This window comes from Giraffa tippelskirchi, chromosome 8, assembly GCF_054371585.1.
Source record: "Giraffa tippelskirchi isolate mGirTip1 chromosome 8, T2T-mGirTip1v1.2.pri, whole genome shotgun sequence".
In the NCBI taxonomy this organism is placed as follows: domain Eukaryota; kingdom Metazoa; phylum Chordata; class Mammalia; order Artiodactyla; family Giraffidae; genus Giraffa; species Giraffa tippelskirchi.
Genome location: NC_137282.1, coordinates 161210240 through 161498597, shown reverse-complemented (window position 1 = coordinate 161498597; position 288358 = coordinate 161210240). Strand labels below are relative to the sequence as shown.

The 288358-nt window shown below is 46.4% G+C and overlaps 2 protein-coding genes and 1 pseudogene across 4 annotated transcripts; all 3 read right to left on the bottom strand.

Moving 5' to 3' along the window:
* Positions 1-49531: 49531 nt before the first annotated feature.
* On the bottom strand, positions 49532-57966 carry NRN1 (neuritin 1). The gene is made up of 3 exons (XM_081519333.1): positions 57712-57966; positions 53474-53618; positions 49532-49906 (listed from the first exon to the last, which is right to left on the bottom strand). Exons 1-3 carry the CDS (start codon positions 57764-57766, stop codon positions 49678-49680), a joined length of 429 nt encoding a protein of 142 aa, XP_081375459.1. The 5' UTR covers positions 57767-57966; the 3' UTR covers positions 49532-49677.
* A 20267-nt stretch (positions 57967-78233) lies between these two features.
* On the bottom strand, positions 78234-78692 carry LOC145519052 (small ribosomal subunit protein eS17 pseudogene; annotated as a pseudogene).
* A 38724-nt stretch (positions 78693-117416) lies between these two features.
* Positions 117417-264924, bottom strand: F13A1 (coagulation factor XIII A chain). Of its 3 annotated transcripts, XM_081523707.1 has the most exons (15): positions 264852-264901; positions 262734-262881; positions 249568-249756; positions 219894-220145; positions 204104-204222; positions 201524-201631; positions 185638-185812; positions 182779-182917; positions 164731-164834; positions 163078-163166; positions 154097-154250; positions 146549-146836; positions 141691-141851; positions 130429-130565; positions 123718-125478 (listed from the first exon to the last, which is right to left on the bottom strand). In XM_081523707.1, exons 2-15 carry the CDS (start codon positions 262861-262863, stop codon positions 125325-125327), a joined length of 2199 nt encoding a protein of 732 aa, XP_081379833.1. In that variant the 5' UTR covers positions 262864-262881; positions 264852-264901; the 3' UTR covers positions 123718-125324. The 3 variants fall into 3 exon arrangements, with proteins under 3 accessions (XP_081379834.1, XP_081379833.1, XP_081379835.1); XM_081523708.1 differs by lacking the exons at positions 123718-125478; positions 249568-249756 and adding an exon at positions 117417-117760 and having other exon boundaries at positions 264852-264924; XM_081523709.1 differs by lacking the exon at positions 249568-249756 and having other exon boundaries at positions 264852-264924.
* Positions 264925-288358: the final 23434 nt, after the last annotated feature.

Genomic DNA, 288358 nt, shown 5'->3' with positions numbered 1-288358 from the left:
GTTTCTCTCTACTGCCCCACCGGGACACGGAGGCTTCTGCCTCCTTCTTCCACTTTTAAAGGACCCACGTGATCAGGTTGGGCCACCTGTGTAATCTGTGATTACTTCCTGTACTTTAAAGTCGGTTGATTAGCAACTTACTCCCATCTGCAACCTTCATTCTCCCATCCCCAAGTAACAGAAAAGGTTCTGGGGATGAGGACGTCTTTGGAGGGGGCATTATTCTATCACACCCAGCATGCACGTTCTTACAGGATGATGCCATGGAGCCCAAATGTCGTGTAGACCAACAGATAATATATATACATTTTTAAAAATGATGGAGTCTTATAAGTTTTTGATAGTTTGTGTATCACTTGTGGTTGCGCGGGGTCTCCGTGGCTGTTGCGAGGGCTTGCTCTAGTTGCGGTGAGTGAGAGCTGCCCTTCACCGTGGTGTGCAAGCTCCCCACTTCAGCGGCCCCTCCTGTGGCAGAGCACCGGCTCCGGGGCCCACGGGCCTCGGTAGCTGCGGCTCCCGGGCTCCAGTGCTTGGCTCAGTAGTCTTTGCGCGTGGGCTCCGTGGCTCCCCAGTGTGTGGGATCTTCCCAGACCAGGAATCCAACTGCTGTCCTCCCTTTGGCAGGTGGATTCTTATCCACGTGCCACCAGGGACGTGCTGATAACACTACTAAAACCATAAAACAAGAGAAGAAAAATGGAAAGCTTACCTGACATCAATGCTCGCTAATTTCGGAACACAAAGATCCACCTTACACTTTGGGTGAGGCCGTTGCCGACACCGTCGTTTGCGATTACTCTTCCCTCTGGATAAGTCAGATGAGTTAGAATCGCCATCCAAGTGACATGAAAACAAACATGCTGATTCTGCACACAGTCAAACGAGCACTCGGCGCACTTTAATTACTGAGTTATGTGGTATAGATGGGGCTTCCCTGGTGGCTCAGATGGTAAAGAATCTGCCTGCAATGTGGGAGACCTGGGTTCGATCCCTGGGTTGGGAAGATCCACGGGACGGGGGCATGGCAGCCCACTGCAGTCTTCTGGCCTGGAGAATATCCATGGACAGAGGAGCCTGGTGGGCTGGAGTCCATGGGGTCACAAAGAGTTGGACATGACTGAGTGACTAAGCACATGGTATAAACAGTGTGTGTTTTGAGAAGAATGACTCTTTCCCTTTCTGCTCTTCTTAACGATTCACAGTTGCTTGAGATGGGCAAAGCACCTCCAATCCATCCATTCATCCAAAGCCATCGACTCACTCAGCATGTATTTCTTCATGTCTGACAATTTCCAGGTATAGTGCTAGATGCTGGAGAAGTGATGACAAGACCAAATGTGTACTCTTTGCTCTTAGAAATTTTAACTTAGCAGGGTCCATGTGGGACCTCCTGTAAGCTCTATAAGAGAGTGAGGGAACCCGGCCTTGAAGCACTAGGAGGTTTGAGAGGCAGAGAGGAATGAGGAAGTTTCAGGAATAGGAGGGAAAGCTGAATACAGCCACCTGCCCAGAGCTGCCCTGGAGACGGTCTCTGTGTTTTCACCTCTTCTGATCCCTGGTTCCTTTGCTGGTTGCCCTGACATCACTCTCAAGTCCACAAACTCAAAATCAGGGTGGAAGGGGTGAGAGAAATACATTTTCGGGGCTCAGAGGAAGACAACCAGACATCCCACTTCAGGAAAGAGACAACTGTGTTACAGTGAACAAAGGAAAAGCTTTTTGGTGCCGAGATTGGGAAATGCTGAAGGTCAAAGGGCAGCTCATGACATTTCATCAGAAAGGACACAGGGACACACATTCCAGACAGCCGATGCAGAACGTTGCGGAGTTCAGTTCAAGAGCTGAAAACAGGCTCAGAAGAGAAAATGGGAGGATGTTCTCCCCGCAAAAGGTAGGCAGTCTACTGACCCAGATCTCTAATTTCACGTGAATGGCACATCAGGCCCTAAGTCCGGATTCTCATTTTGAGTGATTAACTGTCAAGTTGGTATCTTGGTTTAGACTTTTAAAACAGATTTCCCGTTAATAATTAGTGGACAAATGCTTTCATTGTTCTTGTTTAGTTGCTCAGTTGTGTCTCTTTTGCCACCCCATGGACTGTAGCCCACTGGGCTCCTCTGTCCATGGGATTTCCCAGGCAAGAATACTGGAGTGGGTTGCCATTCCCTCCTCCAGGGGATCTGCCCGACCCAGGGACTGAAACTGCATCTCCTGCATTGCAGCAGGGAAGCCAGGACAAAGTCTTTGTCCCTGACAAATTCATCAAAAGCAACGGCATCCATCACATCACTTGAGTTACCAGGTACATCCTGGTGACTTTTCCTGTGTGTGTCTCCCACCTCGACATCCAGCCTCTGAGCTCTAGACCTGCTTATCCTCCTACCTACATGACGTCTCCACCTGGAGGTCTCAGAGCTGCCTCGGATACACTATAGACAAAATCAACCAGTGTTATTTCCACCCCGAACCTGGCCTGGTTGCAGTGTTTGCTGACTCTGTGAGTGGCCCTGCCTCCAGGAAGTTCCCTGGGAGGCGACCTGGACCCCTCCCTCCTGCTCACCACCTCCTATCCAGTCAATCCTGAATCCAGCCACAGATTCCCATCACAAAGCCACCGTGCTCCCCCTCAGGGCCACTGACCTGGCCCAGCCCATCCTCTAGATTCTGGATGGAAAGGTCTTACATTTCCTCTCCTGCATCAACCTCTCTTCTTCCAGCATCCACTTCCTGCCCAAAATGTTGTGCAGGCTTCCCCTTGCTCTTAGGATGCTCAGATGGTAAAAGACCCGCCTGCACATGCAGGAGACGCAGGTTTCATCCCTGGGTCGGGAAGATCCCTTGGAGAAGGGAATGGCTACCCGCTCCAGCGTTCTTGCCTGGAGAATCCCACGGACAGAGGAGTCCGGTGGGCTGGAGTCCGTGGGGTCGCAAAGAGTCGGACACGACTTAGTGACTGAACAACAACCACCAAGACGACTCGCGAGTCCTCGTGCAGGTGGGGACACGCCCGCCCTCTCCGTGGACCTCCCGCCTCTCTCTCCTCTTGCTTGGGCCCCAGGCTCATGGGGAGTTTTCATTCTCGGAGGCACCACACCCCTCCCCCTCCAGTCCTTTATTTGTGCTGCCCTTTCCCCGCTCTCTGCTTAACTAACCCTTGCTCACCCACCAGACCTCACCTGAGAAACTACCGCGTCCCATTGGTTTTAAAACACACGTTCCACATGCTAACATCTCTGAAACTGGGGGGCTTTGCACTGGGGCGCCTTGGCTCCTGTTCTCAGCTGTGTGTTACCTGTGTGTGCACGTCAACAGCGTGAGCAGCCAAGCCTGGATATGGCCCTGGAGGCTTGTCAGCAGGCCCCTGACACGATGTGAGCGCTCTTTTGACCCTTGTGAGCTAGTGGCTGTGGTGTGGGGGTGGGAAGTTGTGTGTCAGATCTGTTCGGCACATTCCCCAAGCAAGATCCGAAAATACCTTGGCTCTGCGTGACTGCAAACCTGGCGCAGGAGGATGTAACAATAGCTTTTCGTTCTTTCAGAGTTTTCTTTTAAGCAGTATCGTTTTACCAACGTGCTTGATGGCACAGAGAGGGATCGTGCGTGGAGAAGCAGAGACATCAGCTCTGAGTTGAAGGTGATGCAGAAGAGCTGGACTCTCAACAGGAAGAAATTTTAGTGATTCCTTAAGCATCTGTCTGACTCATATTTTCTCTCTTAGCTGTGCACAAAGTGACATGTAATTAAAACCTATGCCAAGTTGAAAATAAAAGAAATATTCTAAGTCATAAGAGAGTCTCATGTCGTATTTAATTGGAGGTGTTATTTTCCTTTCTTAGTGTACATATCAATAGAATAATGGTGCGGCTTGCAGTGGGTGACATCTTAGATGTAATGAGACACAGTAGTTCTTGAGAGCAGGCTTCACCGGCGCCCCACATTAAGCCAGCCTTTCATATGCTGCCTCATATTCCCGCACTTCCGAGCATCCTTACTAATAGCTGCAAAAGATAGTCAAGTGTCTAATTAGCCCTTTAAAGTCCGCAAGCGTAGGCCCTCCAGGTGAGAAAGACTGTACCACTTAGAGGTACCGCTTTCCCTGGAGGCTAGGATGTGTTTGCATGGATGAGTGAGCCTGGCTGGGACTGCGTTCCCGTCTTCAGGGGGCCCAGAAAGAGCCAGCTGTCCCCAGATGCCGTTGGTTGCTGGCAAGGCCAGCGCTCGGGCACAGTCCCAGTGGCAGAGCGGCGAGGCTGAGTCCCTGAGAGGCGGCTGGACCTCCTGCAGCCCTGGTGCCCCTCACCCAGGGATGCTGGCATCACCCCTCCCTCCTGGCACATCTCAGGGCACAGTCACAGTTTATCTGGAGATGGCACAGTGCCTGTTCCTGGAAGTGAGGGCCTGAGAGTGGCAGGGGGCATCGTGAAAACAGGACAAACACAGATGGAGCAAAGGTGCACACACCCCCACAAGGAATCTCTTCCCTGTGGAAAAATCTTCCTACAAAGATGCTGAAAAGACCCGTCAGCCGGCATTTCTGCGGGAGAGGGAGCTGGGGCTGTGGAAGGGCAGGGAGCACGTGGGGACAGGACCCCCATAGGATGGCCCCCAGACTGACTCCCCTGCAGGCTCCCCAGGCAGGACTGGGTGGGGGGTGCTCTCAGCCTCCTCAGCAACAGAACCTGCCTGAGAAGGGCTACCTCCAGAGGCCCTGCACCCCCTTCACGGTGCCCCTGTGCCCTGGGCAGGTCGCCCTGCCTTCCGTTTTTGCATCTGAAAAGCAGAGAGGTCACTTCGAAGTGCTTCCTGCCAGCTCCCAATCAGAAACGTCCCGCGGACAAGGTAGACCAGCAGGCACGTGAGGGGGTCCCAGCTCCAGGTGGGGGGCCCCGAGTCTCCCCAGAGGGGTTCGTGGAGGTGGGCTCATGTTTTACTCCCACTTGGCCCTTGCTCCTCTGAGTTAGTCCTGCTTGTGAATCGCCCTCTGACCCGTGAGAGCAGCTGTGTGCTGATGACGAGGACCCGCTAGCCAGGCCTCAGCGTTGAGATTCCCCCACACCGCGTAAGGGCTTCCCTGGGGGCTCAGATGGTAAAGAATCCACCTGCCAGTGCAGGAGACACAGATTTGACCCCTGGGTCGGGAAGAGCCCCTGGAGGAGGAAATGGCAGCCCTCTCCAATGTTCCTGCCTGGAGGATCCCAGGGACAGAGGAGCCGGCGGGCTACAGTCCATGGGGTCACAAAGAGTCGGACACGACTGAGTGACTTTCACAGGTTTTGTGTGGACTACTACGCCACATAAGGCCATTCCTGAAGTGTGGGTCGAGTGCTCGTCCTGTTGAAAAACTCAGGCATTTCTGCAAACTCACTTCCTCCCAGATTCTGATTTGGAAAAGCTCAGCTCTCCCCCAACCTCACACCCAGACTGGGCTCCGAGGCTTCCTTCAGGCATCTGACTGGCGAAGGCTTAGTGCCCCCCGCCCCCGCCCCCAGGCCTGGCCCAGCCTCTGCAGGGGGAGTGAATGAGTACTGAGACCCATTACCCTCTGACGCAGCCTCCCGTCCAAACGCTTCCCCAAATTCCTCTCTGCAGTGTCCAGACCCGCCCCACCGAGCCCACGGGAAAGGGGCCCCGGAAACGCTGGCCTGCAAGTCCCGGGGGTCCTGCCTGTCTTCGTCTCCCCACCAGCTCTCGTTCTCATTGCTGATGAGGCGGAAAACTAGTCCTTAAGTCATGTTCCTAAATTCACCGGGACCACACCAGAGCCAACCGCCAGTGAGCCAACGCCTTGGGACACAGGTCCCACGGGATCAAACACGGATGATGTTTGCCTTATGCAGACGTTACCTCCATGGTGATGCAAAGTAAGTGAAACAACACTTATAGCTAAAGAACCAGCTTCCTTTGCATTAAGAAAGCCGGGAGTCTGCCTGGCATGTTTTACTAAGTATTAGAACAATTCCCAGGAACAGCCCGCCCCACACAGAATCCCCAGTGACTGCTGACGGCACTCGTGGGCTCACTGGTGCGATCCTGCCCTCCAGCAGGCCCTGGGGTAAACCTGGGGTCACATATTTAGGCTGATAGTAAGCCTACAAGCCTGACAGGTAAGCTGCACGTGACAGGTAAGCTTACCTGGCAGGTAAGCTGCACGTGATTTTCTCAAACTCATTGTAAGTTCCTTGATGGGAGCCATCACATCCTCTCATCCCAGCCATTCCCCTTTCAGCCTATGACCAGGTGCTAGTGATGGGTGGATTCTGACAAGTACAGGTTCCGCAGAAGTTTGCTGAATGAAATTATGACGAAGACTTTTGGCTTCTTTGGTGTCCGTGTTCTTTGACATCAAGTCCTGAATAAAGCAAATGTGTAGGCAGACCCAGGGGCTCTTTTTCCTGGGGTCTGACTTAAGCAGGATTTATTCCCCATGAGCCTTGTAGGACTGGTCACGGTCCATGGCCATTCCAGCAAGGGGACTAGAGAGCTACTTAGGAACTGAGAGAGACCCTTGTAAAGCAGTCCAAACACCTCCCACAAAGCAAGAGACAGAAAGGCCATGGATAGGTCCCCTCCCCTGACTCCCCAGCTCCTGGGCTCATAGGCGTGGTGGACATGGGGCTTCTCATCTGCCTTCTGGACAGTGTTTACTCAGTCACTTGGCGAGACTAAGACCTTGGTCCTGAAATAAGCTTCCCCCTGTGGCCTGAACCCTGGATGACAGTGAAGAGGAAAAGTTAAAATTTTACATAACCTCCTGCGGCTTCTGCCTCTGTAACTCAGCTTGCTCCTTGCAAAGTCTGGATCACGTAGGTCTCAGAAAGTGAGGACTCACAATACTAGGAACTGGTGCTTATCTCACCCACCCTTGTCCTGCTCTCTGCAATCACCCAGCCTCTACAAACCCACAAACCCGCCTAATCAAGCCTGTCCGCGCCTAAAACTCTGTAACCCCTTTGTGCGAGGCTCAGAGCTTGCAGTGTAACCTCCTCTGGGCCCGCCGGTGTAGCAAACCTGAGTTCTCTAACTCTCCGCGTGTGCTGAGAGTTAGTTCCTCTAGTACTGGTTTCTGCAACAACAGCTGGAAAAACCTAGGAGCGTACTTGCCTATGAATAGGGCCCCGCAACGCCAGCATCCTCCTAGGGGCATGCCTTAGTCTGAACAGGCTGCTTAACAAAATGCCACAGGCTGGGTGGAGTGTCTAGGTCGCATCTCTGGAGACTGGAAGGCCAAAGTCAGGGTGCCACCCGGTCAGGTTCTGGTGAGGACCGTCTTCTGGGTGGAGTCTTTTCGTCATGTGCTCACACGGAGGAAAGGGTGAGGTCTATTTGTGGGGTCTCCTTTATAAGGCCTCATTTATTAGGGGGGGCACTCTCATGACTTAAATCCATCCAGAAGGCCCTGCCTCTTAATACCACTATTTTTGGGGACTGGGATTTCAACATATGAATTTTGTGGGGACAGAAACATTCATACCGCAGCAGGACTGGCTGTCATTGCTATAGTATCTTCAGTAACTTGATGCTGAAAGTAATAAACGTCTTCCTTGGAAAAAAGAATCACAGATTAATTTCTGCCCTGAATTGTTCTAGATGGGCTTTTAAAAATATATGTATTTATTTATTTGGCTGTGCCAGGTCTTAGTTGCAGCATGTGGGATATAGTTCCCTCAACAGGGATCAAACCCAGGCCCCCTGCATTGGGAGCATGGAGTCTTAGCCACTGGACCACCAGGGAAGTCCTCTAGGTAGGCTTTTAAACTCAGCAGAAGCTAAAGAAGACAGGGAAGCCTGGCGTGCCGCAGCCCATGGGGTTGCAAAGAGTCAGACATGACTGAGCGACTGAACTGAACTGAAGCTAAATGCTTCCACCAACCTCACGAGAATCTGGCTCCAGTGATCCCTGTTTTCAAGAGGATTTCTGCTGTAATTATGGGAGCACATGCCTACCAGCCCCATTTCCTTGCTCTGTTAGCAAGATGCTCAGTTATCATATGAGTTCAGTTCAGCTGTGGAATCTTCTAGCTATAGCTTGGACCCTGGAGGGGCAGAGACTTAATAGGGGCTGCCTTTTCCACATCCTGTAAGAACTGCAAAGATTCAGTAAGTCAACTTTTATACAATGCTTGGGGATGGGAAGGGTCTATTTGGGCTAAAAATGTACCAGGAAAAATCATGGGTTGTTTGTTCCTAGCATGGTGGCTCAAAGTACACCCCATTTTCCACCTTGATACCTTGTTAAAAAGTTGGAAAGTCTCTATCAGGGTGAGAAAGACAACTTTTACTTGTTCAGTGGGTGTTTTTTTTAAAGCCCTAGAGATTCATTCCTAACACAGGTCTATTCAAAAATGTCAAAGACACTTACCGCTCACCCACACATGCAGGGAAGCCAGGAGACAGAATATAGAAGAAATTAGAGCCTCTGGGGTGGAAGGAGGAATTTTCTCTGTCAGCAGTAGGAGCCCTTCGCTCTCTGCTGGGGTGATGTGAAGACAGAGCCCCTGTAACCCATCTTGGTGCACCCACTTGGCGAGGGAGTCAGGCATGGCCCTGAGTTTTTCCTAACATTCAAGTTCTCAACAAAAACCTTCCTTAATTCAAAGCACTGACTGTGGCTGACATGAGACCATTATGGTTGCTAATTGTTTGCCATCCCAAACCAAGAAGTATTAAGTAGTTGAATAAGTAGGCCACCTTCCTCCAAGCCTGCACTCTGGGTTTTGACATGTAGGACAGACGAGATATTCAGTCTCGTGGATGACACTGAGGTCCAGGTGTTTGCATTTCCAGCCGACACGGTGGGGTCCTGGAAACCAGCCCCTGCAATCTCTGGTCTCACTCTCCACATTGCTGGTGACCCATTTGGAAAGTATCATTACACTCGGCATCTCCTGGCAAGCTGAGGTGACTGCCACCTCATTGACCCCTTCCCAATCAGGATGAGTCCAGTTTCATCTCTAGTAACCTCAGCCCTTGACTCCAGGCTCCTGATCTTGTCTTCCTGCAGACTTTTGCTTGGCTGGCCCTTCAGCTCCCAGCATCCCTTGCTACCTGCAAAGGCAGAGATCCCCTGCCTTAAGGCTGATCCCACAGAAAACAGCCTTTGACCTTCGAGTCCCAGCCAATGGCCCTGTGTGTACCAGAGTGGGTACCAGTACAGGTTCGTTGTTGGGCTGGTCCTGACAGCAGACCCTCTCCTTCTCGCTCCCTTCTCTCTTCGTCCCCCCAAGCCCTGTTTTTAATTTACCCCTTAGGCTAATAATGCTTCTGAGGTGGCACTGGTAAGCCTTATTATTAGTAAAGAATCCTCCTGCCAAGGCAGGAGATGCAAGAAATGTGGGTTCCAACCCTGAATCGGGAAGTTCCCCTGGAGGAGGAAATCGTGCCTGGAGAATCCCATGGATAGAGGAGCCCGGTGGGCTACAGTCCATGGGGCTGCACAGAGTTGGGACGACTGAGCACACACATAGACTAAAATTCAGGAGTCTGCGAATACTGAGACCAGCCAAGCAGGTGGTCTTACTAGGGCTCTGGAATGAGTGCCCCCAAGGTTCTAAGGAATCTTTTGATTCCCTTTCGCTGGTATTACATCCTGGCAAAAGGACAAAAACCTGGGTTTCGTTAAGCTTTCCATACCAATTTACCTTTATGCTGAGGAGAAAATTCATCCCAAAGGGTAATTTATTCAAAAACCTGCAAGTGCCTGGGAAGAGGGACTTCTAATGAAAGTGCCTTTTTAACCATAACTATATCGTGTCCTGACATTTATAATGAAGCCTAGAGCCAGAAATAGATTTTCCAGGAGCACGGGACGTGTCCCAACAGCTAGATAAAGTCCCTTCTGCTTCAGTGGTGCCTGTGCCAAGGAGGAGTCTGGGGGCTTCCCTGTCGGTGTGGCTCGGGGGTGTGGGTGTTTCTGGAACTGCCCACGGGGCCCCCTCGAGGGGTACGGCGATGGGCACCCGAGACCACATCCACACATGCGTTCTTGCACAGACAACACAGAAGGAAAATAATTGCCTCCGTTTCTAAGCAAGGCCGAACGCTAACCTTTCACAGTCTGTTTTATTCTCCCTAGAAATTATATCAATTTGGTCTTTCGCTTTGTGATTAAGAGAGAATTTAGTTAGCAGCTAAGGCTCACATATTTATCAGTGTTCTTGAAAGCACCTTGACATCACCCAACTTGGGACGGTTTGGAAATTTAGTTACAAGAAGCCTTGAAAGTTTCTGGGACTTGGAGAAACCAGTCCAGGTCACAAAGAGGGCTCACAGGCCCTCCTTACTCGGTGGGAGCCCCTTAGACGTTTTCAGAGGGGAGCCTAAAACCCGTAAAGTAGCAGTGAGAAAAATCAGTATGCAATTCTGCTTTCAGATGGTGGTTTTCCAAATGTCGCCTGAAGAAAACACGAGAGGAAGAAATCGTCTGCTGTGAACTGGAGGCTCTAGGGCGGAGAACATCGTTAGACACGTGGGTGCTCCGTGCCTGACAGTGGCCACGGTGGGGCGGGCGGCGGTCAGATGAGGACCAAGGAGGCAGTTTTCCGGTCGACAAGCGGCCATCCCAGGCTTTTGTGCTGATGCAGGAGAGCAACCGTCTCCCCTCGGAGGATATACTGGGCGAGCTGCCGAAGAGACGGAGGGAAAAGTCAGATCAGTCCCACTTGGCAAAGAGGATGCTGTGCGCAGAAATACCACATGGATTAGAGCAGGGCCATCATTCATGCAAAGACGGTCCAAGAGTGGAAAGCAGGGTGACACCTACGGTGCCCCAGGGCCAAGCCGGCTGTGCAGACAGAGGCGAGGGTGGGGGGTTGGCAGGTAGGGGTGGGGATGGGGGGTGGGGGCGGGGCAACGGGAGGGTGAGGCCAAGCCTGTAGGGGGCAGCACTGTTCAGCCCCAGTCAACCTGCAAAGGCCCTGCAGCCACCAAATGAAAAGCCAGTAACCTGGGTTTTTATCTGAAATCTCACCTGCTTTAAAAGGTCGGCAACACCCTTAAAATCTCTTTAGAACATTGTTCCGAGAGCCTCTCTGGCAAAAACCTTTCATCAGGGCCGCGGAAGAGGGAACTGGGATATCCGCACAGAAGGAAGTGGCAAGTCGCGAGAGTTTTTATAAGAAAATTTTCTAGAGCCTCCACCTTGGAGCAAAGCTCTGAAGCTAATGTGTGTGTGCCAGAAGGTTATTCACTTCAAATCTGGAAGTTAAAATCAGAGTTCTGATCATGAAATAATGATAGATAACAGTTGAAGCTGAATATGAAATCACTTCCACGCAGCAAGAGGTTAAATATTTATGCTGTTATTTGAATCAGAAGTTATACTCTGGTAGAAATTCATGAATGGCTGAGTGATGTGTTTTCTGTCGGATCTGTCTGTAATCTGCAGGCTGAAGTAGTTGGCCCACGTCGTCACGAATCAGGTGCCACTGCTTACGGATAGAGGCTCTTGAAATTTTGGACCCAACATCTAGAAAGGAAGAGCAAGCCCTTTTAGGGCAAACCTTGCGACCTCTCACTTGTGGAACATGATGGGAATATTCAGCGGGGCTGGAATTTCTTCCCAGACTCTGTTAACAGAGTTTGGATTTTGCTTCATCTCATTGCAATCTTGCCTGAGGTAGTATGTTTATTCCCCTTAAGAAGCTTCACCAGCTGTAATGCTATGCCCTGAAGAGTTAAATCGAGGAGAAAACGCTCCTATCATCTCCTGGTAGTGGATCAGATTGTCCTCCAGAACTATCTATCCCGCCCACCTTCACCCCGTGGGTGGGGTACACGCTCCTGACCTTTGGTTTCAGGTGTGGCCTTTGTTGTCATTGCTCAGTCGCTCAGTCGTGTCCGACTCTTTGTGACCCGATGGACTGCAGCACGACAGGCTTCCCTGTCCTTCACTGTCTCCCAGAGTTTGCTCAGACTCATGTCCATTGAGTCGGTGATGCCATCCAACCATCTCATCCTTTGTTTCTCCCTTCTCCTGCCCTCAATCTTTTCCCATCATCACGGTCTTTTCCAGTGAGTCAGCTCTTCACATCATGTGGCCAAAGTATTGGAGCTTCAGCTTCAGCATCAGTCCTTCCAATGAATGTTCAGGGTTGATTTCCTTTAGGGTTGACTGGTTTGATCTCCTTAGTGTTTGCTTTAGGGGCTTCTATGCTAAGAGACAGGATGTGATCAAATGCTGGAAAGCGCTTGTGTGACCGGGCGTGTTCTCGGTTCTGCCATCTCCGTGAGATGCGATTTCTCCGGGTAACTACGGCCTCTGCAGCCTGGGATGAACACGTACAGAGCAGAGCACCACCGCCCCACCTCACCCCAGCCAGACCCACCTGGGTCCATGGCTGATGCAATAGGTGTTCCCCTGCCCCGCCCCCACCCAGAGCCCAGCCTGGTGAGCTGCCCTACCAATACACAGATCCAGGAGAACAAATAGATGTTCTTTTAAGAAATCAAGTTCCGGGAGGATTTTATTATTTAGCATTATTCTAGCACTGACTCATTGATTCCATCCTTTCAGAGTGAATGAGGCTTTTTGCCTTTTAATTGGTCCTTATAATTCATTTGTTTCTCCAGGGTGTAAGCATTTCACTGAGCCTGAGAAGAGTAGGCATTTTAAAGGGCTGGGAGAACTGGACAATGCTCAGAGGGTCTCAGCTTAGCAGTGGGTCTTCTTGTGCAAGGGGATCCAACCAGTCCATCCTAAAGGAAATCAGTCCTGAATATTCATTGGTAGGACTGATGCTGAAGCTGAAACTCCAATATTTTGGCCACCTGATGCGAAGAGCTGACTCATGTGAAAAGACCCTGATGCTGGGAAAGATTGAGGGCAGGAGGAGAAGGGGCAACAGAGGATGAGATGGTTGGATGGCATCACCAACTCAATGGACATGGATTTGGGTGGACTCCGGGAGTTGGTGATGGACAAGGAGGCCTGGTGTGCTGCGGTTCATGGGGTCGCAAAGAGTTGGACACGACTGAGCGACTGAACTGAACTGAACTTCTTGGGCACAGGTTGCTGAAGTCCCACTTGCCATCATCAGTCATCAGTTGAAGATCAGGTACAGTTGGAGAAGGAAATGGCAACCCACTCCAGTCTCTTGCCTGGAGAATCCCATGGACAGAGGAGCCTGGCGGGCCACGGTCCATAGGGTCACAGAGAGTTGGACACGACTGAAGCGACTAAGCACGCACACACAATGGGACCTGGGCATCATCATGTTCTTAACCCTCTCTCCCGTCTCTCCTACCCACCATTCGGCGTCACTCAGCATCCCAGGAGAGGTGGTTCTCGCCTGCATCTAGGGTCTTTCCAGGGCTCTTGCCCACAGCAATCCCTGGCCGGTTCACTGTCCTCTTTCTTGGATTAGTACAGTTGCCTCCACGTTGCCTCCTTCCAGCCCATGTCTCGTCTTGCAACCCCCTTCCCACCAGCTTTGAAACACTCGCACTCCTTCCAGGTCTCTTTCGGATCATGATGGATTCCTAATTATGGCTTCCAACACCCTCTAGGATCCACTTCCTGCCTACCGTGTTACCGCCTTTCACCGCTGGTTTAAGTACAGAAAAATGAAGTTCAGAAACAGACATGCATGTATTAATATATAACCAATTAATGGGCTTCCCAGGTGGCTAAGTGGGTTAAGAATCTGCCTGCAAGGCAGGAGATTGCAGGTTCAGTCCCCAGGTTGGGAAGATCCCCTGGAGGAGGGTGTGGCAACCCACTCCAGTATTCTTGCCTGGAGAATCGCATGGACAGAGGAGCCTGGCAGGCCCCAGTCCACAGCATCAAAAAGAGTTGGACACAACTGAAGTGACTTCAGTTCAGTTCAGTTCAGTCGCTCAGTCATGTCCAACTCTTTTCGACACCATGAATTGCAGCACGCCAGGCCTCCCTGTCCATCACCAACTTCCAGAGTTTACCCAAACCCATGTCCATCGAGTCAGTGATGCCATCCAACCATCTCATCCTCTGTCGTCCCCTTCTCCTCCTGCCCCCAATCCTTCCCAGCATTAGGGTCTTTTCCAATGAGTCAACTCTTCGCATGAGGTGGCCAAAGTATTGGACTTGCAGCTTCAACATCAGTCCTTCCAATGAACACCCAGGATTGATCTCCTTTAGGATGGACTGGTTGGATCTCCTTGCAGGCCAAGGGACTCTCAAGAGTCTTCTCCAACACCACAGTTCAAAAGCATCAATTCTGCGGTGCTCAGCTTTCTTCACCGTCCAACTCTCACATCTATACATGACCACTGGAAAAACCGTAGCCTTGACTAGACGGACATTTGTTGGCAAAGTAATGTCTCTGCTTTTAAATATGCTATCTAGGTTGGCCATAACCTTCCATCGAAGGAATAAGCGTCTTTTAATTTCATGGCTGCAATTAACATCAGCAGTGATTTTGGAGCCCAAAAAAATAAAGTCTGACACTGTTTCCACTGTCTCCCCATCTATTTCCCATGAAGTGATGGGACCAGATGCCATGATCTTAGTTTTCTGAATGTTGAGCTTTAAGCCAACTTTTTCACTCTCTTCTTTCACTTTCATCAAGAGGCTCTTTAGTTCTTCTTCACTTTCTGCCATAAGGGTGGTGTCATCTGCATATCTGAGGTTATTGATATTTCTCCCGGCAATCTTGATTCCAGCTTGTGTTTCTTCCAGCCCAGCGTTTCTCATGATGTACTCTGCATAGAAGTTAAATAAGCAGGGTGACAATATACAGCCTTGACATACTCCTTTTCCTATTTGGAGCCAGTCTGTTGTTCCATGTCCAGTTCTAACTGTTGCTTCCTGACCTGCATACAGGTTTCTCAAGAGACAGGTCAGATAGTCTGGTATTCCCATCTCTTTCAGAATTTTCCACAGTTTATTGTGATCCACACAGTCAAAGGCTTTGGCATAGTCAATAAAGCAGAAATAGATGTTTTTCTGGAACTCTCTTGCTTTTTCGATGATCCAGCGGATATTGGCAATTTGATCTCTGGTTCCTCTGCCTTTTCTAAAACCAGCTTGAACATCTGGAAGTTCACGGTTCACGTATTGCTGAAGCCTGGCTTGGAGAATTTTGAGCATTACTTTACTAGCGTGTGAGATGAATGCATTTGTGCGGTAGTTTGAGCATTCTTTGGCATTGCCTTTCTTTGGGATTGGAATGAAAACTGACCTTTTCCAGTCCTGTGGCCACTGCTGTGTTTTCCAAATTTGCTGGCATATTGAGTGCAGTACTTTCACAGCATCATCTTTCAGGATTTGAAATAGCTCAATTGGAATTCCATCACCTCCACTAGCTTTGTTGGTAATGATGCTTTCTAAGGCCCACTTGACTTCACATTCCAGGATGTCTGGCTCTAGGTGAGTGATCACACCGTCGTGATTATATGGATCGTGAAGATCTTTTTTGTACAGTTCTTCTGTGTATTCTTGCCACTTCTTCTTAATATCTTCTGCTTCTGTTAGGTCCATACCATTTCTGTCCTTTATGGAGCCTATCTTTGTATGAAATATTCCTTTGGTATCTCTAATTTTCTTGAAGAGATCTCTAGTCTTTCCCAATCTGTTGTTTTCCTCTATTTCCTTGCACTGATCGCTGAGGAAGGCTTTCTTATCTCTCCTTGCTATTCTTTGGAACTCTGCATTCAGATGGGAATATCTTTCCTTTTCTCCTTTGCTTTTTGTTCCTCTTCTCTTCCCAGCTATTTGTAAGGCCTCCTCAGACAGCCATTTTGGTTTTTCGCATTTCTTTTCCATGGGGATGGTCTTGATCCCTGTCTCCTGTACAATGTCACGAACCTCTGTCCATAGTTCATCAGGCACTCTGTCTATCAGATCTAGTCCCTTAAAATCTATTTGTCACTTCTACTGTATACTCATAAGGGGGCTGGGGGTGGCTTAGCACACATGAAATTATAAATCAGTTATACATGTATACATATATATATATATATATATATATATATATATATGTTCTTTTTCACATTCTTTCCCATTATGGTTTATATCAGGACATTGAATATAGTTCCTGTGCTGTGCAGTAAGTCCTTGTTTATCCATATATACATATCAGTTTGCATCTGCCAATGCCAAACTCCTACTCCTTACCTCTCCTCTCCCCTCCCACTTTGGCAATCACAAGTCTGTTCTCTGTGAGTCTGTTTCTGTTTTGTCAGTTCCGTTCAGTCGCTCAGTTGTGTCCGACTCTTGGCGACCCCATGGACTGCAGCACGCCACTCCCTGTCCATCACCCACTCCTGGAGCTTGCTCAAACTCAAGTCCATCGAGTTGGTGAGTCTGTTTTGTAGGTAAGTTCATTTGTGTCCTATTTGAGATTCCACATATAAGTGATGCCATGTGGCGTTTGTCTTTCTCTGACGTACTTCACTTAGTATGATCGTCTCTAGGTCCTTCCACGTTGCCTGTAGCAGTCTTTTTCATCTCCAAGGCCCCGTGAGGGCAGGACAGGATGTTCAGGCAGTCCTGTGGCAAGCAGTCGCCTGAGTAATAAGACCCACAGCTGGGAACATGGCGTCTGCCTCTTTTGGCTCCTCACATCTCAGATGCTAGTAGAGGAAAGAAGGTCCACCGAGTGTTTCTGGTGCTTGAGCCCTTGCTCCTGTCCCCAAGCATCCTTTTTGATATCCAGCCAAGTCACTTTGAATTAAGGGGCAAGTGGGCATCACTTAAGAGTTCAGTTTGAAAAGCTGAAGATAAGGGTCAGGGAAGGCAGAAGCCCGTCTCCTCAGGTTGAGCAGGGCTGGTGTGATGGGAGACCCCAAATCCAGCTGGACGAGGGCTGAGCGCTCATCACAGGACCTCATGTTCTTTCAGTGCTTTTTGGAGCAGATGCCTCCTTCCAAGCTGGAGATGAGGGGCAGGGGCCGGCAGGCAGGCGCTGAACACGGCAGAGCAGCCAGAGGCGGGTCGTGCACATGTCACCACATGCCTCACCAGGGACCCGGCCTGCCTGTCACAGGGCAGCCCCGCACAGCATGTACCCAGCGACAGACGCATGTCTGACCACAGCCGACAGCAGCCTCAACAGACCTGAAATAAGACATCAGACTCAGCTCCCAGCAGCTGGGGACGCTGGCCCACCTCACGCTCTGCTCCTCCAGGAATCAGCTCTGGCCAGTGCGATGTGAACTGGGCTGGCACCCGCCCCGCCCGCTGCAGAGGTGCTGAGAGAGCCTGGGCCTCTGGGACCGTGCCCCGCTGGTCCTAATGAGGGCGGAAGGGCCCGCTGGAGCGTAGCGAGAGGTCAGGATGCTGGACTCCACGTCCTCAAATACCCGGCTGTCTTCTCTGGAGCCTCTGGGGGCTGATGCAAGGGTCAGGTGGTAGAGCAGGGACCGTATTCCTTGCCGTCACTGTGCTGAAGCCCCCACCTACGAGGGGTCCAAATTCATGGCATCTTCCCTTCTTAAGGATGTTCTTTCTTTTTTAAAATGAAGTAGAGTTGGTTTACAATATTGTGTTATTTTCAGATGTAGTATATACATTATTATATAATCATCCAGCAAATGATTCAGTTATATGTATATTATTTTTTCAGGTTAGTTTACGTTATAGATTATTACAGGATTTTGAATATAGCTCCCTGTGTTATGCAGTAAATCCTTGTTGCTTATCTATTTTAGATATGGTAGCATATATCTGTTAATCCCCGACTCTTAATTTATCTCTCTCTCCCCCCACCTTTCCCCTTTGATAACCGTAAATTTGTTTTGTAGGTCTGTGAGTCTGTTTCTATTCTGTAATCAGATACATTGTTTTTAGATTCATTATTTTTTTAGATTCCACATGTAAGCGATATGCAATATTTGTCTTTCTCTGTCTCACTTCACTTAGTATGATAATCTCTAGGTCCATCCACGTTGCTGCAAACGGTAATAGTTCATTCTCTTTTATGACTGAGAAATGTTCATTGTATATATATATATATGTGTACACACACACACATACATATAGATATACATATACACGCGTTGTTGTTGTGTTGTTTAGTTGCTAAGTCGTGTCTGAGTCTTTGCGACCATGTGGAGTGTAACCCACCAGGCTCCTCTGTCCATGGGATTCTCCAGACAAGAATACTGGAGTGGGTTGCCATTTCTTTCTCCAGGGGACATATGTATACCATATCTTTTATGTGCATGAATGTATACCGCATCTTCTTTAATCATTCACCTGTTGATGGGCGCCTAGGTTGCTTTCTCGTCTTGGCTCTTGTAAACGGTGCTGCTTTTGGTCTGCCATCTCTACTAGAGCGGTTGACGTTAACAAAGAACACACTGAACGCCAAGGACTATCGAAGCCCTTCATGGGATTCCCGATTTAATTCTCACAACAGCCTCACAGGGTGGATGCTCTTATTGTCTCCATGTCACAGAGAAAATGATCAAGGTTTAAACTAGTTGAGTAACCTGCCCAGGCTCCCTCAACCAAGACCACAGGACCGAGGCAGGGACTCAGACCCAACTGTACTTTAGCCTCACCGTACTTTGTCCACCCAAGATCCGGAGGGAAAGCGGGGAGCAGGACCCCAAGGCCGTGGTCGGGGGGACCAGGTAACGCAGGAGTGCCTGAGGAAGTCACTGCTGAGGTAACTCTTGTTTATTCCCAGCCCAGATGGTAAGAAACCAGCTGGGCAAACTTCTCAACCTGCACCCCCAGGTTGAGAGTTCAGAGTATGGGGCTCACACAGGTAGGGTCCTTCTTGGACCCACACGGCATGACCCAAACCTCAAGAAAGGGGTTGTAACTATGGCAACCACATGTGTGCTAAGTTGCTTTAGTTGCATCCGACTCTTTGGGACCCTATAGACTGTAGCCCGCCAGCCCCTCTGTCCATAGCATTTGCCAGGCAAGAACACTGGAGTGGATTGCCATGCCCTCCTCCAGGGGGTCTTCCCAACCCAGGGATCGAACCCGTGTCTTTCACATCTCCTGCTCTGACAGGCAGGTTCTGTACCACTAGCACCACCTGGGAAGCCCATAGCAACCATGATTTACTCTAATCTCTACCCACAGAAAGAAGAGGGTTTTATCTTAAAAAGAAAAAAATCAATTGCCAGGATAACTTACAACTGACATGCAAGCTGGGTAGTGAAAAGCCAGTGGAGAAATTTGGTGATGGAAATACAGCCCTTCAACCACGCCAGTCTGAAATTGTAGGCAAAGGAGACTCAGGGGTCAGACAGCTCAGGTCCCCTCCCAGGAGGCATCGGTGCTGGGGTCAGTAGGTTTGGCGTCTGTCAGCATCGCTCCATTCGCTAAAACCCTCAAAGCCTTGCCTTGTCACGCCCCATTGAGAGCTACAGTTTCCTTCCTTTTGCACTGGCTCACTTACAATGTTAGTAAGCAATTTAAGAAGTGAATTATACTAATTTTGCTTATCCCTGAAGTGTGAAATTTTAGAAGATGGTGCCAAGTGAATGATCATGTATATTTCTCAGTTCGTTCAAGCCTTTTTTTTTTTAGTTTGTTCATTCTTAATGACACTTTTCTGCTGTGTAAATTTCACTGAGCAAAATGGAAGATGAAAACAATTATGAAATTATCTAGAAGTACAGGTTTTGGATGCTGATAAGCAGAAGAAAGAGACTTCTATGGATCTGTATATGCACATTTTTTGTTCACTTAAATTCTACGTCAGTTGTTCATTGGGCAAAGATACCAGCTAGATTAACAGCTACCATAAACTTCTGCTGATGAGATGAGACTGAAATAAAGCTGTGACTGAAGGTAAGATGGATTCTCATCTTGCACATGCATTTGAGTCTAAAAGTACATTGATGGTGAAAATCAGATGAGGTCAAAGCTAGCCTTGAAAATTCTTTAATTATTCCATAGCATCTATGGTAGGATATGGGTGGGGCTCCTCTGGTGACTCAATGGTAAAGAATCTGCCTGCAATGCAGGAGACCCAGGTTCAATCCCTGGGTCGGGAAGATCCCCTGGAGAAGAGAATGACAACCCACTCCAGTATTCTGGCCTGGAGAATCCCATGGACAGAAGAGCCTGGCGTGTTACAGTCCATGGGGTCATATAGAGTCAGACACGATTGAGCGACCAAAGCTTTCACTTTTTCTTTCTTCATGATATGTGCAGCTGTATCATGTAGCCACTGACAGGAGTTCAGTGTGTAACAAACAGCCCCACAATCTCCAGTGAGCATTTAATGATCCCTCCTGTGCCTGCGGGTTTGTGGCATCTCTGCTCTGGGGCTGGGGATGGAGAGTTCTTAGCCGTCTGTCCAGGGGGCGTTCTTCCCGTGCTGATGGCGGATGAGCGGGAGAAGATGCCTGAGCATGCAAGCGCATTTGAAGCATCCCCTTAGCTCAGTGGTTCCTAACATCCCATTGGCCAAAGCCAGTCACGTGGCCAAGCCCCGACCCAAGGGGCAAGGAAGCGGCTCTCCGCAGTGCAAGGCCAACTGTGGGTCTCTGATGCTAGGGAGTCAGGAAACAGGGCAAATCATTCGTTACCACACGGCCTTAAGGTGTAGTGTGTACTTATATAAAGGACAGGATCTGGTTCAGTCATCTGAGCAAGTGAAATCTGGGTGTGACGCAGTTGCCCCATGAGGACAAGGTCTTTGCCCAGCTTCCAGGCCTGTGTCCTTGTGCTCCCTGCCCCCTAACGGCCAGGGAAGCCTGTCTGTGAGAACCAGCCCAGCGGCCAGCGGCCAGCGGCCTCCCAGAGACCCTGCAGAGGTCCTCCCTCCCGGCCGTCATTTCTGCTGAACTTCTGGGCTCCTCGTCTGCACCCGACCCCTGCTCCCTGCTGCCAACCCAGCCCTCTGGTCCCCTCCTGCCCTCCCCCAACTCCTGTGGACCCCATGCTTTGGGCCTGCCCAGGTGGGACTTCAGTTTACCCCAGGAGCTGGACAGCTCCCCTCCAGGACTCCCAGAACCCTGGGACTCAGGATCATCTAGAAGTGAGGTCACCTGAGGCTCGGGGTTACCCAGAAGTAAGGTCACTCAGGAGTCAGGGTCACCCAGAAGTGAGGTCACCTGGGGCTCAGGATGACCTAGAAGTAAGATTGGACAGCACAGACCTGAAAAATCTCACTTTTCCCTAAAATGTCCAATAAGGTGAAAATGTTCTAATAGTTAGGATTCATTCAGAGAAAAAAACAAGCAGCCTTGAAGTATTTTGAGTCGAACAGATTTAGCTGGAAGAAGCGCATGGCAGTTGAGTGGGGCTGGAGAAGTCTGCTCCCAGAAGATCTGGTTGAGCAGGAATCCCAGAGAAGCCGGACTCGGGCTGCCGGAAGACCAAAGCCGGCGGTTCTCCTGAGGGCATCTCAGAGTCCAGCAGCTGCTACCAGCCACTTCTGCTGCCTGCCTGCAGTGATGGCTCTTGAGGGGACCTCCCTTCTCCCTGAAACTGCAGCAGATCATCTCAGCCACTTGACAGAGGGATTTTTTTCCCACCTGTCACTGGAAAACCCTAACGCTGACCCATCCTGGGAAGAGAAACAGCAGGCTTTTCTCTGCCGGCGCAGAAGGAGCAGGGGTGATGCTGGTTTGACACAGACTGTGCGGAAAATCCATTTTACCATCTTCCCATATTTAAGCTTCTGAACGGCAGCCACCACCCCGCCATGCCCCTGTCCCACGTGATGCAAGTGAACATGTGCTCAGCCTGGTCACGGGGCGGGGAGACACACAGACCCGTGTGCTGCTCTGCCCTGACCAAGACAGGGGTGACACGTAAAAAAAATTATCCAGGTATTACATTAATTCTAGGAGATTCATTTTCATATTTATTTATCTAAACTGAAGAAGAATATTTCTAGTAAAGGGATTGTTTTACTTGGATGCTAAATTTTTTTTTAACTTGCTGGGGTGTTATATTACTTCAGCTGAGCATGATAGAATAGCATGTTGGAGTTTTTACAAGACTCTCCTGTATGGTAAAACCTGAAAAAAGCCTCGTTAAGTCCTACCTAAGCAGAGGAGGAAAATTCTTCTGGCATTTGTTTCTCTCCTGTCTGGTTTCTTGCCTTGGTTCATGTATTATTTTATATTAAAAAAAGCCTTCTGCTCTAGGCATAAATCCTACTGGCAGATCTTAGTAACCATCAGCAATAACCACTCCATCCTCTCCAGTCTTGGAAGAATCTATAAAATACATAGAATATGGAGATAATTATAAAGCAAAAGTTAAGAAATCTGAATTCAAAGCCCTCTTTGGGTCCTGGATCTTAAGCAGTTATTAATTTGCTCATTCATTCAACAAGCACACATGAGTACATACCCCGTGCCTGGTGAAACTGTTTGGGGTCCTACCCTCAGGGTCTCTGTCTGGCAGAGGAGCTCACAGTTGGGCACCAAAATCTCAGAACCGCCACAATTTAAATAACACCTAGCACACAAGCATTCCCCCTCTCCAAACTGAGTTAGAGGAAACTATCCATGTCACCAGACAGGCTTAGCTTCCCCCAAGGAATCACCGAGGAGCTCTTTCAAACTGGCGATGGGCTTGTACTTTCCAAAACTGCAGTTACACTCAAGGCTGCAGAGGAAGCGATACTGCCAGCAGGTGGCTCCAGCAAAGCCGTCTGATGAACGGGAGTGCTCTTGGGTGCCCCTCCAAGTCGCCTGGCTTCTCAGGGGCCTGACCAGGGGACCCTATTATTCAGAAGACGTGAATGCCTGCATTCTGATGATTCTGCTTTCTCAGAAACATCTTATTGCATCCACTGGTTAACAAGAAGTTGATGTTAATAAATGCCTCAGATTGGGTTTCCCAAAATAGAGAAGGGTTTTTGTTTTTACAATAACATTACAGCCAACAGTGAAGCTGTGAGATCATAGAGCCAGAGGACTCTTCAGAGAGTCACTCGTGTACCGCCAGCAGCTGCCCGGAGAGAAACACAGAAGGCTGATGCTGCAAGACCCTTGCATTTTAGAGCAGGAACCCGGGGCTCTGTGCCCCACGCGGAGCTGAAGGCTGAGTGGACTCTGGTTCTGGAATGCTCCGATGACTGACACTGTTTAGAACCCCACAGCATGGACAGAGGTGGTCGGGGCTCAAAGATCTTGAGAAGAAATGATTTCCCCATCCTTCCTCCTTCACTTATTAACTGTTACTGACTGCAAATCTATTTGAAACATACCAGTGATGGCATTTTACAAATTACAGAGTGAGATGAAAACGCCACAATACTATCTATAGGAAAAGACACTCCAATACTTACTTTTTAAAGCAAAGCTCAGAGAGAATGTTGCCAATAACTGCAATATGAAAAGTGGCCGCTTTAATACACAAATCAGCCTACAATTGCTTGTAATCAAAGATCTTAACAATGTAGTTAATAGTTAGGAGCATAGGCTCAAGTTAGGTCTAGTTCCAAATGCAGTTTCTATCACACACCAGCTTGAAAATGTGTGCAAGTTACTTAATCTCTCCAGGCCTCAGGTTTTCATCTATAAGATGTGGGTGTCAGAATGAGATAATCTATGTGAAGTCCTTAGCCTGGTGTGGCCATGTGCTATGTACTCACTAAATGTTAATCACAAAATACGGAATGTAAATTAAGGGTCACTATGGGTAAACCTGTATGCAGGTCAGGAAGCAACAGTTAGAACTGGACATGGAACAACAGACTGGTTCCAAACAGGAAAAGGAGTATGTCAAGGCTGTATATTGTCACCCTGCTTATTTAACTTCTATGCAGAGTACATCATGTGAAATGCTGGGCTGAATGAAGCACAAGCTGGAATCAAGATTGCCGGGAGAAATATCAATAACCTCAGACATGCAGATGACACCACCCTTATGGCAGAAAGTGAAGAAGAACTAAAGAGCCTCTTGATGAAAATAAAAGAGGAGAGTGAAAAAGTTGGCTTAAAGCTCAACATTCAGAAAACTAAGATCATCGCATCTGGTGCCATCACTTCATGGCAAATAGATGGGGAAACAGTGGAAACAACGGCTGACTTTATTTTTCTGGGCTCCAAAATCACTGCAGATGGTGATTGCAGCCATGAAATTAAAAGACGCTTACTCCTTGGAAGGAAGGTTATGACCAACCTATACAGCATATTAAAAAGCAGAGACATTACTCTAGTCAAGGCTATGGTTTTTCCAGTAGTCACGCATGGATGTGAGAGTTGGACTATAAGGAAAGCTGAGCACAGAAGAATTGATGCTTTTGAACTGTGGTGTTGGAGAAGACTCTTGAGAGTCCCTTGGACTGCAAGGAGATCCAACCAATCCATCCTAAAAGAGATCAGTCCTGGGTGTTCACTGGAAGGACTGATGGTGAAGCTGAAACTCCAATATTTTGGTCACCTGCTGCAAAGAGCTGACTCATTTGAAAAGATCCTGATGTTGGGAAAGATTGAAGGCAGGAGGAGAAGGGGACGACAGAGGATGAGATGGTTAGATGGCATCACTGACTCAATGGACATGAGTTTGGGTGGACCCTGGGAGTTGGTAATGGACAGGGAGGCCTGGTGTGCTGTGGTTCATGGGGTCGCAAACAATCAGACACGACTGAGCAACTGAACTGAACTGAAGTGATGGGTAACCAACAAAACCTTAAGAAGTTAATTATTGTGGCCATTATTGTGACCATGACTCCAGTTGGCATTTCCGCAGTTTTGGCATAGTTCTTGCAATGCAAGCCCCCTGCCTTCTGGATTTTTCTAAGGGTGCCAGAATTCCCTCTCAAAGTCTTACATAGGAACTTCTGATGGTTTATAAAGTTTAAGTTCATTACCAACACAATTTTTTAAGTTTTTTTCTGACGAAAAGGAGAAATTACGGAGCTTCAATTCTTTGGGCACGTGGAAAATTCAAAGGAATGGAAGGTATTTTCAGTTATGAGGACGTATGAACTGAAATGTATGAGCTGAAATAATGTCAAGTAGATCGACGTTAGGAGTTTGGCTAACAAGCCAGCGTAACAAGTTGGATCTTCCTGTTGGTCTCGGCACCAAGACTGCAAAGCTGGGCTGGCCAGGAACGACAGGGAGGAAGTTAGATGAAGTCCACGGACATGGCTGGTTCTGAAACTCTTTTCCGAAAGAGATGCTTCAGCCAGGAGAGGGGCACCTGCATATCACAGGTGGGTAGCGGGAGAAGGCAGTTCAAGGGTTAGGTCCGAACCCCGCACTGGTCCAGCGCCACCTCTTACTGGCTTTGTGACCTTGGACAGGTCACTTAACCCTGCTAAGCTTCAATTTTTCTAGTGGTAAAGCCAGATGTCCTTAATGTACCTGGCCCAGAGCAAAAATGACCCATAACAAATGTGGTCATTACTGTGATCAAGAGAGAATTCAGTGAAGACACAGGACCGCCAACAAAAGCCCCAGCAAACCAGGAGGCAGTGGGTAGGATGAGTCCTGGGCCAGCTCCCACGGGAGAAGGTGAAGACTCACCTCCCTGCTCGCCACGTCCCTGACGTTTGCCACAGCCCCTGCCCATTTCCAGGCCCTGTTGTCTCTCGCTGGGATCTCAGTGGCCTTCTGGCCTCCTCCCGCTTCAGGCCAATTTATCCTCCCTGGTGTTGCTGTTTAGCTGCCAAGTCGTTCCTGACTCTTTGTGATCTCATGAGCTGAAGCGCGCTAGGCTCCTCTGTCCTTCGTGATCTCCCAGAGTTTGCTCAGATTCATGTCCACTGAGTCAGTGATGCCATCCAACCGTCTCATCTTCTGTCATCGCCTTCTCCTGCCTTCAATCTTTCTCAGCATCAGGGTCTTTTCCAATGAGTCGGCTCTTTGCATCAGGTGGCCAATGTACTGGAGCTTCAGCTTTAGCATCAGTCCTTCCAGTGAACATTCAGGGTTGATTTCCTTTAGGATTGATTGGTTTGATCTCCTTGCTATCCAAGGGACTCAAGAGTCTTCTCCAACACCACAGTTCAAAAGCATCATTTCTTTGGTGCTCAGCCTTCTTTATGGTCCAGCTGTCACATCTGTATATGACAACTGGGAAAACCATAGCTTTGACTAGATGGACCTTTGTTGGCAAAGGAATGTCTCTGCTTTTTAATATGCTGTCCCTGGTGTTACTAGACATCATTTCCAATGACCAAATTGCAAACCCTCAGAAAACCCTTCAACGAAGGTTAAGTAAGATCCAGCCCAGACTTTTGGCACGACCATGGCCTTCCATGACCTGGCAAGCGCCTCCATCTCCTGTCTCACGTGCACCGACAGCACACATCTAGAAGCCAGAGAAAGGCAAGCTGTGCTCTGCGGCTCCCCAGATGCTAAGGCACCTGCTGGGGGCAGAGGAAGGACATCTACCCAAGCGTTTACCTGTGTCAGCTCTCACCTGGGCTGCACAGTAAAATCACCCTGGGGACTTTCTAAAATGTGCCAAAGCCCAGACCACACCCCAGACCACACCCCAGACCAACTGTAGCAGAGTCTCTGGGGCGGGACCCAGACATCGGTATCTTTAAGCTCCTCTGGTCATCCTCATCTGCAGCCAAGATTGTGGACCACAGGTATACACTCACTCTCATCATTTTTTAATTTTTTTAATTAACTTTTATTGAGTTGATTTTATAATTGATTTAAAATGTTGTGTTAGTTTCTGCTGTGTAGCAAAGTGAATCAGTTATACGTATACATATACCCACTCTTCTTTAAGATTCTCCCCCCATGTGGGTCATTACAGAGTTTGAGTAGAGTTCCCCGTGCTCTATAGTAGGTCTTTACTAGTTATCTGTTTTATATATAGTGGTGTGTATAGAATGTGTGAGATGTCATCATTCTTATCTTTTAAAGGAAGGAGTCTTATCTCTTATTTGAAGTCCAAATACATCAACCTCAAATTTTAAGATCAGCCACCTGCTAATTGCTGCTTACTTTTGGGAGGAGCAGTGACCAGTTTTGGGAAGTGGGTGTCAGGGTGGTGAAGATGTGTGATCAAGTCAGGAACTGGGAGATCAGCCAGGTTCCCAGCAGGCTTGTGGTTTTATGAAAACCCTCCTGAATGTCAAGAAGCAGGGGCCCTTGTGGCCTGGGCAGCTCTGTGGCCAGCCTGGTCCCGTCCAGCTTGGCTCAGCAGGACCTGCGAGGTGAGGGAGGAAGTGACTCAGGGCTGCCCTCTTCCCAACAGCAGGACTGGGCTGCAACCTTTTGTGAGAGGACAGGTAAAAATAGCAGCAGCACTTGAGGAACAACTCAGAAATCTCCGCTTCTGAACTGTCCGATTATGTAATTGAGGGCGAGAGATCCGAAGAAGGGCAGGTGCTAATCGTTGGTCGTCTGGTACGTGTCCTGGGCTGGGTGCTCTGGGGGGTCTCACTCAGTCCTCACCAGGACCCGGAGAAGCCGCTGTGTCATCTTCTTTGTGTGCGCCAGGGATGGCGAGAGAACAGGCAGACAGCGGAGATGTGAAGAACCCTGGCGCCCGTGTGTAGGAGGCCCGCTGGGCACGTTTGCTGGTGGCTCCCCACCTTGCCTGCCCCTGGCTCGGCCCCAACTCGGACAGTGAGGTGTGGACTTCTCCAAGAGCCAGCACACGCCCGGCTGCCTCCCGGGGCTCGTGTGAGGATGTGGACACAGTGAGAGCCGAGCCTGACGCAGACCTTCTTCCTCCTCAGCCCTTTCACTGGCTCCTTCTCTCTCCTCAAGTTCTTAATGTCGGGGTGCACTGGGGCTCAGTCCCACATCATCTTCTCAGTCTAGACGTCTTTTGACTTCAAATCCACACGTATACTGATCCTTCCACTTTACGTCTCCAGTCCAGATCTCCTGAACCCCAGACTGTGCTCTGCCTACTCCCGACACAGTCTCCCTTGGGCATCTAATAAACCTCTCAGATCCACATGCAGGAAAACTGACCTCCCTTCTAACGCTATCCCCACCTGCAACCTTCCCCATCTCAGCTGATGGCAACCCCATCCTTACAGGTGTTCAGTCTCAGGAGTCTGGACTCCGCTTTCTTTCACCTGCTTTGACCTACCTGAGTCCAGACCCCAAACCTATGAATTTCCTTTCCTCATCTCCCCCTACTCAGATGGGCAAGGTCGTGTTCTCCATGACTGCAGCAAGGCTAACAACGGTAGCTTTGCTTGACAGCAGCTTTCCTGGTCATCTTTTGAGATGCGGATGATCTACAAGATAAGTATTGTTTTGTGGAAGGAGTTTCCGTTTCACATATGCCCATGTGTAGTCTGCGTTTACTGGTAAGGAGCATAAAACGTACCGCAACTGAGCGGCAGTAAAAATTTTCGAAAGCGGTTGGTTTGCTGCTATCTTCCTCTGCTAGAACACATTTTCGCTTCTCTACCTTAAAAAAATAAGACAAAGTAAATGAGATTAAGCTATGAAGTTCAGTAGGCTGGGGTATTAAATGCTCTTTGACTTACGAAATTTTCAATTTATGATGAGGCTATAATCCCCTCAGACGTTGAGGAAAAGCTGTGTTTGATTTTGTCCGGGCTGACTCGGCAGAGAACATCTGATAAAAGTTGTGGTCATTTTCCATTGCTCCCGCAACAAATGACCACACACCTAGTAACGGCAACAGCATACATTTCTTGTCTCCAGTTCTGTAGGTCAGAAGACCAGCATGGGTCTCACAGGGCGAAAACCAACGTGTGGGCAGGTTGCATTCCTTCCTGGAAGGTCTGGGGGAAGTCTGTTTCCTGCTCAGTCAGGTTGCTGGTAAATTCATTTCCTTGTGGTTGTAAAACCGGGGTCCCTGTTTCCTAGCCGACTGTGAGCTGAGGGCCGCCCCAGCTTTCTGGGGCCACTGCGGCTCCTGGCTCGCGGCCCCCCTTCACCCTCAGCTCCTGCAGCCCTCACGCTTCGAGTGTCTCCGCCTTCCCTCCTGTCTCTTTGACAGCAGCTGGGAAATGTTCTCCACTTGGAGGGACATTTTTGGACCCACGTGCATCACCCAAGGTTTTCAGTCTCTCTCTCAGTCTTTGACCTTGTCTGCCTAGTGAGGTCCACCTTCCAGGGACTAGGAGGCAGTCATCACTGAGGAGCCATGGTTTTGCCTCCTCAGAAGTGTTCATTTGATTTAGGTGTGCTGGGCGTTGAAGAGATTTTCTTTAGCCACTTGAGCTTTTCCGTGAACAAAAAATATCCTCGTAAAGCCTCTAGCCTTACACTTCTGATATTTCAGAGCTGCAGCTGTTGTCGTTTCTTGGAGGACTCCTTTACGTTTTAGTAAACTGTCAGAGAACATTATTACCCTCCCCCGAGCTTACACAAGCTCCAGTACCATTACTTTATTCCTCACACTGCTTTTTGGCCTCAGCGTCACCAACTGTAATGCAACTTGCTTTTCCTTGTTGTATACGTTTATTTTCTTTCTGTTAGGTCCTTGGGAGAGGGCCCAGATAATAAAATTTTCCCTATTTTTCCAGAAGGAAAAGAAGTCTCCAGGAATGAGAAAGCACTGTCTCAATTGTCTTCTATTTTGTTTCCCTGGATTTTCAAATTTTTATACAGTCCTTGCATCTTGATTTTTTCTTAAGGACATATTTTTACAGAACTGTTGGTGCAATTTCCTTGCATCTTCACTTCATGTCATGAATATAACCACAGTTTTTTTTCTTAAAAATTCAACAAGAAGCATATCTAACATGTTTCTCTTTATAATTACTGGATTTTTGCACAGTTGATATAATACAGCCATTAAGAAACCAAAACGATTGGGCTTCAAAACAGCTGAGTTGATAAATGCATCGATAACCTGACCAACTTGGGGTTAGGTAATGTCCAGATGTTTTAAGAGCTGACATTAAAGAAAGGAAAAAAATATCCCACCTTTATCAATTTTAGTTTTCATTTCTGGCCATGTAATAAATTTACCCATGGTGTTGTTTCATTTTTACATTTGAGAACAGTTCAATGAAGTTTTTAAAATAGGCAAATGTTTAAACTATAATATTAGGTGAATAAAAGACTACAAAACAACTCATACAGTCCCAGCCTTTGTGTCAATTCTGGTGTGATCAATAAGCACTAGAGTGTTATGCCATGCAGTCAGCATAACAACACAAGAAAGATGAATTAGACACCATTCGGTTATATTGTCAGTATCTGAATAGTCAATCAGAAGTAAGCTCTCAACATATAACTTTGGGTGAAAGCTTTCTTATGGTGCCTTACATGTTGAAATTCCATTGTCAGCTGATGAGAAAATAAATATTTATTATTTCAAGAGTAAACCCCTGCATTTCTAATGATTCCTTTGGAAACTCTTAATTTCACGGATGAAAATGATTATGAAAAGCTTTCCAATTAGTCAGTCAGTACTGACTGCTGAGTGCACAAATCAATGATCATGAATCAAAGAATGAATGAGTGAACAAACAGCCCAGTATCTCTGTGCCCAATTAACCAAGCTGGTGCGCCATGAGCCTACGAGTATCTGAGATTTGAGGAGGCTAAAGGGTTTGATCCCTGGGTTGGGAAGATCCCCTGGAGGAGGGCATGGCAGCCCACTCCAGTATTCTTGCCTGGAGAATCCCATGGACAGAGGAGCCTGGCGGGCTGCAGTGCACGGGGTCGCACAGAGTCGGACATGCCTGAGCGGCTGAGCACAGCACAGACAGCCATGACATGTGGTTGCAGACACGACCCCAGATGGACCTGGCTTGGAGAGAAGATGAGTATGAGGGGACCGTTTAGTCTTCTCCTCTGAGGTTGTTGATGTTTTTCTTTGCTGGGACCTCCAAGGCGATGATAATCCCTAATTAGAGACTCACTAATCATGCAAAGGTTTATCACAGAGAAAAAAAATAAGGGTAAATTACTGCCCACAAGAGAGGAATTTGGGAACCACAGGATGGTAACAATGCTTGACACTGATAGATCACTCCGGAAAGGAAGTTTATAAAGTCCTAACAGCTCATAAAAATCAATGTGTTCTCCACAGACAAGAACAGGAAAGAGAAGACTGTCACATGGCTGTTTTCCCCTTTCTTGCCTCCTTTAAGACATTTGAATCATCAGATTTCTCGTGTTACTAACTCACACCATGTGAGGCGTTCATCCTTTGATGGCAGAGCACCAAAACATTCTTAGAAAGTGGTTTGGAAGGGAGGGGAGTAAGTGCTTTCTCGATTTGGGCTTGGAGTTCTGCTAAGAGCCACTGTGTCTAGGACTCTACCGACACACTCCCCTCGGACTCCCTCCCAGATGGTTCTAACGAGGGGGACCAGGAACATGAGGCAGCAAAGCCCTCAATGCGCCGTGAGTTTACAAGTCCCTTTAAGTAGCATGCATGCTCACAGAGGGACATGGGCACGGAGATACTGGGCTGTTTGTTCACTCATTCATTCTTTGATTCATGATCATTGATTTGTGCACTCAGCAGTCAGTACTGAGTTTCTTCTCTATGCAAAGATCCTAGCCAAGACTGTAGGTATAGAAACATATATGAGAGACATGCTCTGCTTATAAGAACAACCAGGCAGGCCCCAGCTGCCTGAATTCATTAATTCAGTGCATATTGATTGTTTACTCTAGATCAGGCAATGCAATGTTCTAAGAAGCTTCTATTCTAGTTGGGGTGATTGTTCAGTCGCTAAGTCATGTCGGATTCTTTGTGACCCCATGGACTGCAGCCTGCCAGGTTCCTCTGTCCACGGAGTTCTCTAGGCAAGGACAATGGAATGGTTGTTATTTACTTCTCCAGGAGCTGGGATGGATAGTCAGCAATTAAACAAGTTAAAAAGGGTGTTCCACTTCGCAAGGAAAATGAACCTAGTGTGAGACATGTAGTCATATTATTTGACCAAATGGAGCTAAAAATGCATTATCTCTGGAGACATTTTAAGCAAGATGTTAATGTCAACCTATAAAACCTTTTCAGCTCGGGGCATCTGGGGCAGAGAAATTGTGGTGAGGTCAGAGAATAAGGCCGATGCTGGGCCAAGTAGGGACAGGCCTATTATAGAAACAGCAAGTGAAAATTCAAACCCTGCAGGGTCCCCCCATCTCTTTGCTTCCCTTCCCTGTAGCAGACATACATCTGTGACTTGGTATTTTTCACCCCGTTTCGTAATGTCGCACCTGCTCAGAAATCTCTCTCAGCAGTGCTGAGCCAACTCCTTTTCAGATTGACAGCAGTATTATAAAAAGACCCTAAGGAGAGGACTACTGTCTGCAATGCAGGAGACACAGGAGTTTCGGGTTCATTCCCTGAGTTGAGAAGATCCCCTGGAGGAGGAAATGGCAGCCTACTCTAGTATTCTTGCCTGGAAAATCCCATGGACAGAGGTGTCTGGCAGGCTACAGTCCATGGACTCACAGAGTTGGACACGACTGAGCAACTCAGCACACAACGAGAGGATTACCAAGAGAGGGACAAAATCCAAAAAGGCTACTTTGGCATATGCGAGTGTGAGCTTTGGAGTTACCACCTCTCTGAGTTGGGTGTTCAGAGAGAAGACGTGTCCTTTGCAGGAGCAGACATGGCTCCTGCCTGCTGGGGTGGAAGTCTGCAACAGAGATGTTTGCTTTGTTGTGTAGCTCCACACTTGCAAAGGAAGAATCACATATTCTTTAAAACATGCCATTCATTCTGAGAAGATCTTTTGTGTATTAATTCTTCTTTCCATGTACCTCCATTCATAACCACACAGCCACATGGCTATCAAAAAAATAGGTCTATAAAATGATTCATTTTCTATAAGCTACATGAAAATCAATCCCTTTTGTTACAGTCAAAGCTAATGGAAAAGAATATGAAAAAGAATGTGTTTGTGTACAATGGAGTCACTTTGCTGTGTAGCAGAAATTAACACAGCAGTGTGAATCAACTATACTTCAATTTTTAAAACAAGCTATGTAATTTTTTATGTTACCATGTTGCTGTTTTCTGTTTGAATGCCCCTCTTGGCAGTCAGGAATTGGATCCATTTTGGTTCACCTTGAACAGTGCAATCCAACACACAAGGATGCTCTAAAGTACTTGGTGGTGGCTCCTGGGCACAGCGAGACCTGCCCTTCCACCCTCCATGAGCCACTGATGCTAGTTCAGAAGAAGCATCTGTGCTTCTGGTGTTGGACTCAGAGGGACTCAGGTACTGCGGGTCTGCCATCTAAAATCATTTGGGAATCAAACCTTCCACTACCACCTGCCTCCTTTTAAGGTGTACCAAGTAGAGCCAGTGTGCAGTCTCCACGAAGGTAAGGGTGGGCGGGTCTGGTGTCATCACGTGATGCTCTCTGTTCTCCTCTCCCTTCTGCCTGGACTCGCTCAGGGTATGACGACCCTGTCACGTGTTATTTCAAAATGGTTCGAGTCACCGGCTGTTTAAAAACAAGAAAAATTCATGTTGTACACCTGGATGTAACATATGCTGTATATCAATTATAGAGTCCCTTGGACTGCAAGGAGATCCAACCAGTCCATCCTAAAGGAGATCAGTCCTGGATGTTCATTGGAAGGACTGATATTGAAGCTGAAACTCCAATCCTTTGGCCACCTGATGTGAAGAGCTGACTCATTGGAAAAGACCCTGATGTTGGGAAAGATTGAGGGCAGGAGGAGAAAGAGATGAGAGAGGATGAGATGGCTGGATGGCATCACCGACTCGATGGACATGGGTTTGGGTAAACTCCGGGAGCTGGTGATGGACAGGGAGGCCTGGTGTGCTGCGATTCATGGGGTCGCAAAGAGTCGGACACGACTGAGCGACTGAACTGACTGAACTGAACTGATATCAATTATATCTGAATTTTTAAAGTGAGATTAAACCCTCAAAGTATTAAAAAAATAAAGTTGCCCCAGATGCTGGAATAAAGTTTCTGAGGATCCAGTCTCTTCCTCCTCTCTGGCCCCCCAGCAGAGGAACTGAGGTGAGCCTGTTGAAACGATCCGGTTTTTGCAGGGGTGCAGGCTGGCTGGAAACAGCCCCCCGAGTGTAGTGTTCTTCTGACTGGAGTCTCGTCACTGCCCAAGCACACGGCTCTCTGTTTTGCAAGCCCTCCCCGGGTACCAGTTACTAACTGCCTCCAGATTTGGACTGGATATTTCCAGACTCAGAAAGCTCTGAGCGACCCGGATCCTTCAATAACCATGGTCTTTCTGATTCTAAGGAGTCCACGGGCTGCGCTGTAGTAGAGGAGACATTTGCACCAACTGGGTCGAAGGTTGGCCCTCAAACTCCGGGGTTGAGCTTTGACAGGCCTTGACTTTTGTTCCTTTTAACATTATTATTTAATATTTATTATTTTATAATATTTATATTTTAAGATTATTATAATCTAATATTATTATTTTGAATACTCTGGGCATAGGCACAAGCAATGATGAGTAGCCCCCACATTTTAGGCAAGCTGATGGAAGCACAAGGGACAGTGCCATGGAATCTCTGAGCCAGGCAACCACGCTGGGACCCTGACTCTGCGAGTCACCATCTATGGGACTTAATTCTCCTGGGATTGAGCTTGCTCCCTGCAGAATGGATCGCACTAGGCCCGACCTCATGCAGGTACGTAGCAAGTAAATGAGTAACAACTGTACAGCAGTTAGAACGGTGCCTGGCCTGTATTGTGTGCGCCATGGGTTATGTGCTCTTCTCGTTAGATATGCTCCTTCTACAATTAATAAGAAGGGCTTTGATATGGCAGCACTTTCGAAGAATTTAGAATTTTGACCCTATTGCTACTGAACAATGTCTCTTTTTTTTTTAAAGATTTTTTTAAGTGGACCATATTAAAAATCTTTATTGAATTTGTTAAAATATTGTTTCAGTCTTACGTTTTGGTTTTTTGACCATGCGGTATGTAGTATCTTAGCTCCCCAACCAGGGATCGAACCTGTACCCCTGGAATTAGAAGGCCAACTCTTAACCGCTGGACCACCAGAGAAGTCCTTGGACTATGTCTTGGAAGATGAATGTGGGAAGATCTGAATTTATCTTCCTCTGATCACAAATAATGAACACACATTGGACATTTTATTTTTGAGTAAACCTTGTCAAATACATACGCCTTTATTTCCATTTTTCTGCTATTGTTTCCAGTGACAAATAATGCCTATGGGTTCTCAAATCCTCAGCTGCCCTGTCTTTATCTTTTCTTTACTGACTGGGCCAAAGGCTCACAAACTACAATTCCCAGACTCCTTTGCCTACTACTTCCTATTTGTTTCTGCCAATGGGAGCTTCTGGCAGGAGACTGGAAGGTAGGAAGAAAAGCTTCACAATCTTGGTTGTCACAGTGGCCACTGGCTCTGCATGATGCTGTTTCTCTTTGGCTCCTTCAGACCTAAGCATTGCAGTGGTTTCCTTGGGTAACATCACTTCTTTTCCTCTTCCAGCCTTTCTAACACATTTTAACTATTCCCTTGTATTAAGTTACCTCTGTCTGAAACACAAGCCGACCCTAAAGGAAATCAACCCTGAATATTCATTGGAAGGACTATGGCTGAAGCTGAAGCTCCAATCCACTGGCCACCTGATTCGAGGAGCCGACTCATTGGAAACGACCCTGATGCTGGGAAACATGGAGGGCAGGAGGATGACAGAGGACGAGATGCTTAGATAACATCACTGATTCAGTGGATATGAACTTGAGCAAACTGCAGGAGACACTGACGCTGTCGACAGAGGAACCTGGTGCTGCAGTCCATGGGGTCACAGAGAGTTGGACATGACTTAGCGACTGAACAACAGCAGCAATGTCTGAAATACCTGGACTCCTCTTTTTTCTTCTTGGACACATTGATATGCCTAAGCTGCCTTGTGGTACCTGCTTCCTAGTTGACAGCAATCGTTGTTTAAAGTACTTAGATACTTGACGGCCCAGTCGAAGTACTTTGCTATTCACTACACAATAACTTGATGAAGTCCTTTCTTTTTGAGTCTCACAAATAAAACCAATCAAAATTCACTTGAACATATGGACAAACAGTCACTGAAGAATAAAATGAAAGAAAATACTAAATGCATTTTATCAGCTCTCATTGCATAACAAATCATCCTCAAACAGCATCTTAGCACCAGGAATCTTTTATCATCCTTCATGGTTTCTGTGGGTATGGAGTTTGAGAGCAGCTTGGCTGGATGGTCCTGGCTTGAGGTCTCCATGGAGGTGCAGTCAGAGATCAGCTGGGGCTGCAGCCATCTGAAGTTCTGACTGTGGCTGGTGGACCTGCTTCCCGGGGGTTCCCTCATGGGGTTGGCGAGTCAGTGCTGGGGGTTGGGGGGAGGATGTGGTTCCTTTCAATGTGGACTTCTCCACAAGGATGCTTGAGTGGCCTCATAACATGACAACTGGCTTCCCCCAAAGAAAATGATCTGAGAGATGGAGGAGGAAGCTGCAATGCCTTTTCTGACCTAGCTTTGGAAGCCATGCATCATTACTTCATTGATATTCTATTGGTCACACGAGGTCAGCCTTGGTTCATTATGCAAAGTGACTATACACGGCATGTAGACTGGCAGTCAGAGATCCTTGGACATCATCCTAGAGGCTGGCCACTGCACGCACAGTCATTGTACACTTGTGATGATAAGCTCATAATTTGGGTGAAGGGGAAGCATGGAGAATTCTCTCTTCAAACAAGGAAGCAGGAACATTACTGATTTCAAGAGTTCCTTGGATGAGAGGGAGGGAATGAAGGGAAGAACATGAGTCTTTCATGTCCCCTTGTAGCACATGAAAGAACATAAAAGCTAATGAAATGTGTAGGAAGTTGTTCTGAGAAGCACAAAAAGGATATACCCAGGAGGAATTGCTTCTTTTCTCTTTATTATTGTTGTTAGTCACTAAGTGTCTGACTCTTTTGAGACCCTATGGACTGTAGCCTGCCAGGCTCCTCTGTCTATGTTTCCCAGGTAAGAATACTGGAGTGGGTTGTCATTTCCTTCTCCAGGGATCTTCCCAACCCAGGAACTGAACCTGCATCTCCTGCATTGCAGGCAGATTTTTTTTTTTTTTTTACACCAGTGAGCAACCAGGGAAGCCCTTTCTCTTTCTACTCTGTTTTAGCTATTTTTCATTCATTTCATTTTATCCACATTGCTATGGGAATGTCTGTTCCTTTCATTCTAATCACTGGATGGACTTTATTGCATGTGTCTAACAGTTTTATGTATCTCTTCTCATAAGGATAAACACCCAGGTTGCCAGAGAAGTTTCTGAGGGAGAAAAGGCATTAGCAAGAAGCTTCTCAGAGATGGACTGACAGCAACAATACCTTTCTTTATCCTTCCAAGATTATGGTGTACAACTACATGTGTGCAAGGCACCAGGGGTTGGAAATTTTCTTTACTCCATAAACATTTGTGCCAGGTGCAGTGCTAGGCATCGTGGGAGATGCAAAGATGATTGAGACACAGTCCCTGACCTCAGGAAACTTCTGATTTAAAGACAAAGCTGATCAGCAGACAGTCAATTCTAGTACAAACTTAAGAACAAGCAGAAGTCAACAGAGGGGATACCCAGTAATTCTGACTAGGGGGTCAGACAGGGATCCATGAAAGATGGAGCCTGAAGGAGTCTTGAAGAGTAGGCTATCCATAGGTGGAAGGAGGTGATGGGAGAACTAAGTGAACAAAGAGGGCACCTGGGGAGGACATGTCAGTTCAAGGAGGGGCACGGAGTCCCAGGTGGCTGCAGGGCATGGGTGGGGGTGTGGAGGACTGTGGATGGGGAGGAGTCTGGCAAGATGCAATGGACCAGATCCTGGTGAGTCCTGGGTGCCATTCAGGGAGCCTGAATCATTTGGCAATGATTCAGCAAAAGGGAAGGAAGTGAAGCTTCCTGAGAAGGGAAATGACGTGATCACAATCATGTAGAAAGAAGAGAATTCAAGATACACCGAGACCAAAATGCATACTACTGGCTGGAGAAACGACGGTTATTTTAATTTTCCCCTTTTGGATCACCTGCGGTTGCTAATTTCCCTACAGTGAGTGTGGATTCTTGGTAAATTTTAAAATAGAATACATAAAATAATTGGTATATGGTTAAATGCAAATGGGGATAAGGAAGGAGGCCAATGAAAGGGATGTGCTGTAGTTGAAAGGTATGTGAGAAGCTGGAGGTGGGCTGGGTGGAGAGGGGCGGGGCCGCGAGGGGGCGGGGCCGCAGGGGCGGGGCCGCGAGGGGCGGGCCTTTCGGGGAGGGGCTGACAGAAGGAGAAGGAGCCCTGTGTCTTTCCCACGTGTTTTCCCAACACATCCGTTGCGGGCTGGGCTTTGCTCCAGAAGGTAGATGGAGAAATGGGTCGGTAGTGGGGGGACAGAAGGATGGAAAGGGGGGATATCTTTTAGGCTATCAGAGATTTGTGTAAGTTGTAAGCTAAGAAAAAGAAGCATCTGGAGAATGAAATACAAAATGGCAGAGACAATTTAGTGCCTAAGAGGCAGGATCCTAGAGCAAATTAGAGTGAATAAGGTCAATTTCCCAAGTGCAGTGTGAATATGTGTGTGTGTTTGAGTCTGTATCTCTCTCTTAGAAAGGATGCATATGAATTAGAGAATATAGGAATAAGAGACTGTGTCATTATGAATTTTGGATTTGAATACACATGTATAGTAATCCCTGGAAATAAAGATTTGAGCCATTTATTCCCTGCCATTTATAAAAGCGGCAAGGGCTATTCAGAAAGGGGAAAAAATTATACAACACATCTAATAAACAAAGCAGTTGAGGACATGTAGGTGGCTCTCTCATTCTGTTCATAAGAGCAGGAAATAGTGCAGAAAGCCAGGCAGGAGAACAGGTACACAGGAAAACGCACTGGGCCGAGGCTGCTCTGCGAAAGGCGGCCGATATGCACGGTGCAGGCGTGGAGACCCCACGCGCTAGGCAGAGAGAACGCCTCAGAGGCTGGTTGGCACACGGGCAGGGATGCTCCCAGCTCCTGGTGGAGTTGGTGTTGACGAATGTGCGGCCCACACTCCCGAGATGCTCTTTTTCCCTTTCAAGGTTGCCTGTTTTGAAGAATTTGGGTTTGGCCAGAGTTAAATGAACCGGTTTGCTTGGGATTTCAGTCCTGCCTGAGGGAGGTGCAGTTCCCCAGCCCGGGGAGGAACCAGGGGAAGAGGAGGGTCCCAGAGCCATTTCTCACCGTCACTCCCGAAGCGCCACAGACACTCTGTCCATCAGGCTGAGCTAACTACCCGCCCAGCCTGGCCCTCTTATTTGCTTGCCTCCTCTCGCTTCTTTCTTAATCAAGAGGAGACTCCCGCAGTGGTGTCTTGATGTCAACAAACCAATTTGTGACTTGATTAACCCAGATGGACAAGTGTGTCCTTTTCTCTCCTCTCCTCTTTAGCAGGTTTGGACTCGTCTAAGGCGTTTCTCTCCATGTGGGAGGCGGTGCCTGCCTGTGGCTGCACTGCTTTGCTTTTCCCTGTGTTTCTGTTACTCATCTCCCATTCTAGACTCCCAGGGCAAGGGACTCATTCCAGGAATTCCATGGAGACTGGACCCACTTCGGCCTTCCCTGTGGCTCAGCTGGCAAAACAATCTACCTGCAATGCGGGAGACCTGGGTTCAATCCCTGGCTTGGGAAGACCCCCTGGAGAAGGGAAAGGCTACCCACGCCAGCATTCTGGCCTGGAGAATCCCATGGACTGTATAGTCCATGGGGTCGCAAAGAGTCAGGCAGGACTGAGCGACTTTCAGTTTCACTTTTACCCACTTCCTTCTGTCCTCTAGGTTACATACAAAGTTGGAAACCCCACCATTAAAAAAAAAAATCATCCCAACACCTGATTTTTCCAGGTGATAAGGTAGGTGTGTGGCTAAAATTAGATGCTGTGATTTATCAAAAGAATAACCACCTGGTGATATGTTCATTTCACTGAAGTCCCGTCAAACCATCTGTCTCTGTACATGAACTTTTCATACCCGAGCAGGCCTGTGAGCCACTGGTACAGAAACTAGTAACTCACCTGCCTGTCTCTGAAATTCCCGGTGGAAAAGAAGGCTTTTGCAGCTAAAAGGGACACAAAATGGAGGAGAAGATAAAGCTTCTACGCCAACACGTGGTAAAATGTCAGCGCAAGTTTTTCTTTGCTCGTCCTTTGAAACTTGGTCCCTAAAGTCTTCTTTCCTTCACACATGCCGCTGCCCCCAGGCTGAAATAAAGCTGCCACCATCCCATCCCCACGTACCCCCCAAAACTCAAAGAAGGGCCCTGAGCAGATCCCAGCAAGGGTTCTCTGGATATCTGTAACATAAAAAATCAGATTTGTATTGGATGGGAGGGGAGTTTGGGGGAGAATAGATACATGTGTACATATGGCTGAGTCCCCTTGCTGTTCAACTGAAACTATCATTGTGAATCGACAACGCAAATAAAAAATTCAAATAAAATCCCCCCAAATTGGAATTTGTATGACTTCTGTTTGCAGCTGTGACATATTACCATAAACTTGATGGCTTAAACAATGCAAATCTCTAATCTCCGAGTTAGTGCTGAGGGTCAGAAATCTGGCGTGGATTTCACTGGACTAACCTCACTGGGCTGCGTGACTTTCTGAAGACTCTGGGAGAAAGTCTGTTTCTTTGCCTTCTCCACTTTTCGGAGGCTGCTCAGATTCCTTGGGTTGTGGGCACTTTCCTCCAACCTCAAAGTCAGCAAAGGTAAGTGAAGGCCTTCCTACATCCCCTGACCCTGACCTCTTCTACTTAAAAGAACCCTCATGATAATATTGGGTCCTCAGGGGCAACCCAGGCTAAGCTCCCTATTTTGAGGTCAACCCATTAGCAACCTACCTCAGTCTGCAGCGTTTACTTTCCTCTGCCATGTAACTAACATTCATAGGATCCAAGGATTAGAACTCTTTTCAAGGTCATTATTCTCCCTATCATAGAACTCGTGTTTCTTTCCTTTCTTTTTTTTAAACTTGTGCTATCTCTCTCTCTTTTGGCTCAAAATAGTAATAGAAACACCAAAGTGAAGTCTTAAAACAGGCTCCCGAAACAGATGAATGCTCACATTTCAGCTCTGCCTGCTGATTTGGGGCCAATTTCTAACCTCTCTCTAAACCTGTTCCTCATCTGTAAAGTGAGGAGAATGCAATCTCCTACAGAAATTAGTGCAAAAATGGGATGATGTTGGCAAAGCTTTAGCATAATGGTTAGTGTGTAGTATGTGCTCCATGAAAGTAAGTTAGATTTTTTTTAAGGCGTGAAACAGAGTAAGTGGGAAAGAGACAAGAGACAGTGTGATCCGGGGCTCTGTAGCCCCATCCTCCTGGTTTGCTCCCAGTTGGCCTCACTGGATGGAAAAGAGTTCAGCTGTTGTCTTTGGGGATGCCTCCCTTCCTCACACCCCACCCCATACAGGCCAGGGGCTCCAGCCGTGGCACTGGCCCACGGAGCCACAGGGGGCATGCTTAGCGGAAGCGGCCGAGTTCCCACTCCACCCGCCCTTGGTCCCTGGCCAGGCGCTGCAGGATCCACACCCTCGGCTCCAGGAGTGTGCCTATTAGATTAGCGAGAACGTTGGAGGTTTCCAGGAACAGTTAGGCCTGACTGCCCTTACTAGAGGGACGAGTACAGAAAGTTTAGCTGGACCTTCCCCACCAGTTGGGTGATGGTGGTGGGGGTGGCAATCAAGGCAGAGGGGGCCCAGAGCACCCAACGCAGAGCTGTGAAGTGTGGCCTCTGCAAAGCCACCAGTTACCTACTGCACAGACAGAACCAAAATACTGTTAACGTATAGTGTTGATGAGGATGTGGGCAAACGAGCAATATACACTTTGGGAATGTAATCCAACACTAAAAACATTAAAATGACATACATATTTAAAAATAAAAATAAACACACACACATACCTTCTTGTTCAGCAATCCAAATTTGGGGGAATCTACTCTATTAAACTACTAGACCATTCAGGTATGACCTAAATCAAATCCCTTATGATTATACAGTGGAAGTGACAAATAGATTTAAGGGACTAGATCTGATAGACAGAGTGCCTGATGAACTATGGGCAGAGGTTCGTGACGTTGTACAGGAGACAGGGAACAAGACCATCCCCATGGAAAAAAATGCAAAAAAGCAAAATGGCTGTCTGAGGAGGCCTTACAAATAGCTGGGAAGAGAAGAGAAACAAAAAGCAAAGGAGAAAAGGAAAGATATTCCCATCTGAATGCAGAGTTCCAAAGAATAGCAAGGAGAGATAAGAAAGCCTTCCTCAGCGATCAATGCAAAGAAATAGAGGAAAACAACAGAATGGGAAAGACTAGAGATCTCTTCAAGAAAATTAGAGATACCAAGGGAACATTTCATGCAAAGATGGGCTTGATAAAGGACAGAAATGGTATGGACCTAACAGAAGCAGAAGATATTAAGAAGAGGTGGCAAGAATACACAGAAGAACTGTACAAAAAAAATCTTCACGATCCAGATAATCATGATGGTGTGATCACTCACCTAGAGCCAGACATCCTGGAATGTGAAGTCAACTGAGCCTTAGAAAGCATCACTACCGACAAAGCTAGTGGAGGTGATGGAATTCCAGTTGAGCTATTTCAAATCCTGAAAGATGATGTTGTGAAAGTGCTGCACTCGATATGCCAGCAAATCTGGAAAACTCAACAGTGGCTACAGGACTGGAAAAGGTCAGTTTTCATTCCAATCCCAAAGAAAGGCAATGCCAAAGAATGCTCAAACTACCGCACAATTGCACTCATCTCACACGCTAGTAAAGTAATGCTCAAAATTCTCCAAGCCAGGCTTCAGCAATACGTGAACCATGAATTTCCAGATGTTCAAGCTGGTTTTAGAAAAGGCAGAGGAACCAGAGATCAAATTGCCAACATCCGCTGGATCATTGAAAAAGCAAGAGAGTTCCAGGAAAACATGTATTTCTGCTTTATTGACTATGCCAAAGCCTTTGACTGTGTGGATCACAAGAAACTGTGGAAAATTCTGAAAGAGATGGGAATACCAGACTATCTGACCTGTCTCTTGAGAAACCTGTATGCAGGTCAGGAAGCAACAGTTAGAACTGGACATGGAACAACAGACTGATTCCAAGTTGGGAAAGGAGTACATCAGGGCTGTATATTGTCACCCTGCTTATTTAACTTCTATGCAGAGTACATCATGAGAAACGCTGGGCTGGAAGAAACACAAGCTGGAATCAAGATTGCCGGGAGAAATATCAATAACCTCAGATATGCAGATGACACCACCCTTATGGCAGAAAGTGAAGAAGAACTAAAGAGCCTCTTGACGAAAGTGAAAGAGGAGAGTGAAAAAGTTGGCTTAAAGCTCAACATTCAGAAAACTAAGATCATGGCATTTGGTCCCATCACTTCATGGGAAATAGATGGGGAAACAGTGGAAACAGTGTCAGACTTTATTTTTTTGGGCTCCGAAAGCACTGCTGATGGTGATTGCAGCCATGAAATTAAAAGACGCTTACTCCTTGGAAGGAAGGTTATGACCAACCTAGATAGCATATTTAAAAGCAGAGACATTACTTTGCCAACAAAAGTCCGTCTAGTCAAGGCTATGGTTTTTCCAGTGGTCATGTATGGATGTGAGAGTTGGACGGTGAAGAAAGCTGAGCGCTGCAGAATTGATGCTTTTGAATGGTGGTGTTGGAGAAGACTCTTAAGAGTCCCTTGGACTGCAAGAAGATCCAACCAGTCCATCCTAAGGGAGATCAGTCCTGGGTGTTCATTGGAAGGACTGATGTTGAAGCTGAAACTCCAATACTTTGGCCATCTCATGCGAAGAGTTGACTCATTGGAAAAGACCCTAATGCTGGGAAGGATTGGGGGCAGGAGGAGAAGGGGACGACAGAGGATGAGATGGTTGGATGGCATCACCGACTCGATGGACATGGGTTTGGGTAAACTCTGGGAGTTGGTGATGGACAGGGAGACCTGGCGTGCTGCGATTCATGGGGTTGCGAAGAGTCAGACACAACTGAGCGACTGAACTGAACTGAACTGAACTCTACTGAGGAAATAAAAATACTAGTAAACAATGTTGTTTCAACAGGAATCTTTATTATGACAATATTTGTAGGACACACAAATAAAACTGGAAAATCCTGAATGTCCATTGATGGGTGGAAATAAAATAAATTGTAGTATGGTTGTCTAAGAACCATTGTATAACTATTTAAAAGAAGGAGCTATATGTTTAGCTGTTGATCTTGAAAGATAAGTAGAAGAGAAATATATCATAATTCTGTAAAAGTGAAAAAGAAGCCCACCCTCCATATAAGTATATGTCAGGATATGTTTTCACGAGCTGGGGAGAGTTGTATGAGAATACACATGTTTGTTAACATTAGTGCAGGGTGGGTTAATATTCTTGGCTCTGTGTAGCACTGTATTACATGGCTGATTACAAGGAATGAATTACTTTTTCTGGTTTAATTTTGAGAGAGTGGTTGAATATAAATGGCGGGGGGCAGGGGTAAAGATGAGGAGGGAAGCTGTCGGGGAGGCTTCGGGAGCAGACCCTTTAGTGTTGCAAGAACTAGGGACCCCAGATTGAGAGTTGGAAAGCAGTGAGGGACAGGGGGCTTGCCTGGGGCCCCGTGCCAGGTGGGGCGGGGTTGGTCTAGGGACACAGACTCTGTCCAGAGGCTGACAACTCCGGAAGCTTATCTAGAGCTTCCTGAGAAGACCAGAGCGGGCTGGAGCACTGGGTAGCCTGTAGCAAGAGGAAATTAAGTTGCTGGCTTATAAAGGAAAGCGCTTCCCAGGTGGCTCAGTAGTAAAGAACATGCTTGCCAATGCAGGAGATGTGAGTTGGATCCCTGGGTTGAGAAGATCCCCTGGAGAAGGAAATGGCAAATCACTCCAGTATTCTTGTCTGGAGAATCCCATGGACAGAGCAGCCTGGTGGGCAACAGTCCATGAAGTCACAAAGCATCAGACATGACTGAGCTCCTACACACACACACACACACACACACACACACACACACACACACACACACACACACACCACTATAAAGGAAATCTGTCTCAGTATTAAAGGTCATAATGAAGTTCTCCACTCCAGATTATTTTAAAGAATTCATTAAGACCATGGAGTTCAGCCTGTGTGGAGGCAGGAGTAAACAAGAATAATAACATCTAACAGTAGGTAAGAGGCATGTAGTAGGAAAGTGCTTCATCTACGTCATCACATTTGAGACAAAGTACAACCCCATGAGGTAGGTATGACCCTCCCTAAGGAAACCGAGGTCTGGAGGGGTTAAGGAATCCAGCCTTGGTTATGTGGCTGGAAACAGAGGTCTTCTGGCTCCCTGAAGGCATGTCCTTCCAGGGTGAGAATCTGGATGCAGGGGCTACACTCCTCCTTGTCCCTGTCCTTCCTTCTCTGAACCAGGGCTGAGTGGGGGACGTGGCCTTAGTCGGGCAGCGCTGCTCCCAGTTTCTTTCTTTCTTTCTTCCTGGTTCATTCTATTTATTTTTTCAAATTTCATTTTGTTGACGTATAGTTGATTTATAATGTTGTGTTACTGCTGTACAGTGAAGTGATTCAGATATGTATGTGTGTATGTATATATTCATGATCACATTCTTTCCACGGTGGTTTATCACAGGATAGTGAATATAGCTCCCTGTGCCGTACAGTAGGACCTCGTATGTAATAGTTTGCATCTGCTCATCTAAACCTCCAGTCCACCTCCCACCCCACCCCCCACCCTCCCCATCCTTGGCAATTACAAATCTGCTCTCTATAGCCTAGCTTTTTTCATTCCGGCATTTGGGTTTGGTACCCAGACTGCCATGGTCCCAGGAGATGCTGTTCTTCTCCTTCTGGGAAAACTCCAAACTAGTTCCCTGCCACACAGGAGTGGACAGCGGCCACCAGGGACTCCTGGGAGAGGCCCACAGCAAGTGTGAGCATGACTCCCTGCCTCCCACTTTGTTTTCACAGCAGGGGCGAGGGGTGAGGGCCACAGTCCTTTGATCTCCTTTGGTGGGTGTTGGGAAGGAGGGAAGGAGTGGCTGGGAGCCCTCCCTCAGGTCCCGGGGGACAGGGTGGTGGACTGTTCCAGAGTGTGGACCCCTCTGGGACCCCAGGTGCCCAGCTGGTCCTGCCAGGATGGATTCCCTTGTGGGGGGCTGGGAGTGGGAGAGATAGAGGAGGGCTGAAGACCTTCTGAAAGCAACTCTGTCAGGCTTGGAGGGAGTTTGGGCACGGAGAAAAGGCCTCTCTGTCTCTGCCATCCATCGGACTCTCTCGACTCCGGTGTTTGGCTCAGCCTGCCCCGCCCCATGGCGTGGCCACTCGCCTCTCCCGCTCAGAGTTCGTCAGCGTGGAAATCCTCCAGATACACAGAAAGAAAGTCTCCGTGGGGAGCCTCCTGCAGATTCGATTTTCTCGGAGGGTCCTGAATGAGAACAGCCCGCAGGCTCATCTGTACCCCACCTCTGGCCCACAGCTCTGGGGTCTCCAGCCCAAGGCGACTGCCTCCCTGCAGCCCCTCAGCTCGCCCTGCTCCTGGGTCAGGCTTCCCTGTCTCTCTCCTGGGCCTGAGCCCTCATTTTGCATGCCCGTGGCCTTCTCCCTTGCACTTCTCCCCTGCACCCCCCATACGTCCACCTCTCAAGGGCCCGGGGTTGAGCCGGGACTCCGCAGCAGGCCTCTCTGAGGTTTTCCTGAAGATAATCAAGTATCACACTCAGGTGGGTGGGCTCCTGTGTCTTGAGTCTACTTGGGCAGGGCGTGAAGTGCAGGAGGTCCCTTCCTGTCCCAGGTCCTCCATGGCTGGCAGCTAGCGTGCGTGCAGTGAGGTACCAGGCCCAGGTGGTCGGCAGGATAGACTCCATCTCCTTCCTGCTTGATCTTCACTCCTCAATACCCTCCATACCCTCCCTGCCTTGGGACTGACTTGCTGCTTACCTTGGTTAATGCCTCCCTGAGCTGGGATCAGGGATTACGGCGATGCTGCTTAAAAACAAAATAAAACAAAAAAAAAGGGTAACACCAACTAACATATGGAGATGTCATCATGGTTAAACAAATTACAGTCGAAGACGGCGTGATAATAACTGAACAATCACTGCAACTAGAAGGAGCGTCCTCTAACCCGCCAGGTGCGCCCTGCGAACCTGGGCTCCATCCAGGAGCACGTGAGGGTGGGCCCGGGGCCTGGGGCAGGGCGAGGGAGTCCCGGGACGATCCGAGACAGGCCTCCCTCGAGGGCAGCCCCGCCTGGGAGGCTGCAGGAGCACCAGGTCCGGGAGACGAGGGGGACAGAGCCCCCTCCCTCCGCCTCGCCTCCTTCCAGACCTCGGAGGAGGTCGATTCCCAGGGCGGGAAGCCCGCGCTGCGGCGGGTAGGGGCGTCTTCCGTGTGTCGCGGGGGTCTCCCCCTTCCCCCTCAAGCCTGGGGAGAACGCCGCGTGCGTTTTCCTTTGGCGAGCAAGGGGCCCGGGGGCGCGCGCTGGTTCGCCCCGGATTTGGGCAGGAAGAGGGAAGATGTCACAGCAGGAATGGCCGGTGTAAACCCTTTTTCGTTCCCTCCCTCCCTCCCACCCTCCTTCCCTCCCTCCCACCCTCCTTCCCTCCCTCCCTCCCTCATTAAGTAGATTCGTATTTAAAACAGGCTCAGACATTTTAATTTGAATTCCAGGCACTGAGCTCAGGTTAGAATCTTGGCATTTATACTGAGACCGAAAATTACCATTGAAACGACTAGAACCAAAGTCTATTTTGCCAAACAACCAGAGTTCCTCGGTGGGTGACCACTGCGCGCAGGCAGCTAGATCTCCTTAGGTTTGGCCTGAGACTAGGGATGGGCAGGGGAGCGGGCGGGTTGGGCAGGCGGCGGGGGACTATCCCCCGGAGGGGCGGGCGCGGCGCGTGCGTGGACCTGCCGCAGTTCAGAATCCTCGCCGCTTCCCAGCGCTCGGGGCGCAGGGGCGCATGTGTTGCTGGAATTCAATCCGTGGGGGGAATGCAGATTGCGCTGCGACCCACTGGGTTTGATTTATGAACGGTTACTCCAGCGATTGTTTACACATTGCATTTCAGGGTCTCCGCACCCCCCTTAGGAGCCGGCGCGGGCACCCGCGGCCGCCTCCGCAGCCTCCCTCGCGGTCCTCCAGCCTCCGCCCCCACCCCCACCCCCACCTCCACCCCCACCTCCACCTCCACCCCCACCTCCACCCTCACTTTGTCCAGGAAATCCGACTTCGCCGTCCGGGAACCCGGGGGCCCACATTCGGCTCTGCCTCCTGCAGCCTGCTCTCCTCCGGCCGTCCGGGACCCGGGGCTTCTCCGCCGCGTTTACTTGCGGGCCGTTACTTCTCCGTGAGGGCACGCGGGCCAAAAATAGGAGAGGTGGAAGCAGCTCGCCGGCCGGATCGATGGGGCCCTCGCCGTTTCAGCTGAGCTGTCTTATTAATTATGAAAGGACTCGCCCGATCCCTGCCGGGGACCACGCCTCTGGCACCTCCGCTGAAGCCCTTAACGGTGGTTCCCCGGCGAGCTGCCTCCGGCCACCGCAGAGGAAGCGGCGAGTCGCGAGCAGGACTCGGTCCGCAGGGCCGGTGGTTGGGCTTCCGACCCGCGTGAGTCAGCGTGTGCGTTCTCAGAGGCGCGCAAGGCCAGCGCCCCCAAACCTCCCCGAGGAAGGACCCCTGCCTTTTGGCTTACAGAAATAAAATACAGCTTCCCCTTTCTCTTAGGTAAACACGACTTCAGGGAAGTGGCAAGAGGTCCTGGTAACCTACTGCTTGAAGACTGTAGGTTATCAGGTGGCTGGTGAGCTGGTGAATTTACCACCTGGCATCCTGTGTCCCTTAGGGAACCCCGAGAGAACTCGGCCAAGAAAGCAGGCTTGGGGCAGGAAACAGAGGACACCCCTATTTCAAACAATAACTTTTATTTTATACTTCTCTATACTTTGTAGCAAATCTTTTTTTTTTTGCTGAATTTAATTTATAATAAACTTTTTAAATTACATCTCTCTTTTTTTTAAAATCAAGGCTCTTTTATGTCAAAATCTTTTTTTAACTATATTTTAGATTAACATTTAACATCCCCCCCCCTTGTTATCTATACCGTTGGATATTCAGGTATTACTGTATGTGGAACAGCTAAAACAAGAGGGAAAACCAAGGCAGTGGACTTCGAAAGATGCATCAACACGAGCAGGTAAAGCTTAACCTCTCAGTGATTTCAGCAGCGTTGCTTCTGGCAGCCTGTACCTCTGACCCGAGGTTTCCTCAACTCCCTCCCTCTCCCCATCCTAGCCTTGAAACACAAGGCCAACCATCTGTCCTTTCACTTTTCTCAACGAGAAATGTGCAGTGGAAATGATCAAAACAAGATACTGTGTTAGAAAGACAGCGTGAATTATTCACGAGATGCTGCTCTCTTAATGCATTCCCCTGGCCTTCTCCTCTCCTCTTTCCTGTTAGGAGGAGCCCATCATTGGTCATGTATTCACATGATTAATATAGTAGGCGGCCCAGGGCCGTTCCTGAGATTCTTGTGCCAAAAAAATAAAAATTAAAAAAAAAATGGGGGTGGGTTTACGATTTTCGTATTTCTGTGTGAAGACGGACTGAAGCTGAGGTCCGATTTTTGGCCGTGCTCGCTTGCTCACTGATTGGTAACATTTGGCAAATTAAACACAAGGAACCAAACGAAATCAGAAAGAGAATCAGGATTTCCCACAATTCCCATATGAGTGTTTTCAGCATCACAGAGAATCACAACGTCCCCAAAGAACGCATGGATCTTCCTCTCGGTTTCCGGGAGCATGGCGTGAGTGCGGGGGAGCCGGCCCGGCGCTCAGAAGGAAAGCCAGGTCGCTAAAGCTGCCGAGAGAGACGCCAGGAGCACGGGCAGCGCCGGGAGCAGGGGCCCCGCCGCCCCGTTGCCGCCGCCGCAGAGTTCGAATAAGCTGCCTTGGATGTTCAGATTTTTGGATTCTTTTCTCAGTTTATCCCACATATCTTTCGCCCCTTCTTGGCAATCCGTAAGGGCTGTGACCGTGCAGCTGTGGAAATCCTCCCAGTATCTGGCGAGGAACAGAACAGAGCAGAAGGAGGTTCACTGTGGGCGCGGGCAGGACCTCGGGCCTGCGCCCCCCCCCACCCCGAGCGTCCCCCCCCCCACCCCGAGCGTCCCCCTGGCGGCCCGGCCAAGCTCCCTGCGACCCTCCTCTCTGCAGCCCGGGGGGCCTCTCTCCCCCTGGACCTCGGCCTGTCCGGGGAGCCGCTGTCCAAGCTGGGGCCGCCCCTTCCCGGTCGGGTTCCGCGCCCGCGGCGCCGCGCTGGCACCTGGGCCCGCGCTGACAGATTGCGGGCCTCGGCGGGCACAGCTAGGAAAACAGTGCTAAGCCGCGCAAGCTGCCGCCCATTAATGCCTCTCAGCTTGCAGGACGGCCGGCCCGCGCGGCGCGCGGCCCTCCCCGCGGCTCCGCGCCGCCCCTCCGCCCTTCCTCCTCCCCCCTCCGTCTCCAAGCCGCCGCGCCCGCTCGCCTCGGCCTCGCGTCTCCTCCGCTCCGCCTTTTGTCTCCCGCTCTCCTCGACTCCCTTCTCTCCCCTTCTTTGTCTTCCTCCTTTTTCCTCCCCTCGGGTTTCCCCCCGGTCCCTTCCCTTCCTCGCTTCCTCCTCCACCTCGCTCGCTTCGGTCCTCCGCCGCCCCTCGCCTCGCCCTCCCGGCTCTGATCCCGTGCGGAGACGGCCGCCTGCCTCTGCCTCCCCGGGGTCGGTGAGTGCCAGCGCCCGAGCCCCCGGGCCTGCTCCCTCGCCTCCTCCAGCTTCCTTAACCCCTAGAGCTCTGGCCCTGCGCGCCGGGTTCCTGCTCTCCCCCACCCCTCACCCCCAGGCCTTTCCGCGGGCCTGGACCCCCGCGGCCTTCGGGAGGTGGTGCCAGCCCTCCGCCCCCAGGCGCGGGGCCCGGGGCCGGCGTAGTGCCCGCCGCGCCGGCCTTCGAGGGCCCGGCTCCCTGTCCTCCCTGCTCGCCTCTTGCGGAGCCCGCGCCTTCCTCGGCCGCTCGATCCTCCCGGGCTCGGCTCCTAGCCCCGCCCCCACAACCTTCATCTAACTTGTCCTTTTTTTTTTAATTGTCCCCCTTTTCCTCTGAAAACCCAAAATAGATCTCCAGACTAAATATAATTCCAACCCGTGATCGATTCCTGGGCCGCTGTCTCCTTTCGGGGCTGGGTCGATCCGTGCCCTCTTGCTAACTCCAGTCTGGCTCCCCCTTCGCCAGGGCCCTTAGTGTCAGGTCACCAGCGAGGGCCCTCCACGAAATGTGTGCGTTCTCTCCTGCCCTCTCTCCCTTCTGCTCACCGGCCTGGACTGTAAGCACGCTGAAGGCAGGCTTGGTCCAGGTTTCAGTCCCACCCGGACTTCTGGCTGACAGTCAAGTTACAAACCTCTGTTGGACTGCCTTGAGCTCCTGCTGCTTCCTAATGACCTCCGTGAGTCTCTGATTTATGAGGACTGCAGGGCCTGACGGAGAAGGCAATGGCACCCCACTCCAGTACTCTTGCCTGGAAAATCCCATGGATGGAAGAGCCTGGTAGGCTACAGTCCATGGGGTCGCGAAGAGTCAGAGACGACTGAGCGACTTCACTTTCACTTTTCACTTTCATGGATTGGAGAAGGAAATGGCAACCCACTCCAGTGTTCTTGCCTGGAGAATCTCAGGGATGGGGGAGCCTAGTGGGCTGCCATCTATGGGGTCGCACAGAGTCGGACACGACTGAAGCGACTTAGCGGCAGCAGCAGCAGCAGCAGGGCCTGGGGTACAGGCCTTCCAGTTTCCTCAATTTGTAATAAATACTGAGATTTAGAGAAATGGAGAGGCTGCAGGACAGCTCTCTGCATAATTACACCTCCCAAAGGAGGTTTCAATCTCTCCTTTCTTTATGCAAGCCCAGATGGGGACCAGGTCTTCCTGGAAGAGAGACTGGGCAGAGGAGGACAGAATCCAGGTGGGTCTGAGAGGAGGTGGGCTTCCCTGGTGACTCAAATGGTAAAGAATCAGCCTGCAATGCGGAAGACCTGGGATCGATCTCCAGGTTGGGAAGATCCCCTGAAGGAGGGCTTGTCAACCCACTCCAGTATTTTTGTCTGGAGAATCCCCATGGACAGAGGAGCCTGGTGGGCTCCAAGGAGTTGCAGAGTCAGACAGGGCTGAACGACTGACTAAGCACCAGAACTGAGAGCAGGTGGCCTTCAGTGCCACCAACAGAGTGGAAGTCTCGACCTGACCCAGCTGCGGTCTGCCACTTATGGGAGGGCCCCACTCCATTTCCATCTTCCTGCTAAACAACCCAACAGCTTGGAATAATTAAACTCTGGCAAACGATGGAGGAATTGAGAGCTGACTTCTATTTATGCTTTTGACTATCTTTATAGATACTTTCTTCCCTGTCATCAGACATTTAGGATTAAAGCAGGTGGGTGTGCATCCCAGACCCAGCATGTTGTCCCTTTCCTGATAGGAAAGTAGCAGCCACTTAGCTGCTGTGGCTTCTGGTGGACACCAGGGTATTGAAGAAAGCGTGTAGCAAAATTCATCCCCATCGAACGACTCAGTGGCTAACAAATAACATGCCGCCCCCAAGGAATTAGGGAGAGAGGAAGGACTTCAGAGTATACCAAGGAGGGTGCAGAAAGTGGTCACTGCAGCCTATGGGAAACAGGGAACACCTTTTGCCTCAGCTTTATTGGAAGGGCCGTGATGGGGGTGGGAAGGGTTACAACTGTTTTTGAAAAATAAAATGTAAGTGTGTGTGCATCTGTCCTGCAGAAGATGGGGGGATTTCTAAGGTCTGCCTTAGCTCAGATGTGGCTGATCCTCCACAGTACTCGGCTACCCTCATTTGCCAGTGGGAGCTGTGCTTTCTAGCCAGGCTCTGGGAAAATACCCCTGGGCCTGGCATGAACTCCTTTTTGTCCTTGTTGGGCCCTTAGCTGCCCTGGGCTGGGGACACCTTGCAGATGCAGGAAATGGAGGGATAAACGAGGAGGATAGCTACCCTAAAGCTCCAAACTGGCTATAAACTCGGCAGAGATGGTTACTGGACATTTGGGCAAAGCCATCGCCCCAAAATAAAATATTCTTTCAGTTTCTCTCCTCGAAAGAGAAAGAGGGATCTGCACTCACTTGCTGCCGGTGAAGTTTCTTGGCCTGTGCCAGAGGGGAGTTTTATTAGAGGAAGGGGACAAAATAGCGGAGATCCTTTCTTTTTAGGCAAACCTGATAGAACTACCTAAAACGCCCCTCAAGCCAAACCAGCTGTCTTGGTTGAAGTGCTCATTGGCGCAGCAGAAGAGGACGAGGAAGAGGGCCTCAAAGGGTGGAGAGGAGCTGCCAGCAGCTCTCAGTGCCCCCTCGCCCCGGGTCCGGCGGTTCCAGTGTGTGGATTGTGCGCGTCTCTGTGCACGCCGGGTCGGCTGCAGAGTGTGGGACTGGGCCCCAGGAAAGGATCCTCCTCTGCCCAGTCCACAGGGTCCCCTTGGGCAGGGCACGCCCCAGCCAAGGCCTGAGGGCAGGAGGCGAGGCGCCCTCCCACCTCCACAATGCACCCCCCAGCACGGAAACCTCGCCCAACAGAGAGGACACTTACGTGCACACGGTCTTGATGTTCGTCTTGTCGTCCAGGCCCTGCGGGTAGTTGGCCATGCTGTCGCCCAGCTTGAGCAAACAGTCCGAAAAGCCCTTAAACACCGCATCGCACTTGCCCGCTGCTCTCACGGCCTGCACCAGGTACGCTGCGGGGAGGAGGGGACAGTGGTCAGCGGTGCCGCCACCTGGCCCCGGAGCCCCGCGGCCTGCCCGCCGGGGCCCAGTGCGCATCGCCCCATCCAGCCGTGTCCAATGGCACCCAGGCTCGGGGCACACCAGGGCCAAAGGTGAATGAACGGTGGGGCCCGAGAATGGCCGAGCTGCACGCGTCTTCTGCAGGCAGCCCGTGTGCGCGGGTGTGGGGTCGGGGAGTCCAGGCCTTTCCTACCGTGCGACCCCCGCCCGCATCGCTCTCGGCATCTTTTTCGGTTTCCTTCACCCCCTCTTCTCACCTCCCCCGCCTCTTTTCTTTCTTTCTCCTCGCTCCCGCTTGCGCTTCCCCAGCACACCCCTAGCCGGCCCGTCAAGGCACTCACAGTGCGGTTTCCCTTTTGTGAGGTGACAGAGGGGTCTGACAGCACAGTGCAGGGGTGAGGAAGGGGCTGGGAGGCAGCAGGGCCTGGGGCCCCACGGCCCAGCCTAGCGCCACGTCTGTGAAAAATCCCTGGGCTCGGAGCCTGCTGCTTAGTGGGCGCTGGGCAAGCACTGCTGAATGAATAAATTAATAAATTCTCTAGAAGCCCCCAGCAGCCACCGACTTGGATTGTTTCATTATAAGAGGGATTGTCTACCACAGAGTTCCTAGTGAGGTCCTCGTCTGCACCCCCTATCCACCTAGACTGGGAGGGGGAAGGGTGGTCCCGGGCAGTTAGGGCCGGCAGGGTCTGGATGTATCCGAGCTAGTGACCCTGGGTCACCTCTCAGGAGGCCAGATCCCTGAGGCCGGCCCCTTGCTTCCCTCCGCCTTGCTCAGCTCCTTGGGAAAAACCAGCCCGGCTCTGCCAGCCAGCGAGGAGGCGCGACCCTTCCTCTCCAAGCCCCAGCTCTGCAGCTGGGGGCCGGGGTGGCTGCCTCCAGGGGCTCTGGGCCTCTGGCTCGGGGCTCTCTCCAGAGGGGCCGGGGTCGCGGCCGGGGTCGCAGCCGGGGCGGTGGCAGCAGGTGGAGATGGAGGTGGAGGTTGACGACGTGGAGGAGGAGGAGGAAGAAACCCAGGGGACGCCGAGTGCTCGCTTCTGGCCTCAGGTCGGCCAAGCCCCGAGGCACGGGACTGAGAGACAAGCTCCAGGCGGCGGGCGCGCTGCCGTGGCCCTTTCTCTCCATCCCAAAGCACGAACCGGGCTGAAGATGACAAAGCCAGCGGCCAAAAGCACCCTGGGTGCCAGGAGTGCGCAGGAGAAGTGCAGACCTGCGCTGCTGGGCGAGGGAAGGGGAGAGAAGGGGCCTCCAGGGCCCAGGCCCTGAGTGCCCGCCGCTTCCCGGTGGCGTTCAGGGCGCCACGGCTCGCGTGTGTCTCCGGGGAGGACCGGACACCTCACCGCCCCCAGCCGCTGGTCCCTGGACCAGGAGCAGGCAAGGGGGAAGGTGACCGAACCCGCAGAGGCCTCCGAGAGCGCACCGTTCCAAATTGCTGCAGGGAGAGCGGGGCGGGCCTTAAGCTTTCTAATCCGGAACGGGAAGCTTGGGCCGATACGTCAACCTTCGTCAATCTCCCGGTCCCCCCACGAAATAGCAAGAGCCCCTGGACTGCAATATCAGCTAGAACACTGAGCTAGAATGAAGGAATAAACGAATCTTTGTTCTAACAGAACAAGCGCCGATGAAATGAACCCTGTGCGGCGTCCCCTGTAAACCACACCGCAATCGCTGCTTTGCAGCGAGTAAACGAAATAAAATACAGTCCATCCTCTGTCCCCGGCCCCCAGTCTCTTCTCACCATCACCCCCAAAACTCGGTGGTGAAAAAGCAGCCCCTAAGATGCACTGACAATATTTTAAAGGGGAATTGGGTTCTCCGGGGTCTGGGAGCGGGCTGGGGGGGATGCGGGAAGCGCCCCTGCCATGGTATGTTTTCAGGGGCTGCTGGAAAACCTTCCACAGCGCGCATGTGTGTGTGCGCGCGTGTAAAATAAGTCGTGAAAATTTCTATCTTTTGCAACTCTGACTCCTCGGTCTCTGGCTGGGGAGGCCGGGGGCTTGCCGGCCGGGCTCGTTTGGAAGGCTCCTGCATCTCTGCATCGGAGCAGGTCTCAGCCCGGGCGACCCTGGCTGTCCTTCTTGAGCCCTGGTTCATCGAGGTTCGGGCGGGTGACCTGGGCTACCTCCCTGTCCTCTACCGTGTCCGAGTCTTGGGCCATCTCCTTCCGTTCATTCATTTGTTCGACCTCTCATTCATTCCAAACTTCCTCCCGCCTCGTCTTCATTCGCCTTCCCCACCCCTCCACCTCCCCGTCTTTGCCCAAGCCCCATTTTTCTTGCCAAATGTCAGTGATTTGGGACAGCTCCCAGCCATGAATTAATAAAGATCGAGCCTCCGGTTCGGGAAAGGGCAAGCATTCGGGAACAAACATGCTCAATTTCAATTCCACAGCCAACAAATGGTCATTTCCCGGCTGAGGTTAATGTGTTTCAAGCATATTTCGCATGCACAGTCTCTTTTTAACTCCATTCAAAGTAAGGTTATTTCCCACAGGGAAAGCAGAGTCCCAAACCTTCGCTGATTACAAACCCTATATGAAAAACAACTGCTGTCTCCTGCTCTCTAAAAATCTGCAGTCACTGCAAAAACCACATCCACTTATCTCCAAGATCTAAGGGATTTGTTGCAATAAGAAATGTCTTTATTGCAGCTCTTTGCATGAATGTCAAAGATTCAAAACAGCCAGACTCAAAACATCAAATCGTTTCTTGGAATTAAAGGAAATGCTGCTGACATCCTGCACCTGTACACTCTAAAATCCCTACAATGTTCATGCAAAAAAGAAAATGAGATTCTGAAAATCCTGTCAAATGCATAAAAACCTACTGCAAAGAATCCATGTTAATGTATAGATAACTCCAAAGCCTGTTTCTTCCACATTTCTCATGAAGAAAAATGTTATGCATTTCATTTCTTGCCCCAACCAAACCAATTCCCTAAAGCACTCCCCCCCTCCCTGCAATACTGCAAGGATTTGTCTGCAAAGAATGCTACAGCCTCAAATGATAGGAGCCAACAATTCCCTCCTCTACAGAAAACCCATTTGAAGACTTTCTATTTTTTCTCTTGTCCATTCTATTAATAATCTGCTTCACTTTCACTTTGAGGCTACATTAATTAATGCTCTGACCCAGCAACAGAGAAGGGGGTTTTCTCGTGTTCCCTTCCATTACGCCGTCTTCATTTTGGATGGAAAAAAAATATGAACTTTCAAAAGCCCCAACGACAGTGAAACTAGGACTCAAGATTCCTTAACATAAAATGGGAACTATATAAATCCATCCATAATCAATCCCAAACAAACAAAAATTACAAACACCCAACACCACACATTGCAAACACTTCTTAACCCCTTACTGTATATAACATACAGATGTCTGTGTGGAAAGGAAGAGGCAAATGTGCATAGAAATTATATCCATATATATTTAGCTGAACTGAAGCTCCTTAATGATAAGCATATTAAAAGATATACCCTGGGGTTCCCTATTATTCTCAATTTGCCCCCCAGCCCGGTCTGCGGTGCCCGGTGTGAACGCTGCAGCTAGGATATGGGGGGGGGCGGCGGGAGAATGACAAAGTTGTAAATGCAGCAGTCTGAGCCCTAGAATATCTTTGCATTCTGCACATAAACTTTCCAGTTCTGGCTGCCTAGCCATCTGGTTCCTGCATTCACCTTTCGACCCTTCAAAATAATATCTTGCAGCATGGCAGGGAGCAATGCATTTCCCCAAAGCGCAGCAAACCTGGTGCACCCAAGAGAAAGAAGCAAATACGGATGTGCGCTTTGTAAAAAGAGGGGGAAACCCCTCCAGAAAACAGCCGGCCGCACACACTTCCTGGCGAACATTTGGAGTCTCTCTCTCTCCCTTTTTTAGCAAAACCAACCCGGGACGCGCCAGTCCCTAGGAGCCGATGGCCCCATCCCTGGGGATTTGCCGGCTTCTCCGCACCCCCGGACGACCGCGGGCCAGTCGGTACCCCCGGGTGCCTCGGGCCCGGCCGCCCGCCGCCCTCCGCGAGCCCGGCCCGCCGTCCACTTACCTATTTGCACCGCGAGGATCAGTGAAATATATCTGCCGTTCAACTTAAGTCCCATCCTACGTTTAGTCAAACCATTTGCGACCGCAGACCTTTAAATAGTTAGTTTAGAGAACGCGGGGGAAAGCTGAAAAATAGGCATTGCCAACAAGTTCCTGGAGCGACGGAGACTTTATGCACGGGGAAGGCAGAGGGAGGAGAGAAAGAGAGGGAGCGAGGAAGGGAGAGAAAGAGAGAGAGAGGCCGAGGGAGGGGAGAGCTGGGAATGGTTCACTCCATTAGGAGGGGGCGGAGGAAGTACAGCCTCACGCCCACGAGCCGGCCTGACGTGTGGGATGACACGGAACGATTTTTTTTTTTAAATAAAGACACCTTGGTAGAGAATCGCCATTTATAGTCATCAGAAGCTCGAATTAATCAGTTATCTCCAATTAATGTGCTGTCCGAACGAGTTCTCGACTCCCGGGGGTGGGGGTGGGGGGACCACTTCCCCAGCTCGGCGGCCACCCCCGCCTCCTCGTTGTTCCCGGGGCCCCCCAACCCCGCCCCCTCTCTGCGCAGAACCGGGGCTCCCTCTCCCCTCCCCGCCTGCAGCCGGGGAGTCCTGGCGCGCCCACTCGATTGTTTCAGCCCGCTCCTGCACCAGCTCCTGGGCGAATCCAGCCCCCTCCCTACGTTGCAGCGGGGTTTAGAGGAGCGGGAGCTGGAGAGGAAAACAGCTCAGCTCTAAGAATCTGACATTTCCGCCTGCCCTCTGCGCTGGCCTGCTCGCGTTCTCCAACCCTGCGGCTGGGCTCGGGGGCACGGCCTGGAGCGCGTGAGCGCACACTCACGCACACACACGCGCGTGCCCGCGAGCCCAGCCGAGCGCCCAGACCCTCTCGCACGCAAGGCCCGGAGCGCGCGCACACGCCGGGGCCCCGGGGTTTACTCTGTACCCGCGGGGCCCCTGAAATGTGCACCGCGTGCCCTCCGTGATGCCCGCGCGGGCAAGAGGCCGCTTCTAGAGACGCGGCGTCACCAATCTTAGGAAGCGGAGAGACCCGGCAGGAAGGAGCTCGGCAAAGGCGATTTTCGTATCAAGGGATTTACTAACTCTCAGACCTTTGGGAAATTTCCGAGGCGATCACTAGTGTGAGGGGTTCCTTCTGATCCTGATGCGCCTCTTGAGGTTTTTTTGTTGTTGTTGTTGGGCCGCACAAACACGCGCACACGTACCTCACGTACGCACACGCACACCCGGATCCACACACACCTGCACTGTTTTGGCGCTCGGGCGCAAACCCTTGTAGACGCAGCCTTCTCTGCAACCAAGCGCTTCTGCAGCTGCGCCTGTGCTCCTGAGAGGTGCTGCTACCCAGCAGCGCGAGTTAAGGATGAGAAGGGAACAGAGCTATTTTCTTCCCAAACGCCGTCAAGCTTTGGTTTCCTTCCCTTTCTCTGCACCAAGAGAAGCCTAAATTCTAGCTTCTTTCATCACATGCTAAGGAAGGAGTCGGCCAACTTTAAGCGCATGAAGAGAAAAAAGAAATGAAAAATCAAAACGACCCCTTAAATCTCCGCAAATTACTGGAGAAAACGAGATGTTAACTGAGCAGTAGATATGCAAGTGGTTAAGGTGACATCGAGTCGAATTCACTCCCCTCGGCGCCGCGCCATCGGCGCTCGCATCTCTTCGGGGATGCAGAGATGGGGAAAGGGGAAGAAGGGGCGAAAGAAGGGCGGTGGAGGGTGACGCGCTACAGGGGAGCGCGGGGCTGACTGCGGCACTGTGTGACTGCACAAGGGGGGCCCTCACCCGCACCCGCCGGATCCCGCACCCAGAGGCGGGGGCCTGGGGGCCGGGCCCCGTATCCCACCGCCCTCCCCCGACATCTCCAGGACTAAGGTCTGGGCGGCGGGGCGGGGGGCGCGCCTTTCCAGAGTCCCGGGGGGTGGCCGCCCCGGGTGTTTCCTTTCTTTGCGCTCGGAGGGCTCCTGGAGGAGCCGAAAACGCGGGCGGCCGGGGGGCGGGGCGGGGGCCGGTGGCGAGGGGGGGGTCCCTCGGACCCGCCCCCCACGTCCTCCAATGGCGAGGCGAGAGGTTGGCCAGAGGGGCGGGGCCTCGGGGAGCCGCCGCAGGCCCCGCCCACGGCCCCGCCCCACCCCCGGGGCCCCACGCGCGCGCCACGGCCCCTCTCGGCCCAGACTTGGGGTGCCCGCGCCCAGCCCAGATTGCTGCGGGGCCCGCGGTGGGGGGCGGCGGGAAAAGGATTTATTTGTCCTCAATGTCCTTGCCTTTTTCCTGCCCACCCACTCAGGAGCTTCCAAGAGTGCCCTGGGCTTTCCCCCACCCCGCCCCCTGCCATCCGAACTTGGGGCGCTGGGGGCGTGCAAGCAGGCAGAGCTGAAGGCCTAAATAAAGCAGAGTGAAGTGGGGGGGGTGCGGGCGGCGCGGACGGCCTGCGCATGCGCACAGCCTCCAGCGTCTGGTGGGCGGGTGCTGAGGGGGGAGGGGCGCCGCTCCTGGGACCCCCGCGGGCCTTCTCTCCACTTTTGTCCGCTTGCAGCCCCGCCTCCCCTCGCTGCTGTGCGACGGATGCAAAGTGAGAGTAGACTCAGTACCATGCATAAAGGATGTGGGGTGAATGGCTGAAAGCAGATTTTTTTTAAAATTATTTTTATTTTTAAAAGTACAAGTCGTTCTGCAATTGGTGCTGCATGCGAGGTTGTTTCCCCCTAATTCCTTAATTAAAGGATAATGAACTCTCTAGTTGCTGAGAACACTGGGGGCAATACCCATGGTTGAAGGTGGAGTTGGAGAAAGTTTCCTCCTTTCTTTTTTTAATTTGAAATGTCCACTCCACATCATACCTGAGGCGAAAGAGTAGTGGACTAGAGTGGGCAGACGCAGGTAACCAGGACTTGTGTTGTCAGTACTGTGATGACCAACACTTGTCAGTCCCCTCCCACCCCCACCCCCACCCCCCACCGGGCTTCTCTGAGTTGCGGTTTGGTGATCTGAAGAATGGAGGAGATCGGAGATCGGATTAGGACATGATGTCCAAGGTGGTTTTCACCTTCCGGGTTTTGTGAACAGGAAGTTTTCTAGAATACTGTGGAGGTGCCACCCAAGGAATAGAGTCCATGCAAGGATGCTGGTTATAGGCACCTTCTTGCAGAGGACACGTTTCCTTTTGATAAATAATTTCATTTAAATGTAAAGAAACAAATACTATTCAGGATAAAAGAAAAAAAAGTCAGTGGTGCTGTTTGGATCTACATATCAAATTGAACCAGAGGTACCCCCGGAAGTCAATCTGCGTAATTAATATGTGAATATGCAAAACTTCTTGTCCCCAAGTCTACCAGGAAGAGACCATGGTCTGTAAGCCTGGTTAGCACCGCCTTTGCTTCTCAGTTTGTGGTCCTGAAGCCCCCGTCTCAGTGCTCAGGCAGGCAGTGTTCCACACATGCGCAGGCATCTGGTGAGGGCGCGTGTGTTCTTGCATTGGCAACAGGGCAAAACACTGAGCAGTCCATTTCCCGACTCTCTCTACCCATCATAAGTGGACCTTCCAGATGCTGCCACTAAAACAAAAAAAAAGCCTTTGAAATCACTTGCAAGAGCAATTGCCAGGCTAACTAGGAAATTCTGCCTTTTCTTGGGTCAGAAAAAAATCCATTGCTATATTAGAATGGATTGGTCTAACAACACATGTCTCTCATAAATTTAGTCTGTCATTGTTATGTTGTTTGTTGTTGCTCAGTCGCTAAGTCATGTCCGACTCTTTTGCGACCCCATGGACTGCAGCCCGTCTCTGTCCATGGGATTCTCCAGGCAAGAATACTGGAGTGGGTTGCCATTCCCTTCTCCAGAGGATCTTCCTGATGCAGGGACTGAACCCCTGGTCTCCTGTATTAGCAGGTGGATTCTTTACCACTGAGCCACCAGGGAAGCTCTGTCATTTTTAAACCTTCAACTAAAATCCTTAATCAAAATGCAAATATGAATGTACAGATCTCTTTTATTTAAAATGTCGACAACTATGCCATATTGAAATATGTATATGAATTAAGAGGGGGAGGGAATTTTTGCAGATGTGTGTTGCTGCTGCTGCTGCTGCTAAGTCGCTTCAGTTGTGTCCGACTCTGTGCGACCCCATAGACGGCAGCCCACCAGGCTCCCTCGTCCCTGAGATTCTCCAGGCAAGAGCACTGGAGTAGGTTGCCATTTCCTTCTCCAATGCATGAAAGTGAAAAGTGAAAATGAAGTCTCTCAGTCGTATCCGACTGACTCTTAGCGACTCCATGGACTGTAGTCTACCAGGCTCCTCCATCCATGGGATTTTCCAGGGAAGAGTACTGGAGTGGGGTGCCATTGCCTCCTCCGAATGTGTTGCTAGGGGTCCTAATAAAAATCAGCTTTGAGAGGCTTGAGTCTCCTTTTGCATATACTACTTGGTAAGGTGACTTTTCATCTTTGATCACCACTTTAAAGTTAGTTGAAACTTCTAGGGCTTAAATATATGACTGGCTGAAGAAATTTTATTTTAGTGCAGAAATCAGAATCCTGGGAGCAAATGTTATGTTTGAAATGTATGAGTGTGATTAGCTTCCTACTTAATAACACATATTTTATTTTTAAAAATCCACATTTTTATTATGAAATATACACACAGAACCACGCACAAAACAAAGATGCAGAGGTCACAAAACAAAGGTGTGCTTGATCACAAATCAAATTATCTATGTGGTCTCCATTCACACTGAAACAGTATAGACAACTAAAATGCAAGCTGTCTTCCTAGGTACGATCCTAAGTCAGAAAAGTCAGAATTGTCGGGACAGTCAGCAACATTTGATTGCGTTTTGTGAGTTGGACATCAGTTGGTACTGAGGTTGATTTCCCAGTTGGAGAGTTGTGTGATGATCACAGACAAGATTGTCCTCGCTTTGGGGGGGTTCACACACTGGAGTACTTAGGGGAGATGAGACATCATATCTGTAGCTTGTTGTCTTAAGGTTCAGAAAAGGAATAGCGATAATGGGGATGAATAGACAGTCATGGAAGAACACAGTCAAACGTTAAAACTGGGGAATCTTTGGATGAAGGCATGTGGGAATTTTTCATAATGCTCTGGCAATTTTTCTTTATGTCTAAAGTTACTTCAAATTAATTACTTAAAAAAAATCTATTCTAGGTGGTTTAAGGACTCGAATAGCCTCCCCCTACCAAATCTTTTAAAACTAAATGAACTATATAGATGAATATTCTTAAATTTTTGTTTATTTATTTAGCTGCACCAGGATCGTAAGTTGCAGCATGTGAACTCTTAGTTGCAGCAGGTGGGATCTAGTTCCCTGACCAGGGGTCAAACCTGTGCACCCTGCACTGGAAGCGTGGGGTCTTAACAACTGGACCACCGGAGAGTCCCTCTTAAGCCCTTAAATACAAAGCACGAACGGGAAAAGATTAATACATTTGACCATAGTAAATGAAAAACTTTTGTTTGAAAAGTAACAACTTAAAGAAAATAAAAGGGTACATTACCAAAATCATCAAGACTGGTATCAAGAACTAAAGAATTCCTTAAACCAATTTTAAAGCCGATGTGTGCGCGCACACACACACACCTTGAAATAAAACCGAGCAAAAGACATGAAAAGGTATTTCCCAGAAGAGAAAGCATGTATGGTTTATTCCAGGAATGTAAGCCAAACTGGCTTAATGTTCAAAACGCTCAGTGTCTCTGGTCCTTGGCCTCCTGAGATGACCTTCTGGGATGACCTCACCCTGGTCCATGTGATGCTTTCTTACCACCGCGCTCACACCAAACAGTCATGGTGGGGACACCTCAGAAACAAGGGGTGTTCCTCCACTGAGTCTTCTCGGGGAGTTGCAGCGCGTGACCTGTTCCAGCCCCGGGGGTGTCGGCCTGGTTTGCCTGGCTTGCCAGGTGTCTCTTCCTTAAATTCATCGCTCCCTCTTTGTAACTGGTGAGTGTTTTGGGGGAAGCGTTCTCAGACTTGGATGTCCTAGTCCTTCTCATAACTCCACAGGAAGGCCCTAGCATCCACCGACCACTCCTGTCTAAGTCAGCCACCACTATGGTGGTCGGCAAATGGTGGTTCTCTATTTTCCTCATTTCTTCCAAATTTGCTACTTGACATTCTACAGTAAGGAGGAGCTCCTTCCTTCCCTTCCTTCCATCCACACGTCCTTTCCTCCTTCTTTTCTTCCTTCCCTCCCTCCTCCCTTCCTTCCTTATTTCCTTCAGTGGAATATGCTATGGTTCCATTATTTTCTTTTACACTCGGAGGAAGGGTTAAAAGTGACAATTATAAGGTAGCTATTTGTCATCAGAGGGTGAATGCTCCACCTGCCCATCGGGACCTTGTGCCCAACACAAGAAAGACCAGCTCTTCTCCCCAAGGCCTCCGCTGTCATCTCTCCTCTTCTTAAAGTATTATCTGATTTTTAAAAACTGTGTTCATTCTGGAAGGGGAAAACATGTACACCCGCGGTGGATTCATGTCAATGTATGGCAAAACAAATACAATATTGTAAAGTTAAAAAAAAGAGAATAAACTGATTAAAAAAAATAAATAAAAACTGTGTTCAGTTAATTCATCTGTTTGAAGTGTCATTTTACCAGATGCATATTTTTGCCAGCTGTGCTTTTGAACAATGTGATTTCGTCAAGGGTTCAAACATGGAGACAGCCCTGACCTGGAGGCGAGGCTGGCTGCAAATGTCACCCGTTATTTTGTGAGCTCACTGGAGGGGTGCTTGGCTGGCAGCCCGCACGAGCGTCCTCTCCTGTCTCCATCCTGGTGCGAGGCTCCAGGACGCTCTTTATGAGCACACTTTTGGATAGACTTCCTTTCCGCTTGTGGGTATAAAGAGGCTCCTGATGATAAGCTTTTCGACGTCAATCCGTCTCGCCCTGACAAAACAGCAAATCCAACCTCATGGGTTTCAACCAATAAGTTCCTGATGATCGTGAATCATTTATTAACACAGAGTGGAAATGATCACACTGCAGGTCACCCTTGGAGTCAGACTGATCGACATGGGATTTGAGTTCTGGCTTCCTCCCTAAACTTATTTGCTGTAAAAATATGGTCCAGTAATTTACTTCCTTAGGCTTCAGTTTCCTTATCTTTAAAATGGGTGTAAAAATATTGACCAGATGGGAGTTGTTGAGAAGAAAGCGCCATGTTGTACTTAACAAGCTCACTGGGGGTCGTGGAACCTTTTCTGCCTCCTGGGCTCCTGTTTTCAGACCGTGGCGAGATCTTACCCTCCTCACTTGGCAGGGGTGTGGTTTGGGGGGGCGGATGCCCTGGACTGACACTGCGTCTCAGTCTCAGTTTCCTCCGAGTTCTTCAGTGCCTGTTTTCCTGGAGTCGCTTCTCCCATGTGGGTCCAGTCCCTGTGCTGTCGGCTGCTTCTTATGCTGGACAATGGTCTTTGTTTCCAGGAGCCTCTGAAGTTGGTCTGCCTCTGGGAGGCTTGCTGCGTTCGTGAACTTGGAGTCTCCTCTGCACTCTTCTTACCCCTCTCTCCTTCCAGAGGCCCATTGGCTCCAAGACCTAATTTGGAGAGGGAAGTGGGAGACCCACTTTAGCCTCAAGGTTGAGCCATCTTCACAGCTACAGGGATGTATTGTACAACACAGGAAATATACCGAATATTTTGTAATAACTGTAAATAGAGCATAAACTTTAAAAATCGTGTAAAAGTTAAATAAATTTTTTAAAAAGCACTACATGCAGAAAAAAGAGATTAAGCCATCTTCTCTACTCAAGTTTTTATTAGAGATTTGCTCTGAGATGTCAAGCATTTGCTCAGATGGATGAAGCTCTCCTCTGTTTCTCATCAGATTTGTGTTTCTGTGTGTGCTCTGCTCAGAACCTTGGGCCAAGGGAGGGATGATCAGTGCCCCAAACCCCTGGTATGTTACAGATAATCACGATCAAAGCATCATGTGTGTGTGTATTAAACACATAACCCTGGGTTAAGCTGGACCCCAAGCTTTCTTGAAGGAGACTAAAGAGTTTGAATGAGCTTGAAGCAGACAAAGCTGGATTGTAGTTGATAAAGCATTATTCAAAATGAATAACTCATAGTTTGAGATTGACGTTAAGCTCCTTTGTGATTGTCTCATTGGGATTATAGGTTATAAATTGAATTATGTTCTTCCAGAAAGATGTGTTAACCCCAGGATCTCAGAATGGGATCTTATTTATAGAGGTAATCAAGTTAAAATGAGGCGGTTAGTGTGGGCCTTAATCTAATACCATCCCTACCTTTATAGAAGGGCAAATTTAAACACAGTGACTGGCACGCACAGAAAGAAGATGGTTTGAAGACAGCCATGCAACGATGGAGTCAGGATTAGATGTTACATCTTTAAAACAAGGAATTCCAAAGATTTCTGGAAAAACCTCCTGAAGCTAGCACAGTCTCCCTCACAGACCCTTCCTCAGAAGGCACCAGCCTGATGGCACCGTGAACTTATACTTGCAGCCTCCAGAGTGCTGAGACAATCAATCTCTGTCTTTGAAGCTACCCAGTAGTGGCACTTGGCTATGGCAGCCTTAGCAAACTAACCCACAGAACCAGACCACAGTGCTGGCGGTGGGGTGCGTCACTAGAGGGAGTGGAATCTGGGGCAGAATCAGTCTTGGAGCAGCAGGTCAGGTGGGCCTTAGCCTGACCTGAGGGAAGGGCTTCCCACCTTCTCTGGGGCCAGAGGTCCACTGGGCGGAGACGCTGAGGCGTGGGGAGCCTGGACTGCCTCCTCTCGCGGTGGAGGTCCATCAGCGGCTCTGACCGCAGGAACAGCTGGAGCCAGACCGAGCCCAGGACAGTGGCTGGCCGGGGCCATGGCTGTAGGTTGTTTCCTGTGTTGCATTTCCCTTCCGTCGCTCCTGGCCCTGGGAAGGTGTCACTAAGAGTTTACAGCTGTGCTGTGAGATGCGATGCTCTGCATCCAGGATGAAGGAGACAAGAGATGAACGGCAGGTACCACGAGAGGCACAGATGCCATCCTGGGGCCCCAGCAGGCCCCTGGGCGGGGTTCGAACAGGGGAGTTTGAGGGCCCTGGCCCTGGCCCGTTGGAGGGTGGCCTTTTCGGAAATGCTCAGAACTATCTGGGGGAACTTTTTGAGGATGGGTAATTCACAGCAAGAAATCTTGCCACATTTGAAGTGAATATAAGTGGTAGTGGTGGTTTAGTCGCTCAGTCGCGTCCGACTCTTTGCAACCCTCTGGACTGTATAGCCCCCCAGGCTCCTCTGTCCATGGGATTCTCCAGGCAAGAAGACTGGAGTGGGCTGCTGTTTCCTTCTCCAGGGGAACTTCCCTACCCAGGAATTGAACCTGGGTCTCCTGTATTGCAGGGAGTCTCCTGCATTGCAGGCGGATTCTTTACTGACTTAGCCACCAGGGAAGCCCGTATATAACCAAGACATGTTCAGTGGAATGAGGGCATGCAGCATGCCTTTGCTCAAATGTGTCCGAGGAGAAGGCTTCCAGGCTTAAAATTCTATTATTCTAATTAAACAAAGTCGCCACCGAGCAGTGACTAGATTCTGCAGGTGACGGAGGGCTGCCTTCAGACCCTCAGGCAAGGCGGTTGGAGCCAGTCCAGGGCGGCTGCTCAGAAGCAGGAATTACTGGCCGCTGTGAGGAGCGACAGCTGGTCACACGTGCAGGAGGCCCAGTTTCCGCATCTAAAAAATCCTTGGGGGCTCGTGGTGGTGGGGAGCTGGGTGATTTCTAAGAATCTTTCCAGCGCTATAATTCCACGATTCTGGGAGGATAGAACTAGTAGATATCAGACCAACAGTCTGAGGCTGTTCAATCTGAGGACAAACTACCCGAAACAGTAAGAGCCCAGAAGAGTGTAAACACCCATGGGTAAAGTCAGAGAACCCTGGGGCCTCCCTGGTGGCGCAGTGGGTACGAATCTGCCTGCAAGAGCAGAGGACACGGGTTCAGTCCCTGGTCCGGGACCCCCACATGCCACAGAGTGACTAAGCCCGTACGCCACAACTCCTGGGCCCCAGGGCCGCAACCAGAGAAAGCCCGCTCGCGGCAGCAGAGACCCAGCGCGGCCAGAAATAGCTACCTAATAAAGTAAAAAGTTATTTAAAAATAGTTTCTATTAAAAAAAAATCACAGCGTCTTTACAGAGCATCTTCTATAAGACAGGTGCCCTCTAGGTGTGACAGGGGAGCAAAACGGACCTGGTTTCCAACCACAGGCCTCTGAGGGTTTAGAAAGACACAGGGAAACACGCTGAGGAATAATTCCAAACTGTGAGAGGAGCCCACGCTCCCTCCTGGTGTGGGAAAGGAGCGGTCACAGAAGGAACCTACTCTACGTTGGGGAATTGTATCGGTCCCCTAGGGGTGCCGTACCAGACTACCCCGAGCTTGGTGGCTTAAAAGGCCAGACGTCCATTGTCTCACAGCTCTGGAAGCTAGAGGCCGAGCGTCACGGGGTCGCAGGGCCGTGCTCCCTCTACGGTTTGAGAGAGGGTCCTTCCACGAGTTCTCCCGGCTTCCTGTGTGCTGCATTGTTGACAGCCCTTGGCCGGTAGTTCCCTCCGACCTCCACCTCTGTCTTCACGTGGTGGTCCTGCCTCCGTGTCATCAAATCTCTCTCTTTTTATAAGGACACTCGTCATTAGATTTAGCATCCACCCTAATCCAGCAGGAGGGCTTCCCTGGCGGCTCAGATGGCAAAGAATCCACCTGCAAGGCAGGAGACCTGGGTTCGATCTCTGGATCGGGAAGATCCCCTGTAGAAGGGAAAGGCTACCCACTCCAGTACTCTTGCCTGGAGAATCCCACAGACAGAGGAGCCTGGTGGGCTACCGTCCATGGGGTCGCTAAGAGTCAGACACAACTGAGCGACTAACACTGACCCAACACGACCTCATCTTATCTTGATTATGTCTGCAAAGGCCGAATTTCCACATCCCGGAGTATCTGGGTTAGGATTTGAACAAATCCTTTCTTGAGACACTTCAGCAATCAAGAATGTTTTCTCTGAGGAGTTGATACTTAGGTTGAGACCTGAAAGAGAGACAGCGACAGCTGGGCAAAGAACCAGGATAAAAAATACAACTTGAGACAGGAAAGAGCTTGCATGTGTGAGTCTCAGCGAATCCAGCCAGGGAAGGTGGAAGAGAGCGAGGAGACAGCAGTACAGGGTGAGTTTGGACAGAGGTTGTGGCCATGTAGGCCACCTTAAGGAATTTGGGTTTTATTCCAGACGTCCTGGGAAGTCATTGCAAGGTTTCAAAGGAGGGGAGTGTCCCAGGAGGGTGAGGTGGTGACCTGGTCTGGACAGGACCTGGTCTGTGCATCATGGAGTGAAAGGGGCCAGGAGGAGTGGGGAGTCTGTGCAGGCAGCTCTCAAGGTGACAGGTGAGACGAGAGGGAAAGAAATGGATGCATTCTTGAGACTTTAGGAGAGCGAATCAACAGGATGGATCTGGATCAATTGATTTCTGATATAGGTCCTTGTCCAGAGGCACAAAGTGAGATTTTAGTGACTTGCATATAGGTTAAGTTAGGTCATCAACTTAACTTATAAAAATTAAGTAGTAGTCACATTAGAGCTTGAGTCCAATGCCTTTTACTCGATGTTGACAAAAGATGGTCTTAGGCCATCTCAGATGGTTTGACCTGAGATAATCTTTGTGTATATTCTGCACAGTATTTGAATAGCGGAGATAGGTCACATAACAACCTAGAGCTCCAGTTGCTCTTGCAAAGTCAGGGAAGCTGGCAGCAAAGGGGCTTGCCGACTTGCCTAGTCCAATGAGCTGGAATTGAACACAGCATCCCCTCCAGACAGACTGTCTGCTCTCAGGTCCCCCAGTCTGCTACTGGGTTCTGATGTGCAGCTAATGTTGTTGTTCAGCCGCTGAGTTGCATCCAACACTTTTGTGATCCCATGCCCTATAGCCCGCCAGGCTCCTCCATCCATGGGATTCTCCAGGCAAGAATACTGGAGTGGGTTGTCATTTCCTTCTCCAGGGGGGTCTTCCCTACCCAGGGACTGAACCTGTATCTCCTGCAATAGAGGCAGATTCTTTACTTTACTCCTGAGCCACCAGGGAAGCCTGTACATCTTATGTCCTTCCCTTATTACCTCCCTGGCCCCTCTGGGGCTTGAGTTTGCTCCTCTGTTGATTATAATACACAGAGTGGTTTTGCTTTGTGTGGCCCCTTGTGAGCTTGCGTGGCAGTGGGCAGGTGGGTGCTAGAGTATTTGGGATTCAGGCTCCATGTCTTCCTCTCTAGAGATGTAAAATTGATGAGAAGTATGACAAATCCAGAAAGTGGTCTGACTGATTCTTACATGAAGATTCAAGGACTGAATCTGATGACTCTCTTGCTTCTCCGGATTTTAGTCCTTCCCCCAGTATTATATGGAATCGGTCATGACAGCCTTGCAAATCATCAAGGACAGTAGGCACATTGTCTTCTGTTTAAGAAAGCAGGCAAATGTATAATATATTTTGAGGGGATTTTCACAAACATAATGAAATCTTAAAAAAGAAAGCTTGTATTCAACTTCAGTTTTCAAGGAGATTAATCTTCATAGAACACTTTTTTCCCCGAGTATTATTGGAAAGAAGGCATTTCAGTAATTAAAAGTGCCTTAGAAAATTAACTTTGACATCTCCCCCATAAACTGATTACTAAATTATGAAACCAGAAGGGACTGCGCATTGCTTAAAACTTCAGCATGGGAACAAATGGCTTCTTAGCAAAGGCCGCCCAAGGTCTAACATTTATTTCTTTGGAAATATGTCTAAAGCTGACGTGAGATGATCTCTTACCAGGTCTTTTACAAGTGTGACGGCTGCATAGATAAGTGGGCTTTCATTCACAGGTGAGCAGCTAAAAGGGAATTCTTGTTTTTGCTCATGAAGAAGTAACGGCCAGCTCCAAGAGAGTCGCAGAAAGGAAATTGGTGCTTCCACTTACATGTTCTCCAAACAACAATAAAATATTTATCAGCTGCCAAATAAAAGGACAGATTATTCTTTAGATTCTGAGAATTTCACTGAGCTTTCCTCCCTGAACTCTTTGGCCTAATTGTTTAGTGTCTTGTCACAAAACAGGATAAAATGTACTGGATACATGTGACAGATTGTTCCTAGTTCAAATATGCCTTGAATCGAGCCTGAAGTTGAGGTGGCATTTATAGTCTCCATTAAATGATGGCACAAGTTGGAAGAAGTTGGAAGGTGGTTTTTATTAATGTATGTGTCTCAGTTTGGTTAGAAGCAGAACTCCTTCCTAATATTTATGTTGGGAGACAGGATCCGTCTGGTTGGAGTCCCTTATGTTTCTCAGGGAACAATGCAGACAGAAAGTGGAGATGGTATGACTTGCCCAGCGGTTTAGCTAAGTTTCTTTTCTTTCTTCAGAAGACAATGAGTCGTTGACGATTCTGTTTGCAGCCTGAGTTGGTTGTAAGGGAAGGTTTTTCCTCCCTCCCTCCTCCTCCCCTTGCCTCCTTCCTTCTTTTAATATAATGCTTGAGTTTTATTATATTAAATACACACATAAATGAATGAAGAAATACCAGCTACCGGGAAGACTCCCTGTAACCTAGAAAGTTGTCTTTAGTAATACGTCATGAAATTCGGCAGCCAAGAATAATTTATAGTGGAGTTGGCCAGTCAGTGAAGGTGCCACCTCGGGTTAGGCAGGGAAGAGAACATTCTTTGACTTGTCAGTGAAAAGTCAATGTTCGCTTCACTTTCAAATCAAAAGACCCACTTTGGGTGGCCAGAGATTCCCTCTCCTGCCTGTGGCATTCCTGTCTGAGTCCAGGCACTTACCCCGGCACATTTCACTGGTCTTTCCAACCATCATCACCCCATCTGCCCTCTGGAGGGCCAAAGAGATGATTTTGCATCAGTCTATGCACCCCACCCCGCCCCCCGCCCCCCGCCCCAGCCCATGCCAGAAAGTTGCTTGCACCCTAGGTGAGCTGCTGAGGCAATGTGCAGTGTGGGTTTCCCGGGTCTTGGGTCCTACATCACATCACATTGAATTTAACTGAATAAGAGAGATGGTCTGTTTTCTCTTGGATCCTGCCCATGGTCACAGAATGGCCTTTGAAATGCGGTATTCAAGCCATCTAGCCTACCCTCAGAGCAGATTGGGGGTGGAAGGAGGAAAGGGGTGGTGAGTGCCATGAGCCTTTCTTTTCCAGAGCTGAAGACGGATAGTGTTTACCTCCACTTGGCAGTATGGGTGTATGGGTGTGTTGGACTCTTAAGCGATGTTTGGGGATGTTGGGAAAGTCTGGTAAATGAGACTCGAGTTCACTCTTGTCTCTATTAATCAAAAGTAGACATGTATGCCTGCTAGCCTGAAAGCATGGACGTCAGACTCGGGCCCCACTACTGAGCATCTGCTCAGAGGCCATTATGAAATAATTGGAAAATGAGTGCACATCCCCTAGTCTAGGGGAATAAGTCCGCTCAGACAACTTGTATTTATTACACTCTTCTTTTTTTTTTTTGTACTTCCTGTATTGCCCAAAATTTTTGATGTGTAGAAAAATGATGCTCTTTCCTCCTTTTGGTGTAAAATTTTTTAAACTGTTTTCTGAACCTCGGCAAAAATTAGCCATTAACAGGAGAAAGGGTGTAATTTAGACAAATCAGTCTTTAATTCAGAAAAGAGAAAGCTCACAATAGGCCCTTGGAGTTGGAAAGACTTTTTCTGCTCCAGATATTTTCTTCTCTTTTGCCACTCACTGAATAAGATGCTTATCCTTTGGGCCCCAAAGTTGTCCTGGGCACATGACATCCCTCCACTTGCTGCATTTTATAATGAGTGTAAATAGGGTGACTGGACATCCTGATTTGTCCAGCACAGTCCTGATTTATGTCTGCTATTCCAGAATAATTATAAATGGTTCTCCCTTTTATGTCCCAAGGTGCGAGTTTAGATTATAAATATCACTGAAATATAAACTGAGGACCACATAATCCAGGGTTTTTATGCTGTTGCAGGCAAATAAACACAATCTAGTAACTAAAAGTAATTTAAAATGTTTCTTGTGTCTCAAGAGGAACATGGAAGACTATCTAAATAGTAATCTACCACTACACTCTTCGGATGTCACTCCCCTCTCTTCCCTAAGTGCCCCCAGGACAGTGCCTGCTCTAAAAATTTCCAAACAAAACAGCCCTGACTTTCCTAACACAAATGTGCATCTTTTATTTTATCTCTCTTCTCTCTCATGTTTGTCTGTGTGGTTTCTTTTCCTTTTTCCATTCCCTTAATTCTGCTTCATGAAGCTGCCGAAGGCAATCTGGCAAAGGGAGAACTCTCTTTCCGGGGTGAGGCAGGGTAAGATTCCAAACCGGCCAGAGCCGTCTTGAGCAGCTGGAAGTGAGAGGAGGGAAGGCTGAGAAGTCTTACGGGCGACTGAAGTTTGTCTCTGTTACAAGTTGTCTGAGAGCCAGGCTGAGTTCTGCATCAGTGCTTGGCACAAAGAGCTACTCAAGATGTATTTGATTTATTGAAGTAGGTCAAGGAGGACTTTTACCTGGCTTTGAAGGAAGAGTAATATTTGAGTGGGTGTAGAGGCAGTAGGAGGAATTCCAGGGGAATAAGAATTAGGGTGTGCATAGTTGTGGGTGCATGTGTCGTGCGGTGGGACGTGAAGAAACTGGGGAGATGGCATTGGATGCTCACCGGGCGGTAAAGTGGAGAAGCCTACGGGCTCAGACAGCTCCGGAAGTGCTCTGGAAGTCTGGGGGAGAGCTGTGCTGCAGAGAGCCAAAGTAGGCTCACGAGCTAGGGCATGACGTGGTGGAAATCATAGTTCAGATTAATCTGCCAGTTTCTTTTGGGAATAGTGTCTATGTTTGTCCCTTGGATGGCAAGGAGGTCAAACCAGTCGATCCTAAAGGAAACCAACCCTGAATATTCACTGGAAGGGCTGTTGCTGAAGCTGAAGCTCCAATACTTTGGCCACCTGATGTGAAGAGCCAACTCATTGGAAAAGACCCTGATGCTGGGAAAGATTGAGGGCAGGAGGAGAAGAGGGCATCAGAGGATGAGATGATTAGATAGTATCACCAACTCAATGGAGATGAATTTGAGCAAACTCCAGGGGAGTTTGTGGAGGACAGAGGACCCTGGCGTGCTGCAGTCCATGGGGTCGCAAAGAGTTGCACACAACCTAGTGACTGAAAAATAACAGCAACAGTTACTATGCTTGGTATATTGGATTGCATTGTAATGGAGAAAGAGCATATAGCACATAGAAGGAGCTCAACAAATGATGGTTAACTCCATCACCGTCATCCTCATTGCCATCATCATCATCATTATAATCATTTTGATTATTGAAAGAGTCTTAAGGTGGAGAGACGCGCTGGTGGATTAAGAGAAGTGTTGTGGAAGGAGACGGGGGAGCTTCTCTGGGAAGAAAGGAAGCTCCATGGATAGGGACAGAGTAGTAGCAGAAGGAGGAGATGCTTTGCTCAGAGCCCCTTGGGTAAAGTTAGGACAGAAGCTTATTTATGCTCAGCATTAACGATGTCCTCATATTCAAAGTGCCAACCATTGAAGAGATTGTGTCGCGAGGGAAGTGAGTTCCTGGTGTTGGAAGAGACGTGCGAAATCTGGATGATCACCTGCCTGGGATGTTATTGTTGTTGGTCAGTCGCTCGGTCGTGTCCGACTCTTTGCAACCCCATGGGCGGCAGCACACCAGGCTTCCCCGTCCTCTACCATCTCCCGGAGTTTGCTCAAACTCATGTCCACTGAGTCCATGATGCCATCCTACCATCTCATCCTCTGTCGCCCCTTCTCCTTCTGCTCTCAGTCTTTCCCAGCATCAGGCTCTTCGCATCAGGTGGCCAAAGTACTGGTGCTTCAGCTTCAGCCTCAGTCCTTCCAATGGTGGGAATGTTACAGGGGCTTTAATAAACATGTGGAAGAGAGGAGTCATTTCCTTTGAGATCCCTTCCTGCTGAAAGAGTGAGGATTTGTATACCTTTAGAGCATGGGCCAGGTCAGTAGAAAATAAAATGGCACAGAAAGGTTGCTGTCTACGCCAGCGGTTCTCAATTGTGGGCCCTTTTACCCCTGGGGAGCACTTAGCAATGGCTGGAGACATTTTGGATCATTAAAAGTCAGGGGAAGGTACTATTGGCATCTAGTGAGTTGAGGTCAAGGCTGCTGTTAAACACGTATACTGCACAGGTCAGCCTCCCTCCAACAAAGGATTGTCTGGCTCCAATTTCGATATCGGTGAGGCTGAGGATCCCTGGCCTGTAGTTTAACTTCTTCTGTTGAAGAGTGATGAGAGTTGTTGAATGGATAAACGCTGACTCACATTCACCAGGTAGTATTTTCCTAAGTGATGAGCCAGAAATGCTGCCAAATATGCCCTTTCTGTTGTGGTTTTCACACACATCTCAAAGGTTTTTCTTTTTTCTTCAAAGCTCCTTTGAAGTCAGTGAAACTGGTTAAGAAATGCAGTGGGTGATAAGGACAAATGCTGTGTAAGAACTTGTTTGAAACCTTATTTTGGCTCCCATCCAGGAGGCTCAGTGGAGTGCAGTCCTGTGCTCATCACACTTTCTGGAGGGTAAATGACTTCCTTGAAGGCTGAAGATGAATAAAGAAGGTTCAGGTTTCACAGACTTTTTTTCTTGGTAACCTGGTCATTTCTTCATTTTGTACATGGCTCACAAATGGCTGTGGTGACCATAGGTCCAGATTTGCCAGAAACAGTCATGGTTTGCCCATAATGTACTGGGGTGATTATTAATAGTACCTTTTTAAAAAATCAACAAAAGTGTCCTGGTTTAGATAATAAATTATAGGGCCAACTTAATATTAGTTGACCACTGGGTATTTTAACCATGCATCCACACCATTTTAAATAATAAGCATTACTCAACTTTAGTGCTACCAGTTTAAAAATAACTCCTCAATAATGGCTAATTTGATTCATCACCATCATCATAATAGCTACTTTGACTGCTGCTGCTGCTGAGTCGCGTCAGTTGTGTCCGACTATGTGCGACCCCATAGACGGCAGCCCACCAGGCTCCACTGTCCCTGGGGTTCTCGAGGCAAGAATACTGGAGTGGGTTGCCATTTCCTTCTCCAGTGCATGAAAGTGAAAAGTGAAAGTTAAGTCGTTCAGTCGTGTCTGACTCTTAGCGACCCCATGGACTGCAGCCCACCAGGCTCCTCCGTCCACGGGATTTTCCAGGCAAGAGGACTGGAGTGGGGTGCCATTGCCTTCTCCGGCTACTTTGACTAACTCGTGTCAAATAGTGATGACCTCTGTCCTTCAAGCCACATTCCAGCCCACTTCCTATTGTGATCCACAACCCCCATTTATGACTTGCTTGGGCAGACCGTGGATGCTGACTCAGTGGCCACTGGGAAAGGTAAGTCACTTGCAAAGGGCCAGCTGATCTTGCTCTGATCAACCCAGGAACACATTTCTATAGGACACACAGCCCTTCTCTAACCTGTTAAGCAAATCCTTTCAAAATCTTGACCCCTCTGTGTTAATTTTACATCCCCTTTTGTCTTTTATGTCTACTTCTCAGCTCCATTTCCTAAACCACTGCCTTTTCCTCAACTCTGATTTCCAAAGAGCTGAGTCTGAAATGTGGTTTTATCGGTTTCCTGAAGAATGTAAAAATGATAGATTTGATCAGGCAAATCTGTGTTTTACCAATACAGTGTACAGTCTCAGCACTGAATGCTTAAACAGAGAATGATCTCTGTTCCATGAAGTTTTCTGGCCATAAAGACCACAAACTCCCTTCTACTTGTCTAAGATTATATTTTTCCTGCATTGTTTTGTCCTATATTGTACTTCCCTCAGCTCTTTGAGGGAGAGAAATGTATGTTCAGCAGGTGCTATGTATGGTAAATTGCCAAATGCATTCACGTTGCTGTATAAATAATGAACATTTCTGCATTCACAGACACTTTGATAGCAACAGTGATAATATATCTCCCTTATTTTAGTGAAAAAACCCAAAAACCATGTAGGTAAGAGTTTTACCTTGCTTCAGCAGATAAGACATATCAGGTTGGCACATGGCCTTATTTTTCTTTGTCAAAACTGTAGTGGAGCAGTCCATGAAACTGTTAACAAAAGGTGTGGGGTCTGCCTGCTCACCGCTCAAAAACCAATAAGCAGACCAGGCTGGTGCAAAGGAAAGGTCGCTTTATTTCAGATGCCAGCAACTGGGGTGGGGGACGTCTGTCCAAAGGCCGACTCCCCCCACACTGGCCACCACTGGGGCAAGAGCCTTCATACACAGAGTCGGGGGCACACACAGAAACAACACAGACGTCTCAGTTGGTCATCTTGAAGTTGGTCATTGGTGGTCTGACCAGCGTCATCTTGGTTGTTTTAGGTTCAGTTAATCTTCAGTTCCAGGGTCCATTTGTTCCATTTCTTTGAGGCCCATTCTCGGAATTGTAGCAGCTCATGTCACAGCTACAGTCTGGTCATCGTGTAGTTAACTTCTCCATCTGATGTTTTAGTATCTGTATGACAGCTCATAGGATATGGCTCAGGCTATTATCTATAGCCCTTGAGAAGGGACTAAATGTCCTTGCCTATGCTTAACGACTACAACATTATTATTTGGTCTCCTTTGACTGTTTCCTCGTGTTTGCATTTCTTATTTCTCTGATTAAACTTATCCTTCGACTAAAGCTTTCCATAGACAAAAGAGAGGCAAAGGACATTGAGGGGGCAAGGACCACAGGGTCCTGCTCTTTTTCAACACTGCTCCTAAAATAAGCCAATGGATTAGAATGCAAAAACCATGAAGTTCACTGGGCTCCATCTGAGCACAACCCATTCCCCCTTCCCAGTTGACTCCCCACTTTGGGATTCACAGGTTAAGTTATCAGGGGGCTTCTTTTCCTGTGCCTTCTCCCTGCCCTCCCAGCATAACCCATGACAGCACCTGTGTGGTCAGAAGCAGGGACTTGGGGATCTGTTAGGAAACCAGAACTCTAGCTGTGTGACCGCCAGCAAGTCAGCTAATCTCTGTGGGTCTCATATGCTTTGCTGTTGTTGTCTAGTTGCTCAGTCATGTCCGACTCTTTTCGATTGCATGGACTGTAGCCTGCCAGGCTCCTCGTCCATGAGATTCTCCAGGCAAGAATACCGGAGCGGGTTGCCATTCCCTCCTTCAGGGGATCTTCCTGACCCAGGGATAGAACTCAGATATCCTGCATTGGCAGGCAGATTCTTTACCACTGACTCACCTGGGAAGCCCTCACATGCTTTAGGGGAATTTCAAAAAAGCTCATCTGATAGGGCCGTTGTGGCAGTTAAATGACAGTGCATGTATATGTCTCAAGCGCCTGGAACAGAGTAACACAGAATAAGGCAGCGATTCTTCTTCTCCTTTTCTGCCTCCTTCTTCTTTTTTGTTGTTGTTGTCTGAGGTTAATTGAAAATATTACAGCACAGCAGAAAGACTCAAATGGCTCCACGTGGCGTTTTGAGATTCATCCCACCTGTAGGCCGAGTGACCTGCAGGTTGGACAGACTGCCCAAGTCCAGGGGCTTCAGCGTTAGTGTCAGGACCTACGTCAGTGATTTCCTGATCCCGGGCTGGGACCTCAGGCGCGTAATCTTCTCTCCTCTGTCCCGCCCCTCTCGCGCTCGATGGAGACCTCTCCCACTGGGCTCCCTGAATCTGCGTCATCAGAGGTGGCTGTAGCCCGCGCTCTTGCTGCAGAGCTTCTTGATGGAAATAATGGTGATCTCCTTGCACACACACTTGTTGGTGTGGAAGTCGTCACTCCAGCGCATGCAGTACTTCTCAGTGATAACCCGGGCCGACTTCTTCACAGTTTTGGTGGGAACGCAGCCCGTGTTGGCAGGTCCCTGGTACAAGAGCAAGGCAGCCATTCTTCCCTGTAGGTACTTCCACATCCCTGCTGTCACACATCTCCAAGCCAACAGTCATCATCTGCTCCAATGTCCATCCTCCCAAGAGATGGTGAGCAACTTAAGGGCAGAGGCAAGGCTTCTTCGTCTCTACAGCTCCACAGTTGGCTTAGAAAATAATAGGCATTCAGTACATATTTTCTGAATCAGTCAACTAGGGGAAGAACTTAACAGCTTCCAAGGGTAGCAGTTTATTTTTACCCTCCCTTCCTACTTTAAAAAAAATTCCCTCACAAAATTCCCAACTGGGAAGCGCTGCGGCTCTCCCATGAGTTTGAGCTTGGGGAGGACGGTCCCTCTGTTCCCACAGCCCCAGAGGAGATCGGTGATGGCCGGTCTGGCGCGGAGACGTTGGGGCTCTGCCGAGGTCACTGTACCGGGCGGGGCCTCCAGCCCCTGTCCTCTGCTGACAGCGCTCGGCTACAGCCTCGTCTGGAGCCTCCCCTCCGTTGACAGGAGCCTCTTGTCCACAGATTAAGGGACATTATGTCCACCCTCCATGCGAGCTAACCTGATGCTGCCAGTGACTGACTGATGTTGTTATTGTTCAGTTGCGAATTCGTATCTGACTCTTAGCATGCCAGGCTTCCTTGTCCTTCACTATCTCTTGGAGTTTGCTCAAATTCATGTCCATTGAGTCAGTGATGCCATCCAACCATCTCATCCTCTGATGCCCTCTTCTCCTCCTGCCCTCAGTCTTTCCCAGCAGCAGGGTCTTTTCCAAGGAGTCAGCTCTTTGCAGCCAGTGGCCCAAGTGCTTCAGCAACAGTACTTCAAGTGAATATTCAGGGCTGGTTTTCTTTAGGATTGACTGGTTTGATCTCCTTGCTGTCCAAGGGACTCTCGAGATACAGGGATGCAAAAGCATGGCACCTTTGGGATCATAATTATGTGAAAACCAAGTTGATTGTTGACATTGTAGATCTGGTCAGTTATGAGAGTTTCAATGACGGGGTTGTATGGCTCAGTCTTCAATCAATGCACACATCACAACAGGACAAAACCAAAGCCTTTCTGCAGAGTTTTTCTCTTTTTTTTTTTTTAGTTTAATTTTTTTCTCATGAAGCATGTGAGAGCTTAGTTTCCCAGTCAGGGATCAAAACCAAACTGCCTGCTTTGGAAGCACGGAGTCTTAACCTCTGAACCACCAGGGAAGACCCCAGAGTTTTTCTTATAAGGGGCCTGTCCAGTGAGGGTCTTCAGACCCACTGCAACTTTTGGCAGGTTCCCACTGCTTTTTTATACTTTGTTCACATTTGTAAAAATAGGTCATATTTTAGTATTTCAGATTTGAAGCTTTTTAGGTGGGCTGCCGTCTACGGGGTCGCACAGAGTCGGACATGACTGAAGTGACTTAGCAGCAGCAGCAGACTTATCAAAATTTACCAGTTTATGGTAAAGGGTCAAAATGAGTTTCCTGTGAATGTTTAATAATTTTTGGCATTTGATAAGGAAAAGATTATTATCAAAAAAGTAGTCTTAAAAACATAATTCCAGAATGCCAAAATGTTCTAATTGCATCACTGATAGAAGTACAGGTTAACTTATTTGTGATAACTAGCTCTTTTCCAGAATGCTTAGAATAAAACATTCTGATAAGATAGAGAAGACAGAACTGATCTTTCAAAGACTATATTCAAGTCTAACAAAACTAAACTGAATGTATTTTCCCTCTGACAATATCAAGATTTTGCCGTGCTTCAAGTTGGAAAATATCAACATTTGTTAACTTAGCAATCGAGATATGTAGGAAAAAACCCCTGATAATAGAGATTGTTCACTTATTACGACAGAGAGCTTGAAGGCAATGCGTAAGCTAAGTTGACTTGGTTTGCACGTTGGCCAGAAGTTTCCAGAAATGGGTCCTATGACCACACACAGCATCTTCACTCACAAAAAGGTCTGTGTGGGTGGTGTTGGAAATTATATTAAAGATCGTTTATTCTAATTCACTTATTTTATTTTGCAGAGGAAGAAACTGAGGACTGGAAGTGGAGTGGTCACAACTGCAGATGACCCTTAACCGAGTTTGAACTTCAAGGGCGTGAGTCAACTTCTAGGTGAGTTTTTTTCAATAGTAAATATTGTGTTACCATGCGATCTGCTGTTGGTAGAGTCTGTGGGTGCTGAGCTGTGGATACCAGGGCCTTCTAGAAGTTGCATGCAGAGTTTTGACAGCATGGGGGGAGGGTCAGCGCCTCTAGCCTTGGCATTGTTCAAAGGTCAACTGTATACATTTAAAAAACGTGTAGCAGCTCCTTTCACTGTGCCCTTGAGCTGGAAAGGCTGCCGTGGCCCCTTGCCGCTGGTCGTCCTGCATTGGTCAGCCTGAGGATGAGCCAGAGTGGACAGCAGGGTACGAGGGCAGCGAGGGGCATGTTTTTGCCCATCTCTGCAGTTGGAGGGAACAGTTGTTCTGCAGTCGTGGCCAATGAGAGGGGAAGTGAGCTGTGACTTGACCTGCTAGCAGGGAGCCCCCTCCCCCTGCACCCCTGCACCCTGGGCTGGTTCTGGATATTCTAGGGCCACCTGTAGCTGGTGGTGTTTCCATAAGCCCGTACGAGGCCGAAAGTGGCCTGGAGTTTAGGGAGAGTTTTGTGTATCTCACACCTCTGGGAGGCGTGTGGATGTCACATTATCCCCTCCTTTCAGTCTCAGGGGAGCCCATCATTATTTCAGAAATAAGGAAATGTGGAGAAGGTTCAGAATTTCAGAAATAAGGAAATGTGGAGAAGGTGCAGAATTGGGGTTTTTAAGGGGGCCCTGTGCAAGGAGACTGGGTATCTTGAGTGACTCCAAGTGGATGTTCAAACCGACTGAAGACTTGAAGAGGTGGGGACCAAAGCCGGGTGGGATTCCCCGGACCCCGTGGGTGGACCCTGAGCAGAGCGTGGGCACTGGAGCATCACTGTACTGAGTCATAGACCACCAGGTGCTTCTCAGACCTCAGGCGCAGCCCACACCAATGATCGAATTATTTTGGTGCACTCAGAACATTCAGGGATCACTGAAAGAGCGGGGCGCGGTGAGGGGATAAAGACGAAGGAAGGTAAAACTGAAGGCCAGTGTGTTCTGTGTGCAGACTGAATCCTAGACTTGGGGACCCCCCGTTTGCCTTTGCTATTGGTAGAGCTGCTGATTGAAGTGCATCTATCAGGAGATCTGAGGTGCTGCAGAGAAGCAGTCCCCAACAGTTTTGGCACCAGGGGCTGGTTTTGTGGAAGACAACTTTGCCACAGACTGAGGAGGGGGTGCGGATGGCTTGGGGATGATTCAAGCATATTATACGTATTGTGCACTTTATTTCTGTTATTATTGCATCAGCTGCACCTCAGATCATCAGGCATTAGATCGCGGAGGTTGGGGACCCCTGCTACAGAGGGCTGTTCATACAGGCAACACGTGTGTCACAGGGGAGCTGAAAGGAAGGGCAAAAGAGTAACTGATAAATAAATAACCCCCAAGCAAAGAAAGAAAATCCCTCGTCACCACTGCTTGAAATGGCCTCATTTTTAAAAACAACAAACACAGAAGTGAAAAAACAAAATAAACTCTCCCTGTGCCATTTTCTCTCAGGAGTTCTAAGCAGCTGGAGGAGATGGAAAATAGATTGTGTTGGTAACAAAACAATTGCCCATGACATTTTCAGGAGGAATGGACTATTAGCTGAGAAATGATACAGACGGTGGTGAGAAAACAGTGCTTAATGTCTTACGTTTATTTCATAAACTTATTTTTAATACCAGCAGAATGCTCAGTTGATTTAGTCGTGTCCGACCGTAGCCTTCCAAGCTCCTCTGTCCATGGGGATTTCTTGGCAAGAATACTGGAGTGGGTTGTCATGCCCTCCTCCAGGGTATCTTCCTCACCCAAGGATCGAACTTGCGCCTTCTGCATTGTAGACGGATCCTTTACTACCAAGCCACTGGGGAAGCCAATACCAGCAGGCAGAGATTTAACAAAAATGACTCTGTGGCCTTCCTAAGCTCTGAAGTCACATTGCTTAGGATTTATGGTTATTGGCGATCAGGACGATCACTGTCGTCATTGTTGGCATTTGGACAGGGGGCCGGTGGCACACGGGTCCATGGTGCCTTTTCCCTGGGTCTACAGGGAGCTGCTCCACCACCAGGTTCGTAACTAAGGTCAGATCAAGGGCTTCTCTCTGGGCACGAGCCTCCTGTCTCTGTAGGCAAAAACCCAATGTGTAATCCTTTAGAGGATCTTTAAAGCAACTGCTTTGATGCTGCAATGTTGGCATGATGACCGTATATTAATGGCAGGAAAAGAACTGTAGAATTTTGGCTTTCCAGAAGTCAGTCATGGAACGGGTAGCAAGGTCAAGATGCCAAATATGTAGCTTTGACCTCTGCTTGCTAGACTAGCAGCAGTTCTGAAACCCCCTCCCTCTCTTCGTTGGGTGTACACAATGGTGGTATCACACATTGCCATGCGTCCTTCTGGATTTTGATGAATCCCCACAGAATGTTGCAGAGAAGTAAAGCAAATGACATCACATTTTTATGGCCTTCATAAAATATGTTGTATAAGCATGTGACTAATGAATCAGTCTTTTTAAGATCTCAAAACTTGTCCTTTTACAAAGAAAATATGGCTTATCTAATTTTGAAAAAAGGATTGAATTTCTAAAAAGAGACTTCAAGCTTCCAGATTGTCACTCCATAAGTAATTTTAACAAAATAGAAAGTATGTATCATTAAAGAATAAGAACAAGTAAAAATTATTTCATGCAAAAATTACACGAGAATTTATTAATTTTCAGAATACTCTTATTATTATGATATCATTGACAGTTTCATTCATTTAGTCATTTGTCTGCCTTTGACTTTGAAATAATAGTTGGCGGGCGGCTAACCAGCTTGTCTGTAGCTCCCTTCTCCCTAGTGTGCTCTGAAGAGATGGGCGCGCCCATCAATCATGTTCCTTTACCTACAGCTGCATCCCTTCCTCCTCAGGTCAACAGAAAAATCTAACAGAATTAACTGTAAAACTGCAACTTGGAAGCACCACGAAATTGCAGAATCTAAATGCATTTTATACAGGATTAAATGTTTTGTTGTCTTTATTACAAAACACAGTACATGTTTATTGTATAATCTAAGGACAGTATATAATGAAGAAAAATGATTTCCCCCTACAGAAGCATATCCACAAAGAAAACACGATTAACAGTTTGGAGACTCTCAGATATATACAATATACTATGTGATAACATATAGCATATAACATAATATGTAACATATAAAATATAACATATAATATACTATACATTATCTATCATATAACATATACATTATCTATCATATAACATATAATATATTATACATTGTCTATCTATCTAAATCTTTTTTCCAGTGTGATCATCCTGTTCAGTTCAGTTCAGTTGCTCAGTCATGTCCGACTCTTTGCGACCCCATGGACCTCAGTATGCCAGGCTTCCCTGTCCATCACCAACTCCTAGAGCTTGCTCAAACTCATGTCCATCAAGTCAGTGATGCCAACCAACCATCTCATCCTCTGTCATCCCCTTCTCCTCCTGCCTTCAATCTTTCCCAGCATCAGGGTCTTTTCCAATGAGTCAGTTCTGTGCATCAGGTGGCCAAAGTATTGGAGCTTCAGCTTCAACATCAGTCCTTCCAATGAATATTCAGGACTGATTTCCTCTAGGATGGACCAGTTAGATCTCCTTGCTGTCCAAGGGACTCTTAAGAGTCTTCTCCAAAAGTAACCTATTTTTAAAACTTAAAAACAGCACATCAGTCTCTATATCAATACATACAGAGCTACCACATCCTCTGACTCACCTCCAAGTATAGCAGTTTGAGAGGCGGCCATGAGGGCAGGTGGGGACCAGCTACTGCAGGGCCTCGTAGTAAGTCTGGATTCTACTCTAAGAACAATGAGAAGCCATTGGAGGAATTTGATCAGAGGAGGCACGTGATCAGATCTACATTCCCGAAGCCGAGGGCCACCGTGTGAAGAACGCGTGGACAGAAGACAAAAAGGAATTTGGGAAATGAACGGGGCTCCAGCTGTTTCCACAGCTTAGACCAGGTGTTCCTTGCTGATTTGAAATGCAAAAATACCTATCTGAATTCAAGTTCTCTAAGGCTTTGAGCGTTGTTTGGTTTATTTTTTGGAGAATACATTGTTTGTACATTTTGCTTGCTTTTTTTTCTTCTATTCAGGTGTTTATTTTTTCTCTTCTTTAGTGTAGAGAGATTTATGTATATTGAGTTGAACTCTTTGTCATCTAGGTGACATTTTCTCCTCTGTCATTTGTTTATTCAATTTGTTTATAATATGAAAGTATTTTTTCATGCATTTATTTCTCTAATTTTTGAGATGAGCAATACATTGAAGAATTCAAAAATTAAAAACGAAATGAAGTTGTACAGTGAAAAATCTTTCTCCCACTCCTGTGGTCCCCTATTCAGAACCAGTTGTGACAGACACTATTATCAGTGCCTTATGTATTTTTCCAGAGCTTATTTTTGTGTATAAATGGGCTTCCTGGGTGATACAGTGACAAAGAATCCACCTGCCAATGCAGGAGATGCAGGAGATGCAGCTTCAATCCCTGAGTCGGGAAGATCCCCTGGAGTAGGAAATGGCAACCCACTCCAGTGGTCTTGCCTGGAAAATTCCAAGGACAGAGGAGGGCTTCAGTTCACTGGGTTGCAAAGAATCGGACATGACTGAGTGGCTTAGCACACATAGAACCAAAAAACTATAGATAATACAGATGTCTATTTTCCCTCTTTTTATACACAAAAGGTAGTAAGTTACATACATTCTTCTGTGCTTTTTTTTTTTTAATTAACAGTACATCTTGGAGTTCTTTCCATATCGGTACATAGAACCTTAAAGCTGTAGAGTGTCTTCATGAGAAAAGCTTTCCATCTTTTAGAATTATAAAAATGATTTCTCATATTTTTGAGAGTTTTAACTTTTGTATTTGTATATTTAATGTCTGGAAATTATTTTTGCAGAGGATTGAATTTAACATTATTTCTTTCTCAAAAAGAGATCCAGTGGTACCAACAGGGCTTATTGAATAATCCATCCTTTTTCCACTGATTTGAAATGCCATCTTTACCCTATAATAAATTCTTATAAATGACCGTGTCTCTTTCCAAAATCTCTGTTCTGTTTCACTGATTGATTTGTCGAGGCCCAAACAGCACAGCGCCATTCTAATTTCTCCAATATTGCAATGTATTTTGTTAACTGGTAAGTCAAATATTCTCTCTTCTTAATTCTTTTCCAAAAATTTCTCCTCATTTTATCTTTTATTTTATAGGTGAACTTTATAACTAATTGGTCCAGCTCAAAAAATCTAGTTAAATATTGATTGGAGTTGTATTAAAGTTTTGGATACATTTGTGGAAAAATCTTTAAATGGTGACTTTCCATTTGGAGCATAAAATTTCTTTTTATTGATTAAGCTCTTCTATGTTTTTCCCTTATAGGTCTTTACTACTTAAGTTAATTTCTAGATGTTTTATATATATATTTTTTGCTGCTACTAAGATGGCTGCCTCCCTTTCTCATAATTTTACCCAAATGATACTTTGTGGATTAGTATTTGTCACTGACTTTTAAGAATTTATCTATTTTTGTTTTTCTGATAGCTTTTAACATAGAAAATCCCAAACATATACAGAACCCAAGTGGCTCAGTGTGTAAAGAATCCACCTGCAATACAAGAGACGCAGGAGACGTGGGTTCGATCCCTGGGTCAGGAAGATCCCCTGGAGGAGGGCATGGCAACCCACTCCAGTATTCTTGCCTGGAGAATCCCATGGACAGAGGAACCTGGCGGGCATAGTCCATGCGGTCACAAACAGTCAAACACAGCTGAAGTGACTTAGCATACATGCAATTTAAACACATGGTGATTATTTGGTGTTTTTTAATCTATAAGTTCACCCCAACTTCTTTTTTTGTTTGTTGCTATTGACAGATTCACCCCCTTTTCTGTAGAGTTCCCCATATATTGATTTTTATGTTTGAGTCCAATGGTGTCACTTACCATGTTCCTCTGTTGCCTGTATCCCTTCCAGCCCCATCGTCAAGGTCTCTTGAGTCATTTTGGTTGATTGTAGCTCACTATCCTGTACGTTTCTAGGGAGGGATCATGAGAATGCACAGCAGAGTTCTCTAATGTACACAACAGCTTCTCTGCAGACTTTATGTTTGAAGGTCAGTTTGAATGATGGAAAATTCTCGGTGATTGTGGTGGCGTTCTTCTGTTCTGAGGCTGGCAGATACCTGTTCCCTCCCTCTGGGTCCTTCTGCACAGTTGCTGATGCCACATGGATCTTGTGGCCCTATCTGTTCCCACTGGCTCCTGGTTGAGGCTCTTGGGAAACTCATATCATCCAGTTTTGTAGCAGACGTTATCCGTGTCTTCTTCATTATGTGATCCTTGTTTCTCTTTCTCTGCGGTGGTGGAGAGGTGGGATTTAGGGAGATTTAAAAAGCTCTATAACCACCTCTACTCAACAATTTGCCAAAACACATGACTTTAAAAACTTTTTTCCAGCTAGCCCTTATGATTCTTCTGGGTGGAAAATCATACCATATGTTTTTCATTCTGTATTCCCACGAGTTTGTTTTGTTCTCTACTGTTCCTCTGTTGATCTTGTTTCATCTTCCCAGCTTCTCAAGTCTCACTGTGGGTTCAACCTGGACTATTTCAGAAGTTGTGTCCATCACTGCTTTAATTCAGCTTTGGAGGGAGCCAATCGTCTCCATGACTCAGATGTTTGAGTTTTAAAGGTTATCATCTAGGTTGGCAAGTTTTGGAAGATGGCATGTTCTCTGTCAGTGGTTATGGGGATGACTGTCTGTTTCCTGAAGGGCTTCCTTCCCTTCCACATGCCCAGCAGTGGCAGGCAGCATCTTGAACCCATGGTTGGTGTGTCCCTCAGATGTGGAGGGTGTGAGAGCAGCTGGGAGCTGGTTTCCTTTGGGACATGCCAGCAAGGACCAGCAGGTGGGAGGTGCCCTCCTGGATGAGATGGCAGTTAGAGGAGCTCTTTTGAAAGTATTATTGGAGGCAATTACAATTGTCGCTGACCATTGGTTATACTCCGTTTTGACTCAATAGTCATTTCTCCAGTATCACTCTTTTCTCTCTCTTTTTTGAGCAATTCGAAGGTGATATGTATGGGAGTAGTGGCATTAGGGATACACACACACACACACACAAATGGTAATTTATAAATGTGGCCAATATAAAAAGCAAATTACTTAAAAACCCAACTACTTTAATAATTAAATGTGGCAAATTATTTGTTTTGCGCTTCAAAATTGATATTGACATGCCAATTGTCTCAAAATCACGGCATCTTGCATGAACATAAGTGATTTCACACAATACAAAGCACTTCCCATAATGCATTTTATGTGCTGTGTTGCATCACATTGACATAAATGCCATCAGTTGAAGAGCCCCTGAGATTCTTCTGTGGAACTTGGGTCTAGTCAACATTAAGTAAAAGCTGTAAGTGTTATATCTTATGACTGACTTATTTAACAGCTCGTTAGTTGGTTTGCTTTGAGCTTTATCAAATATGATTAACCACTACATCCTCTTTACTCGTGCTATGCATACAAAGTTGAACTAGGAGGAAATATCTTTATGACTTTCGTGACATCTCTGTGACTTAGGGACTTCTGTGGGGAGGACACTTTCGAGGACAGAGCTCATTTTAAATGAATATGTTACAATGGATGACGGTCAAGTTCATTCTCTGTTCAGTCAGGAAAGCCCTTGTTAGGGCTTTTGGCTGTAGAAATTCTCTCAGCTTTAACTTCGTGTTATATCCTTGAATTACGATCCGCATTAGTTAGAGTATTTAGATGCCACGTTGGAAATGGGATCTAAAAATAGCTTAGTAGGTGTTCTCAAAGCCAAGTGGGAGATCATTCCACAGGCAAAGGCGGAGGAGGGGAGTGTACCCATGCTGCTTCTAGATAAACTGATTTTCCAGTGACCCATGAGAAGGACACGTTCTGACCATCGGCTCTTTCTCTGGAAATTCTGCTGAAATGAGGACACTCTATTTGCCTTTTAACCAGACAGCATGCCAAGCGCTGTTAAAGATGGCTCTGCTCCTGAATCATTAAAGGGCAGTGGGGAAGCGGCCGTGAAATATGCCGTTTGCTGACATTCCGTAGCACTGCCCTTCGAGGCAGCTGCCAACGGCGAGCAGCTGCCTCTCACATTCCCCTGCCACTTCCTCGCGTTGCTGAAAGAGGTCAGCTCTGTTTTCTCATTACCGATCTTTTTACTGGCTGGACATCTGGATCCACAGTCCTCGTGTATCCTAATTCAATATTTTCTTGGCTTCATAAAGGACATGGTGGACAGCTTGGGCAACCTATGGCAAGACGCATCTTTAGTTTGGTCCCAGTGACTCAGCTCCAGCGAGTTAACTCAAGAGGTCCAGCCCACGTGACGCGAGAATCACTGTGCTTTTCCACTGAGCTGAGTCGGGGTGCTCTGTAGGACAGAGGCAGAAGGGAGGCGAGGCGACAGAGGGCAGGTGTGTGTCCCTGCTTCCCCAAGCCACAACGTCTGACAAAAGTCAAGCACTTAAAGATGAGGAATAAACAGAGGGGTCTCCTTTCGGTTGTAGCAAAATCTGACATTCTAGAGTTAGAAGATTTCACGTAGAGGGATTTTGTAACTCCACCCAGGCAACTCGGTAAACATAAGTAAATAAATTTGAGATTGAAAATTCCCCTTTAGGTATTTGGGTTGAATGACAGGCATAGATCCTGGAAAAGACCCTGATGCTGGGAAAGATTGAGGGCAGGAGGAGAAAGGGGCAACAGAGGATGAGATGCTTGGATGGCATCACCGACTCAATGGACATGAGTCTGAGCAAACTCTGGGAAATAGTGAAACACAGGGAAGCTTGATGGGCTGCAGCCCATGGGTCACAAAGAGTTGGACATGACTGAGCGACTGGACAACAACAAACAGAAATATAACATCCAACAAGGCGTTAGATGCCCTCACAGAACCAACCCTGAGGTGTTGGCCTGGGTCGGCGTGGACCATGGTCACCCAAGGCCAGGTTGTAGGACACTCTGGGGCAGAGGCTTCTTCTGGGGTGGGTGGAGGGATTCTACACCACAGGGGTCTAGAAGGACACTGAGTGCTGCTGGCCTGGACGCTCGTAGCCCACTGCAGAGCTCAGGTGTTCTCTCCCCTCCAGATGGGGCTTGGAATTCCTACCACTAGAGAAACATGCTCTTGACCTAGCTAACATCTCCCTAGGCATCATTATTGGCATGTGAGTGAGTTAGATTTTCCTCCTGAAAGATGTTTTTGTGGGGAGGGGGGTTGGGGATCAGGATCAGAGAGGATTCAGATGAAGGACAGGGGCAGGGCTGGGGGGCACAGATGATGCAGAGGAGGAGATGGGCACCATGAGACGAGAAAAGGGTGCCCAATATGAGCGAGTTCAGTGCTCCGAGTGAACGCCTATTGTATCAGTTTGCTTATGGGTAGCCTTGGTGGGAATCCAAAATAAGGTTTGCCTGAACAATTGTGTAGGAAACTGTGATGAGCTGTAACCCACACGTGGTGCGTGCTTGCTCAGTTGTGTCTTGACTCTTTGTGACCTCATGGACGGTAGCCCTCCAGGCTCCTCTGTCCATGGGATCTTCCAGGCAAGAATATTAGAGTGGATTGCCATTCCCTTCTCCAGGGGATCTTCCCAACTCAGGGATCAAACCTGCATCTCCTGCATTGGCAGGCGGATTCTTTCCCACTTGAGCCTGAGAGATGTTGGGGACAAAGGGAGATCACTACACACCTCAGACACTCCAGGATGATTCAGCATCTTAATTCTCCTGGTTTGACGTCTCTGTCACCACTGACACATCTCAGAAACACTGCCGTCTCAGTTTCTGAGTATGTTCTAAAGCCCTGGGGCCCCAGGTGTGGCCTGTGGACCCTCAGCACAGGCCTCACTGAGAAACCTGTTGGAGATGCTCAGGCCCCATCCCAGACCTCATGAGTGCACGTGAACAAGACCCCCTGGTTACCAGAGCACCTCTTAGGAATGGCTGCCCAGACATGACTTGTCAGAGCAGGACTGAGTAACCTTTGTAGAGAGATCCAGAGGCGGTTGTAATTCTCATTACCAGAGTTGAACTCCTTCCTGACACGGCCCTGAGTGGGCTCAGGCTAATGTGGTTCATTTAGGCTACATCTGGCCTCCCTGGTAGAGGGATTAAGAGCTTCAGAAGGGAAACAACATCACAATATGTCTGCTACAGTGACTCCTTAGTGCTTGGATAAAGATACTTCATTCTAAATCCCGGAGCAAACCCAAATACTTGTTTCATTTGTGATGTTTTTGTTCACGAGCAGAAAAATGACTGCGTGCATTTGGCAGCTGGAAGGTCCTATTCCAGCCCAGGAATGACTCAAAGCCCCCTTTCCCAGACAGAAGAGCTAGGAACTGACCCTTCCATTGTCTCCCTTGATGATGCTGAAGACTTGAGGTGAGTCCCTATCAGGGCCCCATGACAGTCTACTGTAGGACTTAATATGAAGTGCAGAACCTTTTCATAAAAGTACCAGGATTTCCTCATACCTAAAAAAATCACAACACACCTTGTGTCTTTAAGATCATAGTAACTCAGTCCGTTTCATCATTTAACACTGAAGATGAAAAAAAAAATGTTGATCAAACAAGCATTGTGGTCAATATCACAAACAATACCTTGAAAGATTACATCTTGCCTTTCAAGAAGCTACTATTTTATTTGTTTTGAGTTTTTTATTTTGTATGGGGGTATAGCCAATTAACAATGCTGTGATAGTTTCAGGAGAACAGTGAAGGAACTCAGCCATGTATATACATGTATCCATTCTCCTCCAAACCCCACTCCCATCCGGGAGGCCACATAACACTGAGCAGAGTTCCCTGTGCTGTGCTGTAGGTCCTTGTTGGTGACCCACTTTAAATAGAGCAGCGCGTACACGTCCATCTGGAATTCCCTAACCATCCCTGTCCCCCTGGCAACCATCAGTTCATTCTCTAAGTCTGTGAGTCTCTTTCTGTTTTGTAAGTAAGTTTATTTGTATAATTTCTTTTTAGATTCCACATATAAGGGATGTCATATGATATTTCTCCTCTCTGACTGACTTACTTCAGTCAGTATGACACTCTCTGGGTCCATCCGTGTTGCTGCAAAGAGCATTATTTCATTCTTTTTAATGGCTGAGTAATGTGTGTGTGTGTGTGTGTGTGTGTGTGTGTACCACATCTTCTTTACCCATTCCTCTGTCAATGGACATTTAGGTTGCTTCCATGTCTTGGCCGTTGTAAACAGTGCTGTAATGAACACTGGGGTGCATGGATCATTTTGGGTCATGCTTTTCTCCACATAACATGCCCAGGAGTGGGATTGCTGGCTCATATGGTGGCCCTATTTTTAGTTTTTTAAGGAACCTCCATACTGTTCTCCATAGTGACTGTACCAATTTACATTCCCACCCGCAGTGTAAGAGGGTTCCTTTCTCTCCACACCTTCTTCATCATTTGTTGTTTGTGCATTTTCTGCTGATAGCCATTCTGGCTGGTGTGAGGTGATGTCTCATTTAGTTCTGATTGGCATTTCTCTAATAATTAGCGATGTTGAAGGCCTTTTCATGTACCTATTGGCCATCTGTATGACTTTCAAGAAGCTATTATATTTTAAATTGAGGAACTACCTGGGAGAGTTTTCCCTTGTGAAGAAAAGAACTTAGTGCATCTGGGTTTTGCCCCCAAGTAGTTGGACTCACGGTGTTTAAACTCTAAAGTGGGTGAAGCTCTCAAGATGAAGACTTTCTCACCAAGAGGAGGAAGATACGAGTCTAGGAACTGTCCACCTGAGCTGGGACGCCCTGTGGTTTGAGCGGTCCCCTTTCTGGGTTGTCCTGGACACACTGGGCTTGCGTCTGCTATACTGGAGTAATAATTATGAGGTCCATCTCTTCTTTCTACTAACTTGGGATGGACCTTACATTTTTTAATAGCCATAACTGATTTATTCACATTTCCAAAGACTTTTAACAGAAATGCTTTAATAAAGAAAACAGATTTGTAGTGAGAAAATGACTCCTGTCCAAGCTGGGATGATGCGGAGTGTTAGGATGCTTCAGATTATATGACCAGAATGTGTATAGATATTTTGAGTATTGTCTGTGTTTCAAATATAAATTAAAGTTTACTAAATTTTAGACTTATAAAATTGCGAGTTTTGTAGCTTTTGAAAGTCGCAGTGGTCATTTCTACACGATTTATAAGATGGTCACTCTTTGACCCATGTGGTCCTTCATGACTTGATCCTGCTTACCAAGCCCGTCTAATTTCCCGGAACTCCTTCTCAGAATAGGACACACTTTATTCTCTGTGGCTGTGTGTGGGGCTCTTCTCTCCTCTGAAGGGAGTTTATTTTCCTAACAAGCTGTTCAGCCGATCGTCCTTTCTCCCAGCCTCTTCTCACGCTAACCCTTGGTGAGGCCTCACTTGGAAACCTCCATTCTTTGATGCACTTTGATGCATTTGTGGAGTGTGTGTGCAGTGAGTGTGCCCTCAAGCCCAGAGTGCCACTCTGCCCAAGCTCGAGCCAGGGAGAGAGGGCTGGAGGGAGGAAGACGGAAAGAAGGGGGGGGGGAAGGAAGGAAGGGGAGAAGGAAGGGGTAAGACAGGTATAGAGTCAACAGCTGGTAAAGAGAAAAGCTGACTTTGGGGGTAGATGTATATGAAACGGAGATTTCTCTCTAGCTCTATGTCCATATTTACCCCCTCCCCTTGTCTTTTCCTCAGTGTTACTTGCTATAAACTTTCAAGGGAAGCCTGCCATGTCTTGCGCACTTTCTCAGGGACGTTATCCGGTGGGGGGGACCCACACGCTCTCTTCCTCTGCAGCACTGCCGGGAGAAGACTCTGGTCAGAAGGAATAGGTGGAGACAGTTTTAAGGAAGGAGCAGAAAACCCAGATCCTGAAACTGGTGCATAAAATAAAAGGGGCAAGTCTAGGGCTCAGAAGGGCTTCAGGGGTGTCTACATGCTTGTGTGTACTGTCATAAGGTTGAATCTCAAAGTAATTGCTACATTTATGATAATACTGCTGATGTAAGGACAAAAATGAGTACAAGGGGGTTCTTATTCCACGAGGATCTCATTAAAGAGGGAGGCTCATGAACAGAAGGTCTTCAGATGTCAGTGCATTTGGCTAACTATACGTTTCCTCACTTCCTCCGGCAGAGTTTCTAACGTGTGGTCCAGGGACTGCCTGTACCAGAGTCACCAGGGCTGCCTGCTGAAATGCAGAGTCTTGGGTGTTTCTCCAGACTCACTGAACCAGAGTTTCCAGGGGCAGCTGTGGACTCCAGATTTTCCACCGGTCCACGAGGGGATCCCTATACTTATAGGAGGGGGAGAACACAACCCTGGGAGGGGGGTCGTGGCCTGTCCTCACCATTTCTGACCTTGGACTGAACTGAGTTTCCTAGGAGAGTAAACACTTTCATGTGATGGTTAGAGTAAAGCTACAAATAGCCCCTGTGGCTGCCTGAGCCTCCCTAGGAAACCTGGGTGGGTAGGGGGTGACCTCACCACTAGCCACGGTTCTTCTTCCAGGACCGGTCCACAAAGTTCTCCTCTGTGTTCCTAACAGGTCCTCTCCCATGTTTCTGTGCACCAGAGGCTGAAAGCGATCCACCTGGCGGCGGCGGCGGTCTTCACTGGATAAGTCATGTCCGACTCTGCAACCCCATGGACTGCCGCACGCCAGGCTCCCCTTTCCTCCACTATCTCCTGGAGTCTGCTCAAATTCATGTCCGTTGAGTCAGTGATGGACACCTTTTCCTCTGCCACGTCCTTCTCCTTTTTCCTCTGCCACGTCCTTCTTTGCCTTCAGTCTTTCCCACCGTGGTTTCTTCTCTTTAAATTTCCTGCATCTAGTTTTCCAGCTAGCTTATTCTGGCTGGGTTGTGAATTTCCATAACAAGCTCTGTCCAGCTTCTGAATATCTGCAGAGGGTTAACCACGTGGAGCTTTGCCCTCAGTGGCCAGGAGATGAGATTCAGGTCAGGACAAGGGTCTCCTCCAGAAAAAGAAATGTTGGCAGTGGAGACTCTTATAGGGCAATCGTATCCCCTGTGTTTTAAGAATCCTGCTTTCCAGCTGGTCCTCAATGTTGCACGCATGTTAAATTGTGGAGTTTTTGAAACTATTCTTATTTTAAAATAATCTTTCTGTGATTTTTAATGATTACCCACAAACTTCTAAATCCATCATTAGTCTAAATTTTCAAAAATCCATATAAGAGATCGGATTGCCAGTTTTGAGGAGCAGATGTGTCTTACCATGGGGTCTCTGTGCTACTCAAGAACAAATTATTCAAAATGATGATTTCTGTATTATTTAAGCCGTGTGGATAATGTTGCTTTTAAACCAGTACTTCTCAATTTGCCTAATGTCTTGAGTTGTTCAACTTTTAAAAACATTCATTTTTTTCCACTTTTTTAGATTCTATTCCAGTAGAAGTCTTTACAGAATATTGAGTAGAGCTCCCTGTGCTAAACAGTGGGTCCTGTTATCTGTTTTATATTTTGTAGTGTGTATATGTCCCTCCCAACCTCCCATTCATCCCTCTCCCCATCCAGCATTTTGGACATGGACACTGGGCTTGAACCCACGTCTGCCTGGTTCTTAAAGTCACATCTGATTCGTTCAAGCAGCGCATACTAGAGAAAGCTTGTATTTGGCTTGAGACTCACAGAGCCTGAATTGTTTGCTTAGATGACTCAAACCAATTAATCAGACAGAGTTCCCCTTCCTTTGTGTTGTGCACTGTCCTGCAAGCATCAGAGAGAGTAACGAAAGCTCACCTTAACATAAATTTCAATAACCTTTGTGAACCTAAGGCATTGGAACACAAGGCCTAGTCAGCATGCATCGTTAAGACAAGTAGCATGTGTAAAGGCAGTTTGCTTGTTGCTAGTATAAGCCAGGGAGGAACTGCCAGACATGAAGAATCACTAACATTAGGACTTATATTCTGGTGTTGATAGTCACTTGGAGGAAAGTTACCTTAACTGTTTCAAGGGAGGGGTTAACCTAGTTGAATTTGATCCAGTAGAGGGCACTATATCTCTGTCCTTATGTATATACAGTTACGTGAATATTATATACTATTAAATATGCCCTATATTGCAACAATGTAAGATAATATGGAGCATATGTGTATATTTTGCATTCCTTTAAGAACATCTTTCCCCAAAGGATGAGAGACTGCTAAGACATGAAAACATGTCTTGTAAATGAATGGTACATGGTAAAGCATTTACATGAAAAGCAGGTACTGCAGTGCTGTATATTTACCCATCCTTATTAACGCACTTCTGGAGTCAGATATATATTTTTCCTTTTTAGAATCACTTTCTTGATTCTGGCTTTTAAGGGAAGGGATGACTACATTTTCTTCATCTTCAAGGAGAAGAAGGTTGATTTCTTGAAAACGACTTCACACAGCTAAAAATGTCGGGATAAATGCTGATTTTAAGCTTTGTTTTTCGCTTGCTGCGGCTCTTAGAGCCCTGACGGTCAGCCTGGGCGCAGGCGCGGGAGGTCCGCGGTGCAGCGCGACCGGGCCTGTGCGCAGTGCAGGCGCGCTGACCGGTGCTGGTGAAGGCGGAGGACGTCGCGGGAGATGCTGCGGCGGAAGAACGGCACCGCCGCTGCTCCAGCTCTTTGTCTTGGCGAGCCCTGCTCCCCTCTCCTCCTTTCCACTCATTCCTGTTCAAATGCGCCGGCTGCCCAGCAAGTTGAAACAGCCCGAGTACTGCGCCCAGCCAAGCAGCTCCTTAGAGTCGAGGACTGGCTTTTAAAAGCAGGGCAAGGAGGCTCCGCTGTGCTGGGCTCCTTTAGCTGCAGGCAGCACTGAAGGGAAAGGTCCTTTCTCTCCAGTTAACCTGCAACAGGCATTATTGCTCGCCTCGTGGTAAACAGTATGGTTTCTGGAGAATAGGATTCTGAATTTCGGCCCCACTGGAAAATGAAAGTGTCTTCTTTGTTAAAGGCGAGCTTGCTTTTTAATTCTTCAGGAAGAGTTTGCTAGAGAAATCTGCTGCTGCAGAAAGGGCTGTACATTGTGACAGTGTCCTAAAGTGTAATGGGATACAGGAAAATATTGGATGTCACCGATCTTGATAATGTATTGAGAAATATTTTGTTGCCAAAGTTTTAGTGGCCAGAGGGCACTGAGGAAGGCCTTGAAGAAAGCGGAAAGATGTAGGCTGGGCTCCGCGAAATTCTAGATATTCCAGAAGGTCTGCAGAAGGGTAACCTCCTTCTTGGAAAACTGCCAGTTTTTGAAAGAAACTTTCCCCCTCATTTCTTCTTACTGTATAAGGAATAAAGCTTTGATTAGTTACCAATATACTTTTTCTTCCAGTTTTATTGAGATATAGTTGACATACAGCACTCTGTAAGGCTCACAGCAACATGATTTGACTTATGAACATCATGAAATAATTACCACGATGTGTTTAGTGAACATCCATCACCTTATGTAGATAAAAAATAAAAGAAAATTTTTTTTCTTGTGATAAGAACTTAGAATTTACTCTTAACCACCTTGATGTATAACATATAGCAGTGTTAATTGTCTTACTCATGATGTGTATTATATCCCTAGTAATTATTTGTCTTATAGCTGGAGGTTTGTACCCTTTGACCACCTTCATCCAGTTCCCCCTCCCCCACCCCCTACTTTTGGCCACCACAAATCTGATCTCTTCCTATGAGTTTGTTTGTTTAGGGTATTTTGAAGTTTAACAGACTGACCTATAACACTGTTAGTTCCTGGTGTACCACACAGTGATTTGATATTTCTATACATTACAAAACGATCACCACGACAAGTCTAGTCACCATCTGCCACCATGCAAACAGATTACATTGTTATTGACTGTTTTCCCCTATGCTGTACATTTCATCCTGTGACTCATTTATTTTGTAAGCTACAAATATATTTTTAACTAATGCCATTAATATCCATTAAAATACAGAGGCTCTGGGCAAATAAATATTTGCTAAATGAGTGAACTGTGGTAACACAGGACTAGAGAAATAAGATCATTTTCCTACCTCTGGGCCTTTGGTGCTGTTTCTGCTGCCTTAAAGGACCTCCCCCCTTGACCAAGCCAGGTTCAATCCTATTTATCTTTCTACAGCACACTTATAAGAGGTTATTTTAAAAGACAGCAACACAGTGTTGGCTAAAGTGTGTGTGGTGAAAACGGTCCCCTGTCCGCTACTGGACAGAATGTGCCTGGTTTTGTATTCTTACTCAATCACTCAGTCATGTGTGGCTCGGTGAGACTCCATGGACTGTAGCCCGCCAGGCTCCTCTGTCCATGGGATTTCCCAGGCAAGAATACCAGAGTGGGTTGCCATTTCCTACTCTAGGGGATCTTCCCAGGTTTTACCTTTCTGAAAAAAAATCAGTATGAGCAAGGAATTACCCTTTAATAAACTTATTGTACCAAGAAGCACAGACAAAGATTTAGGTACCAGTGAATTAACTGAAATGTTAGTCTTATAATGGGTTTTGGCTGGACTACATCTAGACTAGGAAATGAGTGGAGGTTGGCCCAGGTAAGTAAGCCCTGTCTTGGCATCTGTTTAGCATCTGATGAAATGGAAACTGAGACATTTTCTGAAGGAGCAGTGCATATGGAATTAAAAAAAACCATCATGAAAAAATTCAAACACACACAGAAGTAATAGAATAAACTTCCACATACCGATCACCCAGATTTAACAACTCTCAAAATTTTGCAACTTTTATACGTATTCCGTCATGTTCTTTGCTGAAGTATCTTTAAGCAAATCCCATTTATCATGCCATTTCTCCCAGCATGAATTTCATCTTTTATATTTTATTGAGCTTTTATGTTATTTACCTTTGCGTAGCCTTATTATAAACCGTTTGGCAATATCTATCAAGACAGAAATTCATATGTCCTTTGAACTAGCAATTCTACTTCTAGAAATTTCTTTGGAAGAAGTACTCACATGTATAAGAAATATATGCACATCTTTTTGTTCTCTGCAACATTATTTATAACAGTGAAAAATAAAACTGTTCATTAATGACTACTCCATGCTATAGTAAGGCTAAGAAATCATTAAAAAGATTGAGCAGACCTGTATGTACTGGCTTAGAATGATCTCCAAGAGTTACAGATAGATGGAAAAAAATACAGAAAAAAGAACTTCGCTCTTCAATGTAACTTCTAATTTTCAAATTTTATTTTTGACGTCTCAAAGCATTCTTAGTAGAGGAGTAGTAGCTATATTATATGCCCAAAATAATAAAAATTAGTAATTTTCTCTGCTGAATGCCTTTCATCTCTAGATTTCAAAGAGCATATATTATCATGCCATTGAAGCCTTAATAGACTAAATATTTATTATATGCACAAGAGATAAGATCATTTAAAATTCTGAAACTAGAATATTAATTTTATAAAGGGATTTTTGAACCAAAATCCATCTAATCTTTCAGAATTTTTTGAGGGTTAGATAATTTCATCCACTATAATATTTTCCCTAAAGTACTCAGAGACCGTATACTTTTTACAAAGGACTTTAATTTTGCCTAGCATTATGGCTAAGTTTTAAGTTGCTACAATAGAGTTATTTCTTCTGTTAAACATTTTAAGATTATTAGCATAGTGAAGTCCTGATGCCATATCACACCTACTGGGAGGAAACGACATTTCAGTTAGATAACTAACACTTGGAAGGAGACAAATAATCTCTGCTCTCTAGGCAACTGTCACATAACTAAAGAAAGTCATCGTGAAGTGTGTAGGAAATTTTGTGAAACAGTTTGATTTAAAAGAGAAAGAAATGGCAAAAGATGCAATAATCTTGATTTTTGTTGTTGTTGTTCAGTCATTAAGTTGTATACATCTCATTGCGACCCCATGGACTGCAGCATACCAGGCTTCTCTGTCCTTTACTATCTCCCAGAGTTTGTTCAGACTCGTGTTCATTGAGTCAGTGATGCCATCCAACCATCTCATCCTCTGTCATCCCCTTCTCCTCCTGCCCTCAATCTTTCCCAGCATCAGGGTCTTTTCCAATGAGTCAGTTCTTCACATCAGGTGGCCAAGGTATTGCAGCTTCAGCTTCAGTATCAGTCCTTCCAATGAATATTCAGGATTGATTTCCTTTAGGATTGACAATCTCTATTAATCACCCTTGAACAGATAAAACTAAATATTTTAACTAGACACCCAGAAATTTTGATGATAAGAAAGAAAGAAAAAAACCCACTAGATTTCTATTATTATGAGAGAGAAACTAACAGTTTTGGAATGAATATAAATTTGAACCAATTTGTCCTTCAATGAAAGTCATATTGAACAGTCTCCTTCTTCAATGTGTCATGTGACACACTATTAACCTGCAAAGTGTAGAATCTTAATGAAAGTTCCGTTCACATCTGAGTGGTACTCAGTTCTCAAGAATGAGAGCAGCATTATCAGACAGAGTTAAGAAGCTCTCAACCTAATAATAACATAGGATGATAATAAATCTGTGACACTTCCATGAGTGATTTGTATAGATAATACTGACAGCACATACATCAGAATATACTAATGAGATTGTCCATATTAAGTTTAGTTTTTGAAACCATTTGGAGTGTCCCTTTTTGACTTTTCTAGGCTCAAAACTGCTTATATATTTTGGGAATTTCGCCTCTTAAACATTTAAAAAACTTAATTGTCAAACATTCTGAATCTGAAGTCTTTTGAGGAGATACTTTGTTTTTCCAGATATTTCCAAAGCTATTAAGTTACGCTGGTTTCAACATCTTTTTGTGTCATTTTGGCAGCTTTCATTTTTGCATAAAGTGGTTTATTTTGCTGTGATTTTAATTTTTAAGCAAAAATTCTACATTGTGCTCCATTATACTTTTAGTCTCTTCTGTATCTCAGTTTTGTGTTTATTTATTTATAGTTTTGTGGGGTTTTTTTTTTAACAGTTTCACAAAATTTTTATTTAAATATATGTAAAGGATAGTGAGGGCTTCCCTGGTGGCTCAGAGGGTAAAGCAACTGCCTGCAATGCCCCGGCTTCGATCCCTGGGTCAGGAAGATCCTCTGGAGAAGGAAATGGCAACCCACTCCAGTACTCTTGCCTGGAAAATCCCATGGACAGAGGAGCCTGGAGGGCTACAGTTCATGGGGTCGCAAAGAGTCGGACACTACTGAGCGACTTCACTTTCTTTCACCTTTCAAGGGACAGTACATATACCTGGATAGGTATCCCTGGGTTGTTGGATTATAAGTGAGTCCTTCTTTATTCATATTTTCAATGCATTGTGAATGCATTTATTTTTTTCAGACTTCACATTTTATTAACCCCCTTTCACATTAAAAAGGGATTGCTTTGGAAGTTCATTCAATCCTTTTATTTGTTAAAGCTACGCACTGCCTGTTACCCTGTGCAATTTCCTCTTGTCAGTGGTGCGGATTTTCACAGAACTGAAATTCTACAGTAAATTTTACTTGTATCAGATTTGAGCAGTTCCTCATGAGACTGGCATGAAGGGAAAGTGTTCCAGACCCCAGGAGCCAGCCTGTGCTTCTGCAACATTCTCTTAGAGGTAGCCTCACGTGGAGTCTCCTTCAAAAGTTCCTTTCAACCACATTTAGAAATATTATTATTATCCATCATTATTTATTATCCATTTCATTAACTCTCTCTTCATAATGGTCATAATTATTATTTTACATATACAAAGAGATTTCTTTATTTTATTAAGTGGCTATATCTTTAAATTCTAGAACTTGAGTTAGAACCTTTGCAAATCTCCTTATTCACGTCTCAAGTACTGATAGTTTTTTCATGTCTTTTACTATTTTGTGCGAGCGTACTCCGTTGTCTCTGATTCTTTGTGACCCTGTAGCCCACCAGGCTGCTCGGTCCATGGTCTTGTCCCACAAGAAAACTGGAGTGGGTTACCATCTCCTCCTCCAGGGGATTTCCCCAACCCAGGGATCAAACCTGGTTATTTAGTGTATATCTTTCTTAGATAATCTATTACCTTACATGTCTGAGAGTTCTAAACCTACTGTCTATGTCTGCTGACTCTTGGCCATGAGAAATTACTTTCCAATCAGTTTTGTAACTTTTATGTGGACTTATTTTATTTGAACTTTTTTCCCCTGTGAAACACCTTGTGGTCTGGGTTATGGATGCACCTTTCCAGAGTGATTTTTGGGTTTGGCTCTGGCACAACTTGAGGGGTATCTGCATCCCAAGATGAATTTTGTCTTATTATATCTTGGTTTGGCCTGAGGTTCTGACCACAAGAGCAGTGAAATCGGAATCTCCAACTTGTATGGTACTCAAGGTTGGGTTTTAGAAATCTCAGAAAAGACTTTTTTTTTTCAGTTGGGACTTATTAGGTGCAAACAAGTTTTATTTTCCTGTTCTAATTCACACTTTAACTGAGGATGCAACTCTTCAAAAGTTCTAATTCAGCGAAAAAAAGTTGAATCCAATAGTTAGGGGTGGTGTGCAAGAGAGCAAAGATAAGTAAATGGAAAACATGGGGTTAAATGTAGTCTATCTCCACCACGATAACAATACTAAACGTGTCTTGGTGGCAGGATACGGTCGTCTGCTATCACTCTGTCTACTGATTGTTAACTGAAGGTCATTACCAAGCAGTAAGGCTGGACACTGGAATGCAACACATAAAGGCTGAAAAGGAAGAAGGAAACTGTTATTTTTACTTTTTGCTGATAACAAATGTCTCTATGGAAGTTCAAGAAACTCTACAGGTAAACTCTGGGAACTCATAAAAGCATTTGGCAAAGTTGTTAGATATTGATCAACATCCAGAAATCAATAGTGTTCTTCAACAGCACTACCAAATGACTGACAATGTGAATTTAAGAAAGACAACACTTACGTATTATCCCAAACTGTGTGGCTATCAGGAATACAACTCCATACACATGATATTGTTACGGAGAACATGAAAAACATTTACTATAAGACATAGAGGAAGATGTAAATAAATGTCAGAACACAGTCCATCTCTGGATGAAAAGATAATGCTGCAGGAGCTTTAATTCTTCCCAAACAATTTATAAATTCAATATAATTCCAATAAAAATCTAACTCATCAACAGTAAAGCTCTCATAAAATTATTTTTGAAATTCAATATGCCTTTCCTAAAATTCATGTAAAGAGAAAGTAAAGAGCCAAGAACAGTAATTTTTTTTGAAAAGCAGTAGCACCAGTGGTGAAAGCAGAAGCTGAAAAAGAAGGATGGAGATGCAAGAGAAATGGAGATGTCCTATAGCCCTAATAACTACAATGGACACTAGACTTCCCTGGTCCAGTGGTTAAGACTCAGCCCTTCAATGCAAGGGGTTCAGGTTCGATTCCTGGTTGGGGAGCCAAGATCCCATAGGCCTCGGGGCCAAAAAGCCAAAGTGTAAAACAGAAGCAATATTGTGGCAAATTCAATAAAGACCTCGGAAAAAAAAAAAAAGATTCACATCAAAAGAATCTTTAAAAAAATAAAATGGACAGTAACGTAAGGGGGTGTCTTGAGACAAAACAATCTAGAAACAGGCACAGAAGTGTCAGGTAACTTAAAGGACAAAGATGCTATGACAAATTATTGGGAGAAAGGATGGATCCTTAATACATGGCATAGCTACCATGGATTATTTATATGAAACAGGATGCAGTTAGATCTTAACTCCTTACCAGGCAGAAAAACTACACAGAAAAAAAAAAATTCCTGGTGGGTTAAAGACCTATTGTGAAAAATAAGCTGTAAGCATTCTAGAAATAAACCCAGGATGTCTGTTATTTTTAGTACTTTTCTATAAGCTTAAGATAGTTCATAGTTACAAATTATTTAAGAAAGAAGTAAGTAAACCAGATATTTGGAGAATTATTTGCGGGGGTAGGTTTCAGAAAATTTAAGGTGCAAAATATTTATGATGACCATAAAATAAACATTTTCCAATTTCTCTTGATTTAAATGGCCTTGAAGGCCAAAACCGAATATTCTGGACTGCCAAAGAATATTACTTGGCTTCACTAACTCCCTATAAAATGGAGGAAAATAAAACCTACGGCACAGGGCTGTGTCTTTTATGCCTTTTATGATCTTTATAGTCACGTCTTTTATGGAGAGAGGAAAAGAACCCAACTGAAGTTTCCTTCAGCAAATATAGGAAGTTTGGCTCACGGAGCTGGGAAGTTCAGGGGTGATGGGAGTAGTAAACCCATGCGGGGTTTGGTCTGAGGGCTCCACACCCCCTACCCACTCAAGCCTCATGACAACTCTAGTGAGATGGGTTCTGTTCCTGCTCTCATCTTACAGAGGAGCAACGAGATGCAGAGAAGTAAACAGATCGCTGAGAGATAACTTGTGTCTTCACGCCCAAGGCCTAGAAAGGAGGTGGGAAACAGACTTCGAATATAAATTTCCACATGTTTGTTTAGGGGTGTACGTGTTAACTGTCGTTTCATGTCTATGAAGACTTCAAGGTCTGAATTGCTCACTAACACTTTGGAATGTTTGGTTTATTTGGGGAAGATGCAAAGACAGGCTAAACTTTTAACCTGATTTGATCCGGAGCAGACATAGAGGCAGCATATCTGGAAGAAACAACCCACGGGAAAAGGGCAGGATGGCCTCTGGGTCACACTAGGGTCTGGAGCTTACTCTGCGGTTAGGGAGCCCTGCATAAGTTTATGAGCAGACGCTAGTACTGAAACAGTGCAAAAAGCCTTGTGGGCATTTTAAGTGATATGCCCAGGAAATGAAAGATGGAAAACTTGAAGGCAGGGCCAGCAGTTAGAACCCTGTGTGCTGCCTTAGGATGACAGTAGATAAAGTTAGACTAACTTAGAAGCACAGGATTGTGGCCATAAAACGTAACAAGAAGAGACAGATGAGGAAGGCATTATCGTAGAACGAACAGCACCCGATGACGGAATGGCGCAAGAGGGTGGGCAAAGTAAAGGAGAGTTTCAGCCTAGGTGATGGGGAGAATGACGTCATTGGAAAGAAAAGTTCCAAGAAATAACAGGTTCTAGGGGGAAAAGGCCAGAATTCAATTTTAGACAAGTTGAATTCGAGATGATGGATAAGAAATTGTATCAGTTAGGATTGTGCCTTGGAAGCAACCAAAATCAGTTCGGACTTAAGTGGCCAAGGAACTGTTCAGAGTAGGTTTGGGTAGTTTTCAGAGTTTTCAGGAGAACTACAGAACCAGGCTGAGGGCCACCCTGGGACAAGGTCCCAATTCAGGGTCCCCGTGGCACTGCCGCTGACCCCTGCAGGTCCCTGACACTGGGTTCTGCCTTCCTTAGCTTCTTTGCCACTGCTTCAGTCACTAGGGATGCCTGTTTCTCAGCCCCTGCATCCCTACATCACAGGCTCCTGACCCAAGGGCAGCTGGGAGAGCAAGTGTCTGGGTTTTCCAGCTTCTTAAGTGGGATGTAGCCTCTGTCCCCTGCTGAAGCTCATTAGGTCTTGCAAGTTTCCCAAGGTATTGATAGGAAGAGAGTCACATGCTAGAAACCAAAAGAGCATCCAGGTACAAGTTCCTGTAAGGCAGTTGTCCTCAACCTTTTGGGCACCAGGGACCAGTTTTATGGAAGACATATTTTCTATGGATGGGAGATGCTGGGAGGATGCGAGCAATGGGGAGTGATGGACGAAGCTTCACTCGCTTGCCCACAGCTCCCCTCCCACTGTGCACCCCCATTCCTAACAAGCTGGAGACTGGTACCAGTCCATGGCAGACTGGGGGTTGAGGACCCCTGCTATAAGGAGTTCAGTAAGTCTGAACTGGAGCTCAGGAGAGAGGCTGGGGTTAGTGATATAGCGCTGGACTGTTCCCCAGGATAGAGCGTTTTGGGCATGATGTATTAGACAGATGATAGATAGACGATAAAGAAAGCTGAGCGCTGAAAAATTGATGCTTTTGAACTGTGGTGTTGGAGAAGACTCTTGAGAGTCCCTTGGACTGCAAGGAGATCCAACCAGTCCATCCTAAAGGAGATCAGTCCTGAATATTCATTGGAAGGACTGATGCTGAAGCTAAAGCTCAAATACTTTGGCCACCTGATGCGAAGAACTGACTCATTTGAAAAGGCCCTGATGCTGGGAAAGATTGAGGGCAGGAGGAGAAGGGGACGACAGAAGATGAGATGGTTGGATGGCATCACCGACTCGATGGACATGAGTTTGAGTAAACTCCAGGGTTGGTGATGGACAGGGAGGCCTGGTGTGCTGCAGTCCATGGGGTCACAAAGAATCGAACATGACTGAAGGACTGAACTGAACTGAACTGAGGTAGATAGATGATAGAGAGATAAATAGATAGATGATAGATAACTAGATAGATGATAGATAGATCGTAGATAGAAGATGTTGAGAACTGAAACTTGGAGAAACTTTGGAGGTGGCTGGAGGAGGGGAAAAAAAGAGGTATCAGCCAAGTAGGAAAATTCATCAAGGGGAGAGAGAGCTTCCGTGGAGTGGAGTGTGCTGAGCAAGTATGGCACAAGGTGATAACCACCGCTCCCCGGGAAAATATCCAAATCTTTTCTAAAGATGTCAGAGTTGGCTATCCCAGCCATTGAAAACAGCTACAGAGAAGTAGTGAGTGGGAGGTAAAGAGAGAAGGGAGGGAGTGTGGTCGGCCCATTAGTCAGCCCTATCGCGCACGCACTGCACAGCCCCAGGCCATGCCATTTGTGTTGTGGAACGATGCACATGGAGAGCCCAGCTCCAGAGTGCTGCTTAGCAATTAGCTTTATGCAATTTCCTGAATTCTTAATGGCTTTTGGCCAGGGCCTGGGCAATGAGGGGGCTGCTGCTGCTGCTGCTAAGTTGTTTCAGTCGTGTCCGACTCTATGCAACCCCATAGACGGCAGCCCACCAGGTTCTGCCGTCCCCAGGATTTTCCAGGCAAGAACACTGGAGTGGATTGCCATTTCCTTCTCCAATGCATGAAAGTGAAAAGTGAAAGTGAAGTCTCTCAGTCGTGTCCGACTCTTCGAGACCCCATGGACTGCAGCCTACCAGGCTCCTCCGTCCATGGGATTTTCCAGGCAAGAGTTCTGGAGTGGGTTGCCATTGCCTTCTCCGAATGAGGGGGCAGCCTCTATCAATATCTGAGATCTCTGGTTAAGTACAGAACTTCTGCATGAGCTTCTGCTGATGTCTGCCTGTCAGTAGACCCTGATTGTGGCTTGTTCGAGGCTGGTTCACAGGGGAGGCACCCAGCATGTAGTTGGGCAGATGGACTTCTTCAGGGTCCAAGGAACCGGGTCTAGTTCTCCTGAATTCTGGTTGAGTCAGAAATTTCATTTGAACCTAAGATGCTGTGCTCTCTGGAATGGGCCAGAAATGGGGTGAGGTCCTGGGGACAGATTTCAACCCCCTAGGGATTGAAGTAAGGTGTGTCTGGGTCTGAGGTTTGGCCAGAATTTTGACCTTGAACTTGATATTTGAAGACCGTTCCTCTAACAAAAGTGGACCAAAATCTTTTTGTTATCTGAGAGGACCTGGAGAGGGGCTGAGTCCTGCAGGAGCTTTCATCCAGGGGCCAGGAACACAGTAGCCCAGGGGTAAATTTGAGCTGCCCTTCAAGGCATAGTGGGAGAAGGAAATGGCAATCCACTCCAGTACCCTTGCCTGGAAAGTCTCATGGACCAAGGAGCCTGGGGGGCTACAGTCCATGGGGTCACAAAGAGTCGGGCACTACTGAGCGACTAACATTTACACTTACTAACTTAAAGGCACACTGGGAGGGAAGAATACAGTTTTCTGAGGGGACCCTATAAAAGTCCCACTGGCTCAGACACGTGGTTGCCATGGACTCCTGAAGGGCAGGGAGCATGTCAGAGTCACCTTTCTAGTCTTCACGGCAAGAATGGATAGCTCTTTTTCTAAAATTATTTGATGTGTTTATTTGGCTGGGGTCTTAGCTGCAGCACTCGAGGGCTCAGTAGCTGTGGTGTGAGGGCTTAGCTGCCTCTCAACACGTGGAGTCTTAGTTCCCGGACCAGGGCTGGAACCCACGTCCCCTGCATTGCATGGCAGGTTCTCTACCACTGGGCCACCAGGGAAGTCCCAAGAGTCGGTAGTTCTTCAGTGGTAGATCTCGTGGCTGAGCTCCGGGCTTTGTGTGGAGCGTGTAGGGGGCACGAAGAATGCAGCTCCGCTGGGCCCACGCTCAGAACTGCTGCTTCTGCTGGACTGTTGAGCTCTGAGGAGGGGCCTCTTGTAGTGGGCACGCTCCCGGGGGATGCCGGTGCTGCTGCTCCGGGGCCCACACTCAGAACGTCCTGGCCTAAAGGAAACAGACCAGAGAGGGCAGGGAGGCTCGTCAGTGGGCGGGTCCGTCCACAATTCGTGAACTAACTTGGCCACTGCTCGAGGCAGCCTGTCGTGTGCTCCGCCCGGGACCACCCGCTGACCTGATTTGCTCGGCCACACTGCAGTGTTCCCGCTGGGCAGGAGGCAATGAGCGAGCTCGGCTCAGAAAGGCTCCTCCGTCACCCTCACCCCCGTCTCGGGGAGGGTTTTGGTCTCCTCGCTTGGCCTACTTCTGGTTGGAATTGAAGCCCTGCTTCATATTTAATAGAGGCTTCTGTTCTCCCTTCACGCAATATATTGATTCTTATAATTGGGCCTTTTTGCTTTCTCCCAAACTACATTACCCACATTAACAGCTGGCTTAAAATGCCATTAGAAAACCATACGGGCCTTAGTGGAGGAGCAAAAAGGGAAATGCAGCTCTGAGAGCGCCAGCCCTTCCCGTAAGCTGCTCACGGACGGGGAAGTCCGGGCTGGCTTTTCTGCCTCTCGCTGGCTGCACCCCCAGAGCTCTCTAGCCAGCAGGCCAGCTGCTCATTCAGCTCTGCCCTGCAGACCAGGACAGTCAGGATGCAGTGGGGGGGGTCCCCTATGTTCTTAGGCTACTCTTGCTGATGAGACTGCCATCCTGTGAGTACATCTGTGTACCACCCTGGGCCTTAGCGCATTGCATTGCAAAGTCAGAAAGGCTATACAGCCCTGTAGAAATTCTCGGGCTAGCAAGTGAGATCTCATTTTAGTAGCTCTCTTGTTATTCAGCCTCCCTGGACTACTTCTGGCTTAGTCACTCAGTTGTGTCTGACTCTGCAGCTCCATGGACTGTAAACCTGTCAGGAGTGTTTGTCCATGGGTTTCCCAGGCAAGAATACCGGAGCAGGTTGCCATTTCCTTTTCCAGGGGATCTTTCCGACCTGGGGATTGAACCTACCCCTCCTGCTTTATGGGCTTCCCTGATAGTTCAGTTGGTCCACCTGCAATGCAAGAGACTCTGGTTTGATTCCCGGGATGGGACGATCCCTTGGAGAAGGCATAGGTTAGCTACTCCAGTATTCTTGGGCTTCCCTTGTGGCTCAGCCGGTAAAGAATCCGCCTGCAATGCAGGAGACCTGGGTTCGATCCCTGAGTTGAGAAGACCCCCTGGAGAAGGGAAAGGCTACCCACTCCAGTATTCCGGCCTGGAGAATCCCATGGACTGTATAGTCCATGGGGTCACAAAGAGCTGGACACGACTGAGCGGCTTTCACTCACTCGCTCCTGCTTTACAGAAGGTGCCCACTTGTTATCTACTTTACACATCGCAGTGTATGTACGTCAGTCCTACTCTTCCCGGTCCGCCTCACCCTCACCTTCCCTCCTCGGTGTCCATACCTTTGTCCCCTCTGTCGTGTCTCTATTCCTGCCCTGCAAATAGGTTCATCTGTACCATTTTTTTTTTCTAGATTCCACATTTATGCATTAATATACAATATTTGTTTTTCCCTTTCTGACTTACTTCACTCGGTATGACAGACTCGAGGTCCATCCACATTTCTACAATAAATAAATAATTAAATAAATAAATCATCATCAAGCTAAAAAACAAGAAAAGCCACCTGGATGACTCTCATGTGAAGCCCTGGTTGAGGACCATCGCTTTAGACCTCTGCTGTCCAGTTTGGTAGCTGGACATGTGGCTGTGTAGCAGTTGATACGTGGCTGCTTGGAACTGAGATGTGCTCGAAGTGCCAAATACACACCGGATTTTGGAGATTTTGAGGACAGTATGAAAGCAAGACTGTACAATAATATCTCATGGATGGATAAATGGTCAGGGGTCATTCTCAGTGACAGCTTTCCAAGTTTGCAGACACTATGAAATAGGCCCAACCGAATAAATTAGTAGAGTTTTTGAGAGAAGTAAACGTAGATTAGTATACCTGTTTGCTGTGTGTGTGTTAGTCGCTCAATAGTGTCCAGCTCTTTGCGACCCCATGGACTGTAGCCTGCCGGGCTCCTCTATTCATGGGATTCTCCAGGCAAGAACACTGGAGTGGGTTGCCATGCCCTCCTCCAGGGGATTTTGCTGACCCAGGGATTGAACCTAGGCCTCCTGCATTGCAGGCAGATTCTTTACCATTTGAGCCACCAGGGATAATAAATTTCATGTTTAGATAATTAAGATGGTTGCATTTGCTTTTAGCAAACACATGAAAAGTCAACCTACAGAGTCTATAAGGGGAGAGAATAGGAGTCAAATCAGAGTAACAGCAAGGCTTAATGCCTTAGCACTCTGTTCTGGCAAGAGAGAGGCAAGGGGGGCTGCATAGAGACTTAAGAGTCATGCCAAGATGGAAACAGCAGCTCCCGCCGGATTAGGGGACATAGGTCACTCCTCACCCTCAAGCACCCCAGGGGACACTTTGAAAGGAAACCGAGGGGAAGCCGACACACTGAGGCAAGGAGCCTCCACATTTTCATTTGTCGTGAAATAATGGTTTCTTCTGAAGACGCAAACCTAGAGTGTTGCAGAGATTGCGACGAGCACTGAATCTTCACAGTTAATATCACCGCTTCTGGATTTGAAGTACTGGGGATATTTGGAGAGTCTAATGCCGACACTTGGAGCCATTTTGTGAGTCAAAGGATTTTAGTCCTGGTGAAAACAATCCCCAACATGTGTGAAGTTCATAGTATGAAATGATCGCGCCCCTGGGAGTGAGGAGCTGGCGTGGGGAGCACCAACTCTTTAAGGTTCCGCCCTCGGGGGGCTATTCAAAGTGACTACTAGTGTCCTGCCGTTGGATGGAATCCAGAAAACTAGAATCTTCCAGTTTCAGCTTTTCCCCTCCACGTCCTGACTGTGCCGTGTGAAACAGTGACAGCAGTGTCTGCTTCTCCTCCACGGCCACATGCCAGGATGTAACACCCTTCATGCCACGTACTTTATATTCCTGGCCAATCCCTGCAATCCACTTCTGATAGATTTCTGAGCTGCCCTCAGGGTGGGTGCCCTGCTTCCAGCACCAGCTGTGACGGACGTGTCCTCCGCGGGTAATGAAAGCAGCAAGGTGATCGGGACTCTCTTCGTAGGAGCTCTTTTGATGAGAAGTCACCACACCGGGGACACAAACCACGTGATGGTCTCACAGCCCTAAAGACATTTCTCCGGTGCGGGAAAGGTACCTACGATAAATGAATGGCTTCTCCCCTAGAGACGTCTGCCCGCGTTTCTCTTGTCCGTTTTTTGTGTAAGATCACAGTGTTGGACCTACCGGGTATCCACGGTACTTTAATTTCCCCAGCTTCAAGACGCCACCCAAACACGAAGGGCCTTTCACGGGCATAATGTTGAGCTTAATTACCTTCCAGCAGTTTTCTCTCCCTTTCCTTGTAGCTAATGGATCAGTGCTGCTCACAAAGCCCAGCTCTTCTAGGGTCAGCTTCTTAATGGAACTGAGTCATAGGACTTCCTTTCATCCTTCTACACCCTTCTGGGAACATTTCTCCTCCTTTATAAGTCACCTTCCTGACTCCCTTTGGTTAATTTTAGGAAACTTTTCTCTCCTTCTGAATTCACGGGTCCAGAGGAGGCCAGGGGAGTCCCGCCCATCACCGAATCGTCCCTCCACCCCCCGCCCCTCACGTGTAAAGAGAAAAGCGCTGCCATTTGGGCGCCTGTGTGCTGCTCCGCTACAAAGAGAAGTAAAGGGGAGGCCACGATTCTTCATATTTTCTTTTTCTGCTTATCCTTCTCATTCTTGCATGACTTCTTGCCAAGAAACAAGGTAGACTTGCTTCAAATTTTTTTGTTGTTTTTAGTTATTTCCTTCCTCTGATAATTTCTTAACTGATGTGTATAAACTTAAGGGCCAGAGGCTGAAGCAATGAAATCTCCAGTCAAGCCATGCACTCTCATTGCATTTAATGAGAGGTCATTGGTCTTCCTGCATCATAAAGAGGTTACTCTGAGCAATTATATGCCAACAAATAACACCCCTATTAACATACAATCTATCAAGAATGAATCATGAAGCAACGGAAAACTTGAACAGACCACCAGGAGTTAATAAAAAAAAAAAAGAAGCGTATCTTTGCCACTGAACTTTGAAATAGCTTTTCACTCATCTTTTTTATGTCTTTTGCTTTCTCTCCATATATGAGACAGAATTAAATGTAATAGAATCAGAGGGAAATTATATAAAAGTCAATGAAATGAGGTCCTATTAGGGACTGCAGGCTTCCCAGCTGGCACGAGTGGTAAAGAACCCACCTGCCAATGCAAGAGACATGGAGATGTGGGTTCAATCTCTGGATCCCGAAGATCCCCTGGAGGAGGAGAGGCCATGGCAACCCACTCCAGTGTTATTGCCTGGAGAATCCCATAGACAGAGGAGCCTGGTGGGCTACAGTTCATGCAAAGAGGTTGTAAAGAGTCAGACAGACTGAAGTGACTTAGCACACACTCAACAGGGACTACATCTCCAGAGAGAAGGGCTATTGTCTTTATCTTAATCTTTATCTTAATCCCTAAACCTAGGACCCTATTGGTGACCTTTGAAGCTGAGATGCTTTGGTGCTTACAATGCCCATAGTTTAACTGGATCCACTTAAGGATCAGCTGCTGTGAGTCCTTCCATCTGCTTTCATCACCCTTTCCTAGAGTTTGGAGCTTAATGTTTGTCATGCACACATGTAAATGAGCCAGAGTGGAGAGGGGATGACCAGGGGAGGCGAGGATGCTGAGGGCTTCCGAGGGCTGGGGGCAGGAGGGGAGAAGGGACAGAGCTACATGAGCCTGGGATGGGGTCTGCAGAGGCCGCGGAGCTGTGGTGGGTCAGTTCTCAGTACAGGCAGCCCTCCCATCCTTTCTGATGACTTGGTGCCGAAGCTATAACTTTACTATCAGGAGATATGGTGTCAGCACTGATCTTTTTCAGATCTAAGACATTTTCTTTTTTCGTAGCATCACTTCTTTTTATTCATATTTCTCTGAGGGCGTAGTAGTTCTCATACATGTAAAGCCCTAAGAATTTGGAAGTAATCAACACCTGTATTTCATTCTAAATCGGAACTCTACGTAACCGGAATGACAGGGTTTTTCCTTCCCAGAAAAATACTTCAGGGGAGGCAAAGAGACACAAGAATGGAGTTTGAACATCACTCTTTTTTGTTCTGGAGCTGCTGTGTCTCCTGTGTCCTGTTAAGACGAGCGACGCAGAAAGTGGGAATTGTGTCATCAGCCCGAATGCCTTGTTCTTTGCAGAACAGACCATCCCGGTTTTCTGCCACCTTCAATGGGGTGATAGACGGTGGGGACTGAACCACTTCAGACCGAGAGCCCAGCCCAGCTCCGCAGCATGGGAGACTCTTTACCGCCCCCTGGTGGGTGAAGTAAGAGAAACATGGCCTCTAAGGGCTAAGGAGGAAGAACCAGCAAACGGGTTAACTGGTCCCAGGGTGGAGACTGGGCCCCTGGGAGGAGGAGCATTGTGGGGTGGATGGGGCGCAGGGAAGCAGGGGGTAAGTGGATCCTTCCCTTGTCAGACCCAGGTCCTTCACAGTCGTGTTCACTCCTTTGGTCTTCCACTCTGGCCTACCCTTCCTATCCCAGGGACCCCAGCACGTCCCATGTCAAAGGAGGGGTTCCTCTCCCAGTTAACTGGTGCCGGATGAGCCTCCAGCTCGTCACACACAGTCCAGCTGTCCTGCTCCCGACAGCATCTCCTCCCAGATCTGTCTTCCCACTCCCAGCCATCTCACAGCTTATCTGTCTTCGGGATGGTGGTTGCCTAGGAGAGTCAACGAGCTTTCCAATGAATTTATGTCTCTCTCTATATATGCACTGTTTCTTGAAAATTTGGCCTCTTCCAACCTTCTAATATAAGTGTCATTTTTGGAGCCTGGATTATTACTCGTTGCTGAGTCCTAAACTTATCTTTGCTTCCAGACCTTTATTTACCTGCTTTTATAATATCCCATCGATGTTCATTGGAAGGCAATTCCCATTAAAAGTTGGGCCTCGGGTGCTGCGGAAAAAGCCTGAGATACCAGCTAATAAACCGGTAAGCCTCTCTCTTTTTTGGCACTTTTACCCTCTTTCATTACCGGCAGGCAGTCCAAGAGCTTATTGTCTTTATCTGATAAAAAGCATTGGCTGGAAGGGTGTCCCGATGAGGCTCCAGTTAGGAGCTAAGAATGAAGTAACAACATTTGTCTCTATGGACACACTGCTGCGCACAATGCGTGATAACCATTTCAGTCACAGGAAGGACAATGACCCAGTGAGCGCTTCAGAGCGGTTTCTGGGGAAATGTGAGGCGCTCCATCAAACTCAAACCTTGTAACATAGATGCTTAGATTTGGAACTAACTTTAGAAATCACAGGGCCTCCCTAGTGGCTGAAACGGTAAAGACTCTGCCTGCCGTGCAGGAGACCTGGGTTTGATCCCTGGGTTGGGAAGATCCCCTGGAGAAGGGAACAACAATCCACTCCAGTATTCTTGCCTGGAGAATCCCATGGACAGAGGAGCCTGGTGGGCTACAGTCCATGGGGTCACAAGAAGTTGGACACGACTGAGTGACTGAACATGTTCAGCCCATGGGGCCTCATTTTGAGACAGAAAGCAAAAGCTCATCTTTTCTCCCTTCTGTAACCATCATCTCTGAATTCCCTAAGCCCAGCCTCATTCTGAACTCCAACAGTGGAAGGCGCTGTAGGGTGACTGATACTTTCCACAGAGTTGTTTAAAGTCACTTTGGCAGTAAGAGGAAGAGGGAATGGGGCTATTTCTGACTCTCTGATCATAGTCTTGAATGTGCTTGTGTACGGGAAAATGGGAGGTGGTTTCTAGGGAAACTTGGTTAGGACAATTCAGGTTTGAATGCTTCAGATGCTTCATTCCCAGGGAGGAGCAGACAGACAATGGGCTATGTTCAAACACGCTGTGTTCAATGGCTGAGTTCTAACCCCTGCTCCCTTTGATATTATTTTGGCTTTAATGCTTGGGTCAACTCTAGAAGGTGAAATGATGAGAAGGAAACGGACTGCCTGGAGACAAAGCACTTTAGGATTTTAGTGGCAGGAAAAATGAATAGGAGTAACAGAGATGAGAGGGGAGCCTGAAGCCTGAGTACCAGGGAGGGTAGCTCTTCCTCCTTCCTCCACTGGCTGGCCATTGTCATCATTCATTCATCCAGCAATGCTTATTGACAGATTATTCTGAACCAGGTACACAGCGATGTATGCAGTGGAGTCACAGAGCTCCTTTTATAAGATGAAAAGTAGACGGTTGCCTAGATAGGATCTATTTTAATCATTTGAAACTGTTAGTCATTTTTGGCAAAGGAAATCGTCGTGATGGGTCAGCCAGATACTACAGCGTCTTTCAACATTTGGTAGAAATTGTCAGGGGAGCCACGCCAAGGCACAACAGAGATGGAGAGAGAGTCTACTTTAGCTTAGAGGTTGCTCTTTCCCGCGTGTTAGCATACGGTCTGCCGCACGGTCTCTGCTGTATCTGTCGCCTTCTGGGTACAGTGACCCAAGTGAGGGGGCCCGAATATTAACTGTGAAGGATACTGGTTTTCCAGGTTATTTTCTAAGCTGTGTCTGTAATGTGAGATTAAAGTGAAAATAGCAACTCCCCTGTCTCTGGCATCCAGATCTTGCCTTTGCAGCTAGAGAAGGAGATGAGCGAGCAGGTTAAAGGTGCTCATTTGAGGGACTTCCCTGGCAGCTCGTTTGGGTCTGATCAGATAGTGGTCTGTCAAGAAGTAAATCTGGAAGCTTGAAGTCTTCTGTTAAGCAGGAAAAAAACCTCCTAAAAAACTGAATTAGAATGTAAGAAGTATTCATGGACAGCTTCTTAGGCCAAAGAGAAAAAGACAGCATGAAACCAGAAAGCCTTGTGTATTCCAGACCCTGTGACTCCACTTGGCGGTTCTAAGACTAGGTTGTTTTTTTTTTTTTTTAATCATGAATTATATTATAGCATAAGATGGCCCCAGTGATCCTTACCTCCTGATAGTCACGTTCTGTGGGATTCCCTCCCCTTGACCTTCGGCTGGACCCAGTGAATTGCTTTCTACAGATGTGACAGAAATGATGGATGTCTCTTCAGAGGTTCGGTTCCAAGAAGAGCTGGACTCGGTCTTGCTCTCTTGTGGTCTCGTCACGGTGGAAGCCAGACGTCCAGGTGTGAGCTTCCCTGCAGATTGCCCAACGTAACAAGGGCTGGGAGAGGCCAACGGCCAGGGAGGAACTGAGGTCCACAGGCCAGCGTCTGTGAGGGGCGCCCACACGAGCTTGAAACCAGAGCCTCTGGGCTGAGCCTTCGGATAAGACCTTAGCCCTGGCTGACTTTGACTGCAGCCAGTCCTGAGCCGGAGTGCCCAGCTAAGCCTTGCCTGGCTTGCTGAAGTTATTTGGTTATTTGAATGCTATGGACATTTTTGAGCATTCATATTTTGGTGAATATATGCACCCTTTTTCTGTTGGATATATACCTACGAGTGGGATTACTGGGTCACGGCATGCATTCAGATTCAGCAGACGCTGCCAAAAGCTTTCCAAGGCTCTGTACCCATTTACACTCCCGCCAGTGGTGCCCAGGGCCAGGCTCTTATCTCACTGTTTCGGCAGGAGTCTGCTGCATTTCGGTTCAGCACAGGGCCAGGGGTGCCATGAGATTTTAATGGCATTTTTTATTAATAGTAATACTAATGGGAAGAATAATAACAGCAAAGGTAACCTTTTGCATACCTAATTATCTGATGTTTTAATTTTCAAAAAGCAATATATAACCAGGGCTTCATTATGTATTATCACTTTATGTGTAGTCAGCACTAATAGAACAAAATATTAAGCACTACTGAGAATACAGAAGTCCTATGGCTCTCCTTAAATTAGATTTCTTGGGGGATAACCAGGATTAACGGAGAGAAAAGGTTGAAGTAGAACACTTTTATATTATGCTTTCAATATTTAGGTTATTTAAGTGAGCTTGGGCTTTTTTTTTTTAAGCTTAAATTTCCCAGATAATGGTCTTCATTTTCTGCTTAACATTGCTAGTCAGGAGATCCTGGAAGCCTATTGTTTTTCATCATAGAAAGCACTATTCTCGCATTATACCTGTTTTTCAATTTTATATCAGTAACAACATTTTGTTGATCTATATGGGTTTTTAGCATTGTATACTCGATAAAGCTAATTGGGATATTATTGTAGATATCTAGCATTTCTTTTAATGATCTCCGTAAAAGCAGATTTCTTTATTAGAGTCATATTTTGTGAATTCACGGTTATAGCCAAGAAAAAGAATTATACTCATGAGCTCAGCCTTGTGTCCCTAGTAAAAGCAGTGCACAGAAAATCAAGTTTGGCAGCAGTAGTCACATACTGAGGGCACTTCAGCCTGGACAGGCCTTGTTTGGGCACTGAATCAGTTGGTGGGAGCGTGAAGCTGTCACTGAACCATCCCTGGGGGAGGGGACTGCCCTGGTGGTCCAGTGGTAAGATTTCACCTTCCGATGCAGGGGGTGTGAGTTCGATCCCTGGTTGGGGTGCCTTGTGGCCAAAAAGCTGAAACATAAAACAGAAGCAATATTGTAACAAAGTCAATAAAGACTTAAAAAAAAAAACCTGGAAGATACAGATGTTCAGATTTGAAATAGGGCAATGTAAGCCATTGACACTGGGGCAAACTAGCCCCAGGAAACAGTAAAGGAGAGGCTAATGATAAAATATCATTAAAAGCAGGAGTACATTAAAAGTAAAGCGTCAGTCGTGTCAGACTCTTTGCAACCCTTTGAGCTGTAGCCTGTCAGGTTCCTCGGTCCATGGGATTTTTCAGGCAAGAATACTGGAGTGGGTTGCCCCATTTCCTTCTCCAGGGGAATCTTTCCAGCCTAGGGATTGAAACTGCGTCTCCTGTGTCTCCTGCATTAGAGGTGGATTCTTTACCCATTGAGTCATCAGGGAAGCCCCTCCACAAAATGTAAAGGATTAGCAAATGATAAAAAATCATTAAAAGTAAGAGACTAAATATGTCACTATGGTAGGAAAATATTCAAAATCCATATTAATGCCATGGTTTGTAATATAAGGGCATGCTCTGATAAGCTTAGGAATCTTTTCTGGGGAAAGGTATACACAAAGTTACAGAGACATCCTCTGCTTTCTGAGGAAGTGGTCTTGTGTGGGGCTGGTGAACACAGCCAGGACCTCCCAGAGTGTCCTGTTAGGTACCCTGAGGAGTCACCTGGATATGGGTGGGTTTTGGATGGTGCTTTGATGCAAGATTCTGCACAAAACCCCGGCACCCAGCTATGACACAAAGGCCTTTGTAAACAAGAGTCTGGGCAGGAGGAAGGCTACTCGTTATGACCACTGGTGAGTTCTCAGGACACATTTCTAGAAGGCAAGAATGGTCCAGAGCCACTTCCATCAACTATGGCAAGAGAGTGACATTCCTTTGTTCATGGATAATTTCCAGCTCATCTTGGACCAGATACTCCAGGTTTTAAGCCATTGTTGGAATTAAACCTGTAACAGTGGCCACAAATTTGGGGTTTAGGAATAGCTGGAATAGGAAATGGCAACCCTCTCCGGTATTCTTGCCTGGAAAATTCCATGGGCAGAGGAGCCTGGCTGTAAACGGTAGGACACGACTGAGCAACTAAGCACACAGCTAACAGAAAAATGAGTTACTTCATGCCACGCAGTTAGAGATAAATCAGTATAGATCTGTGTGCAAATCAAGGTGTTTTTGAATGTTCAAGGGGAAAAAATGGCATGTAGTTTCATGATCAGGCTATTAACTGTCCCTGGTGCTTCATGGGAAAGATGGGTTCGGGAGTGATAGGGAACCGACATCTCTTTGAGGTTCTCCATGGAATCGTCTTATTTCCCAAGTTTTTGAGAAAGAGCAATGCCATTCTCATCTTCGTGTCTTCTCTCTCAACTTCAAGTTATCCCTAATGGCTTCCAACCAAATGCTGATGGAGATGAGGGTGAGGAAGGGCCTAGAAAACCATAGCTTGAAAGTCAAGGTCACCTGCAATGCAGTATCATATAAGCAGAGCACTTAGTCCAGCAGTCTCAGAAAGGAGAGCGATCGACGCTCTTCCTGCTTGAAGGAAATGCTCAGCGCTGGAACTCCATCTTTTCTATCCGAAAAATGTGTAGAGTTGTAGAGTGTGTTGTCAGCAACCTCTATAAATTTGAAGAGATCTAGCGTGTGTCGTCCCAGGTCTAATAGGTTAAATATTGCCAGTTCCTTTAATTCTTCCTTTCAGGCTATGATGTCTTTGTTTTCATGTCTAGTGCCTTGGTGAAGGGACCTGGAAGCTGACTCCAGCTAGGACGGTTGATGGAAACATCTACTTCTGGCTTCTCCAGTTCGTCAGTCCCAAAGAAGCTGAGCTTTTATACAGAAGCTCACGACTTCTGTGGAAAGGATTTCAAGAGACAATAAGTGAAAGCTGCCCATCTCCCTGGGTCTGAGAACCAATAGAGTTCTTTCTACCACATTCCATCGGTCCGAGCACCAGAGAACTAGCCTAGAATCAAGGGGAGAGAAGGAGAGATGACCAGCTTTCAATGAAAGGAGTGACAGTGATCTTATGGCTATTCATAGTCTACTGCCTTAATATAACAAATTCTAAGTGTGATTGTAATTTTTATCATGCAATACTTTCCCACTGTTCAAACTTGCTCAACCCAAAAGAAGAGGAAAGAACCCTTTCTTGGGTGTTCTAGGCACTTGCTTTTAGTAACAGGAAGTACTCATGAGGGCCCTTTATGTTTGAACTAGTTTTGGGGTGGTGAAACATTGCTTAGATAATTACTGAAGTCCTAGAACCATGATTAGTGTGAAAATTAACGAGAGTTCATGAATTGTATTAGCAGCCAGCTTACCAAGCATCTTTTAAAAAGGTCCATTGTCTTTGAAGCTAAAAAAATGCTCCCGAGCTCTTGGCAACAGAGGTAAACACAGCCTCCTAGTAACTTTTCTTGTTGCAACTTAGGCGCTTTGTCTTTCTTCTCATTTATTTATGTGTTGTGGGTTTCTTGTTTTCATGCTTCTGTAGAGACTTATAAAGGCAAAACCAAGTCTAAGTGAGGTGGAGAGCTTTGCCTGTAAGAGAGAGAATAGCACAGCCCTAGGAATAAGCTCTTGGGTCTTGAGCAGTCCCTGCCCATGGTAGTTACTCGGATTCTCAAAGGTGAGTTTCTAGGAACTTGTTTGTCACCCACTGGTATCTGTTTGTGCAATAGATGTCTCCCCTGACCTGCTTCCTCTCCCACTTTATCTCCTGGGAACTTGTTGCTGTTCAATCACTGAGTCGTGTCCAGCTCTTTGTGACCCCACAGGCTGCAGCTCTCCAGGCTTCTTTGTCCTTCACTATCTCCTGGAGTTTGCTCAAACTCATGTCCATTGAGTCGGTGAGGCTAGCTAACCATCTCATTCTCTGCCGCCCTCTTCTCCCCCTGCCATCAAATCTTTCCCAGCATCAGGGTCTTTTCCAATGAGTCAGTTCTTCACATCAGGTGGTCAAAGCACTGGAGCTTCAGCTTCAGCATCAGTCCTTCCAATGAATATTCAGGACTGTTTTCCTTTAGGATTAATTGCTTTGATCCCCTTGCAGGCCAAGGGACTCTCAAGAGTCTTCTCCTGGGCCCTAAAACATTTCAATTCCCATCCCTGAACCAACCATAGGCACACCCTGAGACTCAATCATGACCTGAGTTAGGCACACCACCCCATACTCTCTTGCGCCTCCTGGACCTGCCTGTAGTTTTTAGTTCTGAATCCAGTTTTTTAATCAGCAGCCACTTTTAGCCTTTCTCCACCATACAGCCTAGAAGAAACAAATTCTTGTTCCTGGAAGTGCTCCAGCTCTGACTCATACCTGCACTTCTGTGGCTAAAGTCTCCATAGATACTTTCAATGAATGATGCCACGAATCATTCTGATGGGAAATATGAAGAGCCCGCCTCTCCTTGCTGGATACTCACCATCTCATCAGGCTGCAGCAACTGCAGTTCCCCGGAAGGGCTGTCCTTTCTCGCCTATAGACTGTTATGTGAGCTCGTCTCTGTCAGATGTTCTCCAACTTACCTCCTAGTCTTTTGTTCAAGATGCAACTTACATCTTTCCTCCAGTATGCTTGGAGAATTATGGGAGGCTTTTTCAGGAATCTTTTTCTTTTTCTTTCCATGGTACTCTGGACATACCTCTGTTGACATACTTATCCCCAGCTAATTGTAGATTTATAAATACATACTTATGCATACTTTATTTATATATCTGGCTCTGCATCTAGCTTGTGAACAGGGAGCATAGACTTTTTATCTTTGAATCTCTACTGAGATGCTTAATGGTCAATAAATACTTGTTGAATTCATGCTTGCATACAATAATTAATGAATAATGGATGGTTAAACAAATGGCTGGAATAAAGGATGGATAGATGGTTGGAAGGCTGGCTCGATATTGAGAGGATGGTGGGGGGTAGAAAAGCTGAATTAATGATTGTGTGGACTATTACTTTTTAAAAATAACATTGGAAGGATATTCATAAATGATGAACTTCTATGTAGAATTTTATGACTTTTGATCGCCAGTGAGTCTAGCACAAACTCCATTTTCCCTCATATTCCTATCATAAATTTGTATATTTTTTGTTACTATACTGCAGCTCTTCAAAGAGTCTTGAAAAGAAAGTGAAAGTCGCTCAGTCGTGTCCAGCTCTTTGTGACCCCATGGACTGTACAGTCCATGGAATTCTCCAGGAATACTGGAGTGGATAGACTTTCCCTTCTCCAGGGGATCTTCCCAACCCAGGGATCAAACCCAGGTCTCCCGCTTTGCAGGCGGATTCTTTACTAGCTGAGCCACAAGGGAAGCCCTCAAAGAGTCTTGAGTTGGTTTTAACTCAGCATTCTTTAAACTCTGAGAGACATAATGAGATTTAAAGAATGCACAGCAAAGCTGAGCTTGACTTCACCTTCAACCCCTATCCACTTGATCCACCCCGATGTGCGCCTGCGAGGTCCCTTTAGTTTCTCCATCAAAGGTTGGAAATGATTATTTTTTTTAAAGGGTTGATAAAGTAAAATTATTTGAAATATACATATTTACACAATCTCTTTCACCTCTTCCTCTCTTGCTCAGCTGTCATATCTCTCTATCATCTATCTATGTATCTATCTACCACTTTGCATGTGTTGTTATGTCTTGCTTGAAATATCCCCCAAAGAACCTTGTGGAAGTAAAAGCATCACTACACCTCTTTAGTCATCAAAGCTATAAACACAAATAAGGATTTATTCAAAGCATAGAGGACAGGAACAGGCAAAAACCAGAATTCAGAGTCTCTGCTGCTGCCTGGCACCCCACTCCAGTACTCTTGCCTGGAAAATCCCATGGACGGAGGAGCCTGGTGGGCTACAGTCCATGGGGTCGCTAGGAGTCGGACACGACTGAGCAACTTCACTTTCACTTTTCCCTTTCGTGCTCTGGAGAAGGAAATGGCAACCCACTCCAGTATTCTTGCCTGGAGAATCCCAGGGATGGCGGAGCCCGGTGGGCTGCCGTCTATGGGGTCGCACAGAGTCGGACACGACTGAAGTGACTCAGCAGCAGCAGCAGCAGCAGCTGCTGCCTGAGATACATTGCTTGTTTGTTGTTGTTGTTCCCGATCAGTCGTGTCTGATTCTTTGTGATCCCATGGACTGTAGCCCGCCAGGCTCCTTTGTCCGTGGGATTCTCCAGGCAAGAAGACTGGAGTGGGTTGCCATTTCTTTTTGCAGGGGATCTTCCTGATCCAGGGATTGAACCTGAGCCTTCTACATCTCCTGCATTGGCAGGTGGCTTCTTTACCACTGAGCCACCACGGAAGCCCACGTTGCTTGTTACCAGTGCTAATCTATGATTTTTTAGAGCCATGGCATTATTACACAGTCTAGGGTCTCAGTTGTCAAAGCGGGTGGGCTGACTCTAACGTGGGTAGAATAGGTTTTATTCTGAATGCCAACTCCATATCAGTTTGTAATAGCTGGTTGGAGTTCTGTGTGGAGAAGGATTGTGAGGCCCTAAGATGTGGTTGTTCAGTAATGTCAGCCATGAATACAGGACCTCCTATACATATTTTTCACACAGTTTCCATCTTTGTTCTAAGACCACAAAAGGTGTTCGTCACGGTAGGTGTTCATGATGGCTTGTCCACTGAGTCATCATAATGATTCATGAGATTACTCATGAAAAAAGTATCTGCAGAGATTTTGAAGTTTCTGGAAGCTGATTTTTGAACCAAACTTCCTCCTTAGTTGAGTGAGGTTAATAAAATGTAGAGAGAGCAATGAGGAAAGCTAACTGTAACGTCATTACCCATTTGAGTTATTTTCCCTCAAGGAGAGATGTTTGTTTCACTCTCCAGGGTGAACCACCTGCTGCCAAGGAAGGGTGGTTTCTCAAGCAGCTGTGGTTAGTGGTATGTTGTATTGAAAAGCAAAAGCCTTCACTTCCGTACAGATGCAAATACAATCAGATTAACTTTATTTTAAGCTTCGATTACATTCTAGTTAATAAGAATATACTATAGTAAGCCAGTTTAACAGTCCAGCAAAATGCATTTCATTTTAGAACTGAGTATTGGAAGCCTTGGCAAATGCTGGGAGATTACTTAGTAGAGTTAGGTATGAGGTGTCTGTGGAGGGGACTGGCTAACCCTCATGGATTCCAGTGCTGAAGGTTCAGGAACCATCTCAAAGGCCTAGAAATGTGGTTGTATAGACCATATATAATTCCATTCTGGCGTTCCCCCTGATTCCTTCTCACTATTCATCTTTTCTTTCGCTAGGATCACAATTCACTGACCTAAATCACACTCTAGGCATATCAATTTGGTAATTCAGACCAAAAAAAAAATCAGCCTTGCAGATAAATATTTGGTAGCCTTGCCTGTTGGAACCTTAGAGCCTAATTCTAATGATATCCGTGTCCTCTGTCATTGGATGTACAGTAGCACTGGCTGTTTGCAGGGTGGAGTCCGTATTAGCTTTTAGTACTTGCATGCCAAGCTGAGGTCTCAATGTGAGTGATGTGAAGGATAAGAGAAATAGTGGCTGCTCTTCCACACATCTGGTCACTAAATCTGCCAGCTTCTCCAAATTGTTGTGTTTGTTCTGTCTCTAAAACTGTACCTGGACCTGGGTCATTATGCCAAGGAAATGCTTCCAGAGAGACAGGTGAAGTATAATCACTAATAAAGGAGGTTAATTCCACATCCCCACTGTCCTAAGTCAGTCTGGTTAATATCTAATACTACAGCCCCCAAAGGGTTAAAGTTAGGGCCATTGGTTCCTCCTGTTCCGGCCATGGTGTGACACCTCCTATAAAAAGCACTATAAAACTACATTATTTAATAGATCTAAGTATTGCACCTGCCTTCTTATCTCTTCTTCGGGGATTAAGTTCTCCGCAAATGCAGTTTGTTAATATGGGGCCACCTCTTCTCACAACGTAAATCTGTGAAATTTGGCAGGCAGTCGCTTTGCCGCAGGTGCAAGATGGAAGACCTTTCCCCGGCTTTGCCAAGAAGAAAAATGATGTTGCACTCAATTCCTGGGTAAAATATTCTGATATGGAGGCTAAAACTTGATTCCAAGAAAGGGGAATAGAATTCTAGGGCCCAAATCATGTCCTTCCCTCCCGTTTGAGGAGTATGTGATCCCCAAAAGGCTGAGTAGGGGGATGAGAAGCCCTGTTTTACATGAGGCCATGTACTGAGCAAATCCCCAGGCAAGGGAAGTCCTCTGATGTTGAAGCTGCAGCCATTTGAGATGATAAATGATGACTTTTACTCTTATGAGCTCCGAGAGCCTAATTAGGGCTTAATTAAAGCTAATGCTCAGAATCCTTTGGAAGGTGGGGTGATTAAAAACTAACTTGCACATTGAATAGCCACATTGAAAAGTGTGTCTTGGAAATACATGCCGTCACCACTCTGGGACCCTATCCAGTCCTGTCCAGGGCTTCAGAGCTAAGTTAAAGCAAGAGCTGACTATTTTTGCGTTAGAATTTCCTCAGCCAAGACTACAAGAGGCCAGGTGCCCGGATCCAGGTTGGCCCCCCGCGCGTCTACATCGAAGGTCGTCTCTGAATCTGCAGGTCCAGCTCGCCGTAAACATGCCTCAGGGAGTCGCTGGTCAGGCTGGCGATCAGCTTCCGGGGGCCGGAGACCCAGGGCCGACACAGCTCTTCCCACTGCACGGTGGAGTTGGGCCGGATTTCCCTGAAAGGATGGAAGAGGCAGGAAAGGTTTTATGCCCCAGAGAGGCAGGTCAAGTTTCCCGCGGCGATGGTCTGGGTCACCGGCGCTCTTTCTCTCCACTGATGCTGACTGGGAAACAGAAGGGCCTGGTCGCTGGCTTCCCAGTCACCACCCGAATAGGGCTCCTACCCGAGGCTCGGTCAGCTGCAGCCCCATGGGTCACAGTTCCTTCCACTTGGATGCATCAGCCTGCCTCCTGGTGGACGTGGTCCATGCAGAGAATCCCCAGGCCTCCACAGCAGCCTCATGGACATGACTGACCTCTCTCAGCGCACGTGGGGGCTAAAGTTCCCTGCTGGGATCGGACTTCTATCTGAATCCACAGCTTCCTATACTGAGGTCGTGATGCTCTTAACTCGTTCTGGCCAATCCCCTTGGGACAGACCTGTCCACCGCCCTGCCCGCCCTGTTATTCATGATCCTGCTTCACCCAGCGTGGGTCACTTGCCCACACACCTTGCTGCTGTGTGTTTGTCATCTGTGGCCGACGACCTGGGAAACGCCTCTCGGGCTTGGGGGCGTCTCTCTCTGGGGCTGCTCTAGGCGCTGGTTTTGAGAATCTCGGTGTCTCCATTAATCTGGCATTTGTTCTTTAGAAACGTGGCTATATACATGATCTCACTGAGTTACAGAAAAGCCAAATTATATGACCAGTGCACACACATAGCCTACATACGGGAGAATTTTTCCAACTCGGTAAATTGATTTTATGATTGAAGCTTTGAAACACGCTGACCGCACCATGGGCTTCTTCCCCTGTAAAAGGCGGGCACCGTGAGACACTAAAGAGGACGTGGAGAGGGTGAGCGAGCTGGTACTTGTGTCGCGCTTGGAACGATGGCAACATATGGTTAAATCCACATATTAGATACATGCTGCCGCCTTGTTATTACTGTTATTATTATTTACCGTCAGCTTTGGTCATTGTCTGCTCCGCCTGAACTCTCTGTAACATAACTGAGAAAAGTTCTTCCTGCCTGGATGCGGAGAAACAGTTCTCTGTCCTTAATTTAAATAGTCATTTCAATATGAATATGGGTGTTTGGGTATTTGTTTCTCAAGAGCAAACTCTGATTCATTCATTCCCTTTTCCTTTGTTTTCCCCGAGTGATCCACCAGAAACATTTTGTGAAATAGCTGCCTGGTTTAAGGATCTGGCCAACGGCCATAAAAGGGAGGTAACTCCCTCAAACAGAAACTGTAACCCCCAAGCTCTACTTCATTGAATGAACTGTTGAATGTTAGTTGCTCAGTCATGTCCGACTCTTTGAGACCTCACGGACTGTAGCCTGCTAGGCTCCTCTGTCCATGGGATTTCCCAGGCAAGAAGGCTGGAGTGGCTTCATTATTTGCTCTAATTCATCAACTCGCCCACATAATGGTATTCATCCAGGTACCCATGCCCATCATGAGTATCATCCAAGATACGCACGAAGAGACACATCCATGTCGAAGTGTGCATTTTCCTACAGATAAAGGTATGCACGCAGAAAGAAAAGACTCATCTCCCCATCTGGGTGAGCGGAGTAATACTGGAAGAGCCCTGTATTCCCAGGGATAGGTGTGGTGATAAATGATTCTCAGTAATGTGCTGAGCTATCAGGATGCACCGGCCATTTATCACCCCAAATGCAGGCAGGCTTAGGGGATTATGATCACAATAAACTGCAACTGCTTGTGCTCGGCCTGCACGTGTCCAGCCCTCTGTCCTACATGAGAGACTCAAAATCTCAAACAACAGCGCAAAGTCGGGGAACTTTTCTCTTAAAATAGCCTACTGGACCTGATCATTTTTTAAAGAGAAAAAAAATGCATCTGGAAGATGAATTATTTGATGTTCTGGAATTATCAAGAGCAGAAACTTGACAGCTGCGGGTGTCTGGGGGCAGCACCTCGGAGCATCCAAGGATGGCAGCGGGAGGCATGGAGAGAGCAGTAAGGTCATCATCTCAGTGCAGAGTCGGCTGTGCCGAGTGGGCCACGGACACAACACCGCCTATTCCTGGTTCAGTTCCCTGCTCGCCAGCACCCACCTACCAGAGCCTCTGCTCGGAGCTCCAGACTCCCTGCCACCTAGGGCCCTGGCAGGGGTGTGGATGGCCGAGTGGAGTGGACACTCCCTTGACTATTCAAGGTGTGTATCTGAGAAAAGAATACAGACTCATGAAGGGTTCTTGTTGGTCCCAAAGAATTGCACTTGAGGAGTCCAAGTTGTTGCACGGACCTGCCGCTCTTTGATCGGGTTTTTGCAGGACAGGGTACATAGCTGTAAGTCAGTCATCTGACAAGATGGATGTGGATGCCAGCTGGCTCCTGTCTTGCTTGTGAAGGTGTGAGGAGGAGGAATCAGGAGGAAACAGGGAAAGCAGTGGTCTCCCTGAAGTCCCAAGCCCAGCCTGGGTCATAAAACATTTCCTGTGTTAACTTATTTCCAATTTCTGACAGTCTCTGAGAAATAGAGCTTCCCTTGCTTTGCAGAGATCCACCCTCTGGACCTGCACCTCCATGAGAGACTGAGGACCTGGCTCTGTTACTGATGTGCCGTAGATCTATGTGCTGAAGTGATTACTGATGGAGCCTAAGGCAGAGTGTGGTGGGACATTGCCTTGCCTCCACCATGTAGGGAATGGCCTCCTCCATCCTTTTGCCAATTCACCCCCCGTTACCCTTCCCCAGTGTCAGGTGTTAACCATAAGCAATGCACCTGGACTTCGCGGGTGGCTCAGTAAGAAAGAATCTGTCTGCCAGCCCAGGAGACCCAGGAGACATGGATTAGAGCCCTGGGTTGGGAAGATCCCCTGGAGGAGGGCATGGCTACCCCCTCCAGTGCTCTTGCCTGGAGAATCCCACGGAAGAGGAGCCTGGTGGGCCACAGTCCATGGGGTCTCAGAGTCAGACACGACTGAGCACACATACACACTTCATGCACCTGGACGCCCAACCCTCTGAGGCGCGTGTCTCCCCACTGGCGGGTCTTTGCTCGGTGTGGGGAGTCACCGTGTCTCTAATGCACAGGTTGCCTCTTTCCTTGCATTGGCTTGAGATCAAGGCGGGATTCTTGCACAGCCACGGTGTCAAGGTGGCAGGAGGTTCTGGTCCCTCAGATGAATCTTGTGGGGTTACTGTTGGAGGAGGAAAAATTGGCTCCAGCAGGGGGCTGCTTTGAAGAAGAAACGTGTTTCACTTTGCCTGAGTGATTCTTGCATCTGAGTCGAGTGGGAAGGTGTGAGAACGGGTGAGCGAGACTGTCGTTTCTGACGAAAGCGGGGCACACTCCTCTGACCTCTTCTGCTAGCTGGAGTTGATTTCTAATTTAATTCCTTTTTTTTTTTTTTTGCAGCTTCCTTATTAGCATAGAAAGTTGTTATATTTTGTGCTTGTGTTTTCTTTTTTTTATTAAAGCACTCAAACTATTTTCTCTGTTGTTTTCTTGCATCTGCCGGCATCAGGCCCCTCTTAAACGCTCAGATGCAGACGCTGTGAGTGCTGTGATTCGACAGAAATGCAGTCTTTAGGGGGCACATTGTCTTAAAGATGTCTCAGAGAGGGTGAAGGAGGGCTTTGCTCTTGCCTTACAGACTCAGAGTCCTCCACAAAGGGTGCTGGGGGAATTCCTAACATATCTGGGTCATAAGGCAGTTTCCATATATTTCCACCTCTTTCTCTGTGCTTTAGAAGGTCACCCCACAGGAAATATGCTGGATTGATTGATGCTGACGGGGACTTATTTGCAGTAGAAATGAAAGTAATAAACCTCCAAGATTGGGATCCATTCTGGGTGTCACACTTTAAGACGAACACTGACAAATTGGAGGATGTGGGCGAGGGAGGGAGCTGAAACCACATCAGGGGTGAGGGGAATGAAGTCGGGGAGGAATAGGGAAGATGCGGGAAGATCAGACAACTGCTTGCAGACATTTGCAAGCCATTAGGTGGGAGACAAATGTACCTTCTTCTCTGTACAGGTCCAGGTGGCAGACTCAGGTCCACTGGTGGGACTGAAAGGTGGGATTGTTTTCTAGCTACTAGAACTACTCGACTATGGAATGGGCTGTCTTGTCTGTGACGCTCTTTGTCACTAGAAGTCACAAAGGCTGAGAACTGTAGGCACAATCTGATGTGTGAGGTGTGCCAAAAGCAGACCTTCAAGCAACAGGCCTGGGGTGGTTGTTGGTCCCCTAAATAGGAAACCAAGTCAAGAACTCTCTGCTGTTGTTCAGTCGCTAAGTCGTGTCTGACTCTTTGTGACCTCACGGACTGCAGCAGGCCAGGCTCCTCTGTCCTCCACTCTCTCCTGGAATTTGCTCAAATTCATGTCCATTGAGTCGGTGATGCTATCTAACCACCTCATCCTCTGCCGCCCCCTTCTCCTTTTGCCTTCAGTCTTTCCCAGCATCAGAACTCTCCAGGCTCACCTTTTTTTTCTACTGCAACAGCTCTAGAGAGTGCTTGGATTGGTAAGATCTTGGAGTAGGGTTGGAGAGAAAGGACTCCTGCCAGAGTCCTAACTCATGACACCTGACTCAGTGAGTACTCTGTAAAGTCTAGAAGAAGGAATACACTTGACTTTGGGGACCTGGAATCAGCCCGCCTACTCCTGGATGCAGGCTTACCTCTACACACTGCACAACTTGGGACAAACCAGTCAGTCTCTCAAAGCTTCAGATTCCTCCACTGCCGAAGGGAGCTAATAATAGTAACCATCCCATCAGAGTGGTTTTAAGAACTGAATGAGGGAAGTGCTGGTCAAACCAACCCCGTTTTTACCCCGAGCCCTACAGACTTGTAAATAAGGAGGTAGCAGCTTCTCAGACATGTTCCCTGGGGGTTAGACGTGAGTTGGGAAAAGACGGAGAGAGAGAGAACTTCCCACAGTCCTACCCCACGTCCCCACCTCTCCCCTCTGCTCACCGGAACATCTTCCTCAAGGGTTTCGTCACTCCGGGACCATCCAGGCGGATCCAGACATTGCGCAGCGTTTCCTTTAAAGGATTGGTGAACTCAACCGTCACCACTATGTCGGAACCCACGACCTGAGCACCACGGACCTGAGGAAGGAGTTGGAGGAGAAAGAAGCGTGTTAGCAGCACACAAAGCCTCTTTCTGCACCCTTATATCTTTACCCACCTTCCGTTTTACAGCGTGGCCATTTTTTGGCAAAGGAACAAATGCGATGAGGATATTGCTTTGACTAGGGGATACTTATTGAGAAAAAGATGGAAAACTGCTAATTAGAATCACAGTCTTTCCCTCATTATGAAAACCACCCTAATTAGAGCTCAGGCTAACACCCTCGGCCACCGGCTGTTCCCAGCAGCAGGAGGCGGAAGTGCATTCGGGGCAGCAACAGCTCTCCCCGGCCAGGGCGGCCAGGTGGACTCTGCTCCTGGAAAGGGTTCAGGTCTCCTGCCAGGACGGGAGGGATCCTTGAGCTCAAGAGGAAGAAAACGCTCCTGGAGCTACTTGAGAAAGAAATACATCCGAGGAGGGAGTCCTCACCATTGAAGAAGAGGAATCTGAATGCTAAAATAGGCAAAAAGAGACTTTTCCTCCGCAGTCTGGGTATCTGAGGCTGGGAGGATGAAGGCTCTTTGGGGTGAGTTTGCATATCACAAGCCTCAGATGTACTGGGTGTGTTCCAAACACGTGTGCGCTGCTATATTCAAAATGAATAACCAACAAGGACCTGCTGTACAGCACAGGGAACTCTGCCCAATGCTATGTGGCGGCCTGGATGGGAGGGAAGTTTGGGGAAAAATGGATACGTGTACACGTATGGCTGAGAGTCCCTTCGCTGTTCACCCGAAAGTATCACAACATTGTTAACTGGCTATATGTCAATACAAAATAAAAAGTTTAAAAAAAAAAGAAGCATTGAGTATGTGGCAAAGTGGCCAGAGTTCAATGGCCTTACTAGCTGTGAGGTCTTGGGTGACTTTCTCAACCTTTCTGAGACTCAGTTTTCTGAAACAAGATGGACATCCCTATGGGGTAGTCTATGTAGAATGCTACTATTAGGGTTGTTGTATTATTTTAGTTCTTATGCTGTGTTCACGATGCATAATACCTCACACTTGGGACTATCTGCTTTCCCAACACTGACATCATGTGTTAGAAAATGGCTAGCAAGCATTTGTTTATTGGTTTAGGGGCTGTGTATGCCAAATGGATGGATCTGTGCAAACTCTAAATTACTGGGGAACAAGACAATAAAAATAGTTCTTCCCTCCAAGGAAAGGATCAGGATGAGACAATACGTATAAAGCAGCTAACACAATGCATGGCTCAAGACATTACAGGCTCAATTACATCATTTGGATAAGCAATTCTTGGGGTATTTTGCTTTAGTCATTTCGTGTTAGCCCATTTCAACTCCAGTATCTAGTCGGTGTCCAGTAAATATATGCTATATTAAATCAACTGCTTAAAAAGGAAATTTATTGGTTGTTTGAGTTTTCCATGTAGCAGCCCAGCCGTTATACTACATTATTTCTTTAAGCAGTGTATAATATAGGAAAAGTCAAATGGAAATGAGCGTTGCTAGAACACAGGGGAAAAGGACGCATTGTCCCAAGAAGAAGATTCTCCATTATTGACTCTGCTGCTGCTGCTGCTAAGTCACTTCAGTCGTGTCCGACTCTGTGCGACCCCATAGACAGCAGCCTGCCAGGCTCCACCATCCCTGGGAGTCTCCAGGCAAGAACACTGGAGGGGGGTTGCCATTTCCTTCTCCAATGCATGAGAGTGAAAAGTGAAAGTGAAGTCGCTCAGTCGTGTCCGACTCTTTGCGACCCCATGGACTGTAGCCCACCAGGCTCCTCCGTCCATGGGATTCTAAGGCAAGAGTACTGGAGTGGGTTGTCATTTCTTTCTCCAGGGGATCTTCCCGACCCAGGGATTGAACCTGGGAGACTCTAGAGTGAAGGGTAAAACCTTATGACTTTACTCTTTAAGACACATTGATAACTAAAAAAAATCTATAAGAAAAATGAAAATTGCAGCCAATTCTCCATGGTTATTACTTTCAAATCTTGACCCCCTAAGGTGGGATGGGTGGAGAGTTGGACAGAGCAGTCAGGGGTGGAGCAGGCATGGATGACGTGGTGACAACAGCAGGAGGCGTCACCTATGAAGCATGGACTGTGTGTCAAGCAGTGTATCCTCAGTGGTCCTCAACCTGGCATGCACAGTAGGGTGCAAAGCTGGCTGAATCTGGGGATGCTGAACCTGTGGATATGGATTTTGGTCTCTGCAGGAGTCCTGAAGCCAATCTTCATGGATACACAAGGGATGGATGTATAAAAGTGCATTATTGGAATACTTTACATAGAATCTTTGGTTTAATTCTCAAGTTCATCCAACATATTTTTCCTAAGAAAAAAAAAATCTCAGAACACTTTTTGGTTTCTAAAAATAGAGGATAAAGATAACATTTACAAAAGCTGTTTAAATTGAAGAAAGTAGAACTGCTTCAGAGACACTATTGGTGAAAGCATTTGCTATGATCACTTTGATTTTGGAGGAAAAATATTTTGAAGCCATCTGCTTTCTTCACGGTGTGCTATTGCAATTACCGGGACAACCCCTTAGAAAAATCTGATAGCAGCTACTGACCTTTCCTTCTGCAGACAACCACAGTGACAAATGCAGGATGCGTACACACCTTGCATGTGGTTTTAGGGGATTCGTTACAGGCCAGGACATCTATCCATGGCCCTCAGGGGCCTGGTGGTCTCCAGGTTAAGGATCCTTTACATATGGGTAGGCTAGCTCTACAGGAAGATTCTTCTGCTGTGGAAAGTGGGTCACAGGTGAGGGCAGAGATGGGGGGATTTAGTATTTGAAAGATTGGCCCACTGTTTGGGCCTTCAGAGTTGGGTTGTCGGTCTGAGTATGATTAGAATGTGAAGTCCACTGCCCCATGATCTGAGAAGAGCCCCTTCTTCTCCCTGCTCCAGTACCAGGGAAGGCTGAGAAGTGCTTATTCATACACCCCTCCAGCAGAAGGGGCTCTTCTCAGATCATGGAGTGTTTCTTCTGCAATTAACAAAGATTCAGCATCCCTTTTCTGACGTTTGTCTCCTGCCCCTAGAATTTAAATGTCCTTTGCCTGACTACTGAGATGACAATGAAGTTTAGAAACTCAAACAAACCGAACATAAAAACCCAACATTCAACATCACCGTCTTCTGCTTAGGCAACATTTCCTCCTCCTTTTGAGGAAAATGGAGAATGTACATAGGATTTTCATAGCATGTGTTGATTTACACAATGTGCCATGCACTATAGAGACGACCAGCCATTACTTGGACCAGGGGACAGGATGAAACACATGTCACACTCAGTGATATCGAATACTTTTGCACTCTGATTTTTTCCAATATTCCATTTAAAGTATTTCTGTTTTTTTTTTATGTTGACATAAAATATGATACTTTTTCAAGTTAAACACCATTCACCAATATTGACATATTGAGTTCCTGTTTGTTTTTTTTCATGATAAAGATCAATATTCTGATTCTTTGGTTAAACAAGAAAGTTACTAACACACACACACCCACACAAACTTTTGGGAAAGAACTACTTTTTAGGAAATCACAAGATCTCTTCCATGGAGTATACGCTTTATAATACATATATACAACTATATTCAAAATCAAAACTGAAATGAAGAAGGTTGACAAAGAGTGAACTTAGGTGTCAATATAATTCACATGATTTATTAGTTCACCTCACAGTCCTTATTTCAAGTGCTATCAGTCATGTTTTCCATGACTTATTACTGGAAAATGAACTTTTTCCTCCTCCCATTACGGGGAGCATTATCATTGCGGGTAATAGGCAGTTGCTTGCTTGTGAATCATACTCACCAACACCACCACAGTTGTTTCTCTCTAGCCCAGCTGAATTGGCATAGACTAAATAATGCAAATGATTTTACAACAGTCAGCCACGGTTCCAAGACTGTCCAGTATGGTATCTGCCAGCCCCATGGGGCTATTTAAATGTTTAAATGAATTTAAATTAAATTAAGTAAAAATTCAGTTCCTCACTTGTACTAGCCGCAGTTCAATCCTCAGCATTTACATGTGTCCAGTGGCTCTCGTACTGAACGGTGCATATTTAGGGTAATTAGGGAACATCCTACTGGGCTTCCCCTGTAGCTCAGTTGGTAAAAAATCCGCCTACAATGCAGGAGACCCAGGTTCGATCCCTGGGTCAGGAAGATCCCCCAGAGAAGGAAATGGCAACCCACTCTGGTGTTCTTGCTTGGAGAATCCCATGGACTGTAGCCTGCCAGGCTCCTCTGTCTATGCGATCGCAAGAGTCAGACACGACTTAGCGACTAAACCACCACCACCACCTCCTGAACAACGCTGATGTAAGGGATTTACTTACATTAACTCATTTAATCCTCACAACCCTATGAGGTAGATGAGGAAAGTGAGGCGCAGAGAAGTGAAGTGACCTGTTCCAGTTCACACAGCAAGTGCGGCAAGGGAGACCGCAGACAGTCTGGTGCCAGAGTCTCTGCCTCCCGCCCTCTGCACCGACTCTGACTAGTAACAACCACTGCAACTCACACCACGTCTAGTGTTCACATAGTGACCCAGGCGCCCTGCTCACCGTTTTACTCACTTTACCTGGGTGATCCTCTATAGACTTGGCGGTGGGCAGTAACATCATCCTCATTCTACTGACATAAAACGAAAACGTCAAAGATAAACAAAATCCGCACGTTACAGACCCTGGGCGTCGGCAGGATCCACATAGGGATCTAGGTCTTTCTGACTCCAGGGCATTCATCTTTAGACACTGCATACCCTGTCATCTCTGACAGCAGAGAGGCAAAAATAGTAACTTTCTTTTTCGCTGAAAGGAGCCTATTTCCTGAAATCCACTGAAGAGTCATTTGCAGTACGAGCTTGTGCCGTCGTTAAATGACCAGTGGAGCTCGGTGACTACAAGTTGATCCTGAACTAAATTTGAAAACATGTATACAACTCAGCTCCTTCTTTCTGACTTTACGGGGGAAGAATCGGATTTCTATGCCCGAGTCAAACGTGGCAAGGGGACCCTCGGGCTCTGACACAGCTGTCTCACTTGACGATAACACTCTTCTCTAAGTGGGGTGAAGATAGAGCTATCCTTTCAAAGAAGAACTAGTAGCTCAAGCACAGCGTGATCATATGACAAGGTAGACGAGATGCGGACTTTGATCTCTCTCGACAGGGGGTTCAGGGCAGTGCTGAGGACATCCCTGCTGGGGATGAGACAAAGACAGCGACCACGGCAGGGCAAGCTGGGGGAAAGGCGTGCCGCACTCGGCATCTGAAGACCAGCAGCCGCTGCTGTGTGTCCTTGGGCCAATCACTTGACCTCTCTGGGCCTCGGTTTCTCATGAGGTTCCTCAGAGGATTCCGCATGATACTGTGTGTGGCAGAGCATCCGAGACACAGCATTTATTGACTCTAAATGTTGTGGAGGTTCAAAGGGAGACCGCGCTGCCAGGGTGACCAGGAGAACTTTCTCATCCACAAGTTCGCTCGTGGGGAGTGACATGGGTTTGTGTTCTCAGGGGCTGAGGCCGAGAAGCACAAGGGAGAGAAGCTGGCAGATTCTACCGACGCCTTCCAGAGAGACGCGGGGAAGCCCGCCGCAGCCGCCTCACCCTGCCGCCCACTACAGGGCCGTGGACACGGCAGGGGTGTGTCCTGGTGACCGGGACGTGTACCGACAGAGTCGTGGAGAAACCGTGGGAGGCTGGGAGGGGAGATGGTTTAGGGTTTGGGGTTGGGAATAATTAGAGCTCAGAGTTTTGTTCTCTTTTTTTTTTTGCCTCGATGGAAATTTCCAGGTATTTGGGCTCTCACAAGAACAAAGTGAAACTGCACTTGAGTCTCACAATTTGCCTGGTGGCTGTCCAGCATCTGGGGGACACTCGTTAGTCCTCAGGGGGCTCCCCAGTTTGGATAAAGGTTATGAACTGGGATGTTGGAGTGCAGGTCCCAGCAGCCACCATGGCCTCCAGGCCCACCTGGCCCTTCTCTGGTTACAATCGGGGCTTCCCGGAGCACCGGCAGGAGGCGGGCAAGGAGGATGCTACAGGTGACCTCAGGTGAGCGGTGGGCCCCAGGGAGGACACAGGGGTTGTTAAGAAGAACCAAGAGAGCATCTCGATTCAGGAGCCATCCGGGCGTGCAGCCAGCCCCGAGCTTCTGTGCTCGCTAGGAGACAGAGCCCCTCTCCCTGGCAAACGCGTTCCTCATCCACAGGAGGAAACAGGTTCTGCTGGTGTTTGAGGATGTTCTATAGCGGCTGAAGGACACTCCTACGAGATGGTCCTAAAGAAGCGGTGGGAGCCGAGCTGTTTTCAACGGCAGTGGGAGGAGTTTGTTTCCCAGATACTGAGAGGAGGCCACTGGAGCACGTGTGACCGCCTCTCCTCGCCCATCGCCCTTCCCAAGTCTCCTCCAGGCTCTTCGGGATGGGCCTCCCTCTCAGGAGGGCCCCACAGGGAACAACGCACGTGTTCAGCACCCGGGGCTTAGGTCCGATGTCGCCAGGTGAGCGTTAGCTTCCCTTTAGGCCCGTGGGCCCCGCTGCCTGGAGCACTCTGTGCAGGATCCCAGTGCAGGGAGGACGGGGCCGGGGGGGAGCGGACTCTTGTCGGCAACCGCCAGGTCCTGGGCCAGGCTGAGCTCTCAGAAACAGCACTCATTCAGTCCCCAACAATGCTGTGTTTTGTACATGATTACGATTAACAATGGGGCTATATTATGATTGTTATACATGATTACGATTAACAATGGGGCTATATTATGATTGTTATACATGATTACGATTAACAATGGGGCTAGTATTATGATTGCTGTTCAGTCGCTCAGTCGTGTCAGACTCTTGGTGACCCCATGGACTGCAGCACGCCAAGCTCCTCTGTCCTTCACTATCTCCTGGAGTTTGCTCAAGTTCATGTCCATTGAGTCAGTGATGCCACAATTATGAGTGTGTTATTCACTTTGCAAATGAGGGCAAGGAAATTCAGAGAGAGAAGATGCATGTGAGAGAGAGAGAGAAGGAGGAAGAGGAGGAGGGGGAGGAAGAGGACAGGGAACTTGGTGGCTGCTCGTGAGTGATGGAAGCTGACGGATGCTGGTCTCCACCGTGTGCAAGCCTGATCAGCCGCTCAGTCTTGCCCAACTCTTTGTGACCCCATGGACTGTAGTCTGCCAAGCTCCTCTGTCCATGGGGTTTCCCAGACAAGAATACTGGAGTGGGTTGCCATTTCCTCCTCCAGGGGGTCTTGCTGACCCAGGGTTCAAACCTATGTCTCCTACTTTGGCAGGTGGGTTCTTTACCACTGGCCACCCCATTGTGTACTTACCATGATAGAGGTACCATGTTCAGCTCTTTATGAGAATTATTTCTATTATCCCTCCTAGCAGCCTATAAGGTCAGCAATATTACTGGACCATTGTACATCTGAGGTGTTGAGGAACTGATCCAAAGCTGCCCAAGTAGGAAGATGAACCCAGGGGGTCCGGCCATTCAAGCCCCTGTGCTCTGGAGCTTCTCTACAAAAGGTGTTCTTGCTCTAGATGACCTGGGTTAGGACATGAACCCTGGGACACCTTCTCTACTCTCTGAGACTGGGGGGAAGCCCCTGGCACGGTGCTCCAGGTCACACACCACGACTCCCACGCACCAGCCTCCACCCTGCAGGCCAGCTGAATTCCCTGTGTTGCCCTCCCCTCTCCCCCAATAGCCCTTCATTAACCATCAAAATCATCAGGGCTTCCCTGGTGGCTCAGCAGGTAGAGAATCCGCCTGCAATGCGGGAGACCTGGGTTCGATCCCTGGGTTGGGAAGATCCCCTGGAGAAGAGAAAGGCTACCCACTCCAGTATTCTGGCCTGGAGAATTTCCTGGACCGTACAGTCCATAGGGTCACAAAGAGTCGGACACGACTGAGGGACTTTCACTTCAACCATCAAAATGCTGAAGAAGCTTTTCCTGACTTAAAGCCTCTTGCAACAATCAACACATGGGAAGGCAGAGAAAAATTCTACATCCGATTTTAATAAAATATACTTTTCTCATCAAAATATTTTGATAGCCTGGGAAAAGAGATATGTGCTCATTAAAGTTTAATGACTGTCTCTCCTGCCGTTTTCCATATGAGGCTCACACACTGACTCACACGTGGTGGGTGCAGGGAATAGTTAACTGGGAGCATGATTTAACCCAGTTCCCATCTCTGTAGTCACCGGAGACATGCGAGGTGTGGTCACATGCGAGATGGGGTTCTTAGGCGGCAAGGACGTGTCCACTGGCCTGAACGCTTTGGTTGATTTGATGTGGATCCAGACAGGTGGGCCCCGTCGTGGTCCGGGTTGGTCTCTATTTGCTCCAGAAAGGAGGGGGTGGGCGAGAACAGCTGCAAACTTGCCGTCAGGCAGCTCCAGTTCTGAGGCTGAGCCACAGTGCCCAGGAGACAGAGCTCTGGGCACAGGCTTGAAGAGAAAGGAGAAAGGCAAGAGGCTCTGGGACCCCAGGCAGGCAGCCCATTTCTGCAGTCAGGGCCTCTCATAGCTCTGGGACACCTGGTGGCTTTCGGGGCATGAGGCACCTCACCCAGGAGCCCCTCTTCCTCTGCTCCCACTGAGATCATCCCCGGGGCTGATGTTGTCAGTGAGGTTAGTGGTTAGGGGACCGCGTACGTGATCAGGCTCCTGCCTCCTTTCCTGAACACACCCGAACAGAGGCCAGGCTTTCTTTCTCTCTCCTGCTTGAGTCCAGCCAAGTGGCCCTGTGGTTGCTGTTTAATCACTCAGTCGCGTCTGACTCTTTGCGCCCCCATGGACTGTAGCCCGCCAGGCTCCTCTGTCCACGGGATTTCCCAGGTGAGAGCACTGGAGTGGGTTGCCACGCCCTCCTCCAGGGGATCTTCCCGACCCAGGGACTGAACCTGTATCTCCTGCGTTGGCAGGTGGATTCTTCACCACTGAGCCACCAGGGAAGTCCTACCTCTAAATAAATTTCCTCTAAGAACTGCATTCCTGATGTGCTTATAGAGATAAAAGAGAAAGCAAAAATAAGAACAAGCCCCTGGTGCAGCTCTTGGTCAAGTATACCATCCCGGCCCAGGTCACTCGAGCTGGAGGAGAAGGGATTTGGGTGCTGCCCCTGGGGAACTGAGCTGCCTTCTAAGTACACTCGGAAGACAACTCACCAATAATCCTTCAATTAATAATGTCTAAGAGATGAAAGTTATCAGCTTCCTTTATACATCCAGTTTATTATCAGTGGTGCAATTAAATTCTATTTTGTGCGGTGGTTTGAGCACTTCCCATCTGGGAAGTCTCTCTCTTGAGCCCTTCACGGGGAAAAGCTGTTGGTGCCTAATTAGGTGAGCACGTGGGCCTTGCCTCTGGTGGGCAAGGTTCGGAGATGGAGTTGTGAACAGGAGTGGGAAGGGAGGCCCCCCACCCACGCCAACCCCTGGGAGAGGCCTGCAGGGGACCGCGTGGCTTCTGGGAGAGCCCGCCAGGAGGGGGCCCCCTGGGTGCGGTGAGCAGGCCCCCGGTCACTGCACCCTTGAGTTCACGCTGTCAGGGGAGTGACGGCGCCTCTGGAGGAACCCCAACAGCACCCCTCCGTTTTGTATATTCTCCTGCTCTGCCTGCAGAGCCTGCACCCCTCATTTCTGTCTCTTAAGGCCTCTTGTGGGATGCTGCTGTGATGGGCCCAGAAGAAGGGACTGAGGTGAAAGAACCAAGGAGGTGTCAGGATTCAAGCCTTTCTAGAAGAGGAGGGTCCAGGGTTCTCTGCCTCAGGGGGCCCAAGTCCGGCCTAGTGGGACCCATCGCAGGGTAGCCCTCGGATCGATTACCATCCACAGGGCATGGACCCAGGGAAGGCTGCCATTCTGAGCGCTACGCAGCAGTGACCAGCTTTACAAGGGACTCACAGCAGGAATTCGCGAGACACGGGATGCCCCTCTCCACACACTGCCAGCGCCTCCCCGCCCGCCCCCTCTAGAGGCTTTAAAATGCAGGTGGCTCTAAGACTCTGATTATCCACCACGTTAGAGGAATGCCCCTTGATTTGTGCTCATCACTCTGAATCGCTTGGGAAGGTCTCCGAGCCCTGGACACGTGATGTCACGCCCAGGGACCCCGCTGGAGGCCCGGGTGTCCGCTCCCAGGGCGGGATGGGTCTCCGGGATGTGGGTGCTGACGCTGCTGGTGGGAACAAGCAGGCCACCACATTTATTTCTCCTCCCACTGGTGCCCATTGCCCCTCTGCCAAGTGCCTTTAAGTCGTCTGAGCAGAGGTTTCTGCTGGGACAGACGTTAAACGGTGAAAATGCAGAGGCAATGTTTCAGCTCCCAGTTGTGACTTCCCTGGCGGTCCAGTGCTTGAGACTCTGCACTTCCCACGCAGGAGCTGTGGGTTTGAACTAGGATCCCACGTGCCATGTGGCAAGGCCAAAACCATACATAAATAAAATAAAAATAAAATAAAAAGGGACTAAGAGCTAAATTGAAAATTATTTTAAAAAATGAACTACTAGCCAAACAGGCAATATGTGGAAAAGTCAGAAAGGTGGTTGTCCTGGCGATGGGGGAGGGGGTAATTGACTGGAAAAGACGCGAGGGAGCTTCCTAGGGAGCTGTACGTTGAAATACTCTGTGCCTGCCTCTGGCCGGTGGTTGCCAGGGGCATCACACACGAAGAGTCAGGGGCGTCAGGCTGACATTCTGGTTTGTGCATTCTCCTGTACACAGTGAGCGCTCCGGGGACAGCAGGACACGTGGGAGGGACCCAGGCGGCTGCTGTCTGAGGCCACGCCTGACCCACTTGATTCCAGAGACGCTGAGTTCTATCTGTACCCTTTACACATCTCCATCTTCCTCCACAAGTGTGTTTATACCCACAGGTTATATTTATATCTGCAGCCACATCTATATATTTAAATCTGGAGAGGAGAGGAAAGTGTTATATGTGCACATCTATTTATAGGGCGGTTCACTTCTTTCAAAGAACAGGAGGATCCTGGTTCCTTTTCTCTGCAGGGGCAGCAGGACACAGACACACATTCGCAAGCCCTAAGGCCGGAGGCCTCGTCAGCAACCCCGCCTTTCTCCTCGTCTGAGATGCTACAACTGACCTTGATGATGAGCTTGGGGACCGTCAGTGCAATGGACTTCTGCTTGGCCAGAACGTCCCTGGTCTCGTTGACTCGAGCCGTGACAAAGAAGTGGAGGAAGGCCTGCTCCAGCAGCTGGCCCATGTACTCGCCCGCTCGGATCAGCACCTCCTCTCTCTTGACTGGAGAGAAGAAACACAAACATGCCGAGTTGGAACCTGGGAGGAGATGCTCCCTGCTTCCCTGAGGAGGAGGTGCTCCCCGCTTCCCCGAGGAGGAGGTGCTCCCCGCTTCCCCGAGGGCACCGTCTTCTCCCCGTTAGCACAGCCCCCACCAGGGGAGGGCGAGCAGAACCCAGAGTCCATCAGGGACAGGGAGCCCTCCGACTTCTGGGGTAAAGAACGTGCTGGAAATGGAACACTCAGTCAAGTCTTCCTAGAGAAAATGTGTCCCATTTTCCCAGCAGTGCTTTTGCTCTTGTATTAATAAAACGCAACATAACAGAGAGGTTTAAAATCAAGGACCAAAAGGCTTTAGCTGCAGCTGCTTGGACCTGGGCACAAACAGCCCCGGGGCAGCAGATGGGAGCGGGGACGCCCATGGCCCCTGCGCCCGGCCCCTCCTGCGATAAGAAACGTCTCACGCCCCCCAGGCCATGCTTGACCGCAGCTGCCGACAACGTGAACCTTTTCCTTGTTTCCTTGGCGCCACGCGTTTTCTCCAACTCTTACTGTTCCAATCCAATTTGATTTTTCTATTTAAGAGAAAGAAGCGGTGGAAACCTATTTCACACAGGCATTCAACTGTCTCCCACCCCCTCTGCTACCTACAACTTAAAAGACCTCTGTGCCAAATGCTTGTTTGAGCGAGTCGCTGACGTTGAGCTCTTGGGGACAAGCCAGGGGGGATGGCATTTGCATCTGGACAGCGGAGAGTGGTCTCGGCTCCCCTCCGCTCACCATCTGGGCTGAGGAGGGGACTTCCGTCCTGCGGCTCTGACCGCCGCGGTGGGCTTCTGTCTGGCCACCCTGCCCACTTCCTCTCACTCTCGTTTGCCAGAGGGCAGGATTCCAGGGGGCAAAGGGCCATTTTCCTGCAGGCCAAGCCCGCGCCTGGGCAGAGGGGACGGGGACTCACGCCTCCACCCGCTGCACGGAGCTGAATGTCTCCACCACGGCTGTCCTGCTCAGCGCCTGCTTTTGGCCAAAGATTCCTCCCTTCATTGGAAGTCATCAAAGGAAACAATCCCCAAAGTGGATAGTTAAGTGCAGAGTGTTGTATGTGCATGTCTAGATTATGTATACGTGTGCACGTCTCTAGTATATATATATATATGCGCATGTTCACGTTGGCCCTCCACTGGGAGCCGGTGAACTGCACCCGGGGCTGGAAGGCTGTGTGGGGTGAGCATCGGTCGGGGCACAGGGAGGCCTCCTGCCTTGCGGGTGTCCAGGCGATGGAGCGCCAGGCTGTGCCTTGAAGCAGACCCTGCTGCTTCAAGCTCTCTGCACGGAGGACTGGGTGCTGGGACGGCCCGGTCTTGGCTCCACCTCACAGTCACATTTAAGAACCTACCCTGCTGGATCCCACCCCGGACCAACTCAATCAGAATCTTGGAGGTTTGCGGTCTAGGCCTTGTTTGAAAAATTTGTAGCTGACCCTGATGTACAGCAGGCCTGAGAAGCGCTGCTCGACAACCAGGGGGGCCCTTCATCCCCTGGAATCAGCCCTCTAAGAACCTCAGTTCAGAGGAAGGTTGGGCCCTCCCAACCCAGGTCCCTGTGGCTTGGGTGCGGCCTGCAGACCAGTAGTAGCTCTGCCGCCTGGAAGCTGGTTACAGATACAGGTTCTCTGCCCCTGCCCCCGTCTAGGGAGTCAGAATCTACATTGAATACAATGATGAGATGATGCATATTCCAGGCTGAAAGGCTCCTGAAGTCCCAGGAGGGGTTCTAGCAGGAGATGGAGTGGTGTTAGGGCAGACTTGAGTGGACTTGGATGGTCTCAGTTTTCAAACTGAAAGTCCTGTCCCCAGAACACGCGCAGCTCCTGGTGAAATGGGAAGGATGGTCATCCTGGACCAGTGGTTGTCAATGGTGTGTGGGGGGGCACATTTTGCCCCCAGGGAATGTTTGATAGTGACTGGAGACCTTCTGGGTTGTCACCGCTGGGAGGGGAATGCTGGCATCTCCTGGGTGGAGGCCAGGTGCTTCGTGCTCATGTTCAGTGTCCGACTCTGACCCCACCGACTGTGGGGCTCCTCTCTCCATGGGGTTTCCCAGGTGAGAATACTGGAGTGGGTTGTCATGCCCTTCTTTAGGGGATCTTCCTGACCCAGGGATCGAAGCTGTGTCTCCTGCATTGGCAGGTGGGTTCTTTACCATCTGAGCCCCCAGGGAAGCCCATATATGCTGCTAAACATCCTACCACGCACCTGACAGCCCCAGAACACCTGTCAGGCCTGAAAGGGCACAGTGCCTGGGCTGAGAGTCAGCCATGGGCTACACAGAGTTATTAGAATGGACTGGTCTACCCTCGACAAGCAGTCAACAACTCTGCCTGCTTCCTGGAGCAGTCCCATCCTACTGAGGGCCGCCTTTGAATTCTGCCTTTTTGGGTGATGCACCCCTATTGCCTTCTTTGGGTCTGGGCCTGGACCCTGCTACCTCCATGGCTCCCAGGGCAGTGACTTGTCCAGAAGACTAAAACTCTGTCCCTCAATTGGAGACAATCTCAGATGAGTACGCGGGACCTGTTTCCACTTGGCCAGATGGGGCAGCAAAGTGAGAGGCCTTCAAGAACATGCCTTTTGCCTCTAGCAGCCTCCCGTAATAATAATAATAATAATAATGGACATCCTCTGGTATTTCTAGAGGGCCGTGTTTGACCACTGGGATATCTAGGCTGCTGAGATGTGCCTGACAGCTTTACAGACACTTACTCTGCCTTGAGCCTGTTGGCCTCGGGTCTCTTGATTCTCTAAGGTGGAATATCCTCTAAATCTTAGCACTGAAGAAACTGGGCTGTGCTTCTGAGCCCCAGAGAACAGGCTCCTAAAATAGTACATTATGTAAGTGCTGTGTTTCGCCACTGCACAAGAAACTGCTCTAGATAAAGTTTATTAAACGTGGCAAGAGAAAGAAGAATAGGTTTTCATTCTCTGAGTGGTGGAGCTGGGATCCTGCCAGTACCATTGACGGTGTCTGGGGAAAGCCAAGGGAGACACACACAGGGGCTGCCTCGTCTCTTTTTCAAAAATGCAAAGAAAACTAAATATAGCCGAGTGGAAGGCATAGCACCCTTGAAGATACTGAAAGGTTTAAGTTATTCAAATCTTCCCAGCTGATTCTAGCTCACACATCCCCTTTAATCATCAATCTGGAAAATATGGCTCCTGTTTTACTTGGGAAACTTTCTCTGCAATAGACCCTCTGACCATAGGCTGTACCCTGACCTGCTTGATCAAGGTCTAGAATCCTGTGGCTTTTTACAATACATTGCAGTGTATTTTCAGTTGCAATGGGCAGTTTATTGCATGCAGTTAGTGCCACCTGCTTGCAGGGTAAAGCAAAAACCAGTCTCCGACGCCCTTCAAGTTATTCAGGACAAGCCTGGGGTAGCTGAGTGATGGGAGCTGTGTTGATACTGAGTTAGGCTCCACGTCCCGGGGTGGACGACTAGGACGGCTAACATGCCGTTCTAGTCCACTCGCTCAGGTGAGCTCACACTTTTGCTGGATCAGGGAGAGGAGGGGAAGAAGACTGGGAGATGGAACCCTAGTGGTCAGAAGAGGGTGCAGTGCAGTTCCTGGTCCAGGGGACCGAGGGGCTGCAGGACCCCAGGGAACAGGAACTAGCCCCCTTAGGGCCCAAGGATGCCTGGAGCTGGCTCACCATCCCTGCCTGAACGGCATGAGGCTTCTGGTTCCCACTTGACTTCTAACCGCTATGTGCGGCCTTGAACACGTCCGCTCACATTTCTGGTATCAGTTTCCCGAAGCGTGAACAAGTTGGAAGTTAGCGTGTGCTGACAGCCCACCCGTGGGAAGCCTTCTGTATATATTATCTTGTTTAGTTTCCTCCGCAGCCTCCTTCTCTCACGTCCACACCCAACCTGTCAGCCAGTCCCGAGAGCTCGACCTTCAGAACACCCTCAGACCGGACAGCTCTCAGCACCTTGCTCACTCACCATCTCTCTCAGAACTATTGCAACAGTATCATAACTACTCTGAAAGCTTAGCTCCATGGCCCCCGTGGTCTGTTCTCCACACAGCAGCCAGAGTGATCTTTCAAACCGAAGTCAGACCAGGGCACGCTTCTGCTCTAAAGCCTCTAGTGGCCCTGCTGCTCACTGGAATCAAAACCAAAGTCCTTACGAAGTCCTCTGGGCCTTTACCTGGTCGGTACCCACCATCCTCTTGATGCCTCTGTTCCTGACTCTGGTCCCCTTGCTGCTTATGAACTCATTGCACGAGCCCTGGCCTCAGGGCCTTCGCTTTTTTTTTTTTTGGCTGGAAAGCTCATTCTTTCCCTTCTGTTAGGTCTCTGTTAAACATCACCCCATCAGAGAGGTTTTCCCTGATCACCCCGCACCTTACCAGCCCTGCTTGTCTTCTCTGCCCAGCTTTGTATTTCCCTATTCCGTGCAGAACCGTGTATATTCGCTTGTTTGGCTGTTTTGTGTCCAGCCCCCATCTTTCCTCCAGGAGACCATCAACTCCATGAGCAACTCTTGGCCGTGTCACCAGCACAAAATAATATCTGTACTTGTAGGCACCAAATAAAGGTATGTGTGTGTGTGAGGGGGTGAATCAACAACCTAGTGATGTGTGTGGTGATATTCCCACATCCTGGAGGGAGCAGACCCCTCATCAACTTACAGGACAAGGGCTCCAGGGTCACGTTGAATGTCTCATTCTTGAATTCCACCTTGGAGACCCCGGTGTAGAAGCTGATGTTGCCGGAGAGATAGGCTGTGACAGTGTAGCGGGTGGAGCCGTTGTTCCGGAAGGTGATGATGACCTTGAAGTCTCTGCCCAGCACAGCGTTCTCCACTTCGAAGTTCATGTGGACCTCAGGCCTCGATTTGAGGACACCCTCTGTGTTGAGGGCCTTTTTTGCCCCATACATCAGGGCCGTTTCCAGCGCCAGCCTCTCTTCTTCTTGACCTAGGAGAGGTGCAGAGATGAGGACAAAGGAAAGCCAGGCACCCAAGAGAAAGTCACCCTAATGAATAGAGGGCTGTGGGTGCACGTGCTAGACTTGCTGGGTGGCCTCTGCAAGCCACACAGCTTCCCTCTGAGGTGGGCATCTTCATCATCCTATGTTACGAGTTCTGCAAAGTCAAGTTCCCGGAGAGTCAACCTGCCCAGGCTGCTGGATTCCAGCTATCTGAACAGGGGTTGCTACAGAGCTTACTCTACGGTTTGTTTTTCCATGGCCACTATTTCAGGGCTCATCAGGCAGAGCTGACAAAACCCAACTCTCTCACACTGTGGAATCTATTTGCTCCCCTCCCAGATTCCCAGCCATGCCTCTGGAGGAGTTGCATCTTGCCTTTCACCGTCTACAGTGTGAGTTTTCTCCCATTCGTGGGTCTGCCCGCTGAGACCCGGCTTCCTCGCGTCTCCTTCTGCCTGGGCCTGTCCCACGTGCTCCCGCTGACCCGCCCCCTGGCCCATGCCGCCCCGCCCTGCTCTCCTTTCTCTGTCGTCACGTGCTTTCAGCAGCGTGCAGAGGTCACGCTCCCCAAGCAGCACCCGGCCCGGACACTCAGCTCAGTGAGAACAAGCCTCCCTAGCAAAAGACTCAGAGGTCAAGTCCCCATGGGGAGCACTACACTCTGGTGTCTTCTGCTTGTTCACAGCATTCACTAGCCTGGCCAAGGTTCTGAGATGGAGCCCAACTGTGGGGAGACTTGATTACTTTTTTTTTTAAGGCTATTTTTTATGTGGACGTCTTTTAAAGTTTTTATTGAATTTGTTACAATATTGCTTCTGTTTTATGTTTTGATTTTTGGCCCGGAGGCATGTGAGATCTCAGCTCCCCAACCAAGGATCAAACCCTCAGCCCTGCATTGGAAGGCGAAGTCTTAACCCACTGGACCACCAGGGAAGTCCTGAGAATTCTTTACTTTCACACAAGGTTTCCCAAACTCATCTGATATTGAACACATCTCTTTTGAGGGACACCTTTTGGTATTTGGTGGGGGAGTTTGAGACGTGTGTGCTGTTTTTAGGAAAATATCTTAAGTAGGGTTTCCAAAGTGGTGGTGGTGGGAGAGATGGGAAGAAAGTGAAAGAAAGAAGAATCAAAACGTGGCTCTGTGCACATGGGGAGCTGAGCAGGTATAAGTCGGGGCTCAGAGCCTGCTGCTGGTGACTCTAGGCTGGGCTGACCTTCCTCAATAGTCTTTACTGTCTGAATTCCTCTAGATGTATCTCAGTGCATGTGTGAGACAGAGGCAAATTCTTGGGCTTGTAAAAACTCATCTTGGGGCTTCCCTGCTGGCTCAGTGGATAAGAATTCATCTGCCAATGCAGAATACGTGAGTTCGATCCCTGGGTTGGGAGGATTCCACATGCCTTGGAGCAACTAAGCCTGTGTGCCACAACCGCTGAGTCCATGTGCCTCGAGCCTCCGCTTCAGACAAGAGAAGCCGCAACTAAGAGAGGAGCCCCCACTCTCTGCAACTAGAGACAGCCTGTGTGCAGCAATGAAGAAGCAGTAAAGAAATAAATAACATAAACCTAAAAAACAAAAAACTAAAACTAGTCCTGCCAGTGGCTAGCAAAAGAAGAATCACTTTGAAATAAAAATGCTGACTTCTATAGTTACATTAATCTTTAAGCTGTTTTCTCCCACTTTACTTAACAATGAAATGCAACGGAGATAAAGAGGTCAATCAATGATGATAACAGTTATCATTAAGAGCTAACCCTGACAAGTAGCAGAGACAGCATTTTGCTGACAAAGATCTGCATAGTCAAAGCTATGGTTTTTCCAGTAGTCATGTATGGATGTGAGAGCTGGGCCATGAAGAAGCTGAGCGTTGAAGAATTGATGCTTTTGAACTGTGGCATTGGGGAAGACTCTTGAGAGTCCCTTGGACTGCAAGGAGATCAAACCAGTCACTCCTAAAGGAAATCAACTCTGAATGATGTTGAAGCTAATGCTCCAACCCCTTGGCCACCTCATGTGAAGAGCCGACTCATTGGAAAAGACCCCGATGATGGGCAAAACTGAAGGCAGGAGGAGAAGGGGATGACAGAGGATGAGATGGTTGGATGGCATCACTGACTCGATGGACATGAGTTTGAGCAAGCTCCAGGAGATGGTGAGGGACAGGGAGGTCTGCATGCTGCAGCCCATGGGGTCACAAAGAGTTGGGCATGACTTAGTGGCTGAACAACAACAACTGTGATGAGTGTTGTGGGAAGTGTATGTTGTGTACTGTCTCATCTAATCCTCAGAACGACTCTGCAAACCAGGCGCTATTACTACCATCGGTTTCCTTGTGTGGCAGGGTTGGTAGGTGGTTTAGAGGTAGGATGTGCATAAGAATGAGAAGCTTCCAGGACCTTTCGAGACAGAGAAAATGCCAGCAGGTATTGCCAACCAAGTGAATGTGTATTTCTGTGTGTGTGTGTGTGTGTGTGTGTGTGTGTGTGTTAGCAATTTCCCTGCTTGTCAAGACTGTAAGAATGAGCCGGAAACAACTGGTCCAGGACAATCATTGGCGAGGGCACATGTGTACAATCGATAAGAGGGAGATTATTCTAAAGGAAAGGGGGGGCTGTGACAAGCAAAGCGCAGTGAAATATTTTAGCAGAAAGCATCTGGCAAAGAGCTCCCCAAGACAGAGAGCATTAATGATTATAGCTTTGGACGGGCACCAAACATGCATTTAGGCAGAATGCAGGAGGCGAACACCACCAATGGGAACATGGTCATGGGCAGAGAGGTACTTCCATGGGGAAAGGCTGAGCTGACCAAGTGGGGGAGGGGCGGTGGAAGCTTCTGGCACCAGGAGGGACTTCACTGTAGGTCACGGATGGAGGAAGCTCTGGCTTCTTTCTGGGGACCAGCTCGTCCCAGTGAGCAGCATGGCAGGCTGGGGTTGCCAGGAAGCGCAGGCCCAGGTAGGAGGCAAGAGTCGCAGGGCCTCCCCAGTTAGGCAGAATGCCTACTCTCTGTAGTTCTGTTCTGTGCTCTGATGTTGCACATAACACAGGGCCATGAATTGGGGGCTGAGGGGATGATCTAAAGCCAGACCACATTTCCTACAGCTCCTCTGTGGCTCAGAACCAAGGTCAAAACCACCTTCTCATGACACCTGGGTGTCATGAGAGTCCCCTTTATGTCTGATGAAGCCTCTTCTGATTGCTTGGATGTTAGCTCAAATATCAGCTTCTCAGGGTGCCCCCCTACTTCCATGACCCTGGTCCCCTCGTCTCTCACTAACACATCACCTGGTCCCCTCATCTCTCACTAACACATCGCCTGGTCTTCTTTCCTTTTCCCAGTACTTGTCGCTTTGTGGCATCACCCAGGAGAAGGTAAGCTCCACGTCCCCAGGACTTAGGACCCAGCCTGGCAAAGAGGCTCTGGAGGACTGGGGTTTGGCGAAACACTTTGCCTTCATCCAGAGACAAAATTGTTACCTTTATAACAGGCATGGAATAGTCCAGTTGAGGACACCTGATGTTCACTTAGGCTCACCTGTGAAGGTGCCACCTGAGCTGCCATTCCTTTGATCATCTCATACTGCTTATGCCCCTGTGATGTCCAGGCGCTGTGCTGGGCTCAGGTGAGAAATAAACCCTCCCCACGCGGGAGGATGCAGAGGGTTCACAACACGTGTGTCATCACTGATGCTGGGTCAGACGTTTGGGTGTGGTTCGGGGGTCACGGGGCAGAAACGTGACACCCCCGGGGCAGGGGCGGCTTCTCAGAGGGGTTTTTCTCTCCCCAGCGAGAGCAAAGGCATGGAGGCAGGTGGGAGCCTGGCTTGCTGGAGGAAGCTTCAGCAGCTCACCTGCCTGCTGCTCTGGCCCCTGTGTGGTCAGGCGAGGCGGTGAAGGGACACAAAGGCAACTAGCAGAGGCTCGGCGAGCTCTGCTGGGAATATTCTGGAGGCGATAGGAGAGGGCTTTTAAGCAGCTACAGGCTGAGATTTATATTTTAAATATGTCGCTTTGGAGGCAATGACATCGACAGAGGGAAGGAGAGAGCAAGGAGAGAAGGTGAGGTTGGGAAACTATGGCAGACATCCAGGAGAAAACTATCACAGCCCGCGCTAACAGTAGGGCGTGGCCGTGATAATAGAATTACTTGCAATAGTGGAAGCAAACTTTTATTGGTCAGTTACTACATGTCAGGGATGACGCCAAAGGGCTTCCAAGCCCAACACTATTTGATTCTCAGAGAGCGGCCATGGAGATGGAGGGGAGGAGATGGATGCGAACTGTTTGAAGAGGACATTTAGGGGATGTTCTGTTCTGCCTGATGGTCTCAACGTGCTGAGTTTGGGTGGATCACGGTTCTCTTCCCTGGAGCAGGAAGTGTGGGAGAAATAGATCTGGGGTGGGGAGGGAATGAGAGAAAGTGGCATTTGGGAGGGTTCGGCTTCAGGTTCCTATGGGACATTTAGGTGAATGTTGGGCTTAAAAGTGAAGTCTAGGCTGGAGACAGGCTTGGGAGAATCAGTATGTGTGTGCACATTAACAGCAGCTAGAGGGTAGGAGTGAAGACTAGAATGGAGTAACATTCTGAGGGGGTGAAGAAAGGGGAGCTCTGAGTTGCAGAAAAAGATAGAAAAAAAGAGCCAGGTAGGTTGAGATGGAATCAGGAGAAAGGTGTGTCATAGCAACAAAGAGAAGAGAGAATTTCAAAGCAACCTAAGTGTCCAACAAGAGATGAATGGTTAAAGAAGATGTGGTAAATATACATAATGGAATACTACTCAGCCATAAAAAAGAATGAAAAACCACCATTTATAGCACCATGGATGGACTGGGAAGGTATTATGCTTAGTGAAATAAGTCAGATTGAGAATGTATGATAGCACTTACATGTGGAATCTGAAAAAATGGACTAATAAATATAACAAAAAAGAGGCAGACTCACAGATACAGAGAACAACCTAGAGGTTACCAGCGGGAAGAGGGAAAGGGGGAGGGGCAAGATAGAGCAGGAGATTAAAAAGTCCAAACTATTTATGTGTAAAATAAGCTGCAAGGATATATGTACAATACAAGGAATATAGTCCACTGCTAACACTCTCCATGGTCCTCGGGCATCTGTTCATCCACCCCTGTCCTGGGCACCCACCACCTGGCAAGGTAAGGGCTCACTTCCTTCCCGTCTCTTCCTTGGATGGCAAGACAGTGTTCTGCGAGTCTCCAGGTGGACAGTGTTGGGAATATGGTGGGTGGTTAACAGCAAGTTGTTGGAAGGATGAATGAATGAATGAGTGAATGTTGCAGCCAGTTCCTTTCACTTCTTCCATGGACTGCTTTTCCTTTCCAAACCTTCTTGCCTGACACTTTATCACAAAAGGGCGTTGCTCATCTGTTCTGTTTTACTGTGTTTATGTTTTTAAAAACCCCCTTTTTAGAAAAAAAGTGTCAAAAAGAAAAAAAAAATCTTTTGTATCTATGTTGCTCAGTGAATGAAAGCCAACAGAAGAGAAGAACTAATCATTTCAGGAGCACAGCACAAATTCGCTGCTTCAGGTGACACAGATCCTGAATTTCTAATACTATGCAGAAGAGTTCTCAATTCAGCAAACTTTCTCTTTATAGTGCAAATTGCTTTTGTAAACAAGAGTAGGGAGACGATCTAAAATATTTAAAACGAATTCTGCACTCAGCATTTCAGGAATACTGATGAATATTTAGGTGTATGATAATTACTCTTCATTTTTTACCCATTCACTAAAATAAATGCCATTCCTAAGAAACTCTGGTGGTGAATCATTTGTAACATATATTCCACGTCCCCATCAAGACACCTAAGCTCCTTCACCTCCTGTCCACGACCCACCTTGGGGAACTTTCACTCCGGCGCTGGGGCGCTCTGAGCCCAGTGCTTTAGTAATGCCTTGTTGTTTAGTTGCTCAGTCATGTCAACTCTTTGCAACCCCATGGACTGTGGCCTGCCAGGCTCCTCTGTCCATGAGATTCTCCAGGCAAGAATCCTGGTGTGGGTTGCCATTTCCTTCTCCAGGGGATCTTCCTGACTCAGGGATCGAACCTGAGTCTCCTGCATTGTGGGCGGATTCTTTACCTGCAGGACCCTAAACACACTTGCTGCCTCACACCCCATACCTTTGTCATGTTTCCATCTTCTAGAAGCCTGAGTCCAGCTTCCTTTAACTGAGGTCTGTGACTTCTCTTATTGGGCTTTGCTTTTTCTGAATCTCCTGGTTGGACTGAGCGTCCCTTTTTGTTTTCAAAGCCCCTTCAGCAGAATGAATCTATCGCTTGGCTGGAAACAGAAACTGGGTCCTTCTCACTGTGGGGATGCCCAGCACCAAACACAAATTCAGGCGTACAGTAGACACTCAGTAGCGACCGAGATGGGACTGAACTCAACAGCTGCATGTGAAACACCTCACACAGTAAAGGCTAACAAAACCACCTCAGTGTCGTTTCATGGTTGAAACAGGACTTCAGACTAATTGGCCTGAATTAGTGAAGTTGTCATGTCCTATTCATCTTATATTATTACCTCCATTTATATTTCCTATACTTCCTATCAAGGAATTTCCATGATACTTCAATGGAACAATGCATATGATAAAAGGTTGCAAGGTTCTAAACAAATGTGAGGGCTTCCCAGGTGGCTCAGTGGTCAAGAATCTGCCTGACAATGCAGGAGACATGGGTTCCATCCCTGGGTCAGGAAGATCCCCTGGAGAAGGGAATGGCTAGTCACTGCAGTATTCTTGCCTGGAGAATCCCATGGACAAAGGAGTCTGGTGGGCTACAGTCCATGGGGTCACAAAGAGTCGGACATGACTTAGCGACTAAACAACACCAAGAACAAACAACTGTGAATAGTTATTTAAAATTCATTACTGAACTAAAATTACATTAGTTATGTAATGTTTTCTTTTCAGATTAAAATTAAGATTCTTTCATATTCTTACGACTAAGAACACATTCTATATTCTGTTAAAATAGATGCAACTTTAAACCAATTATTTCAGAAGCCATGTAAAGGGGAATTCTGCTCAAAGCTAACAAACAAGTAAAACTAAAACGAAATGAAAAATTGTGGGTGTGAGGCGTAGTTGCTCGAGTTCTAACTTTTGAACGCCACGAAAGGCCATGCCTTCTCCGAAACGCATTTCCTGGTGATGGTGACTGTCACGATGAAGCAGACTTGGGCAGAGAGATCCTCATTCGACTGCAGTAGCTTACCTTCCTGGAATTTGTAGGTATCCGTGATGTCCTTTATGCCATCTCCTCCAATTTCTTTGGTCACAATTAACTTCCCAATGTGGGTGGTATCAAGGGTTTCCACCACATGAGTGCCGTCTTTTTTAGCTGTAATGTAAACAAGGTCACTGTTGACCTAAAAACAGGAGAGAGGCCGTTAGCCATTGTCAAATGTCCTTGTCACCAAAATCTCTAACGCTCAATAGGGTAGCGCCTAAGAGCCCTGTAGATGACACTTTCCACCTGCTAAGTCATTTCAAGCACCAACCATTTCTTTCATTCCTTTTTCTTGCTGGCAAATTCTACCTCCTAAGGCAGAACAGAAAGCATCCTGTCTGCCACTCCTTCTCAAGCTTCTTCTAAGCTGACAGTAACGGAGTGACCTACTTCTAGAGAGAAGAGGCAGTCTGCTGGGTGGCTTCTGGGAAATATTTTTTTCCGGGCACATGCATATGTTCAAACTCATCAAGATGTATACACTAAGTGTCTGCATTCTGAATATCAATTTTACCTGATTAAAGATTAAAATAATTAAATAAATGGAGAGAAGGACACCTGTGATAGGCAGCTACAATGCATGGGATCCACTGCAGGGAACGTGGGCTCTGATCTTGGGTGTGGACTATTAGAAACTACACACCTTATCCTCGGAAGCTCATTCCTGCTTCTAGAAAATGGAAATAATTACACTTGTTCTGCCAGTTTCATAGGAGCACTTTGGGACTGAGCGAGGTAAAATCTATGTGAATATGATTCTCACTTAGATTAGTAAACGTCAAAATCAAGTAAAATGTAACGATCACTGCCAGGTATTGAGAAAACTTGATGAGGTTAAGAGAACAATTTTTCTCTACTTTCTCACAAATTTCTGAATTTACAAGAAGTCTGATCTCTGCTCAGGGGAAAGTAAGCAATCAACATTTATTGACCCATAATGTTTCAGGATGTTTTAAATGATTTAATTTAAACCCCACCACAACAATCCTGAGTAGGTCCTATTCTCTCTGTTTTATAGATGAGGCACTAAGAGGCGGAGTGTCAGCGGAGCATTTGTGGGGTGTTTGTGGTCACACAAACACTGGGAGGTGGTGGAGAGGAAGTGCAAACGTGGGCAGGTACAGGCCCAGGGCACACGCCCTGACTCTTCCCTTGGGTGGGTATCACACAGGCCCTGATCTTCACCCAGGGTGGTCCGAGCACACAGCCTGACCTTCCCGCTGGGGGGCCCATATTTGTTCGGTGGCTTTTCACAGGACACTGCCTCTCTTGCCTGACCCTGAAGGACCACCGCTCCACGCAGTGGGAGGTCCCAGGCTGGGGTCCGGGTGGTCCTGCACTGCCTCGGATTTCTGAGGATGAAGGTGTGGGCCCTGCTCCTCTGTGCGGTGTCCAGGGCTTGGCGGTATTCAGCACATGGTGTCAAAGACTAAACGTAGAATAGGAATCAGGACGGGAGCAGACAGAGCGGACACCTAAGGAGCATTTCTCATTTTGGCCAAAAAGCTTAAGGAAACTTTAAATGAGCTTCCTGAGAACTTGAAGTTTCCCCCTGGAGGAGGCCATGCAAGCACAGACAGCTCCCTCCTCAGCTGCAGGTGATAGCAGCAATGATGACAAATCTCCTCTTAATAAACAGTCCTTATGACAGTTTTCAGTTTTCCAGGGAGACAAAGCTGCATGTGAAGTGGCTAGATCCTTGTCTTCCCTTGAACAAAGCTTAGGAAATTTTTGTTGTTGTTCAGTCTCTAAGTCACGTGCAACTCTTTGCAACCCCATGGACTGCAGCACACCAGGCTTCCTGGTCTTTCACCATCTCTTGCTTGCCTTCAAACTTTCCCAGCATCAGGGTCTTTTCCAATGAGTAGGCTCTTCCCATCGAGTAGCCAAAGTACTGGAGCTTCAGCTTCAGCATCAGTCCTTCCAATGAATATTCAAGGTTGATTTCCTTTGGGATTGACTGTTGATCTCCTTGCTGTTCAAGGGACTCTCAAGAGTTTTCTCCAGCACCACAGTTTAAAAGCATCAATTTTTCAGCACTCAGCCTTCTTTATGGTCCAACTTCCAACTTTCACATTCATACATGACTACTGGAAAAATCATAGCTTTGACTATACGGACCTTTGTCAGCAAAATGATGTCTCTGCTTTTTAATACACTCTCTATGGAAAACCTATGTCATAGTTTTCCTCCCAAGGAGCAAGCATCTTTTAGTTTTGTGGCTGAAGTCATGGTCAGCAGTGATTATATCAGCTGAAACCTCAGGCTAGCCCACCACACCGTCCCTTGTGGGAAGAGGAGAGGAGAATCACATACATGAAGTGACTTCTGCATATGTAGGTAAGGGGTGGGTTGGAGGGAAAGGATTCTTTCCAGGGGACATCTGCAAGCTTTCTTCTCAGTTTCAGCCACTAGTGTGGCGGCTCTCCATCCTGACTGTATGTGAGAAGCACCGAGGAGCTTAGAAAGCTTATCCAAGACCAGTTGCATCTCCATGGTAGGACAGTCACAAGTGGAAGAAATATTGGACCTAGGCTGTGTGATTTCGGGCAAGCTACTGAACGTCTCTGAGCCTGGGTTTAATTATACCTTCCTTGCAAGGTTGGCAAGAAGATCAGAACCACCTGCGAAAGTCCTATGTTTAATTTCTTCTGAGTGGAAAGGAGTCTTAGAGACCATCTAGTCCTGCACGTAGATTTGAAGGGTGATGGTCACACAACACACGCACTTCCAAAGTGGAGTGGGGAATAATGGGAGAGCTTTCCTGGTGGCTCAGACGGTGAAGCATCCACCTGCAATGCAGGAGACCTGAGTTCGATCCCTGGGTTGGGAAGGTCTCCTGGAGAAGGAAATGGTTACCCACTCCAGTATTCTTTCCTGGGAAATCCCGTGGACAGAGGAGCCTGGCAGGCTACAGTCCATGGGGTCTCAAAGAGTCGGACATGACTGAGCGACTAACACTTGACTTTCCTAGTAGGAGGAGCAGTATGTGTAAAGACCAATACGAGGATGTGTTTGGAAGTGTCAAGGCCCCCGGGGGGCTCAGCTAGGGTGGGCCGGGTCCTCAGGCTAGAGCGGCCTCTCTACAAACCCCCTCTTGTGCCCACGGATGGCAAACACGCGTCCACTTCTCACTGCTCATGGTGGGGCTCTTGTTTTCAGGACCCAGGACAGAGTTTGCCCTGTCTGTTTGTTCCCAAGTGGAGGTAGCTGCATCACAGATGACGCCGAGAAGGTGGTGCTGCTCCCAAGGCTCACGGGGTTGGGGGAGCAGTGGATGCCTGCCTGTCTGGGAACCTTCCTGGCACAACTGCCAGACGTCCACCCTGTGCTTGCCTTGCTTCATCCCGTAGGGGCTCCTGTGTGTGCGCCCTGCTGCTGCATATGTGAGCTCACCTCCCACCACTCCCACCAGGACTGCCTGTGTGTGAAGGTGCCACCTGGCCCCCGTCTCTGAGATACTGTTCTCAGAGGTGTACCGTGCACACACTCTTGTTTCTATTATTCACTCGTGTATTTGCTGATGGCTTCTGTGTGCCAGACCCTGCGTTCAGCAATGAGAGTCCAGCAGATCCTATCTCCAAGGAACTTATGTTATAGAAGGGAGGGAAATGATAACACTAAGTCAGAGAAGAACAGAAACAGCAGGAAGGGTAGGGATGCTTCATGCGGGAGATGCAGGGAGTGAAGGTCTCTTTAAGGAGGTGAGCTGAGCAGAGACCTGGATGCAGTGAGGGCACAGAACATGCGAACAGGGGTAGAGGGTGGGACAAGAGCTTTCATGGCCAAAGGAACAGTCTGTGTAAAGACTCTAACAAAAGAGTATGTTTGATGCTTCCAGAAGAGCAAGGGGGTCTATGTGGCTGGAAAGAAACGAGCAAGGGATGGGGGTGGAGGGGAAACCAGTGGCCAGATCACATAGAATCTTGTAAAGATTTATGCTTAATTGCAAAGGTGATGGGAATCCATTCAAAGGTTTGGGGCAGGGGAGTGACAAGTTTTTATTTACACTTTAAAGGGTAACTCTGGCTGCTTTGTGGAGAGTAAACTGGAGAGGGGCAAGCAAGGCGGAAGAAATGAGTTAGGATGTGATGTTGCGGATCTCAGAGCTGTCCAGAGCTCAGAGGGTCATGATGGAGACGCAGCCATGCCTGGATCTGGGATAACTGGAAGGTATTTCTGGCAAAATAAGGGAGGTTAGAAAGAGAAACCAAGATGATTCCAGAGTTTTATATGTGATTTGAATGAACAGGTGAGTTATTTTGAGATATCCCCAAATGGACTGCATCTAATAACTGGTAGCAAAATAAACAACCTTGAACTGAGACCAAAGAATCGGCAGAGGAGCTGTTGGACAGTTTCAGTCCAGATAACTGCCAGCCCCAGACTAGGGAAGGCGCGGCTCCTGGAGCCATGGGGCGGTGATGGTGACCCCAAGGGGCCCCGCGCTTCTGCTGCCAGAACCAGCTCAGTGCCAGGAGGGAGGGTGTGTATGTGTGCGTGAGTGTGTGTGTGTAAGTATGTGTGAGTGTGTGTGTGAGCATGTGAGTGTGTGAGTTTGTGTGTGTTTGAGTGTGTGTAAGTGTGTGAGCATGTGAGTGTGTGAGTTGTGTGTTTGTGTGTGTGAGTGTGTGTGTGTGTGAGAGAGGCTGTGTGTGTGTAAGTGTGTGAGCATGTGTGTGAGAGTTGAGTGTTTGTATTTGAGTGTGTGTGTGTTTGAGTGTGTGTGAGTCTGTGTGTGTGTATGAGTGTGTGTGTGTGTAAGTGTAGGAGCATGAGTGTGTGAAAGTTGTGAGTGTGTTTGAGTGTGAGTGTGCGTGAGTGTGTGAGTGTGCGAGCATGTGTGTGAGAGTTGTGAGTGTGTGTTTGAGTGTGTGTGACTGTGTGTGAGTCTGTGAGTGTGTGTGTACGTGTAAGTGTGCGAGCATGTGAGTGTGTGTATGTGTGTGTGTGTATGTGAGTCTGTGTGAGTCTGAGTGTAAGTGTGCGAGCATGTGTGTGTGTGTGTTTGTGTGTGTGAGAGAGTATGTGTGTGTGTGAGTGTGTTTGAGTGAGTGTGTGTGAGAGAGTCTGTGAGTGTGTGAGCATGTGAGTGTGTGTGAGAGTGTGTTTGTGAGAGTATGTGTGAGTGTATGTGTGTGTGAGTGTGTGTGTATGTGTGAGTGTGTGTGTGAGTGTGTTTGTGTGTGTGAGAGAGTATGTGTGAGTGTGTGTGTGTTTGAGTGAGTGTGTTTGAGAGAGTCTGTGAGTGTGTGTGAGAGAGTCTGAGTGTGTGAGCATGTGAGTGTGTGTGAGTGTGTGAGCTTGTGAGTGTGTGAGAGAGTATGTGTGAGTGTACGTGTGTGAGAGTATGTGTGAGTGTGTGTGAGAGTGTGTGTTTGTGAGAGAGTATGTGTGAGTGTATGTGTGTGTGAGTGTATGTGTGTGTGAGTGTATGTGTGTGTGAGTGTGTGTGTATGTGTGAGTGTGTGTGTGAGTGTGTTTGTGTGTGTGAGAGAGTATGTGTGAGTGTATGTGTGTGAGAGTATGTGTGAGTGTGTGTGTGTGAGTGTGTGTGTTTGGTGGGATGATGTGAAGGGGACAAAAGTTAGAAGAAGCTGAGACAAGAGAAGCAGCAACTCCTGAACGCTTGGTGACGCGGGAAGCCGGGAAGGCAGCCCCAGACGCTGAGACCCGCTCTGCTCTCTTTGGGAACCTCCCGAGCAAAAGAAACCCACCGCAGGGCTGAGGGCAAGAGAACGGAGGAGGGCAGAGAAAGAAGCCCTGATCCCTGCAAGAAATCCGGAGATGGGAAAAGCGCAGAGGTGGGTGTTTTCTGCGCTCTCATTTGGGCTTCTGCTTTCACTCAGCGAGGAAGCCAAAAGCTAGTCCATGAGCAGGAGGCCTGATCCGGCCCGGAAATGAGTCAAGAGTGACCAAGAAAGTCAGCCTGCTGGGAGGTGAGAGCAGGCACGTTCCGGCTGACGTAGCTGGGGTGGCGAGAAGCAGGCTGACGCAACAAGGAGGCGGGAGAGGGGGAGCATGGTGGTCTGGGACCTGAGCCACGCAGGCGCTCATTAAAGTCACGTACGACGCCCCCCATGGAGCCCTGCTTTAGGACCCTTGCGAAAGGCATCCTCACCCCTCACGCACTCTTCAGCCGTCCAGCGTCTCTTACAAAGGGCTCAGCCCCGGAGCCCAGCCCGCACCAAAGCAACAAATCCTATGTGCTGTCAGACTAGTCAGCATCGAGTGAGAGAGGAGTAATTACCATCTGCGGGTCCCAATGACACTCACAACACCCCGATCTATATTTAATAACTGCAGAAAGCGTTTGCATTAACAGCTATTAGGCGTTTTGCTCCTGGAGGGAGTCTGTTCCTCTCTCCTCCGCAGCAACAAAGCATAATAAAACTACAAACACAAGGCTTGGTGAGTTTTAGAGTGATTTCCCGTTAAGAAGTCCTCGTGGCATTGGAAACGATCAGATGGCAGTTGGGAAAGAACGCACGAATATTGAAATCTCAAAATGAAATCCAGCGGGTGAAAATTCCGAATACAGTCTGCCTGTTCTCCCAAGGCTTCTAGAAACTGCAATGGCAGGTACAGTGGAAGAGGCATTGTTCCTTTTGTGTAATTCACATGTTCAGTCTTGGGGTCTGCATGTTTATTCTTATTTTATTTCTGAGACATTTCCCAGGCTGGCCTTCTCCTTTGCCGCCTGTTGTCCTTCACCTGGTTCAGGCGAGGAGTGAAGTCACGGGCGCCCCAGGGCTTCTGCCCAGAGGCCTTCCTGCCCAGCCTGGGCTGAACAGGCTCCGTTCCTTATCCTTCCCCTTGGGAAGCCTCTCGTGTCCACTCTCAGGTCAGAATGTCCCACGTCTAGGTTCTTCAGCTGTGATCACCCGACACCTCCCAACACATCACTGTTCGTGAGCCTCTATGGTTTTCATTTTGATTTATTTTTTATGTTTTCTTGGCCATGCTGCAGGGCACGTGGGACTACAGCTTCTTGACCAAGGATTAGACTCACACCCCCTCGCACTGGAAGCTCGGAGTCTTAACCACTGGACTGCCAGGGAAGCTCCTGAACAGTTTCTAATTGTCTGCATGTACCTTTTGGAAGCCCAAGGTTTCTCCTCTGTCTGAAATTCCTTCCTTCCTCTGGCTTTTTTTTCTTACTTCTTTCGCCTGAATACTGTCTTGTCTGCTCATGCTGAGTCACTCAGTTTTGTGACCCCATGGACTGTAGCCCGCCAGGCTCCTCTGTCCATGAGATTTCCCTGGGCAAAAATACTGGAGTGGATTGCCATTTCCTTCTCCAGGGGCTCTTCCTGACCCAGGGATCGAACCCACATCTCCCGCATTGCAAGTTGATACCACTGAGCCCCCAGGAAAGCTGAGTAACTAGTCATCCATCCAGACTCGGTTCAGGCTCCACTTCCTCCAGGGAGCATCCCCAGCCCTCCCCTCCGTGGGCTCTGTGATGCTCCGCTTGGCCTACTGTGGCCATCACACAGCTGTCCTTGTGTCTGTTTCCGGTCACCCTCTCTCCCAGGACAGGGTCTGGTGGCCTTTGCTGTCCTGCCACAGTCCTAGCGCATATTTCTTAATTAACATAAATGCAGGTCATTTATCACCTACATCCCTCGTTTGACCTTTGGTTCCGTAGCAACACTTGCATTGTTGTTTTTTAAATGTTGCTGTGTTTATGTACCACTACCTCCATCAGGAATCAAGTTTCTTAAGGACTCAGGCTTCTGAATTCCCACAGTGCTAGATGCATGTTAATGATACATACGTATTCATTCTAGAATAGTAGCAGCATGTGGTGGTTACTAGCGTGAGGTTGGGGGCCTACGTGTGTACCCATTCACTCAGTTGCTTCTGACTCTCTGTGACCTCATGGACTGTAGCCCGCCAGGCTCCTCTGTCCATGGAATTTTCCAGGCAAGCATACTGGATGGGTTGCCATTTCCTTCTCCAGGGGATCTTCCTGACCCTGGGATTGAACCAGGTGTTTGCCTGGCTTTAAATCTTACCACTACTCTTTATTGGTTAGATGATCATGGAAAGGTTATTTAATCACTCTTTGCCTCACTTTTCTGTAAAATGGGAAGAATTATAACATCCGTTTTAAAGGGTTGCTGAGAGCATCAAATGGTGGGCAAAGTGATTCCATAGTGGTAGACATTATTTTACCATGTTTACTGGTGAAATCATACCCTGGGTAAGTCCCGCCTCTCAGCCTCACATGTTTCTCTGCTCCTCCCTCTTGCACCCAGCAGCCTCCCAGCCAGGCCTTCTCCTTTACCTGATACTTCTTACATTCACTCTGACTTTCAGAGCTCCCTTTGGAGCACCTTTGAACTGCCCTCTCTGCTTCCAGCCTCCACCCAGTTCTTCCATAATTTCAGCCAAAATGTCCCCATCCACCTATCAGTGAGCTGTGTTCCAGATCTTTTTGTCCCATCCATATTGTAACAGCTTACTCTGTCCCTGCTGGTAGAAGATGGCTTGGAATAGCAGGGAATGGACTGTAGTTCCAAGACTAAGATCACAGTTGGGGTGTGTTTGGATTTTATTTTGTGTGAACCACTGGGCTAGTCTCAGAGTGAAGTAGGGCACTGTCCCATGTCAGTTCACAGCCTGTCTCCACCAATTTTTATTTGAGTGATTCATTTAGTCACTTAATTTCTTGGGAGCAGTTGGTACCTATTTCCTGGGTACAGAGGCCCAAGCTAAGGTTACTAAAGCAATTGCTTTCAGGCAGAAAAATCTCAGAACATCAAGGGGAGGAAAATGTTAAGTAAGAACTGCATAGAACATGTAGCACCCAGAGGTTGGAACGATGTCTGGTTAACTTTGTAAACATGAAGATACACCGTGTTCCTGGGAAATTTAGAGGTAACAGCCCATTGCCTTATTCTTTGGTGAGTTAAGAGCTTGGGGAGGAAGGAGATTCTTTCCCGCAGCTCTCCACTTACCTCTGCAAAAACGAAGGGTGCATCAAACTGGAAGCAGACATGGCCGTGCTTGATGGCTTGAACAGAGGCGGGGCCGCACCGATACATCCCTGAACCACACAGAAGAAGGAGAGTGTGAGTTTCCCATCTTTGGTCTTTCCAGTTACAAAAGTGGTCCGCATATAGGTCACAGCCCTCAGCGGGCTGTAGGGGCAACCGCTCCCAAGGTCATCACCAATGCGGCCCCAGTTCTTTCTATGGCCAGAGTGGGTGAGTAACCTACATGTGCCATCAACAGGGAGGGACATGGTGGAAATGCTTCTGCAAACCCCAAACCAAAGTCATGAAAAGAACAAAGGGCACAGCGTTCCTGCATCTACTCTTCCAGCCATAAACAGGCTCAAGCGTGTGGGGGCCGAGCTGTTGGCTGACATAGGGCTTATCCTGTTAGAAGTGTATCTGGAATGTTGGAAACGGTGACACGTCCCCAGGACTTGTGTTGTTTGTTTGTTTTCATTTTTGGACATTGTGGACATATGTCAAGTTTAACCGGAGAATCTGGATACTAGCCACGCTACACGGACAGCATGCTTTGGGGAAGTTAGTAGGCCCATGCCGACTTTTACAAGGTATTTTGAATTTTAGCCAGCTCTCTCTCTTGTTTCTAAGAGATTAGCTGTCATTAGTCACTCAGATACCTCGTCATGACATATAATCCAGAACATGAGGAAGCGTTGAACTTTCTCTCAAAATCCAGTATTGTACTGACGTTCCCTTGTGAGTATGTAATGAATGTTTGTGTATATCTGGATATGCACACATCAATATCTTTTTTAAAGAAAGAAATGGAAAATTCCATTTGAGCCTCATTTGAGGACTATAACCCGGGAAGTTCAGCTCAGCTCTAAGAACTGTTCCATCCATTAGAGAACAGGGCACAGTTACAGAAATTTTTTGAGACAGAGGGCTGTACATCAAAGGATGTATTTTTAACACTTCATGCATTCCAGATCTAATTGCCAATTCACCAATATCTTACATCAACACCTGGGGAAATAAAAATAATGTCCCATAGCACTGATTTTTATCATCATATTAAAGGGAAATGGAAGCTTATGAAAAAGCTGGAGGTGGGGTGGTGTCATAGCTGCCACTACTTAGCATAGTTTACAAGTTAGAAGATGAGTATCCACATACTCAAGATTTCAAAGAAATCACACAACCTGGAAAGAAATCAGGTTCTGAAAAGATAGCAATTTAAAGAATGATCCGTAATTACTTTCTGAGTTCTTTATTTTCTTCACCGCCTTCTATCTTAGCACTGTGTGTCGGGCAGGGCTGAAATATACTTTATAGCCAAGTGAAAGTGCTTACACAGATAGTTTTCCTCTTGTCTTCAAAACTGCTTATCAAAGCAAGAGTCGATGAATTATATATGTTAAGTTTTATGCTTCCCCCCCCCCAAAAGTTACAAAGTAATCAGAGTAAAGACAGCCATCGAAATGAAATTAAACCTGACTGGCGGGCAGTCAATGCTGTGCGTGCCCAGGAAGCACACGGCTGATGTTGGTTCCCACCAGGCGGGCGTGTTTCCCACACATCAGATGCAATCACAAAAGCAAAATATAAAGATCAGGAATGCAACAATTTCCCCGAGAGAGGATGTGGCTTTACCATCGCTGTTTTCCTGGGGGGTGCTGTCCACGACCTGCCAGCCTCCAAACCCAACGGGAAGGTCCGGCCTCGTCATCCAGGCTTCGTTCCAGCAGTGGTAGTTCCTTAGAAAACACCACCCCAGTGAGATTAGACTTCCCATCACGTTCAGTGCTCCAGGAAATCAAAAAGGGACCAAAAATCCTGTGGATATGCTCTCTATAAAATATTGGAAATCCCGGCAAGAATACTGGGATGGGTTGCCATTTCTTTTTTTTAAATTAATTAATTTTTTTTACTGAAGGATAATTGCTTTACTAGTTGTCATTTCTTCCTCCAGGGGATCTTCCCAACCCAGGGATCAAACCCGTGTCTCTTTCATCTCCTGCATTGCAGGCGGGTTCTTTACTGCTGAGCCACCAGGGAAGCCTATAAATTATTGGACTGGCTTAAGCTAAATGGAAGCCTCCTAGAGACACACTGAGGATCTGGACGCAAGTTTCCTGGGCAGGTCCATTTCCATGGTACCCCCGGGGGGCACTCACGTGGTGGCACGTGGCTCTCCCAGCAGCTTTAAGGCCACCCAGAGAGATTCTAATCAATGCCTTAAACAATTTTAACCTTACCCATTGTCTGCTGCCTACTGAAACAGAATTTACTATGGGCTCAAGAGATATGGTAGAGAAGACAAGTTAATTAAAATTGAAACACATATATCTTTGAATTCCATATATATATATATATATATATGACTTATAAAAAGCACAGCCTTTTGTAACAATTAAGCAATAAAATGCTTTTGTTTATGGGCTTAGACTATTGGCACAGACACTATAACATTGTGGCAAACTTTCATTTTGTGTCCAACAAGAAGAAAAGATTGCCAAGGTGAGTGTCTCTTTAGGTTTTAGCAAATGTGGGCGACCCATGAGCTAAGGGCCCTGCAAAACTTTTAGACTTAGCATGGGACCCGTGAAGCAAGAGCACGGGATAAACTGTCATCAAGAATCGCATGATTATGTCCTTGGAAAGTCCTGAAATTATACGACATTGCAGAAACAAATGAGGGCGCATTAACCTGCCGGCGCTATAGAAAATACTCAGATGGAAATAGCAGTTTAACGGTGGCGTGAGGCAATTACAGCCATCTCTGTTTATAGCACTGATGAACTTTGGATCCGGCTACCACCCTTCCTTTCCTCAAGTGTCCTTCAGTGTCAGGGATTCGTGCACATTCCCATCCCTCTCCGAGTCCTGCTCATCTATTGACTCAGTTCGGCAGCATTTATTTAACTATGCATCACCCATCATGCACTGGCTTCCCAGGTGGAGCTAGTGGTAAAGAATCCTCCTGCCAATGCAGCAAACACAGAAGACCCTGGTTCGATCCCTGGGTTGGGAAGAACCTGCTCCAGGATTCTTGCCTGAGGAATCCCATGGATATAGGGACCTGGCTGGCTAGAGTCCATGGGGTCACAGAGTTGGACACGACTGAGCGACTGAACACACACACACACATCATGCGCCAGGCACCATGCTGGACCCCCGCCCATGATCAAAACATAGGTTCCAGTCCCTAAGAAACTCCACAATCAAGGAGAGGCAAACACAGAAACCAACTGTTAAAACATTTCATAGGTTCGTCGTGAAGCTTACTGCATTTAGAACAAGACCTGGCATAGGATAAGTGCTCAAACATGGTAACTCTCTGGCTTTAACAATAACTGACTGAAGAGATGCATGCCACAGGGGAAATTCAGGTGGGGTCAGTGGGGTCTCAGTGGGGAAGCCCTGGGTGCAGGAGGGAAAACTTCACAGCCGAAGTGATGTTTGAGCAGAGTCCCCCAAACAAATGAGAGCTTGGCAGGTCAAAAAAGGACTAAGAACAAAGTTGCGGAGGCACGGAGTGTTTGGCAACCCGTATGCTGTTCGCTGTGGCGGGTGGGTAGCACGTTTGCGTATCTGGGGGAAGAGGGGTTGGCAGGTAGCGGTGGGCAGTGCCTCACAAGACTGACAAGTACACACCGCACTTCCTGTGTGCCCGGCCCTGTTCTAAAGCCCCTGTGTACATGAGCACACCTGATGTACCCAGCCCGCCAGGAGAAAGGCACTGTTATTATTGACCTCTGTTTACAAGGGAGGAAATGGGAGCACAGAGAGGTTAAGAATCTTGCCTGAGGTCACACAGTGAGTTAGAGCTACAGGATCCACGCTTTTAAGCACCAAGCTTTGCTTTGGTGAGGATGAGACTGCGAGATCCTTTTATCCCAAGTTGAATATTTGGGCTTTCTCCTCAGGTCAGTTAAGTCTGCAAATCTGTACTTGAGAGGGCTGGGTGAGGACTGGGGACTGAGCTCCCCATCACCGTAGGGAAGAAGAGGAACCGTCAGGAAGGAGCTGTGCGTGTGAGGAAGCTTCCCAGTTTCCAGGGAGCCTCATGGTCCCATTCAGTGCCTGGAGAAGAATGCAACACGGGAAGACTGTTCTGATTATTTTTATGTTAGAGAGTGTCGTGTCTATGGAGGAGGAGCCAGTGGGGAGAGAGAGCGAGAATACGATGGAATAAAGGGAGAGATGGAATCAAAAGAGGCTCAGATACCAAAGGTGCAGGGGGCGTAGGTCAAGAGAGGCGCCGTGGACGGACGAATAAGGGGAGCGTGACATTGCCTGCCCGGGAGGGACGCGCAGATGGAGGTCGGAGTCACAGTGTGGGGTGTTGGGGCGGGGGCCTGGGGTCAGCTCTCACCTGAGAGCCTCTGTCTTTGCTCCGAAGCTGGGAGGAAGGTCACTGTGATCACGTATTGAACAACGCAAGCCTCCCTCCAGATGGTGAAGGTTACACCAGCAGGCAGAGAGGCCCAGAAAAAGCAGCAATGAAACATTTGCTATCCTGCTTCCTGCACAGCCTGCAGTGTTTAGCAACCCCGGCTTTCCCCAGCACCGCCCTAGATTAATAGGCCCCAGACCTCCTTATTTAAATTCAAATACTGGGGCCAGGTTAGCCTTGAACAAGATAAGTGTTGTTCTCAAATCTCGGGTAAAGACTTAGCCTTGAGGATTTTCTTTCTTTTCAAACGACCAGGAAATGGGGGGAAAGTTTCTTTTCTCTGACTAAAATATCTAATTAGCTACTCACATCTCGTCCAGTTTCAGGACGGAAGGCAGAAGTTTAAGGTGTGTTTAAGGTGGAAGAGTTTAATAAGAGGGTCAGGAACTTGTAGCAGTGGGTGAGGTGAAGATAACTTGCCATGTTCCGGAGGGGTTGGGCCTTGGTCAGCAGGCGGAAAGGCCAGTAGCTGGGCTCCCAGAGTGGCCACGGGCAGCCAGCAAGTTTGCACCCTCTGCAGCCACAGGGCTTGTCCCATCACGCCTCTTTCTCTGCTCAGAATGGCCAGAGGAAATGTGATCTGGGCTACCACGCCACGACGGTCCCCTTTCTGTCTGGGTGCTCAGTATTTCTGGGTACACGTGCCTGCCTTTGACATCTCAACTTCCTCTGTGAAAGGAACTAATGTTTACAGACATGGCTGAATTCCATTTACCTCTATCCAGGTTAGAAATAGATATGCTTCCTAGAAAGTCTTTTTTTTAATTTTAGAGCTTTTTAACCTAGATCTCTACCTAGATAAATACACCTTTCAGTTTCATCATGCACTCTCAGAGGGTTGGATTCATTCTGCGGATGTCGCCTGCCTGCTCACCATCAAGTTCCCAGCACCAGATCTGGCCCTTAGCAGCTGCTCACCAGGTCCTGTTTTCTTGAAAGGCAAGAGGATCTCTCAGCAAGGCAGGCATAATTAAATCTTGGTTTGTTTTTAAGATTCACAGTTTTGTATTTTCTCAGAGCGTTTACTTGGAACCCGACTTCCCACTACATTATCGATACATGCAGTGTCCTTTTAAAGCTAAAAAGATTATAAACCTTCTCTGTGATCTAGTATCCACGTTGCCTCTTTCTAAAGAAGCCGGGTAGACGTTAAAATAAAGCCCCTGTTTTGTTGAGAACTATCTAATCTAATTGAAAAGCACTTCTTTGGGCAGATAATGATGGAAGCAAGAAGTGAGAAGCAAATTGTTTCTTTACGTCACTTCCTGTATGTTTCCTGCAGTGGCAGCTAGTAATTTCTAGAACTCCTTTCAAGGATGCTCTCAACAATGATTCGGTGGTGTAGGTGCAAAGGACGCAGAGATCTTCACCTGAAGCAGAACCTCACTAGCAAAGCAGCACCGTGCACTGCTGGAGGCTCCTGGAAGGGACCTCGCAGCATTGGTTTAGTTTATAGTTTACCCTTGGATTTGGTGAAGCCCTTTCCTTAGAACCGTGCACAGAAAATAATCATGCAGATGCAAAGACATGCACACGAGGATGCTCATCTGTCCATGATTTTTAAGAAGGAAAACCAGAAACCATCCAATATGCGATTGATTATTTTAAAATCACAAAATAGAGCAGTCTTCAGCCATAAAAATCTGATCTGTATTTATTAGGTAGGAAAATAACCAGGGCGTATCTATTTTTAAAATCACACTACAGAACACAAAGTCCAGTGTTCACTGTGGATGTGTCCGTTTGTGTGGAAGGCAGAGATGTCAACGAGCCCCACTCTTGTATGAATCCCTTCCCCTTGAATATGGGTGATGTCTATGAATCGGATGCCTTGTCACTCCTGGGATGATGTTACTTTACCTGGCAAAGAGGATTTTGCAGATGTAATTAAGCTAATTAATCTGCTGATTTAATTAAAAAGGAGATTATCACGTGGAGCTGACCTAATCATGTGAGCCTTTAAATCTGGGTCTCGAGGTCTAAGACAGAGCAAACCAGAGATCTGAAGCAGCAAATACGTTCCCCTGCTGGCCTGGAAGAAAAGAGCAGCTTCGGCGAGTTCTACAGCGGGAAGGAGCTGGATTCTTCCAGCAACCTGAGTGAACTTGGAAGAGAGCACCAGGTATCAGAGGGGCCCACAGTTACTACCTTGATCGCCATCATTTGGGACCCTAAGCAGAGGACAGCTACACTGTGCCCAAACTCCTCACCCACAGAGACTGCTAGATAATACATTTGTGCCGTTTTAGCTGCCAAGGTTCTGGTAATTTGTTATGCAACAATAAAAAATGAATACAGTGTGCAAAGGGACCTGTTAAAGAATGCTTAACAAAATGTTTCAAATATTCTGAGTAGTTAGAAAGTGGATGACTCTTATTTTTATACTTTTTTTCTGCAATGTTTGAAATTTTTGTAATAAATATATACAGAAAAAAAACATTAAGAGAAGTACATTTTATTAAAGGGGGAAGAACGCAGTTCAGAATCTGTCCTGGTTCCAACCGGCTAAGGTCACATCTAGAGTAACAAGAGCTCATGGGAGGGTGCAGAGTGGACCGAAAACACAGCTGAGACTGAGATGGGCTTCTGAGCTCTGCATGCTGTATGTTCAAATGGAGTGGATAGTTTAAGCAAGGCGTCCTTTACTGCCTTTAATTTGGCTAACTGCTTAAACATTCCACAGGGTCATCTTTTCTGCAATCTGTGCAGAAAGGTTTTCTTCCCTAAAAAGAAAGAGACGTGGGATTGCAATTCTGTTTCTGCAGCTTTATTAGGGCTCAAGGGACAGCACAAACAAGATCGAGAGAAAGCCCTGGAAGAGATGTCTTGGACCAGCTTCAAATGTAAACCAAGTATTTGAATTCATTTGAAAAATGGCTGGAGCTGGTCTGTCTTGCAAACTATTTGTGTTAACGGGGCGTACCCTCATCTTTTCCCTGGTGGCTCAGACGGTAAAGAGTCTGCCTGCAATGCCAGAGACCAAGATTCACTCCCTGGGTCAGGAAGATCCCCTGGAGGAGGGCATTGCAACCCACTCCAGTATTCTTGCCTGGAGAATTCCATGGACAGAGGAGCCTGGCGGGCTACAGTCCACGATGGGATTGCAAAGAGTCGGACACGACTGAGGGACTAACACACACACACCCCTCTCTAGCCCTGCGGGTGCACTCCTCACACAGGCAGCGGTACTGATGGCAAGAACGACTGCACGCCTTGGGCTTGCTGACATCTGGTCATTCCAATCATGAAGGCGTCGGGTGGGGGGGCTTGTGGGAGAGAAGGAGAGACAAGTCGGTGGATCCTGAGGCTTGTCTATAAGACATTCCAAAACGGAGATAAAAGTCTGGACCAAGAAAATCCTTGTCAGTTGGGAAAGGTAGTGAAGCCAGACAACAGAGGGGAGTTATTCAGAGGAAGGGGCACACTTCAGGGCTCTTCGGTGGAGCTGGGAGAACTGTGCTTCTTCAGAATGCAGCTGTTCACTGTCAGCGGATGCTGGAGTGCTAAGGCCAAGAGGGGCATTTTGAGTTTCTCTGGGGTCTTGTCCACCAAAGGCTCCCAAAGGTCCAAATGGGCGGATATCAAGCCAATATCCCCGGGAGGAACAAATCGCCCATCAAGAAAAGAGAGAAGTAATGAAGGTGTTTGTTTTTGCTTGTTATATGCAGGGAAGGAATCCTACGATGCTCATTAAGAAGCTGCAGTTTAAGCACCATCTGATGTAGCATGAAGTGAAATGAAAGTCCCTCAGTCATGTCTGACTCTTTGCGACCTGTTGGACTGCAGGATGCCAGGTTTCCCTGTCCTCCACTATCCCCTGAGAGTTTGCTCACGGGAAAAGACCCTGATGCTGGGAAAGATTGAAGGCAAAAGGAGAAGAGGGCAGCAGAAGATGAGATGGTTAGATAGCATCACCAACTCAGTGGACGTGAACTTGAACCAATCAGAACGTTGGTATGGTCTAAATGTTGGTACGGTCCTCCCAGGCCCTACTGGATAAATTCAGTTACACGTACAGTATGCTGATACTTAGCAAGTTTGTTTCTGCTTACAACTTTTCCTGGGAATGTGTTTTGCCTATGCCTTGAAAGTATATAGCCTTTCCCCTTTCTTCTCAAGATTCCAGGTATTGATATCTTGAATATTTATGGAGAGAATTTTACAGCAGCTTTATTAGCAATGATTTTTAGGACAATAGGAGATAATCATGTAAATTTATTTTTTCTCCTCTTTTGATAGTTTTCGCTCTTTTGATCATCTGTTTTATTTTTTAAATTGTGGCACCAGAAATGAAAGAGACCAAATGAAACCTCCCAAAGGTTCAGGAGGTAGATGCCACCCACTCAGGAGCCACATCTGACATCACTACTTAGCAGGAGGTCCTCTGTCATTGTGCTGAATTCCCTCTGCTGTATTTACTGTGACAATACGGCCTTGGACACCTTTATCTCTCACTTGCATAGCAAATTATCAATTAATATTCCGGCCGAAAATGGAGAAGAGATTGGATTTTGAGAATAACTTTAACATATAGAAAGCTTTTTATAATAAATTCTGACCAAGCTTATCCATAATTATTGAGAGGAATTTTAAAAAATACAGCCAACAGTCTTAGTAGTTACCAAAATTACTTTTTTCTATTATACAGCTGTTTATGAGTATGCTATACTGAAAACTCTTATTTATATGAAGTTTTTCAAGAGGTCTTATTAATTATCAAAAGAAATTAAATTCCATTCAGTATAGCTTAGGTGGTACATATTTCATTAGCTTTTAATTATTTGAAAACTGGTAACCTTTGGTCCGAGTATAAGATGACTCTCTTAAGCAGAATTTATGATTAACCAAAACATGACATTTTTCTTGTTGTGAAAGATACCTTAGCACTTTCTATGTGGTTTATCAGGTGGCTTCCATTTTCTCCTTTCGTTCTAATCTCATGAGAAGTATTTGTGATGATCTCTCATTTTTTACCTCCCAAACTCCCTCCTTGTCACTCTTACGTGGGACCTGAGTAGAACAAGTATTTGGGAGATAACTTTGGAGACATTATTGCTGTAGGACTAGGATAGAAATATGAAAGGAAGGGGAGGAGAGTCCTGTGCAGTGATTTTCAACCTTCAAAAATTAATATTCCTTCCTAGTTTTAAAACAGATGTTTCGTAACACTCCATTTATTATACTGAAACAAAGTCCACAGATTTCTATACACAATTCCTAAAAGATAATATAATGCCTTATAATGTACAGAAGACTTCATGAAATAAAAAATACATAAAATATTTTGTATTTCAGCAGATGTATGTCAGGAAGATGATATTAGATCCCAAACTATTCCTGTGCTGTGCTTAGTTGCTCAGTCATGTCTGACTCTTTGTGACCCCATGGGCTACACGCAGCCTGCCAGGCTCCTCTGTTCATGGGATTCTCCAGGCAAAAGTACTGTACGGGTTGCCATGCCCTCCTCCAAACTATTCCTACAGAATGTAAAACCCTCCAGGGTATGATACGCCCCAAATTTCTAACCACTTGTATAGTGGTTAAAAGTGTGCTCTGGAGAAAAATTCCCAGAATGGCAAGGGAAGGGCTTCCAAAAATCTACTCCTTCATGAAAATAATGAGAATCCTAACATGATCAAAACCAACTTCTCTAGAACTCTGGAAATGGACCAAAGGTTTGCAACAACATAGGGAGGATTTACTCAACAAAAACAAAAGAACCTCAGTAAAAACTGCGAGTTTTGGGGCATTTTAATTTCCCTTATTTCTACCCCTCTCTCTGTAGCTCCATGGTAGTCTTGAAAATGAACAACCTTACAACCACAGTGCCTATAAAAACGTGCAGCTTATCAAAGAACAAAGAAGAGAAAATGGACTTGGCACTCCTTAAATTTCAGCAACTGAATTATCACTATTAACCTGTTTGGGAGCCCTTTGAAAGCAATGTCTAACCAAACAGAGAATATCAATGAGGAGGTAGAAATTATGGATAGGAATCAAACAGAATTTCTGGAACTGAAAAGTATAATAGCTAGAATAAAAATTTCAGAAATTCACTGCTAAGTCGCTTCAGTCGTGTCCGACTCTGTGCCACCCCACAGACGGCAGCCCACCAGGCTCCGCCGTCCCTAGGATTCTCCAGGCAAGAACTTTGGAATGGGTTGCCATTTCCTTCTCCAATTCACTAGAAGGTCTCAAAAGCAGATTTGAGCAGGTAGAAAGAGTAAAGAAACAGTGAACTTGAAGAGAAGTTAATTGAAATGATCTAGTCTGAATAACAGAAGAAATATATGAAGAAAAATGAACAGAGCCCCAAGGCACGTGGAACACACACATAATGGGCCTCTTAGAAGGAAATGAAAGAGGGAGAAGAGGCAGAAAGAATATTTGAAAAAGTAATAGCTGAAAACTTTTCCAAATTTGATGACAGATAGTAATATACACACCTTAGAAATTAAAAGACCCAAAGAGGATAAACTCAAAGGGATATATACCTAAATGCCTCATAGTCAAACTGTCAAAAGCTGAAGACAGAGAGACAATTTGGAGTACAGCACACAAACAAAGGGGTTTATTATGTACAACGGATTATCAATGGAATTAAAAATGATTCCCAACCAGAAATCATGGAAGCTAAAGGCTGGTGACCATGGTTAAGTTACTGTGCCTCGATTTCTTCCTCTAGAAGTGAGGACAGTAATAGCCACTACCTTAATGGGTTGTCAAAAGGATTAAATGAGTTAATAGCGATACATGTCACCCACTTAGCTTAGGGCCTGGCACAAAGAAAGCGTTCCATAAGCAGGAGCTATTTTGATTTTTGGAGGTGGCAGATAAGTTTCTCAGTCCTTCCTTGGAGACTCTGGGGTGGATTCACAGCATATATTCTCAGTTCTCTAGTGACAGTCTCGTGATCTAGCTCCAGGTAATTTTCTCAGAAATAATTTGGCTGACAAGAGTGTGGTTAACTCGATAAGTTATTTGAAAATAAATATCTTTGGTAGCTGTTCAGGATTGGTAACTTGGATACATCACAAGATAATTTTGTGAACTCTAAGCATCGTAAGCAGTTTGGCTTATATTCAGAAATTTTCTTCTGTTTTTCTTGGAATTCATTTCTGGATAATTCTTTTTGCGTATCGTGATTAAAACTCAACTACAATATAACAATGTGAAAGTCCAACTAGTCAGGACACACTGAGCTTCTAAAAACAACATACAAAGTGCATCAGTCTGCAGAGATTGTCTTTTTCTTTTTTAAAAATTTGATTTTATTTTTTGGCCATGCAACATGTGAGATTTAGTTCCCCAAACAGGGGTCAAAACCAGATTTACTTAGAAAACAGAAAGAGACTCACAGACTTAGAGAGCAAATTTATGGTTGTCGGGGGGGGATGGGGGAGAGAGATAGTCAGGGAGTTTGGGATGGACAGGTACACGCTGTATTTAGAATCAATGGCCGACTAGAACCTGCTCTGCAGCACAAGGAACTCTGCTCAATGTTAGGTGGCAGCCTAGAGGGGAGCGAGGCTGGGGGAAGAACGGATACATTTATATGTATGGCTGAATTCCTTCACTGTTCACCTGAAACTATCTCAACCTTGTAAATCAGCTATACCTCAATACAAAGTAAAAAGCATTTTTTTTTTAAAGTGTATCAGTCTGAACATCAAAAATGTACCTATGATGGGTAAACCAGCATGTAAGTGTAAGACTGCAATGAGATTAGGCTCTGTGGGGTTGTGTTACATCCAGGACTGGCTCCCCAGCATGAAAGCTGCTGAATTTCTGCTCTAAAACTTGCTTAGAAAGAGATTTATTTATAGATTCGACACTATCCGTTGCAGTAGAGGTTTTTTTTTTTTTGCATTTGAAGTGAAAAACAAACAATAACAACTGTACTCTTTCCAAAAAGTAGTGGAGGAAGTTAGGATTTTTTTATTTTTTAAGAAGCAGGTGCACTGAGGCCAGCCAAAGAATTACAGACATTGTCTGTGGCATGTTTGATTTCTGTGTCTTTTCTGCTTGAGGAGCCAGTTTGCAAAGCAGCACCTACACGTGGGTGAGCGGGTCCCAGTCTGGCCTGTGCAGATGAGCAGGGTTCCTGGGGCAGAAACTACTGACCACGGGAAGAAAGGCCTGGCTGGAAGAACAGTGACATTTATTTAAAAAGTATTCATTTTGGAGCTGGGGGCAGTGGAGGTTTAATTGCTATGTCCTGTCTGAATCTTGTGACCCCATGAACAGTAGCCCACCAGGCTCTTCTGTCTATGGAATTTTCCAGGCAAGAATATTGGAGGTGACCCTATACCTCATTAAATTAGAAGTCATATGAGAAAATTAAGGCCCAGAGAATTCAAGCAACTTGCCCAAAGTCACTCAGCTAATTAGTGGCAGAGCTAATCATATTGCCTTGAGCCATGGAGAGAAAGAGAGGAAAGAGAATTACAAGAGCAGTTTGACTTGATCTGGTGTTTTCCCATGAGATCCTAAGGAAAAACAAAATAAAACTATAATTTCTTTCCACGTGATTCACTGACTAGTTCTTAGATTGTCCCAACTTTGAGCTGAAATTGATAAATACAAATTTGCTAACTCACAATTCTTTTAAAAAGTTTAATCGAGAAAGCCAGTTTCATCAAACCTACTTAATTTCAAATGAAAAGGCAATAAAGGAAAGACTCTTGCTAATGTTTTAGCATTCATCACCTTTCCAATTGTCTTTAATATCACGAGGTGCTTAAAGCTCTGAGCTATGCCATTTTCTACATCTGACAGCTGGTCAATCAGCTGGCCTCTGGGGAGCAGATGGATGGGCCACGGGCCTAGGTGAGCACACAGGAGCACAGACCTTCTCGTCACATCCCGAGGGCATGAGCAGCACGTGCTTTCACCAACCCCACCTGGAGCTCACCGTCTAGAGATGAAGACCTTCCCCCAGGAATGTGAGCAGAATGAGAAGGGACACCTGAGGCAGAGGCTTAGATGGGAGAGAAGGAGTCCCAGAGTCTAGGAAGCTGTTGACTCCAAGAGGGCCTCTGGGTGCTGGTGACTGTTGGGATCTCTGCAACTCCGAGTGCGGCGTGGGCTAGTCTTAAAGGAGCTAGCACCTGGGATTGGACAGTGCCTGGCAGCTGGAGAAACAGGAGAGGTGTTGATGGTAAGAGCAACCTGCTTCTGTTCCCAAACAGTAGTGAGTCCATCAGCCTCTCGTGAATGTGCAGCCTTGGGGGCATCAGCCCCTTCGGGAAGAGGGCAAAGCGTCAGAGGTTCTTGAGATCGTCCATGAAGGAGTGTGAGGGGCTGGATATAGGGAGAGTGAGTTTCAACCGTCAACAACCACAGTCATAATAATATAAGATGTGTGTGCGTGCGTGTTCAGTTGCTTCAGTCGTGTCTGACTTTTTGCAACCCTACGGACAGCAACCCACGAGGCTCCTCTGTCCATGGGATTCTCCAGGCAAGAAGACTGGAGTGGGTTGCCACGCCCTCCTCAGGGGGATCTTCCCAACCCAGGGATCAAACCTGTCTCTTGCGTCCCCTGCATTGCAGGCGATTCCTTTACCTACTGAGCCACCTTCCATTCCTTCCCACTTGACCTTGAAACAGATTGATCTCTGGTCGTCTCACTTCAGACCCTTAGACTTTCACCATGAGTTTCAACTGTGGGTCAAGGTCACTTTCTGGGCATTTCATCTTTGAAGAGCACGGCCGGAAGATTGCAAGGGGACAACAGCTTCGCTCACCATGTGAACACCTTCCCCTCCACCCCTGGGTTTAGGATAGAAGCCCCTTCCCTTCATCTCCAGGACTCCTGGCTCACATTGCCACCCACCTTACATTCTTATAGCGTGTACTGTATGTCGTTGTCTCGCTGGTGAACATTGGATGGAGCACCTTGAGGGCAGTGACCCGATTAACTCCCCCCTGAATCCTTAGCATCTGACATTTGGATGTATTCATGTATAATAGCATTTGTAGAATGAATTAAATGAGATTGATCAGCTAAATGAGTACTTAAAATGTTTTCCAACCAGTTCTATGCCCTGCACTGTGTTGGCAAAGCAAAAGTAAAATATAACAGAAATGGCTCCCCCGCTGAGGGCTACATTCTGATGGAGACAAGTCTAGAGGTGGGCACAGACCCTTTACCCAGAATCATCCCATATGACCACTTCCACTCCAGCAGTGGGACACTGGATCACACTTCCATTTAGAAGGAGAGGAGCCTTGTACTGAAATGCCTTTCATGAACTGTGGTGTTGGAGAAGACTCTTGAGAGTCCCTTGGACTGTAAAGAGATCCAACCAGTCCATCCTAAAGGAGATCAGTCCTGGGTGTTCATTGGAAGGACTGATGTTGAAGCTGAAACTCCAATACTTTGGTCACCTGATGCGAAGAGCTGACTCATTGGAAAAGACCCTGATGCTGGGAAAGATTGAGGGCAGGAGGAGAAGGGGACGACAGAGGATGAGATGGCTGGATGGCATCATCGACTTGATGGACATGGGTTTGGGTGGACTCAGGGAGTTAGTGATGGACAGGGAGGCCTGGCGTGCTGCAATTCATGGGATTGCAAAGAGTTGGACATGACTGAGCAACTAAACTGACTGACTGACCCTAATTAGCACCACCATCCCTTTCTTTTAAAATTGTTTCCATTTCCGATATATGTATATGTATGGCTGAGTCCCTTTGCTGTTCCCCCGAAACTACCACAACATTGTTTGTTAATCAGCTGTACCCCAAAAGAAAATAAAAAGTTTTTACAAAAGTGGCATCATGTAATTACCCCAAATCCATGAGAACTGATTGGAACCCAAACTACTATCCATTCACCTTTTACTATGTTGGAGCCCTAATTCCCATAAAAACTTGTTTCCATTTATACTGTGGCTGTGGTATGATGAGGTGAGCAAGCTGAGCTCATTCAGGATGTGGACAAATGGTCACCTTACTCCTGCCCAGCGTGAGCCCCACGTCCCTGTTCACTGCCTGGGTTGCAGCTGGACATTGCACCAGCACCTTCATTGAGCTGTCCTCGGTGATTCATGGATGCCTCCCCCCGAGGTTACACATGATTCCAAACCCATCAGCACACTGGGACAGGAGGCTTAAATCGCTCCTTCCAGGGTCTGCCACCTTGCATTGGCCCTCCCGGAATTTCATTTGCGAACCCAAGGTCCAATTACTCCGCCCAGCTGTGCCCTTGTAAGGGCCCCTCCCTCTCCTGAATCTGCAAGAAGCCTACTCTTCCCTCCGCGGGCATCAAGAGGACGTCCACTGGCGGCCAAACCGCTGTCCGTGGCAAGCTGGGGCTCTGTGGGAGGGGGGATCCACATGCAGGGAGCTAGGCTGGCAGAGCAGGAGGCCGGCGGGTGAGTGGTCAGTGCTGGGTGGTCTGTGAGGGTGAAGGAGGTAGAGCCCAGGGGGAAGCCAGACTTCAGCCCTCTTGGCTCTGAACCGCTCAGCACACCTTCACACCTGTCTTCCACTCTCCCTCCGATCCCCCGTCTGGGCGTATTTCTGCTTCGGGCATGTGGGACTCCACCGAGCCACGGAGAAGAGTCACCGAGACCCAGCTGGACAAGCTGGACACGATTCGCCACCATCAGCACCTCAGTGTTGAAGAGACGGTGGGGGCACTGAGAAAGCCAGGCAATCATTCTCATGGGTGCCTTTAGAAAGAGGGGAGCAGGGGCCACCGGGGCCACCGGTTTGCCGGGGCAAACCGGCAGTTTGTCTGAGAGGAGCCTGAGGAGGGAAGGGAGGCCGGCGGCTCCGAAGACCCCCACTAGGAAGTTCGTCAGGCCACGTGCTGCCAGCCGTGTGGCCCTGGCCTCTCGGGGGTCAGCGGGGGCCCACGGCCTCCTCCCTGCCTGGGCTCAGCCTCTGTCAGCCTTCTGCCCCCACCCCTCCCCGGCTTGCCATCCCTGCAGGCGGGCCCTGCTTCTCGCCAGTCTCAAGGGCAGGTGCCCGCCAAGCACTGCCTTCCGACCTAGCACTGGGGGGAGAACTTTAATTGCCTCATTACATTGTCATTTAATTGGTAACTACTAAGTTTAGCCACAGGCTACTGATGAGGAAGCTCAGAGAGGTGAGGCTATTTTCTCAAGGTCACACGGCCAGTGTCTGCCCAAGTCAGAGCTTGACTCAGGGATGGTTGTGATGAGCCCATGCTGGTGGACATGTCCAGGGACAGCCTCTACCAGCCTCCTCGATCAAGGAGGCTCTCAGAAATACTTCTGGCTTTCTAGAACATTTATCACTTCTAGGGTTCACTGGTATTTGTACTGAGGAGGCAGTTTCTGGCTTTCGTTTTTTTTAAAAAAACAACCCAGAGTGACAGAAATAGCAAGTCATCTTAGAACACTGGGCACCCCTCTCTTCCTGACTACTTCAGTGTGCTGAGGTCGACGGCAACATATTGCCTCCATGAAATTCCAGCTGTGCGGCTAGTAATGAACGCAGTAACAGCAACTAACATTCATTAAGCACCTGTTATGCTTGGAAATGTCATCTCCACCCTAGGGGACAAGAGAGACACAGAGAGGGTGTGCGGTGCCCAAGGTCACACAGCCTGACCCAGATCTGACCAAACCCTTTAATCTCTGTGCTCCACGATCTGGCATGTCCCGAGCTGAGTGAGCAGCAGCCGTTCAGTTAGTCAGACAGTCAGTCACCGTCCGTGAGCCAAGCAGAGGGGAGACAGGGGGACTGGGGTGGTGGTCTGCTTGTGGAGGAGGCGGGAGGGTCCCAGACCAGAGAACATGGCCCCACGGTGGTGGGATCTTCAGGGAAGACAACGAAGGAGCACAATGAAGGGGTGAGAGAGGTAGAAACTAGGAAAGGAATTCGGAGCCGAGAGCCAACAGAGGAAAGGAGGACCACGGAAAGGTCTGTCAGCTTCACGCCCTTGTATCAGTTGAACAAGGGGCGTCGTGAGGTTACTTGTTGGGGTGTCTGTGTGGATTTATGGGGGGAGGCATTTGGGTTAAAGAATTGGAAGGAATAATTCTGAACTGCAGTTGGCTACAAGGGCATTGAGTGAGTGTGTGTGTGTGTGTGTGTGTGTGTGGAGAGAGAGAGTAAGGAATAGGTAAGCAGTGCAGAATGACAAATAATTCTTTAAAAAAAATCGGCGTATGATTGCTTTACAAGGCTGTGCTCGTTTCTGCTCTACAGGAAGTGGATCAGCTCTATGTCTACCTACATCCCCTCCCTGTGGGCTTCCCACCCCTCTAGGTCCTCACAGCTCCGAGCTGAGGCCCGTGTGCTGTACAGCAGCTTCCCACAGGCTGTTGTGTTACACATGCCCCACCGGCTGTTGTGTTACACGCGCTCGTGTATATACGTCAGCGCTGCTCCCCCAGGTCGTCCCTCACCCCACGTCCATGGTCTTTCCTCCAGCGCTGTCTCTATGCTTGCTCTGCAAGTGGGTTCATCTGTACCATTTTCCTTATCTGCCATGTTTGAATGTCACAGCAGCTTCGGGGATGGCTATTTGGGTCTTTTTTTTTTTTTTTTTGTCATTCCATATACACACAGGGCTGCTCTACCGGGATTCCAAGGGCTTAAATGGTGCTTTCAATTGCCGTTCAGTTTACAGAGGTGAGGTTTTGTCTTGCCTATAGTCTCCAGCTTGTCATTTCTCAGCTCACTCCCTTCAAGTGAACTGCAGTGTTTTTTTATTCATATGAGCATTTTGCCACTAGTTCAGCAATTTCCTTCTTTTCTCATTCTCAAATGAGCGTTTACTGGGACTGCTGAGTGAATTCTGCCCCTGCATCTGTGCTCCATTCCTGTGACATGGGGGAGTTAAGACACTTCTAACTTTTAATTTCTTCTAAAATGAGCTTCCAACTTCCTCCCATGCCCACTCGGATGTTTTCACCGCTGACAGTGTTTTAGCTTTATTACTTATAAAGAACAGCTCTAGGAGACATCTTTTTGGCTTGGAAATTCCACTGAATTCATGCCTGGCAGTTTCCTTCCATACAGACCTTTGTGAATACCCTTTACATCTGGATTCTTGGGATTTCCCCCCTCATCTTTTTAGAATACTGTTTTGGAGTGAATGGGTCCCCATGGATAAAGGAAATTTCTTTGGAATCCTAAACTCCTTGCAGCCAGCTTATGATACGGCTGTTCAGGGCAGTGAAAAAAACATAGGGCTGGTATTTCGTAATAATTCTGACTTTATTTCTACTTCTATCTCTGAATGAAAGATGAGGTCACAGATCAGGAGAACCACATCTTTACATCCAAAGGGCAATCCTATTTACATTGCAAAGGCCAAAGACAAAAAGGTTGCGGTTAAGGGTCAGATGTTCTTGGTTTTATTCTTGGCTTACCAGATGTGTGACCTTGAGAAAAGTATTTTAACCTCTCTGCGCCTCAGTTTGCTCAGCTGTAAATGGAATGGTAATAAACTCCTATCTGATTAAACTTAAAAGGGTTAGATAAGATCATGTACACACAGAGACTGGTACACAGTAAGTGCTTAATAAACGTTGGCTCTATTACTCTTACAGTAGAGAATACATGGCTTCTGTGTCTCTGCTGTTCACCGTAATAGTCATGTACTAAGCTAGAGCTGTGGTTCTGGAGAAGACTCTGAGAGCCCCTTGGACTGCAAGGAGATCCAACCAGTCCATCCTAAAGGAAATCAACCCTGAATATTCACTGGAAGGACTAATGCTGAAGCTGAAGCTCCAATACTTTGGCCACCTAATGAGAAGAACTGACTCATTGGAAAAGACCCTGATGCTGGGAAAGATCGAAGGCAACAGGAGAAGGGGACGACAGAGGATGAGAGGGTTAGATAGCATCATCGACTTGATGGACACGAGTTTGAGCAAACTCCGAGATAGTGAAGGACAGGGCAGCCTGGTGTGCTGGGGTTGCAAAGAGTTGGACACAACTCAGTGATTGAACAGCAACAACAACAAAAGCTAGAGAAGAACGGGTATAGGCTCTAGCCACTAAATCTGTGGCCTTTTCCAGGAGTTGCTGTTGTAATGGGGTGATCGATCTTTATTACTAGAAGCCCAAACTGCTGTTCAGTAACATTTTTCATTCATTAGCTAAAAACAATCTCTGACAATCAGACATTTGTGCCTATGGTATTGACTAGTTCTTAAAATAGAACAGAAAGAAACATGAGACTGACTCTGTCTGGTGGTAAGTGTGTTATGCACTTCAATTTGATATCAGCCAGTGCGCTTGTAAATCAAACTCACCACACTGAATCCTTGGTGAGTTTGGAGTTCACGTTCCCGTCTTCTTCCAAGAAAATGTCCATTTGCAAGTTGGCATCATTGTCATGGGCTGAGAAATAGTTGGTGACGATTCTCGCTGGTATCCCCAGGCATCGCAAAACTGCAGGAAAGAGGGACAGACCACAATTAAACAGATCACCAAGATCTAATAAACACAGAGGGAGCAATCCCTTCTCAGAAGGGACTTTCTTCTTGACCAACATGGACACGTTGTTCTCAGGTGTCCAAAGCCAAAAGGGGCCTGTCGTCAAGGATCAGGGAAGCAGACAGAAGCCTTTCTGCTGGACCAGTGGGCGTCAAATGATACCAGTGGGAATGGGATCCCAGTAGCAGGGTGCCAATTGTTTAGTTGCTAATCACATGATCATCAAAGTAGGATTATTTTAGTCTAGCTAATGGCCTGTGTTTCTGAAAATAAAAATTAAAAAACCCCAGCTAATAGGAAATCAGGAATTTACCAAGCAGACCCTCCGTGTGGTTTGTTTTCCTGGGTGGAACTTGCTTTTGTGACACTTGGTGGAGAGTGACACCGCAGATTCATTTTAATTGTTAGATAATAAATTACCTGGATGCATCTCTTGCCATATGTACCTATTGATCAAACTTAATCCAAATGCCCTTCCTGGCTCCCAGGACGCCAGACATCAGTGCTCATTGAAAATAATTCAGCTGACAATTTTAAGATTAATGACTTGCCTTTTTTTCCCCCTCTCAGAATTGTTTAGCATTTTTAACCAAAGACGATCCACCCACTTCAATAGAACAACCTTGGAAGTCCAAACATGAGTCTGGTAGAGATTCAAGGGTCCTCATTAAATGACTTAATCTTCACACGCCAAATGACGCTGATGGCAACCACCACCTGCCTCCCACTTCCATCTTCGTCTCTGGATTTACAACCCTGACACACACCACAGTTTTACCAACAAAATGATTGGTACTCTAGCTCTATTTCTAGCTTAGCACCAACTCACATAATTGCAGAGTGAGATTTATCCCAGAGTCTGCTGAGCTCATAATTTTAAGCCAGATGCAGCTTGACATGGGGCACTAAGACCTCCTCCCCTCCAAATTCCCCTTTCAGGTTTATCCTCATGGTGGTATCCCTACATTGGGCCTCTGCATTATCACCAGAGTCAGTTTTCAGGAATAGACCTGATGATCCTTTTATACAGAAGGCACACACAAGTGGAGGGCTTCCTTGGTGGCTCAGTGGTAAAGGGTCTGCCTGCAATGTAGGAAGCTCACGTTTGATCCCTGAGTCAGGAAGATCCCCTAGAATGGCTAACCTTGCCAGTATTCTTGTCTGGAGAATCCCATGGACAGAGGAGCCTAGCAGGTTACAGTCCATGCGGTCGCAAAAGAGTCGAACATGACTTAGTGACTAAACAACAGCAACAATACGTGCATGGAAGTTGTTTACTATTTTATCTTTTTCTGAACCTAAAGGAATCACATTGGGACAGCAAAACTGCGGGCATCAGGGGGACGTGGGGAGCGCTTTGTGTTTTCCTGGGAATGTTTCATCAGAGAGGCTGTCTCCGCTGAGCCCCTGGCACAATCCTGGCTTGGGAGCCACGGAGGAGGGGGCCTTCCTCCAACTGTTAGCATTCCTGAAGTTCAGGCTTCCGTGCGGAGCTCCAGAGACCAGGCTTTCTAGGACACTGATACCTCAGCTCCACTGCCTGTCATTGCTCCCAGGAAATATATGTTCCTGTAGCTCTTAAGTATATGGGAATGGCTAAGAAAATAACCCTACTCAGTTTGATGCCTTAGAGAAACAAAACCCACAACACTACACTTATGATTTCTCCCCACTTGGGCCTCTAACCGACTCTTAGACGGTCACAACTTCAGGCTGAGACTGACAGTCTTCCTGAGCATTTATAAAAACTTGTTTCATCCTGGCTTCCAGCCTGCAGACCCTCCTTGATTTTTCTGATTAAAAAACATGCTAACTGGATAAAACAGTCTTTATTAGTGAGTAAGCAGAAAGAACACTTTGACTTGAGTTTCATGTCTTTCTTACAGGGCTATAGAAATGGCATGAGAATGAATATCATTGCCAGTGATGAAGACATACTGAAATAAATGTATTTTTTAAAACTATTCACCGAATTAACAATAACATTGTCTGGGCCTGGACAGACAAATGCACGAGGTGGAAGAGAACGGTTCTATTCCCACGTTTTCCTCTACGGTTTGGATGTTGGGTAGATTAAAGGCAAGAGGGCATGCCAGGGAGTAAAGATCGTTCATTAAGTTCTGGTGTCTAATTGCTTAGGGGCATTGAGACTCATATATAAGAACTGAGATAAGCCCACCTGCCACCCTCCCTCCACAGCTATGGTAAAAACTAAGTGGGGATATTTACAAAATTCTCAGGGATATACAGTAAGCAAATAAGCATATTTATAAACCTTCTGAATAACAAATTAGAAGTCTACATCTTATTATTTATTATTTTAAATTTTGCTAATTTAAGCTTTTTTAAAATGTGGAGGTTACTAATTAAAAATTATATATCCTTCCCCCACACCCTTTCTTGGCCCCAAGACTCTCCATTTTGCTCAGGGTTGAAAGATGGAGTATGTAGGAAATAGTCCCTCTTTCTATAAAGGTTTTGCAATCAAAAAGAAATTATGAGCATACTGGCCCAGTACAATTTCATTATGCATTGACTACATCCCAGAATAACCATCCACAAATTCTATAGATCCAACAGAGACTGCTAGGTCCCTTCACCAGGTTATAGACTAAATGTCTTGAGGTGACATTTCCTTTACATTAAAAATTTTTTTTACTCAACTGGATACTTACATGTATTAAAGACACCAGCAAAAACCCAGCACTGACCATAGCGGACTGGTTTCTGAGAACTATTGTATTCCAACAGTATGTCAACACTTCCGGTCCAGGCTGATGGGGGAACACCATAGGAGTAGACATTGTCCCAGGATCCAACGATGACACCTTCATCGTCCTTGGCATTGATCTAAATGAGACCATGACAGGTGAGAAGGAGTCAAGGTCCTTTAGAAGAGTCCTCTCCAGACTCTGACACTGGGCAAGCGAAGGCTTCCAGTGCCTTCTGTGTTCCTGCATGATGAAGAGTTCTGCTTCTCTTCAGTCCACTGCTACTTATCAGGGGAAGTGATGTGATGACTAAGTGCTTGAGGGCAAACCAGACAGCCCAAGCTGCCCCTCAGACAGTGTGTGATTGTGGTAAGGTGGTGCTGAGTAGCAGGCAGGAAGAGTTCTAATGGCTTCTCACGCGCCTGGGCCCTTGGTCTGGCTGGAACAGTGCCGGAGAATGTGTGAGGAAGAGAGGAAGAAGACCTACAAAAGAAGACCGCTCAAGGAGGGATTTTGTCTTGATAGAAGGAAAGCTAAAAACTGACAAATGATGCTAGATGTTAGCATGGGGGCCCAAAGTCTGATGGTCTAATGAGGTTTGACTTTGATGATGAGTAGCTGACTCTAACAAACATAAAAAATATGTAGATGCTGTCATAGGAACCATTAAGAGTTAACAAGAAATTAGACTCCCATGGGTACCTTGCAGAGTTTGTTTATTAAAATTGCATGAACAGAAGTATTTTCTTTATAATTGTTTAAGGCAATTATAAAATTTTGTTAACAGATATTCCAGATACATTAAGGACCTGGGATATTATAGTTTAAATATAAGGGAGATGTAAGTACAGAATGGCAATCTTGAATATTTGGGAAAAACTTGCTACACACTCAGACAACAGTCATTTGGTAGCAGCAGACCTCAAGTGCAGTAAAAAAGATCCAGCATCCATATCATCTAAGACATTTGTTTAGATGATAAAACTGGGGCCAGGAATGAACAGTTTCAAAGCATCCTGTCAGTTTCTTGGGGATCACTGCTGAACCTTAACTTCTCTTGCTGTAACTTGCATCATGTTTAATTACAGTCAGAAGAATGTCTAGGTGGGGAGCACTAAGAGTTTTTCCAAAAACTGATGCCCCTTTAACAATGTTTACATGTTGACATGACAACAGTTCATAGCCTTGCTCCTCAATGTGTGGTCTATAGACCAGCAGCAACGGTGTGCCAGGAGTTTACTGGAAATGCAGACTCTCGGGCCCCTCCCCAGGCCTGTTGAATCACAAACTGCAGTTTAACAAAATCCCCAGGTGATCTGTGTGCACATGAGTTTGAGAAGCATAGGTTCAGTTTATACAGATAAGACATTAGTAAACAAAGTGGAACATATGATTAAAGCAGGTGCATTCAGATTATGAAAATCATAGAAGAGATACTAAAATATGACGAGTTTTTATGTGTTCCTGGCCTTGCCAATTACCAGCTCCGCCTCAGCCCTTTCCCAGACCCCGCTCTTAGGCTGAATGAGTTTAGATTTATAAGCATCCATTCCCCAGTGGGTTGTGAGCATGTTGAGAACAGAGAGAAAAGTCTATGCCTCTCTGGCTTCTAACAAGTATTGGCAAACAGCAGGTGTTCAATAGTTGTGGAATAATCCTTTGTATACCCAACAAGCATGCAGGCATTGTGCATCTGAATAAGAGTAAGATCTTCTCTGTGGAAGGAGATGGAAGAGGAACCATCAAGCAGAAGGAAAGTTTCCAATATTAATACAGAAAGACATCCAGGGAGAGTGGGCTCCCAACAGAGGGAGTCATCAGTTTTATTAGATTGGAGGGTGATGGTGGTGGCTGTTGTGAGTGGGGTAGAGAAAATGACATGAAAACCAGGTCTTGAGAGGCTGAGGTTCAGCAAAGGTTATCTACATGGAAGAAAGAATTTGGATAATTGCTTGGTGACCATGAAGAAATATGACAAATTCAGGGACCTGCAACAAGAATTATGTAAGTAGGCAATATTGGAGGAAGTAGAAAAAACTAGAAGAAAATGCTTAAGAAGTGCAAGCACAAGCAACTTCTACTGGTTTTCCCTTTGACTCTGTGCAGTTAGGTTAAAGTGAAGGTAAATACCCGGCCACCAGACTCCCTGGTGGCTCAGTCAGGAAAGAATCTGCCTTCAGTGGAGGAGACCAGGGTTTGATCCCTGGGTTAGGAAGATCCCCTGGAGAAGGAAATAGCAATCCACTGCAGTATTCTTGCCTGGGAAATCCCATGGACAGAAGAGCCTGGTGGTCTACAGTCCATGGGGTCACAAAAAGTCAGACATGACTGAGAGACTAAACCACCACAAATACCCAGTTAATTTGTTTAATATACAAAAAATTTAACTCTTTAGACCCAACGAATTGCAAACTCATGCCTTTGACGTTAACTTTGACTTTATCCTGTAAGTCCATGAAATGACTGGCATGCAGCAGGGTTTAGCCAACAACTTTGGTTCTATTCATGATCAATAACTCTCCTTGCAGTTGAATTGATTATTTAAATCTGCATCTATTATATGCACTGCTATGATGTAGCTTGATATTTGTAAGTGGATTCAGCTTTAACTCACATTACCAGTTATTTATCCTTATCACTAAGAAATAGTATAGGGCAATGAATCTCAGAGGTAAAAGTTCCTAAACTAAGGTTCTGATGACTGACTTCCAAATAGCCATTAATTAAAAGTGTTATTTATAGCCTACAGCTGAGCCCAATCAGCCAAAGGGAAGAGTAAGAAAAAAAAAGGAGCTCTCTCCTCTATTGTCCTTTTAATTGTTAATGCTGAGCTGTTCCCCCATTCTAGACAAATCACTCTTCTCATTTATTAGCATTTGGCCAGATTAGCTACTGTTTTCTAATTAGGAAATTGATTTCCAGGGAGCCTAGATACTGAAAGAGATAAGTCTTAAGTGACATATGTAAAGGGTTAAAGTCATGTTCTCCTCCTGAGACAACAAGATGGGTTTGGGGGGCATGTCAAGGGCATGTTGGTCCCTTTTCCTGCCACAGCTGACTGTTGACACCCTACCACGAGCTCGGAGTCGGACAAATGACAGAATGAAACATCTTGGTCCTGCATCACTGGTGGCCACGGAGACAAGATGAGCCCAGAACTTTGGACATTATTCGGCTTCAGCAAGGGTTTACTAAATTGGCCTCTCATAATACCTATGATATTGGAAAAAATGAAAAAACCAGACCCTTCGAAAGTCACTATCAGCAGCCTCAGTGGCAGAACATAATTCAGGGACATTTCAAAAGGTGGTCCAAGAAAAGACGAAGGTTTAGAGGTGGGCAGAGGGACAGCATGGCTCAGCTTCAGCACCAGAACTTCAGAAGCCTAACTGTGAAGTGAACAAAATCCTGAGATTGTACATTTGCATTTCAAAATCTGGAAAGAAGCAAGCTGAATTAAAATGCAGTTTTTTATTCCTTGTTCTGGTGGGATTCATGGAAATAACAGCTGTGTAGAAAGGAGTGGAAAAGGGTCTACAGTCCTAAAAGGGTAAGAGACTGGGACTATAGCGGGGAAATAATGGAAATCCGGAGTCATCCCCTCGTGGGAATGAGATCTGCCTCCAGGTAAGTGGAGTGGATTCTGAAATGAGACATTTAACAGGATCTTCAAAGAAAGAGCAGAGCCCAATAACGCCCTTTTCTGCTCCAATCTGTCTCAGGGTACAAAAAGGTAGAATGAAATACACTGGCCTCAAACAGTCATTCAGAGGTAAAATCAAACTAGTCTTGGACTGGAGAGTCAAGATTTTGTCTACAGTTATTAACTACAGCAAATAGAACACTTAGAGAAGAGTTTTGCAAGTATGATTTTTTTTTGAACTTTCATCTTTAAATTTTTCTTGATTGTCTGAATTCTTTTTTAGAGAGCATTATTATCTTTTTAACCAAAAAATTACAATAGACTTTTCATTAAAAAAAAAACAAAACTGGGAGCAGATATGCCAATATGCTGTGCACAATTCTTGCAGTGAGAATACACATAATTGCTATTTTCTTCTTCATATTTTTAAACATGTTTAGAATTTTCTCAAATATTTACCTGAGAGGAGAGAATAGTTAAAATTCCTTTTGTGCCCAGTAGGGTGGGCTGCCTCTCTGAATTCAGGCGTAGGTCCATTGCATTTTGCATAATTACTATTTTTTCTGCTTCTTTTTAAATATGTAAAGGTATTTTTCTTATCCTGTGAGCACATTTTATATGGCTTTGATAAGGTGACTTTTCTCTGTTATAAACCTATTATATTCTGTTAAATTTCACTGTTGAAGTTATGCTCTCATAAAGGGTAGGATTTCTGTAATTCTTGCAGAATGCAATTTTACACCTAATTTTGCCTGTAATAGTTTTTCAAAGACCATTGGATATAAATTTTGGACAACTTGAGCTAGTTTCAAAGGCAGAGAGTTAAATCAGGGAGGGAGAAGAGATCTTCCTTGAAGAAGGACCCATCCAGCTTTTGTGAACAAGCTCCCTCGTACAGTCTGGTGAAGGTCAATCTTAATTGTAGGGGGAACTTGTACAGTGTGTGTCAAACTGCATCCATGACACTCCAGGCTTCCAATCACTTTGGAAAATGGACAGATTCTTATGAAGCTAAACATATACATGCCCTATGATTTAGACATGCCTGCTTTAACTGCTTATCTCAGAAATACAAAAATATATGTACGCAAAGGGACTTGTACAAGAGTCTTCTTAATAGCTTAATTCACAACAGTCCCAAATTGGAAACATCCCAAATGTCCACCCGCAGGTGAATGGATGACAGATTGGTATATAGAGCATGGTGAACACTGCTCAGCAATACCAAGGAACAGGTTGAAGCATGTGTAAGAATAGACTGAGTAAAGGAACACCAGCCCCAAATAGTGCATAGGGTATAAATTCGTTATGTTAAGTTTAAGAACAGGCAAATCTAATCTATGTTAAGAAATCAGGATCGTAGTTGTTTCTGGGGATGTGGGTTGACTACAGGAGAGCACAAGGGAATTTCTGGGCTGGTGGTGAAGTCTAAATTTGGGTTGGGGTGGTGATTATCTGAATCAAAACTCATTGAATTTTACATTTAATATCCATGCATTTCATTGTATGTAAATTTTAGTTCAACAACAACGACAGCAACAAACCACAGGAACTAACCCTAACTTCTATTGTGAAGCACACAGCCACTATTCAAATGTGCTTTGCTTTCTGTATTTGACACAAGCTCTGACAGGAGCGGGGCTTCCCAGGTGGCTCAGTGGTTAAAGAATCCACTTGCAGTGCAGGAGATGCAGGGTCGATCTCTGGCTTGGGAAGATCCCCTGGAGGAGGAAATGGCAACCCACTCTGGTATTCTTGCCTGGAGAATCCCATGGACAGAGGAGCCTGGCGGGCTACAGTCCATGGGGTCGCAAAGCGTCGGACACGACTAAAGTGACTGAGCACGCACACACACACTGACAGGAGTGGGTAATGAGACCCATTTTTCATGAAAATCATTACAACTAGAGATTATTAATCTTGTCTTCCTTAGTAACTGAGGATTCCTATTTGGTCCAAACATATTTTACAACCATGAAAGAAATAACAAAAGGTGGACCAAGAGAGTGAGAGAGGGAGATACTGAGATTTTAAGCTTTCCAAGCATTGTCTGCTTCTTTTTCATTGTTATTCCAGTGCTGCATGGTGCAGGGCTGGTATATAGAACAGGCCTCCAAATATATCTGAACGAAAGCGTGGATGGATCATGAATGGGTGCATGGATGGATGGATGGGAAAGGGAAAGAGTGGAACAGGAAGCAGATCGGAAACGGATGTCAAGAGAAAGGACAGGGGAAGGAGGGAGGGCAGGAAGAGATGCAGAGTGCATAGACCGGAGAGGCCACGTCCTAAAGGGGGATGCTGGCTTTGCCGGACTTCTGTTCGTCCCTCCTGGGGGTGTCTGTCCCAGGAGACCAGAGCAGCCCCGGCTGCAGAGCTCGGAAGGCCCGCTGAGAAGCGTCCCCGTGTTTCAGAAACAGCCGATGTGATTACAAAATAGATGCAACATTGAGACCTCATTCCAGGAAGCAATTCGGGGAAAGCAGACATTGAGATTGACTGTGATCATCACATTCGAGAGATGGCTTATAATGAATGTCTGTTTTTCTCCAAAAATATGGGGAGCCCGGGCATAAGAAATGCAACCTTAATAACGGAGAGACCAAGCTGTTTGCCCACAAATGGAAACTTCATTACATTGCTGGCTTTTCTCATAGGAGGGGAAAAAAATGATGTCTGAACAGTTCGTTGTCTCATTAACCTCCTCCACCCCAGCCTGACAGAGAAGGACTGAAAAAGACAGGACTTGTAAAAGGCGTGACACCTGTATCCAAGAAGCTCATGTGATACAGAAAGAGGACAGGCAGAGGACAAACACAGGGGAAATGCAGCATCTGTGCAAGAGTGGGGTCAGGGATCCCGAGATCCTTGTCCAGTTTGACCAGTAACCTTGGATAAGTCATTAACTTCCTGCTACTCCTGTTCTTTGTCTGCACATCAGTTACTTACGAAATGGATACAATTTGTCAAAACTGGCTATGAAAACAATCTCTGTTGGGTAAATTCTATTTTTCTATTGGCTTCCAATATATTTGTCAATTGTTTAAAGTTCTTCAATAAACAGAAACGTAAATCCCTGGGGAATGCCTGCGCGCTCAGTTATGTCCCACTCTTTCCGACTCCGTGGACTGTAGCCCGCCAGGCTCCTCTGTCCATGGGATTTCCCAGACAAGACTACTGAAGTAGGTAGCCGTGCCCTCCTCCAGAGGATCTTCCTCACCCAGGGACTGAACCTGTGTTTCCTGTATGACAGGCATATTCTTTACCCACTGAGCCACCCGGAAAGCCCTTGAATGAGGTGGCATTATGCTTAGTTTGAAATGTACTGGACATGGTCTTGACTCTGTACCCCCCAGGTCATCACTGGATTCCCTTTGCTATTCCTGAACCACAAGCAAGCCTCCTATGCTTGTGGGTACCTTGAATCCAACTTTAAGAGTTACATAAAATCTGACTAGGATTAGTATTTCACCCTGTTGGACTACAATCAGGTTTTTCATGAATCCTAGCTGGTAGATTCTCCTAAGCTGCCACCCTCGGGAGCTCCTGGTTGAGCTGTGTCGCCATTGGAAACGTCGCCGAGGGCACACGAGGCCTCTAGCTTTTCCTGCTCTCCCTGAGTGAGGAATGCCGTTCTTGGCATCCCTGGGCACGAATGGCAGAGAGAAAATAACAATTTAAGAAGACAGATGGGGTCAGAGCTCCAGAAACTCTGGATCGGAGCGGAAATCCATTGAGGATCCTACATCTGGCAATGGTCAGCAGCCTGGAAATTTACCTTAGGCGTCTGTGAGACTGTGCAGGCGTGTGAGACACTGCCATTCTGCTAAACACCAAGGGAAGCTGTGTCCTGACCTTCACAGAGATGGTACCGGGTCACATTCAGTGTACTCGGACTGAAGGTACCACTCCCCTTAGAAGTTTTGATTGGCAGTTAGATAAATCTCTGACACAAGAATGCTGAAACAAGTTACTTTAATAATCTTGGGGTTTTTTTTTGATAGATGAAATTTTTCCAAATATAAGATTCATATGGGGAAATGTGAAGAAGCTCCTCAGTGGGGAAATGGTTGGGGACAATGACCCTGGAGCACCCAAGTCCTCAGATTTCTCCAGGACAGTTCACTCCAAGAAAGGGATTTTAGCTGCTTATAAACCAAAGGAGCAGTTATATAGTGCTTTAACATTTTAATTTTTTTAAAATAAAATTTTCAGGAAGCTGTGCGGTGATTGGTCTCTATATATGGCCAGGGACTAGACTTCATGTATTTGCTTCTGATTTGAAAGTTCATTTGAGGTAACTGCATGGAATTTCCAATCCAAGAGAATTTGTAAATGTAGTCTGAATACTTGAAATAGTTTGTTGCATGAAGAGGTTTGCTGAATGTGAAGCTTTCCATAAGATGGCCAAGTAAACAACTGGGAAAAAATTAAACAGGGTTTTGTAGTCGCTTTCTGTGGAGCTGCTGAGCAAAATATCAAAGTAGTAATGTTATGACTGTCTTTTTCATGCTTCGAAGGGAAAAAAAAACTATTGAAGTACTGGGACAAGATGAAGAAGAAGAAAGATGGACAGAGTGAAAGGAGCTTTATTTTCAGTTTACCTGTGAGACCACGTAAGCTTGGGGATCAGAAGCCCTGAAGTCCATTTCGTCTCCAAAGTCTACAGTCATTTATCTTGTGTTGGGCTATAGGAAACTCCAGGACCTACTCTACTTGCGGTCAGTTTGATTTAGTAGCTGGAGTTCAAGATATTTTTTTTTTTTTTGTAACGCTAAAGAGTATACTGAACATCGATTGGTTAAAAAAAAAAGTCCAATCTTGAGTTAGTTCCCAAAAGGCACAGCTAGAATAAGGTATTAATTGGGATTAATGATGGCATTGTGGTTCGATATTAGCAAAAGTCCAGGGTCAAAAATAAATGTGTACACCTCAAGGGAAGCAGGCAAGTCCAGGCTAGCAACAGTGCAAAGATTGGAATTTAAAAATACCTAACTAGTATATTGACACTTTTTCTTCTCTCTCCTTCCAGATTTCCCTCCTAATGTCACCTTTAAAAATAAAAAATTACAATTGAATCAAGTAAGTCCTCAGAGGAGAAAGTTTCCCTCTGACTACGTTTTCCTGCAGTGCTTTTTGTGATGGCTATTTGAGTATAATTCCCACCATGAAAAAAGGGTTTCCATGAATAATCGTGTGGCTTATCATTGCTATGGGTCTTGGTTAATCATTCTTCTGCCTTTTCATTCTATGTCCCAGCACTTGTCAGGATACTGCTTTGTCCTGGGAAAACTCTGAGCAAAGCTTCAGGGGTTTGCTTTCTCCTACAACCCTATGCTTATTTCATGAGACTTTGCTATACTCTGTTGACATGTTACTTACAAGCCTGTCTTTTCTATTAGACTGTTAGCTCTGTGGAGGCAGAAACTATTTTGTTTATAATTGTAACTAGACTTGAGGTGATGCTAGTGGTAGAGAACCCACCTGCTAATGTAGGAGATGACATAAGAGACACTGATTTGATCCCTGGGTTTGGGAAGATCCCCTGGAGGAGGAAATGGCAACTCATTCCAGTATTCTTGCCTGGAGAATCCCATGGACAGAGGCGCCTGGTGGGCTACAGTCCATAGGGTCGCAAAGAGTTGGACACAATGAAGTAACTTAGCATGCATGGAATCTGAATACATGGAATCTGTATGCAGGTCAAGAATCAACAGTTAGAACTGGACATGGAACAACAGACTGGTTCCAAGTCTGGAAAGGAGTATGTCAAGGCTGTATATTGTCACCCTGCTTATTTAACTTATATGCAGGGTACATTATGCGAAATGCTGGGCTGGGTGAAGCACAAGCTGGAATCAATATTGCTAGGAGAAATATCAATAACCTCAGATACACTGATGACACCACCCTTATGGCAGAAAGCAAAGAAGAACTAAAGAGCCTCTTGATGAAAATGAAAGAAGAGAGTGAAAAAGTTGGCTTAAAACTCAACATTCAGAAAACTAAGATCATGGCATCTAGTTCCATCACTTCATGACAAATATATGGGGAAACAATAGAAATAGTGACAGACTTTATTTTCTTGGGCTCCAAAATCACTGTAGATGGTGACTGCAGCCATGAAATTCAAAGATGCTTGCTCCTTGGAAGAAAAACTATGACCAACCTATACAGCATATTAAAAAGCAGAGACATTACTTTGCCAACAAAGGTTCATCTAGTCAAGGCTATGGTTTTTCCAGTAGTCATGTACGGATGTGAGAGTTGGACTATAAAGAAAGCTGAGTGCTGAAGAATTGATGCTTTTGAACTGTGGTGTTGGAGAAGACTCTTGAGAGACCCTTGGACTGCAAGGAGATCCAACCAGTCCATCCTAAAGGAGATCAGTCCTGAGTGTTCATTGGAAGGACTGATGCTGAAGCTGAAACTCCAATACTTTGGCCACCTGATGCGATGAACTGACTCATTTGAAAAGACTCTGATGCTGGGAAAGATTGAAGGCGGGAGGACAAGGGGACAACAGAGGATGAGATGGTTGGATGGCATCACTGACTCAATGGACATGAGTTTGGGTAAACTCCGGGAGTCGGTGATGGACAGGGAAGCCTGGTGTGCTGCGGTCCATGGGGTCACAAAGAGTAGGACACGACTGAGTGACTGAACTGAACTGAAATGAGATTCTCAATAAATATTTGTTGAATGAATGAGTTAATATTGAGTGTTTTCCTACCATCAACGTCTTTACAGCAGTTACTCCTCCCATCAGCAAACCACAGCACCACCATCATCCCTGTTATCAGCATCACCACCATCACTGCATCACAACCACCCGTGCCACCATCAAACCATGTTTGGTACCTAGTCTGCTTTAGGAACTCTTTCCCAGGGGCTCAATGCCTCTGGCTATTTGGGAGTCTCTGATTTATGCCTTTCTTCACTTATCCCCTACTTCAAAATTCACGTGTTCTGGAACCCATTCCCTTGGGTCCTTCTTTCCTAGGAGACAGCTATGTGACTTGATGTAGGAGTTCTGTTATCGGTGTGAGTGTGTTGGTGCTCACCCCCTAAGGTCTAACATGACTCGAGAGCAAGGACCATGTCTAACTCCATTTCAGCCACTTACTGGCCACATGCCCTCGAATGACAACATTTCCAAGGGCCCTCCCCCCTTTACCTACAAGACCCCCGGAGAGTCTTCTGGATCTCACGTACTGGTTCTGTGTGCCTTTCCACACAGGTCTCCTATTAATAAGTCTCAACTCAAAGGAGCAAACCTGCTAGGACTTCCATGGTGCATAAGTGAGCAGTATCTGCAGGCATAGTGGCCACGAAAGGGGCAGAGTGCCTCCCTGGAGAACTTCTCTGCCCATAGCTGCTTTCAGATCCAGTCACTCATGGGGCAGAAACAGGCAGGCACCAGTGACCACCCAGCGGGAAAGGCAGGCTGTTTTCCTTTCCCCCAGGGCCTTGCAGTTCTTGTCACGAGGCAGAGCAGACCTGCCCTGATCATCTGACCCAGGCTCAGATTCCATGTCAGGCTGTGCGTGGGTGCTAAGTTGCTTCAGTTGTTTCCGACTCTTTGCAAAGTTATGGACTGTATCCTGCCAGGCTCCTCTGTGCATGGGATTCTCTAGGCAAGAATACTGGAGTGGGTTGCCGTTTCCTTCTCCAGGGTCTCCTTCCTGACCCAGGGATCGAACCCAGGTCTCCTGCATTGCAGGCGGACTCTTTGCCATCTGAGCTGGCTTTAGGTTGGCCACGTCAGGTTACTTCTCAGGAATTCAGGGCCAAGGATGGAATGCTTTATTAGTACCCAGGAGCAAAGCAAGTTTTCGGATGGCACAAAACATTCTAAAATTTTCCTGGTGCATTTCCTGGCTATTGTCCTGGTGGGGACGGTCACATCAGATACGAGGTGGAAAGCAAACAGCCATCAAGCAAGATAATTTAAAGGAGGAAGTGTAACTTGGGGCAAGTTTCTTCTATTTTTCCCTAATCTCTTATAAAATTTTTTTCTCCCTTAAATCAATCTGCAGTGTAGCTTTGGTCAAATGCCCCACTCAGTAGTTAGGAAAGCCTAAATAAAAGTTCACTTACGTAAGGTTACAGATCTCAGGACCAATCCCCAGACGATGAGATCACAGGAATTTTAAACTTTCTTTCTCCTGGCTAAACCCAGTAGCCCAAGGCTGTCCAGATTGTCATAAACGTTTCCGATTTTCACATCAAAGTGGAGTAACAGCAACTCAAAGTAAGAACCAAATAAGATACTGAATGTATAGAGGGGGAAAAAATAGAAGAAAAAAGAAGACTGTTTTGAAGAAGAAAAGGACGTTCTTGCTGCCACTGGGAATAACAAATGTGATCTGAGGACAGAGACAGAATTCCATTTTAAAGATGAGCTGAGGCCTGCAGAAGTTGAGGGCTGGGCCAGGGTCACACAGGAAGTGGGAGGAAGGTCCAAACCGCGAGGCCTGATGTGACCTGGGCCAGGTGCTTCTCTTCAGCAGAGAAAGGAAGCGTGCAGGTTTTCAACAAGGTCAGAAGGCAGATCATCCATGCAGGCCGGAAGAGAGGGCCGCGTCCATCGCACAGGCAGGGAGACTGAGCCTCAGAGGGGCTTGGGGGGCATTTGGAAATATCGAAAGGCCTTCTTGGTTGTCACAACTGGTGAGGGAGGTGCTCCTGACATCTCTGGGGTAGAAGCAAGGGACGCTCCTAAACGTCCTCTGGTGTGTAGGACAGCCCCCACGACAAGGAACCACCAAAGGGAGACTTCCCTGGTAGCCCAGTGGCTAAGACTCCCAGCTCCCAATGCAGGGGGCCTGGGTTCGAACCCTGGTCAGGGAACTAGATCCCACATGTCGCAGCTAAAAGACCCAAAGTGCCACGACAAAGGTCAAAGATCCTGCGTGCCTCAGCTAAGACTTGGCACAGACAGATATTTTTAAAAAGAACCACCCAAGGTCATAAATACTAGGCAATAAGACTTTTATCTGGGCACTGTAAAGCCAGACTGACACTGTCATCATCATCATCATCAATAGAAAGACCGAAGAACCCGAGTTATTTATTATCTGTGCTTAGATTGCACTGAGCACGCATCTTGTTTCCGCAGATTCCTGGCTCATCTTCAGCACCGGGCTTGGCCGTGACCACAGGGAGCAAATCTGTCTCTGGGGCCCCAGTCATCTGTTCTTGTCTCCATTCCTGGTCTGCCCTGCTCAGGGGCCCAGCCAGCACCAGGCTGCTCATCCCACTCCTTCCTGGCAGTAGGTGATCCCAGGAAATTTCTGCCTGCCATCACTTTCATCTTGGCATAAACTGTGGTCAATGTCTTATCCCTCCCAGAGAGTTTGCATATCATGATGCATCTGGTGCCAAAATGTGTTTCCTATAAAAAGAACGTCCTGCCTCTTACCAGGCTGGGGAGAGGGTTGAGAAGTTTGAAAGTGACCACGCAGCTTCCTCTGTTCTTCCAGTGGACGGGACCAACTCCCTAGAAAACATCCACGGGCCCATCTGGTCGGACCCAGGGTTCTGGCTAAACTCAAGCAACTTCACAACACTTTCTTTCTGAGCTCCCTAAATACATCTTCTCGTATTTTAAGGCAAATCTTTGCTGAGAAATTTGAGGGGTTTTTGTTTTATTTATTTATATTTCTTTCGGTCTTTGCCTAACTTCCCTCAGCAATTTCATGATAGATTTCCAGGACTTGTGAACAGGAGAGGAGCTCCCTGAGAGGCCAGAAAACAATTGATTTCTTGGGAAAGTTTCATATTTTTTGTGGATTTTTAGAGGCTCAATGTTTTAATTTCTAAAATCACTATAACTGAATGGATTTTGGAGCTCTTCTAAGGATTAAAAGGAGATAATAGATGTAAAACGATTTTGAAAACTATCAAACATCCATTTTGTGGATGTAAACAATGGTGGTGGTGAAAAAAAGATACTGCCTAGAGTGGGGGGCGAGGCTCTCCCTTAACACCCAAGGCCTCCCCCTCCAGAGAGAAAACCAAACCAAACCTCCAAATAGATCCTGTCTAGTTCTGTATCTTGTAAGTGGGTTATAGATCTTCAAAATCAGAACTTCATAGGCTTTTTATGATTAGTAAAATTGCAAGGCAATTTGCATTAGGATAGATGTGCTTCATTCAAGACTCAGCTTTCACCTGGCCAGGTGCGACCATAGGAAGTATTGGGTTTGTTTTTTCCTGTTCACCTTTCTCTTGCTTTGCTTGTGTTAGGCAGTGATCTCTACAGTCGTAAAAATACACATGAAGTGTGAGTAAGCTGGGGCTGCTGAGCATGCCATTTCAGAGTGCTTAAGGAATTCACTTATATCCAACCTCTGCCAGTAACTGCTTCCTTTCTCACTGCAAAACTGTCATGGTAACTTCAAAGAAGAAGGAAAAGGGGTTCTTATCTGTGAATCAGGAAAAACAGTGACCAAAAGTCTCATGTATGTTGTTATAAACAGCTATTAAAAAGAAATTCCTAAATTCTTTATAATTCATTGTCTTTTCACTTGTATATTTTATGTCACAGACATAAACCAACGACAACAAAAAAAATGCTTTTAGATGTTCGTTTTTACCTTTCCTTCCTTTTTAAGTTTCACTTTTCTTAAATTTACCCATAGCCTAGTTGTTAATTTAACAATCTTTGTTCTTAAGTGCTAACCAGAAATTGCGTTTCCTATTATTCTCAGTCTAATATTTTTATAAAATTGATATTTGATTTTATTTCACTCAAATCAAACTCAAAGATAGCAGTCTTTCAGAGAGAGATTTTAAAAAATAAAGCTTGAGGAAATTGGGGGACTGCCCTGGTGGTTCAGTGGTTAAGATTTTGCCTTCCAGGGCAAGGGGTGTGGGTTCAGTCCCTGGTCGGGGAGTTAAGATCTCATGGCCACAAAACCAAAACATAAACCAGAGCAAAATAGTAACAAATTCAACAAAGACTTTAAAAATGGTCCATATAAAAAAAGTCTTTAAAGAAAAACTTAAGAAAACTGATAGCAAAAGAAGTATATTTTGCTCAGTTTTTGATTCAATGAAGTATCAGTAGCACCTAGCTAAATGCTTTTTCAGGAATGTTCTGTTTATATTTGGGCTTCCCAGGTGGCTCAGTGGGTACAGGAAACACAGCAGATGCAAGTTCGATCCTGGGTCGGGAAAATCCCCTGGAGGAGGGCATGGCAACCCACTCCAATATTCTTGCCTGGAGAATCCCATGGGCAGAGGAGCCTGACGGGCCATAGTCCACAGTATCACAAAGAGTTGGACATGACCGAAGCGACTGAGTACACCGGTACACACTGCTTGCATTTGATAGATCTGACTTGCTTTCATGCACCAAGGGCAGGGTCTGTGTGTCCCACGGGTCAGTACAGTCCAGGGCTGCCTAGGGCCTAGACAACACGTTTAATCCACTGCCTACACCGGACTCCCAGCCTCCTCGCTCATGAGAATTGTTTCTCCTCTCTCAGGAAGCGGTTCCAGTGCAGGGTCTGTGCAGTCTCAAAGGTGCTTCAGGATCTCCTGCCGAGACCAGCAAGGGAGGTAGAAAATGCCTAGATGTGGAGTCAGCAGACCTGGGGTCTATCTGAGGACTGAGGCTTTATCACTGACAAACTGTCAGCACACTGCTTTCTAACCTGTAAAACGGCGTGCATAATGCCAGCCCTTCCCCTTATCTCACGTGTTTACTCTGAAGAGTCAACACCCATTTCATAAACTATCAATATACAGTCCTATGGTGAGGTATCGTTGGAATAGAAAGGATTAGTCATTTATTTCTTCACGCTTAGCTGTGGGTGTGAATGTAGATAAATTATGCTTTACAGTGTTGTTTTTTTTTTTCCTGCTTCTTGGTGTTTGATCAATCGATTGATTGATCGATTGGTTATAGTTACTGACGTTTCGTCATGGTCCCTCTCACTCCCCAGACAAAGATGCTTAAGAATAAGCGATCTGTACTATCATGTCACCTATTAGCATTTGTCTGAAGCCAAAGCCACATACAGTACTGTGATAAGGATTTAGTTGCATGGCACATGACAAGTTTGGGGAATTACAGACTCTTCCAAGTAAAAGTTTATTAAGTGTAAGTCACCATTTCAACAGCTCTTAATGAACTGACACCCATATAGAGGCAAATGACATATCTAATTGATTTTAGTCATCAGTAGTTGTTCTTACCATGGCAGACCCAACACGGCTGACTTTGATGGGATTCCCTCTGCCAGAAAGGTCCATATTCGCTCTGTCCATCACATACAGGCAAGTGTCAAGGATGCTATCCTCAAACTATTTGGGGGAAAAAAATGAGAAACTACTTAATGTCCAATCTGCAAACAAGACATTCATTCTCTGCCAAAAAATAAAATGAAACCACAGCCTAATGTTTAGAAATGTGTATTTCCTGTATGGAAATCACTCATGATCTTTAGTGTGAAATATTTAAGGTGGAAGGAAAAAGACATCTTTTATTTTTCAGTAAAATGAATAAGATGGAGAGGCAATGGCACCCCACTCCAGTCCTCTTGCCTGGAAAATCCCATGGACGGAGGAGCCTGGTAGGCTGCAGTCCATGGGGTCGCTAAGAGTCGGACATGACTGAGCGACTTCACTTTCACTTTTCCCTTTCATGCATGGGAGAAGGAAATGGCAATCCACTCCAGTGTTCTTGCCTGGAAAATCCCAGGGACGAGGGAGCCTGGTGGGCTGCCGTCTATGGGGTCGCACAGAGTCGGACACGACTGAAGCGACTTAGCAGCAGCAGCAGCAAAACGAATAAGAACTTAAAAGCTAGAAATATAAATAGAACGACTGACGAGCTGCTGTGCTCAGGGATCATGCACCGGGACTTCCCTGGCAGTCCAGTGGGAAGACTCCATGCTTCCAGTGTAAAGGGCGCAAGTTCAACCCCTGTGAGAAACTAAGATCTCAAGTGCCAGGCCATGGGGCAAAAAAAAAGGGGGAAAAGCATCAAGAACTGGCTTGATGTTCTTTAGAAAATTGTAGGGTTAATTGTAGGGTTAATTCAGAGGATCTCTCCTATGTATTGGCTCCCGGGATATCAGGCAATGGGATGAACCATTTACAAAGTCAGGCCAGCGTCTCGAGACCTCAGAAGTAACATCAATGCTTGTGTGTCTCAGACATAAATGGCTTTCGGGTCCATCTCGGGAAGGTACTTCAGGTCTGCAGCACAGGCACCAGGAAGGGTAGGAGGCCTCACGCAGTGAATCTCTGCCTATGGTTTCCTCTCTTCTGAGACGAGATGAACTCCAGGGTCAAAGAGACGTCAGGCAGGTTTAGAGAAAGATTGTACTATCAAGTCTGGTAGTCGGTTCAATTTCCTTAGAAAGAACTAACTACACAGAACACCAGAATTTTCCAAGAAAGGAGCAAAGACAAAAATAGTTTTTAAAAATGGTAAAATTGGAAAATGATACCTATACTGCACCTCATTGTACAGGAAATTTCCCTGAATACAGAAACCTTGTATATTATCTACCCAAGTAGTTAGGACAGACATCACTCTCTTAATGGCTGATTACCATGTAATTCTCAATTAAAATCCAATTAAAATACCAACTCTGGGTGTATCCTAAACTGATGTGATGGCTGCAGGAATGGGTAATCACAGTACTTTCCAGGTACGTAAAGAACTCATTACTCTGGTTCCTATGAGGCAGCATCTTTCAGCTGTGTCTGTGGGGTGTGACAGCAGTCAACAGGAATGGTAAAGACATCATCAGAGAACTAGTTACACAGCCTCACTGCACACTACTGGCCTGGCTGGTTGATTGGGCTGAAATACCCAAATTAATGGACTCTGAATGTGGGCAGAGATAAGCGGCAAGTGTGCTCCAGGGCATCTATCCATGCTGGCTAAGGCGCCCCCATCATGCTTGGCATCCTTTCCCAGGCCTCCTTGCTACCCACCTGGATGAGCTTTTCTCCTTGTTAGCTCTCTCTCTCTGTTGTCACACTGAGGGCGTAAATAGAATCACATCTAAAGGTTAGGAATTAGAGACCCAAGGCAAGGACATCAGACAATAAGCGATGGTCACGGGTTGTATGTCACTCAGGAAGCGGAGGGCTTGGAACTGGGGACCCAGGCAAGGATCCCAAAACAGGGGGAGAACACATTGATCCTTAGCTCAGCAGGACGTCAGAAATGCAGGTGGGCAAAGCTGAACAGCGGGGGTGTGATTCTCAAGAGTTAGTTAGAATCAACCAGGATGGAGAGGCTGCTCAGGTGGCACTGGTGGCGTAGAACCAGTCTGCCAAAGCAGGAGACATAGGAGACACGGGTTTGATCCGTGGATCAGGAGAATCCCCTGGAGTAGCAAATGGCAGTTTAGTATTCTTGCCTGGAGGAGCCCGGTGGGCTACAGTCCATGGGATCACAAAGAGTAGGACGTGACTGAGCACAGCACAGCAACAGCAGAAAACCAGGTTGGGTACCCGAGTCTGAGCTCATGGAATTTCACTGTACCGAAGTGCCAAAGCATTTCTCACTGGAATGCCGTGCCAACCATACAGTCTCCGATCTCTGTAACTTTGTAATAACCAGAAATATGTGATTTCAGCTGATAAATTATGCAGGTGCCCTTCTAAGTTTGCACCCAGGCTGTCTTAAAGCCTCAGACCCTGAAAAGCAGGAAATTGTGCTTGTCCAATATTGGCACATAGCACCCTGCAGTGATACATGGGACTAAAAATATGAGTAAAGATGTCCTTGACAATGACAAATGTTAAGTGGCTCACCTGACCATAGCTCCAGCTCCTGCTCTTGATGTCATTGAATTCTCCATAAAAAATAACCCCGATGTCATTCAGAACATACTCTTCTCTTTCTTTTTCATTATCCAAGTACACAGCATCCTCTGCATTGGAATTTAAACATAATGACTATTAACCAAACTAGAAAGTTTCTGTATACTTGAAAGTTTATTTTGATCATAAATTGCAATTACTCAACCAAATGGGAAAAAGTCTTTTGTTTCACTAAAGGTAGCTCATTTCACAATATGTAATTTTAACAATGGTGAACAGTGGCCAAGATCAGTCTGTAAATGATGACATTTGTCATCAAAATGATGACAAGTTCTGGCTCTCTAAGTTGCAAGCAGCACAATTAAATTGATGAGTCTCATGAAACATTTTAGGATTCTGGCACATCAGTGGTTTCAGAATCAGAATTCTATAATGCAGATAAAAATCTGTAACACAGATCAAAAAATAATTTCTGAAGTATTAACATTAGAAGAATTAGATGATTTTATAACAAGTCTGGGGCATACTAGCAGGCTGGAGCGTCATGGGTCATGCCTGGTTTGTGGCGCATCAGGAAGAGGAGGGAGGCTGGACGTTGTCTCCTTTCAAGGAACAATCTGGGTGCATGTGTTGGTAAGAGTGTGTCTAATCGGCCTCTCTGATCATCTTCCTCCATTGCAAGGACTTTTCTTATCTTTTTTTAAAAAAAATTAGTTTATTGATTTGGGGCTGTGCTGGGTCTCCATTGCTATGCGGGCTTCTCTCTAGTTGTGGAGAGCAGGTGCTTCTCTCTAGATGTGATCGGAGGGCTTCTCAGTGCAGTGGCTTCTCTTGTCGCGGCTCCGGGGCTCTAGAGCACAGGCTCAATAGCTGTGGCTCCTGGCCTTAGTTGCTTAGCAGCAAGTGGATTCCTCCCAGATCAAGGATCGAACCCGTGTCTCCTGCATTGGCAGGTGGATTCTTTACCCCTGAGCCACCAGGAAGCCCACAAGGACTCTTCTTGCCTGTGGCTCTAATCTCAGGAAAACCTTGCTCCCCATCTGCCCACCGAGGAATCAGTCTGGTACTTATTCCCAGGTCAGGTATGAAAGCAGCAAAAGCATCTTTAACACACACAGGACCACACAGGTATAAGTCCTACCCAGGTCAGTGTGCAGCCTTGGCAATGGTCAGTTTCAGTTCTGACCGGGGACACGGCTCCTCATGTTTTCTGGCCCAGGTTGTCCTTGCCATCCTGCTACTCTCTCGGGGAGCTTTCCTTCCCATTTCCTGGTAAGGCTTTCACCATCCCTCTGGAGTTGTTGTTGTTCAGTTGCTCAGTCGTGTCTGACTCCCTCTGACCCATGGACCACAGCACGCCAGGCTTCCCTGTTCTCACTATCTCCTGGAGTTTGCTCAAACTCATGTTCATTCAGTTGGTGATGCCATCCAACCACCTCATCCTCTGTTGACCCCTTCACCTCCTGCCCTCAATCTTTCCTAGCATCAGGGTCTTTTCCAATGAGTCAGCTCTTTGCATCAGGTGGCCAAAGTATTGGAGCTTCAGCATCAGTCCTTCCAATGAATATTCAAGGTTGCTCATTAGAATCATTCGGGTAGATTAAAAACTGTAGATTCCTGAGTTGAACTCTAGATCAATTGGATCAGAATCTCTGGGAGTGGGAGTGAGATCCAGGCAGCAGGATTTTAAAAAATGAATTAATTAACTAATGAGTTAATTGTAAACTCTCCAGTGATTCTGATACGCAGCCACAGTTGAGAACAAATGTTCTAGCCCCCTGATGTTCACAGAATGGTGGAAAGACCAGCAGCGTCAGCACCACCTGGAACCTTGTGAGAAATGCAATTTCAGGCCCCAGCTCAGACCCAGTCAGAATCTGCATATTAACAAGGTCCCCAGGGATCTGTGTAAATATTAAAGTTTGCCCAGTGCTGCTCCATCCAACCAGCTTGGACTCCCATTCCGGGCCATATTATAGCTTTGATCAAATCTTCTGTAGATTTCATGGTCTGTTCTACACTCCAGCACTTTCGTGTAACTTCCTTTCTGTTCTTTGCCTCTTGGCTACCATTTGCCTGGTTTCATGCAACTGTCAATACACGCATGCACTGACACACACACACACATTTACGTATATACTACTGTCCAATAAACTACACACGTTTAAAATATGTAATTTCACAACCAAAATAATAAACATATGCATGCGTGCATGCTAAGTCGCTTCAGTTGTGTCTGATTCTTTGTGATCCAATGGACTGTAGCTGGCCAGGCTCCTCTGTCTATGGGATTTTCCAGGCAAGAATACTGGAGTGGGTTGCCATGCCCTTCTCCAGGGGATCTTCCCAATCCAGGGATTGAACCACTGTCTCTTATGTCTCCTTCATTGGCAGGCAAGTTCTTTACCACTAGCAGCACCTGGAAAGCCCAATAAACATATATGTCAACCCCCAAATTTCCTTGTTCCTCTTTGTAATTCCTCCCTCCCAATCCTGTCTCAGACCTTCCACCCCTACCAGGGAAACATTAATCTGCTTTTTGTCACTGTAAGTTATCAGTGTGCTTACTTCTTCTATTCATCTATTAAACGTCAGATCTTTCCTTTTTCTCTTTGTGACTCAGAGAAAGAAAAATTTACTGAATAAATGAATTTAATAAGGTCTTTCCTAGTGGTTCAGTGGTAAAGAATCCACCTGCGAATGCAGAAGACTTGGAGTCAATCCCTGAGCTGGGAAGATCCACTGGAGGAGGAAATGGCAACCTACTCTGGTATTCTTGCCTGGAAAATCCCATGGACAGAGGAGCCTGGAGGACTACAGTCCATGGGGTCGAAAAGAGATACAACTTAGTGACTATATGGCAGCAGTAAATTTAATAAGGAAAAGCATATTAAATAAGTCTTTAAACAGTGTAATTTATTCATTTATAGCATGCCAGGATAAATTAAAAGAACTTTCATCTTAAAATGCTATGGAGAATCTATTGTGTAAATGTAGATATTTTGTCAAATAACCTTTAAACTGTAAATTGACACGTGTTTGGTCAGGTTGTGTCAAGTTTAATTTGATTTTTTTCTCTTTTTTCATCTGAAAACTACTTTAGCAATAATTAATTCCATGATTACCACATTCTGCCATTAAAAGATGTTTGCTAGTACCCTAACACTGCAGAAATCTTAATGAGTATGAACTCATTCTATCCATCCTTGTCAATTAAGCTATTTCTTCCCTGACAAATAAACCCTTTGATACTTTCAGCCAGAAATAAGTATCAGAGCTATTTCTGAGTAGAGTTTGTATGAAATAAAAGATGTTTAGATTCGGTAATAACTTTTCCAAGCTGACCTCTCTTGAGCAAGATACACTTTCAGTGCTTTTGTTTTGTTAGACTACACTTTTCCTGAAATATTTTTGTTACACATTTTTTTTGTATTTTTGTCATTTGAAAAAGTTGTAGTGCAGCTGGTCTGCAATTAAGTCGCAAATTTAAAACTACTGTTGCCTTTGTGAATCAAAATATAGGTGATTTGTCCTGGTGTATTGTCATTCCATCTGCTACTGGACCTAGAATCCCATGGATCTTCCAGCTACCATTAATTTCTTCACTGCTCACAAATGAAGAATAGGAACTTCAGTGAATGCATCTGTTAATCATGTTGGGAGGTGAATCTCATTCCACCAGAATTATTTTCTAATTTTTCACTAATCTGATGATACAGATTGAGGACATATCACTCTGAAATTGGAGGATATTCCCATTGAAGGCTCCAAAGTGCCTTACTCAACTGAATTCCAGGTTACTACTCATAATTTTACTCACCCATTGGAGAATTTGATTCATTTAAATGTTGGGAGATAGCCATTTTAACTACTGTTGAATATCTCTGTTTTGGAAAGTTATAAAAAGAAAATAAGAAAAGAATATATATGAAGGGAGAGGCTGTTTATTTCTCCCATACTGTTGTGCTTTGCTCATATGACTGACAAATTAATTTTTGCATTCACTTCTTCCCTAGTGGCTCAGACATTAAAGAATCTGCCTGCTATGCAGGAGACCTGGGTTTGATTCCTGAGTTGGGAAGATCCCCTGGAGAAGAGAATGGCTCCCCACTCCAGTGTTCTTGCCTGGAGAATCCCTTGGACAGAGGAGCCTGGCGGGCTACAGCGTACGGGGTCACATAGAGTTAGACATGACTGAGCAACTAACACTATGATTTTTCACCAGCAAACATTATTATTAATAGATTTTCCTAATTCCACTGCCCTTGCAATACTTTGGAGTGTTTCATACAGAGCATACTATGATAATCAAAAACTAATTCCATTATAAGAAAATATCAAACAAAAGGATTATATTAAAAAAAGAAAAAACAGAGAGCATAAAAACTCATGGTGCATTTTCTCTTTAAAGAATCACATTTTTAAAATTCTGTCCACTGAAAAGAGCTAGAAAAAAACACCAATGTAATAGCAGCAAGTGCCCTGGAGCCTGATTATGATCTCTGAGTACCATTTCTCCTCCTCTCCCCTCCCCATTAAAAGGTATCTGGGCTCCTTAAGAAAAATGATTGGAGGTCTGGGTCAGGAAATGTACAAGGCTAGCCTGAAATGCTTCTTCCTACCAGAAAACAACAAGGCTGTTAAAGATTCTAGGATTCATGACAAAGAAATCAGAAATCAACTTAAAGAAACTCCCACCAGCCAAGAATGGGACAATTAAAATATCAAAAATAATAGTCACTGCAAAAGATTAAGACGCATGAAGTATTTTAATATTTATAGTTTCATGGTGATGTAAAAAATGTATTGGTCACCATTGTAGGGTACTACGAATCAACCCATTATTCTAAGAACTTAGAAATAAGGAAAGAGCCATGTATCTAGACTTACTTACATGAATACTACCTCAAGGCACCAAAATCATTGATGCTAATAAATGCAAAATGAGTGGGAGATGAGACTATCACCATTTTGCAATCCCTAATGAATTGATGGATCTAGGCTAAAATCATTTTTAAGAGACTAATGGGGAACTTCATAATGGATGGATGAAACTGATAACCCTGATCCCACTGGTAAATCTGAACATCACACAAAAATCGACAAGCAGACACTGAGTCTCCTGATAGGACGAATGCCCCAGGAAGCACTCAGCATCTGACTTAAGAAGCATATGCTTCTTCAGTGCTCTCTCTACATCTGCTCCAAAGAAAAAGGGAAATGATTCACTTATAGACGAATCTGATTGAGTCTCTAGTCGTGTCTGACTCTTTGCAACCCCATGGACTGTAGCCTGCCAGGCTCCTTTGTGCATGGAATGCTACAGGCCAGAATACTGGAGTAGGTAGTAGTTCCCTTCCCATCCCGACCCAGGGATCGAACCCAGGTCTCCCACATTGCAGGCGGATTCCTTACCTTCTGAGCCACCAGGGAAGCCTCTAAGTAGAACTAACAGCTTAATAGAAAATACAGGGGTTAGAGAAACATGATACCCATGCCAATATTTGCTATCTCTTGTCTTTTTGGTGATGGCCATTCCAACAGTTGTGAGAGAAGATCTCATTATGGTTTTAATTTGCATTTCTGTAATGACTGTGGTGCAGGTGGGTTAGTTGCTTAGTCGTGTCCTACTCTTTTTCGACCCCATGGACTGCAGCCCACCAGGCTCCTCTGTCCATGGGATTTTCGAAGCAAAAGAGTACTGCAGTGAGGTGCCATTGCCTTCTCCGGATATGCAGATGACACCACCCTTATGGCAGAAAGTGAAGAAGGACTAAAGAGCCTCTTGATGAAAGTGAAAGAGGAGAGTGAAAAAGTTGGCTTAAAGCTCAACATTCAGAAAACTAAGATCATGGCATCTAGTCCCACCACTTCATGGCAAATAGATGGGGAAACAGTGGAAACAGTGGCTGACTTTAGTTTTCTGTGCTCCAAAATCACTGCAGATGGTGATTGCAGCCATGAAATTAAAAGACGCTTACTCCTTGGAAGGAAAGTTATGACCAACCTAGACAGCATAATAAAAAGCAGAGACATTACTTTGCCAACAAAGGTCCATCTAGTCAAGGCTATGGTTTTTCCAGTGGTCATGTATGGATGTGAGAGTTGGACTATAAAGAAAGCTGAGTGCAGAAGAATTGATGCTTTTGAACTGTGGTATTGGAGGAGACTCTTGAGAGTCCCTTGGACTGCAAGGAGATCCAACCAGTCCATCCTAAAGGAGATCAGTCCTGGGTGTTCATTGGAAGGACTGATGTTGAAGCTGAAACTTCAATACTTTGGCCACCTGATGCGAAGAGCTGACTTGTTGGAAAAGATCCTGATGCTGGGAGAGATTAAGGGCAGGAGAAGAAGGGAAAGACAGAGGATGAGATGGTTGGATGGCATCACTGACTCAATGGACATGGGTTTGGGTGGACTCCAGGAGTTGGTGATGGACAGGGAGGCCTGGCGTGCTGCGGTTCATGGGGTCGCAAAGAGTCGGACAGGACTGAGCGACTGAACTGAACTGAACTGATGTGTATATTTTAAAGGACAATGTATTCAATTAATGGTCAATTAAATATAAAACTTGGCTTCCCTGGTGGCTCAGAGGGCAAAGTGTCTGCCTGCATTGCGGGAGACCTGGGTTCGATCCTTGGTTTGGGAAGATCCCCTGGAGAAGGAAATAGCAACCCACTCCAGTATTCTGGCCTGGAAAATCCCATGGATGGAGGAGCCTGGCAGGCTACAGTCCATGGGGTCGAAAAGAGTCGGTCATGACTGAGCGACTTCACTCACTCTCACAAAAATAAAACTATACAAAAATACATTAAATGAATGGAAGTGCACCAAAATGGTAACAGTGGTTTGTAGATCTCTGAGTTCTTTCTATGCTTTCATTAATTTTTGTGTCTGTAATAAGATTTTCATCATGAGGAAAAAAGTTATTTTTAAAAATCTGGTTGCATTTCCATGAAACTACTTATTTAAGAAGAGCTTAACAAGTTCAGCTTTTTTTTGCATTACTTTTTCTTCAAGAGCAATACGGTGTGCTCTTTTTATTATCAATGTCATTATCATCAATAGATATCTTTATACAATTATAACTCTTCTTTAAGTCTCCTTCTACTCCGTCCTTCCAGCACAGGCTGGATGAAGCGTTGTTCTGTAGTGTCCCATGGATGCTACGGTGACATGCGCCAACTACACAGAGTCTGTTCTGTGATTTCATTATTTCTGGAACAAGTGTGTGTCTAGTGTTTACTCCATGCCAGGAACTTTCTAATGTGGTGCAAAAACAAACTTATTAAAACTCATAGTGAGGACTTCCCTGGTGGCTCAGTGGTAAAGAATCCACCTGCTTAAGCAGGAGACTCGAGTTCAATCCCTGATCCAGGAAGATCCCACATGCCTTGGAGTAGCTAAGACTGTGCACCCCAATGGTGGAGCCTGTCCTCTAGAGCCCCGGAGCTGAAACGAGAGAAGCCACTCCATGAGAAGCCCGCATACCTCGAGGAGGAGTGACTCCCACTCTACACAGCTAGAGAAAAGCCTGAGCAGCAGCAAAGACCCAGCACAGCCAGATCAATAAACACATAAAATTGTTTTTGAAAAAACACCTCCCAATGTCTCTCAGAGGAACGCACTGCATTTTCCCCACTTTACAGATGAGGAAACTGAGGCAGAGAGAAGAAAAGTATCTTTCCCAAGGTCATAGTGAGTGCAGCTAAGAGGTCTGACTACTAAGCTGTCCCCTAAATAGACTATGATGCTGAGTCTGAGGGATCAAGTCACTGCCTCTGCAGACCCCGGCGTACTGCGTCTGAGAATGTGGCAAAAGAAACGCCACCTGCTAAAATGAGAGACGGGGATGGATGTCTGGAGCTCGGAGAGTGAGAGAAACGTCCAAGAGAATGAAGGATTTACTTTTGGGTTTTGGGTTATTATTGATGAGAAGTCATAAATTTAGGTGGCAAGTCATGAATAGGAAGGAGTTCTGTAGCCTGAGTGTAGCCCACCCCTTTCCTTCCAGCCGCTGAATTAAAACTCACCTCAAAACAGGCAGGCATAATCATGACTCCACAACAAGGCAGGGGAATCAAATGTGGAGCCTTGATTTTAATTTTAAATTTATTTATGATTTTAAAAGAAGATTGAATGTGGAAAGCAGAGCTTTCTTTCCCCTCTTTTTATTCAGATCTGTCACTTTAAAATATAGTTGGCCAAAGCTAGGATTAAAAAAAAAAATCTCATCACCATGGAAACTCGAAAAAACTCTCTGTGTTTGATAGGCTGACAGAAACAGGAAAACTCAATCATTTGCCTCTCGAGATGTTGTTGGTTTCAGGGGGTGTTGTTTTTGTTTGTTTTAAAAGATTTTTTTTATTAGTTTGAAAGGTATAGTGAGGTTTTCTAGATCCGATGATGGAGGTGGGAAGATATTGGTTCTGCACTTTAGTAAAATGAAGGATACTATTACTTTATTAAAAGGAAAAACAAGCTGACAGCAACTCACTGTTCTAGTCAACCAACAATCTCAACTGTGAGAAAGTAGAGTGTGTGTATGTGTGTGTGCGCATAAGTGTGGGGACTACACTTCCCAACTGTGTGAGAGCTGATGGGAGAACCCAGGTCTCGAGGGCTGTAGAGTTGGAATGGCAGCACCACAGACCTGCTGACAACCTCTTGATCCTTAGCGACCTCTGGCCAACAACCAGCACCAACAGTAAAACCCAAAGGAAACATGGCACCATTGCTGAGTGTGGGTTAACACCTCCCTGCGCTTTACCCGGAACAGACATTCGCAAGCCTTGTAAACAGCCACTCCTCCTGGGTGGCTACCAGCAGGCAAGGGGTAAACAAGAATGGCCTCATTGATTTTATAATTCCTCCAGTGGGAGGAGCAGGGCAGCTAAAAACAAAGAAAACTGTGAGCTGAGAACTGCTAGGACTCACTTCCAGGGCTGATTTCTGGCCCCCTTGGAAATTGCCACTGGCCTCCCCACCCAAAGAAAGTAACAATTTATAACAAACATGTAAAAATGAATGCTAAGCCTATTGATTTTAGTATCTGTATAACCTCCGAGGGCGAAAGAGGGCTATTCATCACCACCTGGGCTGAAAATTTCCTTTTGCTTATTTTCATGCGATTTTAAAGTTAAAGCAAGCCCCATTTCTAAGGTCGTTAAAGTCAAGCCTGGCAAAGGGATCAGAGAAAATTGTGGAGCTAGAATGCTCTCCTATATTTTATCTCCAAAGAGACTCTTGAACAGCTTAAGTCACAGTCTGGTTCTGTTTGAGATCCTTTAGAAGTGGTGGTGGTTTGACCTCTTCAAAAAGGTGAAATGTCTCACCTTTTTGGTAAAAGGAGAGATTTTGAGCGAGGAATTAGAAACAACTTTTGGGGCTTTCCCGATGGTACAGACAGTAAAGAATCTGCCTTCAATGCAGGAGACCCAGGTTCGATCCCTGGGTCGGAATGATCCCCTGGAGAAGGGAATGGCAATTCCCTTCCAGTATGCTCACCTGGGAAATGCCATGGACAGAGGAGCCTGGTGGGCTATAGTCCATGGGGTCGAAAAGGGTTGGATACGACTGAGTGACTAACACTTTTTACTCCCCTCCCCTTTATACAGAAACTGAGTGCCACTGAAGAAAGAGGTAAGACCTGCTGGGTATCATCAGTGCTTCAGGGAGTGACCCTCTCTGCGGAGCACATGTGACTCCAGATTGGTGTCATCATGATATGTTTTTCCATCTCAAGTACATCAGAAGGGATGGCGACCTCTGAGGCTGTGCTCTAGGCAGATGATTCCCACCTGTGGGAACTGGGAAACACTGGAGTATATTTACTGCTCAGATTGCTCAGTCGTGTCCGACTCAGCGACCCCATGGACTATAGCCTGCCAGGCTCCTTTGTCCATGGAATTTTCCAGGCAAGAATGCTGGAGTGGGTTGTCATTTTCTACTCCAGGGGATCTTCCCAACCCAGGGATTGAACTCAAGTCTCTTCGGTCTCCTGCAATGGCAGGAGGATTCTTTACCACTGTCCCACCTGGGCTCAAATCACTAAGTCGTGTCTGACTCTTTGTGACCCCAAGGACAATAGCCTGCCAGGCTCCTCTGTCCATGGGATTCTAGAGGCAAGGATACTGGAGTGGGTTGCCATGCCCTCCTCCAGAGGATCTTCCCGACCCAGGGATCAAACCCGCATCTCTTATGTCTCCTTCACTGGCAGGTGGGTTCTTTACCACTGAGACACCAGGAAAGCCCCTGGAGTATAGTAACTGCACTAACTGCAAAGTCCAGTATCTGCACTTTGTTTCTGGAAGGGTCCAGAGCCACTGTCTTCCTAAAATGATTTAATTCAACCTCCCTAGGGGCCTGCCTTTGTGCCTGTGAACTCTGGAATGAAACCAGCCCAGGAGACACCAATAAGCGATTTCTCAACTTTTGGGTCTATTCCCTGCGAAGACACTGCATCATATCACAGATCAGGCCAGCTTGGGAAGTTTAGTTGATTTGTGCTATATTTCCAGTTTTGCTGGTTAAGGACTTTTTAGTGTACTTAAATATCTTTAGAAGACAGACTATTATTCATGAAGCAATTCTACAAAGAAAAATGTCAGATATTCTTTACTTAGCACATATTCTCAAAGGGAGCCTGTGCCCTTGTTGGGATGTTTAAATTTTTTCTTTTTTGCAAATAAAACTTGTTTGATCTTTTAGCTATCAACTTGGTTCTATTTTTATTTATTTATTTTTAACAGTAGGACTTTCCAGCATTGATTAGAACATCATAGAAGTTTCCCAGCTGTCATCTACTTCCTGTTTCTCTTATTCCACAATACAGGGTACCAGTGGTTCTGGTTCTGAAAATAAAAGAGCCTGTTGTTGTTCAGTTGCTCAGTTGTGTGTGACTCTTTGAGACCCCATGGACTGCAGCACGCCAGGCTCCCCTGTCCTTCACCATCTCCCAGAGTTTGTTCAAACTCATGTGTCCGCTGAGTCAGTGATGCCACCCAACCATCTCATCCTCTGTCGCCCCCTTCTTCTCCTGCCCTCAATCTTTCCCCACATCAGGGAATCCATGTTTTAGCCCCAGCTTGTTTCCTGATTTTCTGGATGACCTTGAAAATTTTATGTAATACCACAGGGTCTGATTTTTCTTTTGAAATATGAAGCTAATAATCCCCTCCCTGCCTCTTGGAGTGGTGGTTATCAATTCAGTTCAGCAAACATTCACAAGCCCTACCTCTGTGCCACGTTAGACTGAACGAGAGGAGGATCCTGCTTTCTGAACACAGAATGCAGGAAGACTCCAGCTTTGAGCATCCTTTGAAGGTATGTAGGAGGAAGGGTGAAGAGGGAGGGGATATATGTATACTTATGGCTGATTCACCTTGATGTACAGCAGAAATTAACACAACATTGTAAAGTAATTATACTCCAATGATTAAAAAAAAAATGAACCACACAGCTAAGGAATTATAAATAACATGAATTGGCAGATGAATTCTGGAATAGATCGTCCAACCCTGCTTCTTCCAGAAACAGCTTCAGACCTTGAATCTGGGGTCATCTATGTGCCACTGAAAATAATGTCTATTATGAGCTCCCTGGGTTCCCTTCTGATTGATGTCACACCAAATAACGCTCACTTGCTGTAAGGATGAATGGGCCTCTGCTGATTCAGACACTTGCAAGAGAGATATATGCTATTTCATTAAATACAAGGACTGAATGCATAAGGGCTTCAAATTGTCACATAAGCTCTATTAAAACTTCTTTAAAATTCAGTTAGCCAAGTATCTGACTGCTATTGTATGCATGCACTATTCTAGGGGCTACAGAGGGTGCAAAGATACTCCTAACCCATTCCTCCCACCCCCAACTAGGCCAGTGCCCCTATTACATGTTCTTGTTCTGCCGTGACGCCTTTCCGTGCTTTTCAGTGCTGTAATTCATGTTTATTAGCAGCTCACTTGTGAAACCATCGCCAGATGCTCTTTGAGGACGAAGATTGTCTTTTTCACTAACATATTCCCACTGCCTACTTCAGCATTGATCCTTAATATGTGTGAATGAATAAATAATAGTGCTGTAGTACCCATGGGTAATTATGTTGTCATGAGCATTGTGGGAGATATACTATTACTATTTGTGGATTGATGAATGGAGGGCTCTAGCCTGAGGGTGTAAATTCTGGTCTGGGCTCAATGGTCTCCAAGAGGAAGGGGTGTCGGTCATTGTTACCCCAGGAATACCAGGCCTGGTGCATCACTTCATTCTGTACTGAAGGGTCTAAAAGACCATGCAAAATTACAAAGCAAATAGTATAAGAATGAATGTCAAAATAATATACAGTTTGTTCATATTAATTACTGTCTATTAAAAGCATCCAGATATTGGAAATTGATTTCTTTACACTAAATTTAATTGATTTCTCTGTTTAAAGAAAAATGCAAAAGTCATAGTGAATAAAAAGTTAGAGGTACTTCTTTGATGGTTCAGTGGTTGAGATTCCAAGCTGCCAATGCAGGGAGCACAGCTTCAATCCCTGGTTAGGAAAGTAAGCTCCCACATGCTGTGCAGTGAGGCCAAAGGTAAAAAATAAATAAAGAAACAAGGAAATAAATCAATCACTTGGGGGAAAAGTTAGAAATACCAGATGCTAATTTAGCATCAGATGCTAAAAGAGAGAGAAATCTACACACACACGTACCCACAACACATGTCCCCCATGCACTGTATATGACTTTGACTTCCTTCAAATGGTAAAGTATGGGGTTACACCTACAGCTTATCTGTGGTGATAGGTCCAATGAACCTAGAAAGCATTTACTTGGAATGATTAAGTCAATGCAGCAAACATTTATTAAACATTGAGTATGTACCAGACCACTGAGCCACCTGACAATGCAGGAGACACGAGAGATGCAGGCTTGATCCCTGGATCGGGAAGATCCCCTGGAGAAGGAAATGGCAACCACTGCAGTGTTCTTGCCTGGACAATCCTAGGGACGGAGGAGCCTGGTGGGCTACAGTCCATAGGGTTACAAAGAGTTGGACATGACTAAGCGACTGAGCAAAGCATGCGTGTACCAGATCCTGTGCTAGGATGAAGTCTGGATGAATTAAGGGAGCATCAGTGGTGGGGAATAAGGTGGCAAACGTAGTTAAGACAAGACAAACCCCATGAAAATGACTGATGCCCTATCAAAGAGAGCTGTCAAATGTTGCCCCGAGGACTAAGCATAGGCTGGGACGTTGACATCTTTCAGAGTACATGATCTGGCACCAATTCTAGATGACCAATGTGGAAAGGTTTGAACTGAAATAGGAAAATGCATTCAACAATTCAGAGTTCCTGAGTGCTCAGAAAAGTGAGATGGCTTCACACTAAATGCCTGACTCACTCCTGCTGCCTTTGTGAGTTCAGTTGTCTCTCCAGCACCCAGAGAAGGGCTCCTTTCTGTAATGGATCTGAAGCCTGCTTAGCACAATTAAATTAAAAAGCTAACCAATAATTCTCCCTCCATCCACCCCTGGCCTCAGTAACGTGGTATGGCTATTGATCCCCACTAATGATTTAGTGATTAAGGAGGATAAATTGCCTATGAATGCAAATCAAACTAAAGGGCTCCCAGCAACACAGCAGAACATTCTTTATCAATCAGTGCTGTACTTGCCTGCGTAATTTTCAGTCCAGTGTCCTAAGTCACCTTGGACTTCACTTCCATGTGGCGTGTGTGGTATTTGCAGCATCTTGCCCACCTGGTTTTATTTTGACAACTTCTGATTTCCTCTCGTGTAATCTTTTTCACTTGGGCAGTGGTCTCTTTTTTAATCTCCTTTATAATTGCCAAACCATATCTCTAAGAGTTCCGTGTTATGAATTACATGTGTTATGTCCCGTGTTAGCGCATGCAAGCATAACACTGGTGACTGTGAAGCTACCGTGTATTTGGTCGTGTGTGGGGTTCATCATGCAGCCCCCGTGTTGGACTGTGCTTTCGGTTCTAGGCTGGGCAAACCACAGGGTGTTACCATCAACCTTGAACCTTGTCTCATAGATAAGGATTAGTGGGTATAAGATGATGGGGGTGCCAGGTGGGGAGCATAGGATTAGCTCAGATACTGGAATAGATAATTCAAATAAAGAGTAAGCAGGATCCAGATTTATGTTATACCCAAGCAGAAAACCTTGTTTACGGATCGTATGTAAGTTCATATCCACTCTGATTCAAGTGCAACTCTCATGTTCAAAATCAGTGCTAATATAGACTCATTTTGGAAGATATTGGAGAGCAATGTGTATGGAATAGGATGACATGAGAAATCTTTGGTCTTACGTCAGCTTTTATATGTTTCATTACCTCATTTCTTAAGATCCAGAAGTGGACTCTCTCCCCTGAGTGTCTGCAATGTTTGTATCTGCCTCTGAAATTTAAGATCGGCCTCACAGCAAGTATGGAGGCAGAAATAAGGAAGGGCAGAGATAGGGACAGGGAAAAATACTGTGTGTCATGGAGTTCTTAAATTGGATTGGTAGAGAAATCCTTGGACTTGACTAAGTTTATTTGAATATAACTAGATTAAGCTTCTGCAGCAGCCAGAAGGAAAGACTCAAAATAGCAGTAGAGATTAAGCTGTATTATATTAAATTTACATGTTTGCATATTCAGAGTTATGATTTATAAAGTTTGCACCCACTGTACATTTAAACAAATTTACAGAATTCATTAGACTTATGCTTTCTGTACTTAAATTAAGGAGATAAAAGTTAGTTTCACTATAGACAGGTCAATCTTATTTTATTTTTCTGAAGCCAGATTATGAATCTTAATAGTTTTTTTTAAAATTTAAGTATAATTGCTGTACAATATCATATAAATTACAGGTATACATATATGATATAGTAATTCATAATTTTTAAAGATTATACTCCATTTATAGTTATTATAAAATATTGGCTATGTTCCTTGTGCTATACAACACATCCTTGTAGCTTATTTTATACCTAATTGTTTGTTCCTCTTAATTCCCGACCCCTATATTGCCCCTCCCTGTTCCCTTTCCCCACTAGTAATCATCAATTTGTTCTCTGAGAGTCTGCTTGTTTTTTGTAAATTCACTAGTTTGTTATATTTTTTAGATTCCACATATAAGTGATATCATACAGTATTTGCCTTTTTCTTTGACTTATTTCATTTAGCATAATGCTTTCCAAGTCCATCCATGTTTCTGCAAGTGGTAAAATCATGTTATTTTTTATGGCTGCATAGTATTCCATTATATCCCCCTGGAGAAGGGAATGGCTACCCACTCCAGTATTCTTTCCTAAAGAATTCCATGGACAGAGGAGTCTGGCAGGCTACAGTTCACAGAGTCACAAAATTGGACACAACTGAGTGACTAACACCTAGTATATTTATATGTCTTATCTTCTGGATCCTAACAATTTTGAAAGTCAAGGCTAAGAAGCCCATTTTGTTAACAGAGCAATAACACACACAGAGGTAATACCATCAGCATATTAACTTCACAATTAACTAATTGTGCAATTTTAGGCAATCTTCAATTACTTCTTGAAATAAATTTATAGCAGCATTAACTCCAAGTTATAGCCTCATACACTGAAAGCAAATTTTGCATCATTTTCTGTCCTTAAAACATGGAAAGTGTATGTAGGAAAGGAACATGTCTTCTACAATAATTTTACTATTGACCCAAAAAGAGATGCATTAAAAATATACGAACTATTTTTGTAGTGAGATAATAAATACCAGGCCCTTACCTTCACACCAAGGGTTGAAGAGAATGTATGTGTCCGTTTCTGGGTTTCGGCTGGTGCGGATGACCCCATAGGGGGTCCAGACAGCCACGTACATGCGGAACTTCCCCACAATGCAGTCTGGAGAAGACTGGACAGACAGCCGGACAGACCTGTCCTCGCTCATGATCACTTTCGCGCCCCACTTGCCACTCTGCAGCTCAGAGACCACAGGGACTGGAATGTAGGTTCCCTTATTCTCCTGGGGGTAGCGACCTATGAGAAGAAAGAAGAAATACGGCGTTGAGATTTCACAAGTTACCTTTGTTCTCACTCTGTCCCCTTAATAGCTGAAGGTGGGAAATAATTCATTAGACTTGAAATAATAAAACTGGGGTTTGAATTTCACTTTTGCTGCCAACTTGCTGCCTGATGGTAGTCAATTTTCATAACATTTTGAAGGTTGGATTAGTCTGGTTTATGTTTTTTAAAAAAGAATGACTACTTACAAAAATTTTTGTTGGTAGGTCAATGCATTCAAATAAGATGTAGAAATACTAATCTCAGATGCAAAACCAAAACAGAGCTCATAGGGTGATGTGAAGTCATCAGTACCAGAGATTCCGCTCTCTGAGGACTTGGAGAGGCTTTTTTAGGGGCATAAGGGCTGGGTGTTCATTGGAAGGACTGATATTGAAGCTGAAACTCCAATACTTTGGCCACCTCATGCGAAGAGTTGACTCATTGGAAAAGACCCTAATGCTGGGAAGGATTAGGGGTGGGAGGAGAAGGGGACGACAGAGGATGAGATGGCTGGATGGCATCACCAACTCAATGGACATGGGTTTGGGTAGACTCTGGGAGTTGGTGATGGACAGAGAGGCCTGACGTGCTGCAATTCATGGGGTCACAAAGAGTCGGACACGACTGAGCGACTGAACTGAACTGAAGGGCTTCCCAGGTGGCTCTAGTGGTAAAGAACCTGCCTGCCAATGCAGGAGACATAAAAGACCAAGGTTCAGTCCTGGGGTCAGGAAAGATCCTCTGGAGGAGGACATGGCAGTCCTCTCCAGTATTCCTGTCTGGAGAACGCCACGGACAGAGGAGCCTGGTGGGCTACAGTCCATGGGGTTGGAAACAGTTGGACATGACTGAAGTGAATTAACACACATAAGGGGCATAAGGAAAGCATTTTTGTGCATTCTGAATGCAATTTCATTATTTGTTATACTACCTATAATAGAGCTCCATTTATAAGTTGCCCATATGTAATTAGTTTTGTATTTAACTGAAACATGTTTATTGCCAATGTCATTAGTATTTAGCAAATTTAGGCTTATGTCTTGGGCAAGAATTCAGGCTCCAGACGCAAATTGTTTAGGTTTGAATCTTGGCTATGCTACTTATCACCTTTGCAATCTCTGGCAAATTAAAAGAGGGTGTGATGACATGAGTTAAGAGGGAGGCTTAAGAGGAAGGGGAGATATATGTGTGTGTATATGCACACACATATGTACTCCTAGGACAAAGTTGCCTGTTACTCCAGGAATCTCTTGACTTCCTACTTCTGCATTCCAGTCGTGTCCGACTGTTTGCAACCCCATGAACTGTAGTCCACCAGACTCTTCTGTCCATGGGAACTAACACCAAAAAAAAAAAAAAAAGATGTCCTTTTCATCATAAGGGACTGGAATACAAAAGTAGGAAGTCAAGAGATACCTGGAGTAACAGGCAAGTTTGGTCTTGGAGTACAGAATGAAGCAGGGCAAAGGCTAATAGAGTTTTGAAAAGAGAATGCACTGGTCATAGCAAACACCTTCTTCCAACAACACATGAGACGACTCTACACACGGACATCACCAGATGGTCAATACCGAAGTCAGATCGATAATGTTCTTGTCAGCTAAGACAGAGAAGCTCTATACAGTCAGCAAAAACAAGACTGGGAGTTGACTGTGGCTCAGATTATGAACTCTTTATTGCAAAATTCATACATAAATTGAAAAAAGTAGGGAAAACCACTAGACCATTCAGGTATGACCTAAATGAAATCCCTTATGGTTATACAGTGGAAGTGAGAAATAGTTTCAAGGGATTAGATTTGATAGAGTGCCTGAAGAACTATGGTTGGATTCTTGTCATTGTACAGGAGGCAGTGATCAAAACTATCCCCCAAAACAAAGAAATTTAAAAAGGCAAAATGGTTGTCTGAGGAGGCCTTATAAATAGCTGAGAAAAGAAGAGAAGTGAAAGGCAAAGGGGAAAAGGAAAGATATACCCATCTGAATGCAGAGTTCCAAAGAATAGCAAAGAGAGATAAGAAAGCCTTCCTCAGCGATCAATGCAAAGAAATAGAAGAAAACAATAGAATGGGAAAGACTAGAGATCTCTTCAAGAAAATTAGACATACCAAGGGAATATTTCATGCAAAGATGGGCAAAATAAAGGACAGAAACGGTATAGACTTAACAGTAGCAGAAGATATTAAGAAGAGGTGGCAAGAATACACAGAAGAACTGTACAAAAAAGATCTTCATGACCCAGATAACCATGATGGTGTGATCACTCATCTAGAGCCAGACATCCTGGAGATGTCTAGTAGGCCTTAGGAAGCATCACTATGGACAAAGCTAGTGGAGGTGATGGAATTCCAGTTCAGCTATTTCAAATCCTAAAAGATGATGCTGTGAAAGTGCTGCAGTCAATATGCCAGCAAATTTGGAAAACTCAGCAGGGGCCACAGGACTGGAAAAGGTCAGTTTTCATCCCAATCCCAAAGAAAGGCAATGCCAAAGAATGCTCAAACTACCACACAATTGTACTCATCTCACGCTAACAAAGTAATGCTCAAAATTCTCCAAGCTAGGCTTCAACAGTACGTGAACCGAGAACCTCCAGATGTTCAAGCAGGATTTAGAAAAGGCAGAGGAACCAGAGATCAAATTCCCAACATCTGCTGGATCATAGGAAAAGCAAGAGAGTTTCAGAAAAACATCTACTTCTGTTTTATTTATTATGCCAAAGCCTTTGACTGTGTGGATCACAACAAACTGTGCAAAATTCTTAAAGTGATGGGATAACCAGACCACCTTACCTGCCTTCTGAGAAATCTGTATGTAGGTCAGGAAGCAACAGTTAGAACTAGACATGGAACACAGACTGGTTCCAAAGTGGGAAAGGAGTATGACAAGGGTGTATATTGTCACCCTGCTTATTTAACTCATATGCAGAGTATGTCATGTGAAATGCCGGGCTGGATGAAGCACAAGCTGGAATCAAGACTGCCAGGAGAAATATCAGTAACCTCAGATATGCAGATGATACCACCCTTATGGCAGAAAGCAAAGAAGAACCAAAGAGCCTCTTGATGAAAGTGAAAGACGAGAGTGAGAAAGCTGGCTTAAAATGCAACATTCACAAAACTAAAATCATGGCATCCGGTCCCATCATTTCATGGCAAATCGATGGGGAAACAGTGGAAATAGTGACAGACTTTATTTTCTTGGGCTCCAGAATCACTGCAGATGGTGATTGCAGCCATGAAATTAAAAGACACTTACTCGTTTGAAGAAAAGCTATGACCAACCTAGACAGCATATTAAAAAGCAGAGACATTACTTTGCCAACCAAGGTCCATCTAGTCAATGCTATGTATGGTTTTTCCAGTAGTCACGTATGGATGTGAGAGTTGGACTATAAAGAAAGCTGAGTGCCGAAGAATTGATGCTTTTGAACTGTGATGCTGGAGAAAACTCTTAAGAGAGTCCCTTGGACTGCAAGGAGATCCAACCAGTCAATTCTAAAGGAGATCAGTCCTAAATATTCATTGGAAGGATTGATGCTGAAGCTGACGCTGCAATACTTTAGCCACCTGATGTAAGGAACTGACTCCTTAGAAAAGACCCTGATGCTTGGAACAATTGAAGGCAGGGAGAGAAGGGATCAACAGAAGATGAGATGGCTGGACGGCATCACTGACTCGATGGACATGAGTTTGATCAATCTCTGGCAGTTGGTGATGGACAGGGAAGCCTGGCGTGCTGCAGTCCATGGAGGTGCAAAGGGTCAGACAGGACTGTACACTGAACTGAACTGATATATATATATATATACTTATGGCTGATTTGTGTTGTATGGCAGAAACTAATACAGCCCTGTAAAGCAATTATCCTCCAATTAAAAAATAAAATAATCACAATAAATTACATGACTTTTACAAATCTCTGTTTTCCTCTTTTTCTGTCATTAAATGAGAATAATAATGCTACTCAATGGTGAAATAAAAAAAGATGCTTTGCACATAATTTCTCATATATAACAAATTTTTACCTATTATTTCAATAGAAAATTAAACATCAGAGCATTTTACCATATGTCCAGGATCATCAAACTTTATGTATAAGCTATCTCAGAGCAAATCTTTTTTCTCTTTATTGTTGTCATTTGGGGCCAAATTCCTACTTCATGATCAACATCAAAACTAAATTTTACCAATGGATTCCTTGAAAAACAGTCTTTGCAGTGTATTGAACCTCACAACATTCTTTAACTCTTTAGCTTCCAGTTCAATGTATAGTATGGTTTACCAAATAGTCAAATACCTAGGTATGTTGCTGCTGCTAAGTCACTTCAGTCGTGTCCGACTCTGTGCGACCCCATAGACGGCAGCCCACCAGGGTCCGCCGTCCCTGGGATTCTCCAGGCAAGAATATTGGAGTGGGTTGCCATTTCCTTCTCCGGTGCATGAAAGGGAAAAGTGAAAGTGAAGTCGCTCAGTCGTGTCCGACTCTTCGCGACCCCGTGGACTGTAGCCTACCAGGCTCCTCCATCCATGGGATTTTCCAGGCAAGAGTACTGGAGTGGGGTGCCATTGCCTTCTCCGCTAGGTATGTTAAACTGCAGCAAATGTTTCATTTACAAACGTTACCAAAATGCATCAGGCATTCAATTCTAGACATGGAGAAAATTACAAATCAGACTAATACATCTGAAAATTATTTTGATTGTAAGCAGAAGAAACTTACTGAAAACTTACTTCAATTGTTTTACAAAAACCATGTAGAGAATTCTACATTAAAACAAATAAAAATAATGCTTCTTTTTGGCTTCTCCAGTTCCTGGGATCTTTAAAGGATTCTTTGATAGGTATACTGTCGCAGACAGAGCATTCTCAGGAGGTAGCTGCATAGGTTGCCCCTGTGTAATTCGGTGAGGTGCTTAATCTTAATGTAAATCAGTGCGTGCAGCACAAGCCGGGGGGAGAGATTAAAGCCTTGGTGCGTTGCTGTTGTAGGAGCGTCCGTTTATCAACACTCTGAATAAATAGTATCACAAATCCAATAAAGCTTTGAAAATGGTTTTCTGCCAAGGTATGATAGTTGTCTAGGTGGTATTCTTGGGAACACACGGGGCTCAGTCTCTGGGAAGCCTGGACATGACCCACCTGTAAAAGCTGTTTGTCCCAAAGGTCCCCATACTTCCTGTATATGCTCCTCTCTGTACGAGCTCAGCCCCGGGGAATAGGTCGCCCTTTCTCTGTTGCTCTTGGAGACCCCGTTGGCTGGAGTGTGGACATCGAATGCAATCTTGCCAGCTAAACAAGACCATGATTCATTTATTCCAGTGACTCCTGGCAGCTCTTGCCACTAAATACTGACTTGGATTTAGAATACAAGTATTAAATATGACACAAGTTTGGTAAAAAATAAACTTTCGGAGAGAAAATCTATGCCATAATGAGAGACTTAGATTTTTAAAAAAAGGATGAAAGGCATTTTCAAATGAATTATATAAGCAGCCTCCTTTAAGAACAGCAAAAAAACTCTGAGAGTGTACCTAAAGCTATGGGTTTCCCAGGCGGCTCAGTGGTAAACAATCTGCCTGTCAGTGCAGAAGATCCCCTGGAGAAGGAAAGGGCAGCTCACTCCAGTATTCTTGCCTGGGAAATTCCACGGTCAGAGGAGCCTAGCAGGCTACGGTCTAGGGGGTCATAAGAGTCGGACACGACTTACCAACTAAAGCACCACCAGTGTCTAAGACTTGGGGCTAAGAAGAAAATACCATCACCTTGGTTTTTCTTCAAAGAGAAATATGTTACCAAACCAGGAACAAACATCTGCACTGTGATTGGGTCAACACTTCATTCCCTTAAAACCTCCTAGTTAAATTCCTCAGTCCCAGAGAGTGTTGAAGACATAAGAAGTTGGTTATAATTTTTTATTGGTGTTACAGGACTCAACTAAAATGTTCAATTTCAGTTTTGTAAAAGGTGTTTAGTGTTGCCAAGGCACTTCACATAGAGATGGGAATAATGTGATAGGAATGAAGTTTTATTTCCTGGGGTCCCTGTGAGGAAATTTTTACAGATGGCAACTGAGGTTCTGTGAGGTTATCACACACAAGACCTTTGTGTCACCAGGCAGAGGTGGACACGGGGCGCGGACTGAGCTCTCTGGGCTGGGAAGTCCGTTCTCTTTCCTCTGCAGGTCGCTGCTTCTGGGGAGGTGGTGGGGAGGGTGCTGGAGGGCTTGCGAAGATGAAGGAAGCCAAGAGAAGAGTGACACTGGAAGGTGTGACGGGACTGGAGGGACGTGAGGCGGAAGTGTGAACCCAAGGGCTTAGTAACTGGTAGATGGGGGCTTCCAAAAAGGGTCTCTGGGCTGCAGTGGATATGGGTTTAGGAGGATTCTAAGGGGACAGCGGTGGCAAAAGGGAGAAAGGAGACGTGTGAGGAGCTCTGCTCCTTGGGTCAAGCTGGGTGGTGCCAGACCAGCGCGTGGAGGCAAATGGGGAACAGGGAGAGATTCCATTCACTCCAAGGAGAGAGGAAAGAACCCTGATTTGCAGGCCTTTTCACATGCACTGCGGGCAAAAGCTGATTATTCCTGTAAGACCTGGCTTGTGATGGTGCCGCAGGGTCTTGTTGGCTGCTCCCTCATACCACGCTTAATTCTGAGTGTAATGATGTCAATGACAGCGCTGGGGAAGAATTTTCCATGATTGAACCACGAGCGAGGAAGTTGTGACAGAGTAGTATTTCATTTCGCTAAATAGCCCTCTCACCTCCAGGAGGTAGCACGTTTAAGAGACCACAATCAGCCTATGCTCCTGAACGGCCATCCGTCAACATCCCTGACTGCCCACCAGCCACCCTTGGCCAAATCTGGATGCGAAATTCAGCCCTCCAAAGGTGACTACTGTGCACACGTTTGCTAAAAGTGAATAATGCCTGGATAGACGTTTTGTTTTTACAAATCTGTGTAACTTTTGGGTTAAAAAAGAATCTAAGCAAGAAAAATAGAAGCAGGAAATTTAATATCCCAGAAACAATTCTCATTTTGTTTTTAATAACATAGTCTTTGAAATTGAACCACTTACTAACCATGAAAAAATATAATTATCAATTGCATTCTTTCGCACTTAACTAAAATTGGTGTCAAATTCTCAAGTGATCTAGAAATTAATGTATGGTCTTAGTTTAAATGTTTGTTTTCATCTGTACATCATTTTTGAGGCCACACAAATGCTACTTGTAAGGCAAAATTGGCCAGAACTGTATGCCTGTATTCACATGTCGCCATGACCTCTTTACATATAACCTGACTCTCTCTTTACATGTAGCATATACCTGTGAATACAGAGAGACACACCTGCCTTAACACCTCACTGCTTGGAACCCGGAGGAAGAGGATGAAAATATTTCATTCCTTTACGATTCTATTCTTTACCAACTGTGGCTCAGTGGGCCGGAGCCTGTTGTATGGCCACTTCATTTTCGTGCCATCCACATGGGGGCAAGAGAAATCCACCCCCAGCTCAAACTCAGCCTTCTTTGACTTTGGGGGAGATTCTGTCTCAATCATTCATTTTATAGATCTGGGAACACACTGCACGCAAAGCCCTGCGTAGGTAGTACCCCACAGAGGAGTGTGCCACATTAAAAAAATTAATGTTTTAGAAAGTGGATTGCTTGGAATATATTTACATTTAAAAACAACATCTTATGCGGTGATCAGAGTCCCAGGGAGTTGAGGAAGCCCACTAACTCACCTACAGTACGGTTGGTATAGTTAAATGAGGTTGCTAATATAATTATTCTGACTTCACCTTACTCTGACCTAGAGCCTGGGAGGACACAGCAGGGAGGAGGAGGCTGAACCTGTAATTGAAGTAGGCACACGTCAGTCACTTTCCCTGGTGCTCTGAAATAAAGAATCATGAGCCTCAGGGCACCCCTGTTTCTCATCTCTTGGGCACATCATCTATAAGTCAAGTGGCCATAGTTGACAGTTCTTCCTGTGCTGTACTTAATACTTCTGATCATGAGAGTTTTAATTAATCACCAGAAAATCCCAAATAAAACTTTTCGTCCTTATGAACTTAAATACCTATTTTTCTTATTAAATGGAGCTGAAGATATTATTTTATTGTCTTTATAACTCCGTAGAATATCCCAGTGCCTTGTACTGAATAGGTGCCCAGTAAATGTCACTGGATGGAATTGAGTATTTTGCAGATACCAAGTCCCATTAAGAACATCACACAGAGTTTGGAAGCCCTGGAACGAGATGCCTGTGGCAACCAGTTGTCAATTCCATGCGTCCCTCACAAGAAACAAACATTCACAGTTCTAAACTTTTTCCTTCAAGGGGTGTTTTCCGTTCATGTATAAATACATTTCAGGCTGAGCTCTGACTCCACATACCTGCAGACTTTTTTAATAGTGAATTCTTATAAGAGGATTGTCTCTAAGGAACTCATGCATATATCATATCTCCAGCTGGGAAGGTAAATTTCATGATGTTAATTCATTTTTCCATTTGATTCATTTGTTTTTCCCAAGAAACACCTTTCGTGTTCAAAATAATCCATCTCTTTCCAAATGGGCCCTGGAAGCATTACCGTGACAGCATGATGCATGTGGCAAGGCTGGAGGCGTGAACACAGCAGCCTGGGAAAGGGAAGCAAGCCTTGCGTCAACAGTCTTAGAACGGAATGAGAATGCATGGGGACAAGGCCGAATAAGTCCCTGAATAACTCTCAGAAACATCAGGTTACTAACTACAAAAACAAAGCAACAGCACCAGAAAAGAAACAATCAAAAATGGCAAAAAAAATTATAATAATCTTGGATGATGACAGTTAAGATGAGAGAAACACAAATGTTCAACAGAGAGTCATTCATTAAGGACCTTGGAACCTATGCTTTCTATTCAATACCTTGCCAGTGGGATGTGTGTGTGTGTGAATGTGTGTATACATACATATATATATATATATATATATATATATATATATATATACGTTGTTATTTAGTTGCTTAGTCGTGTCTGGCTCTTTGTGACCCCCATGGACTGCAGCACACCAGGCTTCCCTGTCTTTCACCAGCTCTCAGAGTTTGCTCAAACTCATGTTCATTGTCGGTGATGCCATCCAACCACCTCTGTTGCCCCTTTCTGCTCCTGCCTTCAATCTTTCCCAGCATCAGGGTCTTTTCCAGTGAGTCAGTTCTTCGCATCACGTGACAAAAGTATTGGAGCTTCAGCTTCAGGATCAGTCCTTCCAATGAATATTCAGGACTGATTTCTTTAGGATTGGCTGGTTTGATTTCCTTGCTGTCCAAGGGACTCTCCACAGTTTGAAAGTATCAGTTCTTTAGAGCTCAGCCTTCTTTATGGTCCAAATCTCACATCCATGTATGACTATTGGAAAAACCATAGCTTTGATTATATGGACCTTTGTCAGCAAAGTGATGTCTCTGTTTTTTAATGCACTGTCTAGGTTTATCATAGCTTTTCTTCCAAAGAGGGTGTATTAAATATATATGTGTGTGTATATATATACAAAATTTACTTATTTGTATTTATTTATTTGGATGTTTCCTACAGGAAGAAAGCTTCCTGGCGGTGCTAATTCTTTGGCTCTCAGTTCAGTTCAGTCGCTCAGCTCTGTCTGACTCTTTGTGACCCCATGGACTGCAGCATGCCAGGCTTCCCTGTTCAGCAAACCAGAGAAGCAAGGGGAAGCTTCTTGAGGACAGGGACTGACTTTTGTCTAACTTTGTACATCCGGTGCCTTGTATCATCTTGGAACATAGTAAGCTTAATAAATTTTTGGTAATTTCTTGATAGTTATATTCTTTAAGTTGTCTTGTCTACCTCATTTCACTTTCAATCCTTACTAAGACTCCTAAACTATTTTTGGAGTAAGATGTATTTCTGTGAAATATACATGAAACCAGCCCTGGGCAAGGCTCTTTGAGTGATTCAGAAAAATAACAAGGCCACACCCAATGAGGACCCACATTATGAAGTGCATAGATGACCCACCAAGGTAATGATGTGGACATAAGAAGGCAGGGGCTGGCCTAGGGTGTTGCCAACAGCACAGAGAGGAAGAAAGGACATGAGGCAAAATTCAGAGGAAACATCAACGACATGGAGATAGGGTCATCTCTTTGTTGGTGAAATAAGACTGACGCCTCCAACAAAATCGCTTACATTTTATGCACCCCCAGCATGCCAAGCTGTAGTTGGGATGACCTACCACAAGGAACCATGTGTGACGAGGGATTCTATAACACTGATCTTTACAGCTGTTGGGTGTGATAGAAACCCAGAGATGGTGGTGGTGGTTTAGTCATTAAGTCGTGTCTGACGTTTGCGACCCCATGGACTGTAGCCCACCAGGCTCCTCTGTCCGTGGGATTTCCCAGGCAAGAATATTAGAATGGGTTGGCATTTCCTTCTCCAGGGGATCTTCCTGACGCAAGGATTGAACCTGGGTCTCCTGCACTGCAGGCTGGTTCTTTACCAACTGAGCCACCAGGGAAGCCCTGAACTCAGAGAGGGAAGCAGCTAAAGGTGTTACAGAGTCGCCCCTCACTCCAACTGTTATGGAACAATTTCAGCTCATCTCTCTGGTTCTGCCATCCTCCAGCTGGACTCTGGAAGCCCAAGGAAGGTTTGGAGGTGGGTTGTGGTGGGAAACACACTTTGGAGTGAAAGTACGAATCACGGACCAGCTGCGTGGCCATGCATAAGCTCGGGTGCTTATCTGTTTCTCGGTCAGCTTCAGGAAGCGAGCCATAAGGAAGTCTCTCTGATAGGAACCAAATCTCCTCGGCAAATCCCAGTTCTGTGAAGCTAAAGATCTGTTTGTTTGCACTATATCCATCACGCAGGCAGCCTGAGGCTTATGGGTCTTAGCAGATTTAAGAAGCAATGTCATTAGCCAACAAAGACAAGATCTAAAGTTTAGCTGAAAAGCCAAACAGAACTCTGATAAAATTTTCACTAAAACAGTCGATTCTTGTTAATAATGTAATGGCAACAATGATAGGAATAAGAACAAATCATTGGTAATTCTAAAAAAATATGTGCCTGTCTTTGGAATGCAAATATGAATGTAATACATAACAAGAAGTTTAAATGATGTCACATCTCCAGAGAGTAAACCAATTGTTGGCAGAGCAAAAATCAACATGGAAAGCTTCTAAGAAATAAGAGGCAGTCTTATTATTGGTATTAGTCTGCAGGAGGATATCGACAATACATGCTCAATAAACACTTATTTAAACAGATATTTACTAATTCTTAGTAAAAGCAAAGTCATGTCACTTAACTTGATGGTGACGAGGGTGAGTATATAAGATGTATATGATATACTTTCTGTCCTCAGTGAGTTCAAAACCAAATATCCAAGTTGAGACTGTAATTCAAGTCAGAAGACTAATGTGAGATCAATAAACCAAAAGCAGTGGATTGCTAGTGGAGCCAAGGATGATTTTATTAAAGACATAACAACAAAGAAAGAACTTCAGGGATGAAAGAGTGGCATGCATGTTGTATTTTATTAATTCATGCATGTGTTTATGTGTGGATGCTCGTTTGCTTACAATAGATGTTTGTAGTTGCTTTATGAACTGATCATTGATTACATGGAAAAGCATCATAAAACGTAGTGTGCTCAAGCCAAGTTTCCACAGTGCCTGCTTGTGTGTGTACGTGCTCAGTTCTGTCACTCAGTCCTGTCTGACGCTTTGGGATCACATAGACGGCAGCCCACCAGGCTCCTCTATCCCTGGGATTCTCCGGGCAAGAATACTGGAGTGAGTTGCCATTTTCTCCCCCAAGGGATCTTCCCAACCCAGGGATCTAACCCGCGTCTCCTGCGTTTCCTGCATTGGCAGGCAGATTCTTTACCACTGAGCTACCTAGGAAACCTCAGTGGATATACATCAATTACATAAGTGACCATGTAGAAGACCTTGTTTCAACACACAGACATAAAGGAATCACACCCACTTGCCCCAGCCAGGGACTCCTTATGGGCAAAGGAGATTGTTCTTCTTGATATTTCCCCAAGGCTTTAAGGAATATTTCAAGTTTCCTTCATTTCCTCCAGTAAACTTTTTAAATCAGTAAAACTCCACTGATTTGCCTAACATCTTTTTAAAATTGTAGAGTACCTCGTTATTTGTGGACTGAAGTTGTACAATTTGGTCTTTCATGAATGACACCAAGCCCCGTCCTTTGGAAAATGGCACAGTGAGGGAATCTCGTCTAAAACATCTCTCACTGCTCTAAGACCCCAAATTCAGAGCATGTACTCTGAAGTTTCACAATGTTTGCTGTGTAACCGAAGGATCCTCACTTTGGTGCCTCCTCTGGGCTTCCCTTCCCTGGCTGAACATCAGCCATGGGGCACCCCATAAAGAAGTCATTCGGCTGCTCATTCTAAGGGAACTGACATCAGTTAACAGTTAATGGCAAGAGTCTAATAAATCCATTCTTCTTAAAATTTTAATATCTGATAAGACATTGTACTTCCTCACATGTCCATACTTACTTTTTATAGGAAATAATTCCCTAGCATCTTACATGAATAAGTAACCATAGTTGAATTTCATTCATTGCATCAGTTTGGAGAGGGGATGGATTCCTGTCTTCACTTCTCATTCAGCAGGGTCAGCTGAGGCCTTTGCTGCTACTACTTGAAGCTTAGTTTCTTCCTCTGCCCAAGTCTGCTACCTTCGCAAAAGTTAATCCCAAGATTACTCCCTAGTCAACTTCTTGTCTGCGAATTTCAAAATCTCCTGTCTTGGGGAACCCAGCAATTATAGACAGAATATTTGTATTAACCCCACAAAATTTAAATGTTGTAGACACAAAGTCTTCACTTATACTCACTGCTAGAACATTGTGCTAGATACGGCTTCATGGTGGCTTATAGAAGCACAACAATAGTATTATAGCGCTTTGGAAACAACTCGCTACAAGTCCCACATATTTGGAAGTGGGACCTTTGAGAGGTGACTAGGTTATGAGGGTGGAGTTCTCGTGAATGGGACAAGCGTGTCTATACAGGAGACCCTGGAGAGACCCCCTTGCCCTTTCTCCATGCCAGTACACAGTGAGAAGACAGCTGTCTGAGAAGCTGTAAGTAGATCCGCAACCACACACTAAGTCTGCCAGTGCCTTGATTTTGCTTCCCAGACTCCAGAACTGAGACAGAGGTTTGTTTATAAGGACCTAGTCTGTAGCATGTTGTTCCAGCAGCCAGAACAGACTAGGACACTGACCTAGAACTCTGCCATAGACAAGTAATCAACATTAACGCCATCAGTAAGGAGATCTACAAATATTATGTGCAACCGTCTAGGATTCTCCAAGAAGAACATGGAACCACTTCTGTGACACTACTGCCCAAGACGCATAACCTGACAGCAGTTTCAAGGAAGCATCAAGACAAACAGATCCAAACTGGGAGTCACTGTACAAAATTAATGCATTACAGTCTTCAGAGGTGTCAAGGAACCGAAGTCAAAGAAGACTACAGAAGTGTTCCAAATTGAAAAAAACTAGAGACAAGACATGACAACAAAATGCAACATATGGTTTTGGACTGGATCCTCTTGCTATAAAGGATGTTATTGGGGCTACTGGTGACACCCAAATGGGGTCTGAAGATTAGATGATCATAACACATCAATTATACTTTCTTGATTTTGGTGGTTATACAGGAGAATGCCTTTGCCCATAAGAAATACACACTGAAGTATTTAAAGAATTCAGTGATGATGGAACATTGGGTTGAAAACTCTTAAGTGGTTCTGGAAGAAAAACAGAAATTCTCTGTATCACTTTTGTAAATTTTCTATAAAATAGAATTTCTTTCAAAATTAAAAAAAAAAAGTTTTAAACAGCAAACAGCAGAACAACATGGGTAGCCATCATTTGTACAATTATCTTGTATATATACATTCTCCTTTTTAAAATTTTTTATTTCATATTAGAGCTTAGTTTCCCCTTAAAAAAAAAAAAAGAAAACATCACTGATGTAGGTCTTTAAGTTTCTTAAGATGAGCAGTGCTTTTTGAGCTTTCTGTCTTTGGGACACCAATATCAACTCTTCAAAAGTACGTGCTAAAGGGAACCCTCCTTGGTATCTTGCACTAGGCAACCTCCTGTCTCTACAAGGGGCAAGATATGACCTGACTTTTCAAGAAGCATCAAGTGCAAGAGAATATAGGACCGATATGGAGCAAAATGTCAAGGAACTCAACTCCTTGCATAGTAACACAAACGGAATCCAAGTTTGAAGAAATCAATATGGTGGTGACTACTCAGTAAATCCCTGAAGCAGGGACAACTGCGCTCCCCCGAGGCCAGGTTCCCTGTGCCATAAAAATCTAGGGAAAAGAGGCAGAACAAAAAGAGACTTCCTTCTCATCTCCGAAGATGACTACCTTATGTTCTGCCCTAAATTATCAGGACTGTGATTTCTTTCTTGAAATTTTACCATGATGGAGATAAACACAAATGCTGTCTTTGTGAATCATCTTTATTTTTAAAATTTGGCTAACACTCCACTCAAGTGTCTTTGACATGTTTAAAGCAATTTGTTTCACAAATATGGAAGTTAGAAAAGATTGAGATGATGGAAAGGAAGTAATGGAGACAGTGTGTCATTTTCTATCACTTGGAAATATGTTGCACAAATAAAAAAAGTTGTTTGGTGGAAAATGCCACCCTAGCTGTCTCTCCACTGCTTCACTGCCATCATTTTAGTCAGAGAAGTGCTGTTTTTGTCTTGTTAATTGCTTCAGAATATCAGGGGCTCTTGTCTACTCTGTGCACTAATTTTTCCAGTGAACTTACAACATATACAGCGACCTAACTTTCAGATGTTGGACCTCAAATGTGACTTGTCTCTTTGGGAGCAGGTTATGGGGTTGAGAGGGAAAGCTAGTTTGTCTCTGTATTTTCCCGGTCAAGGAAATATAACAGTAGTTCTTGCAAGTCCAGATGGAAAGCATGGTACCTTCACTGGAAGAGTTGAGAGCACTGTGCTAACGACTGCTTTCCAAAAAAATCCTGCACGAGTGTTTCTCCCCAAGTCAAACCATAGCATGAAGTGCTGCACACACCTCCTTTAGCTGCTTGACTGCAGGAAGCGTCAGGCCCCAAAGATCCTCGTTCTCTGAGGTCTGTCTTAGACTGTGGGGGATGCTGTAACAAAATGCCACTGACTAGGTGGCTTCAGTAGCAGACGTTTGTCTCTCATGGTTCGGAAGCTGGAAGTGCAAGATCAGGGGTGGGCAGGCGTGGTCCCAGGCAGCTCTCTGTCCGGCCGGCCTCCTGCTTGCTGGTCCCCACACGGTGGGCAGAGCGAGCTCTGCTCTCTCCCTCCTCTTACTGTGTGCGCGCTCAGTCGTGTCTGACTCTTTGCAACCCCAAAGACTGTAGCCTGCCAGGCTCCTCTGCCCATGGGATTTCTCAGGCACAAATACTGAAATGGGCCTCCACTTCCTCCTCCAAGGGATCTTCCCAACCCAGGGATTGAACCTGTGTCTCCTGCATTGGCAGGTGGGTTCTTTACCCCTGAGCCACCTGGGAAGCCTCCTTCCTCCTCTTGAAAGTATACATATCCCATCATGCAGCCAGACCCTCATGACCTCATCTAAACCCAATTATTCTCCAAAGGTGCCACCTCCAAATACCAACACATGTGAGTTTGGCCGGGGGGGAGGACAAAAACATTCAATCCATATCAGTGTCTCCCCTTCTTCTGCATCCCCCTCCCTATTTCATTTGTCCTGCCCAGGTTACACCTTAACCCAGCCCCTCCCACCCAGTCTGTTTCCCCAGGGAGGAGCCAGTGGAATTCAGATCCTGACTACTGGCCGGTCCTAGTATCCCCGACTGGATGCTGGACCCGAGCTCTTAAAAGGTCTCAGAAGCAAATAGGGCCCACTGAATGGGAAGCCAAGACAGGAACCCATCCACTCTCCAAACTGTATGTAATGAATGGAATTTAACTATGGCAATTTATTCATTTGAGGTGTTAGGGAATTATTTCCATGAGGAGTAATTGTGGAGGTAAAAGGAAATGCAGTTAGTCATATCAGATATTAAAATTAAAGCAAGAATGAATGAATTCGAATCTTGTCATTAGCTGTTAGCCCCGGAGAAGGGAATGGCAACCCACTTCAGTATTCTTGCCTGGAGAATACTCAGAGGAGCCTGGTGGGCAACAGTCCACGGGGTCGCAAGGACTCGGACACGACTGAAGCGACTGCACGCACGCGTTAGCTGTGAGCTAAGACCGTTTCCCTGAGTGAGTTGTCACTGGCTTTTTATGGGGTGCAGCGTGGAGATGTTCAGTGTCACCAGGGAAAGCAGCTCCAGGGGATGTCCCAGCATCACTGTTTCCGAGCCACTCCCTGGGCAATGCAATATTCTCGATACATCTGAAGACCGCTGTCTGGGCTTCCGCTTCTGATGACGTCGATTGCGACTGTGACCATCACCTATGTCTGAGAATGATCTCGGACCTGATGTCCAGGCTGGTTGAGCCACTCTGATGGGACTCTGGCCCATTTATTCCCCCATTTGTTCCAAGTTTCTTTTAGTGCCCACCCTGTCGCCCAGGGGATCTGATTGAACACTCAGCTAATTCCACCCATCTTATTAACAGTCTACACATTACTCCCCCGAACTGTGAAGCTGCTTTCATGGTTCAAAGTGTGAGAATCTCTAGATCAGCAGGAAAGCGGGGTAATACATCTCTTCTCCCCTCTCCCCACAGGCATTTTTGGTGAATAGATAAAGGGGGTGGGTATCACTCGAGTCTCTCCCGACCTCTCGAGCGCCGAGCCCTGCACCGTTTGTCAAGCCCCCTTTAAACTGTTCTCGAAAACTAATGGTGACTTAATTGCATTTGATCATGTTAATGAGATTCTGATCTTTGACAAAAGCTAGGTTTTCAGGGCTCGAGACGTGATGAAATGGGCTGTTGAGGAAGGAGGGTGACTGCTGAGGAGAGATCCAGATGCCGCTTCCACATCCGCAGGGGACCTGAGCGCTGAATCCCAGCTAGTGCAGGCTGGTTCCATAAGGCAGGCGCACCCCTCGCAGGCCTGTCAGCCTGGGTCTCCCACACCCCTGCTGTCTCCATATCACTCCGGGAGCCTCAAGAGTGAGCAGGGCTCAAACCCCAACATAACTGGGAGGTCTGATTCAGTTAAGGATTTCTCTTCATTAGAAACACGTGGGGCTTCCCCAGCAACCCAGGGGTTAAGACTCCCCCTTCCAGGGCAGCGGGTCCAGGTTCTATCCCCAGTCAGGGAGCTAAGATCCAACATGCCTTGTGGCCAAAAATCCAAGACATAAAATAGAAGCAATATTGTAACAAATTCAGTAAAGACTTTACAAAATGGTCCACATTAAAAAATCTTAAAAAATAAAAAAAGAATACGTGTACATCCACAGAACAATAAGCTCTTGGACTTCCAAGAACCCATCCTCCCAGCCTGGGGCATGCACACTTCCAGTCCCTCTTGTGAAACTCCCAATGCCTCAGGATCCCCTCCTCAGGGACTCTTGCCTGGTCCTGAGACCTTACTTTTCAACTCCATCCTGGGTCCCTCCTGACTGTCCAGCCAACCAGCATCTATTACATACTTCTGGTAGACAACGGTACAGCCCAGCTCTAGAACATGTACTGTACAGTTATATTCATTAACTCTTTGTAGAATTCTCATCCCAACTCTAGCCAGCTCTTTACAGATGGGAATGGCATTTTAAATCCCGCTTCTCATAGTGCCAGATACAGCAGAGGTTTCTGCACAAGAAATTCACTGGACCAGATGTGAGATGAGGTCTTATAAAGGCACTTTAAAAGACTTGGAGAGGAGGTCGACACAAAACTGAAGAAGCTCCCACAGGACAGCAAAGACCCAGGGCTAAGGCAAGCTTCAGCCAGAGACGGGACCGTGTATGTCGAGCATCCAGCTCAGCTCCCTGAAGCCTGAAGAAACACCTCCAGACAGACAAAGATTGCTGCACCCACCTCCTGCGGGTCCTAACTCCAGTTACTCTCCTAACCAAAGGAGAAATACCCAAACGTTCGTCCCCAGGACACTGTGTACGTGTGTATAGAGAGACAAAAAGAGCAAGAGAGAAACTGAAATGGAAGCAAGAGAAATGATAAGACAGGGTAGAAAAGATCAGAGAGGCTGAGACAATGAGAAGAAAGAAAGCTTTTCTTATCTACAGAATAACAAAAGAGAGGTCAGCTATTTATGGGTTGTCTTGTGGTCCCCTGATACCTGTTCTGCTCTGGCTGCTATTAAGCAGTACTTTATAAAGGTTATACTTCCCTAAGGACTGCTGTAAAGATTGAGCTTTCCTATGCAGACAGGGCTTCCCTGGTGCCTCAGATGGTCAAGAATCTGCCTGCAATGCAGGTGACTCAGGTTTGATCCTTGGGTTGGGAGGATTCCCTGGAGAAGGAAATGGCAACCCACTCCAGTATTCTTGCCTGGAGAATTCCCTGGACAGAGGATCCTGACGGGCTCCATAAAGGCGCAAAGAGTCAGACACGACTGAGCAACTAACACTTTCACTTTTTCTATACAGCTGCAATCTTCAAAATAAGGCTGATAACTGGGTCATCTTATTAGCAACCAACTATCACTAAGGAGCTCCAAGAGCTTTCCAGTTATTCCCTCATCAGCTCTTACAACACGCTCGAGGAGTAACGAGAGGGTGCAGATTATGAATAATTAGTCCACTTTCATCCTTTTTCAGTGGGTTTTAATTCCACTTGATTGCTCTCTCTTTTCACCGACTGGAGACTGAAGAGCAAGGTATGACAGTGGGCGCATTCATTTTCGTTACGTTTTTTTTCATGCACTTTTGTCAGCCCTAACTTCACAAATTGCAAGAGTTTCTTAGGATTTCTGTGGAAAACCAGGGATGCCTACACTGTTCAACCCCGGAGTTCAGATGACCCGTGCTGGAAGAGGACAGTTTTAATGATGTGGGTGCTAATTAGCCAAGGTTGTGAATTCTCATAAGTGAGAGAGGTTAATGTTAAGACACAAGTATGGAGATAGAGAGGAGCCAAGGGGAGGCGAAGTGGGGGGTGAAAAGGAAACGGAAAGGAGGGAGGGAGGGAGTCAGGCGTCTGTGAGGTATCATCTCAGCATCCGTGGGCCTTTGTAGGGGGGCCCCTGAGTACCCTGGATGCCCCGAGACACACAGACAGTGCTGGTACCCTTTCAACGTGAGTGTTTGCTGAGAATCTCAAGCTCTGGAGGATGGGACTGGGTCACAAAGCAGGGAAAGGGGGCTCCCTGTGGGTCTCTGGCACCAGAATGCAGATGGCAATCCATCCTACTTTAAGACTAACGGTCTCTGTCACTTCAGCTAGAGCTGCGGGCACATGATTCTGGGTGGAACTTGGTCTGTGGTTTGTCAGGGTTCCTATTTGACTAATTAAGCTGTCAGCATGGATGCTGCAGACACTGGAGATTTTTGTTTAGAGGTTCAGTGACTGTTACCTCTTCTCTGCTATCAGGAGAGAAAAGATAGAGCCCAGTGGCCTCCTCTTGGCGTTTCTGACAGCCTTTTCTCATTTTGTTACACTGTTTCATTGGAGAGCCAACCCCAAGGCGGCTGGTTCTAGCTAAGGTCATTAAGGGCTCACCCTAAAAGGGAGAGGTGGAAGCCTTCTCTTCCATTGTCCTCCCTTCAGACCCAAAATGGGGTGGGGCATTACAGAGGGCATATTTAGAGTTAAAATAGAGAAGTGGATCTCACAGAAAACCACTAAGAGAGTCAGGCCAGTCTGATGTCTCAGCAAACGTCTCCACTTACAGGTGGACAGTCAAGGAGATTAGAGCAAAATAAATGAATTAATCCACCAAACGGCATAACTAGGATTAATTTTACCCCTTTCTCGCAAGCTTGGTACAATGGGTCTGTCCTCTTTTAGAGGGCCAAGGTGGACAGCCCACTGGGCTAGGATTCTGATGGTCTTGCAGGGAGGTGGGGTGCAGAGGACCTCCCGATCACCGCGCCATTCCGGGCAAATCCCTCACTCCTTGTGAACTCCGGTTTCCATGTGTCCAGCATGGTTTGCTCCTACCCACCCCGCTTCTCAGTTGTGTTATGAGAATAAAAATGTGCTTTCATGGACGTTATCTCCTACAGTCCATGAGGAACTGTCTCAAGGACTATAATCCCTGTTTGCAGTTGAGGAACAGTCACTGAGGGGGTCGCGTGAGACCATCACGGTTCCACGTGGTGTAACTAGGATTCTGACTCCAAAACTCTCCCTTCCCCTGTGCTACTTCCCAGCCCTTTTATCAGAGGAACTTTCACCCCTGAAATGACCCTGAAGGACCAGGCGCTGCAGCGCACTCTGTTTCCTCTGACCAAAGGGCATCACTTTACTGCTGTTTTTAAGTTGCTCAGTCGTGTCCCACTCTGTGACCCCATGGACTGTAGCCCGCCAGGCTCCTCTGTCCGTGGGATTGTCCAGGCAAGAATACTGGAGTGGGTTGCCATTTCCTTCTTGAGGGTATCTTTCCAACCCAGGGATCAAACTCTCACCTCCTGCATTGGCAGGGGGATTCTTGACGGCTGAGCCACCCGGACTTTACTATTAAAGACTTGACTATGCAAAGAAAAAAAAACACATCAATTTACTAGAGGAAAAGTCATACAGATTGGTGCATCACACACTCACCTTGGCATCTGTTAGTAAGATTGTCCCCTTGAGTCTCTTACATCCCTGACAATTACCTCACACCTCCAATTTATCTTCCTTATTCTGCCACAGTAATCCAGAAATTAGAAACTTGGATTTTTTAATACTCAGCTTAAAACTCTTCCATAGAGATTTATCTGGGTATGCAAGTTTGTCAATATCCTTCCAAGGTTTTTTTTCTCCACTGACCTTTCCCATTTTTTTCCCATTCCACTGGGTCAGCCTCTATTTATCCTTTGGTTGTTGTTGTTCAGTCACTAAGTCGTGTCTGACTCTGTGACCCCATGGACTGTAGCACACCAAGCTTCCCTGGCCTTTGCTATCTCCCAGAGTTTGCTCAAACTCATGTCCATTGCGTTGGTAATGCCATCCAACCATCTCATCCTCTGTTGTCCCCTTCTCCTCCTGCCTTCAATCTTTCCCAGCATCAGGATCTTTTCCAATGAGTCAGCTCTTCATGTCAGGTGGCCAAAGTTTTGGAGCTTCAGCTTCAGCATCAGTCCTTGCATGAATATTCAGGGTTGATTTCCTTTAAGATTGACTGATTGGATCTCCTTGTGGTCCAAGGGACTCTCAAGGGTCTTCTCCAACACCACAGTTCAAAAGCATCAATTCTCCAGTGCTCAGCCTTCTCTATGGTCCAATTCTCACATCCACATATAACTACTAGAAAAACCATAGCACTGACGATACGAATCTGTGTCAGCAATGTGGTGTCTCTGTTTTTTAATACACTGTCTGGGTTTGTCATAGCTCTTCTTTCAACGAGCAAGCATCTTTTCATTTCATTTCATTTCCTTTGATATCCAGCTCAAATAGCACTTCCAGGGAGTCTCCTCCAACTAGCCACACAACCTCTCTCTCCCAAGGTGCTTTCCAGGCATCTTGCCCAAGAGGTTGGCCTTGAACTCAACGTCTAGTGTTCAGGCTGTCCTCTCCAGACTCTCAAGGGCAAAGTATAAACATATCTTACTACTCCAATCCCAATGTAGTGCTTTGCACATGCAAGGTTACAGTAAGGGTTCAATAAACACGTTCAAAAGGAAAGCAAATTGGCTTCATGATAAAAGAAGCCAAATAAAAGCATGGAAAGTAAATATATAAATATGAAAAAGGAAAGTAATCATTTTTGAAAAGTTACTGAATATTAATGCCAAATTGACAGAGTTATTTTGGCACAAAATCTTAAGTGTCAAAAAGTAAAAGAAGCAGATATTCTGCTAGGTTGCCAGAGCACAGTGACTACAAACCCATCTGCCCATCTGCCTCGGTATTCTACAGAATAAAGGCTATTTTCACTGCAGTCCAGCATTTCCTGGAGTGAGTTCTGCATTTTACTAAAGGGTATTATAAAAATGAAAATATGATGGAGTAGTGCTTGGAGTTAAGGAAAGTTGGGAAAGTCAGGCTAAAGGAGATGCTGTCTTTCTTTGACCATGTGCCTCCTCAGGGCCTGTGATACACCAATGTGTGCTGGAGCTCTCCAAGAAGAGGCATGAAACACAGTGTGACCCAAATGCGTTTGACCACAGAACCTTTTTTTTTTTCAAGGAACATCTCACATGACAGGTATTCACAGAGAGCACACTCTGGGAAATACTGTCCTAGATTCTCAGCTGCCGTTATTAGTCACTTCACAGAGGTGCTTGAGAAAGAGCATGCTGACCGGCCATGCAGAAACACACGGCAGCAAAAACCTGAAATGACATCCCATATCCATGCTGCTTTAAAATGATGGAACAGGTAACCCATTCTCATCAAAAATGCCTCATAAAATATTGGGAAGAGCACAGGCTAGGGAACATTTCTCCACATCTTACCAGCTGTGTGATTTGGGGCAAAACATTTCTCAGCAGAGAAACTGAGTATGTCCATCACCACCAAAGCTGGTGACGCCCCCTAAACTGTCCAAGCCCCGAATCCACGGGGGCATCTGGTCTTAAAGGACTTGGGTGATGCCCTCTGATATGAAAATGGTCCTTTGCCTCCCTAAGTTCCTGCAGCACCTGCTCATCTTCTAGGTCACGATAATCAGCTTCCTATCTCTCTACCAAATAGAGTAACACCCACCCCCAATCTCTTTCCCAACATCCTCAGAAGATAAGGAGTTTTTCTGCCACATCAACCCCTCAGCCAAGCCACTTCAAGCTGTTTCTGCTTTTTCCAGATTCTCCTGAGTCCTCAGGACTCTTCCTCTACTGGCTCCGTCTCTTCTGTCTACATGCAAGTTCAAGTACCTTCAATACTGAAACAGACGCCCAAGCCAAGATACCCCGCCTCTTACCCACAGTCTTCTCTAGATATTATCTAAATTATCTTCTTCTCTTCCAAAAACATCAAACAATTTCCTCTTTAAACACCCAGTTTTTTTGGATTTGGTGACACTGCCCCTCCTTGGTGTCCCTTCCACTTATCTAATCTCCTCCGGGGGCGCCAGCTCCTGGACTGACTCCTTAAAAATTATTTTCCCCCGGAATTTGAGCCTCCAGCCATTTCTCCCTTGATTCACTTTTTCTGAATGATCTATGTATGAACGATATCCACATTTCCATATATCCTACCCAAACTTTTCCCCCCTAAGCTTCCAAATCATATATGGGACCATCCATTGGACATATTTACCTGGAAGTCCCTCTAGTATTACTACTTCAAACTCAGCGGGAACAAACAGAACCTCATTTATACCTCTACTGTTTCAGTGGCACAGGTCCTATGCATTGTGATTAGGAGAGAATGCCTGGGTTCGAATTACAGCCCCAGCACTTTCCAGGTGTGACGCTGAGTGAGCCCCTTAATCATTGAGAAGATGGAGATGAGCACAACCCAGGGCAGCGCCCTTGCTCGGTACCTGAGCCTGTAAGCGAGTTGTCAGTGGGAGTCACCAGCATCAGTGCTACTTCTCACTCAGGTTTTCTCTCCTGAATCTCCTCCATCCCCTCATTTCTGCTTCCCAAGTGGCGCTAATGGTCAAGAGCCTGCCTGCCAATGCGGGAGATGTAAGAGGCTTTGGTCCATAGGATCACCAAGAGTCAGACACGACTGAAGTGACTTAGCAGGCAAGCACTTATCTCATTTGGGGAGGCCAGCATCTATCGTCAGCAGCACGCGGGCCAGCAGCCTAGGAACTGTATCTGACTACCTCCCTCTCACTCCACCCAGACTACCAATCACAAGTCCAGTAGATTTCTGTCTCTTACACATTTCCCAAGTCCCACCCCGCCGCTCCGACTCTTCAACCAGTGCTTGAATTCAGGCTCTCGCCCTCTCTCCTTTGAGCACTTCCTCTCCAGCCTCAAATCCCCTAAGAATCGTTCAAGTCACTCCCATCCTGAATACATATCAGTCTGACACCCTTGCTGGCTTAAGATAAAACTCACCAGATTTCCAGGAGGCTCAGTAGTAAAGAATCCGCCTGCCAAGCAGTAGACACAGGTTCAGTCCCTGGGTCGGGAAGATCCCCTGGAGAAGGAAATGGCAGCCCACTCCAGTATTCTTGCCTGGAAAATCCCACGGACAGAGGAGCCTGGTGGGCTACAGTCCACGGGATCGCAAAGAGTCGAACACGACTGTGCACACACGCACTCAAGATGAGGGGCCTTCCTGTTGGTCCAGTGGCTAAGACTCTGCACTCCCAATGCAGGGGGGCCAGGTTTAATCCCTGGCCATGGACAGAGGAGTCTGGTGGGCTACAGTCCATAGGGTTGCAAAGAGTCGGTCATGACTGAGCAGGCACGCACAGGGATGGAGAAGGCAATGGCAACCCACTCCAGTATTCTTGCCTGGAGAATCCCAGGGACTGGGGAGCCTGGTGGGCTGCCGTCTGTGGGGTCGCACAGGGTCAGACACGACTGAAGCGACGCAGCAGCAGCAGCAGCACACAGAGGGAACTAGATCCCATATGCATCAAATAAACAAACAAATATGTATGTGTGTTTTTAATAAAAAAAGACACAGATGAAATAGAAATATTGAAATGTAGAGGTTATTTCAGTGTTTTAGTGGGATTAGTAACACAGAATATGTGCGGTGCCTGGGGTCCCATTCTTGCTCGGGCATGTGATGACCATGACCATGAATGACCTCCATCATTGTCCTCAGGAAAGCCTGCACTTTTGGACTCTTGGGTTGAAGGGGCTTCCAGCACACACTCCTGGGTGTCTACAGCAGCCAAGCTTAGTTGTCCTGGAGACCAGCTTCACAGCTCCTCTTACAGGTAAGGTAGTACATGAGACAGAAAGGGCTTGCTGGGGCTTAGGGGGAAACTCTGCTGTTCTGATAAGAGGAGCAGGTTTTTTGGACACCATCCTTCCCCTCTGCTTTCTGCGGGGCCCAGAAATACGAAGCCTGGAGCTGTGAGAGCCGTGGAAGTGCTAAAAAGGTCAAGAGAGTGTCCGAGGTGCTGGCCTCAATGCCCCTGTGCGCCTGCAACTGGACTCCCGGGAGAAAGAAATGTGTTCGAGGACCTCGCAGCCAATCTGGAGGGCTCACTGGGCAGGGGAAACTTTTTGTTTTGAAGAGGGAGAGCTGGAGAGGAAGAGAGCTGCAAATCCTCTCCCCGGAATGACTCTGTCTCAAAGAAGTCGCAAACAAGCAGGGAGCCCGAGCTAAAGCCACAGCATATTAACACCGCAGGCTCTTCCCAGGTTTTCACAGCTCCAGCTCCAGACTAACAAAACGTATAATTAGTGCTCTGCCCCCAGCCTTCCATGATGTGCGGTGGCTGCAGGCTCAGAGGTGGAGAGAGGGAAAAGGCCCCACAGACGACCGGGCACATGTTCCAGACATACCCGCCTCCTCAAGGTCATTAACACCTCCCACGTGACTCAGAGATAGCTGTGCACTGCCAGCCACTAATGAACAAGCTATCAAAGCTCTGAGCACGAGGGAGGGAGGCGCCAGCCCAGGAGGGGCAGCAGCTTCATGCCCACCTTCTTTCTCTGCCTGGGGAAACCAGCATGCAATGGGTTAAATCTGGGACCATCTGAGAGGCTATTTACTTAAATATTTAAAAAGAAAGAAACTCAATTTGAAGGCAGAATCACTTATAAATAAATCCCATGACCCTAGGTTCTGAGGACAGCCACAAAAGAAATCTCCAGGGTATTAAGGCAACCCAGCTCAGCTTATATAAAATCACAGGGAAGGAAAAAGGAGCAATAACAAAGAAATGCAAACTGGAAGCACATATATGTGGTTATTTTCTCTGTATTTTTAATAAGACAATAGGTCTCTCTATGCAATAGTTACACTCTTTAAAATAGTACATAAATTGATCTTGGTTGATAAATCTGTGTTTTAAACACCCTAAGATAAATGTTTGAAGACTCTTATGAGTCCCATATTTTTTATGAAGTATTCTCTTTTCTGTTTTTTAAATCACTTTGTCACATTCTAGGTTTCCTGAAAGTGAAGCACACTTGTACATACAAACCTGCCCACTTAATTGCATTTCTGATCCATATTCAGTACTTGTCTCTTCTTATCATAGCAATCATTATTTTTTTTAATTGAAGTAGAGGTGATTTACAATACTGTGTGAGTTACAGGTGTACTGTGCAGTGACTCACTATTTTTGCAGAATATACTCTATTAAATATTATTACAAGATCGTGGGTATAGTTCCCTCTGCTACACAGTAAGACCTTGTTGCTTACCTATTTTGTACGTAGCAGGTTCTTAATCCCAGGCCCTTAGTTTGTCTCTTCCCTCTTCTCTCTCTGCTTTGGTAACCACAAGGGTTTCTTTTTTTTCTATGTCAATGACTCTGTTTCTGTTTTGTATATACATTCATTTGTATTATTTTTTAGATTCTACACATATAAGTAATATTATACAGTATTTGTCTTTGGCTGACATTTCACTAAGCATAATATTCTCTAGGTCCATCTATGTTGCTGCAAATGGTAGTATTTCATTCTTTTTTATGGCTGAGTAATATTCCACTATCATATACATACACACACACACATACACACACACACACACACACACAATCATCTTAATTCAATCATTTGTTGATGGGCATTTGGGTTGCTTCCACATCTTGCCTATTGTATACAAATAGTGCTTCTGTGAGCACTGATGAGTGTGTGTCTTTTCAAGTTAGTGTTTTCCAGTGTTTGGGGATTATATATTTAGGAGTTGAATTGCTGGATCACTTGGTAGTCCTTGTTTTACAAATCTTTTTAAGGAAGCTCCATGCTGTTTTCCACAGTGGGTGCACCAACACACATTCTCACCAACAGTGTCAGAGGCTCCCTTTTCTCCACACCCTCTTCAACACTTATCTGCAGATTTTTGATGATGGCCATTGTGATAGGTGTAGGACAATACTTCATTGTAGTTTTGATTTGCATTTCTCTGAGAAGCAGAGATGCTGAGCTTCTTTTCAAGTGCCTGTGGAACCATCTCTATGTTTTCTTTGGAAAATGTCTGTTCAAGTCTTTTTGCCCATTTTTGATTGAATTCAATGCTTTTTCTTGACATTGAGTTATGTGAGATGTACTGATTTTTAAAATACGCAGATTTTTATGTCAAAAGCAAATCTGCTATGCTTCCTCCCTCACCTTTTTGCTGAAGGAACAAATGTAGTACTATGTCTTTTTTTTATAAAAAGACAAGACTAAGTGCTTACTGCAGTGGATGCTGTGGTCTACTGTCCAGACCGTTTGCATTTAGGATGGAGGCATCCTTGTCCCTGATGCTGGGAGTGCTGGTGGCTCATGGCTCTCAGGGGTTTACCCTCAGCCACAGAGACCTAGCTACACTAAGTACCCCCTCCCTGGGGGTAACTTATAGTCAATGACAGTCCGTGCTAGAATATAAAAGGCCTATGCCCTTGCCTCAAGACTGGACAACCCTGAAGACACAACCCAGCTCCAGAGGGCACTGTGGGACCCACTGATGCCTTTGTTCACCGGAGCTCAGCTCCTCTCTCTGTCTGACACTGACCCCTTCACTCCTGCTCAGATGCTGACCCCGAGACCGCACCCCAGGAATCTCGTTTCACACAGATCTCCTCAGAGTCTGTATCCTGGAAACCAGATCTAAGACAGTCATCTTATTCTTCCTGAGACGTTCATTATTATAATTATTTTATGAGTGATTGTGGGAGAAGATCCGACACATCCAGTTTAGGGACTAAGCTTCCCTATCCTCCCCTCATTGCTCAAGATATTTGCTTATAAAGATGAAGGCAAAAAATCCCCATTAAGTTGAAAGAAAACTGTAGGTATTTATTGACATACGTGAAGTGATCCTCTTATTATAAATGTGTCAAGGGCATTTTAATCATATCTAGTCCTCACAAGCATGCACTCATACACACAAAAGAAAAACAAATGAACTTAGGGAAAGAAACAAAAATAAATTTTCTTCATATTTCAAAATATTGTTTAAAAATTAGCTGTGGATTCTTCTCTCACCTGAAGTACCCGTTATTAAAAAATATTAACAATAAGAGTCTACTCCCTAAATGTAATTAAACTGTGTTATTTCACTTTGCCTAACACACAAGAACGGTTAATTTAGTTTTCCCTTTTCTTATTGCACAATTGGGATAACAAACAATTCTTTGTAGAACTCAATCGCTGCACCGATGTTTTTTATTCTGACTTGGGCATCTCTTTTCTCCTCTCCCCCTTCTCTTCTCTCTTCAAACAATTTCCCCACATTTATGTGCGAGTTCACATTGTAAGCTCAAGTAAGCACAAACCATACTCCTCAAGTGATCAGCAGGCTTAGATTTTTTTTCCTATGGCAGGATGCATTTTTAGTTGTGATTGTAATACTTTGAATGATACTTATTTCTACAGATTAGTGATTTTACATCGATGACTCCATATAGTTCTCTTGTGCTCACTTTCTTTCCCCTCCTTTTCCTACTTGCTTCCCTTTCCTTTTGCTTCTCTTGCCTTCATTTTGGCCATATTTCCACCATGGACCCTACATCTACACCGATGTGTATGCTTCATAATTTTTTTCTGAACTCACAATACTTTACTGATCTGTGCACGTGCACATTTACACACACATACATAGATCTTGTGTGCACTCTTCCATATTTTGTTTTCTCACCACCTCTCTTGAAGTCATCTGGTTTAGTCACAATCCATTATGTGACTCTGTCACAGGATTTTCAACCCTTCCACTACTGAAAGTTGTTTACTCTTAGGATGTTTTTGTCACCATACACAATGCTGCAGTAAATAATGCCCACTTTTTAAAAGTGAATTTTAAGATTTTAAATATCACTGGTATAGATTTCTAAGGGTGAAATTGCGGGGTCAAAGGACATATGTCTTTTTAATATAAACAGATATGCCACATTGTTTTACAGGTTATTAAACTGCATATATATCAGCAATGTATGCTTTTCTCTACATACATTAACAGTTTATGCCAATTGTGCTCACTTTTATTATACCAGATCTGTGCCTGACTAGGCAAATGATTTATTGATGTTTGACATGGTATCAGACCCACCTTAGAGTGTAGAGTGGTACAGGCGCTGGATGTAATTAATCCCAGTTCCAGCCAACTGTTAAAGGATGATTCCAGGAAATACACCTGTACCATTTTGCAATTATGAGCCACGGTATCGTGACTGTCATGAATAGAGCTTGCACATGGCACTCACCAATGACATACTCCACCCTGAAGAGATCCCTTCTGGGGTCATAGGGACGATTGAAGTCGATCTGAATGTAGAAAGACTGTCCTCTACGTACAATCAGCTTGCTATTGCTGTATTTGTCGGTGTGGTGGTCCACTTTGTTGCTATCCCACCTCTCCTTGAACAGGTGAACAGCCACAACATTAAGGTAGTCTATACACAAAGAAAACAATCAAGGAAAACATTGAGTAATTTCGTTTTCAACACACACTCAAACAAGATTATTTTTCCCAAACACGCAAAGTAATAGGTTTATTAGATAAAACTTTATACAAGGGGCTGGTAGATTTCAGAATCGGTCTCTTGTGACATCCTTGCATTCAAAGAAGACTTTTAATAAGACTTTTCCCCTTCTGACCCCGCTTCAGATCCCACTTCTGGTGTAAGAGGGCAGTGATGGTGATGCCTCGCATACGGGTCTAGATACAGAGAAACCAGGACTCGAGTCAAGGCTTCACGTCCAAGTCTCACGTTGGTGTTCCTCCAGTCAGATGCTTCCCACAATGACTACAGCATCTCTACGGTGTAATAAGCAGGGAATAACAGGTTTCGATTTTTTATCTTTAAAAGGGAAGGGATAAAATCTGACAAAGCTTCCAAGGGATGTTCTGAGGACAAAGTAGACCATTAATCCAAAATTCTCCTCTTGTTCAGGAAGAGTAAACTTCCCCTTCCATGATTCTAAAAGTAGATCTTGTCCTTCAAAAGCAGGGAACAGAGGGAACAGGTGTGGGGGAAGAGTATCAGTGTTTCTGTGAGGTAGGTAGGATTGCTTCCACTTTGCACAGGCAGAAACAAGCTTCGCATTTCCCTGGCTACCAACCGACCAATCTGGAAGCAAACCCTGGTGTGATGCCAAAACCTTCAGGTTTTTCCTCTGATGTGTGGAATTGGGAGTGTAAATGTCAGTTATATATTTATCTGAGACATGATAACACTGGATGAAAGTTAGATCTCCTTTAGGTTTTTCCCCCATTTTTTCTGGAACAATTACTGATGTGACGGTAACTCTAGTTACCCATCTATGTGCAGTTTAGAAGATCTGGTCTAAAGATGGACTTCCCTTGTGACTCAGTGGTTAAGAATCTGCCTGCAAAGCAAAAGACCTGGGTCTGATCCCTGGGTTGGGAAGATCCCCCTGGAGAAGGGAATGGATACCCACTCCAGTATTCTTGCCTGGAGAATTCCACGGACAGAGGAGCCTGGCAGGGATCCCATGGGATCGAAAAACAGAGTTCTGTGTATGCTTTTGGGGTTCTAAAGGGCCACGGTAGGGGGGGGGGAGGGAGTCCTGCCCTCTTGACTTCCCTCTCTTTTCCTGACCATGCCAGCTGCACGGTTTGTGCTCACTCAGTGTAGACGGAGTGCTGGGGCTTCACCCTGTAAGACTCAGTGACTTCCTTTGTTTTTACACAGGAGTCTTGAGCAGGATGCCTGGTCCCCTCTGAGCTCATTTTGTCTCATAGGCAAAACAGAGAAACTGGGTTCATTAAGATACTCTATAGTTCTGAAGTCTAGGAGTCCCTAAAACACCTGGGATTAATTCAAAGTCCAGGTAATCCTGAGTTTGATCTCAGCTCTCATCATTACTTAGGTAAGGGATTGTTGCCTCTCAGAAGCTGAGTTTTCTCACCTTTAAAATGAAGACACTAATTTCTTGAGAATGTCTACAAAGATTCAATATCCTCACAGGAGAATGGGTCTGACGTTATGCCTGGGACGAGAGGCTCCTTTGTGGCTCGCTGACTATGAACTGTGATGGAGTTATTTTGTATTTCACATGGTGTGGTCCTCAATGAGCTATTCTGACTGTGACACTAAAGCAAACGGAAAGCCCAAGATGCAGTTTTGCATTTGCGGCATCTCAGAACCAGGCTGTGGTACATGGTCCCCGGCAGCACAGTTTCATTCCTTTAGACTGTGGGCTGAAGACGTTTATTTCTACACCTCTCTCTTCCAAGCTGCCTTCCCCCTAAGTTCTCTGGTCTTATTAAGGTCACAATCCCCAGTGTAAAACTAGCTTCAGAAAGAGCTGAAAAATCATGAATGTCCCACTTGAGAAGGACCTCAGGAATCAACTCTTTTGGCCCTCTTTCTTAGCATCTTGACTTTCAATAATGGTTTTTTTTTTAATGTCTAAAAACCTAATTCCTCGAAAAAGAGTTTAATCGGCTCTCCATTCATCAGCACCAATGGAAGGAATGTATTGATATTACAACATCACAGAATCTCAGAGGGCAGAGGTATTTCTAGACCATCTGGTAGACCTGCTGTATGAAACATCTCCATGAAAATCCTAATACTTAGGCTTTTAGTCTCCATCTGAACAGGGAACCCACTATCATGTAAAGCAAACAGCTTATATTTATATAATCCAATTATCTGAAAAATCCTTATAGGATGAACTGACATCTGCTTCCCTATAATTTTTCTAACCATAGATTCTAGTTCTAACTTCTGCATAAATATAGAATATATTCTATTCATTTCATCTGGCACTCTTTTGGTATACAAAGACTACTGTGAGTGTTCCTCTGAGTAACGCATTCTCTAAGCCTTCAGTGTTCTTTCAGAAATTATTTCTAAACATTTTACCTGCTCTGAAATATATATGCTCCATTTTATGAACTTCTCTCTTGTAGTGTTTTTCCTAGAATTAAATACATCTTTGGTTATGGTTTTTTTCCAGTGAAAACCAATGAGACCACTGCATCTTCCAAAATAAATTTCTGTGATTTCAGTGCAAAATACCATTAGTGTTTTGGATACTCTTATTGTTGATTTACATTAAAGATGTGGTGAAGCAAAACTTTTAAAAATACTTCCTGATGTCACTTCTATCAGTAGTGGATTAAAACTCAGTCAGGTCCCTATAAGTCACTTACTCGTGTTGTTACTTAACCATTTCTATCAATGCAATTTTTTTTTCTTTTTAGTCTAATTTTAGGGCCTTATTTGTTTCACATTAAATTTTATCTTATTGTATTAGGTTAATTGTTCCAAATTCTTAAGATAATTTTAGATCCTAAGTGTACATTCAATTCTTTACCATCTTAGCCACCCAGAAGGCAGCCAATGTAGGAGACATAAGAGATGAAGGTTCTTCCTGGGTCAGGAAGATCCCCTGGAGGAGGGCATGCAAACCACTGCAGTACTCTTGCCTGGAGAATCCCATGGACAGAGCAGAGAAGCCTGGCTGGCTACAATCCGTGGGTAGCAAAGAGTCAGGCACAACTGAAGTGACTTAGCAGGCAGGCATATATATTCAATACATTTAATGTCTTCCCTAACTTCCTGTCCTCCAGGAGTTTAATAAGTATGCAATTTTATGCTGTCATTCAAAACATGGATATAGATACATTAGGTCACTGCTAAATAAATACAAATGCACAGTGGTAGATAAGGAAAAGTGAACAGGTAATTATGATATAGTGTCATGAAAAAGTAAAACACTCTGATAAATAAAATGAATGATGAGTGGGGGACGGTTTCTGGCCAGGAGCCCCTAACCCAGACTAGGGGGCACTCAGGAAGCTTTCCGGAGGAACTGAGGTATGAATAGGGGTCTGAAAGCCAAGCAAGTTTTCCAGGTAGAAAGAGAGGTGGGAGAGAAAGGAGGATGAGGAGAGACTGAGGGGAGAGAGCGCATGGTTTACTTTAAAAGCTGAGAGGTGGAGACTTCCCAGATGGTCCAGCGGCTAAGACTCCACTCTCCCAACTCAGGGGGCCAGGTGAAATCCCTGGTCCAGGGAACTAGATCCTGCGTGCAGCAACGGAGATCTTGCACAGTCAAAATCAATCAATGTTTTTTTTTTTAACAAAGCTGAAAAGTGATTGGTTGACTGGAGGGTTGCAATGCAACCACTATGGAAGAGAAGGCAGCAAGCCTTGAAGTCCCTGTCAAGGAGTTTGGACTCTAACTGCACTGGCAATCCAGTGAAGAACCTGAACTAGCAAATGAATATGGTTAGATGGATGCAGAGACAAACAAACTGTCTCTTCTGGTGACAGAGAGGAAAACAGATCGGAGAGCGGTGGTGCCAGAGGCAGAAAGGTCAGCTGGCAGGCTGTCGGGTCGGCCTTCCAGGTGAGGTGGGGAGAGTCCATTCTGCCTGTAGAGTGATACCTGATCCCAGGGCACTGCCAGGATCTGCCTTAGCTCTTTCCACCCCTCCCGGCATGATGCCTGCATGATGACCTACCCCTAAAAATGAGTGTATTAGCTTTAGGCCTTGGTTTCCTGAGCAGGTCTGCCTGTGTGGAAAAATAAAGCCAGCGAGAGAAATGCAAGTCTTTCTTTGCTATCAGGTTCTCAGTGGCTCTAGCTCTCATTGCAAATGAAAACCCTGGCTTTCCAGTTCCACATCCCAGTCTAGTGAACCTGGTCAGCATTTAGTGAGCCTGATTGAAATCAGTTCATCCTTATGTAGCATCATGAAGTTCTAGTTCTATGGGATATACATGGGGGGATTGAAGGAATAGCCAGGGTTAAATCCATTTGGGAAGTGCTGGTTTAACCAGAGTTAATCAGGATTCCTGAGCTTCCCTGGTGGCTCAGTGGTAAACAATGTGCCTGCCAATGCAGAAGACATGTGTTCAATCCTTAGGTTTGGAAGATCTCCTGGAGGAGGAAATGGCAACCCACTTTAGTATTCTTGCCCGGAGATTCCCCCGGACAGAGGAGCCTGGAGAGCTACAGTCTGTAGGGTCATAAAGAGTCAGACAAGACTGAAACGACTTAGCATGCACACACACAATCAGGGTTCTTGCAAAATTTATGGGAGACTGTCATAGGCTGCTGTGTACTGCAAATCTCCTACAGGTAGACCGCTTTCCAAAGTTGAATGACCATGGGAAGTATTTCTTTGTGTGGAGGATTTTTCAGAATACGTTATGGGAGATACATCACTAATTGTGCAACTCTGAGAAGTTATTTAATCTGAGTCCAGTTTTCTTACTTTTAGAAAAGCAATGGAATACCTCATAAGGTTTGTGTAAGCATTAAATGAAAAAGAAAAAGTGTATATTAAATGCTTTAGCCCAGTATCTGGCATGTAGTAAAATCTCAAAATTATTATTATTCTATTGTTATTAGTACACTAGGAGAAGTAGAATAGCACAATGGATAAGAGTATGGACTCTGGAACCAGACTGCCTGGACCCAGATCTCAGCTCTGACACTGTCTTTGTGACTTTGGACAAGTTACATAAACTTGTACCTCAGTTTTCTCATCTGCAGAATGATGGCACTGTGGAGATTAAATAAGACAATGCTTCTCAGCAGACAGGCCTGTCTTTCTTTTCTTGAATTTCTACAGGTGGAGGGGGTCATTTTCTCTTCCAGATTTTCAGAATATGTATTTTCTTTTAAAAAATGTCTATTATCATCAGCCACTTAGTATCATCCTAATATAGGTGATTTTATCTAGGGGTCTGTAAGCCCCTTAAGGACTGGACTGTATCTTAATCATCTTGTTACTGAGCCTGAAGACCTTAAACCGCTCAGTCGTGTCAAATTCTTTGCGACCCCTTGGACTAAGTCCATGGGATTCTCCAGGCCAGAATACTGGAGATGGTAGCCGTTTCCTTCTCCAGGGGATCTTCCCAACCCAGGGATCAAACCCAGGTCTCCAGCATTGCAGGGGGATTATTTACCAGCTGAGCCACCAGGGAAGCCCTACTGAGCCTGGGGTAATATTTTAAAATTTCATAGCAAATATGCCACTTTTCACTTTAAACCAATGTAATAATACCTGAAAATCTGAAACTAGGAGCTGGCTACTCATTTTAAAATCGATTATTCCATTTATCATAGTATTAACCATACGAGTATTTTAAATGTCATTTATCAGACAATTTCATTCTCAAAATATTCAGGATGGTATATAAATACTGCTGAAGATAACACAGGGGTTTTAAAACAGGAAGCCTCCAAATCAGCAGTTTTGTTTCAGATTGGAATAAAAATGCCATGTCTTCACAGCTCAGACCACTCATTACAAAGGGTAAAAAAGTGTTAATGAACTCCTTTGCATATACAAAACTTCAGCTCCCATCCCCACAAATCATAGCTTTACACCTTTTTCATAGTGAAAACAAGTATATACACTAAATATATGCTAAGATATACATAAAGAGTTTGTTTTAAAATAATGTAGCCTACATTGTGTATTTGACAATGTTTAATTCAAGCATGTCTTTTTTTAAAAAAATATTGTCTTTTCTAAGTGATCTTTATTTTTTCTATTACAATATCACTATAAATCAACGCCTTCAGAAAGAAAGAAAAAAATGATAGGGAATCACAGTGGTACCCTAAGTGGGAAAAAATTAAGTCAATGGTAAGTAAAATTTTCCTATACGATCTCTTGAAAGTTCATGTTAAAATCATTGAAACTAAGAGAAACCTTCCATTTAAAAAATAAAACTTGACTAAGCTATGGAAGATTAAATGCTCCACTGAAAAGCTGAAAGTTGAATTTTCTAGACTGTGGTCAGATCTGTATGACCTACAGAAGGGCAATGAGCAGGAGAGTTTTGTTTAGAAGGAGAAAGAAGTGGCAGTCATATTGCTCTCTCGCCAATGTAATCTCCTAACTGGTGGCAGATTTTAGTTTCTTGGGCTCAAAAATCGCTATGGATGGTGAAATTAAAAGCTGCTTGCTCCTTGGAGAAAAGCTATGACCAACCTAGACAGCATATTAAAAGACAGAGACATCATTTTGCCAACAAATGTCCATATAGTCAAAGCTATGGTTTTTTCAGTGGTCATGTATGGATGTGAGAGTTGGACTATAAAGAAAGCTGAGCGCCAAAGAATTGATGCTTTTGAACTATGGTGTTGGAGAAGACTCTTGAGAGTCCCTTGGACTGCAAGGAGATCCAACTAGTCCATCCTAAAGGAAATCAGTCCTGAATATTCATTGGAAGGACTGATGCTGAAGCTCCAATACTTTGGCCACCTGATGCGAAGAGCCGACTCATTGGAAAAGATCCTGATGCTGGGAAAGATTGAGGGCAGGAGGAGAAGGAGGTGACAGAGAATAAGATGGTTGGATGGCATCACCAACTCCATGGACATGAGTTTGAACAAACTCCAGGAGATAGTGAAGGACAAGGAAGCCTGGCATGCTGCAGTCCATCAGTTGCAAAGAGTAGGAAATGACTTAGCAACTGAACAAAAACAAGGATCTATAGATTTACTAAGGGTTACCCCAAGTCTTGGAGAAGGAGATGAGGTTCCCAGCACCACTGAATGAACCCCTTTTCTTTTACTGCTCACAACTGGTCACACACAGATCTAGTCAAGTATTTTTTTCTTTTAATATCTCATAATTGCAAGGACTCTGCATATGGTTGTCATAAGATATGAGCACAGGTTGTCATAAGATATCAAGAAAGTGGTATCTTTCTCTTGAGCCTTTTGCTTGGTATTGCTCCTTTGCACATAGCAGGGCCTCCGTAAACACTTGTTAAGCTGGCATATTGATTCTTGCTTTGTTTACTGGCTTAACAAGACATAGTTTAGATTGAGGGAAACTTCTCATCACCTAAGCTCCATTCGCTACAAACAGGAAATGAATTTGCTTCTCCCTGGCCAAGCCCACTCACTGGCAGAATGGAACAACTCATTGCTAAGCCACTTTTTTTTTTTTTTTTTTTTTGTCTTTTAGAGAGATATTGTAGCTGGAAACTTGGCAGCTTTCTCTTTTCAAAGTGACAGCTTTCAAAAAGTCTACCTAACACAATTTAGCCTAATTCCAAAACATCAGAAAATGGACTGCTAAAAAAAAAAACCTCTCCTCATGAGCCAGCTGCCTCCCTGTCCCCCTACCCTTCTCTTAACAGGAAAAAATTGAATTAAAAGTAGATTATTTTCTCCCTAGTTTGTAAAAATATTCTTCAGAGAATGATTATACCTGTCACAGATGGAACCCTTAAATAAGTTAAGTGTTTAGGTTCATATTCTAGGAATTCCCTAGTGAACTGAGTTCTCCATGCAATCTCTGATAATATTATTACCAAACAATCGGTATAAATACTGTCCATGAGGAGGTAGGTCTCTTTATTGTGAAAACAACAGGATAAAATTTCCTTTCTCATATTCCTTTTGGATACCCAGAATTTTAAACCATCATTCATTAGAATCATTAAAAACATTTTCTTAAACAGCTTATTGTTTTTTAACTGTGGCTATTAATATTAAAATGTCCTGTACTCCAGGGACAGCGGAGCCTGGTGGGCTGCCGTCTATGGAGTCGCACAGAGTTGGACACGACTAAAGTGACTTAGCAGCAGTAGCAGTACTCCGAGGGACTTCCCTGGTGGTTAAGACTGCATGCTCTCAGTGTAGGGGACATGGGTTCAATCCCTGGTTGGGGAACTAAGATCTCATATGCTGTGTGGCATGGCCAAAAAAAAAGAAAAAAAGGTAAAGAAAGAAATATGCCCTGTATTCTGAATGTGTGAAATGCTCAGCAGAAGCTAGAATGAGAAAACTGAGTCTAACACTGTCTCCAGGGACTAAAATGCCTCTGGTCTGTTTCTCCTCTGGCCTGAAGTATCTCAACAGCCTCCGAACGTGCCTCCTTCTCCCCATTTTCTCAACATTAGCATTTTTTAAATAAACCTAATTCTGATTATGTCACTTGCTAATTAGAATCCTTGGCAAGTGTCCTGTGTCTGGAGGAGGAAAGGTAAGGTCTTCAAAGTCTGTTAGAATGCGATTCCTGCTTACCTTTCCCAGGTGCCTCTCCCCTCTCTTGTCCTCACTACTTAACATACACTGTTCCCTCTGCTAGAAATGCCCTTCCATGCACTCGTCTGCCTGGAGCACTCTCTTAATCATCTTCTAAGGCCTAACTCAGGTGTCCTTCCATCATGAAGCGTTCCTCAGCCTCTTCCCCAGTCCACTGATACCACGGCTCACTCCTCTCACTTGTTTGTTTCAGCTACTAGATGGACAGTTGCTTGAGGCCAGGTGTTGACTTGTTCATTTTTGTGTCCCCAGAGAGATCTTGGCGTAGTTTCTGACACAATCAATGAACATTTTCCCACAAATCAAGAGGAGAAGTGTGAACTGGTTCTATACAGCATCATCTCTTAATTTAACTCTGAAGGTCTTTTTTATTCTTTCAATAACCTTGAACCCAGAGAGGTTTACTCTGCACAAAGGAGAGATGACCTACTAGTCAATTAGTTGATTTAGTTCTGACATGGAGGGAGGGGCAGGGAGGGGGGAGATGATCAGAAAAGCACAGACCCCGTTAGCCTGAAAATACTAGATCCTGCCTGCATTTGATTTTCTTTCTTTATAGGTTGAGCTTGCTTTCCAGTTTGAATTCAAATTGCATTAGACCTGTCGAATGAGAATTATAATTACTGCTGCAATGATCCCTATTGTTCCTAACATAGAGTCGAACCGGAGCAAGAATACAAGCTTATCTTCCAGAACATTACATCTCCTGCTAAAATAACCTTTGAGACCGGGAAGGTTGTGGAGAGATTTTCAAAAACACCAAATGAGCTTGCAGCACAGCCTATTAGAAATAGATGCAAATCCAAACAAGCTGAGGGGATTTTCAGATACTTTTCTCAGCTACAATTGAGTTCAAAGGGGAGCCATGAAGGATCCCTAAAAACACAGCGGAGCATCAAACACCACCACAGACTGGGTTCCACTGTCAGCTCAAACATCTCAGTGTTACTTACATCGCATGCTGCTGCATGGGAGGAATCTTGTTTGTTTGTACATTTTGAAATACAGGCAAAAATCATTCTTAACCAAATATTCACTGAAGCTCTGCATTAAAAGAGTTGTTGTCGTTTAGTCACTAAATCATGTCTGACTCTTTTTGCAACCCCATGGACTGCAGTCCGCCAGGCTCCTCTGTCCACGGGATTTCCCAGGCAAGAATACTGGAGTGGGTTGTCATTTCCTTCTCTAGGGATCTTCCAGACCCAAAGACTGAACTTGCATCTTCTGCACTGGTTGGTAGATTCTTTACTGCTGAGCTACCTGGGAATCCTTATTAAAGGTATTACATACACTCAATATATATTGTCTACATCCACTGCCACAAGACTATGCAAAGGGAAAAATCTGGCATTTCTCCCCTTTTCCTCCTCTGGCCTCTCTGCCCTTCTCAGTTCATCTTACAAGAGCAGCTTGCTAAAGAGACGCTTTGGAAAACTTCCATGAAACCAGTGAAGAGAGTCTGGCTTAGGACTTTGTTATCCTGGAAGCAGACCTTGATGCTGGGAAACATTGAGGGCAGGAGGAGAAGGGGTCGGCAGAGGATGAAATGGTTGGATGGCATCACTGACTCAACGCACATGAGTTTGAGCAAACTCCGGGAGATAGCGAAGGACAGAGAAGCCGGGCTGCGGTCCACGGGGTCACAAAGAGTCGGACACGACTGAGCAACGTCAGTCCTAGAAGCAGTCACCCTCAGATGGGATCGAGAAGATACAAGTCCTCCACTGGTGACTGAGAAACCTACAAGAAGCTGGAACTTAAACCCACATGACCAGGTCTTAGCAGGGACTTGGGGAGAAGTAGACATATTTAGCCCCAGAAAACCCACTTTTAGTACAATTAAACAACTTTTGAAATATGAAGCATGTTGGGAACTGGCCCTCCTTGATCAGACAACATATATATATATATATATATTTTTTTTTTTTTTTTCTGTTCTACTCATCTGGAACTTACTTCTATGCCTCCTGGGCTCACAGGTCCTTCGTCAGTGCATACAGCACTTAGCTCATCTGTAGAACTACCAAATGGATACATGTTTATGAAATCAGAAACCTGTTATTAATAATAAGGTTACAATGACTCTAGGACTGATGAGTCATTCAGTTCTCAAGGTACTGACTGTTCACTGGACACACACCCCCACACCAGGGCCTGTCATTAGTATCCCAGAATGTCACTCGGGCTGTGGACACATCTGACTGCCAAGCAAATAATGACTGATCTTTCCAAATAAGTCAGTTCAAAATAACTCCCCATCCGTGCCTCCAAAAATAAGCAACCAAAACATTAGTATTTCTAGATTTTTTAAAAATTGAACTACCCGCTCAAGTTCTCTGGCAGTTTTCTTATTGGCAACATTTTGTCACATTTTTGGTATCTGAGGGTTGCAGGCTGCACACATTACCCTTAGATCAAGGCTCCCATATGTGGGTTGCAGACCTTGCAGAAGTGTGATGATCTACATCTTCTGGATCAATGAGCACTTATTAACCAAGACTCTCACAGCCACTGGTCATTGAGCCTCATGATGACTGTGAAGTGGGTATTGCTCCATTTTGCTGATGGGAAAACTGAGGTTCTGGTCATTATCATGACGTGCCCCAAGGCCCGAAAGTGAGCAAGTGGAAGATGTCGGACAGGACCCTGGGTCTTCTGAGTCCTGGACCAGGGGACACTTTGTGACACCTCACTGCCTCTGTGGTGCCTCCCACTTCTGTACCCCTCTCACTTTCTGCTCCCTCTGCCCACTTCTTCCAGCACTTTGCCCCCCTCTCCTGGGTCCCAGAGTCTTCTCTGCAGGAGGGGAATGTTGCTAGAAAACTGAAACAAGATAACTTGTTTGGTTACACCAAGATAACTTGCTTGGTAATTTAACATCTGCACGCTTTCCAATCTTATCTCCATTTAAAAAGAAGAAAGAAGGAAAGAAAGAGAAACGAAGGAAGGAAGGCTCCTAGACTAAGCAGTGAAGGCGTGAACATCAAGTGCTTGCTTTGGTCTCAGTCTCCTAACCTATAACACGGCGATTTAGATGCGCTGATTAGCAAGTGCTTTTAAACTGAGTTCTGTGGCTCTAACGGTGGCATTTTGGAGTGTGCAGCACCTGGAGGGGAGACGGGTCTCAGAACTCCAAGTTAACACTTGTTTCGGCCCGTGGACTTAGCCGAAGATGCCCTTCAGTTCTGTGAGCCCAAGCTCCCAGTCTGGCTGGAGCCCCACGGGTGGTCCTGGGGTTCCCTTCCATCTTCACAATTGGATATCACGTCATCTGGACATGATACTAACACGATCAAACCTGCCATCACACCCAGCTGTTCTCCGACTTGCTGGGTTTGTTCATAACCAGCACTGTCCTTGCCCTTCTCTTTCAGCCTCCGGTCTCTTTTGGGCCGAGCAGGTTCACCACACCCCACAGGGTGATCGGGGACACTTCCCCTACAAGGGGGTGTTCACTCCCCGGGGAAACCAACACAGAGCCCCTTCAGGAGCAAAAGCAGTTTGGGTCCCTGCCTGTTCCCTGCAGGTTTCTGCTCAGGGCATGAGTCTGAGTGTCCCTGCCAGGGCCCGAGGGAACGGTATCTGTGTCACCAAGCCACCGCTGGCACCTGGGCCCCGCCTTGACAGTGGCTAGGGCTGGGAAGGGGTCAGCGCGGCCTGCTGCTCCCAGAGCAGGTCCCTCTGGACAGGCAGAGGTGAGAGCAGGGAACGCAGTCACCGTGCCTGCGGTCGGGGCCCCCATCCCCGTTACGGCAGATCCCAGCCTCTCTCTCCAGCTCTGAGACGCACAGCAATGGATGCGCGACCCAGGGTAGGAAGGAGGCGGGAGCTAGACAATCGAAACGGCCACGGGGTTTTGGAAGTGGAAACTTCTAGCGAGAGAACATTCTTAGAAACAGACCAGGAGGGCAGCAAGAGGCCTCGGCTAACGGCCTTGCTTCGCAGAAGTGACCTCCTTGGCATTACTGTTCTGGTGGTTTAGTCACTCCATCGTGTCTGACTCTGCGACCCCATGGACTGTGGCCCGCCAGGCTCCTCTGTCCGTGGGATTCTCCAGGCAAGAATACTGGAGCGGGTTGCCGTTTCCTTCCCCAGGGGATCTTCCCGACCCAGGGAGTGAACCCTCCTCCCTTGCATTGGCAGACAGATTTATTACCACTGAGCCACAAGGAACGCTCTTGAGATTACCAAGCAATGAAGTGGCAGAACTGGGGCATGAATCCTGGTCTTTGGTGCTTTTACCACTCAACAGAGGGTTTTGGAGGTCCTTCCTTAAAACCAGAGACTGGCAGGGGGCCAGCTTTGGTGCGAGCTCAGTGGAGATGGAGGGCACTGACCCAGCACTCCTGGGGGCAGAGGGAGGTGGCCGTACCTTGCGGGTTGAAACCCCGGGGCACCAGGTCCTGCAGCTCCACAGTGGGGGGGTCGTTCTCTGCTGCATTGGAGGTGTTGGGGGGGACGGCTCTCCTGCCTCCAAAAGTGGTCCCAGAGGGCTCTGACATCCTCAGCCTCACAGGTTCCTTGGGGGGAGAAAAGGAGACACAGACAGGAACGTGAAGCCAGTTACTTTTTCGACAAGGATTCAAAAGTGGAGAAACAAATGTATGTGTCCGTGACGGCTCTTGAGCAACTCATTTTGAGTTTCGCATAAATAAACCCTGAGATGTGGCAGAAAGGATCGGTCTAATGATGGAGAACAGCTCCCCAGGGATCTCGGGGGGGGGGATTTCGTGTTTATGAAAACACACGGAAAGCAGAAGAAAGAGGGCTTATTTGGAGAAATGAAAGCTGTAAAAGATTTTGGAGAGCAGGGTCTTTTTCTCATTCCCCCAAAGGGTATCTCTTGAAGAAACATTTATGCAGGTACCTCTGCCCATTTCCTATAGACTGATGAGGCGTCCTCACTAGAAGAATAAACTCATACACTGACGTCCAAATAAGTGGCATTCTTTCAAACATTCATGCATGCCTGCAAGTTAATGTAGCCAGTATCTATTGAGAGTCCCCTCTGTGCCAGGCTGCGGTTTGGCCACTTGGGATGCGCTGGAGAACCATACAGAAGGATGCTTGCCCTGGAAGCTTCCAGTCTAGGGATGGTTACATTCGAGCCCGGCAAGGTGCAGCAGTGAAGCCAGGAGGGTGTGAGAACGTGGTGGTCACTGCTTTGGAGCCAGGACCTCAGGCAGCAGGATGAGGGAGAGGAGAGATTGGAAAGGTGAGGAGGAGGTCCCTGCGATATTAGAGAGAGCTATAAATAACCCGTTCGGTAAAAGGACTCCCTCTGGGGGGCTAACAGTGCCCTTGTCCCACGCCTGCTTCCCCTTCCTTCTGTGCGGACAAATGACCAGTTTAAACACCACACCTCCCCGTCGGGGTCCAGTCGGCACTTGTTGACCGAGGGGCCAAATGAAGGGAGACCTTGTCTCCGGCTTCTCCTTCATCACCTGGGTCACCCAGTCAGGACTCCAGGTTCTCTGGCTGTTTCCAAAAGCCAGGCACACCCTCTGCAGATGAAGAGCAGCCTTATGGAGGCTCCAGGGAAGGGTGTGAGATGGTGGTAGGGGAGGGGTGGACCAGTCCGGGGTGGGGGTGGGGGGGAGCTGTCCAGGAGCCTGCTGAGCAAAGGCCACGCGGCTGGAGGCCCCAGCCCCTTCCCAGGGCACTGGGGTTTGGAAGGAGACAGCAGTGTTCGGAAGTGCCAAGTCTGAGCGGGGCCCGAAATACCTGCAGTCCTATTTACAATGTCTTGTGAGTTACGGGGTGGGGGAGAGGGGAGAGAAGAAGAATTAACAGATGCAGGCAGGACAGAGATGTCCCCTGGTGGGGAGCGGCCCAGGGGGCTGCAAGGAGGCTGGGGGCGGGGTGGGGGGGTGGCTCCGGAGAGGGGTGCTGAGCAGTAGCTCCTGGGGAGAGAGGACCGAGGCTGGGGACCCCCAGGTGGCTGCCAGGTGAGAGAGGCCGGTGCAGGCCCGGCTGGGTGAGGAGGTGGGCGCAAGCGCCGCCTCCTTTCCAGGTCCGGGGGCGGGGGAGGTGCCCAAGTCCGGCTCTGCCTGTGGCCGGGGAGGGGGTGCCGGAGACGTAGAGCTGAGCCATGGACCCCAGTTGCAGCAGGAAGCTGTTCTTACCTGGCCCTTCTCCACTCTCCCTGCCCCCGCCGCCTCCCTGCTCTTTGCATCCTCTTTCCATAGCCTGCTCCCCTGTCTGTTGAGGGGGAGACCCCAGCGGCCGTTTTCAGCCAGCAGCGCCTTTAGGAAAGCTTCCCAGGACGGGTGCCTGAGAAGCCTCAGAGTGGATGCAGAGTTAGGGGCGAAGAACCAAGTGGACCAGCCGGGCTGCCTCCATCCGGGCCCCCTGAACTCCTAGCGGCCACCTGAGCATCGTCCTGGAGACCCAGGGGCGGGGGGCGGACCGGGGAGACGGCGCCCAGGGACCCCGGGACCCCGGGTGCAGGGCTGTGTGATGCCGGCGGAAGGGGCGGCGGGCGGCTTACCTGCGCTCCCTCCGGAGGTGCCCCAGCGCGGGCCGGCTCTGGGCGTCTCTGAGGTACTTCCTCAAAAGGACACAAGACCGACAAGAAAGTTGGTTCTTAAATAACTTCCTAAGAGCCCCCCCCTCCCTTCCTACCGTCCCACAGCGATTTCTCCTCCCACTGCCTGACAGCTGGAGCCAGCGGCGGTCTCTGAGACTTTCTATTTACCCGCCGTCCTGGCCGTCCTGGCCTCACTTCGGCATTGCCTCCCCCGGCCCCTTCTCCCCAGTCCTGCTTCTCAGATCCCCCACCTCCAATCTGCCGCCCCCTCCCGGGCCGCTGGGCTGGGCTGACCCCACCCCCGGCCCTTAGGTCAGAGGGTTGGGGGAAAGGGTCTCCCCACTCAAGGGGACGGTTTTGCCCTCCAGAATTCCAAGCTTGGCTGGTGTGGCTGGCCAGGAGGAGGGGTCGGGCCTCCCGCAGACAGGTCACAGACCGCGGTGATCACGCAGCATGCATAAAACAGAAGGAACGGGTCCTTCCCCTGTAAATAAAGCTGAGGGGCGTGGGCTGCGCTCCTGAACCAACACCGGACCCCCCGCCCGCCCACCACCCAACCACAAGCTTTCCTGCTGGAGGGAGGGGCTACCCAGCCAGAAGCAAGATGAGAAAATACCTTGAAAAGTGCCACAAAAATGAGAAAATAACACTTGTTGGGGGTTTTTTCCCCCTGAAAACTATTTTGGTTTCTTTTCAAATGATGGGAGAAAAAAGAAAAGAAAAATTTCCCTCTAAAAGTTTCCATATCTTTTTCCTCCGAGTCTTCATATCCTGAAACACTCTTATTTTCAGTCATGGCTCTGTCTGGCCGCCTTGACTGTCTTCCAGTTTCTGACCCTGCTGCTTGATCTGATTTAACAGAAAACTGAAAATGTGCCATCGTGAGAATGCTTCAAGGTTTTGCTGCAGAGTCTGTGAGCTCGCCTGCAGACTCACCATCCTTTCTGTCGCTCCCTGTTACTGCCCCGCCCACCCCTTGCCCATGGCCCAGGGCGCTGTGTGCCCCCCAAGCCCACTCTGCCTGGGTTCCCTTCACCGTCTTCAGGCCCCTGTAGGGCTTCTCCACTCTTTCTCCTGGACCTTATACTTCATGCCTCGAGCAGCTGCTTCCCATGGGCATGTCCTCAACGTCAAGTCTCTCCGGGGTTTTTAAAATCCCTCCCTTAACCCACATCCCTCTGCTATCGCCCCTTCTCTTCCCCTCTTCACTGCAAGCTTCTGCCTGCCTCATTCCACTGAAGGGTCACCAGGGGCCTGTGCTAAATCCAAAGGGCAGGATTCAATTCCCATTTATTTAACCTCTGGCGGCATTGAACCCCGTTGCCCGCTCCTGCCTGGAAGGTCTCTGCCCCTTGCCTCTGCGAGGTGCATTGTCAGAAGTTTCCTCTGAGCTGCCCGGTCACCTTTGACCATTTCAGCCACACTCATGCTTCCCGTTTCCATCCTGACTCCTCCCGCTTCTAGGTCTCTAGTCATGGTCTTCAGACTGCCCTCTCACCGCCCACCAGCTGTCCTCACTTGGCATGTCCCAGTGATAACTCACACTCATGCCTAAGAGGCGATAAAAACTCTGGACCAGGAACGTCCTGGTTCCTAGATACCCTTGCCCGTGTGGGATCTATGAAGAGTGGTCAGCCTTGTACCCTCCAGGCTGGATTCCACAGTTGTCAGACCCCCCTGGGATTCCTGGCCATGTTGTGCATCTGAGACCAGCCCACCACCCTCACAACTACCATCACAGTGACGCTTTTGGCCCGAGACTCACTGAGTATTGTGTGAACATGCATGCGTGCTGCTCAACGTTCTGACTCTACCAGGCCACCCACCCAGAAGCAGTAAATGTGCGAGGGCTTTCCCTGTGCCCAACAAATAGTGTCAGTAAGAGAGGGTCCGAGGGCACCGAGCCCTGGCATGTGGTTGAAGCCCATCCGTGTTATAGACCTTTTTCCACAGTCCTGTGGCTTAGAAATCAGCACAAGGTTTTCTGACTGCAGGGCGAACCCCTGCTGGGTCAGAAAATGTGACTTCTGCAGGAGCAACTGGATGCAGAGATTCAGGTCTAGAGTGTCTGGGCTTCCCAGTGGCCCTGGTGGTAAAGAACCCACCTGCCAGTGCAGGAGATAAGAGACATGAATTTGATCCCTGGGTCGGGAAGATCACCTGAAGAAGGAAATGGAACCACACTCCCATCTTCTTGCCTGGAGAATCCCATGGACAGAGGAGCCTGGTGGGCTACAGTCCACGGGGTCCCAAAGAGTGGGACGCAACTGAGCACACTGTCCTTCTATAGTGTCTTGTCTCTGAATGTCCCTTGCCTGGCTTGAAAGTGGCACAGTGTATGTATTTAAGGAATTTAGCAGGTGGGATTCAGCTAGGAAAACAAAAATGGCTTGAGGTATTTTTAAAGAGGGAATTTAACACAGAAGATTGGTTACACAGGTGAAGGAAGAGACAAGGTACTGAACAAGGGAAGGTGAGCCAGAAAGAGCAAGGGAGGCGCTGGGGTCATCACAGCGCGTGGGCTTGGTTACGTGGCAGAAATTGGAGCCACCAGAGCTGCACCCATCACCAGAAACACTGTCTGAGGTCCAGTGGAGGGAACGGCTACTCTAGCTCGTCTCTTTTCTCCTCATCCTCACTCCCTGCATCATCTCCCATTTGCTAAAGTCAACTAAAATCAGTTAACAGAAGAGTCAGGGAAACACAGCCTGCAAAGATGACCTCACCATGCCTATGTTGCGGGAAAGGTCCTAAGATCACCCGAAATTCAGTGAATTGCAAGGTGGAGCCACTAGACTGCCAGCCTTCTAGTTATGACTCATGACAGTGAAAAGATACACATCAGAATCAGCAAAGGGAAAAAGCAAAGGTCAAAGGAAGCCAGGTGCAAAGGTGCGATCGTCCTCACCCCATGGCGGCATCACAGTCCATGTTTGACTCCCAGCCATGGGCTGTGACCACATATGTGAGACGCTGTCACCATAGAGATCGTCAGAGACCCAGAGCCCAGGAATGGTATTGGAGCTGGTCACACGGGCCCCTCTGCCTGGCAGGACCAGTGCCCAGGTTCTCAGAAGGAATACGGGCTGGACATAAACTTGTCTGACTGTACCACATGGGCCCCGAGAGCCATGCCTGTAGATCAAGGAATGGGGAGGGGATGCTCCTGAAATCCAAGGTCCAGGATGCAGCCAGGTCAGCCTCACAGGGGTGTCTTCCTAAAGAGAGCAGACAGCACTGCTGGGCTGGCCCGTTTCTGCGCAGCCTCCTCCATCCTGACCCAGGCCGATTCAAGCAGAGACAAGGTGGCCTCAGGGCAGACAGTCAGGACGGGCACACGGAGCAGTGGTCCTGTCGTCACAGCACGGCCAGGCCCTCTCTCCCGCTTCCCAGCATTGCTGCGGGGCCATGACAATGGCCTGGAGACAGAGGAAACTCCGCCGGGAAGGTCTGTGGGGAAATGGTGGTCTTCCATGGGCCCTGGCCTCACGGGCTCAGGCTGGGACCTCTGGGGAGATGGACATTCTCTCTGGGGCAGAAGCCCTGGCACAGCTCACTCGCCTGCAGCTGAAGGCCCCAATGTCCGGTGAACTGAACCTTGAGGAAAGCTGCAATCTACACCTTGTTGGGGCTTCCCTGGTGGCTCAGATGGTAAAGAATCTTCCTGCAATGCAGGAGACCCGGATTCAGTTCCTGGGTTGGAAAATCCCCTGGAGGAGGGCATGGCAACCCACTCCAGTATTCTTGCCTGGAGAATCCCATGGACAGAGAAGCCTGCTGGGCTACAGTGCATGGGGTCACAGAGTCAGACAAGACTGAAGCGACTTAGCACATGCGCACACACCTCTCTTCAAGGGGCAGGGCAAGAAAGCCTGAACACATTACCTAGGGATCCTGGCTTCTGTCAGAAAATCCGCTGCAGCCTTTGGGAGTTATAAGTAAACAGAAGGTGCGTGAGTGAAGGGTTTCCATGTTCCCTGCATTTGACTCTTTGATTCTGAATTTTTGTTTATATGGTAACAACCCTCTTCTCTCCAAATAAACAACCATCTTCTCCTACTTGGTGATACACAGGAAGCAGACTGTTCGTGCAGAGGGTGACTTTTCCAGCAAACTCTATTTGATTTACATGCAAAGCTTCACAACCCAAATAAACAAAAATCTCAATCACGTCTGGACCCTGCTGGTTTTTTCCAGCTGAAACGGGATCTGCATTTTTGGCTATTATAGATGTAGTGGCAGAGGGAGGTGAGTGGATGTAAATAACAGTCAGCCTTCAAAGAGGCCAAACCAAAGTGAATGATGGAAGTCCATCTCGCGGGTGCCCTTGAGCCTCAGGTGTTGAGGGGAAAAACTTTCCACTCCGGAAGGAAGTGGGGTTGGGGAAAGTATGAGACGAGGCTGGGCATAAAGTTTATAATCATGCTGCAGCATGGTCATGAGCAGTTGGCGAGGGAGTGGCCCTCTGTCTCTGTTCCAATCTTCCTAGGAGCCTCAGGGGAGTTTTCATGATGCAGACAATGACATCTGAAGCCCCGAGAAGGAATTTGTAAAGCGCCATCCCAGCCGCTGCCACAGTAGAGCTCAGGTTCTGAGAAAGGACCATTTCTCTGACAGCTCTTTTCTTCTCCTTCATGGGGGGGATATCATCCATGCCAGTGACAGCTCCAGACGACAGAGCTTCTCCTGCGTCTGCGTTCCTGGGTGTGGTCCTCTCTGCCCAGGGCTCTGCGTCACCCTCAGCTTACCTTCCCGAGGTGCAGCGGATTGCAGGAGGACAATGGCAGGAAAGCTGTTTTCTCCTTAGGAATGAAAGATGGGACCAGTGCACCTCTGTGTATATCACAGGTGTGAATATATCTGTCTTGATTATTATTGGTATTTTTAATTGTGGCAAGGAGCTCCTAACATAAAATTTGCCATCTGAATTATTTGTCAGTGTGCAATTCAGTAGTGGCAAGTGGATCACACTGTTGTCAACCAATCTACAGAATTTCTGCATCTTGCACAATTGAAACTCCACTCACTGAACAACTCATATGAGCACGTGCTTATGTGTGTGTGTGTGTGTATGTGTATGTGTATAAAGTATTTGCTAATGTGTGCCAGTCAGTGTGGGTGTGTGATATGTGTGTGCCCAGGGGTAACAAGAGGACTGCAGGACCACCCAGAAGATGTTTCAGCCCTGCGTTGGCTTCCTAGCATCTCCAGAGTTCTAACTAGACTCATTTAAAGAGACTTCAAGATGTTTTTAAACTTTGAAAGACTTTATGAGCAAAGTCAAGTAGAACTGGATAGCTTACAAATAAAGGCTTTCAAGTTTGCAGGGAGGAGATCTTCTTGTGAAATGTTGATGACTTAAAGATCAAGATTGGAGAGGAATGCCCACACAAAGCTATAAGCAGCTTCACCAGCACAAACACACACCAAAGCCTCCTTGGATTGTTTAGCACCATCTCTTTCTCCGGTGGTACCCAGATTCCATGACCACAGAAGAAAATAAGGGACTTCATGTCCACCCTTCCCACTCAGCTTGCTTCTTGGGATAAAAACCATTCAGTGATAACAACGCATTGTGAAAAAATAGCAAATAAAATGGTAACACAGCAATGCATAGGAGCATAATGACCAACAGAAGTGAAACCCAAGAGTAATGCCACACGTGTACCACAAAGGTATTATCAATTGAAAGAACAGTAGCAGTGGAAAACCACAACCAGGATGCACTGCAAACAAGGCTTGCTTCGTTACAGTTAACAGAATGCCAGCTACTTGTGTGTGTGCATGCATACACATTCATGTGCTCACATGTGTGGGTGGGGGGCTCCAGTTCAATAAGAACTTTGCAGGTTCCCAAAGGTAATCTGACAGCTGAAGTTAGAATCCTGGCTTTTGCATATGCTCCTGTGTGACCTGTTTTTTGTGGGGAGGCAAGTTATTTGATGTGTCTGCCCCTCAGTTCCCTCACCTGTAGAGCAGTGACCATCAGAGTGTCTACTTTACACATTATGAAGATCAAAGTAGAGGATACACGCAAAACACTTTTTGTAGCCACTGGCATGAAGCGAGCGCTAACTGTTGCCAATAATGGCAGATGTGAACTGAGCAACCTCAACTCATGAATATTTTAGCTTTTCCTAAAAATTGATGTCATCTTTACCTCCTTTACGTAGTTAAAGTAGTATAGTAGTATCAGGGAAATGAATATTTAACTTGCCAATAATTAAGAACTGATGCTGAAGCTGAAACTCCTATACTTTGGCCGCCTGATGTGAAGAACTGACTCATTGGAAAAGACCCTGATGCTGGGAAAGATTGAAGGTGGGAGGAGAAGGGGACGACAGAGGATGAGATGGTTGGATGGCATCACCGCCTCGATGGACATGAGTTTGAGCAAGCTCCGGGAGTTGGTGAGTGACAGGGAAGCCTGGTGTGCTGCAGTCCATGGGGTCACAAAGAATTGGACATGACTGAGCAACTGAACTGAACTGAAGATATTTTGGTGTGTGTGGGGGGGTGGGGAGGTCATCAGCTACACTTGTAGTTTTCGGTCCAATCGGTCTTTAGGAGTTATGTTTGCAGTTCACTCTAGTAAATGGGAGATTCGGTTTGTAATTGACTGGTTGCAAGACTCCTGAGAGGCCCTTGGACACAAGGAGATCCAGCCAGTCCGCCCTAAAGGAGATCAGTCCTGGGTGTTCATTGGGAGGACTGATGCTGAAGCTTAAACTCCAGTACTGTGGCCACCTGATTCAAAGGATTGACTCATTGGAAAAGACCCTGATGCTGGGAAAGATTGAAGGCGGGAGGAGAAGGGGACGACAGAGGATGACATGGTTGGATGGCATCACTGACTCAATGGACATGAGTTTGAGTAAAGTCCGGGAGTTGGTGATGGACAGGAAGGCCTGGCATGCTGCAGTCCACGGGGTCACAAAAAGGCGGACATGACTGAGCAACTGAACTGAATTGTGTATGTGAACATATATATATATATGGATGTCTTTCTTTTTTAAAAAAAATTTTTATTTTGTATTCGGGTATTTTATTGTTTTTTATTTTGTATTGGAGCTATTGTTATATCTGATAATCAATGTTGGAATAGTTTCAGGTGGACAGCAAAGACACTCAGCCATACATATACATCCATCTATCTATCTATCTATCTATATATATATATATACATATACGCCAATCTAGGCTGCCACATGACATTGAGCAGAGTTCCCTGTGCTCTGCAGGAGATTGGTTATCCATTTTAAATATAGCAATGTGTACCTGTCCATCCCGAACTCCCTAACTATCATATGGGTGTCTTTCTAAATGAAGCAAATGAAAACCCTTCCAACACAAGGAAGCTGTCAGGGGAGTGGGTCAGAGAAGGACTTTAGATAAAGTGTGACAGCAAATGGACAGGGAACTCCCGCTCTCTTTGGAAGCCTGCATCCAGCAGGTAGGTCGAAGGGCACGCCTGCCCGGGCACCTCACTGGACTCCTCTGGTGAGGCCTGAGGATGCCAGCCCACGTGCCCCGGTTCACGGCAGTCACTTGGCCAAGGGCCCCGCTGCTCCCTGATGTGGACGTCGACGAGGGCACACGCCGACATCTGCTTGGGCATGAAGCGAAGCACCAGAACCAAGCCTGCAGGGTGATTCTGAAGGGAGCGAAGTAGAGACAGACTAAACGTGGAGACTGGAAGGAGAGCTTCCGATGAGGTCGGGCCAGAAGTGGAGACGGAAGTGACGTCCTGCAGGTCCGTCCTGCAGCAGAGTTTCTGGATCAGCTCGAAGAATCTCTAAAGCAAGCCAGAGGCCAGTGCGTCATCGCACGTGTGGGCGCCAAGACACAAGCGGAGAATGGAGCTAGTTCTCGTCTCTTCGATGCTCACTCAGCGATTTCTGCAGCGAGGTTTGCAGGTGACTGTGCCAGAGCCCTCCCTGTGAACGCGTGTCTCCTCACTGCGGCTTTCCTATCATGATGGCAACTAGAAGTTGTGAAAGTAGCGTCAGAAACAGGAGCTGTACCATATGGACCCATAGCATGATCCACCAGAAATAGTTCCCAAAACTCATTTTAACCTAAATAAAAACACTTTGTATGTATGTATTTATGTATGTATGTGGTTAAATATATATATATGTACACACACACACACACACACACATATATATATGATTCACTTTCAATAAATTCAAATACTGTGACTTACTTAGAACATTAGAGGTCTTGAGTGGTCCACCCTGCCTCCTGTACTCTGTGTATGGTGTTAGTAATACTCTAGCATCAACTCTGAGAAGGCCTCTAACCATTAGAATCTAATGGCCGTGACGTATTATACGGTCACGGTGACTCAGCTCCCAGGCTCTGCAGCACAGGCTCCATAGTCGTGGCACCAGGGCTTAGTTGCTTGGCAGTATGTGGGGTCTTCCTGGACCAGGGATCGAGCCTGCGTCTCCTGTGTTGGCGAGTGGAGTCTTTACCCCTGAGCCAGCAGCGAAGCCCCAGCCTCACCTGTTCTAAGGTCCCTCCAGAGTGGGTCCCGTCCTGCTCCTGGAAGACACGGCTGCCTGCTTCCACGTCCTCTGAGCGGTGACGGGCACCTGCCCAGGCCTCAGGGGCAGCAAGTAAGGGACACCCGGTGAGGTGGCCAGCTTGTACCTGGTAGAGGCCGTCCCTGGAGTGAGGGGCCTCGACCCACCCTTGTCAATCAATAAACTAGTTTTTATTGGATGTCCGTATGGGCCAGGGGTTCTGCTCAGTCTACAGGGAATTTTGAAGGGAGCAGGAGAGGGACTGCCATTTCCTTCAAGGGCTCATGAAGTGAAAGGAAAGGTCACTCAGTCATGTCCAACTCTGTGACCCCATGGACTGTGCAGCCCATGGAATTCTCCAGGCCAGAATACTGGAGTGGGTAGCCTTTCCCTTCTCCAGGGGATCTTCCCAGCCCAGGGACTGAACCTCCATCTCCCTCATTGCAGGCAGATTCTTTACCAGCTGAGCCACAAGGGAAGCCCAAGAATACTGGAGTGGGTAGCCTGTCCCTTCTCCAGCAGATCTTCCCCACCCAGGAATCAAACTGGGGTCTCCTGCATTGCAGGCGGATTCTTTACCAACCGAGCTTTGAGAAAAGTCAAGGCTCATGCTCAGCCCCTAAACTCACCAGTGAAGGGAAAGAGCAGCATTTATCCCGAGTCCTGGACCCTTCAACCTGGATACCCTCTCCCCTGAGAGCTCTTTCCTGTGGCTCAGTCTCATGGAATTGGGCTCATTCTGCTCATCTTCTGGACCCCTAGGCACCCAGAGCAGGTTAGAACAGCCTGTTATGCTGAGCACCCTGGACCAGCTACCATCTTGCCTCCAACCTCTCTTCCCATCTCTTCTTCTCTAACTGAAAAATGCCTTTCAGCACAGGCAAGAAACATGACAGAAGAACCCCCCAGCCTAACAAATGCTAACGGAAAATATTCTTTGCCGCTGGGTCTTGGCGATCAAAGTGCACGTGTTGGCCAGCTGCAGTTTAGATGCTCTCTATTTTACCCTGCATTAAATTTTTATGAACCCTCTCTGGGGCCCAGGGGACTCATAATTGGCTTTTAGTTCTTTATTCTGCACTGTCCTGTCTAATTGCTGATATGGTTCCTTGATAAGACTCACATTTTAAGATAGTTCTAATGTATTTACTAGCCTTCTCATCTGCAAGCCACCTCACATCTTTGTGTGGAATTTTAATGCTTTCCTTTTGGAGGGGAGAAGAAGGAGTTATTGGGATATTAATATATTTGCTTTTTAAAAAAATCAGTTTTCCACACAAATATCATAACATAGAAAGTGCTGTCAATAACAGACCTCAGACTCTAGTCTCTGATTTCAGTGTGATTCTTAAGATGAGCAGGAAATCTGTGCCACAGAGACCAGGCCTGTTTAAAATGCAGTCTGCTTGGGACTTCCCTGGTAGTCCGCTGGTTACGACTCTGGGCTCCCAATGCAGGGGGCACAGGTTTAATCCCTGGTGCAGGGAACTAAGGTCCCTGTAAGCTGCATGGCATGTGGCCAAAAACAAACAAACAAAATAAATAATAAATAAAATGAGGCCTGGGAATGAAATGTGCTTCTGTGAGAGGGTGTGACCTGAAGTCTGTTGACTCGATGGATGCCTTCGGCTCCCTCAGCGGCAGCTCTGATTGCCTCTGGATCCTTTCAAGCAGCCAGCCAGCAGCTCCCACAGTCTGGCCCTGAATCCTGTCTGCTGCCCTGCTCCCACTACCAGAGCTCCCCACGGGCAATTTAGAACACACCGTCATGAAAAAGGGACTTCCTAGATGGCACCGTGGTAAAGAATCCACCTGCCAGTGCGGGAGACTCAGGTTCGATTTCTGGGCTGGGACGATCCCCTGGAGGAGAAAGTGGCAACCCACTCCAGTATTCCTGCCTGGAAAATCCCATGGACAGAGGAGACTGAAGGGCTACAGCCCATGGGGTCGCAAAGAGTTGGACACGACTGAGTGACTGATCACACGCATGCATGCACTTGACGCGAAAAGGAGAGGCTTGGAAGAGTCACTGGTTGCCAAGGGTCTACACACTGGCTAGCGCTACAGTCTCTTTCTCTAATTTCAGACATCATTTTTCTTACCCGCTTTGTATGCTTTCTGAAAAGTAAGGGGGAAAAGCCCCGGTCATCTGGCCTTCCTCTCTTTCAGTGAAGCTCCGAGGCACAGGAGGACCTGCCCTTGCAGCTGGTTGTCTCCTGATGGTGATTATAGCTGCAGCCTCTGTGCAGCCCACAGGCAAGGTCCTCCTGAAAGAGACCTTCAGGTCCTTGTCATCTCCAGTTGGTCTCAACTGTGTACAGAGTCCAGATTTGGCATAAGTGGGTATTTTGGGGAGAAAGACTTCATTTGGGTCAGTTTTGCCTTGCTGGCACTACTCCCTGTTTCCTGACTGCTTCCTGGGGTGAATGGACCTTGGATGTCTGGAGATGTCCCCTTCTCAGGCAGTAACAGCTTGAAGGCACTGAGACTTCATCCCCTCAAGTCTTTTGATCTGGCCTCTGGTGAGGACCGGTCCTCTCCATGGTCATTAGCCTGCTTTCTCTCAAGCACCTCCCATCCCGTGATCAGCCTCAGCACCACTAAGTCCGAATTTGCTGGTATTTACTCGTTTATCACAGATCATAAAAGCCTCTGCTGCTTGAGGTCTCCCAAGTGTGTGAAGGTGGGATGCGTGCGGAGGGGCTGCCCTCGAAAGTGTGGTCTCAGGGCAGGAGCTGTGGTTCAACTGCATTTGTTCCATCCCTGAAGACAAAAGACAGTGCTTCTATTTGAAGCTTTGGTTCATTCAGAGGGAAGCGATCAATTCAGTTCTGCAAGTATTCACTGAACACTTCCTGTGACCTACGAGCAGCCCCAGAAGCCAAAGAGCAGCCCCTCCCGGACTGCCGTGTAGACGAGAGATTCACAGAGAGACTCTGACCGGACAGGTGGGGGGCAGGGTCCAATCAGTTTGCAGTTCTCCAAGCTGCCTGTATGGTCTGCAGACCCTGTTAGAGAGGCACTGCTGTAAGAGACCATTCGATGAATGTGCAAGGTTCTGGGAGAAGACATTCAAACACTTTCAAATTAGAGAAGAACAACCAATAATACAGAATCGAACAATCCAAGTCCCCAAAGGCACTCTAGAGACGGGATGCCAAGGGCCTTCTGGAGGTGAGAGAATAGTGTGGCCTAAAGGTGTCAGACAAGGGGCCTCTAGTCTGGGGTAGGGTCTTGGAGGTGGCAGGGTTTTGAGAAAGGGCATGATATGGATGGCTGGAGAAGAGAGGGAAAGGTTTTCCAGGAGAGAAGGATAAGGGTGATAATTAATGATAATAAAGGTGATGATTTAATGGGGGGTTTGCACAGAGAGCTGATGGCGGTTGGTTTTGCAGGTTCACAGTTTCTGCGGAAATAAATGAAGACCAACCAAACGAGGGCAGAAGCGGGTCATTTGTTCTGAGCTTGCTATGGCGAGAGTCAGCCCCCGTCACCTGGGCTTTTCCAGAGACTCGGGGGCAGGCAGAGACGTGAGACAGCTGTGGAGTGGAGCCTTCAGGTGAGCCCTGATGGGGGCTGTGGGCATGAGGGAGCTGCAGACGGTCAGCTAGAAGCGTGGCATCCTAGGTGACTTGCTAGGGATGCATATTTATTTTTCTCTGTTTATTCCTAAGCTGGTGAGTGTTAGCGGGTGCTCAGGCATGTTTGGCTCTTCGCAACCCCATGGACTGTAGCCCATCAGTGTCCTCTGTCCATTGAATTTTTCAGGCAAGAATACTGGACTGGGTTGTCATTTCCTCTTCAAGAGGAATCTTCCCAACCCAGGAATCAAACCCAAGTCTCCTGCATTGGCAGGTGGATTTTTAACCACTGAGCCACCAGGGAAGCCCCCTAAGCTGGAAGTGGGGACAAAAATTAGTGTGAAACTAAGACTTCCCTAGTGGTCCAGTGGTTAAGAATCTGCCTTCTGATACAGGGGATGCAGGTTCGATCCCCAGTCAGGGAACTAAGATCCCACATGCTGCAGAGCAACTACGCCCGAGTTCTAGACCCCACACACCACGATGAAAGAGTCCATGTGCCGCAACTACGGAGGCCACACGCCTACATGCTGCAGCTAAGACCCAACGCAGTTGAATAAACTACTTAAGTACTTTTGACAAAGAAACATTATTAAAAATTAGAGAAGCTGCCTCTAATTAAGTCCTGACCACTTGGGGCTGATAGTCACAGAAGCCCTTGTCTGGCTTCCTGGATTGCTCCTCAAGATGGCAGTCAGACTTCCTGCAGGGCTGACTTACAGCCACTGCTTCCTGGGCAGCTCCCTGCAGATAAGGGGCTCGTTTCCGGGCAGTTTGCTGCTGGTCGTGGGTCAGAGCTCTATTTTTATGTGTGGTCTGGTCATTGCCTGTTCACATATTCAGTCTCTCATTTCTGTTGTAGACTCTAGGGCTTTGTGGATGGTCCTGATGCCATCCACCCCTTGATTTTTATTCCTGTTCCTATTTTATGAATATGGGCTTCTATCCTCAATCCACTTAGGTGGTGACTTTTGGGAGCCCCTTTCCTTTTGTTCTGAGTACTCAGGAGCCCTCTCTATGTTCTGTTCATGCTATAATCCCCAAGGCTGATTGCCCCCAAGTAAAACCCAATTCTTGGGCTGCATTGCTGCTCATAGAGTGAAAGCTATGGGCTTCCCAGGTGGTGCTGGTGGTAAAGAACCTGCTTGCTAAGGCAGGAGCATAATAGATGCAGGTTCGATCCCTGGGTCAGGAAGATCCACTAGAGAAGGAAATGGCAAACCATGCCAGTATTCTTGCCTGGGAAATCCCATGGACAAGGGAGCCTGGTGGGCGACAGTCCATGGGGTTGCAAAGAAAATCGGACACGACTGTAGCACACGCACACACATGGCTTGTCTCTCTGCAGAGATGACTGGGCTGCTGGGGTGGCATTAGGGACTAAAGGTCATGGTTCTCTCCTTGATCTCGTGGGAAAAGACATTCAAGTTCTCTCTGCAGAAGCTCCTGGGCCTCCAGACAGAGGAGAGTCCCACAGATTCCTGTAGGGTGGTTGCAACCACAGGCCCCATGCCTCTGCTGATAGGAGGAAATGGCAATCCCACAGGTCGGGTCCTCTGCTGCCCGAGCCAACATCCTACAGTTCTGCAGTCCCCAGACAACAACGAGGTCACCTGTTTCCCTGGCAACCACGGCATGGCTCCGCAGACACCACACTGAGGCTTTTTGGGAGTTCCCTCTGCTGTCACCGTCTGTGGGCAGATGCTTTGGCCTCAGAGTTAGGCTGCCACTTTACATCTTGCAGCAGAGACATCCTTCCTTCAGGTTTCTTGACTAGCTCTTTGATGATGGCACACACATCTTAACTCTGGGAGACAACGGAGGACAGAGGAGCCTGGCAGGCTACAGGCAATGGAGTCAGACACGACTTAGGAGCTCAACAACAACAACAGCATAACATATTAGCCACCTGCCTGCTTCTGCAGGCAGCTCCATAGTTTTTATTTATCCCTTTGCCTTTTGCTCTCTGAAACCCCTGCTGTGGCTCCAGGCTTTCCAGGGGACTGTAAGCTCCTAATTAAATTCTCTAAGTGAAAGTCATGTGTTGGTACATCCTTTCTTTTTTCTCTCCCAGTTGCTTATTTGCAGCCCTTAGACTCAGTTTCATGGAAAAGTTCAACAGGTAAATTCATCAGACATTAGATTAATCCAGTAAAGAAAAATGGCCCTAGGCACTCACCATAAAGTACTTTAGCATTTAGAAAATCCATAGCAAAGATTTATTCTTTACTATAAACACAGATATTTTCAAAATAAATAATACATCTGGAAACTAGGTCTTTTCAGCTTTGACTTCAGACATGTTGAGTATGTTTGGACATAGGTTTTTTTCAGGAAAAAATATTTTTGCGTTTGTTCCATAAGAGATGAAAAGGTAAGGTATAGAAGTAATGATTCTGTGATATATATTGAAATAGAGATTCCTAGCTATTCCTCAATACCCATTTTCCTTTTCTTCTGCAGGAATTAAATCTCCAACTTTTATCTAAATCATCCTATTTCCCAACTTTCCTTGCAGCTGGTTATGTCCAGGTGACTGAACCCTGGCCCATGAGAAATAAATGCAGATGTGTGTGAAAATTTTTTGGGTGAGTCCTTAAAGGTGCAATGCACCCTTTCTTGCTCTAGTTTCCTTCTTGCCGGATGGAATGTGAACATGATGGCTGGAGCCAAAGCAGCCTCATGAATCACAGAGTGGAAGCCTTCAAGGTGGCGAATAAAGCTGCCAAATTAGAAAGAGTCTGAGCTCCCATGGCTCCTGCTCCAGCCCTGGACCACCTAGTCAGACATTTAAAGTGAGAGTAAAATGAACAAGTGTCCAGTTTAAAGTGCTGTTATTTTGAGGTTTTTTTAATCACTTGCAGCCAAACCTAATCCTAGCTAATATTCACCAAAATAATCAAAGAACAAGAAACAAATCGGCATTTTCCTTAGAACGATGGCAGGAGCATCTATGCTGTGTAGGACTGTTCTCACCTTTGTCACACTAAATCAGCCCAGAAACATACGCACAGTAGTTGCAGACAGTAAGTCCTCGTGCTGCTGCTGCTGCTGCTGTGTCCAGTCGTGTCGGACTCTTTGGGACCCCACAGACTGTAGCCCAACAGGCTTCTCTGTCCGTGGGATTTCCCAGGCAAGAATACTGGAGTGGGTAGCCATTTTCTTCTCCAGAGGAAGTCATCATACTCACAGGCTTTAGTGTTAGACACCCACAGGACGATACGGGTATTTGCCAGAATAAAGTCAAGTCATATTAAATATATCAGCCGTGATACGGTCACAGCACCAGGAAAACCTCAGGTTAGAAATGATAGAAGGATGAGTTCTCTTTAAAACAAACAAAGAGCAAAAACAGAACAGGGTTACCATAAAATATTTGGATGGTAAATGCCAGGCCTCACCATCTCGATCTCAAATACCTTCAGGGACAAGCAGGTAATATGAATGTGGTGTGATTTAAGACTACTGGAGTGGAGGAATTCATACTCAAAGAGTGAGAATCCATGCTCTGCCTAAAGGCACTCAGGTTTCTCTAAAACATGTTGTTGTTTAGTTGCTAAGTTGAGTCCAAGTCTTTTGCGACCCCATGGACTGTGGCTCACCAGGCTCCCCTGCTCATGACATTTATCAGGCAAGAATATTGGAGTGGGTTGCCATTTCCTCCTCGCCGGAATCTTCCTGAGCCAGCAATAGAGCTTGAGTCTCTTGCATTGTAGGTGGATTCTTTACACTGAGCCACCAGGGAGGTCCTCTCTCAAACGTGCTTCTGGTCAAATAAAGCAGGTCTGTGGATGAGTCCTACAGCCGAGCCTCCAGGTGCGTGCTTGTGAGCCAAGTCACTTCAGTCATGTCCAACTCTTCATGACTCTATGGGCCATAGCCCGCCAGGCTCCTCTGTCCATGGGATTCTCCAGGCAAGAATACTGGAGTGGGTAGCCATCCCCTTCTCCAGGGGATCTTCCCCACCCAGGGATTGAACCCGGGTCTCTTGTGTCTCCTGCATTGACAGACGAGTTCTTTACTACTAGTGCCACCTGGGAAGCCTCAGGTGTGCACTGGTGAACTGTGATCATCATTTGCATCTGGTTATGGTAGATTCCGGGCTTCCCTGGTGGCTCAGGTGGTACAGAATCTGCCTGCAATGCAGGAAACCCAGGTTCGATCCCTGGGTCTGGAAGATCCCTTGGAGAAGGGAATGGCAACCCCCTCCAGTATTCTTGGAATATTCCAGTATTCCATGGACAAAGGGTCCACGGGGTTGCAAAGAGTCAGATGCGACGAGCGGCTAACACGTTACTCTCATGGTAGATTTCATTCTTGGGGCAAGACAGGATCTCAGGCTTCAAGGAGTTTGTAATTGAGGGGAAGAGAGCAAGATTTCCATCTGTATGATGACTTTGGAAACCTGAGATGTCTCGCTAAAATGAGGAGCTATCATTTGGGAAGGTTATCTTTGAGATTAACCTGAGACATGGAGGCTGAAGGAGTGACCACATCAGAAGCCAAACCCTGAGTTCCAGACAAACAAAAGACAGGCATGGTCAGGGCAGGAATCAAGAGATACCTTGTTTCAAGAACTAAAGCTTCAAATCCAAACAGCAAGCCATCACATTTTCCCGCCCCTTCCCAGCTTTACTGAAATATAATGGACATACAATATTGTGTAAGTTTAAGGCACACAAAGTGATAAGTCATCAGTCGTTGAAGCACAGGACAAGGAGTAACCTGAATAAGAAACAGAACCAATTTTTTTGAAGTGAGACGAAGTGAAGTTAATGTCTGATGTGTTATATACCAAAATCCGGAAGGGTAATAGCTAGAAACGATATGCTGATGGTCATTCTTCCCATCCATCTACTCAAAAATAGAAGGCTCAAAATAATGACATAAAATCAGGAGTTATAACAAAGCCTCATGCTGATGATCTGCTTGGTTCAAGCCCCCTTTAATTTCAATCGGTGATGCGTGTGGGTTTGATTCCTTCGTCAGAGAGTTAAGATCCCACATGTCTCAAAGCCAAGAAACCAAGACGTGAAACAAAAGCAATATTGTAACAAATTCAATAAATTCTTTAAGTATGATCTGCATCAAAAGATCTTTAAAAAAAGTAAAAATAAATCAGTGATGTGATCTTGGAAATTATTAGCATTGCATCTGTTCCCTTCAACCTCTAACTATTGGCCAGTATACAGCATTGCTGCATACACTGTGGCTAGGACAGTCTAGATCCAACTCCTCACATGACAAAACTGACAACAGTTTAGAAAATTGAAACACTTTTTCCTTTAACATTATTCTTTTTTCCAGTCACAGTACACACAAATTAGCATTACCTAGCTAGAAAAAAAAATAGTTTAATTTAGGATAGTTAAGGGCTAGAGAGTAGGAGGATGCTATGAGAGGCTGTACACTAACAAAGAGGACTGGGCCACACATCTTAGGCTCCATCCTTACGGGCCCTCTTCACTTGTGGTCCATCTTTGCTCAGGTGAAGGGAAAGAGTACGCATGAAAAACTGCCAAAGAAGCTCAATATACAGGAGTCAGCACACTGACGCCTACAAGGAGGAAACACGCTTCCATGGCGTCACTCTGATTTCTCACATCTACATTGTGAGCCAGATGGAGAAACAAACTGCTCCTGAAAGGTCACTGATTTTGAAATTCCTGGGACAGAAATGCTTCCAACTGGGAGTAAATCCACCAGTCACTGATGTGTGGCAGGCTAATCCACTTTACGGCCTTCATCAAATATTTAGAGATGGTATGGTACTCAATGGAAAAACATAGAGGATAAGAAAGGAATATTTGGTGCCTACAGTTTAAATATGCACAAGCTAGACACTTTATTAAAACATCAGAGCTATTTTTCTTTGAAAACAAGAACATCTTAGTGGGATGTGAGAAACAGAATTGATGAGACTATATATCCAGTCCATCCTAAAGGAAATCAGTCCTGAATATTCATCGGAAGGACTGATGCTGAAGCTGAGGCTCCAATACTTTGGCCACCTGATGCAAAGAACTGACTCAGAAAAGACTCTGATGCTGGGAAAGATTGAAGGCTGGAGGAGAAGGGGACAACAGAGGATGAGAGGTTGGATGGCATCGCCGACTCGATGGACATGAGTTTGAGCAAACTCTGGGAGTTGATGATGGACAGGGAAGCCTGGTGTGCTGCAGTCCATGGGGTCGCAAAGAGTCAGACATGACTGAGCGACTGAACAACAACTCTTTTTGAGATTCTTTTCCCACAAAGGTCATTACAGTGTATTGAGTAGAGTTCCTTGTGCTCTGCAGTCAGTTATCTGTTTTATATATAGCAGTGTGGGGGATAAACTGGGAGACTGACATACACACACCTTCCCGATTCTTCAGGGTTTCTTACTCTGAGGTCACCTGCCATCTGGTAGATCCATAAATGGAATAAAATTGTTAAATATTTGTACAATTTTCTGGAGAGAGGGTTTGACTCAAAAGGGGCTGTTGACACACCTCTGAGCTGCTCGCCCATGCAAACACTATGCGGTTTGCATATTGAACCTCTTCCACTCACGGGTTTATGAAGGCATGTATATTTAATGACACTTTTATGAAAATAAGACAAATGAATCAACCAGGGTAGCATAACCACAAAATGCTATGCCATGGCTTCAGAGTGTGTCCATGCCTTTTCCATTCACCTCACAAATACAGGGGAGACTGGGCACAAGATCTGGGAACTTTATAGCAAACATTTTACCTTCATGGGAGAAAAAAGTAAGCGCATGTCTTACTTTACCTGGGTCAGTCAAGGAAGATGGCAGATTTGAATTTCATGTGAAGATGGCGAAGTGAGGAGGGTGTATGACTTAAAGTTTGGAAGATACAAAATGTCAATTGGGAATTTAGCTCCTTCTTTCATGAAGCACTTCAGGGTTCTGCGCAAGATACATTTTTTTCTACAAGCTGAAAGAAAGTTCTTTTAATTTTTCACTGATGATGGACACGATGTCACCTCTGTTCCTCCTTCAACCTTTCCTTTGCTTTTTCTTTGAAAACTAGGTCACTCGTAAAAATATAGTAGGATAAGAGCCGCATCTGTACTTTGAGAGCAAATAAGGAAATTAGCTTGCTTTAAATCAACTGTACTTTTCAAGAGAGAAGGTGTACATTAAATAACAAATCTTGACTGAATTTAAAAAAACGTGTGATTTTTGTAGAGGTAAGTTTAGATAATTATCAATTAAGGATTTTTAAATTCATTTGGAAAGTCATGTATCTTGATAAAGATGTTTGCAAATAAGCACAGTGGGTTGGCGTCAGTTGACATAAATCAGGCACTAAACAGTGAAAACCATCTTCCTTCTTCACTGCAAGTCATTAGCTACCAAGAGCTTTCCCAGGTCACTCTGAGCGCCTCTCCATGGTCACCCCTGATGTTTTCTGACTTGCTTCCCAGAACTCAGGACCAAGGAACATCTGGTGCCACAATTATGATTTATCGTCACACAAACCAAAGACGCTGAGAGTGCCCACATGAAAGAAGTACATTGCAAACACTTTTGGTTTCAGTAATGATCTCTCTTTGATCTCTGCTGTTAACCTGTCAAAGAATTTCCACCAGTGAATAATATGAAATCACATTTAGGTAGCACTTTTTCATGTACAGAACCCCTTTTCTTTTTAGCTCTTTAATTTATATTGGAGAATAGCCAATTAACAATCTTGTGATAGTTTCAGGTGGACAGCAAAGGGACTCGGCCATATATATACATGTATCCATTATCCCCTAAACTTCCCTCCCATCCAGGCTGCCCCATAACATTGATCAGAGTTCCCTGTGCTGCACAGTATGTCCTTGTTGGCTATCTGTATCTAAATATAGCAGTGTGTACTTGCCCATCCCTTACTCCCTACTAGCCCTTCCCCCACCCTTCCCCCTGGAAACCATGAGTTTGTTCTCTAGGTCTGTGAGTACTGAATGCCCTTTCCTATGTATTATTTGTCTTTGTAAAGAATTTTGCAAAATAGAAAGGACAAGGACTCCTACCCACATTTTTTCAGATGAGAAAATCTAAGCTCACAAAGTTAAAGGGATCTGACTAGGTAGCACAGCTAATAAGGGGTAACACTAGAAGTTTTTCAGTTCTCTTTTCACCGTACCTCAATGTAACTTCTATTTAATACCTGCTATTGATCTTACAACCATCTTTTCATGTAATTAGGTAAGATATTACAATGAATAACATAATTAGATCCATTTTGTAATTAGAATGCAGTCTCTGCTTAGGTAGTAATTTCTTCAAGAAGCCACTTCTGGATTCTAAAATAATAGAAATGGTGTCTGATTTGAGTTCTCTATAGACAGTATGCTTCCAGACTGCAAGGCCAAAGAAATAAAGAAAGCCAACAACGTAGGTGAATATCTGTCCAGATAACCTTTAGGCTACATTTCGTGTTTGTTCATTGGAAGAACTGATGTTGAAGCTGAAACTCCGATACTTTAGCCATCTGATGCGAAGAGCTGACTCATTTGAAAAGACCCTGATGCCGGGAAAGATTGAAGGTGAGAGGGAAAGGGGACAACAGAGGATGAAATGATTGGATGGCATCACCGACTCAATGGACATGAGCTTGGGTAAACTCCGGGAGTTGGTGATGGACAGGGAGGCCTGGCCTGCTGCAGTCCATGGGGTCACAAAGAGTCAGAAATGACTGAGCAACTGAACTGAATTATAAGAAATTAATACAAAATTTTAAATGGTTCTAATGTTGATAAGACTCTAAAGAAATGAACTTTACACTGCTATTTAGCATGCATTTTCAAAGATTTTGATCAATAGTCTATATTGGTTTTGTTAGATCATTCCAGAGAAATACGTTTTGGATTAGTTTAGTTCAGTCAGTCAGTCGTGTCTGACTCTTTGCGACCCCGTGAAGAGCAGCACGCCAGGCCTCCCTGTCCATCACCCACTCCCGGAGTCCACCCAAACCCATGTCCATTGAGTCAGTGATGACATCCAGCCATCTCATCCTCTGTCATCCCCTTCTCCTCCTGCCCTCAATCTTTCCCAGCATCAGGGTCTTTTCAAATGAGTCAGCTCTTCGCATCAGGTGGCCAAAGTATTGGAGCTTCAGCTTCATCATCAGTCCTACCAATGAATATTCAGGACTGATTTCCTTTAGGATGGACTGGTTGGATCTCCTTGCAGTCCAAGGGACTCACAGTCTTTTCCAACACCACAGTTCAAAAGCATCAATTCTTCTGCGCTCAGCTTTCTTTATAGTCCAATTCTCACATCCATACATGACTACTGGAAGAACCATAGCCTTGACTAGACGGACCTTTGTTGACAAAGTAATGTCTCTGTTTTTCAGTATGCTGTCTAGGTTGGTCATAACTTTCCTTCCAAGGAGTAAGCGTCTTTTAATTTCATGGCTGCAATCACCATCTGCAGTGATTTTGGAGCCCAGAAAAATGAAGTCAGCCACTGTTTCCACTGTTTCCCCATCTATTTGCCATGAAGTGATGGGACCAGATGCCATGATCTTAGTTTTCTGAATGTTGAGCTTTAAGCCAACTTTTTCACTCTCCTCTTTCACTTTCATCAAGAGGCTCTTTAGTTCTTCTTCACTTTCTGCCATAAGGGTATTGTCATCTGCATATCTGAGGTTATTGATATTTCTCCCGGCAATCTTGATTCCACCTTGATGGTGGTAGGTAAACACATTCTCCAAATGGCTCAAAATTTACCTCTTTGGTGGTAAAAAAAATCCACCTGCCACACGGGAGATGTGAGTTTGATCCCTGGGTCAGGATGATTCCTTGGGGAAGGAAATGACAGTTCACTCCAGTATTCTTGCCTGGGAAATCCCACAGGCAGAGGAGATTCACGGGCTACTGTCCAGGGAGTCGTGAAAGACTGGACACAACTTAGCAACTAAACAACACAACGGACAACACAAAGTGTACTTAAACAATCACTCTTCTCTTATGGTTATTGCTGAACCTGGAATACAGAACTCTCTGACAATGTATTCTTGCATTTGCATCCATTAAGTTTACGAAATTTGTGACTTTCATATTTACTGAACTTTTAACTTCTCATCTTCAAACCACTGGCTTGGCTAACAACTGCTGCAAACAACTAAGTGTCCTGCGCAGCGCAGAGCTGGAGGAGGTCTGCTACACACACTAGCCAGACGCATTTTGTCATTTCACCTCCTGCTCTACCACAGGGTTATAAATGGACAAATAATATTTCTCACTTGCTTCTGTCTCTACTCTGACTTAGATGAAGACCATGAAAACAAAAATGCCTTCAGGGCACTGCTTTCTGCATGGGCTCTGCCAATCTTAATCACAATTGTTAGCAATTTTTTAGGAACTGAGCTGTATTGATATGGGTTCTTTCACCCTTACAAGGTTTGCATCTTTAAAGGATCAGAGGTGACAGGGGCAGAATTTAAGAAGCAATAGTTTGTTAGTGATGGCTGCTGTTTATTTGCTAAGGGGGGTTCAGTTCTTTGCGACCCCATGGACTGTAGCCCAGCAGGCTCCTCCGTCCATGGGATTTCCCAAGCAAGAACACAGGAGTGAACTGCCACTCCCTGCTCCAGAGGATCTTCCTGACCCAAGGATTGAAGCCACATCTCCTTCTTGGCAGTTGGATTCTTTACCACTGAGCCCAGACAGTAAAGAATCTGCCTGCAGTGCAGGAGACCTGGGTTCGAACCATGGTCTGGGAAGATCCTCTGTAGAAGGGAATGCCAGTCCACTCCAGTATTCTTGCCTGGAGAATCCCATGGACAGAGGAACCTGGTGGGCTACATTCCAGGGGGTCACAAAGAGACAAGACTGAGTGACTAACACAATACTACACAAGGCAAGCCCTTTATTCCTGGACATAGTATTAATCTTTAAGTGTCTCTGCATCCACCTGTGATCCAGACGAACTTCCATCCAGCACCTCCTTGACGGTTAAAGGACCCTGGAAGCTAATGCGGTCTTCATCAGCAATTCTGATCCTTTGAGTTATTGGAGAATCCTCTCCTAATTGTTTCTCTTCTATTTCTGCATATGTATGTGATAACGAGCAGGACCCTGTGGGGTGTCCTGGGAACAAAAGCCTTTGTGTGTATCCCATTTCTTGATTACAGGAAATGGGATTCGCTCAGACTCCATTGACCTTCCCGGAGTCCAAGGAGCAAGTTCAAACGGATTCTAATTAGGGAAGGGAGAGGATACGGAGACTAGGGGAGAGCAGTCAAAAGAAATAGTAGTGCAGCTTTGGGAAGGGTCTGATTCCCCTTCAAGGGATACATATAACAATATCTTTGAGCTGTTTTCAGACACTGACTCCCCATCAGGTGGG

What these genes read in the sequence shown, in the direction of transcription:
- F13A1 (XM_081523707.1), bottom strand. Translation starts at nt 262,863, where the DNA reads ATGTCAGAGCCCTCTGGGACCACTTTTGGAGGCAGGAGAGCCGTCCCC. An exon ending in GCCGTGTTGGGTCTGCCATG is followed by an intron (nt 185,813 to 201,523) that starts GTAAGAACAACT and finishes GGTCTCATTTAG; the next exon opens with ATCAATGCCAAGGACGATGA. An exon ending in TCCCCAAGCTCATCATCAAG is followed by an intron (nt 130,566 to 141,690) that starts GTCAGTTGTAGC and finishes CTCCTTCCTCAG; the next exon opens with GTCCGTGGTGCTCAGGTCGT.
- NRN1 (XM_081519333.1), bottom strand. Translation starts at nt 57,766, where the DNA reads ATGGGACTTAAGTTGAACGGCAGATATATTTCACTGATCCTCGCGGTG. An exon ending in GATCCTCGCGGTGCAAATAG is followed by an intron (nt 53,619 to 57,711) that starts GTAAGTGGACGG and finishes TCCTCCCCGCAG; the next exon opens with CGTACCTGGTGCAGGCCGTG. An exon ending in AACATCAAGACCGTGTGCAC is followed by an intron (nt 49,907 to 53,473) that starts GTAAGTGTCCTC and finishes GTTCCTCGCCAG; the next exon opens with ATACTGGGAGGATTTCCACA.